The sequence below is a fragment of the Archocentrus centrarchus genome, chromosome 12 (assembly GCF_007364275.1).
Source record: "Archocentrus centrarchus isolate MPI-CPG fArcCen1 chromosome 12, fArcCen1, whole genome shotgun sequence".
Classification (NCBI taxonomy): domain Eukaryota; kingdom Metazoa; phylum Chordata; class Actinopteri; order Cichliformes; family Cichlidae; genus Archocentrus; species Archocentrus centrarchus.
The window spans coordinates 12,268,448-12,497,227 of record NC_044357.1 but is presented as its reverse complement, the minus strand read 5'-3'; the positions used below and the strand labels follow the sequence as shown (position 1 = coordinate 12,497,227).

At 39.6% G+C, this 228,780-nt stretch overlaps 5 protein-coding genes across 28 annotated transcripts in view; 2 read left to right on the top strand and 3 right to left on the bottom strand.

Moving 5' to 3' along the window:
- Positions 1–11,453: 11,453 nt before the first annotated feature.
- rgs3a (regulator of G protein signaling 3a) lies at positions 11,454–170,580 on the bottom strand. Of its 7 annotated transcripts, XM_030742067.1 has the most exons (24): positions 170,466–170,580; positions 170,264–170,374; positions 147,823–147,873; positions 146,266–146,324; positions 146,082–146,176; positions 145,101–145,169; positions 139,540–139,600; positions 136,536–136,626; positions 114,037–114,104; positions 100,179–100,260; positions 99,028–99,133; positions 97,982–98,414; positions 95,600–95,639; positions 94,897–95,243; positions 92,835–92,912; positions 89,380–89,491; positions 84,665–84,708; positions 69,708–69,842; positions 43,266–44,252; positions 25,288–25,358; positions 16,020–16,121; positions 14,968–15,029; positions 13,757–13,923; positions 11,454–13,640 (listed from the first exon to the last, which is right to left on the bottom strand). In XM_030742067.1, exons 4-24 carry the CDS (start codon positions 146,305–146,307, stop codon positions 13,440–13,442), a joined length of 3,393 nt encoding a protein of 1,130 aa, XP_030597927.1. In that variant the 5' UTR covers positions 146,308–146,324; positions 147,823–147,873; positions 170,264–170,374; positions 170,466–170,580; the 3' UTR covers positions 11,454–13,439. The 7 variants fall into 7 exon arrangements, with proteins under 7 accessions (XP_030597927.1, XP_030597921.1, XP_030597920.1 ...); XM_030742061.1 differs by lacking the exons at positions 136,536–136,626; positions 139,540–139,600; positions 145,101–145,169; ... (3 more) ...; positions 170,264–170,374; positions 170,466–170,580 and adding an exon at positions 135,563–135,764; XM_030742060.1 differs by lacking the exons at positions 114,037–114,104; positions 136,536–136,626; positions 139,540–139,600; ... (4 more) ...; positions 170,264–170,374; positions 170,466–170,580 and adding an exon at positions 103,598–104,398.
- Positions 170,581–170,610: 30 nt separating this feature from the next.
- On the top strand, positions 170,611–173,661 carry rabepk (Rab9 effector protein with kelch motifs). The gene is made up of 8 exons (XM_030743004.1): positions 170,611–171,017; positions 171,186–171,240; positions 171,343–171,497; positions 171,724–171,879; positions 172,112–172,276; positions 172,843–172,992; positions 173,121–173,270; positions 173,382–173,661. The coding sequence occupies exons 2-8, from the start codon at positions 171,188–171,190 to the stop codon at positions 173,606–173,608; spliced, it is 1,056 nt and encodes a 351-aa protein (XP_030598864.1). The 5' UTR covers positions 170,611–171,017; positions 171,186–171,187; the 3' UTR covers positions 173,609–173,661.
- A 2,045-nt stretch (positions 173,662–175,706) lies between these two features.
- On the bottom strand, positions 175,707–179,512 carry hspa5 (heat shock protein 5). Its single transcript, XM_030742597.1, has 9 exons — positions 179,355–179,512; positions 178,700–178,852; positions 178,363–178,594; positions 178,117–178,254; positions 177,913–178,025; positions 177,424–177,814; positions 177,068–177,305; positions 176,811–176,978; positions 175,707–176,688 (listed from the first exon to the last, which is right to left on the bottom strand). The coding sequence occupies exons 2-9, from the start codon at positions 178,816–178,818 to the stop codon at positions 176,126–176,128; spliced, it is 1,962 nt and encodes a 653-aa protein (XP_030598457.1). The 5' UTR covers positions 178,819–178,852; positions 179,355–179,512; the 3' UTR covers positions 175,707–176,125.
- Positions 179,513–183,460: 3,948 nt separating this feature from the next.
- On the top strand, positions 183,461–203,555 carry golga2 (golgin A2). Of its 6 annotated transcripts, none has more exons than XM_030742596.1 (28): positions 183,461–183,535; positions 184,679–184,810; positions 187,113–187,181; positions 187,843–187,992; positions 188,246–188,292; positions 188,611–188,674; positions 189,208–189,267; positions 189,918–189,998; positions 190,562–190,600; positions 190,694–190,756; positions 191,121–191,214; positions 191,417–191,523; positions 191,719–191,777; positions 191,864–192,005; positions 192,171–192,260; positions 192,436–192,543; positions 192,652–192,739; positions 193,085–193,227; positions 193,413–193,631; positions 193,818–193,931; positions 194,042–194,266; positions 194,390–194,489; positions 197,106–197,197; positions 197,350–197,578; positions 197,745–197,906; positions 198,028–198,134; positions 198,610–198,802; positions 200,107–203,555. In XM_030742596.1, exons 1-28 carry the CDS (start codon positions 183,488–183,490, stop codon positions 200,373–200,375), a joined length of 3,294 nt encoding a protein of 1,097 aa, XP_030598456.1. In that variant the 5' UTR covers positions 183,461–183,487; the 3' UTR covers positions 200,376–203,555. The 6 variants fall into 6 exon arrangements, with proteins under 6 accessions (XP_030598456.1, XP_030598451.1, XP_030598452.1 ...); XM_030742591.1 differs by having other exon boundaries at positions 183,483–183,535; positions 188,243–188,292; XM_030742592.1 differs by lacking the exon at positions 187,113–187,181 and having other exon boundaries at positions 183,483–183,535; positions 188,243–188,292.
- A 4,791-nt stretch (positions 203,556–208,346) lies between these two features.
- The window catches only part of dnm1a (dynamin 1a), a 63,799-nt gene continuing 43,365 nt past the window's right edge, over positions 208,347–228,780 (bottom strand). For 2 of the 13 annotated variants that reach the window (XM_030743309.1, XM_030743317.1), the window contains 7 exons: positions 228,402–228,513; positions 228,175–228,189; positions 215,697–215,867; positions 215,342–215,583; positions 214,917–215,120; positions 213,966–214,002; positions 208,347–209,834 (listed from right to left, as the gene is read on the bottom strand). In XM_030743309.1, the coding sequence (XP_030599169.1) occupies positions 213,981–214,002; positions 214,917–215,120; positions 215,342–215,583; positions 215,697–215,867; positions 228,175–228,189; positions 228,402–228,513 (766 nt within the window). In that variant the 3' untranslated portion in view covers positions 208,347–209,834; positions 213,966–213,980. The other 11 variants (XM_030743307.1, XM_030743315.1, XR_004020722.1 and 8 more) reach the window with 10 other exon arrangements.

Here is a 228,780-nt window from a genome sequence, read left to right as displayed (position 1 = left end):
CCTCATTACTGCATTATATGAACAAACACAGCTGCATGTTTTTCACTGTGTGTTGTTTTATTTGGCACCTTTTGGTTCTTGCTGGATATGCTCCTCCAAGAAAAAAATCAAAAATTATTTGCAATAAAAAAATTATCCAAAGTTGCTATTTCTGCATAAATAAAATATCGTGGCAGCTTACAGTTTGTATTTACAGCACAGAAAGGACAGACAAGATAACTCAAGAAATGGAAAGAAAAGCAGAAAGACTGTCTGGTTAGTGTTAAATTGTTGCATAACCAAATGACTGTGACAGAGAAACGGAAAATGGATAAATCATGCAGCTGTGGTAACCACCTGCAGATACAGCTCGGTACACTTAATCCACGTGTAAACCTTGTATTGATTGGTATGTGTATGCTAAGTTTACATGTGTGCCAGGGAGTGTCTCATATGTGTGTTTGTGTTTTGGTTTGTTAGGCAGGAAATGTATGGGATCCAATTTGTGTCATAATACATAAAGCAAGAAAAAAATTGTAAAATGAGTACAAATAAATTTGAAAAAATTAAAGGTTAAAGGAAGGACTTGGAAGTGTTATGATTGATAATGATGTGCTAGAATTTGACTGATTATGATTTTTTTTTTATTTCTTAGTTTCAGTTTTCTTAGGCCCAATTCAGAATTTTTTCAAAGTGCCCCCCCACCCCCACCCCCCCAAAAAAACAGAAAAACTTTGAATCTTTATTTTGTGTGTGTGTGTGTGTGTGTGTGTTAAATCTGTAGGTATGGCAGATCTACACTCACTGGACACCTTTTTAGGAATGCCTTGCTAATACCAAGCTGGGCATCCATCTGATGATTTAGGAGGCCATCTGAATACACTGAACCAGTTTGAGATGATTTAAGCTTTGTGAGATGGTGTGTTATCCTGCTGGAAGCAGCCATCAGGTTGTAAAGGGATGGACATGGTCAGCAACAATATTCAGGTAGGCTGTGGTGTTTAAATGATTCTCAGTTGGTACTAAGGGGCCCAAAGTGTGCCAAGAAACTATCATCCATACCCTCACACCACCAGAAGTAGCCTGAACCACTCATACATGATGGGATGGATCCATTTTTAATCTTGTTGACACCAAATTCTGACCATCCTAACGTCACAGCAGAAATCAAGACCAGGCAACATTTAACAATGCAGCCCAATGCTGTTTTCTACCTTAGCTCAGTTAATATACCTACTGCCGTTAGTTTGCAGCCATTGGTCAAAACATATAAGCACAGTTATTTAGAAGACAGTTTGGTGAATACTACTAACAAGTCAGAACTGACACATGCTGAAACCCATCAAATGACTTTGTGAATGGGGGCTAATATGATTTAATCGAATCAGATTACATGGAAATTACATGAGTGAATGCAGAATGTTAAATAGTGTGACTTCTGCTCCCTATAAATAGCAGCCACAAATCAAATCATAGGATTTCAAAAATACCCCTCTAAAGTGAATCTGTCTTTTCAGAGAAGTCAGCTGATGGTCAGCTGATACAAGCTGGCTAAATGAATTCACATTATGCCTAAAAATACACTTTGATCTCCATTAAAGGATAAGGCTTTTACACTGTCTTGGACTTTTGTTACCCATAGTAACAATGATAGTTTCCATGTCCTCACTTTCCACTTCTGTTGGATCATAAATTAAATCAGCAGTAAAATACACTCCACATTTGGAAAACTTGCTGGAAATCCCATCCAGTAATTCCGTGTCTTATTGCAACTGCACTACCACTGCCCAAATCCTTTTGCTTCCAGCTTCCCTCGATTTTGCCCCAGCTTCTCCTTATGTTCCGAGCCGTGGCCTTAAGATAATCCAAAGCCACATGGCAGCAGAGGACAGATGAGTAGTTTGACCTTATCTGGCAAGGTTAGGAGGAGTTGAGGAGCCGGCTGTACTATACAGTGGTAAACAAAGCTGGGTGAAAAGTACAGCAGTGAATGCAATGACAAGTGATTGAACATGTTCTCATTAGATTTGCTGTGTATCTGGTGATCAGATCAAAAGAAGGGAAAAAGAGAGATAAATTCAGGGTGTCAGTTCCTGATGTGGTTCCTGTCTTCTTGTGAGGAAAATTTCATTTTCATATGCTCTGATTATAGTTGGGCCCACTCCACATCAGCATCATGTTTAATCTACTGCACAAACCTTCTGCTACAAGCACTGGCCTTTATTTTTATCTTGAAAGCGCTCACAAGAAAATATGAGCCTGAGTTGTGGCATTATCAGTGATGTGTGTTGCAAAACGCAACCACTGGGCACGTATCTGATTGTTGCCAAAGGCTGACTAAGGTGATGAGTTGGTAAGGGTGTTTCATCAATGCATGAAGAAAGCGATACCATTTGTTTTGGGGGGTTTTGGTGGGGAATGCAGGATTTTCTTATCACAAGAATGGTAAAGGTTAGCAAATGATTCTTTTATGCAAAGTTGCATTTGTACAAATCTGTTTCTTCTTGGAGTATAGTCAAGGAAATTTAAATAACAACAATAACAACAACAACAGCAGCAGCTGACCGAAATTGCTTTACTGACACACTAATTTGAAATCCAGGTCTCCAAGAACCTGATTACAAAGCACAGCGCTCACATAAAAGACAGCGTGACATAGATAATTACTAAGTTATACCAACAGTAAAAATAGAGGGATATTATGCATCCCGCGTTTGGATTTACTGCAGCAATATTGCTGATGAAACATCTGAATCTACCCACGAGTTAAACTAGATTTAGGAACAATGAGTTGGGCAGGACGCGCCCCGGTGACTTCATGAGCTTGATGCATCACATCCCCACTTTGAATGACACACACAGACTAACACCAGCTCCCTACAGTAGGCTCATTAATTTGAATTATGGTGAAAATCAACTGTAAAGCACAGGGGAGGAATACGAGTTGTGTAATGGGTGGTGAGGATCTACGTGGGTTGAGAATAAAACTCAAGGCACAAATGAACGAGAATTTTTTTGTTACCCTTTCCTTGTGATCCACACACTCACTGTGACCTTTATGAATATAACATACCCAAATAAGGCAGGCCCCTTTACTCCTAACAAGCACCAGTCTGTGCTGCTTAAGATATGAGAAACCTCCTTTCTGATCCATGTTTTGACCGCTGCGCATTCATGCTATTCAACCGTAACCCAAAGGTGTTCGGTTGGACTCATAACTAGTGATTATGCTGCCCAAGTATTCCAAGAAAACATGTATCAGCAATTTGAGAAATACTGGCGTCAACAATCCTGCCACAGTGGTAGTTTTTTGATGTAAACATTAACTGAAGCCCTGAGTATCTACAGTACAGCACTGTGAAAACGTCTTTAGCCACCTCTCATTTCTGTATATTTTTTTTTTCCAAGGAGCCAGACTTTCTAGTAATTTTTAAAATGGTCTTGATCAGTAGTTTTTTTCCACTCATTCAATCCAGTCCTTATACCTGACCATTTTAAGAGGAATGATTTTTGTTTGTTAAACCACTTAATGCTGACCTATGAATCATTTGAGCATAAAAACGGCACCAAACTACAGAGATGAATCAGTGCAGTGTCTGCACATAACAGACAACTTATCAAAGAAACCATTTTAAATTGTACCTTAAGGCACTTAAATATTAGCAGTCTGTTACAAAAACATATACTTGTTCCAATTTCTTTGGGTGATTCCCAAAGAGCTATGAGCCAAAAACTTGGCATATCTCATGGTGTGCAGTGCATCCTTAAAAATCTGAGGAAACTGCTGGCTCTCTTCCTCCGGGGGGTAGTCCTCTGCCTCCCGGTCATATTTATCTGGGCCCCTCCCCTCCTCCCACTCAGTTTAACATCACATTATGCACACATAGGTTCTCGGGGGAGGGGGGCTCGTGCTGCAGTGAGTAGGGCCATCACCTCGGCTCTGCTCGCTGTGCTGCGTGATGTCCCACTCCTCCTTTTTTAATTGCATTATACAGCTCACAACACATCATAGTACATATAGGGCCTTGGGGGGCAGGTGTGTCACACAGTGGTTAGTGGGTGGCACTGCTGAGGTGGCCCCACTTGTCTGTTCACTGCTGCCTGCACCTCAATTTTATTTACATTTTAGACATTGAGGGCCTTGGGGGGACGGTGTGGATGGGCGCTGTTATTCAGTGCTCATATTACATCTGTCCCTCCAATTTTAAAAGCACTGTAGTTTTCACACAGCCATACACATTCTTCTCAGTACATACACTCACATCACCCCCCCAACACGCTGAGTGGGAGGAGGGGGCGGGCGGGCCTTCTCACACCCCAGTTCCATGCACCCCGCCTGGGATGGGGACTGGCTCATTGTTCGGGGCTGGGTTGGCTGCTTCCCTGGGTTGCCGCTGGCTTGGTGCTGGTACCCGCTCTCCCACATTAGGTGTCCATGTATGTTACATGTGCGTATGCATGAGTGTGTGACTGGTGCATGCGAATGTGCGTGCGTGTGTATGTGCGTGTGTGTACATGAGGGAACGACTGGTACGTGTGTGTGTGTGTACGTGCGTGCTTGTGAGAGTGTGTGTGTGTGGACAGCTGGGCCTGGGTTGGTGGCTTGCCAAGCCTTGGCACCTGTGGGACACGGAGGGTGGGAGTTACCCCTCCCTACCGCTCCACGCTGCTCCCCACTGGTCGTCACTGCCGCCCCTGGGGTGTGGGTGCCCGTGGGTCCAGGGGGTGTGTGGCCGGATGTCTCGGCATGGTCTTTGGCCTGCTCCCTTGGCGGCCGTGGCCTGGGGGTGGCTTGGGCCTCTTTGGCGCGTGGGGGGGCTCTGCCGGGTGTCGGGCTGCTCTCGGGCGCTTGGGGCCTCGGGGGCCGCATGCCTGGCTCGTGCTGGGGGTGCCGGCCTGCCGGGGGGGGTGGGCTGCCCGTCGCCTCTGGCTCTCTGGACTCTAGCCCCTGGATTGTGGGGGTTCCGTCTGTAGCCCCCCTCCTTCCTCTTCTGGGGAGTGTACGCGGTTGCCATCGGGATGTGTGGCCCCAAGTCTTCTGAGCTCCTGTGCTGTGGATGGCCTGGTTCCCCTGGGTCCTTCCCTATCTGCCTCTGGATCGCGGGGGGCATGGTTGCAGTTTCTCGCCCTCATTATCGAATACATTGCATGACAAAGGCGCATACACACACATTACTACAAACAATAAACTTGTGTGTGTGTGTGTGTGTGTGTATATATGTAGGTGCATATGGGTGTGTGTATGGATGTGTGTGTGTGTGTGTGTGTGTGTGTGAGTATATCAACCCCTTTTATTTATTTATTTATTTATTTATTTTTCTCTCTATCTCCTTTCTTCCTTTTCTCCCCCCCCCCCCTTCCTTTTCTCCCCCCCACCTCTTGTTCTTGCCCCTTCCTTGTTGCCTGTCAGACTTGGCATGAATAACTAAATAAAAAGATAAATAAATAAAAATAAAATTGCAAACATTAACAAGAAGAGCCTATAGGAAACATATAGAGCTGTTCTTGTCAAAGCAAATATGTTTGGTACATCAGTGCATTCGGATCATCATTCCGATTGTGAAAGATGCCAGACATGACAGGCTAAAAAAAAAAAAAAAAAAAAAAAAAAAATCTGAGGAAACTGGACAAGTGGAGGATGGTGACGGCTCTGTCATGGTTTGGGGCTGGAATTCAGCCAGTGCTGTTGGGTATCTTGACAGAATCAGAATGAACACAGAAATGTACAGTCAGATTTTGATCCACCATACAATACCATCTGGAAAGCATTTGATTGACAAGAGATTCATTTTTCAGCATTTCAGTGATCCCAAACACACTGCCAAAGCAGTAATAGAAGGGCACAGAAAGGAACACTGCCAGTCATGGATTGGCCTCCCCAGAGTCTGGACCTCAAAATTATTAAAGCAGTGTGGGATCATCAGACTTTAGCTCAGTGATGTATCCATTCCCCTGTTTTTCACACTGTCTTGTGATTGGATCAGTGAATAAGCACGTAAAAGCAGTGTGCTCCAACACAAAGTGCTGGCTGAGTGTTTTTATATAAAAGCATATTTGTATTTGCATAATACAAGGTAGTATCATCAATATTCATAATAAGTAGGTAGCAACCCAGCACCACCTAGAAAAACCATAAACTTTGAATAGCAAACCGCATTAGCTTTCCTGCTAAAATTCCCATCTAAGATTCAAATATCACATTTTTCACGCTCCTACCGGCAAATAAGCCAGCAAACAAAAATCAGCATTAGAACGTGCACTGCTTACTTCAGTTTGCAGACTAGTTTGCCATTGACCGCTGCAGCACATTAAACAGATGCTAGTATGGTGTCTTCTCTTCAATACAGTTTGTCCATCCATCCATTTTCTTAACTTCTTTTCCAGTTTAGGTTTGCAGAGGGGCTGGAGTCTCCCCCAGCTGTCATAGGGTGGGGTGTTTTACACCCTGAACAGTTTGTCAGTCCATCACAGGGCTAACACAGAAAGACAGACAACCACACTGTCACAGTCCATGGCTTTTGTCCCAGGATTTTGAGTTGTGTATTTTGGTGTATTACTTGGTATTTTCAGTTTGGTTTCATTGATTGGTTCTGATTGATGTTAGTTAGAAGTCTCATTATTGTTTATAGGGTTTGTATTTCTTTTTCATTTGCTTAGTCGTTTCGCGTAGTATTTCTGTATTCATTTGTTTACTCCCCTTGTCTGGCTCTGTTTGGTGCTCCTGTTTTATTGTTTCTACACTTTCTGGAAATATTGAAGACTCATCTTTTGTTTACTGAAGTCTGCAAGCCTATATCCTCTCAATAAGCAAGAAATGACACACACGATTACTATAATCTATACAGTTGATTTAAAATCTATTCAAGAAGTAGGTTTGGGTAACAACATTGTGTCTGTAGGATTTTACTGGCTTGTAATCTGATGAAGTCAGTGGGTTTTCAGTTGATTGCAATCCTATTAATGAAGTGTATTTAGGATTAGTGTTACTTCACTCACAGCATTCATCATTTAAAGTGTTTCGCTGTGGAACACCTGTCTTTTCTCCTCTTTACCTCCAGGGGTTACCTTAAATCTTTCCTTTTGTCTGCTTTACTCGTGGCCATCACTGCTCTCTATCCTATTAGCTTTGTTTGGACAATAAACTGGGTTCATGTGAAGACAGTTCAGTGAGGATTAAAACCTTAAAGGAAAAACATTGGGGAAATTAAATAAGATTTAAAGGAAACATTTGAAAATATGCTGAGACTATTTTAATGTAGTTTGAAACAATTTGTTGAAACATTTTCAAGAAATTTATATGTGCATCATCATTCTAAAATGGGTGCTGGAACTTGGGCTAATGGTGTTAACATAACAGGCTTGTGTATTGAAGTATGCACGCACTGGAGTAGACAAACGCAGATTAAAGTCCCTCAACAACATCCCGGATTGAGGGGTTTGCTGAGTCATCGAGGGCAGAAGGGAAGATATGATGTTTCTTTTGTAAATGTGCCAAGAGCTGAAAGGATCGGCTGATCTGAGAATTAAGGATTAATCAAGGCTTAAGCCCCTGTGACTGCTGCACAAATACATGAGAGACAAGGAGGGAAGCTCCACTGAATCCAGCAAGATGGCATGTTATGAGTCTTTTTAGTTCAGGAGTTTTGTCTACACTCTGCAAAATATCTGAAAGTTGAAAAAATTACTGCCTAGTAAAAAAAAAAAGTATTTTAATATTTCTGACATAAATTATAAAAATTGGAAACACTCTTCAAAATGCTATTATGCAGTGTATGTCAACTCTCAATCCTATGTAGATTTCAGCTGTTTGAAGCAGTAAAGGCAATCCAAGTTTAAACCAAGTCAAAAAAAACCCCCCAAACTTCTTTGAATGGCTGAAACAAACAGATACTCTAAACTTTACAGCAACAACATGCAGCATTATGTCTGTGTAGGTTACCAGTCATCCAGGTCACAGCAGTCTCTGGAGCTTGAAAGAGACAAGTTGAAAAAAAGGCAACTAGATTTCTTTACGTTTTTGAAGATGTTTTATCGCTCATCCAAGACACTTATTCAGTTCTAAAGCCAAAAGGTGAAGAGTCTCAGGCATTTAAACCCTAGAGGGGGTTGTCTCCTTTGGCGGTGGACATTGACCCACTATTTATCATGTGCATCGTCACATGAGCCAAGGTGTGAAAAAAGGCGTGGGTCATTACCACCAGGGGTTTCAGGCAAAACCACTGTCAGACTTTGCTCCAACCTGTCATGTGACCTGTTGATGTCACCTAAAGTAAGGTGTGAGTTGGGGGTTGAGATGCCTGGGAAGGGCTCTTAAGATAGCATTGTAGGTGGCTGTTATAAGCCACCACCTCTGTCCAGTGATGGCCGTTCATAGTGGACACACATGTTTCGTTTACTCCTCTTTCAAACCAGCTGTGTTCCTGGTCCAAAATGTGATCATTGGCATCCTTGAAAGAGTTTCCTTTATCCGTTAGGTCCTGTCCTGGCAAGGTGGCTCTTCTATGTTGTGCCATGCATTTGTGGAGTGGCTGTTTAGTTTCTCCAATGTGGAGGTCTGAGCAGTCCTGCACTGCACACACTCTGTTGCTTAGCTTGTTTGGGAGTTTTGCCCTTGGGATGAAGCAGTTTTTGTCTTAGTGCTGAGATAACATGCTTGGAGAAGATTCTCCTGAGTTTCTCTGTGAAACCTGCTACATAGGGGATGACAGTGTTCTTCCATTTGTCATTCTCACTCTCCTTGGTTAGTGTCTGACCTTCTTTCCTGTGCATCTTCTTTGATTTGATAAAAGCCCAGCTGGGACAACCACATGTTTAAGAGCTATCTTTACATGTGTGTTCCTTGTCTTTCCCTTCTGCCTTAGAGGGAACGTTTTCCGCTCAGTGTTGTAGGGTCCTGATCATCCCAAGTTTATGTTCTAGTGAGTGGTGGGAGTCAAAGAGAAGGTACTCATCTGTGTGTGGGATTCCAGTAAACTTCAATGTTAAGGCTTCCATGTTCATCAGTGAGCACAGCACAGTCCAGGAACAGTAACCTATTATCCTTGGTATCGCTGGAGAACTTTGTTTTTATCCATTGAGTTGATGTGGCCAGTGAAGGCTTCTACTTCCTGGTCTCTGGAGCTTTAAAAAAAGCGACTGGACTTTTTAAAATTTTCTTAAAGACGTTTCACCTCTCATCCGAAACGCTTCTTCAGTTGTCAAACCAGAAGGTGGAGAGACCAAGGTATTTACATAACCTCCCCTGGAGGTGGTTGTGACTCACTATTGTTCGTGCACATAATCACATACACCAAGGTGTGAAAGAAGGCGTGGGTCACCACAATATGTGGTTTCAGGTGAAACCAATTTGGGACCAGAGCCAAAGATAAGTGTCATGGCCGGGGAGGAAACAGGCGAGGAATGGCTGACACGAAGGACTCCAGAAGTCAGCGTAACTTAAAAGGGATTTATTTAAGCAGGGGAAAAACAAATACAAAAATCTTGGAAGGGAGACGACGGTCAAACACAGGGAACACACGGGCACACAACATCAACGACGCGACAAGGAACATATGGAAACTGAGGGCTTAAATACACACTGGGTAATCAGGGCAAGAGGAAACAGCAGGGAACAACAGGTGAGGCAAATGAAACTAATTACACAGGGGAAGCAAAGCTGAACACAAAGCACAGGAAAACCAGACTGTCAAAATAAACAGGAAGTGACAAACCAAGGAACATACTGACTAAACAGGCACAGACTCAGGACAGAGACGCAGACATATCACAACACATCAACCTACTGGGAGGACACACTCAGGAAATTAACACAAAACGCTGGGCCAACAGCCCAGGACATGACAATAAGGGTATAACCAGAAACAAAGAAAGACAATATAGACACATGAGGTAATCAGGGAGATAAGACACACCAGGGAGCACAGATGAAAATAATCACTGAAGACAAGACAAGGGAAATAAAACTAAACACAAAACAGAGAATAGACAAGACTATCAGTATAAGACAAGAAACAACACAGAGTCTCAAGACATACAAACTTGACAGAGAGACAGAAGATAAATAATACAATGAAGGAATGACTTAACACAGGATGCACAAAGGACAAAAACCCAGAAAAGAGACTCTTGTGGGTTCACAAGACAAAGAGACGGCCAACAGGGAGCGCTTCAGAGAGGAAACACTTCTGGAAAAAAAAAAGAAGCTGTGTCTGTCAAAACAGATGGCAACTGGTAAAGAAGATTAGATGCTGTTACTACTGTCTCCAGCACGACTTCAGTCTGATCAACCCCCCCTCCCCCCAAAAAAATCACAGACAAACACACACTGGCTGGCACACGCACACACACAACTCTGACAGACCTACGACTGTTTCTGTCATTCCAGGCCAAAAACCCAGCCAGCACTCGACCCTGTGTCACATTTAAACACTCTTCTTATTAGAAAGCAAGACAGCTGGGATCAGGACAAGTCTCGATGCTAGACATCATCATCCCAAATTATTTACCAAAGCCACAAAACTGTTTTAAAGAGTTGACAAAGTATGAAAAAAACACCTTTTTATTATTTTATGTTTGGGAGTTTATAGATTCTTTATAAAAATGTAAAAAAAAATCTTTAATAAGTAGGATATTTCTTTCAAGGTGTTAAACAAGGTGTGGGTCATTATGGCCACAGTGGCCAAGACATTAACCCACCCCGCCATCATGTCAGTTATTAAGGTCACACGCGTCATGGTGTGAGTGGGGGTTGAATCACCTGGGAATGGATTTTAAGACTGCGTTATAGGTGGCTGACAGCTGGGGTCATAGGCCACCACCTCTGTTCAGTGATGGTCATTCACAGTGGACATAGATGGCCTCCTTTACTCCTGTCTCAGTCTGTCTTCTGCGTTCCACTGTTAATGATTAACAGTGGGTTAAAGACCCTCAGGACCACCTCCAAGTGGACAACCCCACTAAATACCTGGGAGTCTCCATCAGTGATTTTTAGAAGTGAAGATGCTCTTGGTTGAGAGGTGAAGCATCTTTGCAAATACTTGCTTTCAATTCAAGCACTCAAGACTTGTTATGTATCAAAAATTGGAGTGCAAGAGCACCGAGTTGTGGTTTGATGGGTGTGTGCGGAATGAAATTCATCTAACACAGCAATATCCCTCAAAAATTACAACTTGTTTTCAAAAGATTTTAATTAATATGTCATAATGTGTGCCGGTGGGCCACTTGGACTAAGTTGGACTAAATGTCATTCAGATTTTATGCTAAGCTAATATAATTATGTGCTGAGTCTAGCGTCAAAAAGGCAAATTAGTACATTTTCCCAAAATGTCAACACTTCCTTCAGGCAGCTTCATGCTTACGTGTGTCTTTTGTTTCCCCTGAATCGTGTGTGGGAGCTCATTGACCACCTGAAAGCGGTCTCGGCACATTTGTGACCAACACAGAAAGAATAAAAAAGAATCCAAAGACGAGACATCTTACATCATCAGTTGGTTGGTTTATTTATCATTAGCAATGACACCAAATGTACGCTACTGTTTTCACTTGCTATTATCGGAGATGCATTTTGAATTGTAAACAGTGATAATGATACTCCTTACAAGCAGTGTATGACCAGGGAACAGAGCAGACCGTACCTGCCCTCACTCACCTATTTTTTTTTTTTTTCAACAATACATGTCATCTTATAGTTTTGAGTCTCTCATATTTACATAGATACAGCCGGGTCCCACGTTCATCGCCAGCAGAGACCTGTTGGCTTTTTTTGTTTTTTGTTTCTTTTTAATGTGTTATCACATATTTTTCTTAAAGAATTATATTTACAACCATAATGCACCCCCCCCCAGCTGCCTGCTGCCAGAGGGGTTAACACACAGTTAGAATCACTTGCTTAAACTACTTATGCTTCTTGAAAGTTTACGCTGTAAGTCAACCTTATAGCTCTAAGTATTTTTCTCTTAACGAATAAAGTTAATACAGAGCTCAAGCTGTTCCGTCTTCCACGTTAAAAATGAAAAATTGTTCCAAATAAACAAACAAACCAAACATGATAATAAAATAAAGTAAGAAATTAAAAAAAAATAATATATTGCACTTAAAGTTCAGGACAGCACTGGACCTGTTTGGTGGTTAAGAGAACAGTGAGAGCTTTCAGCTGAGTGCTTTGGAGGACGTGAGGGTGTCTGCAGAAGCATCCAGCAAGTTAGTCTAAATAAATAGCAAACCTTTGTACACATGAAGCCTTATTTTTTCTCTCTCTCTCTCTCTCTGTGAAACGAGCAACCTCTCATATATTGCTCAGTAAGAACAGGGGAGTGCATGTTGGGACCCTAAAGCATATAAAAAAAAAAAAAACAATGAGTGTGTAGAAAACAGAAACAGTGAAATAGATAAACCGAGCTGTAACCTGTCATAGCAATGTCCTGAGAATGGTTCCTTGATTAGTCCATAATAAGCTACAATGTTAAAGGAGATGTTTTTATCTTCTTCCTCTTGGATTTTCCTTCCTTGTTGCAAACAGTCTTTGGAGACGGGAAGCAAGTCAGCAAGTCGTCTTTTTCTTTTTTTCCACCTCTGGCTTTGAATGTAGATTTTAATGTCTTTTAATGTGAGAGGGACACATATCTGTGTTTCATCACAGCTTCAGTCCATCCACTATTTACGCGTTGGTGTTCTTTGCTCGTCTCTGTCTTTGTTCCCACTGAACACTCACATTATCTTTCCACAGTCTTGAACGGACTAAGATGAAAGCCATTTATAGAAGCTTCGAGTGGAAGCAGGGTTTAAACGGATGCGTGTGAAACAGAGCCACGGCAGCAGCTTTTCACTCAGACGTCAGCTCGATTGTCCCCCTCCGTCACAAAGTCTGATGGAAAAAACGTGAAGGAAGAGGACGTCGTGTCGTACCAACAGCTTTGAAGTTGCTTCACAGAGAGACGTGATGGAGCAAAGGAGGGGATTCTCAAAAGAAACGGAACGGGGAAAAAAACAGTACCGGACTGTCTTCATGTCACAGGGTTTGTTTTTGTTTGTTTGTTTGTTTTTGTGTTTTAATGATGCAGCTCCTCCTTTACTCCAGTACAATTGGACAAAAACACAAAAAATGATTTTTTTTTTCCTAACAATATGAAAACAAAAAAATCAGTGATGAGACAAGCTTCTAGCTCCTTCTCCAGCCCTTGCTCATGGGCGTCTGCATCCATCCATCCACTCATCAGTCCAGCCATTCATCCATCCACCCATAACTATGTAAACTACATTCCTTTGCAGTGCCATAAGTTTGCCGTGACCTCTCACACCATAACAGCAAATCATGAACAGACTGAAAGAAAAGAAGAAAAAAAAAGTCAAAATAAAAAAATAAAGGCAGACAAAGAAGCGCGTATCCCACCCACAAATTTTTTTTCAAGTCTGCCCCTTTTCTCCTCTCATCATCTTGCTCTTCTCCTTTTTTTTCTAGTCTCTTATGATGAAGATGAAGTTGAAGTGGAGCTAGGCTTTTTTTGGTTGATTAAGTCCAAGTAGAGTTCTGAGCGCAGGAATCGGGGGTATGAGTCCTTCTCCATCAGCCCATATATCCGCCTTTGAGCTAGGTCAAAGCAGGAGCGTGTCACATTCTGCAGGTTGTCCTTAGTGTGATCTCTAGTGTACGAATCCAGATTTACCTGCAGAGACAAAGCAACAATGAAGTGAGAGAAGTCCAAGAATAAATGCATGTTTCCTTTACTGTTTTGAAGCAGTTTTTTTTTCCAGGATCAGTACAAAGTTCAGTCTTACTCACCTCTTTACACGACTGGATAGCGATGTATTCTGCAAAGATTTTCTTGGCTTTTGAGGCCATCTTGGACTGCGACTTGATCTTCTTGTATTCCTCGCATGCTAGCCAGAATTCCAGATTCTCCTCGCTGAACTCTGTGCGCAGGAAAGCTCTGAACGCTGCCAGACCATCTGAGGAAAAGCAGATGGGAGGAGGGGAAGGAGGAGAATAAACAAGAGGAGTTTACTAAAGTGCCATGGCAACCTCAAAGCTGAAGCCCTCCTCGGAGTTTCAGTGCCGAAAATAGCTCCGTGACGGCCTTTTTGAGTCATGTGGTTGGAATAAAGTGAATGGTGAAAAAAAAAGAGAACCTGAATACAGCAGCGCATATTCAACCGCTGAACGGCTTTTTAAGTGACATCACCCCTCTGACTCTATAATTCCTTAATATTTTAGCATGATGGCAACGCTGTTCCTGTGCACAAGCTGTGAATGAACAAAGAGGTGACTGTATTAGTGTAAGGAGCGGAAAAAAAGACTAACTCTGGGACTTTTAAAGTTCTGGTTCAGTTAATGATTTAAGGAAGAAGGCATCCAGGAGAGAGAATAGCAGGAAACCTTGTCCACCCACTGCTCCTGTCTGCACCTTTCCGTTCCCATGATTCACTCATGCTGATAAGCAGAGCCAATGCACGCAGTCATCTCTTACCTCATTCTGGTAAGCAGGAGTGAGGTAAGAAGTGGAAGAGAGGAAATTAAAAGAGAGCGAATAAAGAGGCCAGCAAAGCTGAATGAGTAACAGATGTAGTGCTGGCATTCTGTCAGGTTTTTTTGCTTTGAAAAAAAAGAATCGGGAGCGGATTGTGGGTGATGAATTGTGGAAAACCTCAAAATAGCAGCACATAAGCAGGCGATCTGTGTTAGTCTCACCTTGTCATTCAAAGAAAATTATGGACTGTGTCTGTTGGGATTAGGGAGACTTACTGAAAGCTGCCTGTTTACATCAGCAATGTGTGTGTGTGTGTGTGTGTATGTGTGTGTGTGTGTGTGTAAAGGGGAGGTGAAAAATGCTTATATATATATATCAGTGAGTGCATTTTTTCAGTGCTCATCTCCTTCCCCCACCACTTTCAGCATGCACTCTATGTCCAAAACCATACTGCGCTGAACAGTATCACAAGAAGGTAAAACACATAAGACAATGTCAAGAAAAGAAAAAAAAAACTGTAACTTACATTTGTGAGTCAGCAGCTTGTCAAGCGAGTCCCCCCATTTCAGTGCTTCCTCTGGGGTGGGCCTGCAGATAAAAGCAGAGCGATTCTTTAACAAGCCCATTTCAGCCAGGTTTCTCATTGTGTGACCCATCCGCAGAACTTTGTCTATGCTGAACAGGTGAGTGGAAATGCAGATGCAGACACTTCCTCTCTCACTGCTTGCGTCCACTCTCGTCTGTCTCTAGTCTCTCACATTCGATTCTATCGTGTGAGTGGTTACAGCACCGAGAGCCATGAATCTGCTCTGCTGTGGTGGGGGGAGGCTTTTATAATCCCACTCAATGCAACTTGGAAGGCAGGGTGGGGGTGGCTTCAGCCAGCCAATCAGGATATGCTGTCGGGTTTAGAGACCTCCTACCCATATGAGTGTCTGTCTGCCCCCTGCTGCCTCTCATCCTGCATGGATCCTGCAATGAAGTATGCCTCTTTAATGGCCCATCTTAGCCTGCTGCAGTCTGTATGTCAGGCCTTATTTTGAGACAATATGCACTATGTACATCAACAAAGTTTACTGTGTATTGTGCTTTTTCTTATTCTTCTGTCTTTTATATAATGATATACAAACAAAGATTGTATTGCTGTGTATAACACTATCATGTAACTTTTTTAAACAGACCAGACTATCTGATTTAAAAAGAATAATAATAATAATAATAGGAAGAATATATATATATATACATATATGTATATATTTATAATAATTTATATATTTACTGTGCATACTTGATGCCAAAATATACAAACAAATAAATATGAATCTACTAATTTGAAAACTATATTTCATAAATAATTTAAAGAGCTGTATCCAAACATTACACCATCCTTCCTTCTGGCATGGCATTCTTACTCAGACATTCTACCATTCATTTAATTAGTGCCAAACTACAAGAACAGTCTTATGTCTGCCCACATGTCTGTCTTCCAAGAGCCAGGTCATCACCAGTTGTGGTGAGATCCAGAATGCCGTCTGACACACACCCACAAGCACACGCTGTCAGGAAGTGGCCACTTACTTGACTGACTTCATAGATTTGTCTAACTTCCCGGCTGGGTTGCTTCCTGGGGACTCATTCCTCCTTCGCAGGAAAGCCAGCCGATTCTTCATGTCTTTGGCCCTGAGTGAAGGACAGGTAGAAAAGAGAAGGAAGTGCAGGAAGGGAAATGTTGGGGTAAGAAAATGAGGGGCAAAATATGCAATTACAGGAAGTGGACAGAGAAGGAAGACAAAAAAGAGATATGGGAAAAAAGTTTGTTGAGTTTCCAAGTCCAGAGTCCATAACTGAAACAATCCAAGGCATGGAATCAGCAATTAAGCTCCACAGTGCTGTAAATCCAATCCCTGCAATAGCAAACCAATAAAAAGAAAAACAAGGTAAACATTGTGTACATTCTAGTCTTCTGCCGGATATGTTGGTATGATGGCACAGAATTCTCCAAAAGCAGATGTCAGTTTCCTTTTCCCCGCTTCTTGTCAGCGCCTCTCCTGTCAATCTATTTTCTCTAACAGCCTTTCCTGTAGATGTGTCCCTGGCAGGTTCCTCGGTAGGGACTAAACGAATGTGGCAGAGAAGGAGGAGAGAGACTCAGTCCTCACTCCTCTGTTTCATCACGCCATTCTCCTTGTGCCTTGAGGGGTTTCTGAGAGAAAACTGACCTAGGGCGTAAGGTGACATGTACCCAATCCTCTACCGCTTTCATCCAGAAGCAGTACCCAATACCCTCCTGACTGCCCACCTCACCTGTTTCACCTTTCTCCAACCATCTTACATACAGAGATACCCTGCTACGCATGTGCCACATTGCGTTGAATCTCGAATAAGGTAATACACCAGCCCTCAGTACCCACGGGCCCCCAACAGGATTCTGCGCATTCCCATAATCCCATGGTGCGCGTCCTGGCTTTTCCCGACCTGGAGCACGTGCCGCCTCATTGGGATGTGACCTCACTCAACACCCATTTCCTGAGTCCCTGCTTTTGATTTCCACTGTGGTTTGACTGGCCTGCTAATAACGCAGCACACCGTTGTGCGCTGGCTGGCTCTAATCACTGCAAGCTGTCCCCCTGCCAACTGACAGCCCCCAGAGAGCATGTACACCCCAAATTAAGGAATAGAGCTTCCAGTTATAGATAGCTATCATTTAAACATGCACACACAGGAGGATGGAAGAGCCCGGCACTTGCGGATTAGCACAAATATAGTACATGAATATTCATGAACAGCAATAAAAGAATGGCCACACAACCATTTCAAAGAACCCCTCTGCACCTGTGCCAGCTTCTGCCCACTTCACTGGAGCTTTCATGCCAGACAGGTGTTGGAAAACTCAGAAGTCTCCACCAGTGTGTTTGTACGTGCATGTGACGGGATGAGAGAGTGAATTTTTGCAATGCTCAAAAGTAGCATTGAAGAGAGAACAGCCAGCTGCTGATTTGAGTTTTTTCCAAAGGTTGCAGGACAGAAGAGAGGAGAAACGTGTTTGTACACATGTAACGACATGAGTGCATAAACTGTTGGCAGCTGCTCAGTAGCTCCTTTAAAATCAGGATGAGTGTGACCACAAAATTTCTAAAAGGAGAATTCGCACTCTATATGGGCTTCTTGTGGGACAGTCCAGAACGAATGGCACTTGAAGGAGCTGTAGCCTGAAAAAGGAAATGTTTTCTTTTTCTCACCACCTTCATTATGTGTCAGATGGAAGTTTTGAGACAGGAGATATATTTCTGTTTTGGATTACTTTTATGGGGTCTCATTGTGGCTAAATAACTTTATGCAAGAAGAAAAACTAACAACATTAGCAGTGATTAATTTTAGTTTGGCTAGATTATCAATACTATATTTTTAAAAAGTGATAAAAGTTATCTTTTCTCAACTAAAATCAGATGTAAATGAATATTTTTGCTACTTTGCTACATTCCCTCCTATTCATTCCTAACTACATCATAGGTGCAGCCAGTTTTGCTACAGTAGAACTAACAGGAACCAACAGGCTCTCCGTATATCACACTGGTGTTACTTTGTACTTCCTTTTATGCTAAAAAAAACCCTCAAAAATGCAAATGTTCCATGAAAAAAGTAAAAGCACTGTAGCCTAGATATAGATCTAGAAAAATCCATGTGAGAGCTTTTTTCTTCTGTCAGGCCAGGTAACAGAGAAAATGGAAATATCTTTAAGAGAAGATGACTCATCTATTGATTGAAATAGCATAAGCGCGCTGCATGAAACAGACTCAAATCCAGATGTTTAACTGCTGAACAGGCCTCTGGTTCCTGGAAACAACAGGGTGCTCTAACACGGTACTCTTGTGAATAGCTCAAGCCTGAAGGATATTACTGCTGAGAAAAAAAGCCTTGTGCTGTTAAATAAACTCATAACATCAGGGCAGGGTTTATTAGATTGTTCTATATTTAGGTTGTACCCAAGGCAATTTACGTTTGAGCTGGGCATGTGTTAACATAAAGGAAACCTCTGTCTTGCCAGTGCATGTGAGTAAAAAAAAAAAGAGTATTTTATAAGAGCAAAAAAATGCACTCTTCCCATCACAAAGCCGCTTTATGTACTTACGCCTGGTTTTATACAAGCTGAGCCCATGTGTCAATAATGTGACAATGATGTCACAACAGTTTTAAAGTAAATGTATGTTTCTCTCCTGCCACCAAGTGGGTGCCACAGGATATTGCAGCTTACATCATCTTATTAAATGATCTTTCCATCTCTTTTCAAAAACTCAAATGTAACGCCAGCTGTGGAACAAGTGGCACGTATTTAGGTTCTTCACTTGAATCAACACAACCTGGAGGGCATTAGCACGTTGCTTCTGTGTATGCCATTCAATACGTGCAGCAACTCAACTGCTGCGGCCACAAAATAAATTCCCTGTGTAATTATTTGCTCAGTGGAAGTAAACACCGTTTCCAATTTGAAAAAGGGTTTCATAGTCCTGTTTGTCACCATCATACAAAGGTATACAGTCATGCCTATTCCCTTTAGATTCAGTGAGTCATACCAGGGGCTCTTCACAATCACATACATTAATGTAGCTTATCACTCAAACAAAAGAAAAACTTCCTGTTAAAAGCTCCCTTAACTATTAGCACACTTAAACAGGAGAGGAAAAAAAAAGGGGAAGCAGCATAAAGAGATGAAGCAGTGGTAAGGCCAACAAAAGCTGCTGCTTTTGACATAAAAAGGCAGAAAAAAGTGCAGTTACATAATTTTTATGTATCATTTTGTTCAGTACCAGAGACAGAAAGTGTTCCTGTACTTGACAAGTCACTTAACCATAATAGTGAACCGTTATCTACCCAGTGCTCTTCATACCTCTGCTCTTTGTGTGTTAATGGTACATGCACAGATGCAGTCTCATAGTCCCTGACCTTGAGCACCTGTCTAAGTCCTTCTTTACTGCCTCTCTTGAGCTGCAAATCATCCTCTAGCCCTAATACTGTTACATATATATGCTGCTACATTTGCTGTATTAAACACAGTGACCACTACAAGAAGTGAGGCACCGGTATAATGTGTACACACACTATGCTCTTGCTTGTGTCTCTACAAGAGAGACCACATTTATGTGCTCGAGTGAAGGAGCAAGAGGTCTTTTGCTCTGCAATTATCTGCAGGTTTCCATGCTCTTTATTCCCTCTTTGCTTGGCTCACATTAGTCGGACTAATAGCACCCCCCTGGCTATTCCTGGTGTTCTTGAAAGTAGGCCGCACTCTCTGGGAAAGGCTCTTGTAGCACATGGGGAGGCAGCTGTAGACAGACATACTGCAGATCACAGTATACCACACAAGCGCAAGAAAAATCCAGCGCTCCACTTCATTGCAGTATTCTGTTCACTACATTTATCATAATGACTGCTCTTAAATTTTGTTAAGGCCATATCTGTGAGATCGGGAATGCAGCAGATGTCACAGATTCTTTATTTACAGAAGGCTGTGTCCCTGTGAATTAGATGCTGGACATGACACAGAAATAACACTGTCCCTTTTGTGTCTGTGTCAGTATAATGAGTTAAGGATTGTGTCAAAATAACTGTGAGATTTATACTGTATATTCTTCACTGACAAAAGAGTTGTATCTAGAAACACGAGGCACATTCAGGAACATAATAATCACGAGACTCATAACTAAGAAGGAAGTAGCCCTTAAATATTCCTAGAAGAACAATGAAAAAGGGAATTGTCCTAAATTCTGTCTATAAATATATCACCATCATGTCCACCGTCCCCGTCAATCAAGACTAAAAAAAAAAAAAAAGCTCTATTTCTGCGAAACTCACCTTCCTAGCCACAAAGACCACATGAGCAATCCTATTTCTGAAATCCAGGCTGCGTATATTAAGAAAAAGGGGCAGCCTCAAGTTAGAAGTAAAAGCTGTTTCTTCCAAAATAGTTTCAGTCCTTCAGCCTCACGGGGGATTCTTTTCCCTCATTGTGACTGTCAAATGAGATCCATGTAGAGGTCAGATAGCTTCCTACCAGCCTAAGAGCAAAAATCCATGTGGGACTCATACCAGCCCCTACTCACACTTTTTTCAATCTCCCTGCTGATATTTCTAATTCCTGTTAACAACATTCAAACCACAGTTAAATCCGCACACACTCGCCACAGTTGCCCTTACCTTTCCAGGTATTTCTCCGAGAAATCAACCATAGTGTGAAGCATGGGTGCCAGCATGAAAGTAGTATGTACTGCATGTAAGTGTGTGTCAAAAGTCCAGGGCTCTGTTTGGCAATCACATTCCTCTAACCCCTGAGAGGCTCTGGTGGAGCTTTATATAGCCCTAAGGGTCTGGAGAAGGCGGACTCTGGGCTCACTCGATCCACATGGACTGTCCAGAGGACAGATTCCTTCTATTAGGGTTTGAGAGGTTTGGACTACATTGGAAGAAGCTCTTCTCTCCTAGGTGACAAGCAGCATCAGTGCAGCTTATAGATTTCATATTTTCTCTTAGCATGGAGTTACAGTGGCTTCTGAGACAGTGTCAGTTGGACCTAAAAGCTAAAATAACAATGTACAGAATTTGAGGCTAGGATATTAGAAATGAGTTGCACTCTAGTTGTTCTCTGTACTGAGCAATTTAGACAAAATCAGGACAAAAAAGAAGAATGCGTAAAATCCCACAATGTTGTCTGCAGTGCTATATCAGTGCAGGATTCATATAGCGTAGCACTGACTGGTCATGTACAACTAACAAGTGTTCAGCATTGCAGTAGCGCCATCACTGCCTGAACGCAAAACCTATAAACTCTAAATATGGTTTCAAAGGTAATGGAAAGTTGAGGCTTCATCACTTTAATGGACTACAAAGGAGTCCCAGACATATAAACCTCCATTAAATGTCTTTTTTCATGGTATTTGATGTGATTCATTACGCTAAAAAAAAGAGTTTTTTGCAATAATATATATCATCTGTATAACTGAGGCCTTTCTTCAAAACAGTAGCTTTAAGTGGTTCACTTAATCTCAGCAGTAATTTTGCAAGAGTGTCAGTGCACACTATTCCAACTACATAAAGAACACTGATCTTGGCCAATTCTCACACCACAAAAAATGACTTACTTTTTGTACCTTGGCAGTAAATACAGGGACACTAATCATTTGGCTGGAAACCTCTTCTAGAAACCTCTTCTTCAGTATTATATTTCAGTGATCTCCATCTAGCAATACTAATGAGAATACTGCATATTTTCAGTGTGAAAGCCATACATAAGTCAGACAGAAAGGCAAAAATGTGCAGATGATCATTTGCAATAAATACCCCACAGTTATTGAGTATTTTTCTTCCTTTTTGTGCCTCTTCCATATGCCTCTCTGAATTGAAGTTGGATTACCAATTTAACGTATTGGTATTCTGATCTTGAACTGATTAACGCTTGTCAGATTTATAGTTTTATTGCTACTTGTATGAAGCCACCAGTTGTGCAAAAGTGGAGTGTCAGCATGCAGGGATCCACTGCCTGAGGAAGCAGAACACCTGGACTGACTAAAAACAAAATGGTGGTAATGGCGGGTGAGGCAGCGGACAATGCCAGGAAAACAGCTGCACTGGATCCAGAAAACTAAACACATGATGTAAAACGTGTGTAAATAAGAGGAGGAAAAGAGAGAGACCGAGTACATGAAAAAGAAACAGAAGACAATAGCAAGAATGCTTATTAAGAGGAAGACCCCATTTGCATCTTTTTTGTTGTAAATAATGCCTGAGCTAATTTACTGTGTTATTACCGTGCATTGTAGCAGTGAATACAGGGAGTTTCAAAGAAGATAAAGTTGTATGGAACAAAAGCCAAAGTATTAGGAACACCTTTGCTTAATATGATCCTGACCAGCCAAGGCATGGACTCTGCAAGACCTTTAAAGTTCCCCTGTGGTATCTAGCACCAAGACGTTAGTAGCAGACACTTCAAATCCTGTGAATTGCGACTGAGAGTCGCTGCAATTTAGACCACTTGCTGCACATCCCTCCAACTGTCTCTTCTCCTGGTTCTTAGCCCAAAGAGAGCCTTCTTAAAATGATAAATGTCTATATCTTGGCATGATTTTGGCCATATCAGATGTATTTTTCTGCTCTACACTCAGCTACGTCTACTTGCTCCAATAGCTCTCATGTTATAAATCAGTCTCCTACCTCTGAAAGAAATTGTTTTATATTTAATCACTTAATTTCCTTCATGTTTTATTACGTAATAAAGCCTGGGATTTTAATCTACAGCACAGAGATATTTTGGTGAATCCTTACAAATGAGCAGATATTCCCCCTGCTGCTAGTTTACAGTGTGGCATAATGGGAAATGGTTGGAAGCAGGTGAAAACTGCATATGCCACAAGAGCCCCTGGAAATTTAATGGACACAAGGACTGTAAATACAGATACTCATTGTGTAAACATATAGCTTTCGTCATGTTCTGACAGCTTTGCGTGACATCCTTATTATATTGGCAGATGGTGACAGAAGAGAGTTACATCACTAACTGAAATATAAAGTTCATTAACAAAAGACAAACCACGTTTCCATGCAACCTTCATCAGTGTCAACTATGCAGCAGCAATACTACTTGCTTAGCGTCTAACACATATGAACCCATTTAAGCTGAAGGCCATGGCACCTGTTGAGGTAATTAGCTGTTCATATAAGAACAACCAACATCCAGAATTAGGGCAAGGACAAAAGTTCACTGTGATTAGTATAGAAGAGCTGAAATTGAAAACAAATGCCACACTATAGGTCTAGTTCTATATATTATAATTTGAACTGTAAATAAATGAAGAGTGCATCATTCCTTATTGATAAAAAAAAATTGTAATGCATTATCATTGGCTTCTATGCTTCATGAACCTTGGCTGTGCAGAAAGAGGGCATGTGTGGTATTCGATGACAAAAGCTCTTTCTATCTCTTGTCCTCAATCAAGCTATCAAATGTTTGCTGACCAACCTGTTCAGGCACACATTACACAGTGTCATCAGTACATCACATTTGTTCTGTGCCTGAGGTTTTGAAATGTAAAAATAGGCACACATTTTATACTTAGGACTGCATTAAAATTATAGAAAGAACACATTCTCCCTACGGTGTGACTTATGTGTTCTTCTCATGCCTGTTTTATTAAGGCAATTGAAGAGAAGCTGAAGTGGTTTGCAGCTGCTGACAAACAGGCAACATACTCCAGCCTGCTGAAAAAAAAAAAAATAGCTGTGGAATTTAAATCGCTTAATCTGCTGTTTAACTAAACAGCAGAAAAAAGTAACAGGCTCCATCACAGCCACTGTTTCATTGTATCCAATGTAAGAAATGTGCTTTCATCTTTACGAAGAAGCGAATGACCAGCCAGGGAATCGCTGAGCCTTCAGCAAACACATTTCCAGGATACACACCTTACTTCTCACCTCAAAGAGAATTTGAAACACACATATGGTCCCATACACCTCATTTACCACTTCATTAAGGAGATGATGAGCAGCATCACACTATTAGCTTTGACTTTCCCATTTGTCTTTCAAAGCCTGTCATACCTGTACTTGCAGGCCTGTGAACATGTAGATATTATGCATGCAACATTAATTCATTACATTTATAGCCAGAAAGTGCATCCACAGTTTTCCTATCTGCCTTAATTCATCTAAATTAAATTTTTAAATGACACTTGGCATCTACTGGGTATTTGTCCTAACACTCTCAGTCGTCAATCCATCAGTCCAGTCACACCCGTTGTGTGACTGGATTGATGGATTGTTTATTACATTCCATGCTACAGAGGGGTGTGAAATTGTACACACTGTTGATTAAATTAGCATTAAAAGGCTGATGAATGAACAAGAGGGTTACCAGATTTGCTGCTTTCCTGCTGAATTGGGCAACTTTCAAAGTGTGGCCATGTGCTGAATTTCTTTTTCTTGTTTTCCTTTCTTTTATTTATTTATTTTTTGTTTTCTTTCTTTTTTTCTTTCTTTCTTTTTTTTGGGGGGGGGGGCGTGGGCATATTTGGCATGGAATTTACATATACATCTATAAAACATCCATATTTTGATTGAAATTATTTATAGCCAAATGTTACCAGACTGATCCATGTCAGCACATGCATACAGTACTGTGCAAAGGTTTTGAGGTACCACTCATTTCTTTATGTTTTACTGGGAAAATGGCAAACATTCATGGAAATAAGGCAAATATATAAGGCTTTTGTTTCATTCTCTGTTGAAATGATCCCACACTGCTTCAATAATGTTGAGGTTTAGGCTCTGGGCAGGCCAATCCATGACTCATAGTGTTTTACTCTCTGTTTTTCTATCCAGGTATGCTTTTACTGCAATGTTGCCAAAATCTGATGGTACTTTTCTACATGCATAACTCCACCAATTTTAATAAGATCTCAAACACCACTGGCTGAAAGGCAGCCCCAAACCATCACACAGCCTCCACCGTGTTTTGCAGATACTGCTGGTGTAGACATTCACTGTTGTACCGCTCTCCTGATTTCCTCTGTTCAAAATGATGATGCTTTGAACATCACTCCATGAGACCTGTTGCCACTGATTTTCTGCATTTAATACAGGTGTCACATCATTGAATTACCACTCACTCACTTAGTCCCATCCCTGCTCCTTCTCACAAATAAATAAAGTCTGCATTTAAGGTCTTAATAGCAATGCTCTATTTTTCTAAGTATTGTCTTCATGTTGCTACAAGGTAATTCACAAGAAAGCGAGTAAACAGCAAAAGGGACAAAATACATGGAACACAACACACATATCCATTTATGATTTGAATACTCACAGGTTCTTGGATTTCTTCTTCTTGGTTCCTCCGGGGCTGACCTCACAGCTACAGGGGGATCCGGCACTCAACTGAGGGGAGAGGAAGGAGAGGACACACTGCATCATCCACCCTCCACACAGAAAGAGGGCCCTGCAGGCTCATGCAGAGACTATAGCAAGCTCTGGCTACCTCCAGTAGACAATGGTAATCCAATTGGCTAGCAAGCAAGTAAGTCCATGGAGTGTCCACCTTATCCAAAGTGAGGCTAGTTCAGGTAATATACACAGCCAGCCTCCACAATGGTTATTCCACAGCAGCAGTCCACATTGTAAATCCCACAGTTCCCTCTGAGGTGTGTGTCTGTATCTTAGTGTTTGTCTGGGCATAACAAAGAAAGGAAATCTGTGAGAGTGAGAGAGTGTGAAAGACTACAGCTGTTGTTTCTGTTGGCCTCCAACTGTGCCCTAGGTTTGAAGTGTTGAGCCAAGACCCCAGGTTTCACATTACACTTTCTGCCAACCCACCATTTTGATTGGTTAAGGGAAAAGGGAAGTTGCTTCAGGGTGGAGAAGGGGTCAATCTCCACTAATCTGATGGTCTGAAACTGCCCCCATTGTATGTGTGAGCCCAGGCTTTAAATAATGAGCCATTGTATTACAGCAATACACATCTGAGCTAGATACTGGCCAGCTGGTAACACATGGTGTGTGTTTTCTATCTTTGAGGACCCCAGCTTGAGTTTCAACCTTGAGAGTGAGGACATTTGTTGCAAATTTTTTGGCAGACCTACAGTTCTTCAATGTGTTGTGAAGCTTTTACTTTAGAGACATAGTAACAAAACTAAAGAATGAATTCTTTTGAGCCCATATTAGCTGCCTGACCTACCACAGCAGCTGTTTCCCATCAATCAAGGAAGCTACACATTTTTTAGTCACCTTCAAGCCTGTGCTAGATCAAAAGTTACAGTTTAAGAGAAATAGCTTACCATATCCTTAAACTCTTCATTCAAGGTCAGTTAAAGGTTGAAAATGCATTGCACCAATTGGGCTCTTTTTTTTTTTTTATATATGACTTAAAATTTATTGATTTTCTATAAAGAAAAATATACTGCAGTTCCACACTTAACATAGCACAGACTAAACAGTAGTTAAGTCTTGTGGACATTCCAGAACAAATGCTTAAAAAAAAAATATGGTTACAAAAAAGACTATTTATTAAACAAAACACCCCCCCCACACACACACACACACACAAAATTAATTAATTAATGTAAACAGAAAATTTACCCAAATAAAATAAAGTAATAATGCCCTAAAGCCCAAATGATTATATTGTATTATATTATATTAATTATATTACTATATTTTTAGAAAATTATATTATTACAGTAAATTCAAACAGATTAAGTTTGAGCTGGAGATGCTCATATAGGAAAAGTAGTGGAACCACTTTCTGTTGTACTCCTCTACCCTATTTAGCAATCTATAAGATAATCTTTCTAGGGCAGCAAGTTGGCCCAGGAAGCTATACCATTGGGTTAGAGAGGGGACAGGTGGACCCTTCCACTCCCGTATTAATAACTTCCTCCCCAACATGATAGCTGTCTGCACCCATTGCGAAAGAGATGAACGTAAATGGCACAATGATGAAGGGTCCCTGAGAATATAGAGCCTGCTGCAAAAGATATATTCTGGCCAACTATTTTCTCTAAAATTTTGGGGCACTCCTAAAGCACATGCACTAGTGTGCCTTTATCCTCCTGACATTTCCAACAAGCCGGAGTATCTAACAGACCCACCCTGTACAGTCTGTATGGTGTCCAATATACTCTGTGTAGAATCTTAAATTGCACCAGTCTTGTCTTTAGTTCCCTTGACATTTTCTTCCCATTCTTAAGAATTATGTACCACTCCTCATCTGCGAAACTATGGTTTAGATCTGTTTCCCAGGATCTCTTAATAGACATAATATTGGGGTCTGAAGCTGTCAACAACATTCTATAATAAACTGAGGCTTCATGCCCATGACCAAACACCTCTTTTATATCTTCCAGTGTACTACAGTTTACAGCAGTAGAAGTGGAGGAGCCAAAAGTCTTAACCAATAAATGTCATAATTGTAGATATTTCCAAAAATCCAACTGGGTTCTTCAGTAGTATAATACAAATATACTGTTGTTATATTACATGATTCATTTCCAACAGTCTGTCAAGTTGTGTGCATACAGCTAGAATAGCTACATTGTATTTGTGTGGTTATTATTCTATCTAACAATAATGCTTGTCTCATGGGAAAACACTTCCTGTTTTATGCATCCTTCCAAACTGAACCACCCTACATGTACCAGCTGCACAAACTATATCCTGTCGTGCTTTTGCATTATTGTTGTAGCCGGAGGTTGAGTACTAATCTGCTGAAGTGACTGACAGCTTTAAAGACTGCCAAAAAAAAAAGGCAGAGAAATGTTTTTGATTTGTTTGTTGACCGCTATTGTATTTCAGTCTGATCTACCTCTTGATACTACAGATTGCATTTTTTAGTCTTTTTTTTTGGTCATCTTTAGTACCTGTGAGTGGATTTGTCTCCTTAAAGCCCCAGTTACAGATAGAACATGTCTGCTACACTCTTTTTATAACTCCTTCCTTTAACCAAGATTAAGGTTGTCAGTGTGTGCAGTGCACACTGATGCACTCCAAGCATTCAGATTAAAGTCACAGTTGAATGCGAAAGGTGAGCGAGAATATGTTGTAGGAGCTGACTGAAAATAAGTACAACCCAAGAGCAGAAGCAAAATCGGGATGGAGTCGGGTGGGTAGAGTGACTGCAGGTATAGTATGTGCATCACTTTGAGAGATTCAGTATACATTATGTTTGCAAGCTAATGCTTCATTTTCCAGGCAAAATGAGAATAGTAAATTTGGTTTGGTTGCTGACTGGTGCTGACTGGTGCTGACTGGTGCAAAAAAATGTTCTTTTTTTGAAATAATGTACTGACACTGAGTCACGGTCTAGCTTGACTGAAAACTGCATCACTTTGTTAAATGCCATTCAATATCTAATACCAGTAAGCACCAGTGATAACTACTCTGTGATAAGCAAAACACAGCAGAGTCAAGCTAGAAACACAGTCCATGTTTTATTTATCTGCTTAGTTTTGAAAGAGATTATGTCACGGAGGGGCATGAGAGAAACCAGAATTTAATCATTAATTTCAGAATAACAGAACAACAGGGGGGCCATCAACAATATCTTCCCCTGAAACTACAGGAAACAACTGGGAAAAGACACAGACTTTGCCCTCTTCAAAAAAACTTGTCCTGATGCCAGGTGATGTTTAACTACTATTTCAGCTGAATGAGCACAGGGGGATACATGTGTGATCTATTGCTGCAGTCTGGATTTTTCATCCAAATACATGCAAATGCTTTAAATTAATTAGCACCTACTACTGAACAAATCTGCAGAGGACCCAAAACACGAGTGTGGACAGCATCCAAACTGAAACTGTGAAAAAAAAAAATGGCCAAAGATATATCACAAAATAGAATATTTTCTGACACCTGAAAATGAAAAGCATTTTTCACCTCCCCTTTACACACACACACACACACACACACACACACACACACACACACACACACACACACACACACACACACTAAGTGCCAAACCTCCAGTCCAATAGCACACCACAAATCAAGATGCATTGCTGCAAAATGTCAGTGGAAAGTTAGTTAGAAGGGAGGAGTGTCCTTAAACACAACACCATAATTTCCTACAGAAATAAATGGCCTTCCACCTTCCACTTCATTTCTATTCATAAGGGTGAGGGTGCAATCTACAGGAACACACTGATTAAACTATAAGAGGGAGTCATTATGGGTTTCAACAAATTACTACTTGTCTACCTGAATAGCAGCCTTTTATAGGAAATAGCTTCAACAGAAGATAGATGTGATCCTTTAAATAAATGAGATTTAAATATTTTTATTAGGGCATGCTTCTACTGTCCAGTGAAAAAATATTATTAAAAAATATTATTGTTGATATAAGCCACTTGAAAACTTGAAAACCACTTGAAATCCTGTGGAGCTTTCTATACAACCTTCATTAAGCCAGCAGATAGGCTGCAATTTTGCATACAAGCAATGAAAATATTAGCGTCTACATTTTTTTAGACATGCACCACCTGCAGAAAACATGCGCAAATAACTACACCTTTTTATGGATAATACCCAGAGCCTCAAATTTTGAGTTGTAGCAAACTGGATAGCACTGTTAACACAAAGAATTCAGTTTTGTGTTTTAAAAAGTACAGTTATTATTTCTGTGCTTCTTCTGTTTTTCTCTTTTTCCTCTTTGTTCCTTTTGATAGCCAAAGCCCAACTTCACACCCACGCACACAAGACACACAGCACACACATATACACACACCCATGTGCGCCAAGTAATGGTCAGTAGAGCATAATAAAAGTATGAGCCTTTTCTAAAAATAACCTTGGTGTGCGAGTTTGTGTGAGTGCAAACTTAAACATGCCTAACTGAAGACAGCAAGAAAACACAGAATCAGCCAAAGACCACACGGCGACGTAGCCCCTCTGACGCATGGGATGCAGATGTTGGAATGCTGTTAAGGACTGCAGGATATTTGTGCAGATACACAAACTTTAACAGACTTTATAACACACATGCCTTTGAAGGCAGTTGTGAGTACCTATGTATGCATCCACGTAACACAGGCAAATGTGTTCTGGACAGCTTGAAATTAAGCTTCAAATGTTCATAAAGAGACACCCATGCTTGTGGCATGTCTGTTAAGTCAACATCAAAGGAGAATATGTGTGTGCCACACTGGGATAGGGCAAATCTGTTTGCCTTCAGTTCAATAAACTGTTTATTTTTCAGCTTTGCAGCACCAACAAACACGTTGTAGGAACAATATTATAAACACAGATCAGAAACGTTCCTGACCCAGACTCAACCCAGACTCCAAATCCGCCCCCAATCTAAAACCCTAGAGGTGAATAACTGAATCTTGGTCTTTATGCATTTAAACTTCTTTTCACCATTTCAGGCCCTTCTGCTGCATGAGTGCTTATGTCCCTTTCACAGTGATCTAATGACACTGTAAAACCTGGCATCACGACCCTGCTCGGAACATGGTTTTCTAGGAGTTGTGATGCGAGCCAGCTTTGATATGTTTTTTTTCCTGACTGTATGGCTACTAAAACATTAACGCATTATCAGCTTTGCCAGAGAGAAATATTTGTTGGTGTAGGCTTTAGGCTAAGACAAAAAAAGAAAGATCCCCTGAAGATTAAAGAGTTATTTTTAAGCACAAGAAAGCCACAGAGTTCAGAAAAAGAGGATTTTTTTTTTTTTTCACATGACTGCCTGATACCAGACCAGTGTGTGCCGCTTTCAATCTGGGCTGAGTTTTCTTGGACTAATCCTACTTGTGTATTCAGGACTTGTCATAAGAACACTAAAATACACATGAATATAACAACACATCTTACACCTTCACCTAAAATCACTCCATGAGTTAATTATAAGCTAGAAGCAAATAAAAATACATTAATTCATTAGACTTCCTCATCTGGCAAGCACAGTACTTGCTTCAGGGAACAGGAAAACTGGAAAAATTGGTTTATGCAACTGGATAAAATTGCATCATTAAGAGATTGGTTTTGTGGGTTTTGGTCTCCTGTGTTTCTTTGCTAAATGTCAGCATGTGCCTTTATTTAATGCTTTTTTTTTTTCTTTTCTTCTTTATATAGTGTTGTATTTTCTGGCTGCTATAAAGAATCCATTGTTCCTTCAGTGGCCCTTGGAGAGAGAAGAATTTTCTGTTTTTTTTGTCTCTCATCACCTATTTTCTTTCAAGTCTTGGCATAAATCTGTGCAGATACTTTCAAGGGCAAAAAATGTCATCAAACAAGCAGGCTGTGTCTAGTGATTTGCCTGGGTTATGAAAACCCGTTATGCAAATGGACTGCTATTATTTTTCAAAATGGATCTTGTGACGCACAATTATATGCATGCAAGTATATTAAAAATAGACATGTTGTTGGCCATTTTGAAAATAGTTTCACATAACGGTCCCTGCTTTGTTGAACAATGTATTTTCTAAGTGAAATGAGCACACAGCCTGTATTTATCAAGGATCAGCCCTACGAAGTTGAACTCCAGGACAAATAAAATACTTCTATATCAATGTGCTGCCCAAGAATTTGCTTTACTTGATTTGAAGCAAACATTCTCATTTTATGCTGACTGACATCATGACCATTTTTTTCAATCATGTCTTGTGATTTTTCTCAGTAATTATAGTGTAATGTCAACACACACTGAAAACTATTTAAACCTACTCTAAATTCAATTAGAGAAATTATACTTGTTGTTGATGTTGCTGTAAAAAGTGTTGTGTTTCAGTGGAAGAACTTTGATTTTCTGTCAGTTTAACTCAGTAGGGGTTATCAACATATCAACAGGAATGGGATGGATTCTTCACCCTCTGGTCTAAATGTCCCTAAATCATTTTTGCCTGATTGTTGACTTCAGAATTCCCTACAAAGGTGAGTTGTGCAGCTTCTTCTTTCAACTTGTTTAATTGCAACTGTGTACCAGGGCAGCTGTCTGTCCCATCCTGCACTTTTGAAGGGCGTCTGTGAAGAAATTACACACATGGTTTGTTGGATTTCCACGTAATGGTGCAGCTGCTGTGATGGGCTGATAGAGAGGAGCAGCCGTTTTCCTGAGTAATCAACCTTAATCAGACTGTAATGCACTGCATTATTCACAAGTTAGAGCTTGTGGTCCATGATGCTGTAGATACATTGCAGAGCTGAGTCATTTTCACATATTTATTAACTCTTCAACTCCACAAGTCTGCTTCTGATCTCTGTAAATCTAACAAAGTTGCTTCATTCCCTGCACAGAGATTTACAGGTCAAAGAGGGGCGACACACTGCAGATAACGATGTGCAGGGATGCAGAAACAGCCCATCATCAAAGTTTTCTAATTCTAGATAGACAGGAATCTCCTGTAGTAGAATATTTATCTATTATTTTAAGTTAAATGTCACAAGTGGAAAAATAGTGCTAGATTGAACATAATTCCAGTATGTTTAACCATTTGACTGGATCACCTGTTTGTGAGGAAAACAGGAGAGGAGGAATATTGTGTGTATCAAGTTTATTAATAAACACTTTACAATATTCTTGTAAATGCTGTGGTTATAGGTTTCACTTAAGGAACTTGTTTAGGTGATGTCCATTATTAGTCTATAAAGACCTCACTGAAAGCCGTACAGTAATAAATACTCTAAAAGGCTTCACAGTAGATGGGACCATTCTGGTACATAAATTATTTTTCGGGGAAAAAAAGATGATACTTTTAGTCCTTCTTTTGGTATGAAAATTTTATTCCCACACTTCTTTTATGGCTTTGTGCTAAAAGCCCTAAGAAAACATTTTTTAGATGCCTCTATAATTTTTTATGCGTTACATAACTGCTTAAATTAGTTTTTTACAGCTTTCTTTACAAATGAAAGGAAATAAACTTGTGGTCTTAGCAGTGGCTGTACGATGGTTATGTGCATTCATCTGTCAGAATGTGTACACTTGATGGTGTAACTGAACATACAGGCTAACACTCACGCACCCATACAGTACAATGGGACAACTGCAATAATCAGAAATATCTCAAAATAAGTTCAGTGACCCACAGACAGGATACTGACTCATTCCTACTCCAGCTACATTATGAAACTGGTTACAATGGGTGCATTGTCTGAGTGTGTGCTTGTGCATGTGTGTGTGAGGATGTCTGGGTCTGTTGTGTGCTTGATCTGATTCTCCTCTGCCTCCTGTTCAGCACCTCTCAGGAGATGGCTGCTTCCTGCATTACTGCTTCCCATGTCATGGTATGTTAATGAACAATGCTGGTACAACGTCACTCCTTTGAGCCGCTCTGACAACATGTCAGGTTACTGAGGCCCGGGACTAGTGCTCTCCATTAAAATTTTATTGACATTTTCTGACCAACGGATGACCTTTCTGTATGGAATTCTAAATGGCTGCAGCTACATAATTCTCTCCAAAGTTGGCTGAAAAAAGTAGGTCAGGGATTCCTAATCAGAAGCAGACATTACAGAAACTCATAGAATTTAAAAAAGCACACACACAGAGACACACACATCTCTCTCACTCATATATTCTACACTGGTTATTGAAGTCGCTTTGAAGTAACTAGGCCTTTAGTGCACCCAAATGCTGCAAAACTGACATCGCTTTACAGTGCAAGTTGATAATGACTGAAATTATACTGCAAAAGCAACCCAAGAGTTTCTCAAGTCAGAGAAATGGGATATTCATTTCAAGTCAGTCACCTGATCTCAGCCTAATAGTGCATGCATTTCAGTTATTACATATGAAACTGAAAGTAGAGAGAGAGAGACAAAAAAACAAGCGGCAACTGAAGGTGGCTGCAGTGAAGGCCTAGCAGAACATTTAGTGTTTTCTACACTTCAGGCAAAGGATTTTGCTTTATTCAGTATTAAAAGCAATCCTTATATTTAAAATTATGTTACTTTGCACAATTAAATTTGACCCTCTGAAAATGGGGGGGGCTTCAGTCACATATTGATTGTTTGATTGAACGTGTAGCTACAGAGTCGTTAATTACAAGTTACTTACAGTGTGCATGTGGTCAGGTATATTGGTATTTTAAATGAGTGCTGACAGGGAAATTTAGATATGAAAAAGTTACCTTCTGTGATTTGCTGGCATGCAACCCTTCACTGTGTCACTGTGGCGGCTTATCTAATCATTTTTGCAAAAGCACACCGCACACGTCCAAATCATCATTTAAATTTTGTGTCCCCTTGACAGGACTGAAAAACTTTTTTTTTCTTTTTGTTGAGCGTTTGATGCTTTACAAATTAAATAGATTAAATACTGTCCTACTCTCAGCCTTTCGTTGTCAGCAAACACAATTTTTTAAAAAAAGTAATTAGCACTGATGGCTTTGTCACTTATAATTAACGGCTTACGCTCCCTGAATGTTATTTCAGGATATCAAATGCACATTATCTCCAGGTGCGTAGAAAAGTTTAACGATGTGTCTTATAAAATCAGTTTCTCTTGTAATGGATTTAAAATGTAGTAAGGAAAAATAATTAGTCATCGTGCTGACCGTGTGTGGTCAGATTACTTTTTTTTTTTTCATCATTCCTTGGTCGATGAACGTCCAGGCATCTTTATTATTCAACGTTCACAGCCAGGGTCAATATGGCAGATACAGACTGTTCAGACCATACTAAAGTGCAGTTTGTACAGATAAGCTGCACTTCACACTTCCATTCTTCACTGTTTCCTATCTATAAGAGGACATACTGCATTGGTGCAAATGAATTAGTTTCAGTATAGTGTTTCATCATCTACTGTATATGAGGAACACCCATAACACTTCTACTGGCTTTATGTTCCATCACGGGGCCAGTGGTCAGCCTTTTTGATCATTACAGTCCTGAGCTCAGTGCACCTAGAGCAAGAGTTTTAGTGCTGTGAGTAGCAGGTGCTGCCTTGAATCAGTTATTAGCATTTTGTATCTTATTCACAGCCAAGAGGAAGGGCTGATTGCCAGCAAAACTAAAGTGATTACCAGGAAAGTAACAGGTCAGGAAGAGACGTATGGCATTCAGGAAGGAAGGAAGGAATGCTACAAATGGGATTCCAACTGCAGAAGCAGGAAAATGATGTGGGTCACACACCCGCTCGCATAAATGTCATGCTTCACCTCCCAAGGGAAGTAAACAACACACAACAGTCATGGAATAGCTGACAATACTGTTGGCCCCAATTTGTAGAGTGACAGAGAACTTAAAGCATCTGTTCCCAGTAATTTTTAGGTCACAAGATCCAAACCTTATTTACTTTGGAATATTTTGCAAACCAGCAGCTTTGAAAAAGTATGTTTTATTTTAATGGTGCCATTCAATTTTATGTACAAATACTCCCTTAAAATGTAATCCATGCGTTTCATTGCAAACTAAATGTACTTTATGGTTAATTATATTAGGACCACTGCTTAGTTGTGAGGCACACTACACTTTGGTATAATCATAATAGAAAATAGCCAGCAGAAAGCAAAAAAAAAACCTCCATGGAAAATACATGAAAAGGTTAGGAATAAAAAAAGGTTATTCATTAGCCAAATGAGATCTTTTATTCCATGATGAACACTCAGAGTGAACTGTCATTATCCTGTCTTTACCCTCCAGGGCTGATTGCACCATTGACTTTGTTCCCATCTTGTGAGGACAGCATGTGTTCCTATCATCCCACCAGCATTGTTCTGCCTGACTTCTGCTCCCCAGGGAGTACAACAGAGTGTACATCTTTGTCCTATTTCTGAGCATGCTAGGACACACTTACATGTTTCTAGAATGCATATCAAGGCAGGTTTAGGTGCTGATAGCACAAGTTGTACACAGATGATTTCTATCTCCATGCATGTACCTCTTTTACTTGAGGCAAAACACAAACGGGCTTAAAGATTTAGTCCTTCAAAACGTATCCATGATAATGTGGAGCAAGTGCAAACTGATGCTGAGATTTGGGATTTACATACAATTTCACAAAATCTGAAATATACCAACAATATTACCAACTGTAATAACAGTGACTTTAAAGAGTATTTTTCCATCTGTCAAAGAGCACTATGCAGCAGGTTTGATGTATTGAATGAATTGTCCTTTACAGCCTATGAAATGATTTCTATGCAGAGGAGTTGGAAGTTACAGTAAAAATCCAAAGGACTTGGTTTTACAGAAGCGCATCTGGCTGATTGATATAGATAAACTGCAATCTGTCACAGCAAAATACTACCTTGAGTAGATAAAGTCAGTTAATTCATCCAAAACTCTGAGACTGATATGACTGGCAACAGAACTTGCTGTTTTCAAATGACTTGTTGACTTGACTTGTTGACAAAAGAATGAAACAAATTCCGAGCATCATTACTCAGAAAAATATCCCAGAAATATTCCTTCAGGGTGTCAACCACTTGCTTGATTATGAATAACAGAATTCCCTACAGAGGTGAATTATGCAGCTTCTTTCAACTTTTTATATTGCAGCTATGCACCAGGGGCTACTGTCTGCAACATCCTCCAGTAATAAAGGGAATCTCTGATAAAAATTACACACGCAGTTTGTTGGCTTTGAATAATGAATATGGTCCATGATGTTAAAGGGCCAAGTCACAGTCACATATTTATCTCCCTGTTCGGAGATTTGCATATGTGAGTAAAAGAGGAGCAATGCACTGCAGATGATGCTCTGCAGGAAAGCAGAAAAAGTCCACCATCAAAGCAGACTGTTTTCTAAGGGAGTATAGAGGAATATTTACTCATTATCTTTAAATTGACAGCATGTTGTGCTGGTGGATTTAGAGATTATTTCATATTAAATATTGAAGTTAAATGACACAGCTGGCTAAATAGTGCTAAGTGGAAGGGGGGGTCTAATTCTTGTATGTTAAAGCAGTTGTACTGTTTGACTGAATTGAATGTGTGTGAAAACAAAAACTTGTGACTGAAAATATTAATTTAATTTAAAAAATATCTTGTTTAGTTGAAGTTTATAATTATTCTATACGACAAACAGTACATGTAAAAGTGCAAAAGAGAACTACCTCGTCTAAGCCCCATTGTGGAAAGCTGACGCACACCAACGTGAACAACAGGCTGCTGACTGCAGTTCACTAAAAGGCTACGGGTGTCATTAATAATAATAGCTTTACACAGGTTACTTATGGAACCATCTATCTGCATTAATTAAACTAAATATTTTGCCATAGTAGTATTTTTGGCTGACTCAGCCAACACACTGCTGTGGCAACGAGCGCTGTAAACACCTCAGTTCAAACACACGGAGGACGCAGCTATGAAACAGTAGGCCTTCTGGAGTCTGTCTTGAGTCAGCTGAATGTCAGGAGAGGGGCTTTGTTGTGCCAGTGACAGCATCCAAAGTCCCAACATTTAACCACTGAAGTGGATACACTGCAAGACACTGAGGTGAGCAGAGCGCGTGGGTTTGCTGAAATGAGCTTTGCTCTTAAGTGCTATGACATCAGGGACTCATGTCTTACGACAGAAAAGCATCATCAAAACTCAATAATTAGTTTTAAGGTCGCTGAGGAAATGTAGATTATTGTTCATATTGTTGGAAGACTTGCACGATCCTGAGATTCAATCGATACCCCGTTATTGTATTAGTCATGTTCACCATTGAGCCAGCTGATGATAACTGAAGCATTGCTCTCTGATGATTTCCAAGCTCTCAGTCTGGACTGCATTGTAAGGCGTCCATGTTGGTTCTTCAAACTGTAGCATTTTCACTAACTTTGTTAAATGTCAGAACTGTAAGCAGGTGTCAGGCAAGCTGTTACAATGTGGATACAGTTACATTTACTGAGCCAGACTTATCTGTGTGTCGACATGGGAAAAGTATGTTCCCACACCCCTTCGTACACAGATCAGAAGAACATCTATTCATGAAGCCCATTAAAGCCCAGGCAGAGTCACAAACAGGCAAACAATTGATAACAAGGGGAATGCAAGCTTAATTACTCAGGATTAGCCAGCATTTGTCATGGAGGTTTTGTGAAAGCATGCAAATCCATGTGGAGCTGACTGAGCGGTGACTAACATGGGGAAAGAGCACAGAACAGAAAGAAACTAAATATAAAAGTTGTGATCTTTAAGTAAAATGAAATGTTTTAATCAGAAAGCAGAAGGTTTAATTTGTTTGTAAATGATGGCTCTTTATACATGTCTGTATTCTACTAGTTTAAATCAATGTACATGTATGAATTAGGTACAGTTCTTCTGTGATGTCAGCACAGAACACAGCAGGCATCAGTGAAGGCAGACTTGATATTGACTGAGTAAATCAAAACATGGAAAGAAGGAGCTGAGGTGGAGGTGGTTTTCATCCATCCATCTTCTTCCACTTATCCTCTTCAGGTGGTTTTTCACAGTAAAGGAATTCTAGGGAGGCTATGGGTAGAGAGCAGATAAATAATAACTGGGCTAACAGGCTCTGTCCTGCAAGACAAACATAATATTCATTTCTCTAAAACACTTCATCAGCTGGTCTGGATACAGACATTTTGCATGGGACCTGCAGCTTCAGCCAAAATATTTAATTCTACATTAAGCAATAAAGTGACCACATGGGATCCTGCATTATAAGATGTTAAAATTCAGCTTGAGAAACAAATCACAGCTTTAACCAGTGCGCAGTAGGAAAACCACTGGCATTGTGTGCGGGGAGGGTGTCTGCGTGTATGTGATTTACAAATGCCATAACTTCTCATGATATGCCAAAACAGTTGAGGGCAATGTTGTAAATAAAACGAATGGAAACTGTTGTGTGGAGAAAAAAAATGGAAAGAGAATACAAGAGGACCATTTGGCTGTGTGTAGTCCTGTAATGTATCCTAGTTACAATATGTCTGAGCGTGCACATGAATCACTGAAATGTCAGTAAGAAATAAAACACAGCGTGTGCTTCTGTTTGCATACTGATTAAAGATAAGAGATTTGATTGATGCAGAAATATGTGCATAGACTTATATGTATATATGTGCCACCTCAGGTTTGTTGGATTGTGCTCTTACACTCTCCCCTACTGTGCATTCCTCTTCCTTTTTAAGCAAAAGTAAAAACACAAACACAGACACACACACACACACACACACACACACACACACACACACACACACACACACACAGAGACAGAGAGATAGGGGAGAATAAAGTACAATCTGGAACCTTCCAGACAACACACAAGCATTTCATCCGCAGACAAAGGGAGATGTCCCTTATTTCACAATAAGGGACAAAAATTCTTTCCTAAAAATAAATAAATAAATAATTAAGACATTTTAAGAAGCCCCATTCAGTCTTACATAACTACTTTTTCCCTTTGTCACAAGCTTTCATACCACATTATGCTTCCCCTAATGTCTGTTGTTAACTGTGGGGTAACACAGCATAACCTAAAACAAAAAAACAAAAAACATTACATTCAGTTCATTCACATTTTTGTCAATAAACAGGAGGTGACTGGATGCCGTGTTGACTGTTCTGAAAGTTTGCTCAGTCTCAGTAAATATTTACATGTTGCTCGTTTAGCACTGCAGTGGACATATCCAGGCTGGCTGCACCCTGCATGGATTTGAACTGCGAAGACCTTTTGTCCCGTCCAGGCCATCTACTGTACAGCGAAATCGAGGAAAACTCACGTTTATCTGCAACGCCGTCTGCGTTCAGTGGGTCGTAGTGCTCTCTGATAATACGTGCTGATTGTGATGTACACCTTGGCCCCTACTTGTTGCATCTGTTTCGTTTTATATTGAGACAAAGCACTTGAGATGAGCCTGGCACTCATCAATGCATAGTATTTTTAAACTGTTTCCATGAACCACTTATTTAGTTCATTCAGTAAAAAAAACAAAAAAGACAACTCTCTACTGAGGCCCAGTCACGCGCTGACCCATGTGAGATACACACAGCAGTCTTGATATGAAGTACTCTAACCTTTGAGATAAAAATGAACAAACATGAAACTTAGGGCCCGGGGAATAATGAGAGACAAGAATTAATAGAATAGTTCTTCTAGTGGAAAACTACTGGGGTTTTACTAATATTTTTCTATGTGTGCCTAAAATAGAATGTTTAGGTTCCTGTAAATGTTTGTCTTGCTTATTACAGCACAGTAAGTATTAGGTGGAGGTCAGAGAAAGAGAAGCCAATCTTCTCTCTGAAGGTACATTACTCCAAACATGTTCTGTGCTGTTCTGTTGTTCTAACCTCTTTTATGTGTGCCTAACCCTATTTTTTTAGTGTTCAACCTGTTTAACCTAATATGTTTTTTTTTTGTTTTGTACTTTTCTCTACTTTTTTTTTTTTTTTAACGAGCAGGCTAAGAGCAGCAACATCCAATTCACTTTACAACATTAAATTAGAAGCGCAGGAGCCAACAGGTCTGCTTTCAGACAGAAACATGGACAGGCTGATTGTGTGCATAGCGCACGAACACTGAGGAAAATATCTGCATATGTATCGAATTTTCAAGTGTTATTCAGATCAAACGAGAGTATTTCTTTCTCCTATAACAAACGTTAAATAATGTTGAAAAAACGAGTAAAAGCTTTTATTATTTCACATAAAAATGAGGGAGGGGGAGATGCTATTATGTAATAACGATAGGCAACAGAAGTACTCTTGTAAGAGAGAAAATTGCAAGTTGGCCTCAGTGATTTGGCTCGAAGTACCTGAGACCATTTTTACAACCATTAGAGGTGTCCATTTCATCATGCCTAACTAAAATTTGAATACATAATAATCTGTTTTCATCAGTTTTCATTCACTACTATCTGCCTCAGTGTATGCTTCAGACAACGCAAGAATGTAAGCGTTACACAACATCAGTAAACACACTGTAATAGTTTCCCCACCCAAGATCTGTAAAGAGACACGATATTTATCCAAAATCCAAACAAACATCTAAGTGCTGTTTTTTTCTCTGACCCGTCTAATCCTAAAGCGCTGGGTTAGAGTCACACGTGCCGGATGTAGCAATGTCTGGGGGTGGGGTGGGGGGTGGGGGTGGGGGTGTCTGTACAGCAAGAGGACAGTTCAAAGTAATGGTCTGCTTGAAAAAAAAAAAAAACATTTATTGGTTTAGACTCATATGGCTACTTCTTCTGCTGGATATTGGCATTTTTATTCTACAAGTTCTAATGTGGCCACACACTGTAAAAAATGTTACAGTGTTCTTTTGGTGTTTAAGTAGAACAATTTTAGCTGTTCTAATTCATCAACAAAAAATTCCATTTTAGTAGCTTTCATGATGCTCTTATGGTGCCTGTTGAAACAATTTTACAAATATAACTAACAATTATTTGAAACTATTTTATGAGGATAGAACATTTGCCGGTTTGTATTTTCTTGCTGTGCCTGAGTGGGTTTTCTCAAGGTACTACAGCTTCCTCCCACATTCCTGAGACGTGATTGTTAATTTAGTTAATGATTTTAAATTAGGTGGTAATGTGAGTGTGACTAATGGTGTGACTGTTGCTCCCCCAATTATACATCATAACACTGTACCTTTATTGAACCAGGAAGTTCCTTCAGATTATTGTCTCTTTTTAAGGACAAGAAGGCACACATTGCAATGTTACAAGTCAAAATCAAAAATAACATCAAAACACATAAACAGAATAAGACAAGGTCCAGCTTATGAACAGCAGTTACACTCTTCAGTTACAGAAATCCTTCGAAAAGCTCTAAACTGTCCCAGAGAGGCAAAAGCATTCAGCTTTAATGTGCTCTGAAGGATGTTCCATAACCAAGGTACAAAATAAGAGAACGCTGTTCTACCAAGTTCAGAAACAAATCCTGGGTACTCTGAAGAAGAGCCAACTAAAAAGTTTACACAGTTGTTTCCTTAAACTTAATGAAGACCACGAGACCAAATTATAAACTGCACAGTGATGTGTTTGGGACAATGAATTTGATATGAAACAAAGAACTTTGAAACAGACACACATCCTGCGCCTGGAGATGTCACAAGATTTATTAAAGAGTGGATTTGGCATGTCATTTTAAATAATGGAAACAAAAGCCTCAAAGGAGCTGTATCCATGACGCCAAGAGGTAGTAAAATTACCCTTCAATCTGCCAAGACCAATAGGCCACAGCTCTGTCTGCTGCATTCCTTCCCTCCACAGTGTACACACCTTGCCATTTAAGGCTGCTGAGTGTGCTGACAGACTTGTGGAAGGAGAGGCTGATAAAGAGGAGAAGTGTTTCTGATAAAGCTAGCACTTGATTGGTTCTGTTACTGGTATATAGTAGAGTCTGGGGGAACTCTACTGAGCTTTGATTTCACTGACTTCTTTTCCTTTCATTTTTCATTTTTGATTGTTCTTTCGTTCTTTGCAGGTGTGCAGTTCAGCACTATAAATAGTTTTGGAAGAATCATAGCACAGATGATGAATCGTCTGTGTGCAAAATATAAAACCCATTACTCCATAGTAAACAGGAACATGAGACAGTAGCATTTCTGTTATCATTACTCAACACTGACATGCGCAAAGTGAAATGTATTACTGTTACTGTATCTGAGCATGTGAGACTGTGATGCATGCTACCCTCTGCTGGACAGCTAAGACAACATTTACCAGAACCAATATTAATTGCATCCTCACTGCAGAAAGCCCAAAAAGTAATTATTTAATTATTGCAGTATCCTCTTTTATTTGTGACCTTTACTGATAAGCCTAAGACAGTTTCTAACAGATATTGACATCCACTCATGCTACAGTTTTTTACTTTTAAAACTTATACAGGTTAATATGACATGTTGGAAACACACTGCTATTAAATATACCTATAATTTCACAGTATTCTTGGATCTTTTGCAGATGCAGATGCTTTCTACATAACATTAGTGAGTCAATGGGACAATCATTTTTAATTTATGGAATTAATTAAAAGTCAGCATTTTATTTGCTAAATCAGTGTTTTGTATGTAAATGTGAATGATTTGTGAATAATTAGAAGTGTTAATTATAAGTTAATGTAATTGTAATGCCCAGATTAGAGTGCATTTGCTCAATTTTACCACTTGATGTCACCCTTTTCACTAAAACCACTGCACAGAAACTGGGCCGAGCTGTTGGATCACTCAAGCATTGCTGATGCAATAGTTAGAGAGATGCAGACATAGGGATGCAGAGTTTTACCTAGCACATGAGTTCAGAAGGAATAACTAAAACACCCTGACCACTACTATACACCAATGCCAATATAATTGTGCGTATGTACCTGTTTGTTTGTGTGTGTGTTTCTTGTTGCTTGCATTTCGTGACCTTTTCTCTGTGTGCCTCAGTGTTATTTCACAGTGAGGTTGCTTACCTTCCTTCCAGAAAACAGCATACACAGCTGATGCATGGATCCTCCATTCTTGGTCAGCTCTTTCTTCAAGGTTTTAGGTGATGGGAGTGTCCAGCCACCTTTGTGGGGTCCCCCTCCAGTTTCCAGGCAGTTGATGGCATTGTCAGAAGTGAAGCAAGGCGTGCGGGGGTCCTGCAGGAGGCTGCCTTCACTGTGTGTGCGCCTGCGGAGGGAATTTTGCACACTAAGCCCCCCTCCACCATGTTTCTCACACGTGGCGCCCTCTACCATGCTTCGGCGCTTGCTGTCAGTGCGTTGTAGGTAGGCGTCGTCACTGTCATCTTCATCATCTTCCTCTTCTGACTCCTCATCTTCATCATCCTCGTACTCTTCTTCATCTGTGTTGGGTGAAGAAAGGGCATCGGCACTAAAGGAGCGATCAAGGCGCAGCTCGGGAATGACAAACGAAGATGAGGAGGAGGAAGGGGGAGCGTTGGTGTCGGGCGGCTCTGAGACATTGTCCTCGTCTGTGTTTGACACCACCAGGTTTAAGTTCACCTCCTCCTCATTCCTCTCGCCTTCCTCCTCCCCTCCATCTTCTTTCTCACACCCTTCACTCCCAGCACTCTTTCTGCTGGCCTCCTCCTCATCTTCCTCTTCTTCTCTCTTGTTCTCCTCATCCTTCATCTCTTTCCAGATTTCCATCTCGTTCCCCTCTATACTCTTGCAATCCTCACCCTCCGTGGAAGGTGGTGGCGTTGGGGGCACCTTATGTCCCTCGTCAGATCCCACCAGACCCCCAAGGGGCATGTAGACTTCATCCAAAGGGGTGAGTGGCTCTGAGGGGTGAGGACTGCCTAGTGTTGGGGGCTCAGAGGGACTGGAGGGATACAGGCTGCTTTCCTCGCCCTCTGAGCTGCGCGTTGGCAGGTGCAGGCATACACCTCCTCGATCTCCTCCTACTCCAGCCAGCTCACATGAAGGGGCATCCAACTTAGGCTCCAACATCTAGAAAGAGGGGAAAAGAGAAACACAGAGAGGAAATAATCAGCTGAGGCTGTTTGGACAATTAATTCAAAGGCCATACAGGTATATGTAAATAACAGAAGGCAGAGACAGAAGGAGTTATCCCAGATCTGGAGTCCCTACAACCATGGTATCACAGAGCGCAACATGGACCTAGATGAAGTGAAGGAAATCTCAGATACTCATCTTCAATTTGGGCTTCCAAGGTATGAAAACAGACATACAAAACAACTTCAGTGGTAATATTTGTCCCCAACACTGCATCAATCGATAAAATGCCAGACACTATACTGTACACTAATATTGGTGCGAGTGAGTTCATATTGTGAAATACTACTATACAGCTCACCAGTGCTGCTGGCTGCTGTACTACACTAGAGCTTGCTGCAGTGATTCATTCAAATTAAACTGGTACTGTGCCCTCGAGGCTGTGGAATAGAAAACAAACCAAACCTCTTACAGAAACTGATGAGATTACTCCTACATTAAAAAAAAAAAAAAAACAGTAACCCATCTTTTCACCCATCTATCCCCCCTGTGATGTTTCAAAACATCTGAAAGTACTTTAAATTTGAAATAAAAATTAAAACTAGATTGTTTTTCTCCAGCTCAAATGACCACGCACACATACAAGCCCTCCACTGCCCCCACCCACTTCCCAAGGCCTAACATAATAACCCTGTCACATACTAATGTGACTGTGTGTATAACAGCATAATGCTTGTCCTCCCCTCTTGCACTTGGAAATCTATCTCTATTTATACTCTTCCAAAATCTGCTAGTTTTAAATGCTGCTTTAACCAGCCCTCAGTGGATGGTTTATTACAAATGCATTTTGAGTGGGCCAACATCATTCATGCCCACAGTATTTTATTTTAAATTTAAAGGTCACAGAGTTTTCAGTGATTTTAAACACATCAGTCCGAGTGAAGGAAACATTTATAAAGTTATACCTACAATTTTTAAGTATGATGTCATGATGCTACATTTTTTCTGTAGCATTCTCATCAGGAATGTGTAGATGTTCAACACCTAACATGTGTTAGGTGTCTGATTTTTGGTCCAAAAAAAAAAAAAAAAGAGGTCCAAAAATAAAATCTACTTCTTAAATAAGCAGAAGGTTCTCTCTAGCATATTTGTGAAATCCCAGATCTCTAAGCTAAGTTTACAAAATCACTTTTACCTTGTTTAAGTCTCCATCAAGTCTAGTGAAGGGCCTCATTGTGCTGGCCAAGTTAACTCATGATGACGAGCTGCAGTCACAAGACGCATTGCTCTAATTGGAGATAATGTTGCCTCTTCTCAGGCAGCTCTCATGATACTTCACAAGACATTTGTGTATTTTTGCAGCTCAAATTAGTTTCTCCAGATTGGACTTGCCTGGTTGTACTTGTATCTAAACTTTTGACCTGTATTCACAAAAAAAAAAAAAAAATGTGATTCAAGACCAAATAAGCACAGTCCTTAAACTTCTGATGTCTTCCATCAGAAGGAGCCAACAGAAATCAGCCATTGTTGCTTTTATTTCTTAGCGCAGTTTGTATTATAAGCCTTGCATCGCCAGTCACTGTAAAAAAGAAAACCAATCCTTTTTCAAATCCTTTTTGATAAAGTTTTATTTATTAGGGCATAATCAGAATAATCTGGATCTGAAAATTGAGTAAATACAACCTCAGATGAACTAAAGACATGACATATTGCACCATGTCCTTATTTATTTAACAAAAACAAAGTCAGAAATGCAGAAGCAGTGTGTGAAAATTAAGGAGAGCCTTAATGCTTCCATAGAAATTAAGAAGATAAATAGCAACCGGGTGCTGTTAATCAAACACACCTGATTATCAGCAAGTGTGACCACCTTCATGAAAGCAGACGTTTTGGCAGTTTCCAGGTTCTACAACCTACTGAATGATGGGATGTACTTAATCTTTCACACATGGCTTCTGTATTTTCGCTTAGTATTTGTTTAATAAATGACACTGTGATACATCATATTTTGTAGTTCACTGGAGGTTGCATTTACCTTATTTTAAGACCTATTAAAGATTTTTTTTATTATTATGTCCTGATATGTAAAACCTTAGAATTGAAAGAGGGTTTACTTTAGTTTTTACTATGACCATATAAAGGCAAAATCTATACAGTCCTTAGTACAATTAAAGTTACTCCTACAACATTATGAAGTCTTTACTCTCCATGTGATCCTGCCTAAATGGTCCACAGTAGCCTAGTGGTAAAATCAAGACACCAATACCTGCTGTATACCATCTGGTGAGGCAGAGGGTGTATATTGAAGGTATTTTTAGAATGAAATGCACTTTAATAAAAGCAGCCATGGAGGAAAGTGGAAATAAAGCTTATCACTTTATCCTTTCTGCCCCTCATTGCTTTCCCTCTGTTCATTTTTTTTCTTCATGTGGTCCAAGTCAGTAACAGTGAGTCACTGGCAGTAACTGATGAGTTTTAATTGTTTTACAAGGCTTGTTATAGCATAAATATGATGATTTTAAAGGAATCGCTTTAAGATGTTGTGGGATATACATAATTTTTTGTGTATCCTTCACATATTTAGACCTGAGATTTACACAGTTTCTCTTTTTGCACCTTGCTGACCCCATCTCTCTCTCTCTCTCTCTCCCTCCCTCTTGCTCTCTCTCCCTCTCTCTCTCTGTCTTGCACACACAAACCCCTGGCTGTTGAAGATATGGCTAGAGAAACAATGGAGCCACCTGTCCTGTCAGATAGACTTGTTCCTTTTCACATTCTCCACAGTGAACACACACATACACACACGTACATGCAAGCACAGAAACAAACCAAGGAGCTTTGCATTAACCCCTTTTAAGGAACATTTTACACTGAAGATGAAGAACAAGCATTTCAGTAAATTTCAAGATAGCAACCTCTTTGCAGACTTTTTAACGTTGTCTATTCAGTGAATCTGCCTTAAAAGATAAATGAAACACACAGGCTAATGGGCAACGAGACATCTGCGGTGTGTAAACCTTTTGTGTCTATGCTCACGTTTGTGTGTGGTGCTTGCATATAGCGCATGTACACGTGTTCTCAAATGTGTTTCAAAGTCATCAATGATTCAACAGAATATAATCTCCGCCATTGCCTCATTAAGGAAGGAAACAAAACCAGTCCTAAAAGGCAGAGAGAGTGAGATACAGGGTATGAGAGTGAATAGATGGAGGAGACAAAGTAGATAAACACAAGCAGAAAGAGGGAAGGAGGAGGGGAGTCAGTGAATGGCAACAGCACAGAAAAGAGATGAGTGAGTGGAAAAGGGGAGAAGAGAGGAGAGGAGAGGAGAGGAGAGGAGAGGAGAGGAGAGGAGAGGAGAGGAGAGGAGAGGAGAGGAGAGGAGAGGAGAGGAGAGGAGAGGAGAGGAGAGGAGAGACATATTTGAGTCTGAATCTTACATCTTTCCTTTTTATAAAGCTTATCGTTAAGGTTAGATCAGGTGACCCTGAATCCCTTAATTATTGCTGTGATAGGCTCAAAATGCTGCAGGACTTAATGTGATGAAATGAGCATATGTTTATATAATACAGCAGCATGCCATTACATTTTTGTCAGTAGTGGCTTTACCTTACAGAATAAAGTGCCTCCAGGTGACTGTTCTTCTGATTTGGCACTATATAAATAAACCTGATTTGAACTGAACTGAATCTTATAAAGCTCACTTGTGACATGTATATGACCCCTTACGGTAAAACTGATTTATTATCAGGAGAAACCACATATTCAAATGAGCTTCCAACAGCAATAAAAGAGTTATACTGATCTGAGTTCGTAAAAAGGAAAAAAAAACTGGACTCCGCTCACTGAAAAGATGTCTTGCTAGCCATCGTTGTAGCCATCACTACGAAGTTTCATTACAAAATATTTGTAGTTCACAGTTTTTGTCTCAACAGCTGATGAATGGATCTGAATGCACTCTGCAGGGATTCGAAGGATTTTCTTTTTTTTCTAAAAAAAAAAGTTTATATCTCTATGACAATCACATTTCAATTTATTTTTGAATTTGTCCCTTTAGAAGAAGAAGAAGAAGAAGAAGAAGAAACAGCCTTTATTGTCCCACAGAGGGGAAATTTGGGTGTAACAGCAGCCGCAGTTATTATAAATATAAATAAAGATATAATAATTCACACTATTAAGAAAAGAATATATATAAAATCAACAAACAATATTAACCTTAATACTACTAATAATAATAACACTATATACAATGTGCATGATGTGCCGGACTATTTACAGTATATTATATATTATCCTACATTGTGTAGGCTATTGTGGTTTTTGTTGGGAGCAGTGATGGTTATAAAGTCTTACAGCTGCTGGGAGGAAGGATCTGCGGTAACGCTCCTTTGTGCATTTAGGATGCAGCAGTCTGTCACTGAAGGAGCTCTCCAGCTCAGCAACAGTTTCATGCATGGGATGGGAGACCTTGTCCATCAGTGATGTTATTTTGGTCAGAGTCCTTCTGTCTCCCACCACCTGCACTGAGTCGAGAGGACATCCTAGGACAGAGCTGGCTTTCCTGATGAGCTTGTCTATCCTCTTCCTCTCTACCAGATAACTTAAAAATGAATGCCATTCCAATTACCTTTAAATCTACGGCAGTTTAAATACTCATTGTTTAAACTGTTTAGCATGACAACTATGACTGTGCTAACGGCTAAATGTCAAGGCAAATTAAAAACAGCATATCATCTTCTCTCATTTTTCACATATTTGTTAAACCAGTCACATATATAAAAATTTTCAGTAGGCTTACACAAAATTAAACACCAAAATCAAGCAGAGAATTTGGTTTTCTCTAGAGTGAACATTACAGTCCCACAGAGCCGCTAACTGAATTTGTGCAGGCATAAGGACTCTACGTGGGCTTAAAACAAAGTGGAGGAAACACATCGGCGGATGTTGAGGTTTATCATGTTTCCCAGATTTAGTTCTGTTCTGTCCCATTTCCTCACAATCCTTCTGGACTTTTGGAAAATAGCCCATAATTTTTAAGACTAAGAAAAAAAAACAATCATCAAAGTCAAACTAAAAGAAAGTTTGAGTTTGAGGTTAAGGCAAGATTAGCCTTAAGCACTGGCCTTCCATCAGTGCAAGCAAGACAAGCAGTGGTTGTCTAGTGAAATCTAAAAATAGACATCAATTAAAATGTGCCAAAGTGAAACCGATCTCTCTCCTTTCATCTCAAACAGGATTCTGTCATAAGCTTTTGCTTACATCCATCCTTTACATCACTGACTCTCAGTTGGCTATTGTCTGTGGAAGTAGAATTAACACTGGTTGACAGCAGAGCCACTGAAATCTGTAGGGGGTGGGCTTTATCACGGGCTTGTCCCGTTAACCGTGGCTGTAGCTTGTCAAGCTGAGAGGGCAGCAACTTGCAGCTGGTTGTTTGCACATGGGTATTGTGGATAAACCGCTGGTCTGATGGGAGACTGATGGGAGATTACTGTGCCAGACAAGCTGCCGCTGACTCTGCTTTCACTGCTCTGAGATCAGTTACAAGCTTAGTGCGGAAACACAGCTAGCATTAGCAAGTAAACGAGCGCTCATTTATCATCATAACAGATGAGATTCTCTCGGGAACCACCCCGGCCAACATGTGCAATTTTAGAAACTTTAAGTAACTCATTTAGTATGTTAGTAATGAAAGCTTAAATGATGGAGAGGGGGGACTCCTCCTGCGTCCAGTTTAATAAAACAGGCAAGTTGAACAGTTGCATACTCCCACCAGCACTTTCAGATTAACGTCTCTGAGAAATCACATGAATGACCAAATGTACAAAGTTTAAAGATACCACGTATCATTCATTTTTAATCCTCCTTTAGATACATTCATATGAATGTTTTTTGACTGGCACTGCAGGTCTGGGTTTCTGAGCTGAATAAAAGCTGTTGTGGTCCTCACAGGACAGCCACTACAAACATATGATTGTATAGCATATGCTGCATTACTGGAGACTAAACAGAATATATGTAAAGTATTTAAACAGAGTTCAACCCTAAACACTTGCAGCAGTAGTACTGATCCCTTTAACACTGATGGGGAACATTTTCCAGCAGAATAAATACTTTTTGATACTTACATACAGTAAGTTTTATGTGTAGTGAAGTGTTTTCATAGTACTTCTGCTAAAGTAATGGTTCTAAAAAGAAAAAAAAAATCTCCAACACTCATCATTGACAGCTAATAATAAATAGTTATATAAGGAATAAAATTTATAGAATTCTTTAGCCAGGAAGGAGTGCAGAGAGGTGAAGATGTCCAGGAATAGTGCCGCAAGAGCCTGTCACAAGGGTATGTTTTAATCTGTCCTGTTAAAGACTAGAAAGAGCTTTATTTTTATTTTATTTCATTAATTCATTTATTTAATAAATTGGGGGGGGGGGGGGGGGGGGGTTGGTTGGACTTGTCATATTTTGCATAGAAAATAAAGTATTGTATGTTCCACCAAACTGTCCAATGATCATATTCCAAATGGCATGTTTTTACAAAATGCATGCTTTATCTGCTATCTGGTTAGCACTGCAGAACAGGTAGGCTAGAACAAACCAGGTGAGAGCAGTGAATAGCTCCTGGGTTCCATATTCACAATATCTCCATGATGGCAAATATAGCTACAGAAAATATTCCTGTACTGTTGGTCTAAATGCCTCAAGGTCAATATGTTCTCATAACGATAGTACAGTACCTCACACACTCATGGACAGTCACCCGCAAACAATTATCTGACCTCTGTCCGACAGTTACCATGGCAACAAGAGACCCATCCCAGGGGAGCAGCTGTGCTGTGCATTTTCCAAAAGCTTCCCCAAAACCCTCCTGCTTATCAATTACAAAGTGCCATCTTTCATCTTCATCTCTTTCCTTCCTTTTCCCCCTTTCCTTTAATTTCCTGTGTCCTGTTTATTTCTAAGTAAGCCATTACATTAAAGAGCATCATTTTGCTCTACTTAGTGTGATACTGGTGGCTAATAGTCTAATGTGTCCAACATCACGCTTGCCAAATCCAACTACAACCTCAATAAATCTGGCTAATCTCAATTAGCACTGTTGTTGGACATGTTGTGTACCACCAAATAAAAGAACATGATTTCTCTCTTCTTCACCTCCTCTTTGCCACTCCCTCCAAGTCCACTAACTCCTTCACACATACTCACTGTTGGATCACTATAACAGCAATTTGGGTGGCTGTCTAAGTGATGTAAGTCCACCCAATCAGCCTGCATGATGCTATTTATCTCTATTAAATAGTCTCCTTTACTCACTGGCTTATCTCATTGATTTCTTCAAAGGATGTGTAAGGTCTGAGAAGTCCAGAGAAGACATCCTGTTTATAGCCCCGAGGGAAAACATCAAATGAACATGGTGATAACAAAGAATAACAACAAAGTTAACCTTATTCCACACTGACTAAAAGCATCATCGTCATCCAGCTCTTTATTAAATATGCATGGCGATCACATTGAGACAACTACTCAGGCACAAGCTTGTAACTGAGCACCACCTTTGTCTCTTTTGATAGCAATAATGACTTGTACTTGAATTACAGTTTTGTAACTCATCGCCACTTTCTCGATGAGGAATTCAGAATCATAATTGTGCTCTTGTTTCATTAGTCATTAAAGGGAAATCAGCCATGGGTACTGACGAATGAAAAATGCGTCAAGGTCTGTTTCAGACAAACTGCAGTCCATACCCGAGAGCAAGAGTTTATCTGAAAGGTTACTTCTCACAAAAAGGTCCTCCCTATATCTTCACTTTGTCCATACATACAAACCAAATGCTTCCCACTTGTAAACACAGTTGTGTTTGTGTGAGAACCTACCACGGCTCTCAAGTTAACTTTTGTTTGTGTTACATTGTAGTTATTTCCTGGTTCCTTTTGTACACAGCCTTGGCTCTCATTACAGATCATTATATTCCTGCCCTTGTGTGCTGCACATGTATCTAACTGTATTCACCTGCATTACCATCTTTGTCTCCCAGACTGTCCCTATTCAGTCTGCCTTTTTTGTTTGTTTGTCTCAGCAGACAATAGACTGACACTTTGCATACCAAACAAGAGTAAAGACTGAGCTTGTGGACTTCTACCTGGTCTCCCGAATGCTACTGAGTCGTCATTCTGTAGTCTCCACTTTTGTTTTTTTTTTTTTACGATTTGTTTCCATATGGGGCGATTACAAGTCTCCTTGGGGATGCGATGCTGCTATTAATGCTTGCTCTCTCAAGAATGATAGCAAACTTGTTTTTCTACCCTATTTATGAACCACATTGCTTTCCACAAAATTTAGTCATACACACAAACAGCCCAAGTTGTTTACTTGCTGCAACCACATCACAGGTTGTTACATAAAAGCACAAGTAAATCATAGTATGAGTCATGAGTTTTAAAAGACTTATATATAAATATAAACATTAACTATTAATATTTCTTTTCTATGTTCATATATTACAAAAGAAATATGCATGTTCTGTCTCATGTGTGAGAAATTCACTGTACATACAGTTGGATGTTGGAGTCGTATATGAGAGAAGTTCTGTTTTTTGGTTTTGATTGTGTTTGTGTGGAAAAGTGTGCATGTCTGTGCCATCGAAACATTTATTAAGCACGCTTTGACATGCACTGTCCAGAACAATCTGTGGTGTAAAGATTTAAGAACCACTGTTGCATTGTGTAATATGAATACCTCACCGAGGGGACCTAAACATATAGATGATCAATCTCTGAATGGCCTCATTACATGCACTGCGATGCTCTGGCCTCTTTTGCCCTCAATTTCACTGTGAGAAGACAGATGAGACAGTAACAGTCATTTATCTGTCAGAACCCTCTGGTGTGATCAGACTAAAATGGGAACAAGGAGCAAAGGAGAAAGGGCAAAAAGCCCGATCAATATAAGATTTTTAGAACCAATAACAATATCTGGTGTTTTAACTGTCCAATATATTGGCTGATATTTTTTTCTTTCAGGCATACAAAACCTAAAAAGATTTGTTATGTGTAGTTATTTATGAGTTATTATTGAGATAATATGACAGTGCAGTTTAAAAGTTATTTTGTTTTACTGTTACAACAAGCTGTGGATTAGTTGTTTACACTCTGCTCGACTCCGTTTGAATCAGCTGGTTGTTGTTATTCCTTGTTAGTAACACCTGTTACTAACAGGGACGTATTCAACATCAACACTCATAACATAGTGTCGTGTTAGGGTGTTTCTTCTGTATCTTCTTTACTTTCATAATTTTCATTTATCAGCTGTTATAAATGCTAATACCAAAAGATCAGCAGATAGCAAATATCGGCCGATATATCGGCGAGGCCGATATGTGTGCCGGGCTCTAAAGTTCCAGTAATCAGTATAGGTCTGCATTTACATTTCTAACTCATGCTCTCAGTAATGTGAATTATCATATTTGTCAGTGGCAATAGTCTATCATACATCCTTTTGGATAAAACTAATAATATTGCCGATATCAGGTGTCAGTCCTGTAAGGCTGCAGAAATATTGTGCATGTTAGTAACACATGAAGGAGGATCACCTAATAAAAGTGATCTCGCAGGATTATTTGACAGTGAGTTAAACCGTGGAGATGTAAGCTGCGATTTACTAGCAATTCTCTATTCTCATGAAATTTTCATTTTAAACAGGCAACTTTTAAATTGCCCTTTACTGTAGCCTGTATGCGTGCAGGGGTGTTTACGTTTTAGAAATGATATGTAGTCATTAGTGGAGATGAAAGTGTTATGAAGTGCTTTTAGCACTTCACCAGAAATTATTGTTAAAATGACATAATATATGTCATAATATTAATTAAATGCTTGCTCTTCTGCATTCAGCAAATGTTTTGCCAGTGCTTTCATGCATTATTTATAGTTGCAGAAGTTAATGTAAAAATAACACTGTCAAACTAATATTAATTTTACTACATCAGCCTCTTGTTAGTCAGTGGATAAGATTCATAATTTTTCAAATCTTTTTGTATTCACAAAGCCCCTAATTTTACTTGGAAGTGACCTGTTGCAATCATAGACCGTATTTAAAAGATGGTTAGCCATCATAATATTACCCAGTGATTTGTGAAGTCTTGGCTTTAGTATTTTAGATGCTACAATCTTAGTTTCTAAAAACAGAGATTCAATAGGAGAGAAACCAAGGGCACTGGAAGCAATTAGGGAAGCGACCTGTTAATCATGAAGTAATCATCTACAGTATTTTATGCATACAACACTGTACTAACTTAAAAATCTGATGATCGCACACTTGTCAAGACAGACAATGATCACACACAAAGATCTAGGCATATAGATATTCCCTGATACATTACAGACATTAGACCGTAATGTGCTAAATAAGACTCGAAAGTAGCATCTGAGATTATAACTCATCATGAAAGTGTTTTCTGAGGTCATAAATCAAGTGAGCGTTTCAACATCTTATTGCAAATGATGGAATCTGCCCCTTTGGTCCCTTTATCAGTCAAGGAAACATGGTAATTTCCTTGACCTTGATTTGCAACATAAAAAATGAAAAGTTAAAAAAACAAAAAACAAAACTGCCTTCCAAAGGGTTAAGGCACTTCTGCATTGGCTTAATGTGGCAGACCGAGAATCTACCTCTATCATTATTATACAGTCTTTGCTGTGCTACAGGTCCCAGAATCTAAAATGACTAGTAGGACGTAGCTGACGCGTGGTTAAAATATTCAAACAAACTGTTGTTCCTTTAGTAAATATCACAGTTTGCAGTTGTTCAGTGACTTCAATTTTTGTTTTATATTTCAATTATTTATTTGTTATACATCATTAGTCTCCTTTTTTGTTTGCTTTGCTGATGCCTGCGTTGTCAGGAAGAAGCAAAAGAGACTAAGCAGAGAACATGAATGAAAGATCTGAGGAGGGATCATTTTGTGGCCATGAAACTTGAATGAATACAGTATTTTACCAACTTGGAACCAGATAACAAAACTCATCCCTATTACCCTGAAATCTAGTTCATTTAAAAATAGCATGGCACGTAGCCACTCCTGCAAAACCTTTGGAAGAATCACATAAACCAGCCAGGGGGCAGAAAGATGAGATTTTTTTTTTCTAAAGACATTATTGTTAGAATCCGAAGATACTGAGAGAAAATGCCATTGACGTAACTTGCCCCATGACGCCAGGCAGCTGAGACAATGTGACCAGTGAGAAAGACTGGAAAGGGCTTCAGCAGAAAGAAAGGGAAGAGATGTTTATGTGAGTGTGTGTGCACAATTATTCATGCTGTGGGGACATAAATTGGTCACATTGTGTGGAGCTGCCTCCCGTGAGGACAAAAAGTAAGTGTCCAAAGAGTAAATCTTTAAATATGACGACTAGGCCTAAAGGCAAAGGAGGGCGAGGTTTGGGTTTGGGTGAAAGTTACGGTTACATGAGAGCTGACATTCCTTTACTTCAGAAGCAAAGAAAAGTTCACTCTTGACAATTTTGTATCAATTTTTATCAGCATCAAAGGAGCCAGGCTTAACTTTAGTTAAATAAAGGTCATCGTAATAGCAAGAAGGATCCTTTGTTCAATTTTCCTACAAAAATCATATTCAGTTAACTTAGTTCAGTCTATTTTTCCCCTGGTTGTATATGTTTGTGTGAAGCATTTACATGCATATGTGCATAAATTTGGGGTTTAGAGTCTTCCAATTTGCTGGGAGCGTAAGACCAGCTGATAAATCACATTCATTGTGTGAGTGTGTGTCTCCATGTGTGCACAGCAGAGGGATTCACCACTGACACTGACTACTATTGATCAAAGTCAAAGGAGAAAGTGAGGACTGGAGGACTGGAGGAGAGGTTTTCTTCTCCTCATGCTTAAAACTTTTAGATCCAAAGCCTTTAAAACCACTGTAATGAAATCAATCATCTCCCTGTTTATCAACAGGCACCAACAAAACCACACACCCTGCATCTAATATTCCCTTAGTCTTTTTTTTTTCCCTCTAGGAAGAGAATAACCCCTCAATTCTCCTAATGAGGGAAAGAGAAAAGCAATTTTCCCCAGTGTGCTTCCTGTTGTTTTCCCCTGTGGTCCCTCGGTTTGCTCTCTCCTCTTGTTGCTATCACTTTCAGCTTTGCTCTAACATGGTTTAGAGTATGTCTTCTTAATGGCTATCTTCCTGGCCTTCTTCTCTTTTTATCCCTCTGGTTCTCACCCTACGACTCCCCAGCCATGTGAAAGGTTAAAATATGTCACTATGACATAGCCAAAGCAAAAATCACTGAAATAAAAGCACTAAATAAGGGACATAAACAGTGTGTAATTCATAAAATATAGCCCACAATCCTTGCTTATATAGAATGAGATGATATTACAAGGACAATAAATATTAAAGGGAGCTATTAAAGCTGTCAAAGGACAGGAGGATGAGTGGATGCAGTGACAGTGTCAGGGCAAATAATAAATGAGGATTAAAACAAAGAAAGAAACTGAGGAAGAAAAAACCTCAACAAATCAAAGATAGAGCTAATAAGTGAATCAAAACAGCATGCAGCTTTGACAAACTGTCTTCACATGAGCCTGTCATAAAGATACCTGGTGATAAATAGACCTTTATTACTTTTTCTATCTTTCTTCATATCTTTTGGTCTTGTTTCTGTCCTCTCTTTATATCACCCTACACTCAACACTCAATGCCTCCCAGCAGCGCTAAATTTTCAGCTTTTCAAACACTGCATGAATACTCCCAAATCTTTTTTACCACCAGAGCAAAACAAAAGCACAATAAAATCCATTTGCATGAAGCCCCTCTGTTGATTACTCAGAAAAGATGTATTCCTTAGATGAAAAATAAAGTAGCAGTGCTTGATATAAACCCTACCTGGCAAGAGGAAGCGGTTCCAGGTTATAATCCACTAAAGGCAGATGCAGGCACTCCACACATCCCCATTAAAGTGGCCTACTTCCTCTGTCAAGCTGGTGTGTGAGTGTTTGTGGCTGGCTGGCTAGCTGGGCTGGTGTGTGTGATGCTGTCAGTGTGGGCTAGGCCAACTGAACTGTGCAGAGATATGGAAGAAGAGAGAGAGAGAGAGAGAGAGAGAGAGAGAGAGAATGCCCAAGAGGCTAAGAAGGTAGACTTCCAAGCTACACAAACAAGTCAGAAGGAAAGGGGGAGAGGGAATAAAGGAGAGGGAGGAGACAGAGATAATGAGAAGACACAAATGAGTACTATGAGCTCAGAGAGATCCATGCAGTGTGTATGTCCAACAAACATACTAACTGATCCATACTGTCGTTCATGATTGCAGATATGTGTGTGTGTGTGTATGTGTGTGAGATATAAGTGTGTGTATATATTGTTTCCATTTGTGGCTCCACAACACGCCCACCCTCCATTTCTTGGTGAAGATAATAAAGCACTACAGCCAGGTCCCACAGGGTGCACAAAGGACACAATGGACACATAACCACAGTAAACAAACACAAGCAGTTAGAAAACACATCCATCTATTTTACGCACACAGTGTAGCCACAGAGGCACAGAGTAACCATATACCAAATGGGAGAAATGTCATTTTGTAAAAGCTTCCTGTCTTAAAGGGAAAGACAGTGCTATCTGTAATATACTTTGTAGGATGGCAGTCACATTTTCTTCCCTAATTCTTCTTTAAATAAAAATTTAATGTTATTACAGTATTACTATGTATATGTATATGTACAGTATTAATATTTATATATTTATCAAAACAGGCAAAGAACACACAAACACACATTATTAGAAACATTAAGGAAGAAATCTTAAATAATTATACGTTATATTTAAATACCAGTTGAAGGTGTTTAATTGTTTAGTATTCTTTGCTAACTGTTATATTCCCCTGGAAATAATATTCACATACTATTAGGGTCATACACATACTTATGCTTATGCTTAATCTGACTCCACATATGATTCACGCTCCTCTGTGACCTCACAGTTTTGTCACCTGTTCGGATAAAATAACTTATAACTAAGCCTCCACTCCCTGAGACATCTACCTTTGGTGACGCAAACACGTCTGACATATGCTGACACATCAGAATTAAGACCTTATGTACAGTATGTGTCAAGAACTTACCTATAAACAGTGCCCGTTGTACTTACACAACACAAGTGAGAGAATGTACAACCTGACTTGATCAGTTGACTTGATATGCAATTATATTTACATCATTTTCTATACTTCTTGTCAAGGTCACTGTAAAAATGTGCTGTGCTATTTATAGATCTGCACTCCACACACACACACACACACACACACACACAGCTTGTCTCAACATCCTAGACTTGATGACATGTGAGGCCAAAGTTAGGAGGGATTTTACAAGCTTCGCAACATTTTTTAATAGAGCTAGCCTAGCCTACTTTCACGCAGGCTTGCGTTGTCAAATGCGACAATAAAATGAAACCAGCAAATCTGCCACACTACGTGAAGCATCACTGCTCGAGTTAGCATGGCCAATAATTTTGCAGCACTAAAGCCAATGATAAAAAATGTGGTATGATTTTTTATTTAGTGGCAAAAAAAATAATAATAAAAAATTAAACAACAGAACAAATCTGACCAAGCAGCCAAAGCCAACTTTGGCTGCTTGACAAATTTTAATACTAGGGTTGTATAATGAGTAACACAACAGCCGTAATGCAACATGATAACAATATGAAAAAAGCTAAATGGCAAGTATGAGAAGTGTTAAAAGAACCTTTAACAATGAGACATAAATGATCCATGTGACACTCTTTAACCCCTCTCACTAGTTCACACATTCCTTCTCTCGCTCTTTTCTCTCTTCTTCTGTCACTGTTATCACAAGAGCCTCTCAGCACTACTCAGGAGAAATGTTTTTCTTTTTTGCCACCTTAGTGACGAGGAGCATTTGACATTGAAAGGTAGGAGACACACCTGCGGCCTCTCTCCACACAGTTGCTTGAGTCAATACCTAGCCATCGCTGACAAAAGTCCAAGATGTGTGGTTTCATACAGCGAGGTAATAGTTCAGCACTGGTTAATGTGAGAAAAAGAACTCCAATAGATCACACTAACATTAAATCAAAAAATAGTTGTAAAGTTTCTTCAGTCACATCAAATTTCATCGATTTTATGTGCAGAAGGCAAAAGAAGGTCAAGTGTTTTCCGCTCTGTAAACAAAAGAGGAAATCACACCTGAGCCATTTGTCAGATTTCCTCCACACATTCATCTCAAGATCCTGCTTTTCCACTGTGAGTGTGGCATGAAAAACTTTTTAAAGACAAAATCTGAAGACATTATTTAGCAAATAAGATTATTTTTGCTTCTCAGACCAATGCAAAAAAAAAAAAAAATAGCAAAGAAAAAAAACCCCAACAGAAACAAAACAGAAACAACTACTGTCCAAATTAACATAGACATAGACAAACTGAATTAAAGTCCCTGCTTTCGCCTAATACGGCTTTTGCATCACCTAAACACAGTCAAATCACACACACTCACTAAGACCATGTTTAATAAGCATGCAGGCACGATATTCCTAATCTTCCCCACAGAGAGAGCACCACGAGTCTCAAAAAGAGTGTGACCTCTGCACTAATATTACATAAACATGACATACATTACCTTAGACACCGGCATCGGGACACGCAGCGGGCTTGCTTGTTTCTATGAGTGTTAATATTGTTGTTGTGTATCTTAGAGTACTCCGAGGAACACAGTTCATCCACACAGACACACACTGACACAGCACATGTGCAGCACAAATACTAGATGCAGGTTGCTAATCCAGTGTGACCATATGTCATTTCTTTCCTGTCTCTTTTTCAGGGATGTGACAATGCTCGTTTCCTCTGCTCTTTCTGCAGCAGTCCCAGCTTCGACCCCAGCTCGGTGATAACGTGCATGCCAACGTGTGTGCGAAAGACAGTGAGAGGGAAGGGGGGAGGGGGGATCCGGTGAAGGAGGGGGAAGATGCAAAAAAAAGACAGATGGAATCGGGGAGAGACAGAGGTGTGAGAGTGACAGCAGGAAATGTAAAAATGTGATGTGTTAAAATCATGGAGGGAGTGCTGGTTAGGAAAAGATCAAATGCAACTAACTCTCTGGAGATCGAACCAGCAAGTGTCCCTAATCCTTCACTCTCTCTCTCTCTTTCCCCCTCTTTTCCACTGCATGTTATTTTTAGAAGTTGATCTGCCGCAAATCAAAGCACTGAATCAAAACCTATCCAAAGAGCAGGATGTTAAGGGCCACGTCTTTCACACCTAATAGGACACACACATACACACACACACACACACACACCAACCTGGTCTGTTACAATGACCATGCGTCTGCATCAGACCTGAAGAGAGGCATGTAAGCTATTCATCAGGCCTTATCTAATCATATCATGTGCTAATACATAATAAGCTTCACAAATCGCTATTTTAAACACTTGTCAATTACACAGCACAGATGCACAGCTGGCTCCCTCACAGTCTCAGGCCAAATGTATTCCTGAGGAAACATAACCAGATGATGAATTGAAGTAATGAGTGACATTTAAATGGTAGAATATCAACTTGTGGCAAATTAGATTTCAGTATTTGCCGCTTTACCTGCTTCTGGCACGCTTACGTTGTGGTTGAACATACAGTGCAAATTTCTCAGTCTCTCCATTAAATTCTTGTATTAATCAAAAATATCCTTGTGTCAGAAACATCCTTGTAATTTGCACATTAAAATATTATCCCAGCTCCATTACATGCTTGGTGGAGCACATGTCATTTTTCAGAGTAAAGAATGTGCGTAATTAAAACTGGGAGTGGATGGATTTCATGCTCCGCATTACCTTCTTAGGCCTGAGTCTGTGAGGCACTTATCTATACTTCCTTCTGTGCTGATGCATTACCATTACATAACACATTTATGAATACTTAAAGGTGAGCTAAAATAAAGCCAAACATCACTCCATCAGAAGGAAATCATTAATTTTTAAAGAAAGCCAAGGGAATTAATCTAACACTACAGACCACAATGATTAACGTCACTCAGCTGCATGTGTGTGCATGTGTGTGTATATGTCTGCATGCGTGTGTGACTGACAGAGAGATAGGCAGAGACCAGGGATAACAAAGAAAGTGATATATGCGAAGAAAGTGAAGGCAAAAGCATATTTGAAAACATGCATGTTTGTCCCTCATGGATCAAATGATAACAGAGTAAGAAGAGGGGAAGCTAATGCTTGAAGAGGGAAAACAAAAAAAAAACCAAGTCTGAATTTAAGCAGTAGCAATGCCATTAAATTGTTATGGAAATATCTTTTTGGAAGAAGAATTTAAAATTAAGAAATTATGAAACAAATCCGCTATGATGTTCCACACATCTGCACCATTTAGAGTTGTAAATCTGGATGTCAAGACACCACATCCCAGAAATAGCATGCAAGGTGCCCTGTGGCATGTGTGTGTGTGTGTGTGTGTGTGTGTGTGTGTGTGTGTGTGTGTGTGTGTGTGTGTGTGTGTGTGTGTGTGTGAAGAAGAGCAAGCAGCATTAAGAAGACAAATGGAATTCATCCATGTCTAATTAGGGACAATGAGGGGGAAAGTATGCATCTGTTGCAGACAGAAAATAAACGCAAGAGAAATGTCAATCATATTAACATGTGCTGGTGCAGATGTTTACCATATTTTACTTTATGTTTAAATATTTTAAATTTATCAGAAATTGTAAACCTGGCAGTGATCTTGCAAGAAGCACGCAGAGAGCCTTTTATCTGACGTGTTATGTAAATATTTGTATTTAAAGTGTGTAGAATGGCTCACTGAGATGACACATGCGCAGCCGCCCTTCACAGCTCACTCCTATCCTCATTGTGTACCCAGTGAAAATAAACTGTCAAAAAACTACACACTCCTTCGGCAGCTTGTTAACTTTCTCCTCGCTTTCTCTGATGTCACTTTCTCTTTCACGACGATGACTATCTCAACTGAAACTCACTCTCTGTCAGCTTGGAGACCTGCTTCTGCACTTGGACAAGTGTCACTCACGTCTGCTACCATAATTGTCTTCCTGACAAGCCTCACTCCTTGTGAGAGTTCTACTGAGACAATGTTGTTTGAGCAGTGATAAGCCACTGTTGTGTGAGAAAAACAAACTTCAGTCGGTTCTAGGACAAATCTGCTCTATTAGCTCAATGGAGCACCAAGCATTCAGATGAGGACTCACCATGCAATAAACTGGCCCACTTTTCCCTTTGTGATTGTATGGGTCATAAATGGTAATCTAACATATATATTTAGTATACTTATGCTGCATTCCATTTATCTTAGAAGTTGGATGTCGGACAGTACTCCGGAGTTGACCTCATTCTAGTAGAAGTTGTTGAAAAAGCAAGGAGAAACAGGATTTGTTCATTCATCCATCACTAGCAATACAGCACAAATGTTGGAGGGGTTTTGTTTTGTTTTGTTTTGTTTTTGTTTTGTTTTGGGGGTTTTGGAGGGGGGGGGGGCACTCAAAAACACAGCTGCAGCACGTTCATAGACAGCCTGGTCAATGCTTTGAGCACGACTTATTTAGTGAGTCGCTATTACACAACAGTGGTAGTACAGCTCACAGGTTTTACAGTTTTACTAATATTTATATGCCCCGCTGCTAACTTGGATCATGAAGTCTGCGTTGATGTGTGTGTGATGAGTGGCTTCGACTCAGAAGTCGGAATTTTTGACATTCTACTTCAAACTGAACACACCATTAGGCTCTTTAGGCATGTAGGCCTAAAGACTGGTCAGTGATCCCATTGTAAACACCAGTCGCTAGGGAAATATGTGCATTCCCCAACCAGTTGACGAGTGCCTGTGGTTAATTGCTTGTTGTTGTTAAGAGATACACAGTGTTGCATCAAACACATCCTTGCAGTTGACCTGGTTGCTAGCAGATTGCTGTGGTTGCCCTTAGTTTGCATCAAAGACGCTGACTTATCTGCAAACACTACTTGCTAAGCTGTTGTGAAACTGTAAAGCGTGCGATGCAAACCAGAACGGAAACTTTACCATTGAGGGCAACATGTTTCAAAAGGGACATCTTTTACTTTGGAGGCAAATAGTATCCATTTCCAGTTTGCGCCACACTTTTTCAAGTTTTATTGCCGCTTGGCTGTTAGCATCTTCCATGCAGTTGACTTGGTGTCTTCCATGCAAACTAGGGGCAACTGCAGCAGTCTGACAGTAACCAAAACAATCACAAAGAGGATTTAGTGCAGCACCCTCTTTGTAACCACAAGCAATCTCCAGCAACCACTTGCCATCAGTCAGGGAATACACATTTTTTCCATAGTGACCAGAGGTTGCCAGGTTGCAAGGCCTGAGTAACTGAGGGCTTAGGCAACAGAACTGCTAACAGTTTTGCAGTGTTTTGTGCTTAAAGTGACTATTGTAATGTTGCTAAAGTATAACACTACTGTCCAAACAAATTTTATTATGTGTTTGTATCATTCTACTCTTTAAAGGGTAGAATGATGCAGTTGTAATCCATTAAACATTAATTACTTTTACTTTAGACAGGTAAAAGTTTGGAAGTACTGTGTTTGTTGGCCAGTCAAAAAAAGTTGACCTCCTCTTCAAGTCATACCCCACACAATCTCATGTTAAAATGCTGAACCTTAGAGCAGAAATAAACATAGTTACAACCTGGTACAAAAAAACAAAAAAAACATTTATTGGCTTACCTTTTTATAACTCATCTATTTACATTGTCTTAAGGCTTAAAGTTATGTATTATTAGGACATTTTGAGTAAAAGGTAGCTGCCGACACACGTTTGAAGCACGGCCAAGAAATTTACTCCAGATCTGAAGAGTGAAATTCAAGTTTTTTATTAATATGTTATTAGTAGTCAGAGGATGCAGCTTGCTAGTGTTAGCTGGTAACTTAGCACTGGCTTCAAAACACAAGAACATGGCGTCCAAAATGCTAAACTTGCTTCAAGCTAGAGTCCACGAAACAATGGGTGTTATCATAGTGGCTACAACCATCTTTTATATACAGTTTATGAAAAGGAAAAAAAATTATATCTCCAATTAAGGAAGTTTAAACTATTGCAGTAGTCCCAGTACTTCATGGAAACCTTTAATCCCCACCACCACCACTTTAATGGAAAATACAATGTGATATCGCCATATCGTCACAAGCTGGTGCTGTCAAGATACTGACAGTGTGTGCTGCTGTCAAAAATCTTACGACAAAAGTGCTAAAAACAAAACAAGGAAAAAAAAGAAGAAATTGTTTTGCTATGCCACTGAATCCTAAACTGAACTGGAGCAATCAGCCTATTTTTACTTTGTGCTCCTGCTTAAAATGCAGTGTGCCCCAATAGTGAGATATGCTACTTAATAGCTGAAGATTCACTGACAGTTCTTATCCTTCCCTGAACTTCATGTTTCTTTGAAACCATGCGTGAATGTTTTCCTGAGCTGGAAAGACACAGTTAATTGGGAAAACGAAGAACAGAAAGGATCGCCACATTTTTATGATTCATCATGAATCAACAGCTTGACAAGTTGAGAGAAAGTGTGCTACAGAGAAGGAATGGGTCCTTGTCGCACTACATCACTGCTTCTTCCAACATAAATGCTGCATTATAACCACTTGAGCACTAAAACAGATTCTCATAAATGTGAAATGAGACAGGAAGAGAACAGAACAAGCTGCCTCCAAACTTCAGCACACACTTTGTTCATTAGCAGAAACCATCTTTTTTCACTGTTCGTGAGAGCCAATGTGCTGATGTAGAAAATTTATGCAACTTTTACTGCAGCTAGTTTCTGACTCAGAGGAGGAGTGCCAGTATTGCTCATCAAAGGCGAAATGTGTGTGAGTTCAGTTGTCAATTTCAAAATAGGCAGTCCTATTTAAATTCCCATCAAGTCTCTCTCTCTGTGTGTGTGTGTGTGTGTGTGTGTGTGTGTGTGTGTGTGTGTGTGTGTGTGTGTGTGTGTGTGTGTGTGTGTGTGTGTGTGTGTGTGTGTATTTATGCAGCTGTGCAAATACATTTTTTTTCCTCCAGCTTAGTGGCTAATGATGCCCAGTCAAGAACGCACCAGAAGCTTTCCAATGAAGGAGCTGACAGACTTTTAACGGATTTGGTTAAGTTTAAGTGGGTTTTTTTGTTGTTTTGTTTTGCTGTTTTTTTTGTTTGGTTTTTTTTTTTTATTTGCACACAGTAAGTTATAGTTTATCTGCTTCTTACTGATTGCGATTCATTAGATAAGTTATTCAAGACTGCACAATTACAACCTGCTGGTTCTGATTAAAAATATCTCACCAAATTATGTTGCTACCATCACTTTTTCAATTGTGTTTACTGTGAAGACCAAAGGCACAACAAAAGGTAAGGTCACGCAAAACTTCCTTTCAATGAATTTGCCATTCGCTCAGCCCGTTAAAATGACTTGATGCCACGGTGTTACATAAGCTAATGTGAAATGACTATGATTTCAAACTGTAAACAAATTAGGAGAGCAAAGCTACAGTATGTCAGCACGTTCTCAAAACACATTAGTATCTAAGGGGCCCAGAACTCTAGGAAGATATTCCTACCAACTTACTCTTTAAATATAAAGTACACCAGAGTTGATGTTTAAGTCATGAAAAGTTATGAGAAGCCCTTGTTTGATTCGTCAGAATTAGAAAATCCTTAATCTAAATGAATCTAGAATTTAAATGAACTGAAATGAAATGAAAACCTAAAATTTGGCACATTCTGATATGTCAAGTTACTCAATTTCAGGGGCCTTTGTGCAATTCTCTGCCCAGGATCATCCTCTGTTCTTCCACCATTTAACATCTACTCTATAATATCACGCCATCCCACTCTATCATTATCTTAAGCTCCTGTCTTACCTCAGTCCAACTCATGGCCCACTTTGCCTGACATTTTTTTGATCTGCAACTTCACGACAGAGTCTACAGTGGAGGGCTGACAGAGTGAATGGGCATCATATTTTCAAGTTAATGATGAATGTTTGCTCCAAGCCGTCTGTTAAATATGCTGCCAATAAATGGAGCTCTGCACAAAACAGACATGAAAGTCATCATCATGCCCCACTCTCATTAGGACTCGGAGATTAGAGACTCCTCAATAGAAAAGAGGCTTGTGTCCAAATTTTTCCAAAGGGAAGCATTCAAAAGTGTTAAGGGACTGAAGGAACTAGGGCAGCTGCTGACATCAACACTGTGACGAAATAATCCCATTTTATGGTAAAACATGAATGAAAAACCCAACACGAGTAGATAGTGGCTTCTACAGAATGTGTGTTTTCCCTCTGGAGACGATTCTGCTCTCTCTGCACACTTGAACATAACTCTTGAGAAAGGTGCATGCTTCAGCTAAGTGCAGATTTACTCAGCTTTGTGCATGAGAGGAGAAATACACTTTCTGACACAAAGAAAATGGTTGAATCAATAGATAATTTTCTAAAGCGCCTTTACTGCTGTTCTCGCACGCTAGCGGTAATACACACTGTGGATCGAATACATCCTCTATTCACATTTGAAAATCGGTTCTGGTGTTGACTCAACAGTAACAATAAAGCAGAAATGAAGTTATTTAAGCTCCACCAAACGAATATTCTCTTATGCCAACTTCATCAGAGGATGTGTACTTGTGGTACTCGAGGAAAGCTTGTTGAAGTTGGCAGAAGTTTTTTTCCTTTACACGTAACTTTTTATATCTGCATAATTGTGTCCTCGTTTTTGTGTTAACAGGAAGCAACCCAAGAAAACTTCTCAGCATAGGAAGTAAAATCACCTGAGTATTTGACTTTTAAAAGCTCCCACAGTGATGATACTATATTCTCCTCATATCTCCCATATTTGACAAAGCTGATTTGCATATTATTAAATACATTTGGAGGTGACTGAATAGAAACTATTTGCCTCTAAGGGACTCTAGAGAAATGCAATCAAAAGTGAACTAATTTTGGCTAGATGTACAATGTTATGATTAAGCATGTATTCCTTTGCCTTCGGGACAGCGTTCAGATTTCCATTTATTAAAGGATTACAACAAAATGTTCTAATAACTGCACACAGAACAAGAATAACAGGAGTGATTCCACTGGGCAGTGCATGTAACGTATGAGACTGTACCATCAGGGTTTTTCCAGATTTGTGATGAATTTTTACAAACACCTTTTATGCATAAAAATGTCAAGCACTGCCTCCAGCATTTTAGCATGTTTTTGTAAATATGTTTATCTTCAGCAAATCTCCAAAATGACGCTAAAACTGATAAGTCTTAAATCATAGAAAACAGAAAAACAGAGACATAGAAAGTAGAATATCATCACATTTATTAGACTTTATTTGATCATTAGCTTGGTTGATGAGGTAGCTTGCCTCCTGATCTAACAACACAGCATCTTTTTGCACTGGAGCTTTAAAATGAGTAATTGTAGAATGTTAGAGGTTACTAAAAGTTGTTCTGTCTTTACTTGAGTTTTACTGCTACTGGGTCTGAGCTGCCTCATGTCATCTTTTGTTTTTGTGGTTGTTTTCTCAGTAACGTGGCCCAATTAAGGACTAATTAAATTGAAAAACAGCAATAAACTAGGGGAGTTTCTGTACCGCATCTGTGCTAAGACACTGGTTTGTCAATAGCGTTTACGTAAACAGCATCGACTTACGTGACTTTGCGTTCTCGCAGAGTTGTTTTTGCTATTGAGCACATTGAACACTGGCGTGTGTGTAAATGTGATCATTTACTCAGCAGGGAGCACCTAATTGGTGCTGACCCTGGGAAAACACAAGCAAGGAATCCAACTTGTACAATGACTATAGTGTTGATGTGGAAAGTTACAATACCTCAGAACACTGTCATTCATGAAAACACTGTGGCAGTAAAATCTTAACTTAGAAACAACGTTTCAATGTTTATATGTGCTGAAGTAAATAAAATTTGTGGGAAAATTGTTATTAAAAGGGGGGAACACATATATACATAAGCACATGTGCAATAAATACACACACATGCAGACAGAAGAGAATCCAAGATGAAAGATTGCCGGTTTGTCAGTCTTTCTTGGTCTCTTTCATGCGCTGATGAAATGAAGCCCTAATGTACAACAGGTGTGTCATCAACACACAAGGCTATTTATCCCTTTTAATCACCTTTCAGCTAAACTCAAACGAACTGGGTAGCACTCCTTTTAAACTGATGACGTGAATGAGCACTCCCTTTTGTTTTTCAGAAACGAAGGAGGAAAGGAATGGAGAAAAGGAAAAAGTGTTAGAAATGAAAGAGGAAGGAAATGTGATTAGTGTTCAAAGAAATAGCACATAAAGATATAATATAAATAAACAAATGTACGTTAAAGATAGATGTATATGTATCTTTCTTAACAATAAAAAGCGCCCCAGATGACTCAGACTGGACCTCTTTTATCACAAAAAAAAAAAAAAAAAAAAAAAAATCCTAAATAGCAATTAAAAAAAAACTGTTTAAGTAGATTTCCCTGGGTAGAGTTTGAAATGACCAAACTGGGCCATGGTAATCTCAGTCACAGCATCCCCAGCAGCCACCCTGTTAATCAGGGCAGCAGAAGCCCCATGAGCTCTTGAAGATCAGTTCCGGTGCATCCTTAAGCCCTACGCATTGGGCTACATTAGGAAAAGGGCAGTTGACTTAATTTCATCCAATTTGTTTTAAAACAGTAATAAATCAATCTGTAAGCGCCTATAATAAGAAGAATGATTAATTGAAAAGAAGGTGACTGAAAAAGCAGGATTAGTAACTCTCCACAGAACAATTCAGCATTGTTCAACTCCTTTTATTCTAACCTGCAGGTTTCCTGGTTCCTGAGTAACTAAGAAAGTAAAAAATAGTATTTTAGTAACTATTTCACTCATAATTTAGTGGAGACTGAAACAAAGCTGAAGGGAGAATACACGTAAAACCAAAATCTCATCCAATGGGACAAAAGTATGTCAGTAAAAACACAAAGCAGAGCAGATGAAATTACAACCTCAAATCACACAGCAGGCAGAGTTTCTTCTAAAACTCTGTCTTTACCCCAGTAAAAAGAACACCTGATACTCACAGTACTCAGTTAAGTCAACTGGTTACTGCTTCTAATACTGCTTTATACATAAACTGCAGGAGCGGTCATTGACGTGGCTCACATTTTCTTGTAAGACACTAAAAAACTTACCCAAAAAAATGTAAGCAGGTCGATATGTGGAAATTATGACAATATGAACTACAGACAAGGCTTTTACATTTCTGGCATTACTGTGCACAAAGTGTGTGGAATTCACAGGGCATCTGTGATGGGGGTTAGCACAAATATATGCATTCCCATGTGCTCATGTGTTTACTGATTCATCTCTGGCCTCAAATGAAATTGGAGATGCTCCTAGATATGTGTGTCCATGTGTCATACCTGTTCAAAATGCGGAACGGGAGGCTCCCTCCTGTGTAGCTGGAGCTGCTTGTCAATGTTGTCCTTCAGGCACTGACACACACGGCGCTTCTGGTCTGCTGAATAGGCTTCCAGGCTGAGCAGGCAGTCACACTTCTGGAGAGAGAGAGACAGAAAGAGGGAAAGGGAGAGGGGAGAGGAGCAAAAAGGGGTGGAGGAAAAGAAAGCGGGCAATTACGCATCTACTGTCAAAGAAATGAAGAAGCAGTGTCTCCTGATGCTCGGATAGTGAAAGACAGTCGGAGCGCAAGAAAATAAATGGGTATTACAATATAAAGAACATAAAGTATAATTTTTTAAAAAAGTATAATAAAAATAAACAATATTCAGGTGTTCTGTGAACTTTGTTGTTAGCACAGAATCTGGCATGACCCCCCCGGGAAGCAAAATGCTTGCTTTAGTGAAATTGAATAAAAGCCAACATCCACATTAGGCAGAATTTGATATGCTGACAAAATGATTGTCAAGCTGGCGCTCCTGAAAGAGTACCAATCAATCCCTCCCCGGGAAATACACGAGAAAGAATCTGACGAGTGCTTAATTGGTTAAGAGTTGGCAAACGTTGGTCCAATAACTTTTCACTCAAAAGGACACAAATACGTGTTGTACATCTAGAATCTGAGATTGAAGACCTGTGACCGTTCTCAGTAGTGAACACATTAAACACTCAGTGGATTAATGAGCCCATTAGTTTTTTGGCCATGATTCCAGAAATGCATTTTTGATCAAAGATAGACTGTGTAAAAAAAAAACAAAAAAAACATAAATAAACATTTTTTTAAAGAGGGGGAGAAAAGGGAGAAGAGATGCTTGTGCCTCTCGTGATGTTGAGTTTTAGCTTCGTCACTTCCTGTTTTATTTTGAAATCTCTGTGATGTTTACTTTTTTCTTTCTTTCTTTTTTTGTTCCTTGTTTGTTCTTGACTTGTGTTGGAATTTTGCCTGCTTTTGTTTGCCTTCACTGCCTGCCTTTCTGTGTATGACCCCTGCCTGGATTAAAGAACAGGTCTTAAAATGCCAACTTTGACTACACATGCTTTTTTGTTTGTTTGTTTGTTTGTTTGTATCCAGTAAAATAATGAATTCCTACATGATGAATAATAGTTGAGCTCCCTCATGTTATTGAGATTTCTCTATATAGTTTTAGAGCTGAAACTGAACTTATTCTTGACTTTGACAGACAAGGAAAAGTCCCCTTTTTTTAATCTTACATTCTTACACAGTAATTCTTAGCATGCACTACTGATTTGTGTGGACGTTGTATGTTCTAAGTGGTTATTCTGGCCTTATGTGAGTCCAAATGGTGTCCATCTCTGTGCATTGGTCATGTGATAGACTGGTGACCTGGCCAGGGTGGTACCCCCATTTGACCCTTAACTGAAAAGCAGTTAAGGAAATGGATGGATCGATGCCTGTAATCATCTAAATGGGATCTCTATGCAAAAACAAAGTGTGTGGTTCTCCACCATTCACCAAATCACTGTTTGTGCACATCCGCTCCTCTCACCAGCCTTTGCTGATTTTTCACTGAGGCAAATTTAAAGAGAAGTCACGATTATTCTTTTTTCTGATGAATATGAAAGGAACCTTTTGTTTTCAGAAACACTGTTTTCCGATTTCTCCTGTTTCTTTCTCTTTGATAAATTCCATTTACCTCGGCTGCTCAGTTTCCGGCAATGTCAGGGAAAAACATTTGTGTCCTGACATTTCTGAGCACGACTCAGGCTATAAATAGGATTTTTTCCATTTTGTACAAGTCTTCAGAGATTGACGGAAGTCCTTGGGGCTTTTCTTGATGCTCACTGCCCTGGTCAGTGGAGAATGAGGATGCTAGTTTGTTTGCTTGTCTCCCGGCTGCATGAGACTTTACATCCTCTACTATGTTTCTGTCATTTGTCCTGTTGAAGATGAGGATGGTGCTGTTGAAGGGTCCAGTGGTGAAAAGTGCTTAGTGTGGTTAAAGCTTTGTCATTGTTCACGTTGCTGATGCAGGTAAAAAGGCACTTCCTTGCTTCATGGCAGCAGTGTGTCAATGAAGGGCATTGTTAGTCCTTACACATACTGAGAACCCCTTCAGTGTCATTTTTTTAAAGGTGTAGGGTAGAATATTATGCAAATGTCTCCAGCCATCCCTCATTTCTTTATATTTGGCCTCCAAGGAGCCAGACAATTTTTTAAAGTGGTCTTGAGCAATAGTTCTCCAGGGTTTCTGGAGGTCTTGCAAAGCTTTTCATTGGACATTGGCTGCTTTTTCACTCATTTGCAGCCCAGTCCTTGAAGAAGAGTTTGCCTTGGAATAGGTAGTTAACGACACAAAATTGTGTATTTTTAGCTCTTTTTTTTTTCAAATCTAACCACTGAAAACAAAAATATAAAAATGAAAATGTAAAAATAGCAGTCCTAAACAAGTAGCAAACGCCTGTCACTGGGCTGAAAACTCTTTGATTTATGCTACCAGAAAAAACTATATCAACCTTATACAGGTCTTTGTCACTGTTTTTTTTTTCTCATCTGAGAAAATTCTATTCTGCAACCCTACTCTGCACGTCAACAAAAAGTCACTTAAGAGATACTTGGTGCATTAAAGCATGACGATAGCGGATACTGGCCAAGTGTCAGCAGGTGACAACTGGGGAGTGAGAATGTGTGAGCAACTCATATCTGTAAGTTAATGTCAAGAGTTATATTTAAAAAAGAAAAAGAAGAGAAAAAGATGCTGTAGTAAGAGAAAAAAAAAGGCATTTCTATCTACAATGAAGACATAAAATGACATAAGGAAAAGAAGGCGGTTCAATAGCAAAAGAATTTATGATATTGAACCTGACATTTTTCAGTTGCACCACAGCATGATGAAATAGGGGCTTTTTCAGAGCAGACAGAAATCAATGTTAATGTTCTCTGATATCCATCATTTGGACTGAATCTGAGTCTTTAAGGGTGCAACAAAGGCCACAATGCTTGGAACACAAGCACGCGCACGCACACACACGGGGACACACACAATGAGTTCGATCTAAACAACAAGCCTCTGGGCAAACCAATACCGCTCAGTGAAAAACTCATATTACTATTTAAGGTCTAAGGTTGAGCTCTCATGCAAAGCATTGCATGATATTCCTCATGCCAGGAAAGGTCAGCAAAACCTCTTCAAAAACCTGATTGAAGAGAAGCATGTGTGGCATTCAAGATGGAAATAATCCTGCATTCTCTGGTTCCTGAAAAGCATACGTTTTGGATATTGTTTATTCGTGACAATACTGTCCCAGAAGCAGACATGCACCTGCATCCACACACATCAAGCAGCCTTACCATCTGTACGTAGCACCAGTCTGAACTCATTTTATAAATATAATCTTAGTGTAGGGACATATTTAGAAGACATAATGATTCAAAAATAAGAACAAAAAGGCTTCCAGCTGGGACAGTGACTCATTGCACACGTCTCAGAACTGCAGGAAGGCTTACATTCCTAATCTGTCAAAGAGAGGGAGTGTGTATGTTTACACAGTCTTAGTTGTGTAAATATGGGACACACGATACATATTACACTGTAAGACACTTATTGGCATCATGCACATTTTCTTTTGGGCGTAACATGTAGTCACTCTTACTGTGAGGAATAAAGCATATAGGGCAGTGCATTTCCTTTCCCATCCTAAAAATGCAACACGGTCTGTGGGGAGACTTCTAATGATGATTTGTTTGTCTCTGGCTATCAATTTCGGCAATCAATTTTCATTTTTCTTGCTTATATTTGGTGTGCCATTATTACAGATATATGAGCAGTACCGTTAAACTGTGTATTATTGCATCTATCAGGGGCTAGTTTCCCTGACAGTGAATTGTGCATCATTGCATTACAATAGCTAAAAGAATCAGTCACGCCAGTGAACTGTTGACAGTTCACAGATTGCATGTTTTGGGCAGGAAACGTCAGGAGCCTGCTATACTGTTGCCACTGCAATCTATTTCACAGAGCTGTCTTTTAAACAGATTTAAGTGCCATCTCGCTTTTGCAGTGCATCCACTAGGCCTATATGTCTTTTGGGGCTGCAAATACCATTTAAAGCGCAACTAAACAGAATGCAATAAAGTCATACTCTTGGAACCAAATCACATTCAAAATCTGGACTGTTTTTAAGTTCAAAAACTTGAAATCTTACTGACTATATGGAAGCAGCACTTTATTAACATCCTTCTTATGGCTATTTTGCTTTTTCATCAGTGGCCCAGGCAATGGTAAACCAAATTAAACCCTTATTATAATAATTAGCAGAACAATTAATAGAGTTACTGTTTTTGATATTCATATCGAAAACAGTAAACAGTACCGCCCACCCCAACAAATTAGCAAAATAGCTCAATATCCGTTACTTGGGTCCCTACACTAGCTCGCTTTGTTGATAAATCCACCCTTCCAAGAGATAAACATAAGAGCTAATGAAACAAAATTCAATGAATGGCCACTGGCCTGCCATGGAGTGGCTAAAAATACAGGCAGCATTTCCCCTTAATCAGATTGATTAAAGTGCTCCCTGGTTGAAGTCCTCCCCCTGAGCCATCTGGCAGATGAGTTTTCAGTGCACTGGACTGCTGTCAACACAGCTCACCTAAACTGCTTTGGCACAAGTTAGCATGGTTTCAATGACAGCTGATGTCTTTCCTTTTTCTTTTTTTTTTCCTCTCTTTTTTCACACCACCTGGTAACAGTGGTTCTGTTGTCATGTGCTAAAGATCACATACTGGTTATGAAGGCTCAAAGGTGCAGTTTGACATTTTGGGAACACTATTAATTTGTTGTCATTCAATAACTTGGATGAGGAGAGCAACAGCGATCTAGTGATTCTGAAAAACACAATGCTAGAGGTACTACCTCCTGCCTTCCAGCCTTTACAGTTTAGGTTTTACCAAGTATAGGGCATAGCTTCCTTTTGAGGATAGACTTATGAAAGCTGAATCTTTATTCTCATGCACAGTCATGTGAAAAATAAAGTTTTCACAGGACTATGCAGGCATGTGAAAAACTTAGTACACCCTTTACTGCTTCCATAGGAAGTAAGAGGGTAAGCAGTGGGTCACATGAGCCAAGGTGTGAATCCTTTCGCATCACCATGCCATCATGTGAGTGGGGGTTGATACGCCTTCGAAGGGATCTCAAGACTGGGTTGTACATGACTGACAGTTGTTCACAGTGGACATAGATGGCCTCCTTTACTCTCTCTCTCAAACCATCTGTCTCCTCTGTCCAGAATGTGAACGTTAGAGGAAGTCCTCTGGAGAAAGGACACTTTTTCCAGAGGACTGTTATCTTTCAGCATGAAATATTGCTGCGGCCTTGTGTTTAAGTACCACCATCACATGTCATCATGTGGAAATCCCTGCAACAGTATACATTCATGTGAAAAAGAAAGTTTCCACAGGACTCCTTGCAGTCTTGTGAAAAAAAACTCAGTGCAGCCTTCCTGCTTCCAGAGGAATTAAGAGGGTAAGTGTTGACTAATTGCTAAACACATGTGACACATGTGACCTCATCTATGTGACCTCATCTATAGTTTTGGTAGGTCTGGAGGATTCAGGTGTGTGTTAATGCAATGCCACGATTGTCCCAGAACTGGACACCCCAGCAGACTATGAAATTCTCACAGAAAAAAGCAAGAGCTACATCTAAAAATGCTATGCCCATATGGAAACATGGTAGGACTAAAGACATCTGACAATGCGAGATTTGTTTGTAGGGTCAACAAACAGTATTTATCTTAACTTTCTCCATGCACTTATCTCAACTTAAGCCCAGGTCACTGGCCAGAACAGTAAAACTACCTCAAAATCCATACATACTTCTTCAGTAATACAATAAAGAGATTTGCATGATAGAGAGATTGTGAAATATAAAATGTGAAGTTCCTGATATATCAAGTGTGACATCCAGCCAGACTTTTTTTTTTTTCTTTTTCCAGCATAAATCCTTATATGTCACCACACCAAGCAGCGTCATATCCTATTAGTCATGTCCCTTGCACTGGTGCTGAACATGTGACTCACTATGTCACAACTGAGTGAGTTACAGATAAAAACTACCAGCACGTCACTCTACTTAAATCATTACTGTCCTATTTAATGAAGCACAGGCCAACATAGACAACAGTTTTATGCCTGTATCCTTCTCTAAAAACCTTTATCTTCCCTACCATTCCTCTGAATTATGCTATGGGATTTCAGTTGTGGGCCATTGAGGGTTTGTAACTTTAGCATTTAATGCATTTATGGACGCAACATAACTGACATATGAACAAGAGCTAATGATAGTTAAGCAGCTAGCTGACTCTTGATACAGAATGCCCTCACTAATATCACTGGATGTGGAAGGAGCATGGCTCTTGGGATAGTAAGTTGATTATTTTTGCTCAAGACGGAAATATCTCAACATTTGCCGCACTGATTGATACATAATTTTCTACAGACATTGGTTCCTCAGACATTGCCTGTATACCATCATGCATTGCACTGAAGGAAAATGGCAAACGAAAGAGAGCAGTGCGTCATGACACAGATTGCCATAAACTATTTCTGTTTGCTAGTTTGGTGAAACACTCTTTGTAGAATATATTTTTTTCACAAAATATTTATTTAGGCCAGTTTCTACTTATCAGAGAAAATGATCTCAGTAGTGTCAGAAAGTGCTTTTTTTTTTTTTTTTAAATACATGGGAAGTAGGGGGATTAATGAGTGCATGCTAGTCTTGTTCTTACTCTTACAGCAAAGCACTATTTTTAGTATGAAGCAACAGATAGTATCTTGTGCCATGAAAGGGTCAGAAAAAAAGTCAAGTCTAGGTCTCATGTATGACTGTCTCGTGATGGTACCAAAGAATGGGCAAAAAAAAAAATATGTATAGAGTTTTAACTGGTTAAAACCAGTGAGTGGGTCAGTGTGTGTTTCTTTAATCCTGAAGTGCGTGCCTGTCAAGTATAGTCCAATCTAGTAGAAAACCAGCTAAAAACCAGGCTCTTGGAGACTGGATTTCCTCGCTCTTTAGTCTCTGTGGTGTTCCAAGCTTCTAGCTACTTGCCTGATATTACATGGGCTAAAAGGTAACCACTTACGGAGCAACTGCCAATAAATTACCCAAACAAAGAAATTCATGGATCAAGTTCTACATGAAATGTACAGAATGCGATTTCCTCTAGATTCAGTGTCTTTCCCACACTCTTTAATCTATTTCTAATTTGTTTGCCTCCTTTTCAGCTCAGGGCTCTTCTGTGGGTTGCATAGTCTGAGCTCCCACGAATAGAGCATGTAAATTGGAGTTCTTGGCCCAAGGCCCTTCCTAAAGCCACCAGGGAAGATGGTAAGCACATGACAGGCCCCACAGAAGTCAAGTACTGTTTCAAAAAGTTTTGTGCTTTTTTTTTTTAGCAGAAGTTTTGCATTCTTTCTATCACTACCCACTGAGTGAGTTCATTGATAAGCTAACTTCTTCTGTCTTTCCACACAACTGTGTGTTGTGCTTGCATTGCATAAGCGTAAACACTCAATGCACATAGGTCTTTTTTGTTAGTTTTTTTACATTTTAATACAATGTTCCATTTGATAGCCAAGTGTCTGAAAGTTGTTGTGAAAGCCTGTTCTAGTTAAGTACTGTAAGTATGTTTATACACGTGAAACATAAATTATTGATTAGGAAATTACTTCATGACTCTTCACCCATAAAAATCCATGAATAATTTAGATGCTGAATACCATTTGCTCTGCACCTGATGAAATAGGAAGATAAACCACAGTTTAGTACAGCTCAAGAGAGTACTTTGTCCTTGTCATGGATCTCACTGCAATCATTTTATTAAGATGAAGGTCTTAAAGTGATTAGACTTAGATGTATGCGCAGTCCTGCCAATCAGCGCTGGCATTTCAAATCAGACAGAAAGCAAAGCACACTTTAAGTTGTGACTCAACTTCAGAGAAGAGGGTACATCTCAGTTCAATTAGACCCCTGAGAGGCTGGACTCAACCTGGCCCTGTAATGAATAGCCATCATAAAGCCAGCATTATGCTGACAAGAGCCCCTGGTTGCGTATCAGTCATGCCCTGCCCTCAGACTGCAAGTGACAGCCAGTGTGTCATGCAGCCAATGATGCAGCTTAAAGCAAAGGGAAATTTAAATGCGTATCAAGACTCAGAAAAAGTCATACTGCAAAAAGAAAAGCATCAGTGAGTCTTCACTTAAAATTTCACTTTTATTTACTCTGTCCATAAATCCCATATAGACATTGCCCTGTGCATAATAAAATGAGAACACTTTACCTTTATTCTACAGGCAGTTTGCATAAATTCCATTTGAATGCATAACACTGTTAGCCTGATGACAGAGCTCCCTCGCTGTTCCCCAGCCTAGCCGCCCTCCACCACACTGTGAATTCACCTAGTTTGGCAGAGCCTGCACAAATCTGATCTCTTCTCTGTTATTCTCCGGTATCTCCACATGACTACAAGTGAACAAAAGACAATTATTATTTCTACAGCTGCAAACTCCATATTAAACACCATTTCTACGCATGGCTGAAGAGTGAAATTGTTCTTAACAGCTGACCAATGAGTAATATGGACAAAAGTAAGAAGACTAGTGTATGATCAAGGTGAGCAATAGTTTCAGTAGTTCTCACAGCTGTGCTTTGAGAAAATGGAGGTTATTTGTGATTTTAGTGTTATTAGTGTAGACTGGATTGCACTGCAATCTGACACTAATGGCAATTTCTGGGAAACAGCGGTAAATGAGAGACCATGCACTTCACTTAATGGAATTCTCAGCTTTCATTTGTTGGAAAAACTCACACACATTAGCAACTATTACAAGAACTATGCTCAGACAGAAGTTTTGGTACACTATAATGCAGCAGAGTATTATATATACCATTAAATATTCACACAGAGCCTCTAAATTTGCACAAATGCAGCACATCTTACCCCAAAGGAAAGTTCATACTCATACTAGACTATGATAAGTTAAATTCGGTCAGGAAAAAACAATATTTTTTTTGTTATCTATCATTCTTAATAATGCCACTTTGATTTCTGTTCTTGCCATTTTACTGCAGACAAGATAAAGTACTCTTGACACTTACATCTCCACTGTCAGATAGCAAGTGCTGCTGAAGAGAGCTCGCCTCCCTGACGAACCTTTTCTTAGGCCCAACTCGGTCAGCCAGGTTGCCCATGATCAGTCTGCGTTTTACCCCAATCTCATACACTGGCTCTCCTTGCTCTGTATGGGTTTTTTTTCATTTACCTACACAACTCTTCCCTGCTTCCTCTCCTCCTGCGTCACTGACACACTTACAGACACACAACTCACACTTGAATTTTCAGAGACACAGTTGCACCCTCCTGTCCCTCTATATACAGACACACACACTTTTTTCACATATAAATCTGGGTTAGATCAGTCCTGTTTTGAGCAAGAGCTAAAATAGAATGACCTCCAGCTATGGAGGAGAAGGGCAGGAGTAGACAAAAGGAAGGAAGAGGACGTAACAGTGTCAGGAGCAGAAAGATTAAGAGACGGGATTTTATACCTGTTTACAATTTCACGAGAAACATGAGCTTTTCTCACACCTGCAGAATGAACGTGTCTGTTGCAGTTTTATGGAAATCACAAAGAAAATTACAGTACAAAGAGACTTTATTAAACCTTATGAATTGCCTGGAAATGAAAAGTAAAGACAGCATGTGTCAGAAAATCATGAATAAAATGACACAGCACTGAAGATGTCTTTGCATTGAAAGTAATGTTGATTAAAGCTGGTAGCCGGGTCAGTTTCTGAAAAGTTCTGTTCATGTCTGCTTTTGTGCAAATGCTAATGCATTTGTGTATTTTTGTACATGTGTGCAAGTGCCCTATGTTTTTTTAGTTTACTAATATACTTACTAATATTTGTGTGCAACAAATAAGCCAAAGATAATGATGGTATTGAATCACAGCAGCAGCTACATCAATGACCCCAGTCAGTTTAACATCTCTTTAATCAATTCTTTAATCAGAAGAGCTAAGAATCTATCAGAAAGAAGAAGAAATGTGGCTGCTTCAATATTCATATGTATGAAAAACTTGTTTAACATGCAGAGCATCCAAGCCAATTAAGCATTCTACTCCTATTCTGTACGGCGCTAACTGTAGCTGCTCAACACACTGTTGCCCTCTGGTGGTCAGGAGGTACTATCTGTGTCTTTAAGCTTTCACTTTACACACCAATGCACCCTACTAAAGGGAACAGAACCACTCAATTGAGATTTATCAAGACTCTGATTAAGATGAATCACTTAAATATAAATGAGCACTGCAGAATGTGCTGCACTCTTTGTTTACAACCATGTGTAAACACAACAGAGAGCAGATAACTTTACTCCCACATACACACACGAGCCAGCTGTCATGTTGATAGTGCTGTGGCCTCTACCTAAGACACGCAATGCAGCTGACCCTCTGAAAAGGAAACAACGAATTGGAGAAGATCATCTCCCTTACAAATGCACACTTTAAAGCAGACACTGTGAATGCTGGGAAGGAAGTGGAATTCCACTAATTTCACCCTGAAAAACTGCAGGCCTTCTCAGAAAACCATATACAAAAAGCCCTCAGTAAAGTGAGAACCACAGAGTAGTGGCCATGAATAGAGCAAAACAAGAACAACCCCAGGCTTCATTTCAGCTGTAGACTTATAAAAAGCCATAACCATGTTGAGCCAATTATTCCTTAGCTGGAGTAATGACTTCTTTAAAAAAAAAAACAATACAGCTGTAATACCAAGCTACATACCTAAGGTCCTTAAGGTTTCTATAATGGAACTGCACTTGATTCAGGTGTTGTAGCTAACTGTGCATCCATATACTATTAGCTACAACACCTCTATTTCACTTTTATTACTAATACCCTTTAAATAAAACAATTGTTGCAAATCAGTTACACTTCCAAATTTACAGCAAGGTTTTCATTTCAAGGCTTTAAACCAGGATTTAAAGTACTTCACTGCACAGAAGCAGCACTGGTGAATTCTCCAACCAGCCTGTCATAGGCTCAGACAGTCAACCTGTCTCTATTACTGTCATGCAATGTCTCACTATTGCATTTGTCACCCCGATCACAAATTGTACAGAAACTAGAACAAGTCAGCATATCTAAAAAGATAATCACTGAGGTTCTGTTCTAGGGCTGATGTATTTCATGTTATAAATGCTTCCCTTAGGCAATATCAGGAGGCTCAGGAAACTATAAATGATTTTTTTTTAAGGAGATGACGAGTTCAAGGTGTTGGCTTGGCTTCCAATTCCCCACACAATGAACCCCACCTAACTTAGAGGACTTAAAGGATCTTCTGCTAATCTCCTCATGCTTGATACCACAGAGCACCCTCAAAACTCTTATGGAGTCCATGAATTTACAGGTTACAGCTTTCTGGCAGCACAGGGGGGACCTACATAATATTAGACAATTTGTTTTAATGTCTAGGTGAACTGTGAATTGGATAAACAGGAAGCTAAGCCAAGAAAATCTTGACTGAAAGCAATAACACAGTGGATTCCTGTTTGACAGCTGCCACATATATTGCACTGCATTTGGAAGGATTGTGGCAAGGCTGTCTGAGCTGACAGTAGAGGACACATATGGGACATATTTTAGGTGAAAAGTAACAAACAGCCTCACAGATATATCACACCAGCAGCTCAACACTGAAAAATGATAATAAAAAGTTATTTACAGCTGACATATAATCACTCATACAAATGTTTTTTTTTTAATGTTTTGTATGGTATCCGAAAACTGCCATTAACTTATTCAAACCCTCTTTCTCTTCCATTCTGTCTTATGTAAGAGTTTCTATTTATGTATGTTGTCTAATTGAAGAAAGTGAATAATATGGGAGCCTTTTCTTTCTTCTTTTATAACCAGTGGGACAGATTTCAGGCCCTTTTCATTATGTCTGGAATGTCAGAAAAAAAAAGACCCTTTAAAAGATTCATAAGCTGCTAATGAGGTTACGCAGCACATTTCAAAGCAAAAATAGTGTGACGAGATGTCTGTGAGTCTGTGCGTGCGTGCATCTCCCAAAAGGGGTGGGGTATTATACATTACTGTTACTCAGTGAAAAAAATTAACCAGATGAGCAGACACTGACAGCTAAAACAAACAGCAGACGGGTCACAGTGTCTGAGGGAAATAGTTTATATTTCAGTTTATATTTTAAATAACTTCTGACAACTCCAGTTTTTATTGTAAGAGGGGGGGTCTAGGAAAGCTGTGTTGAATAATGAGAGCATGAGGCGGCTTCAGAGCTATTCAGGACAACAAGCATGTTTGCAGTCAATAAAACAAATATTATATATATATATAGTGCAAAAGTCTTGAACCACCAACATTTCTTTATATTTAAGCATGTAAGTAAAGTAATACTTTTCACAGTCATAAAGCACTGTACACAAAAAAGAGTAATATAAACACAAAAATTAAGTGCATTAATAACCTTTCTTCAGTACTCATGCATAGCATATAGGACTGTGTACATATATGTACACAGAATAGTTTGAAATGGAGAGCACTGCTCCTTACTGAATGAATAAAGTCACCATCACAATACAACTTCACTAAAACGTCTTAAGTCAGAGCTTTTTCATGTTTTTAAATAACGTTAATATTGTGTGTAAGTTTTCGCGCAATCACACACACACGCACACACACACACACACACACACACACACACACACACACACACACACACGCACACACACACACACACACACGCACACACACACACACACACACACTTTTATTAAAAAAGAAAAATGGAACACTATCAGTCATGGAATGGGATAATTATTGAAGCAGTGTGGGATCATCTTGACAGAGAGCAGAACAAAAGCCAGCTAACATCCAAAGAAGAGCTTTGAATGTCCTTCGAGAAACCTGGAGAACTATTCCTGAAGACTACTTAAAGAAATGAGAAAAAAACTGCCTCAGAGAGTTCAGGCTGTGTTGAAGAACGAAGGTGGTCACACCAAATATTGACTTTCAAGCTCGTTACAATTGTACAAACTCTGTTTTTACCTAATATCCTGTTTTTCCATGTATGTTTGTGCATGTTTCAATAAATCAGTGCAATCCTATTTCCCATTTTCCAAGCAAAATATAAAGAAATGAGGGATGACGCAAGACTTTTGCACAATATGGGCATGATTTTTTTTTTTTTTTTTAAAGATCACAGAGTTTTTAATTGTTATAAATGTTTCTTGCACTATCCTGTACTTCAAGTCCATCAAGCAACTCCACTAGAATGGGGTTTCCTTTAGGATCTAGTTTCTTATTAAGTAAAATAAAAAAATATACTTTCAAAGCACCCTCTTTTATCATTATTAATTTCTAAACAATGTAGAAAATATTTAAACTGAACGCTCATTTTAACCTTTTCTGATCACAGGTTCCTTTGGCTGGAACAGCAAACACTGACACACTTTCTAGCTACTGTTTGTGAATATTAATTTGAATCATTCTATTTGGCAATGTGTGTTCCTGCTTGAGAAACAAAACAGGTAAAATGGTTTCATGATAAAATGGTTTCAAAGACAAACACATTTAACTTTTGCAATTGTGCCGTTCAGCTACACCCCCACCACCACCACCACCTTCTAAATCTGCATGAGTAAGTGCAACTTAAGCACTCTAAGGCATATTTTTATGCTCTGCCAGACAAGTTGTTGAAAAGCAGGATTAATTTGCAGGAAGGTTTCCATGTATTTTATTTAAGTCTTTCAAACATTTGCATAGAAATGGAGCTGCGTCATATTAATACGCTTAAGGGCTTTGATACAGCTGAATACAAACAACAGAGCGAGAGATGTGTGTAAGATGTGGAAGGAGACAAGGTGAAATGGTGGTAGAGGTGATGAAAATATAATGCATGGCAACATTAAAAGCATTGATGAAACTTGCTTTTTTACTTCCTTCCTGTGAACCTTGCAGGGTAAAAAAAATGCAATAAAGTTAGTACAGAGTGGCAGTGTGAGCAGCTGAAGACAAGGCGAGTGAATGACCGGGTACTGCAAGGATAACGGTGAGGTCATGTTTAATAAAACTGAAAATCGGACTAATTATTACTGTTAATTAGTAGCACTGATTAAAAAACTGAAGGTCTCATTTTAAGCCCCATAAAAGAAAAAACTGAATTATGATTCATTAAATGAAAACTCAGACAGGTATTCATGGAGGTCATTTATATTTTAAATATACATGAGCTAATTTCAGACCTCTGAGATTTTGTTATGGCCATGTAGTTTTTCTTTAATAAACACTGAAAAGCATTAGCCGTTAACATTTTTATTTCAATGATAATGCTGCATTTCCTTTAATCTCAAAATGACAGCCTGAAAGGTCTCGCAGCAGATGCAAGAAGTTATTATTTTTTCATCATAACTGCGCTGACAAGAAACCACAAAACAAATCACAATTCAAGCAGAGAGATACATCATATTTGACGCACGCATGTGTTAGATGAAGATAAGGTTTGCTTCTTAATATCTCAATAAAAGCTACTTTCGGCTGCTCCCTTTTTCACAAGGGGTCGCCACAGGTCGCATATTTGATTTTTGTACATTTTTACATAAGTAAGCATGTGCGAAAGTGTGTTTTTCAGTTTTTCTAGTTATGGAACAAATGTGAAAAATCACATGTGAAGGAGGCAGGTAGGTGATGGAGTCAGAACTAAGGAAAACACAGAGAGAAAAGACATTTTCATTAAAGCGATCTGCTAATCCTTCTTGCCTGTAATGTGATTTCCACCAGAGCCAATTGCCCCTTCTGGCTCAAAGTCCAAATGGGCTATTCACATTACACCCTCTGTAACACTCAAACACACACAAAAACACACTTTCTCTTACCTCCGTCATGTGGATAAGATAGAATCTCAGTTCTTCAGCATAATCTGGAAGACATATTAAAGAAGAGGTTAATTTTAAGTCCTTTTTATGTCCTTTCTTTTTTTTTCTTTTTTTTTTGCCCAGCCAACTCTCTACTGGTGTACATAAAGCAGAATTCTTGATGTCTGATTACGATAGTGCCAAAATACTTTTTCTTGATGGAAAGCTTTTACTGTAGGTCAGCTTTATAGACATCATCTCATAATTCACTGAAAAAGCGTTCTCTGAGACAGGACTCTGTGTCTGGAGTCAAGATAAATGGTTTTAATCGAGTGAACACACACTCAAACGCAGACCCTCAGAATTTATACATTGTGGTTCAATGCTGTGTTTTACTTCACTTAAGCAGACATATATCTGACAGACATATGTCTGTTTGACTAAACCTGATGGTACAATGGTAAGCTGAGTATGAACAATGAGCCTGTAAAATCAGGTGGGGATTTCCCTCATGTTTATGATGATCACATTTTCATTTTAGCCCCATTTCAGGTTAGTAGCACAGATCACCTATAAACACATTTCAACAGCCTACCCTCACCAGAAAAACAGCAAAAATACTGTAGGTCATTGCTTGAGGAGTTTAAAACAGCCAATGTTTACTGTGGCGACCCCTTGTGGCTGCCTAAATAAGTCCATGTAAATTATCTAGTCACTTTCACCTTTTTTCACACAAACCACTATTGAAGAGGAACTTGAAGCCAAGAAAATAAAGAGGAAGCTTTTAACATGTGGTCAGTGTCTGTCTTGCCCAAATCCATGATCTTTTCCTACACCTAATCAAGTAGTTGTCATCTAAATCTCACCAAGCAGAGACCAAAAATAATGAGTCAACTAAGTTTAAAATATGCCCAGGAAGAAAACCCTGGTCTAAGAAATACAAGTTGCCAGGTGCTTCACCTTATCCATCGTCTTAAAGGCTTTCCAGCAGAAAGACTTCTTGCCATCCATGTGAAAGCAATATTAGACCAGCCAGCCTGCAAACACTTTTTATTATATGGTGTTTTGAGAGTCATTGTGAAATTGTGACAATTTCTATGAGGAAGTGTTGCTGAAAGGTTATAAACTGATACACGTTTATTAAACTTCCAGGAACATGGATGAATTCAGACTCTACATCTGCATCCTGTAAGCAGCAGCAGAAATACACACACTGATTCTTATTTGTGGTTTTTTTTTATGTTTATTTGTGTGATTGCTTGGTTTTGTTTTGAGGGGGGGGTTTTTTAATAGTAGTTTACCACAAGGTGTGTGAACTATAATGTATAATCAAGGCTCATGTGAAGTGCATCAGCAACACCAGAGGTCACTGTTGGATATATTTCTGATGTCAAAAAAACCAAACAGCAAAGCGCTGTCATACAACAGACTGTGAGAGGAGCTTGATGATTAACTAATTTAAAAACCTGATAGCAACGTTATCCATGATCAGTATGGTCTCAAAGAGAGGGAGGATTTCAAGATAACAGCTATGTCAGAGGTATAACATTTTCAGTATTTTACAGTCACTCAAGTTTTCTCATCAATCCACTGAAGAAATAAAAGTATTCTGTACCAAAAAAGTAAAAGATACCCATCTTACTGAGAACAGTTTAGACATACCTTTTTTAATTTTGCATTTTGGTTCAAGAGCTGCCAAAAGCTTCACGGCGAAGGTTAGTCTTGTTAGCTTGTTTAGTGTAATGACAGTGTTTGGATTGACACATGGCAATTTTGGCTTTACCAATGTTTTTTACACTTTCACTGTTTCCCACGCTCCTCTGCCTACTATTGGGGTGACAGGAACACAGGAAAGCCCTTTTATTGAACTTGTTCTGTGTCATTATACACACACACGCATAAAACACGCCCTCACCGAAACAAACACAATCCCCCCGGCGCCTCTTTCCTGAGTGACGCTGCTGAAGCGAAATAACAATGACAGGCAGCAGGGTGGAGATGTGTGTCTCCCTGCGTGCATATGTGCATGTGTGTCTTCTCGTGAAGCACACACAGACACGCAAACTCAACTGAATCCCCACCCTGGTGATCACTGATTGTTTGGGTGCAGGATGGAGGTCAGAACCGGCTAAGAGGAGACTAGCAGGGAGGACAGAGCAGCTCAGAAATGCTGCTAGAGTTAACACAGTCCTATCCTGTTACGTTAGCTGCAACGAGAGTGTGTAAATATTTCCTATTTCTGTTTATCCTAATTCATTAAAAGACATATCAGCTTGTTGAAGGAATGAATGAATACACAATTTGACAAAACCTTGAACCTGGAATTACCAAAAAAAGAATTATATAATAAGACCTGAAAGTGAAGCAAATGTGGATGTTTCCCAAACCTGTATATTTTTATTAGCCAGCAGGCTAAAAAAATGTCCTGTTTCAAACATACACGTGGCTGTACAGAAGTCTTTGAGCAAACAGTCCTACTTCTCACTTAAATTATGACCTCAGTAATCACTTTCCTGAAGAGTCTCAGTTTCTATTTTCAAGCAATTTTTTTTTTTTTTTTTTTTTAATAAAACACCATTTTTAAAGATTTATTTTCAGGCTTTTTGCCTTTATTTGATAGTTGAGCATTAAAGAGTTGACTGGAAAGTGGGGAAGGACACACAGCAAAAGGGCCACAGGTCAGATTCAAATCTAAGCTGCTGCATTTCAGTCATATGATGTATAACCTCCTGCTCAACCAGTGAGCTAAACTAGCATTCCACGTCCACCAGTTTACATTAAAATCTTTTAAAGTTTCCATTTAGAGTAAACAAAACAAGAACGCAGGCAAATCAATGCCATAAATGTTCGATTTGAAGCTTTAAAATTATGGTCCCCAAATGTGGGCACATTAATTGTTTATATACAGTCTGTGACACAGATTTGTCTGTGTTGAAATCATTCCTTTATAATATAAGTGTGAAAAAAAAACAATATGAAAACTAAATAACACCAACTTCATTGTCAAATCCCACGGTCCTCTGGGAAGAGATTCAGATCAGTCAAGTCCAAAACCAACAGATCAAAAACCTAGAAACCTGTTTCTTCCCACTACGTCCCTCCCCTCCTTAAGACTGTGGACTAATAAATCTCTGCCCAAAGAACAGGAAGTGCCATTTTTAAACATGTCATTCTAATTTCTTGTGCCACATTGCATTTTGCACTGTTATTCTGCATAAACTATAAACACTTCTGTATAAACACAGTGTTTGCCTCAATCTCTATTTGTTTTATATTTATGCTACTGTCTATTTTTGTATTCTGCTGACAAACCTAAAGCTGCTAAACACTTTTTCATTGTTTTGAGAACCACAATAAAGACCTATTCTATTCTATTCTAAATAAAAATTGAAAAAAAAAAATATTCTGTTAGATTTTACTCCATGACCTATTATCTATTGTTAGCATTTTTAGTGTTCTTTTCTTGTGGACTACACATAGCTATGAAAAAGTACAACAAGAAGCCCCAAAGAAAAACTACAAAACTACAAAAACTACAAACACAAAGAGAATCCATCATGACTAAATCTAACAGACATCTATTGTTGAGATACTGAAAGTGAGCTTGAAACTTCTGGCAGAAAGGAATTTGTTACGCTACAGTTTTATTAGTTTTGCCTGAATTTAAAATGACAAAGCCAAAGACAAAGTTGGTTAAAACCGGTTCAACGAGAACTTTTGTGGCAACAACAATTCTATGGGCAACATTTCCTGTACTTTGTGTAGAATGCTCGTTCACATCTGCTTTAGTTACCAAGTGAAAAATCAATCCTTGTGCACTTGTTTGCACCTTGATATCTCTTTTTAATGTAATTGTAATCATATATATAATTATATATGTATATTACATATACATATATAATTACAAAGAGAGAAATCATAATCATTATTCTCTACAGAATCGTAGCAGTGGAGACTATGTGGTCATACGAGGCCACCCACAGGGTGATATCTCCACGCAGGCTCAGATCCAGGTCACGGTGATCTCAGACCCCCAGTTGTCTCACCTTTTACTACACTGCCATAAAGACTTCAGTCTGGGACAGAACAGATGCTTCCCCTTCCCCTTACTTTATGTTATGTGGAAATCACATTCTCACAATATCAAGCTTGCATTTTGGTTTAAACCCAACCTTTGCAGCAGTCAGCTAGTTATAACTGTTGCTTACCCATGCACATGTCTAAGTAGACCCTCTCTCTCTCCCATCCCTGTCCCAGTAACACCTCCTGACCCTGTCCCTGCCCTCACCCACTGCTCTAAACACAGTAAGCCCTATTTGTTTAATTTGCCCGTGCTTTGTGTCGTCATGCTGGCCAAACTATTCTCTCCATAACAGCAGAGGGAATGATTGTTTACACAAAGGTGAAATAAAAAGACAAAGCAACAGGAAATTGGACAGTCTTTCCCTAAATATCCTTTGGTTAAGCTCAACTGAAAGTACTACTGCAGTCATGGTGCTTTGTGTTTATTTCTGGTTTTACTGTCTGTGTGTGCTACATTTCCTTTCTTACTCTGTGCTGAATTGTAATGTTTTAACCTGATAACATACACACAGAGACTGCACAGAGCTTCTGGGGAGTTTTTGGACTGTTAAGAAACTTGTTGGTGCACTAAAGATGAATTTATTAAATCTATATGATCATCTCAACATATGAAAAATCTCCAAATCACAGTTCCTGTGTTAAGGTTTACATACCATCCTGGAGTCGCAGCTGCCGGAGGTACAGGGGACTCTGAAGAACATTACACCTGCCTGGCTCGCTCTCTCTTGTCACTAGCATTAGGTCACTATAGACAAACACAGTAACCTAAAAGAGATGGAGGAGGAATATTAAAAAGAGAAGAACGGGAAATTGAACAGAAGGGGATGGAGGGCAGGATGTGAGAATTGGGGGTGGGGGTGGGGGGTTGCATTATATCTCAGATGGTCTCACTTTAGCTTTGCACCTTACAAAAACACCTCACAACTCAGTTAACTACACATACACCACTGAATATTTGGTGGGTTTCACGTCTTTACAATTTTCCCCCATCTCACGTCCTAGCACAGGAAATGCAGTTCGCACATACCCAGCTATGGTCATACATATACATCCTCCCACATGGTGGTTTGATGTCTGAATATCAACTATGTGCTGCAAAGTATACTGACTTACTGCACAGCTTCTCTTTCAAAAGCCTTTCACAATTAGCTTGATGAGGCATTTAATGACTATAAAAATCTAAATATCAACGAGCATATCGCATTATTACCTTTTTACTTATTTAGAGCACACACACGATTTAAATCTAAGTGACTTCCGTTCAATAGATGATCAATTGTGTGTAACATGCCAAGACAGCCCACGTCTGGCTTTGTGTTTCTGCAGTGCTAAGGTATGAAAGATCAAATGAACTGAGACCGGAACAAAGGAGGAAGAAATCAAGATAAACAAGCAGAGGATAAAAACAAAGAACAGACCTAAATTTTCCGTAAAAAAAAAAAAGACCTCTTACGTGAGCAGGTGCAAACATGCAACGTAACACACAAACTATAAGTCATGCAGACGGGCAATGTTTCAAGACAATGTTTTTGCTTTGGTGGCTTCCTCTGAGGGGTGAGATAGCAGAGGGTATTTCAGATGTAGCCAGCATGTGGTTAGTGTGTGTGTGTATGTGTGTGTGTGTGTGTGTGTGTGTGTGTGTGTGTGTGTGTGTGTGCCTGTGTGTGTGTAGATTTGAGGGGGTGGAAGACAATGTAGTAGTAAGAGTGAAAAGTAAAGGACAAAGTGCATTAGAGCAGCAGTTTTCACACAGAGAAGCACACATACTTATAATACATAATATGTGTAATATTTGTACAAACCTGTGCACAAACACAAGTGTACACATCAAGCATTTACAACATTTTCCACACATATTTGCTACTTTGGATCTCTGTCTCGTTAAATCTTTGTCTGCATTTCACCAACTTTTTTGTGCATCCTCACATAAATGCTGAGCTTCATAATTCATGCAACAATTTGTCTAATTAAGACTTCCATCCATCCATTTTCATAACCACTTATCCTTAATCATTTATGCAGACTATACCAGCCCACACTGAAAAAGAAGTGGGGTGCACCCTTGACAGGTCTATGCTGAGCAGAATGAAGCATAAGGTGCAGAAAAGCCAAATGTAATGTACTCCTATGTGGACGCAGGGTCTCAGCAGGTCAGAACTGATGACTGAAATATTAATAGTCATTGTTATTTGAGCATATTTAGTGTAATTTATTGTAACTAATGCAAATGTAATGCCAATATCCTGTATTGTTACCTATTGCAATCAAAAACTTGCACTGTTGTTTGCTGCTACAGTGGTTCAGATACAGTATTTTGAAAAGTGATAACATGAATCACAAAATATTGCAATATTACAATTAAGTAAAGAATAGCATTCTAATAAAGCATCAATGGATATTTTGTCAATAAGCAGACCCAGCATGCTTTATAAGTTGAATTATTAGATTTAATGATAACATATCTATGTATTACATCTTTAAAAGCACATAAAGTTAATGAACTTACATCTCTTACATGAAAAGATGACACTGAAATCTTACTGTTACCTATGTTGACAAAATTTCACTTTGCACTAAATATGAATTTCCACTTATTCTTTGTGTGTGGATGTAACTGTTAAAGTGCTACATATTTGTTTGCCTCCTAGTCAGAGTCACACAACTCAGATGAATAAAGAGTAAAAGCTGGAACAACACAGAGAGAGTGGCAGAGTGGAGAGAAACTCCCTCCTGACAAACACTGCCTGCTAAATATTTGTTTTATCCCTGATCCCAGAGAGAGTCCATTATTATACTTCCATGCCAGCAGTGGCTCCACTTTACTGCACTGCATATAGCCAAGATTATGTGACAGGGTATTTAAGTAACTGTGGCCAAAGCTGAATTCAACAGTGCAATACGCTTTCCTTTTAGTGTATGCAGTCCAGCCCACACAGACCTGCTTCACATGCATCTTTAAAAAAAAAAACATTTGAAACACGAAACAATCACCTTAAATTTCCAAGACACATACACCTGTGTCATCCACATCTGCTGAAACATTATAAAGTTCCCTTTTCCATGAATATACACACTCATCAAGGTCATGCAAGTATTTGTAAGACAAATATCACTTAATGAGAACAACAGGCGCTACCCTTTTATGAGATTACGTTACCAGGTTAGCGATTGTTATGTGGTATTTCATAAAGTGTTTTTACATATATAACATGACAACTTCTACAGACGCCAGCACCATTTAGGTCCTTGCTACAGAGAAAAATGGAATATTTCACATTTTTTAATTTAAAACATTTCTTAACTTGTGATATAGTATACCATTTTTAATAATGTTAGGTTAATTGGTGATTCTAAATTGCCCATATGTGTGAGTGTGAATAATTGTCTGTCTCCCTGTGTTAGCCCTGCGACAGGCTGGCGACCTATACAGGGGGTACACTGCCTCTCACCCTATTACAGCTAGGATAGGCTCCAGCCTCCCACCCCACCTCCGACCCCCCCCAAAAAAAAGGATAAGTGGAAGAGAATGGATGGATGGATGAATGATATATCAAAAAGCAACTTTTGATGCATAAAACTCAATTTATCTGTCAGACTGATCTTCGCTGCTCTCTTTCTTATCCATTATTGATTTTCTTGACTCATGTGGAGAGCTTCAGTTCAAACAGCCCCTCTCTCCTGCACTCCCCTCCTCCTGATATGTGTGTGTGTGTGTGTGTGTGTGTGTGTGTGTGTGTGTGTGTGTGTGTGTGTGTGTGTGTGTGTGTGTGTGTGTGTGTGTGTGTGTGTGTGTGTGAGCGCGCGCATCAAGGCAATAGACCATCACTTTCACTTTGGCCAACTAAAAAAACACGAAAGAGGATTTAATAAACCAACAAAATGTTTGCCACTGTTCAGACGTTGATGCTACAGTCATATGAAAGAACTCTCTGAAACAGCAGATCATGCATCGCACACCTTAGACGGCATCCCGCATGATGAGAGCACATTAACTTTTTAGACACATGTATTAAAGAAAATTAACATGCATATGACCACAGCATATGCATGTTATATCTTTGCATATGACCAAAGATAAACACATTCTTAGTGTACTGTTAGCTCTTACCTTAAGCGAGTGGTGCTTGCTCTCATGTAGTATCATCTCTTCAGATATGATGAGCGTTCGGCTGCAGAGGTCAAGCGGCTGCAACAACAATCATAGAGAGATTAGTAAACAACATTACTGAATTGAATTCTCATTCATTTATTCATAACCAGCAGCTTTAAGGACAATAATGCTTGTACAGCATTTTCCATATGCTCAATACTACCCTAACCTCTTGAACATATGTTGAGTATTTTTCAAGCAAAAATCCAAAAACATAATACTGCATCTGTCATTGGTTAGTTGAAAAGTTGCAGTACCAAATCCATTTTGGCTCCCAAATCCAATCGATCTGCGTAAAAGCAAAAAGGGCTCTTTTCTACTGATGGAAATGCTGCTGAAACTGATTCTGTTGAGACAGAAAGCAAGTTGAAACTGAGAGGCAGTTGTGCGGTCGAGCATGACACGACAGTGACACTTAAAATGAACTAGAATGGCAATGTGGGAGGAGGGGACTTCCTCTCAAGTCCAGGGTGTGACAAAGGCCCAATTCAATATGTGTGCATGTGCAACATTTGAATACTGAGTAAAGCAGGGTCAGGGCTGCACGTTTGTATACATGACTCTATATGAAGGAAGTACCAACTCAGTCAGCGTGTTTTCAAAGTGCAAAAGTCTATCGCAGCTTAAGTTAGCAAAGGCATTTGACATGTTTCAGTAGGCGCAACAGTTATCTCACTGTGGTCAATACACCACATGCACATAAATGCAAAACTGAGCAGTTAAATAGTGATAACACTTGACTTAACATAACTCGCCTCTTGGGCTACTCCCACTTTGTTGGAAAAAACATAGTTTTGCAATTTTGTTCTGCACACAACTGGATGTTCTTGAATTGTTTGCATAGAACTCGACTAGAAGTCAAAATAAATGATTCACTTTGATCTAAAACGTACGGTAAGGAAAACATCAGCCTGGCATCTCATACAGTAACACTGGCCTTCTCCCTCTTTTCACAGACTGTCGAGTGTTATCGCCTGAAGAAAGATTACAGAAAAAAAATACGCAGCTCTAGCATCTGTTGCGTGTGAAAATAGCTCCCCGATGACTTGCAAAACATGAGAACGTCTCAAACAGTAATGTCTAAATATTTCCTAACTGCAAAACCTGAAATGTCTTTTTTTCCTTTTGACACAAATGCAGATGGGGGAAAATATTCATATCTAATACATGTGGACAACTTGTGAAAACTGTTTTTCAGAGTATTACAGTGGCCTGTTGGTTGGACAGAACAGTTGCATCCACAGTCCAAGTCCAGATGGGGGCATATGCATGTCATACACTGCTCACTCTGTCCACACTCGGTCTGTATTTATACTTTCTACTGAAAAGAGCAGCAGATTACCTGGAAGATAAGTCTATTTGCTTTTTTGCTTAGGGTTCAAATTGGTTCAGTAAAATCTAGGGACTGCATCCACTCACTCTCAGCTGTGAGTAAAAGTAGTGTTTAAAACATACTGGGGTGCATGCAGGAACAGGACCGCAATGAATATGAAGCTTAGGCTTAAGTTGAATGGGGAAGATCTGTAATTAGTCATCTGCCTACTTTCCCAGGTGTCTGGTTGCTTCTCTTTTTGACATCACTTCCACTTTCCCATGCTGCCAAACCCAGTGCTAACTTCATCACCTCTAGTCCAGTCATCTTTCTGCCCACCTTCCTTGAGCCAATCACCTTCCGCTCGGCATGCTTTAAATATCATTGGGCCTCTGTAATTCTCCCTTTCAGACTCATTTGTGCAACACACCACCTCCCCTTCACCACCCAAGAGTTCCATCCAAGCCTCCATCTTGATCTCCACCACCACCAGCATCTAGATTCTGGGGTTCCTGCCCTAATTCCTGTCTCCACTGGAATTCCCTTCTGCTTCAAGGGACATCGGAGTCTAATTGCCAAATAGCTGATTGTATTTCTTATCAATAAATCATGTTCAATTCCTCCTAATGATCTCTCCTTATTGAAATAACATAATGCACAATCGCAACTGTTACACACACATTAAAAAAAAAAAAAAAAAAGATGTACCTGAACAAAAATGGGGAAGATAAGGATCTTGGGCGCCAGTTTAACATATCCATAATTGGCATGTGGAGCATGTGATCGGACAATGGTGCAGTTCTGGTAGTTGGCAAAATTGGCATTCTGCTGTTGGTAGTTGGCCACACCAGCATTAGTGGAGGCAGGTGGTGCCTTCGATATCTTGGAGTTGTTAGATCGACGTAGGAAGCCAGTACGGCTGGAGAGACCAACACCGCCACCGCTGCTACTGCCACCTCCACCACCAACTCCACCCATACCTCCAGAAAAAGCAACCCCACCACCACTCTGGGACTGAGGACCAGGAGCCTGTCGCGTGGGGATTAACCTTGCAGCTGTGGAACAAAAATTAAAAAAAAAAAAAAAGACTGATACTCTTCTCAAATATGAATGCTCAATATGATGATTAAAGCAGTAAACTAACTTAAAGCTGTAAAGCATAGGGAGAGCAAAGAAGAGAGACAGGAGACAAAATCTAACAGCAAGCGCGAGAATGTAAAGCATTAAACAAAAAAGTAATTTAGAAGTATATTTTGGACAGGTTATATTTCTACTTTAATTTGAGGCTGTTACGATGCCAGATGTTTATAGAATTTAATTATACGCAAACACTAATGTTGATCTACACCCACAGTAGAGCACCTAACAAAACACTCATTTAATTTATACAGATATTAATATTGCGTCTTACCTAATGTCCCCTGCTTGTCTGGGTAAACAGGCCTCAAGATCTGAAAGCAGAAAAATATGAGCTTAATATCAAATCCAAATCTAAATAGAAATAGAAATAAAAAAGAAATGTTGACATTCAAAAGTGGTGAAAAGAGATAATGTATGCAGTTTTATCATTTCTAAACTGAGTATCAGTTCTGAGCTTAACTTTCTGCGGTGACACTGATGGCGTCACATGCAGGATATCTGGATTTTAACTGTTTGCAAAAAGACATATTTCTAAATCAACTGTCATTTTAAAAAAAAATGTACTGTACATTTGGTTTAGTTTCTAGGACACTTTTGAGCCCATTTGAATTTTAGGCTGGACTCACCGAGGCAGTAATGGTTTCTGCTTGTCATAACCTATCACAATCTACTGAGAGGGTAAGGCTAGGGATCTGCCATGCAGTTCAGATTATTACAGCAGGTGGATGGGGATTTGGTAAAGTACCAACAAAAATTTAAATATATGTATCATTATCATACTTTCTGCCTGCTGATTTGGATAAATATTTCATTTTATTTAGTGCTGGTTTTCAAAGCTCTTTGTTTGTGTCTGTGTGGCCTGCTACTAACATGACCCATTTCCACAGGGCTTTCAGTATATTTAGCCTGGCCAAAAAAGAATCCCCTCAATCTCTGCCTCCTTCTTTTGTTTGAGATAGAAGTTGTAGCTACAGTATTTGAAAGGGAGGGCAGTTTCACTATGCTGGCATGTGCATGTTCTTTCTGAAGCTGTAGTCTCTTCCTTCAATATACCTTTATTTTTTTCTGAATCAGCATGTCTTCTTTCCAATATAATTTGGTAATTTGGTATCACTACCGTTAAATGAACCTAGATCTGAAAAGCACACGGATGCAGGTGTGTACCTCATGATGCACCCACAGGGACACACGCATTACTTACACACACAGAGCTTCAAGTTCACAGACTTACAAGCAAGGACACAACTCTACATATCTGCATCAGATGGATATAGTTAGTTAATTTTGTGAAGGTTGTGCAAATGTAGAAAGAATCTAGATTAAAATCACTAAAGATAGACAGAAGGTCACAAACACATGCCGAATCTTTTGAACCAACTCGTATTTTTTTTGTTTGTTTGTTTTTTGTGGTGATTAGTTAGTGGGTTAGTATCATTTGGTTAGCTTAGGAATTCAGATCAGTCTTTTGGGGGGGGGTTTTGTACTTTGCTTTATTTTGTTATCATGATGAAAGCTTTTACCTCATATACAAGATCACTGAATGCAAAAATACAGTGCTTAAAAAATATATTGGGCCACTTGGCATTAAAAACAAGAAAACACAAATATTTTATAAATCTGTCAGAAACTTGTTTACAGCTAAAATTTCTATTATTTTAAAGGCAAAGAAAAAAGAAAAAGATACGTTTTTATACCCAAATTTGAGCCGGCACAAATTAATCAGGTGTAACATTAAACCACTAAAACTAATTTTTCTATTCAGGAATGCAAGTATCTGTAATTTGCCATCTTATTCAAAAAAATAACAATTTGCTTTACAATTTTTTTCTTTTTTTGTAAATTAGAAAACTAATGGATAATAACAATAACCGTATTTTAGCATTAAAAATGTAATTTCGATTGAAGAGCTGGCTCATACTGGTGGTGAACCATTATAGAAACATAAAAGAAGATTTTGGTAATTACCAATATTGTTAATTTAGGGCAGCTGTGGCATGAACCTTACAATGGGTGGGGATCTAATAAATTTGTTAAGCACTATAAGTACATGCTGTATAAAATGTCATATACATGTCCTAATGTTCATGTACATGCATGTTATTCAGAAAGTGCATCTAAAATTGAAGAGCCATTTATTTTTAAAGTACTGCTTTAAAATCTGCTAGATAAATTAACTGATATATACAGTACCAGGCAAAAGTTTGGACACACTTCACCATTCATATGAATGTGTCCAAACTTTTGACTGCTACTGTATATATATATATATATATATATTTACTCTAATATGAACCATGTGTGGCACAAAAAATATTGCAAAAGCTTCACATAATACAGGCATATAATGTTACTGACAGCTCTATTTTATATGTTATTGTATCCTCTTGTTTTTCAGTCTATTACTCCATATTTACATGACACTGAACTATATGCACAGTATGTAGTGTGTTCTAGACATATTATAGACCACAAATCAATGAGACAGCAGTAAACCAAAGGGCCCAGACATACTGTACATACAGTCCATCTATCTATCAGCACCAGGGATGTAAGGTAAGGAGACATATCTAGGGTGAGCCACCATATGACCATGGTGAGGATGAGGAGGACGGAGAAGATGATGAAGATGCAGCCCACCACCAGTCTGCGGTACCTGGCTTCCAGGGTTGATGGGTGCCAGGATGATGTAGTTATCCCCGTTGGATGCCTTCACTCTAGTTCCCTTCAGAGTGGCAGTGTGAGGATGATGGAGGTGTCGTGGCTTCCCATCCAGCTCCTCAGCCGACCCTCCCTGGGCCCCCCATGCCAGGGTCCCCATGCCTACGCTGCTGCTATTTCCAGCTTCAGAGCCGTTCACCAGTAGCCTACGGGCTGCAGTGGCACGGTGGTGGGCTGGGAGGGGTGGCACAGCTGGGGGGGTTTTACTTGTGCCAACATCTGGTACACGCCTACGGATGGGGGGTGACGGGGCATCATAGTTTGAGGTGGAGGGTTTGTAGGAGGGCCGGTGGATGAGACCCTCAAAATTAGGTTTAGCTGAAGGACCAGTTCGCCACACTACCACTGTGATTTCATTAGCACTGTTTCTGAAACAAGACAGACAAATGATGGTTCAGAAAACTCCTGTGCCACTTAATTTATGAAACTCCACAACAAAAAGAAGAGTGAAACAAACTTTCTACTATTTAAAAAAGAGTCTTCTATATTTACTGTATGTCTGTAAAAAATAAAATCCAAAACAGAAAGAAACCTGTTTTTGAAAATAAACTGCACCACTGTATCAGAAACATAAATATGAGAAACTAAATGAGAAGAAAACAGACTATCAGACCCTTAAAAGTTTAACTAAGATTATGCTGCTGACTGCTGATAAATCACTGACTTCATAACATGTAATTGCAGAGCTATTCCCACATCACTTCAGTGTAAATGGATTTCCTTTTGACTTCTGACAGTCTCAGCTTCTGAAATGAAAGATCTGTAAACATCACAGACCTAGCTTAGGGAGTCTCTCACATCAGAAGGGCTTAGACTGATCTGTAACTCAATTTGGAGGCAACAATTACCTCTGAAAACCTCTTTGCCTCTCTGATAACTTTCCTAATTTTCATCCCAGAGTTCTGAATATGCATGTGAAAAGTTATACTCCAGCATTTAGATGCAAATAAGCCTGTTTTGTTTTGTTTAATGAATTATTACCTTATAGCATGGGCTAAGTCCACACACTTCCACTGCTCCACTGGCTGACCATTTAGCTGCAGGAGGGTGTCCAGCTGCTGCAGACCTGCCTGATCTGCTGGACCCCCTGTCAAAGTGAAAAGATGGAAAAGGTTTGCATTATTGCACACTCTCAAGAACTATTAACACATTTCAGAGCTGTCGTTATTTTATGTGTTGACTTATTCTTTTAGCCTCGGAGGTTCATAACGGAAAATCCCTGCATGGAAGCAGCAATAAAACCACAACCAAACGGCACCCTAGGCCACCTGGAGTGATGGCCTAGGGGAGAAGAAGAGGGTTCGTCACTGAGAGGACCCTGGTTCAAATCCTCGGGCTGGCATCACTGTGGGTCCCTGAGCAAGCCCACCCCCCCAGGTTGCTCCCCGGGCGCCCTTTGGCTGCCCCCTGCTCCATGCTGTGCTGTGTGTACTACATACTCCATGTGTGTGATGGGTTAAATGCAGAGAATGAATTTCACTGCATGTAAATGTATGTGACAAATAAAGCTCTTTCTTTCTTTCTCTTTCTTCAAAATGCTTGGTTTGAAAACTTTCATCTCTACACATCATTGAGAATCTGCATCTTAATTAAACACATGGCAACTGGGAAGACATTTGCCAACATGGGGGCTTAACTACAAGTTATATATCTGACAAAACAAACTTGCTATGAACTGCTACACCCTGCTGACTGAGTTGGTAATGATGGTAAAGTTCTGAGCTGTGACAAATGGAATAGCAAAATAAATCCCCCCACTGATCATGTAACTTCTGATGCGTGATGTAATTATGAGATACCAAATTAAAAGGGCAACCTGATGGCTGAGGGGGGGCATACTAATAGCAAATGCCAATAGCACTCGAGTCATGACCAGACCTTTGCATCCCTGCCCTCTTTCTCCACGTCTCCTTTCCATCTCCACTGAAGACAGGCAAAATGCCAAAAAGAGGGGAGAGATGCCAAACTCAGGTCAATCAATATGAAACAAAGGCAAACATAATAATTACACAGCATTTCTGACTCAAGAAAGCCCCTGTTTTGACACAGACAATTTACAGTATGTTGTCTTAAACTATACTAACTCACGTGAGTGGGTTTCATGTACCCAACAACAAGTACATAAAACTTGCCTGGATCAACAGCCTGTACCCTCACAGGAGAATCCGAGCAGATGGTGAATCCATAGCCATCCTTTCCTCGAAGGATGGTCACCTGCAGAAAACACACACAAACACACATACACACACACACACACACAAGAATTTAGTGATATGGTGATAGGAAATCACTCTCTCCCTTGTTACCTGAGGAAAGAAAAGTAGCACGTAAGCAAAATGATCGACTTCCTTCCTCACTATGGGACAATTAGATTTATGATTTGTATTCTCCTTCTACTTCCTACTAAAACTGTCTTGACAGCAGATTCCCATTGAAGCCAATTAGCTGAGTTAATGGGAAAAACAACTCTGGAGATAAAAAAAAAAAATTCTGTCCATTAGTTGAGGAAAAGGGAAAAAATAGCCAGACTGCTAATTAGCCAGATTTATATTATGCAGTATATGGATGCAGTTGCTAAAGTGTAGTAGTATTTTTAAGTTACTCTTATTAATGTAAAAAGTTTGTTTTATGTTGCCAAAATAGCACCATAACATTCAGTACAACAAGAAGTTCATGAATAATCAATAAAGCCTATTTCATATTCAGTAAGATTTAACCTTTGATGGTGCTGGTAAGAACTGTAAAGTTGTGTGCCATATTTGTAGTGTTTTAAACTAATTCTGCAAATGAATAAATAAATATTAATGTTTACAATGAATGATATGAAATTATTTTACTGGAATATGATGTCCAATCGGGTTTGTGTGAGTAGCATTTAAGAAATCTCAACATTATGGTACATTAATAAATTTTTTTTTTTTTAAAAAGACCCATATGCACACAGACACCACGCTGAAAGCTCTTTCCCATTGTCTGTCTGTCTCTTGTGTTGCCAAACATTCAAGTACCTGCACCCGAAAGTCTGAGCCAAAGTCAACAAAGTTCCATCCAAAACATCTCACTTTCCATGTCATCTGCTGAAAACCGGGGGCCCAAAACACACAGACATGCCCGCTCTCTTTTTTTTTTTTTCCAATAGCAGAACAAACATGTACATGCTGCTAAATTACAAAGTCTGCCCATGAGCAAGATGCAGCAACTTGGAGAAACACGCTGATTATTCAGGGGCCTGAAGCTCGGGACGACCCTGATATGTCGGCTACTATTGCGGTTTCTCATAATCCACCGATTTTATGCCTCGTGTCACCATATTTCTCTAACCTTGAGTCACTTTAATCAGTTTTTTTTTTCCCGTCTACCTCTAAAAGTGCACTGCCACAAAAATGATTTCTATGCTACAGATAAATACAGCTGACTTTATAACTGCCTTAGAAAAACAAATATGCCTGAAACATGGTTTTGTACACATTTCACTATTGTGCCTAAAATGTAGTGTTTTAGTTGTTGTCCTTATCACACTTGCTCAATAGCTAAAGATACAAAACTCTTGCCTTTGGAGCATCCATAAACTATGTGAGTAGAGTTAGGATATGCAGGATAAGTAAGCGCAACCCCCTTCTTCTGGGAGAAAGAAGAAAAACACTGACACATTCAAACTGGCCCACAAGTGACTCCATATCTTCATTGGTGACTGTGCCAAAAGGTAGCAGACGTTCTTAAGCTAAACTTAATTCAGTGCTTTGTGTGTAGGTGTATATTTTTGTAGGAAGACAGTGTTTATGCCAAATTCTGGCTGCTTGATTAACGTTTAGAAAATCAGTTAAAAATGGAAAAATAAACCATCTCTCTTCACCTAAACCAGTTTTTTTTTTTCAGACCTAACAGATGACAAAGACAAATAGAGGGACATATGGACTGAAGCAAAAACACTTCCCTGGAATTTAAGACAAACAACAAACCATCAATAAACATTTTGAAAAAGCAAAAAATTTAATATGTGATATAAATTAGAGAAAAGCAATGAATGTGACTGACAATGGAGAGAAGTGCAGCACAGACTCCCAGTCTGCTGTGCCTCATCTATCTGTTTTTATCTCTTCCTTTTTCAGACACTTTGTCCTTTTTAAGCGAGCTCTCAGAGCTGCCTAATTTGGATTGATTCATCCAGAATCCAGAGCCTTTACGGCGTTAATTAAATTTGTAAGCATAGCTGAGTCCAATCACTTGGACTACCTCTGGTCTGCAGCCCGATGTCCTTTTTTTTTTTCCAACTTCTAAATGAAATTGGGGGATTATTTTTAGAAGAGAGCAGCCTGGAAATAATCCATCAATGATTTTTTTCATATTTCAGTCCATCAATCATAAGACATATTAGTGAGATAAATGAAGAAAAATGAATGGGACATGCTGCCAGCAAGCATTAAATATTTAAATTGTATAAGCAGGGCTTTACTGATGAATTCATAACTCAATCATAATAAGTAATGACTAGAATAATACATAAGATTTTAACGTACTTGTGACAAACTTAAGTGAACCCAACAGAAGTGTGTTCCTGCAAGCGCATTTTCCTTTTTTTGCACTCATGCCTCGGTGACCCACCGTGACCATCATTGTAGATGTGACGGCAGAAGAAGATAATCCTGCTGATCTCCATCTGATCATTTCATAACTTTTTCAGGCTTCTGTTGCTCAAGTCCCAATTGTTTTGATTTTTTTTTAATGAAAATTAACATCCACTTTGGTTTATTTTTAAAAAAAACAATAACATTTTCTCATTGTTGTCCTGGTACTATTTTGTATGTATAAAGTTTTACAGTCCTAAGATTTTTTTGGGAAATATTTTTGTATAATGCATGTCTTGTTTACCTTCCAGCAGTGTAGTATTAACCAATCACACATGATATACATACATGACTGGACAATGTTATCTAGGTATGTTCACGGACTAAGGAAAGCAAAACTCGCACAATGTGTCTTGCTGAATTTTTATCATGTGAGGTCAGCCATGAGGTTGCAGTCGTTATTTCTATACTATATGTAGAAATCCAATCTTTATTCCTAATCATTAACATTATATTCTTAAATTCTCAAATGTGATTTACTCGTTTTGATTTGCAAATTAAATGTGTACAAAAAAGTGGCAGGTTTGTATCATTCCAAATATGTCTCCTTGTGTCTCTACCCCCCATTTTGCTTGCATTTGCTCACAGGCAGTTATTCTTTTCCTGGCATGCAGCTGGAAGTGCATTTTCTTTTATCAGGATTCAGTAGTGTGCAAACAAAGATAATGCCACTTCAATTTTTTATATACTGCTTCTGTGCTGGAAAGATCAAAAACGATCTACACTGCTGGAGTGTCATAATTTAGGGAACTTCATTCATTTGTTGCAAATAAATTATGAAAGCACTGTTCAGAGAGCAGAACTGCTAAAACTGTTAACTCATTGTGTTTCACTCGCAAACACAGGTTGCTACTCTACAACTAAAGCGCTTTTTCACACTCCCTCTTCCACAACCCTCCCTTTCTCTCTTGTTATCTCAGACACACCTGAGGCAGCCTACATCCGATGCACAGGTGACACAGCCCGTGGATAGTGTGCATCACACCACCACCGCCTCCTCCTCTTCCTCCGCCCTCTCCTGAGTTCAAGTCCGCAGCCAATACGCACACACTACGACGGTGACTCTCCACCTGCCCAGCATTCCTGCATCCCGAGTATCGCCACAGCCGCCTCTGTGCAGCTGAGTTTGTTCTCCTGGGGCTTTGCTCTGGTGACTGGGTAGACTTCAGGGTGTTATGGATCATCTTGGTGGTGACAGTGGCCCAAACAGAGGCTGTAGTGACTTTAGTATTGAAGTGTACCCAGGTGACAATCCAGGTGAGGTGGCGGTAGGTGATAATATTGTTTCTCACCTTGCTGGATAACAAACCAGAATCTGTGTAAGAGAAATGTTCCTCGGATACTTGTGGTGTTCACGCTGCTCCAACTTTGCCACAAATGAGTTTCAGTTTCCCCGTCCTCTCTGCAAAACACTGCCACTGACCTCCAAAGGCACTTTCCCATTCAATTTATTAGACTCCACTCATCAATGCATGTTCTCTGTACCTACAATTTCAAGCACAGCCTCAGCTTCATATATTCCCATTTCCCTTTCTTGAAGCTTCAGTCAAACCTTCCTTTCTTCAGTTCTTTATCTTTTCATCTCCCTTCTGTCTTCTTCCATTTCTTGTATCCTGCACCACACAACCCCGCTCCTCGCTCTGTGGCCTGAACAGCAGACGCTGCAGTAGCGCCTGAGATCAGCTGTGTGAGTGTGTGACGGCGTCATGTAGGCGAGACTGGCGCTGGCCCGGCCCGCTCAGGCCACACTGTAGCTCCTGGCAGGGGCGCTCATGGGAACTCTTCAACAGCAGAAGAATAGGAGGAAGTGCCTCCCACCACCACCACCACACCCCCCACCCCCACCCCCCGACACACACAGACAAATACACACATGCACTTATGCATACCTCGCCACTCTACTGCTTGAACAGCTTTGTGTGTCTGCCCCGATAAGGCCAGTTTGCTTCCTGAGTCGACACTGAGGTTGTGAAAGGTGCTACAGAACTGTGTTTTGTAAATACTGTATACTCTGCAGTGACTGATGCAGGCAGCACGAGACATGTATGAATAAGACTGTAAAAGGCAGGACTTTTAATGGGAGTTATGGGCAGGGGCTGAGCTGCAGTAGTTGTAGAGTTGGACCACATGTGGACTGTAAACGGAAATGTGTCTGATTGCTCTTGACTTTTGTGCGTTACAAATTTTAATGACCTCATTTCCCAGCAAAACACAATGACAGCAGTGTTGTTTAGGGACATACTTTACTCTTGCACCTCAATCAGACTTCACACCTCATCAGACTCTTTCCACCATACTTTTTTCCCATAGTCCCCCAGCCTCCATCCAGACATTATGCTTGTTTGTTATGTTTTCAACTTCCATATTTCCTCTGCTTTTCCTTTCAGTGCCCTCCCCCACCACCACCACCACCACCTTCAACCACAGTACGGAAATTCACAGGTCTGAGAATTCCAAACAATCTCCCCTCCTGTTCCAGTGATCCAAACTTTACTTCTGTTTTTGTTTTTAATATCCGTATCTCTGGGAGAGAGGTGGTCATCTACAAAATAAGAACAACAAACACCTCAATAAGACAATAATACTAAGGCTAAGACAAAAGCTGTCTAACCCTTTACAGCCCCTTTAACTCCCAGCTTGCTTCTTTTTTCTCTTAATCATTTGAATATCTGGCTTAAGGAATGAAACATGGACAGAAAACGAGTGGGGTGAAAGAGGAGCACTGCTGCACTAGTCCGTGCAATGTTAATAAAGTGGCAGAAAAGGCCATTGTTTTAAGATCCCTTCATGCCAATAGTAATGGCAGCTTTTCCCTGTTTGCCTTTTGAAATGGGCGAGGGTTACCCGTCAAGCACACAAAAACACTTTCTCTTTCTTTCACGCTGCGCTGTTCACCTCTAAATAGGCAGAAGGACGGATTAGAGGGACAGAAGAAAAGGAGAGAAGAAAGCCAATCTTAGTGAGAGGAGTGAAAGAAGAGTTTGAAAAGCTTGTCTTGGAGCCAGACAAGGCCAATCTGTTTTTTTTTAGTAGTGTGGGATCTCTCTCCCTCCTTCTGTCTCTCTCTTTCTGACCTGAATAAACAGCTATCAAAGGAGGCGACGTCTTCCAAGCCAGTGAACACACGATGGGTCTAAGACCAAGTTCAAGGTCACAGCTCGAGTTGCATTGAAAATTCAAACAGTGGAAGTTTGGCATGCAGAGTCATAGCTGCACTACAGTTACAACATTTTGAGGGTGACATAATGTGAGAGAGACACAGAGAGCGTCAACCCTGAATGCAGCAGGCCGGTGAGCTTCAAATTGTTTACTTAATGTATGTTTAGGGGAGAGACTACACAGGAATAAGATTTTCTTTTTTTTTAATTAAGTAGACAGAACAGACATCACCATAAAATTTCCACAGCAGATCATTTACTACTCATTTACTAAATGTTTATTATGGATGTTTTCTTTCCATTAGTCTGAAAGAAGAAAAGCACAAATCTCAGAACTGACAAAAACATGTTTTTGCCTGTAGTACATCACTTTAAATCAATAAATTACTCACATAAACCATTTGAACTATGAAGTTAGACAGAGTGCATATATATATATATATATATATATATATATATATATATATATATATATATATATATATATATATATATATATATATATATATATATATATATATATATATCTCACATTTAAGTGACAGGACTATATGAAATCTTAAGGGATCAACCAAGTGATCACAGTTCTTACTTTTAATGTCAATCCATTTGAACCAAAGTGGGAGACTGCTCCATTCAGAAGCAATTTAGGGGTCAAGACATGCCATATGTACAGCTCCCTCTTCCACCTGAACCGTAGCAGCGTGCACAATATGAAAAGCACTGCACGGTTGCTTCTTTCAAATTAATAGAAGGTGCAAAATAGGAAAGACCAACGATAAGCTTTTGCACACTCAGCATCTTGCAGAAAAGAGAGGAAGGTTAAGAGCAGCCAGGTCCCAAAATACTCACAAAAGAATAATTCTTGGCAATAAAACCAACTATTCTTCATGTTTTTCTAAGACACCAGCCAAAAAAAAAACTCTTTGTCATCTATTCAGCTCACCTCACCCTTCCTGCCCATCCTTCTCAACGGACAAAAATGTCAGACCCATTTACACAGAGACGGTTTAAAAGCTAATGCTAGCTGACAAGCACATTGACGCAAGGGGGTATGTTGTCCAGGGCACAACTGTTGTTATTCATGAACTGTGCTCACTATCATTGACATGAGCTGATTTTTTTTTTTCTTTACCAGTAAACATAACTGGTTGATGCTGATGTGGCATCTGTTACATGTCAAGTCTTTGGATGATAATTTTTACAAAGTGAGAAAACAGACATAACTCAAACATGTATTACTTGGCGGCAGTTATTGCACAGATCCAGCATTATAAGTCCAATCATGAATTCTCCAACCCCCCTTCAGGCTTCACAGCTTAGTACAGTACTGGGATCACCCTCATCAAGATCACTTACAAATTCCTTAGTGCAAAACCCGCTGGCCTTCTCAACCCATCCACTGCCTTTGATATTTATTCCACAGTATTCTGCTCTTCCAGGTCGTGGCACTGCCCTCTCCCGGTTTTAGTCATACTTCTCCAAAAGAAACAAGTTAATTATTACTACGAATAAGCCTCTCTCGCTTCTCTGCCCCAAGGTGTTCTCTAGTGCTTACATTACTGTACCATTTGCGTAACACATCAATCTGCATGCTTCCACCTCTGCAACACCTCGCTGGTCTTCATTTTCCTATCCACTTGCTAAAAAGACTCATGCATGCATCCCCCCCACCCCCACCCCCCGGACTACTGCAATGAAATCCTGTTTCCAGAGTTCTTGATGGATACATGTCAAAAACTTTGCTGCTGAGGTTCTCACACACACTAAACTGTGGCATCACATCACACCTTCTATCATACACCTCCTCAAGACTCTCCTCCTCATCTGCAACCCCATACGTGGTCTTGTGCCTCAGTATCGCTCTGAACTCCACTCTGAACACCAGTCTGACCCCCTCCTGATGGTTGTGCTCCCCGGACACTGGAGAGTTCCCTGTTTCCCTCTCCAGGTTGCAGACTATGAGAGACAAAGCCTTCTGTATCCAGACTCCGATTTATTGGAAAATTCTCTCCCAGCTGACATCCAAAATAATGTGAAATCCTGGGACAATTTACTCAAACCCCACCTTGCATCCTCAGTGGAATTTGGTCTAGCTCACTAGTCTTGATTATTTTCCAGTATTTTTGTTTTTTTACTTGATTTTATTTGTAATGTGTTGTTTTTTGTTTTATATAACAGCTTTTACCCTACATTGATACTGTTAAATGCCATCAATATCTCGAAAGGCACTTTTATAAATAAAATCACCTTATAAATGGATTCTGAAGTTTATTATTTTACCATTACTATTAGAAGGGGTACTTGCTTTCTAACAAACTATAACTAGTTTGGTTTTACTTCAATATAATGTGACAGGTAAAGTAAACCTATTATGAACCCTCACCTTAGCTTTACAAAAACTAGATAACTCAAAATGTCAGATCAACAATTTAAAAATAATTTTAGTTTTCCATCTAATGCTCACTAGAGTTTTATGATTTTGCTTTTAAGAGAATGCGAACATTTCTCTAAATATCACACAAATCAAAAGCTGCAGTCATCACAAAATGCCCTTCCTGTGATTATTAATCCTAAATGCCAACCACACTTTCCCGCACTGTCTCAAAAAGCAGCACCAGCCTTTCTGACTAAATTAAAGAGACATTCGGCTCGCAGGGACTCAGAAGAAGAAGATTGAAACTCACATTTAGAAAAACAGTTTATCTTCCAAACATGTTAACTTACTAAATTAATTAATTAACTAAATAAACAACAACAATAATACGTGCGGAGAAGTTGTGAAACTCTATTCAGTGGATGGAAAATGCTCTTGAAATAGCCTTACAGTTTTCCATTCTGTGGTACATTCCTGTGTGTATATCAAGTATTATCTTCACCGACATCTCCATCAATGTCTCCAAAGCCTTTTAATGAGTGCTGTGTGAATCACTGAAGGTATTCATGTGCAAGGCCATTGCGAAACACTGAAAAATGTTTGAGTTGGTAAAGGGAACGCAGTTAATGATACCACAGAGCTCTTTGTTTAGTAGGGGTGATGGGCACAGAAAGCGGGAACAGGGGCAAAAGAGAGGAGAAGGATGTAGCGGAGGACACCACAGCGAGGGAGGAAATTAGCAGTGGTCTGGAATGGAGCAGGGACACGGCAACAGAAAACGGCAACAGAAAACGGGTACAGAAAAGACGAGGAACTCTAAAAGGTTTTCCATTCGCCCCTAATTTAGTCTGTGAATGTGCTCCCCCCCCACCCCTCCCTTAACTCTCCCCTGAGACTGTCCCACACAAACCGCACAATCATATGTTACTCTGATTCACCCGGAGATAAAGCGGAAGAGGGAAAACAAGAATGAAGGAGGGAGGAGATGAGAAGGGAGCAGGAAAGGACCTTTTACACATGCAGATGTAAAAATGCCCTCCATGACTTTAAAAGCTACTCAAACACTTGACGTTCTGGAAGTAGCAACATTACTCTGCTAGCAATGTGGGAGATGTGATGCAATTGAATGTTTTGTTTGTGTGTGTGGGAGAAAAAAAAAAAGGTATAGCAGCACTTTTTAATTCAAAAATGGAGGGAAAGCATGTGAAAGGTGAAGCTAAAGTTATCTCATCTTGCACAATCCGTCTGGTTCACTACATAAGCTCCATATGACCACTGCTTTTCACAAAGCTGATATCCTGGAGTGTTTCTAAAGCAACACGGATACGTTTTAAGTGTCATACTGATCTACTGAATAGGTCTGAGGGGCTTTGTCCACTAAAGCATTTTTTTGCCAGCTGAAAACGGCAGGCGCTCTTCTGAAAACATCCAGCTGGGAGCGCATGAGGGCGCTTTGGAGGGACAGAGGTTTCTTCAGCTTAGAACTTTAGTTGCCATGAAACAGAATATCCACAAAAGTCTTGTGAAGCAAGTACGTTACTCCAGCTGGCTGCTGCTTAACCCGTAGAACCTGGATGAACCAAATTTTAATCCAAGAACTATGTTTCCATCTCAGTATTGCTGTCATTTGGGGGTACAGCAGTACTTCTCAAGTGTTGTTTAGCAGAATGTGACTGGTGGTCAGTGAGATATTTATCCTGCTCCTCCTCCATTGTGACTGGATGGAGTACAAAATGAGAGACTGTCGTGTTTTACCCGAAGTTGAATTGCTGGCAACCTGAAAAAGCGTGCAGATCAGAAAAAGATGCTAAACGCATCATCAGTCTGCAGGGGATTTAACATCCTGTAAAAACATGGCCCTCAACCATTGCAACGTACACTGGGGGAAACAAAGGAAAAAAAACATTTTGGTGGGCACAGCCTAAAACTATCAAAATAGCATTTTTTTTCTTGTACTTGATTATTTTTGATCCACCACGTGTAGTTTGTTGATAGCATCAATGCTAGCCACAAAACTAAATGACAAAACTAGTCCCTGTTTACCTCATGCAGTTTAACAAATCTGACAGAAATTTTACTGAACTAATTTTGGTCTGAAAATTTTTTTGTTACAGTGGTCTTTACGATTCTAATTTGAGAAGCAGTCTTAACTAGCACCGACAGAGCTTCCACTGCCTAAGGGACCCTTTATACCAGGGGTATTCAACTCCAGGCCTCGAGGGCCGGTGTCCTGCAGATTTTAGATGTGAGTCAAATATAGAAGTCATTAGCAGGACTCTGGAGAACTTGACTGCATACCGAGGAGGTAATTCAGCCATTTGATTCAGGTGTGTTGGATCAGGGACACATCTAAAACCTGCAGGACACCAGCCCTCGAGGCCTGGCGTTGAATACCCCTGCTTTATACCCTCAGTAGAGTGCTTGACGAATGGCACCAGTTGACGGCAAATTGACATCACATCGGGTTTCACAAGCTGCTGTTTCTGCCAGTCATGCACCTCTTGATTTTTGTAACCTGACATGTGCAGCTGTGTTGAAGACATGCATTTACAATTGTGATGTTTTTTTGTTTTTTTTAATGATATATCAGTACAGAAGCTTAGAGATTCACAGATTATATGGAGGGAGACGCTGTGGCAGTTTGAAAAGATGAAACTTTGTGGGGGGAAAAACCCTCCAGTTTTGACTTTTTCTCCTCCTATATCAGCACCGATAAGAAGGTATTGTTTGACTGTCAATACCTATCATTTAGGAGAATACTGCAGTGGCTACCTGAACCATAACAGCAAGCGTAAATGAATGTGGTTGTGTGATGACAGCAGCACACAAAGCAACCAACGTGACAGATTTACCGGGGCCTTAAGAGGTAGATTCGGAGTAAAAGTGACATCTGTAAATTGGAAAAACAGCCATCTTTTATGCAAAGAATGGGGCTTAAAATTTGCATATTAAGGGACTTCTGGAAGAGACTTCCAGTCCTACTGAGTAATCACGTTTAAGCAGGCTTAGGTCACATGCAGGTAAACAGTCTGTTTAGAGAGCAAAACAGGGAGTGTGTTTGCCAAAGTGTAATCGTGCAATGATAGTTTAGCTTTATTTTATTTTATCTCCATTTACAAAATGACCAATGCACAGAACAAGAAGTCTTGGCCTTTGACCCAGAGCAGAAGCCATCAGCTGTGAGCCGATGGCAGCCAAAGAGAGGAGCAAAGGAATTTACTCATGTGAAAAAGCTGACATAAGATCGGGGTGGACAAATAGGTCAACAAAAATCTAGATTTTAAATTAGTAGAAACAGTTCATTTCCTATGTCGAACCACAAATTAACATTGATATTTTTAAATCATGACCACAGTTCTAACTAAACCACAACTAAATGCTTTTTATTGTAGACAGGACAATATAACTCATCTAACTATAGCAAGTAATTTAAGCCAAATCACAGTGTTTCCCTGAATCTAAGCTGTCTGCCTAATTATTCATGCCCCACAATTAATAAGTCATAAAACTAATTCATGCTGGCTCTCATTCATTCCTCTTTTGCGCTCATGAATAATGTCAAGAAAATCCCTATTACCTGTTTTCTGAACTTTTTGTCTGAAAAGCAGTTGGTTTGATGGAAAGTTGAAGGTTTGGAGTTACACTAATATTAATAATATTTGGGGCCAACTGAGGAATTTCTCTTACAATACAGCTTTCCATATATGGGCACGGTTTCCAGGGCCTCTGTGTTTGGGGTCTGTCACTGTGTTTTATTACGCTACTACTTAGGCTCAGGTGCTGTGTAGTTTTCTGGCGACATGCAGCCAAATGTATATTTGTGCTGAAAGATTGGTAATATCCTTAATTTGTCTAGTCTTGTTTTTTGATTTGTATGTAACCTGCTCCATACACTGCACCACCACTACCACAAGTAACTATCTATAACAAGTACCTGCATTACAGGATGCACGTAGACAAGCAATTATATGCCTCTGTGCTGCATAACTCAGTCAGGCCCTATTCAAATTTAGCCGCTCTCACACCTGCATCTTATCCTGCAAACAGGAATTTAATTAAAAAAAAAACATTTTACATTTTCACATCATGTGTTAACAGGAGTCAATTTCCTGTGAATATCACTGTGGAAGTTTGCCAGGACCTAGTAAGATTAGGAGGAATAAATCCTGTACCACAGCTGCAGTGTGAACAACAGAAAGTGCTTTATTCACAGCTGATAAAACAACACTATCTCTGATGTTACACTGGAGGGAATAAAGAAAGAGCCAACCAGAGGCTTCCACTGCCAACAGTGAAGTAAGATTATTTATGTACTTATTTTTAAACATAATAGCCACTTAATATTTATTAAGCAAATTTTAGTAGCTTATTTCTTTGGGTCAGCACAGATATGCATAAATATGGTCCACTGCTTTCTAACACAGTGAGAACTTCAATGACATAATAGCTCATCCAAGTTAAGGTCCATTACCCTTCACAGGTTACTGTCCATAAAACGACAAATATGAGTTTGAGCACAGTTTGGGTGAAGACCCATCTGAGTGCTTTCTATCTAACATTTGCACTCTGATGAATACATCAGAACTTGGGGTTCAATATCATGCCCAAGGATACTTTGGTATGCAGACTGCAGGAGCCAGGAATTGAACCACCAACCTTCTGACCGGTAGATGACATGCTCTACCTCATGAGTCACAGACACCCACAAATAAAGTTCCCAGTAGAACCGGCAAGAGCCAGTGAACATCTTTCATTATTATACCATCCCACTAAAGGTTAATGCTGGATAGTGCAAAGAAGCTTCTGCCAAAACCATATGCCACATGCAAAACCATCAGGCTCATGGAGCTCAAAGCAGTGAGCACTCCAAAATAGGGTGAAAACAGGAACTTGAAAATGCCAATTGTGTGTCCCTTAGGAGTCCCAACTTTGCTTTAATCAAATAAACCCCTCAGGTCGTAGCATGTAGGTTTTTTGTTTTCATCTTGCTTTTTCCTTTTTTGCTGCTTCAACTGGATAAAAGGATCCTCATTCTTGCACCAGCATCTTTGAGAACACTTAAACTCATTCATTTTTTTTTTAGCACTTCATGGCTACATTCAAGAATGTGGAAACAGAGAAAACTAACTATAAAAACATGTATAACTGCAAATGTACAATGTAAAGATCAAGAGAAGCAATGCAGAAAGGATTTGCGCTCTCCAAGAACAGTTAAGAAGAAGTGACTTCTCATCTGACTGCACAATTCTCTTTTCCCTTTGTAATGACAAACAATCAAACCACTCCACAAGTGACTCACATACAAGCGAGCCTTTTGACAAGCACTGTCTTTCAAGAAATGACATCTTGCTTCACTCACCCCTCAAAGCTTAAGCGCATGATTCAATTAGTTGCTATGGTTGTTGAGAATGTGCAACATGGAATTCATGCAGTAAATTTCCTTACTGCAGGCATGTTTATGCATGATGACTTTAGTGGTTGTGGTTGTAGTGTCACGGGTCAACTACTTTGTGCACATTTAACAGGCCTATCCATTCATTGCACACAAACACGGAAATGCAATAAATAAAAGCGCATAAGGACACATGCAACTGCTACAAATGAAGATCCAAAAAAGTTATGCAACTTCCAACATAAAGTGACAGCAGCAGCATCATTAGACAGGTATATGGGCACACATGTATATGCACTGCATACTCTGTTAAACTTCCAAAATGTTTCTACTACAGTTCACTCACACCCACACTCAGAGCAGAAAAAAAATGTGAGCATGATTAAGGTTTACATATACACAAAACACATAAAGTAAGAAAGGTTTTATCACACTTACTGTTAAGCATTGCATATTCTCAGGCCGATTGGTCTCAGGGGGAGCACCATGGTTTGACAGCACAGCCTCTGAAATGTAGACAAAGGAATCACGGGCTGAGACAGTGCCTTTGGAGCACATTTCTCCCTGTGCCAATGCAGAATGGCCCACTGGATGTACAGAAATAAAGTCCTCAAACAGTTCTGAGAGTCCATAAAAGTCACTCGCACAGATAACAAGCAATTATGGCAACAGTTGTCTGGAGCAGTCTTTGCTGGGCTGGGAAACTTCAGAGCGCACATAAAAGGCAAAAGAAGAGAAAAAAAAAAAAAGGAGAAGAAGACAGAGCAGCCACGAAAAGGAAAATCCCGTAAGATGCGAGGATCCAACAAACTGCCCGAGAGAGGAATGGAAGTGAGAACAAGTGAGAGGGAGGGAAGAATAGAGGGAGGAAAGGAGGGAGGGGTGAAGAAGAGAAAAGGAACTCCTCTCTCACTCTATTATCCGTCTGTCACAGGGCTCCTGGGAAGTTGCTATGGTTACAGGGACTCACGCCTCAGTGTCCTTTTAACTATAGCTCATAAAGGCAGCATTCAGCTTTAGGCCATGATGCAGATCTCCCTCTCTTTTTCTCTTTCTGTCTCTGCTTTTCCTTCTGTTTACATCACTCGCTTAATATGTACACCTTTCCCTCTCACTTTCTTTCTTTGCCTCCCAAACTTCACACAGAGCCACCCATTCGTCACCCTCCAACCACTACTACCATCCCTTTGTTTGATGTGTCAACCCCACCCCACCCCCCCTTTATCCCTCTCTTTAGACTCTTCAGTCACACCCCTACCTCTAGCACCACAGGAGAGGCGCAATCCTGTCTCAGACTGTGAAAATTTCAAAGTTTCAACAAGCCCAGTCCAAAACCACTCCAACGTCAAAGTCAAAGAAAATAAATAGTTCGGTAAGCACTGAATTATCTTTTTTCCATGCTCATTCATTACAGCGTCACTTACAGTAAATATGTTTGAAAGATAATTTCAAAATGTCTTTACAATCAAAGTATGATGGATTTCAAATCTTAAGCATATAACAGCAATACTCAACTTATTGCCTACAGGTCAAATCAGCTGAAGTTTCACTCTTACCACTCTGATATTTTTGTAACTAAAACATGATGTATTCTTCAACACAGTCTGAACTCTCTTTGGGAAGCTTTTGGAAGGACATTTAAAGCTCTTCGTTGGATGTTGGCTGCCTTTTGTTCTGTTTTCTGTCCTGATGATCCCACACTGCTTCAATAATGTTGAGGTCCGGGCTCTGGGGAGGCCAATCCATGACTGATAGTGTTCCTTTTGTTTTTCTATCCAGGTATTCTTTTACTGCATTGGCAGCGTGTTTGGGATCATTATCATGATAAAAAATGAAACCATTGCATCATCCTCTTAAAATAATTTTTTTAACAAAAAAATTATTTTTGCCTAAATCATCATATTTTCTATATTTGGTTCAGTTTTTTGTCTTTTTAAATGACTTAAGCTGTTATTTTAAGAGGGTGATGATTGTCAATCAGATGCTTTCCAGATGGTTTTATATGGTGAATAAAAATCTGATCATACTTTTCTATGTTCAAAATTATATAAATTTTGAGAAGATCCCCAACAAGTGAAATGCAGCTCCAAAACATGACAGAACTTTGACTGTTTTAAAAATGACTGTTATACTGTTATACCTCCATATATACTGATTTGAATTTGAACCAAAAATTTAAAATTTTCTTCCATCACTCCATCAGACCTGTTGCCACTGATTTTCAGTCCAGTTCTTGTATAATTTGGGCATACCTCATCCTTTTCTCCCTATTTCCCTTCCTTAAGAATGGCTTCTTGACAGCCACCCTTCCACTGAGATCATTTCTGATGAGGCTTCAGTGAACAGTAGATGGATCAACTGAAGGGCCAGATGCATCTCTCATGCTCTGTATCGGGTCTTTGTTGGATTTTTTTCCCTCTTTCTGACATGACATGACTTTCAGGTACTGTTCATCTGCAGTAGATATTTTTTAGCCCTTTCTTTTAGGAAAGACTGTACACCATCCCGAAATATGACAATTTTTTTTTTAGAATTATATAAGTATTTTTTATATTGACATATTGCCACTTGTCCTATGGCAGCTGAAACAGGTTCCAGCCCCCCCACGCAACCCTGAAAAGGATAAGCAGAATAGGATGGATGGATGGATGGATGGATGGATGGATGGATGGATGGATGGATGGATGCATGGATGGATGGATGGATGGATGGATATTAAAATCACATTGTTGGTGCAAAACTACTATATCTACTATATCTGTCAAACTGTGTTATCTCTGATATTTTTCATAGATTCAACTGAAGAAATGAACAAATGATGTGTTTTTGCAGTAAACTGCTACTAGCAAAGTGCCTAAAGATACAATTTAAAAATGTTTTTTTGCGAGGTTGTCTCTTATGTGTATACACAATGTTGGTTTATCCCTTGAGTTAGGTGCTGCTTTTATGTTTGAATGATTCATAGGTCGGTGTTAAGTGGTTTATCAAACAAAAAAGACGGCACACGGACTGGATTAAAAATGGGTGAAAAAGCAGTTAATGTCCAAAGAAAAACTTTAAACAACATTCAGAAAGCCTGGAGAACCATTGCTTGTAACTAGACTACGTTACAAAAGTACATAAAAAAAATCTGGCTCCTTGGAAGCTAAATGTGAATAAATGAGGGGTGGCTCAAGACTTTTGCAATGTACTACAGTACCAGTCATATGAATGGGTGAGTGTGGCCAAACTTTTGACTGGTACTGTATATTATTTATCTGTCATATCAGGCTATTAGTAAAACATTATTATTATTATTATTATTATTTTATTATTATTATATTATCATCAGGGCCACATATGATGTTCTTCCCTCTCCAGCAAATTTACATCTTTGGATTGGAGAAGATTCAGCGTGTTCCCTCTGTGCAGCTCCGGAAACCCTCAAATACATTCTGGTGGGCTGTAAGGTCAATCTGATTCAGGGAAGGTATACCTGGAGGCAAAATCAGGTGCTTAAGTGTCTAGCCTCTGCCTTGCAGAACAGAAGAACTACCATCAATGCCATCTTTCCACAGACAACCTTCATCCATGAAGGGTATAGGCAACGGACCAATGCCTTGCCCTCAGACGCAGGCCCGTTGGATGCAGCTAGGGACTGGGAAATGTGTGTCGACCTAACCTAACCAACCTGTGCCCAGATCTGGTTCTCTGGTTCAAATCCTACCACAGTGTCATCATAGTTGAGCTGACAGTCCCTTGGAAGGATACCATCGAGGAAGCACATGAAAGGAAAATGCTGTGTTGGCAGCTGAAGCAGAGGAACAGGGATGGACTGTGAAGGTGTGCCCAGTGGAGGTGGGACACCCAAGAAGGCAGGGGTACACAGTTGATGATGTGTCATGCTGGAGTAAGCATTGATAAATATTCATCATCAAGGTCAACCCATCTCGGATCTTAACGCCCTCATAAACATTGAGCTGAGTGGGTTTGGGTTGGTTGGTTGTTTTTTTTTTTTTTGTTTTGTTTTCTTTATTTTGTTTTAATAAAAGGGGAACATTAAACTTTATTATATACACATGAAAGAAAATTAAGCACATCTAAACATTCTGGACACAATTTCCTCTGTAGTAGTTTTTGAGTAATTCTATTAGTTGTGAGTCTGAAAGTTCCTGGGGTTCGGCAAAAGAGAAGCCCAGAATAGAAGCCTTTTGTCTAGGTAAGACGTAAGTAGCACAGGGCATATAAGGGTAGAGACATGGAGCAGCTAGCAGTGAGAAACATCCAACACGACTGAAGGGGGAGAAAGTGGTACAATAACAGATGGAAACAGCGGACAGTGGGAAAAGTACACACTAGACAAATTCAAGAACAATGGAGGGAAAGGTAGCAGAAGGGAGAAGCTGAATACTTGAGAAAGACAGGCAATGGCAAGAGGGAAAAAAAAATAAAAAGAGATAGAAGGCAAGAGGGAAAAAAAAAAAAGAATTCAAAAGATGTTGGCAGTAGATCGCTGTTGAGTCAGCCAGTGTCAGATCTGCCAGAACACTGAAGCCTTTGACTCTGCTTAAGTCCCTCATTGCAACACTCAATCACTTGACATCCAGACCCCTTTTTTTCACCTGCTGTCACCCACAAACAAACACTTGATGAAGAGAGCAGAATGGCCAAGAAAAGAGGCGAATGTCTCCACTTCACTGTGGGAGTACCTTGAGATCAACTCAAGTAACAGTAAGTATTGTGTAAAATGTAAAAAATTAGCACAGCTAACTGACAGAAAAGCAAAACTTTACTTTAAATGACTATTGTAATGTTAAATATATTTGTTAAAGGTTGGGATCTTTAAATCTCCCATAGCTGACAAGCCAGAAAAATAAAGAACATCATTAAAAAAAAACAAAGCCAGATTATACTTCTTCACAATTCTTTAATGTTAATTTGAGCTGATAACATCAGTATTTAGTAATGATTTTGATTTTCAATAAAGTGTTTTTTATTAATGCATTGTAAATAAATTAGAGAAATAATTGAAAATAGTACGGTGAAAGCTGAACTCATTTACAGGCAATGTAAGGAGTGCATTTCGTGTGAATGTTTATTATTTTAAAACAGATCCCTATCTAGATGATTTTGATATTACAACCATAAAAAACATTGAAAGAAAAACTGTGTATCTCAGAAATAGAGGAACATTTATACTCAGGATTAATCAAATATGACTGACATTGTATTCTTCAGTTGACATTTTACAAAATAAAAATGAACATCTCAGATGTATGAATTGATTGTATTCTTACTCCCACTTTTATTGTTGTCATAACCTCTTTTATATACATGTTGCTTGATTTAGGAAGTGACTTTTGCCATAGCTGAACAAAGGTTTCAATTTATTGAACAACTAGAGTGGAATGTTTTAAAGCTGGGCTCAGCAAACAAGCAGACCTTATTCTGTGCTAGTCATTATCTGCACAACAAAGATTGGAGAGTAAAACAACTACACACTCACACACACCCCTACACACACACACACACCAGAGGTCTTTATAATGCAGCATGACTGATGTTTAGTAGGATACCTTCTGGTACACAAAGCTGCACGGCTTTTGGGGAATGACAATCTCAATGATTCAAAGTTCAAACATTTCTTAAGACAAGCGTGATGACATCAAGATGACCTCTACCACAGTCTATGTAAAAAGAAAAAACCCTTTGGCACAGAAGATGTTGTTTGTAGGTTACATGAAATTTGCATGCCTGTCTGAGTTATGGGGCTTTGGCTGATTCACCTCTGGGTTCTGCATTTTGCATTTGTTGTACTAACAGGACATTTGGGTTTAGACTGGGTATCACTTCAGTCTGAGTTTATGGGTGGTTCTGGTAAATAGTTGTGTGACTCATCACAAGGCTGAATGCAGTGTGGTGCCCGAGGAACTCTTTATTGGTCAGTGGATAATTTAATCCTCAAGGAAAGAAGGTGTCATGTCCTGGGCCGTTGGCCCAGCGTGTTGTGTTAATTTATTTCCTGAGTTTGTCCTCCCTGTATGTTTGTCATGTTCCCAGTGTTGTGACTTGTCTGCGTGTTCCTTGGTTTATCACTTCCTGTTTTATTTTGCCAATGTGATTTCCTTGTGCTTTGTGTTTAGCTTTGCTTCCCCTGTGTAATTAGTTTCATTTGCCTCACCTGTTGTTCCCTGCTGTTTCCTCTTGCCCTGATTACCCAGTGTGTATTTAAGCCCTCAGTTTTCATTTGTTCTCTGTCGCGTCGTTGATGTTTTGTGCCCGCATGTTCCTGTGTTCCCTGTGCCTGCCCTTCGTCTCCCTGTGCCTCCCTTCCAAGGTTTTTGTATTTGTGTTTCCCCCGTTGAAATAAATCCCTTTTATGTTACGCTGACTTCTGGAGTCCTTCGTGTCAGCCATTCCTCGTCCATTTCCTCCCCGGCCATGACAGAACGACGCGACCATACTAAAGACCCTGCAAGCTCCGGCCGCTACAATGGCACTCGCCTGGCGCTGGGGGGACCAGCTTTTTTGAACGGTCCCCGGCGACGCCGCTCACCGCCCCCGCCTAAACCGCAGGTCTGCCGCGTGGGCGGACTGTTTTTGGCGCCGGCCGCTCCCTCACCTGTCACTCCGCTCGCTGGCCCCTCCTGTCCTCAGCAGTCGCCGCAGCCACGGAGGACGAGATACCGGAGGAAGCGGAGAGACGTTTTCCTGGAGCCAGCGCCCGGAATGACTCCAGAGGAGTCATTTTTCCGATTCCTGGGTCACAGGGGTCCCTGGCCTCCCACCACTTCCGCGTCACCACTGCCTGCTGCTGACGGAGGAAGACCAAGCTCCCGGCAGCATCAGAGAGAATCGCCGCGGGAGCAGAGCGGTATAACGCCGCGGAGACGGTCACTCTCGCCTCAGTCAGCTGTAGCGCCAGCTCATTCTCCGTTTCCCCAGTTAGCCGTAGCGCCAGCTCATTCTCAGTTTCCCCAGACAGCTGTCGTGCCAGCTCAGTCTCAGCCTTCCCAGTCAGCCGCAGCTCTCCCTAGCTCTCAGTCGCAGTGTTCCCAGTCAGCTGTAGCTCCAGCTCCTCCTCAGTCGCAGTGTTCCCAGTCAGCTGTAGCTCCAGCTCCTCCTCAGTCGCAGTGTTCCCAGTCAGCTGTAGCTCCAGCTCCCTCTGCTCACCCTGCTCCCGCTCCCTTGGCTCCAGCTCCCCCTGCACCCGTACCTGTTCCGCGGGTGGGGGCAGCCACGGACGGGCTGACCTCTGCACCCGTACCTGTTCCGCGGGTGGGGGCAGCCACGGACGGGCTGACCTCTGCACCCGTACCTGTTCCGCGGGTGGGGGCAGCCACGGACGGGCTGACCTCTGCACCCGTACCTGTTCCGCGGGTGGGGGCAGCCACGGACGAGCTGACCTCTGCACCCGTACCTGTTCCGCGGGTGGGGGCAGCCACGGACGGGCTGACCTCTGCACCCGTACCTGTTCCGCGGGTGGGGGCAGCCACGGACGGGCTGACCTCTGCACCCGTACCTGTTCCGCGGGTGGGGGCAGCCACGGACGGGCTGACCTCTGCACCCGTTCCTGTTCCGCGGGTGGGGGCAACCAGGTCCAAGCCTTCGCATCGGTTTTCTGTGTTAGCTGCAGCAGCAGGGTCTCAGTCAGCTCTAGCTCCAGTCGCTCCCCCTCGCCTTCAGTCAGCTCTAGCTCCAGTCGCTCCCTCTCGCCTTCAGTCAGCTCTAGCTCCAGTCGCTCCCCCTCGCCTTCAGTCAGCTCTAGCTCCAGTCGCTCCCCCTCGCCTTCAGTCAGCCCCAGCTCCAGTCGCTTCCCCTCGCCTTCAGTCAGCCCCAGCTCCTGTCGCTCCCTGTCCACTCCAGTCTCAGTCAGCCCCAGTAGCTCTTCCTCGGTCCCCGGTGTCAGCTGTTTCTGTGCCCTCTCAGTCTGCTCCCTCCGCTTTAACGTCAGTTAGCTCCGTAATCCCCTTGGACCCTTCAGTCAGTTCGGTTTTGGTCTCTTCATCTGCAGTTTTTCCATCTTTAGTCGCAGTTCCCTCAGCTCCGGCTCCCTCGGTAGCTCCAGTAATGACAGCTTGCCCAGTGTCAGCTCTTCCTAGCTCTCAGTCAGTCTCCACGCAGACTGCTCCCCGTAGCGTTCAGTCAGCTTCCACGCAGCCAGATCTCCCTAGCTCTCGGTCAGCTTCCACGCAGCCAGATCTCCCTAGCTCTCGGTCAGTTTCCACGCAGCCAGATTTCCCTAGCTCTCGGTCAGTTTCCACGCAGCCAGATCTCCCTAGCTCTCGGTCAGTTTCCACGCAGTCGGCATGCTCTAGCTCGCAGTCTGCCTCCACGCAGTCTGCTCTCCCTAGCTCGCAGTCTGCTCTCCCTAGCTTGCAGTCTGCTCTCCCTAGCTCGCAGTCTGCTCTCCCTAGCTCTCAGTCGGGTTCCACGCAGTCGGCATGCTCTAGCTCGCAGTCTGCCTCCACGCAGTCTGCTCTCCCTAGCTCGCAGTCTGCTCTCCCTAGCTCGCAGTCTGCTTCCACGCAGCCAGTCGTCTCCCGGCCTGCTTCCACGCAGCCAGTCGTCTCCCGGCCTGCTTCCACGCAGCCAGTCGTCTCCCGGCCTGCTTCCACGCAGCCAGTCGTCTCCCGGCCTGCTTCCACGCAGCCAGTCGTCTCCCGGCCTGCTTCCACGCAGCCAGTCGTCTCCCGGCCTGCTTCCACGCAGCCAGTCGTCTCCCGGCCTGCTTCCACGCAGCCAGTCGTCTCCCGGCCTGCTTCCACGCAGCCAGTCGTCTCCCGGCCTGCTTCCACGCAGCCAGTCGTCTCCCGGCCTGCTTCCACGCAGCCAGTCGTCTCCCGGCCTGCTTCCACGCAGCCAGTCGTCTCCCGGCCTGCTTCCACGCAGCCCATAGCGTCAGCTCCCATGCAGTCCCCTGCACCTTGGCTATTCCCCGAGCGGCCCCTGCTGCTCAATAAAGCAGCAGTGTGCCCTGTTCCGCAGTCCCAGCCTGCGCATCCGGAGCCTCACCATGTAGGCCCTGTTCAGCCCAAGGGCTCAGCTCAGTCCGAGCCGCCAGGGGGTTCCGCTCAGTCCGAGCGCTCCGAGCCTGAGGGTCCCGCTCAGTCCGAGCCGTTGGGGGTCTCCGCTCAGTCCGAGCGCTCCGAGCCTGAGGGTCCCGCTCAGTCCGAGCCGTTGGGGGTCTCCGCTCAGTCCGAGCCGATGGGGGTCTCCGCTCAGTCCGAGCCGATGGGGGTCTCCGCTCAGTCCGAGCGCTCCGTGCCAGAGGGCCCCGCTCAGTCCGAGCCGATGGGGGTCTCCGCTCAGTCCGAGCCAGGGGGTCCCGCTCAGTCCGAGCCGATGGGGGTCTCCGCTCAGTCCGAGCCAGGGGGTCCCGCTCAGTCCGAGCCGATGGGGGCCTCCGCTCAGTCCGAGCGCTCCGCGCCAGAGGGTCCCGCTCAGTCCGAGCCGATGGGGGTCTCCGCTCAGTCCGAGCCGATGGGGGTCTCCGCTCAGTCCGAGCCGATGGGGGTCTCCGCTCAGTCCGAGCCAGGGGGTCCCGCTCAGTCCGAGCGCTCCGCGCCAGAGGGTCCCGCTCAGTCCGAGCCGATGGGGGTCTCCGCTCAGTCCGAGCGCTCCGCGCCAGAGGGTCCCGCTCAGTCCGAGCCGATGGGGGTCTCCGCTCAGTCCGAGCGCTCCGCGCCAGAGGGTCCCGCTCAGTCCGAGCCGATGGGGGTCTCCGCTCAGTCCGAGCCGATGGGGGTCTCCGCTCAGTCCGAGCGCTCCGAGCCAGGGGGTCCCGCTCAGTCCGAGCCGGTGGGGGTCTCTGCTCAGTCCGAGCGCTCCACGTCACCCGAGGGTTCCCCACCAGAGCCCGGGGTCGCCCTTCTCCGCCGCCGCATGCCCCGCGGTCGGCCTCCAGTGTCTGCTCCCCGTCGCCGCCGCCGCACGCCTCGCGGTCGGCCTCCAGTGACCCCTCCTCGTCGCCGCCGCATGCCGCGTGGTCGGCCTCCAGTGACTCCTCCTCGTCGTCGCCGCCGCCGCTGGGTGCGCGGTCGGCCTCCAGTGACTCCTCCTCGTCGTCGCCGCCGCCGCTGGGAGCGCGGTCGGCCTCCAGTGACTCCCCCTCGTCGTCGCCGCCGCCGCTGGGAGCGCGGTCGGCCTCCAGTGACTCCCCCTCGTCGTCGCCGCCGCCGCTGGGAGCGCGGTCGGCCTCCAGTGACTCCCCCTCGTCGTCGCCGCCGCCGCTGGGAGCGCGGTCGGCCTCCAGTGATTCCTTCTCGTCCTCGTCGCCGCCGCCGCTGGGAGCGCGGTTGGCCTCCCTCGTTGGGATTTTGCTTTGTGGCCCCTTGGCCTCTGCGGCCTCCTGAACTGTGTGTTTTTTGTTTTTGGATTTCCCACTGACTCCCCTGAACTGTGGACTGTTTTTTCCCCTGCTGTTTTTTGTTTTGTCATAGCTCCTGGACTGTTCCTTGTTTCGGCCCCCTGTTTTGGACATTGGAGCTCTCCGGCCTTGTGCCGTCGCTTTTTGTTTCATCCGGGTGTTTTTTTTTTTTGCTTCTCGTCCCCGTGTTTTGTTCTTGTTTGGACTGTGTTGCCTCTGCTCTGCCTCATTTTGATGCTCCCTGTCTTTGTTTTTGTTTCGGGCCCTCCCTCCTGGTCCCCCGCCTCCCGCCCTTGTCTGGTTTTGTTTCTGGTTTTGGCCGTCGGGAGCCGGCCTTTGAGGGGGGGGTACTGTCATGTCCTGGGCCGTTGGCCCAGCGTTTTGTGTTAATTTATTTCCTGAGTTTGTCCTCCCTGTATGTTTGTCATGTTCCCAGTGTTGTGACTTGTCTGCGTGTTCCTTGGTTTATCACTTCCTGTTTTATTTTGCCAATGTGATTTCCTTGTGCTTTGTGTTTAGCTTTGCTTCCCCTGTGTAATTAGTTTCATTTGCCTCACCTGTTGTTCCCTGCTGTTTCCTCTTGCCCTGATTACCCAGTGTGTATTTAAGCCCTCAGTTTTCATTTGTTCTCTGTCGCGTCGTTGATGTTTTGTGCCCGCATGTTCCTGTGTTCCCTGTGCCTGCCCTTCGTCTCCCTGTGCCTCCCTTCCAAGGTTTTTGTATTTGTGTTTCCCCCGTTGAAATAAATCCCTTTTATGTTACGCTGACTTCTGGAGTCCTTCGTGTCAGCCATTCCTCGTCCATTTCCTCCCCGGCCATGACAGAAGAGGGCATAGAGATGTAACAGCAAATGTTGGATTCAGCTTAGTTTTTCCATATTTACTGTTCGATCAGGCTGACATAACAAAATTATATATAGTGTCCTAAATATTGTGTTAAGTAGACGCATATAACATAACCATGATGCTTATCTGTATAACCAGTTAATTACATGCTGTTCTGTCATCATTTCTTCAGTGTTTATCTGGGATGCATAATGCTTAAGGTGTCATTATTTCATCCATCATTTAATCATTCTATTTATATCTGCCACCCAGCCTTCTCCAGGACACAAGTAACATCCCAGCAGCATCCTCCAGGGCTTAAAAATTAAGCCAATGCAAAAGTGCATTTAAATTTGATACTGCCTCCAAAGGCAAGTCACTCCCCATAGACTTTGTTAAAGTGCCAGTCATTACAGCAGAAATAAACAAAAACAGCCTGGTAAGTTTCAGCATCTGTAACTAATTTCCCATTATATGACTGTACAAAGGATGAATTATTTTTATGATTTACTCACTTAACTTAATTAAAGCTTAAAGTTACATTATTGGGGGCATGAACACTTTGAGTGACAGGTGGATGGTAATACAGGCAGCTGTACTGCCTGCTGGGAACTGAACTCAACCGTATTTGTACTTCTCTATATTCTTGTGCTCTTTCTTTCTGATGTTGCTCTCCGCTGGGATTGCCACATCTATCACAACCGTGGTTTTCCGCTCATTGTCAACCACCACTATGTCTGGGTGGCTGGCCAGCAGCTGCTGGTCTGTCTGGTCCCACAGGACCTTAGCCCTGTTGTTCTCAACCACCTTTGGCACTGTCTCCTGTCTCTGGGACTTGGGGATTTCTAATCCATAAGAGGCACAGATGTTCCTGTACACTATCCCAGCCACTTGGGTATGCCTCTCAGTGTATGCTGTCCCCAGCTTACATCCTGCTACTGTGGGTTGGATAGTCTCTGGGGTACCTTCGCACAGTCTGCAACTTGTGTCCTGTGAGCTGTCGTAGACTCTGCCTCTATGGATCTGATGCTTGGGGCCTGTTCTTGTGCTGCCATGATCGGAGCTTCTGTGTTGTCCTTTAGACTGGCCTTTTCTAGCTACTGGTAGGATTTCCTGGTGCTAGCCACTTCCTCTATCTGTCGATGGTACATCCCAGTCCCTGACAGTTCCTCCTACTGTTCCTCATCACCGTCTGTCTTCATTTGCCTGCGGCACTCTTAGAACAGCTCTTATTGGTGCTGATGGGCCTTACCTTCAGAAGGTAAGACACCACCTGTGTTACCTACTGGAGGTATTTGGCTATGGCTGACCTTTGTGCATGTTCATCATGGTTTCTGTTGGCCTGTAGGTTATCCAGGTACATGTAGCTGCCCTATATGTCTGCATGCACAGACAGACAGACAGACTCAAACTGTGCCTTTGGCAGTTTTTCATTTCCCTTAAAAACTGGACACTGAGGATCAGTATCTATTCACAGAGTCCCTCCTATCATCACACTGAAAGAGACCACAGTGACATACAGTATCTGCCAGGGATTTCAACAGATAATATCTTTATTTTGAAGAAGGATCTCTATAGACAGTGGATGAGAACTCCTTGTTCTAGCTTTGTAACTAAACTTGGTCATTCTGAGAATAAGGCCAACTTTATGATAGTGTTTGTTATTATAATCAAACAGATGTGCCTTGTGTCCTTGATGGTGGCTTTTCTTTCTCTATTATGTTGTAAAGGGTTAAAAGTGCACACTAGTAACAATATGAACTTATATCAATTTTCATACAAAACATTCTTCCTTCTTGCTCTTATCTACTCCTGCTCTGTGTTCTTCACCCACTTGTTCTCTTGCTTACTATATGAAGATGCTGCCAAGCTGTCACTCCTACTGAGGCAGCCAACAAAGAAATGTTTTGCATATTTCAGCTTATGTCCTGCCCACAAGATTCAGCTCAACAGAAAACAAAACCTTTTTATTCATGTTTTAATCACATTTCCATTGCAAGAAAGATTTTGGGGGCAATGTTTATTGTCTGTTGCTCTCCAGCGTCTGTTATGATTCTTTAGTTATTCTGTTTGATTGCATAACAAAATAACATGAAAAAGTAGCATGAAGCCTTGAGTAGACTACAGCAAGACATCTGTAAAAAAAAACAAGGTGTATTTCTTTTAGTTAGACCTTGCTAGTACTGGGTTGGGCTGCCTTTTGCCTTCAAAACTGCTTTAATTATTCGCGGCACAGATTCAACAAAGTGCTGGAAACATTCCTCAGAGATTTTGGTCCATACTGAGATGACAGCATCACACAGTTTCTGCAGATTTGTCAGCTGCACATCCATGATGTGAGCCTCCTGTACCACCACATCCCAAAGGTGTACTATTGGATTGAGATCTGGAGCCCATTTCAGTACTCATTGTGATGCTCAAGAAACCAGCTTGAGATGATCTGAGCTTTGTGACATGTTGTGTTATCCTCCTGGAAGCACTCATCAGAAGTTGGGTACACTGCAGTCATAAAAGGATGGACAGCATGGTCAACAACAATACTCAGGTAGGCTCTGGTGTTTAAATGGTGTTCAGTTGGTACTAAGGAGATTAAAGTGCACCATCAGTGCTGAAAGATACTGTATATACAGGCTTTAGAGCAATATATATTCCCAACTTGATGAGTTCTTTTTTAGGGAAGATCTTGCATCTATCAGCAAGACAATATTAAACCACATACTGCATCCATTAAAACAGCATGGCTTCATAGTTGAGGAACTGGCCTGCTTGCAGTCCAGACCTTTCACCAGCTGAAAACATTAGGCACATCATTAAACAAAAAAATACCACAAAGAAGGACTGCTGAGCAGCAAGATTTCCATATTTACAGACTGTTGTTAAAAGAAGAGGGGATGCTATGAATGAAATATGGGTTTGTGAGGTTGCAAATCACCGCATTCTGTTTTCATTTACATTTAATACAGCGTCCCAACATTTTTGGAGTGGGGGTTGTACATAGATGCACATTCAATGTACTGTGCGTGTCACGGATTGGTTTGATCCCTGAGAGGGATGCATGCACACTGCCAGCAAAAAGTCAAGTACATTTAGAAAATAATGCATATTTCTAAAACAAAAAGTGAGCATGAGAGATTTTTTGCTTGACCTCAGCAACAGCTGAGCAAGTGACTCACAATTATTGCACGATGCCATATGGAATAAGACAATATGATGACTTCTGTGCCCTCTGGCCAGCCAGACAGTAATGACAGACACATTTCATTTCCTGTTTCTGTCCTGAGCAAGGGAGAACAGCCAGAAAGGATTATGTCAGATGGCTGTTGGTTCAGTGTTAAATGATTGTCCCTGATAGAGATTGGTAAAAAGGATTTAAGGAGAAAAAACATAGAAATGTTTAGAGATTGGGGGAAAAAAAAAACATTCACTGGAAATCTCCAGACTGAATAGTGCCTCCAAATTCATGAAACAGTCATCTTCAACATCTTCATCGGGTTCAGCAGTAATAATGTTACATGTCCCCTGATATACTTTTGCACAGCTTTAGGTATTTTACTCATATTTGCAGGTATGGTACGTTATTCTATAGTGCATTAGGTTTATCAATTAATGTCATTTGCATCTTGGTTAAATGCCCCTTGCCAGTGTAATATGTTATTGGATTTGTTTTAGCTTTTGCTGGCAATCTTATACATCATTGTTTTACCTGAGTGTATCATGTGCTTATTTATGAACATGAACATGAACAGACCAACAAGATCATCGACAGTACTAATGAGCACATAAGGATTAGTGTTTCACACCCTGACAGATGTTCTGCTCCTGTCACCTCCTGTGCACAAGCAGCTTATATTCAAAAAAGTTTCATTGTTAAGATGAAACAAAAAGGAGGTGGGTATTCAAATTCACAACTCTGATCTAGCTATGGAGTGTCTGTGTACACTAGGGTACACTAGGGTGGCCAGGTGTCCCACTTTATAGAGGGACTGCACAGCATTTTTCATTCCTTGTCCCCCTGTTCCACATATTGAGGAAGTGTCCCACATTTTGATTGGCTCTAGTCTGCAATACAGGCCAATCACTTCCCTAATGTCTGGCTTTTAGCCAATGTATGTAAAGGAAGCTGGGAAGGCTTTCATCATAGTCAAGAGCAGGTTATCCTGTGTTTTGCTGCCAATAAAGAAAACGTGTCACCACAAAGTCACAAGTGATGCACATTTTGGCCGAATGTGATGGAAAGAGAAAGAAAATAAAGCAACAAATATACATATAATTGGGTGAAGCTGTTGGAAGGCAATTCCCCTGTTTTTCTTCCAGGGTTATTTTTCAGTTTTGTGTGAGGCGGAAACATGGTGTAAATTGACGCGGACCGTGTGAGTCACAAATGGCTTCAAATCTTTTAGAGTGGTCAGCTTCCTTTTATGCCTATTGTACTTAATTGGTGAGGGAGTTGGAAAAATTGCATAAAAATGAAAATTGTCCTTCAAACATTAAATACCAAACCTGCAACCTGCAAAGTCCATTGTATGTGGGTAATTTTAACTAGATATATACAAATTTCTGGCTACCTCTCAGCGCCAGTGTGTTTTTTACATTGTCCCTCAAAAACAGTACTAATACTCTTTTTCTCTATGGAGCTAGATATTAATATTTTTGGTGTTTTGGCCATCAGCTACACAGACCTGTCAGTATGCTGATATGAGTCTACAAAGCTTGTTTTCTACAGTCAGCTCCCTCCCATCTTGTTCACTTAGTTCTGCCTACCTTCTGCAGACTCAACATGTCTGCCTATCAGTAAATGAATTCAGATTTACTTTATGTCCATGAGCCATCTAGGTTCCCTGTCTCTGACCCTAACACATGAAACTGTCCGCCCATTTTAGACTGAACTCCATGCTATTTGTAGGCTGGAGAGATTCATGGTTGGGATGCAACTAAATGCCAAACACACCCACGGTCAGACTGTGCATGCATCTGTCTGCACCTCTTATTAGTGTCATTATGTGACAAGTTAGGTGGGAGAGCCTGCTCTTTTATTACAGGCCTTTTTCTCAGCAGATATATTGACTTGTGTAACATAAGTGATACATCTGTTGTGCTCAAATGTCTCAATACCAGGACCGCAAAACTGAATAAGCTAAATGGAATTAATTTTATTAGCAATACCTTTGCTTTTCCATACCAGGTTAAGCAGTTTTCTGAGAAAAATGCTTGCAATCAGGTCAAAAAGTTCAGTAACCTCAAAAGTCACTTCATCTAATTCCATTCTGAGCAGAGATTTAAATAACCAGTGATTTTATGATGGCAGCTTTCATCCATCAAATGTGACTTTCATTGCACCTTTATCTTATCGTGTGGGTTAAATAACAGCCGATGGTGTCAACAGAGCACAATGTGTAGCACAGATTGGAGCCTCTGGGGTCAAGTGATGCGCTCAAGATCAAATGGATGCAAGCCTAGGGTCAGATTCACCCTTCAGAGCAAGGAGCAGATGTACGGCATGCCAGACATTCTGTACACATCCTTGCAAAGACACGTATACTGAGCACAAATTCCCCACCGCTGTTAACCAGAACAAATTTACAGCAAAAACACTTCTCCCTCCCCCACATTCATGTCCCACCCCCCACCCCTCCAATATACGTTAATCACACAGTGTCCATTTTAATCTGCTGATTTAAAGGCGCGGCATGCCATCTGGGAAAGCTTGGCAGCGTTTATGTACGCTTGTGCACTTTGTCTGGGTCCCCGTTCGTCTATTCTAAAACAGTGAAACAAATGCGAGTATGATGCGGATGACACACTTTTTAAGCACAGACCCAGAGGGTGTTCCGCTATTTTTGCTTTCACGCACATACAGACCACCTGACCCACATCGTAAGCTTGTAGGAAGCAAGTGCATTAGCCATGGTCAAAAACACACACACGTACATGTCACCCTGGGTCAGCCGTCTCTGTTGACACACGACGCAAAAGCAGAGAAGGGATTTTTTTTTTTTCCAAACACTTTGGAGTGATGAATACACAGATATGGATTATATCATTAAAATTAGGCACTGACACTCCACATTTATAAATGTATTTTCCTGCTTTCCACACTTTAGGCAGAAATGTCACAGTAACACAATTATCCTTTGTGTTTTGTGTTCCTTTATCTAGCATGACTATCAATGTGCCAACCATGTATTTAGAGGATAATTTCTGATTGCACTATAAATTAGATAGGCATCTATTAAGTATAGAGCAGCGTTCTAAAAACTGCATACAATATTACTGGAGCTTGAAAGAGGATCCTAGAACCGCAATACAAAATGTGTCCTGAAAGTCAACACTAGTTGCTATCACGCCTTATCTCAGAAAATGTAGTTTAGTTGCCATTCATGCACAGCCTTTTCATTTCAGCATCTCAACTCATCTCAACCAAAGTTAAGATGGCAGCCTTTTTGTTGTAGCCCTACAGTGTAATTAGCTGTCAACGCTAAGCGGATAGATGTTGCTGTGGAGGCATGCATGAGGAAATTTTGTCTCTGCCGCAATGTTACAACAAAGTAAAGGGGGAGCAAAACTTCTATCAGTCTGACATTCAGAGATTCCAAACTTTTTTGCTCTGTGGAAATATATTGCATTGCGGTTGACCACAAATCAGGTTTTGGATGTGAAGATTACATTTTTTTGATCTTGTGGTCTTTTTGGCATTAATTTCTGTGTCATGTGTGAAGAAGCCCATGAAGTTTCCTTCCCATCAGGTCAGCTTGATGCTGCATCATGTGTAGCTGGCTGCCAGCTTCGTAGTCTAGCATAATTCTGCCCCCAGGGATTTGGCCTGGCACAGGCAAGGCTCTGAAATGGCACAGGTCTCTGAGCGAGGGATTAGTCAGACACACTGATCCAAACTGTGCACCTCTGGTGAGAGTCTGTGGACATTAACGTGGATTAACTTGCAGACCAGTAAATTGTTTGCTTCAGCAGAAGAGGTTTGCTAATAAACTGAGGCATTCTTTCAAAGGGGATACGGCATTATGGGACGTAGCTGTAAACATGCATTGCCTTTAAAGTGAAGAACAGCTATAAACACATTTTTGTTCTCAGCTTTTGATCAGATCATTTTTAAAATAGTTTAGACCGGTTTGACAAAGTTACCTAAAAAGAAAATTTTGTATTACAGTGCAAATATACAACTAGTTTGTGAGTCTAACCTAATTTTGCACAACACAAAAGGCTGACAAGAGACTTTTTCTTAAGTAGAGTGATTCAGCAAAGTGGAAAGTTAAGTTAAAAAGTATGTACAGAGATTAGGTGCTATTAGCTTTTCTATTAGGTAAACTGATAACACTCAACTGTGTTTAGATTTTGTTTGTTTTTTACATTTTCAGCAAACTTATGCCTAATCAAAGCCTGTTTTTTCATTTTACTTACCTAATTTAATAAACCTTCTACAACCTCATTTCCAAAAACGTTAGGACGCTGTATGAAATCTAAATTAAACAGAATGCAGTGACTTGCAATCTCATAAACCCATATTTCACTCACAGTAGAACAAAGAAAACATATCAAATATTTAAAATAAGACTATTTACCATTTTAAGAAAGATATTAACGCATTTTGAATTTGGTGGGAGCAAAAAAAGTTGGAACAGGGTCATGTTTACCACTGTGTAGCATCCGTTCTTCTTTTAACAACAGTCCATAGATTTCTAGGAACTGGGGAGATCAGCTGCTGGACCTTTAGAAGAGGAATGTTGTCCCATTTATGATGAAATCTGCAAGCCCTTCCCTGGAAAAGACATCATGTGGATGGGAGCATGTGTTGCTCTAAAGCATGTATGTACATTTCAACATTAATGGTGCCTTTCCAGATGTGCCAGCTGCCAATTCCACAAGCACTAATTGGCTCCCATACCTTCAGAGATGGAGGCTTTTGAACTGAGCGCTGATAACAAGTTGGATATCCCTCTCTTCTTTAGTCCGCAGCATCCATGGAACAGTTTTTCAATTTGGTCAACAGAAGGCAGCGTTTCTGGATCATGTTCACATATGGCTTCTTCATTGCATGATAGAGCTCTACCTTGGAATGTGGATGGCACAGTGAACTGTGCTCACAGGCTATGACTTCTGGATGTGTTCCTGATCCCATGTAGCGATTTCCATGACAGAATCATGCCTGTGTTTAATGCAGGGCCGCCTGAAGGCCAGAAGATCACAGGCATCCAATACTGATTTTCAGCCTTGTCCCCTGCAATTTCGCTGTTTATCCTTTGATGATATTATGTACTTTAGATGATGAGATACTCAAAGTCTTCACATGTTTACACTGAGGAACATTATTCTGGAAATTCTCAACAATTTGCAGATGCATTTTTCTACAGATTGGTGAACCTCGGCCCTTCTTTACTTCTGAGAAACTCTACCTCTCTAAGATGTTCCTTTTATATCCAGTCATGTTACTGATCTGTTGCCAGTTAACCTAATTAATTGCAAAATGTTCCTCCAGCTGTTTCTTTTTAGTACAACTTACTTTTCCAGCCTTCTGTTGATGGCATCCCAACTTTTTCAAGATGCGTTGCTGCTATCTAATTCAAAATGAGCTAATATTTTTCATGAAGTGGAAAAATGTCTCAGTTTAAACATCTGATGTATTTTCAATTTTCTATCATAAATAAAATATGGGTTTATGAGATTTCCAAAACATCTGTTTCAATCTGTTTCCGTTTACCTTTTGCACAGTGTCCCAACTTTTTTGGAATTGGGGTTATACATAAACTAAAATGCAATAACATCTTTACATAATTGCCATGGTTTGACTCACCCTTGTCTAATGCCTGCTGTCATACAAGAGGCCTTAACCTGATGCGTTTTCAATTTCATCAACCAACAAGCACACACAAAACAACTGCAGCCGGCAACACATGAGCGCCCATTGAGAGCACAAACATTACTATGATTTTGAAATCAATATGCAAAAACAATCCGCTGATAATCACCTCAGATCAACTCACCTTTCACTTTGAGAACAAACGTTTTTGAAAAGGAACTTTTTCAACACGAACAGATAGAAGCAAACTAGTGCCAGAAAAATGATCAAACACAGTGAAGGATGATGTTTCTACATTGTTAAGCTTCTAAGACACCAGCAGACACAAAGAGCGAGAGAGTTAGGAAAGGGACATGATGACATGCAGTAAAATGATAAATTGGCCTTGAGTCCAAAGCTTTACAAGAACAAGGCGAGCCTGCCAAACTCTCTGTATGCCCCTACCCAATCTTGATATTTCAGGGTCTCCATTAAAGTTATAGTGTACTGTATAAATTTCAAAGCATGGACTTTTATCAGTTAGTGATACTATTTGTTTCGTAAAAGACTTATTGCAATTTGCCTCTGCATTAGTTAGCAGACAAAATAGAAGAAAAATGGCAGCGATGTGAATAACAAACAGTGATATTAGAGAAAACACAGAGGAGAATGTATAAAAATACAAGTGTGACCGAGATGTGTGAAATGAAACTGACAGAGAAAATGAGGCTCAAGGATATTCAAAAAACACATGAATAATCGGTGTGAAAGGCACAAAATATAAATGGATGAGGACTGACAGGAGAGAGAAATCGGGAGAAGATGGAAGCACATTGAATAATATTGTAATGAATGAGGTTTGGGTCATTCCCATGCTAGTGCATGCCATGCTGCAGCAGTGCCCCATGGCCTACATTCTGCCAGCTGGCAATGCACGAGTGCATTCATGAGTGTGCACCTTCCAGTCGCACAAATACACAAACACATAGATCAGATGAGACAGGAGTGGGGTAATATCGCCAGTGGAAAAGATGAAAACATTCTACACCCACTAATACAAGCACACAGTTTTGCCTCTTTTTTCTTTTTGTTTGTTTGTATTTTAAATGACATCCTATGCAATTAAACTTCCTAAACAGCTCTTTCTCAACAGCCATTCAGGGTTTGGCTAAATGTGTGTCACATTAAACACCTTCAAGTCTACAAATCGCAAAAAAGAACAATTTGCCTATGTAGCCGTAGAGCACAAGTCAGGATTCCCTCATGCAAGCTTGGTAATGGTTTCCCGATGACTGAGTCTTACTCAATCTGATGCCCCAGTTCCATCTACAGCAGCATAAAACTAATTTTAAAGTTGCATGAGGCAGATTAGCCTAGTTCAGCCAAGCAGTGTAAATTGGGATAGGTTAGCTAACGTCTCACAATATCAGCGTCATTCTCATAACCCAGAATGTGAATAAGAAAAGGAAAGTTGGCGTCACTGAGGGAGGACAAGGCTAAGGTTGTTGGAGTGAACAAGAGTATGTGTAACTCTGTGTGCTAAAGTGAAAGGCTTTTGCAACTGTGTACAAAGAGATAGGGTCACACTGATACTAGGTACTCAGTCCTGGTATCACTAATCCACTGAAAGGGAAAACTAAGCTCCTTAAAGGGTCCCCAATGGAGCGACCACTTTAGCCCAGCAAGAGAAAATTAGATGAGAATTGACAGATTAGGATCTCATGCACAGTAACAAAAGAGATTAAAAGTAATATGAGAAGCCATAAAAGCACACAGAGGAGAAAAACAGGCACAGAAGAAGATAATAGAGAAGAAAAAACAGAATAAAAAAATATAGTGAAGAAGGAGGAAGAAGTCAGGAGAGACTGCGTGCATCGCTGCAGCATCCTCAAAACAAGCCACACTGGCCCACGTTGCAAATGCAACGTTGTCTGAAATGCAGCGTGTAACTTCCAAACACATGTAAAGTGAGTACAGTCAAGTATGACAACACAGAGTACTCACCTATTCTAGGCTGCTCTTATGGCTGGCACAGAGATGCATCACTCCAACAAACACACACACCACCAGCAGCACCAACTACGAGTGAGTGCAAACATAAGTAGGAAGAGAAGGAGCACTCAAAGGTGATGAGAAGAAAAAAATAGATTTCCAAACAAATGTGTCTGTGAGCGAGGTGTGTGAGTGTGTGCGTGTGTGTGTGAGTTGGATGTGTGTGTAAGGGGGGGATCCACTCCAGCAGCGAATGCTATCGGAGCGCCCTGTCTCTCTCCCTCTCTCTCCCTCTCTCTCTCTCTCTGGCAACTGTGACGCGTCAGAGTTTCATCCAGACCCCTCCCTCCTTCCCATTCTCTCTCTTTCCCTCATTCGCTCTCCCAATCCCCCTCTTCCACTCCCTTAATCCCTTGCATCCCCAGCCTCCCAATCTGAAGACAGATAAAGAACCAGGAGACTAGCACACACATATATATAAGAATATGTAAATGGGTGAGTTGTGCTCTTAGAGCAGCCAAGGTTTGTTTTACCCTCACACACTGGTAACTGGCCATGAGAATAAATTTATCTTTGTCTCACGTTTTCATTATTTTCTATACTTCTGTCAACTTTAATCAGTGTTAGGAGAAAAAAAAAGTCTGAATTCTGAAAAAAAGTATGACCACTTTTTAAAATTTTTATTCTGAATTGAGAAGTCTGAGAAAAAAGTCGACTTTGATGTCAGAATTTTGATATTTTGGAGTTCTGAGTCAGAAGTCTGATTTTAATCTCAGAATTCAGAAAAAAGTCATGACCAAAAAATATTTATTTTTAGTGGTCTTAATCCTCTTCTGTGTAGTTCCATCCCTTAGCATGGCCAACATTTAATTTCATGCACAAAATAGGCCGGTTTGCTAAATAATCAAATAAACCAGCCAGTGCTGACCGCTCACATACAAGTAATGTCCTTAAAAGTATCAGGGTTTCATTAGTAACACCTTACCAGTGTTGTGGTAGTTGTGTTGCGTGGGTACTTTAAGATGCTGCTTCCTCCCCTGCTCTTCCCCAAGTAGGTAGTACCATCCTTGAACCTCCTGGAGCACACACAGGCAGTGATTGACTGTGTGTACATGAATTTATGAGTGTCTGTGTGTGTGACAGATGTTGCCTATCAATGTGACAAGATAAACACGTTGTACATAAACTCAAAAAAAAGGACAAAAAAACGGGAAAGTGCACACACACACACACGCGTGCGCAGGTCCAGTTTGGTTGTTCCTCCAGGGCTGCAAACAACTGAATACACACACTCAACACTCATAATGCTTACACTAGCAGCTGATGCCCCTACTTCTTCACTAGTGCCCTGTGAACCAGATGGTTTGTGAGTGTGTGTTTGCACATGTGTGTTATGTATTTTCCACTACTGTGCGTGTGTTAAATAAAACCATGCAGTCGGAGGAGTTACGATCTGTAATCCTGATGATGTGGATGCGGTTTTACAAACAAAGGCGACGCTGCTTGTAGTCTGTAATCATTTTACTGTGTCACACATATCTTACAGCATACGCGCACACACCGCCAGCCTCCTCTTTTGTACGAAATAATGTGACGCAATGAACAGTGACAATAATCTCCATTTTAAAAGCATCTTATCTGAGTGGACAGATTTCTGCAGGCTGTGGGACAAGGGGGAGGACGGGCAGGGACTTGTATAAAAGTAGGGGGAGGGGAGGGCATATGTTCTCAAAGTCAGGGAGGGATTTATGCCGTCATTCAATATTCCCCTGTACATGTGAAGAAGAGGAAAGTGTGGGGGAAAAAAAGAGCTGTTAGTCACAAGGGAGATGAAAAGAGAAGGTAGGAAACGAAGGAGACGTTAAAAAAAGAAAAAGGCATGATGTGGCAAAAGGGTGCAAACAAATGACAAGATGTGACAGGCAAGTTAAGCAGTCAACGCTCGCGAGGCCCAAATTTTTCTGGAATAAAACAAGAACACAGAGGAGCGAAAGGGATGGGCTTGTAGGAAGGGATGAATGAAAAACAACAGATGAGAATAACGGATGTGGCGGGGAGGATGAAGAGACATAACTCCCTATGATTCAAAGCTAAATCTCCCTCATTAGCATGTTAAGCTAATTAAATATTCATTGGGATAAATGTTAGAGGAAGGAAGATATACGCCTGAGTAAAGTACAGTTTCTTTCTGTTGTTAGTGTTCCTCACTGATGCGAATGTTAATTTAAAGTCTTGCTGGGGTTCTCATGCTTGTTCTCCTAATCTTATTAATTTCTCTGCTAGCCTCTTTTTAAAGTTTGGATTAAAAGTCTGAAGTAAAGATGCATGATTTTTAGCCTCGAATTGGGGCTGAAATCCTTTTGCTGCGTCACAGTTATAAATATCCTGAAGCAACAGCAAAATATATATATATTAAATTTACCTCTGCTTTATACCAGAAAGGAAATATATTTACTTCACCACCCCTCAGAAAAAAAAATATATATACAGGGTTGCTTAATTATGTAATAACACACAAGTGATGAAGTATTACATAAGAGATATTTGTTACCTCACTAACCACTAAAACGTGCCTTTTAATGTAAATATGTGGTTTAATTCAAGAGAAAAAAAAATGCACATTTGAAAAGGAAGAGCAGAGACAGAAGGATAAATTAGGGCTGAATAATTGAACAGTGAAGAGAAAGGACTAAGAAAAGCAGTTATAGGGATATGCTGCTCAGTGGAGGAAAACCTACTCAGCCAAAGAACACCACTGAACTTTTGGATCTCACATTTATCTGCTAACATTTGGGACGGCTCTGAGAGGAAGACTGGGGGTCGCTGCTTTTCTCTGTTGGCACACAGGTGTGTGGGTGAAGTGTCACACTTTGTCTGCTGTGCATTCGTGAGCACTTGTTCTCTCCACTTTGCCTGGTAAGCAGTAATCAGTAAGTGTCTGAAATCTGAAACTCTTAATCCCATCAAGAATATTAGTTGTGCAGATATTAACAGGGTGTCGTCAGAATGGCTTGTACTGAGTTTGGTGATTCCCCAATTTTGCTTCTAGGGCTGCCAGGCTGTCATTTTTGGCTTATGATTAAATACTTGCCAAACTAATGGCGTCACAGTAGCCTTAGAATTATCATATTTAATCCATTATCAAAGCATACCTTCAGAAATTTTGCTTTGCCATTCTGAGCAAAGTGGCACATGCTGTTTATACTGAGCTCAAAGCACAAAAAAAAGAAAGCACAGCCCAACAAAACCACTGAAATATACTCTTAATTATGTTTTAGTATCCATGAGAGTGTGCAGTCCTCACAGCAGCAAGCTTAGCACACAGGGTAGAGCAGCAGTTGAGCAGTGTGTGTGTGATGAGAACAGGATGTTCTGTTTTTGACAGCTCAAACAAAAAACCAGTGAGAGAAAGGACTCTTTAACTTTGCGCTTTTTTTTTTTTATATCGTAGCTGAAGAGTCCTACTGAGTCTGAGTCTTGTTGTCATCGTAGCACCAGTGATGATCACCCATGAATATTTGGCCCATAAGGGTCACTGTCTTTGTGAACAGACTCACTTTAATTTGACTAAAGATGTTCCCTTACAGAAATCATGATGTGCAACCTCATATTTTGCTTTCAAATCATATTTTGTTTATGCACTTAGGATGTTTTTGTTTTTGTTTGACTCTGATTCATTGCAAGACAGACATATTTCCTGAGATTTTAAGAAGCAGTGTTTCTGTACAACCCATAAAATTTTAGAAGAGAGTGGGACTCAAACTGTGTTTCACTCCAGTATCTGCAGGCATGTCTGCTGTGCTTTAACACCGGTAACCCTAAAGTGTTTCCTCCTAAATTATTGAGGTCACTGGAATTCATTCACACTGAATTAAACTCTTAAATTCATGGTCTAATAGACAGGCACACAGAGATGCACAGAGTGAAAGTTGAAAAGGACGCCATTTACAGAACGTCTTCCTATCTGTTACCTTTGTGTTCAAACCTACCTTGTCTGGATCCATAAGTGACCGCACACCGAAGCTCATGCAGCCGAGCAGCATGCTCATCCTGTTGATACACAGACAGAATGAGTGAGTAGGAGAAAAATCAATTAATACCCCAGAATGAAGCCAGTGTATCATTTAACTCAGGTCAGACACCCGAAATGTGCTTGTTATTCTACATGAGCATTAAATAATAGAGACATAACAAATCAATGTGTTTAAATTTTTATACTGTTTTTCATCTCGATGTCAGAATTTGTGAAGCATAACCTTGTCCACAGCACCACACACACTCATTTATAATGAAACAGAAAGCCAAAGGTTATCGCCTTGCGAGAAAATGGCAACACTGGAAGCACACAAAACAAAAACTGACATTTGATGAATATAATTTAGTTATAGCAGTCTGTGCATGGTGGTGGTGGAAGGGCGTTGGGATGTTTAATTATGCATACAGTAGAAAAATAGCTCTTGACAGCTTCGCAGCTGGACAGGAGTAATGCAGCTGCTCATATTTTGGATGCTGTAACTGGTCGTCAGCACAAATGAAAACCTGAAATAATTTTTGGCTCTGCTCAGTCAAACAAACCAGTGACCAAAACTACTGCATTTTCACCAGTATAGTCACCCACTGGTACAAATTTAACCACACATTTTGTTATGTAACATATATCCAATTAAAAACACAGAGACCAGTGAGAAGGTTGGAATAACTTGTGTCTTCTATGCTATGGAAATACGTCGTTATCCAAAAAAGTTTTGAGTGCATACCTTTGTACACATGGATGACAACACGCAGTGTTACAGTACTTTAGGTGTACCTACCGTACTGTAACCAAAGTTTTTTGTTTCCAAGGAGCCAGAAGTATATTTTATAGTATATTTTTGAAATGGTCTTGAACAATAATTCTCCAGGTTTTCTGAAGGTCTTTCAAGTGTTTCCTTTGGATTTTTCACTCATTTTCATTAAAGTCCTTGTATCTGACCATTTTCGGAGGAATGTTTTTCATTTGTTTAGCCTCTTAACACTGACCTATGAATCATTCAGGCTTTAAAACAGCACCTAACTCAAGGAACAAACTAGTGTTGTGTCTACACATTAGGCAAGTTAGCAAATAACCTATTTTAAATTGTATCTTTAGGCACTTTGTTACCGGCAACTAGGGCTGCAACGATTCATCGATTAACTCGATTAAATCGATTCTAAAAATTTATCGACACAAATTTACTGTGCCGATGCTTCGTTTAAACTCTGCAGCGCTCAGCTGTCTCGGTGTAAGCGGCGCTCCTCACTAGCATTAGCAGCATTAGTGCTGACGTTTTTTTGTGGGTTTATTGGGGGCTGGCAAACCAATATAGAACTGCATTACCGCCTCCTACTGGACTGGAATGTGAATCACTCACGTATACACAAGCACACATTCTAAAAAGCTCTCCGTCGCTGCGATGGATTTCATTTAACACAGAGTGGATCATCACTAGAGTTGCCACCTGTCTCGTAAAATACAGAACCCCGTATGTTACGGGACTCCGTGGAATACGGCTCCGTAACATGCCGTGTTCCGTACTTTACGGGACGGGTGGCAACTGTCGCTGACATGCATTTCCACGCCTCCACTGCTCTCTGTGTGTCTGTGTGTGTTGTGCTCGCTGAGAATTTCAGCTGCTATTTTTGTCTTTACTTCAGCTGTAGCTACCAGAACTGGTTTGCTAGCGAGCGCAGGCCATTAGCACTAGCGATGGTTCGGTACCGGAAGGCCCGCCCCCCAGGACCGAGGGGCTCCTTCAAAATATTTTTTATACTTTAATCCCTTATTAGTGACTAAATATAGACCTGCAGTAGAAACGTATTTTTGAGAATGCTTGTGAATACAAAGCATTACACCATTACTCACACATGCGCCATGGCTCCCGCAGCCACTAGTTTTTCAAAACACTCATAGCAGGCAGCGGTTTTAACTGCGCAAGCGCAAAGAGGCGAAGCTGTGACGGTGAGCTCAAGTAGTGAAAAAGGAAACGTTTTTCCAGCGTCCAAAACAGCAGCTTTTTCTTTTAGTAACCACCATTAAATCTGTGAAACAGCTGGAGGTCCTTCATCAAGCACCTGATCAGCAAGTGTTAAGGTGAAGAAAAGAGAACTTTGTAGCTGCTCCATTCACCGCTGTTTGTTCACATGGCGAGAAACTGCATTAGGGAAGTTAAAATCTGCAGATAAACTGTTAATAAAAAAAAGTATTTCTTATCCGATTACTCGATTAATCGCTGGAATAATCGATAGAATACTCGATTACTAAAATAATCGTTTTATGCAGCCCTACCGGCAACCCTTTGTTAAAACACATCATTCATTCCCATTTATTTTGTTAAATCTAAAATAAAGTCAGCACTGTTTGACAGGCATTAAATAGTATGTTTTTGCACCAATAAGGTGATTCCCAAAAAAAAAAAGCTCAAAATTTGAAAAAATATGAGGAACCTGGAGAAGTAGAAGACAGAAAAAGAAGTAACAGGCCTAAAAGACTACCTACAGAAGATGAACAGTATTTGAAAGTCATGGCCTTAGGGAAAGGAAAAAAATCCAGCAAAGACCTGACACGGGACCTGAGAGATGCATCTGGCCCTTAAGTTGATCCATCTACTGTTCACTGAAGCCTCATCAGAGATTGTCTCAGTGGAAGGGTGGCTGTCAAGAAGCCATTCGTGAGGAAAGGAAACAGGGAGAACAGCACATGCACCTGGCCATCCACATGATGTAAAAGACAATGTGATTCATCGGACTAGGACACCTTCTTACATTGCTCCGTGGTCCAGTTTTGATGTTCATGTGCCCATTGTTGGTGCTTTGGACAGTGGGCAGGAGTCAGCATGGGTAACCTGACTGGTCTGCAGTAATGCAGCCTCATACATAACAAACTGTGCTGCACTGTGTATTCTGACACCTTTCTATCAGAACCAGCTTTAACTTTTTCAGCAATTTGAGCTACAGCCTGTTGGATCAGACCACATGAGCCAGCCTTCCCTCCCTACATGCATCAGTGACCCTTAATTTCAAACAGGTGAACAACTTATCAAGTTGTCTGACTTGAGACAACTTGATGAGTAACAACACTTACAGGGTAAGCACATGCTTCCCCATCTAGTAAATATTCCTCTGAAGTCTATTAAGGAGTGTGCAAAATTATATATCCTAAAATTTGACAGCTGCTGAGATATTTCAGTTTTGAGTAGCCGAACTGCTAATCAACCCACTCAATAACAGACAGACCAGCATTGTCATTAATGGAGCCAAGCAGCAAATGTGTATACTTGGATCAAAAGGCTTCACCACTGTAGTTGTGGCATCTTTGTTTTAATATAATAAACACATTTAAATATTCATTAGTACACAAAATGCATCACTATAAATAATTTTCCAATCTGTATCTCATGGTAGTGCAATGTTAAGATAGAGTAATAAGCTGTTTTAGGGCTCTATTGGGCATTTAATAATGTAAATGTACTGTTTATTAGTTTATTATTATTTATTATTGTACTTAATCCCTTTGAGATGAGAGCTAAAAACAAGGTCCTAAAGGAAAAAAGCAGCGAGAGATGTATCAATGCACTGTTGGTCTTTTCACAAGAACACCCAATATTTACAATATTTTATCCTCTCATATTTCCAGCCACCTGTCATACTGAGAAATTGGTGCTTTGTAGATTCATCACAACTACCTCTGCAAAACAAATTACTTAAGAAAATAAATGATGCATAATGTTTATAGCTCATCCAAAGAATTCTTTGTTACAGTATTTTTACCTCTTTTCTTCTTTTTTGTTTTGAAAATTATACACTGATCAAACGCTGTGAAGCTCTGAGCGTGCCACAGCTGCAAATAAACATTTCTGCAAAGCTGGCAGCAGGCCACACGAGGCCGATTTGGTACAATGAAGACCGTTTTAGATACAATAGGATGATTTGAAGAGAAGATAAAAATCCAGGATTATAATGTATTCAAATGATTCAAAGCTCTCATTTGAATTTCTGTCTGTTCTTTTTTATCTTTTTATATTCAACTTATGCATGTGTGTATCAAAATCTTGATTGGAATTTTACCGATCTGATCTGAGCTACACATGTTTATGAACACGGGGTGAGAGGCAGAGTACTACCTGGATATGTTGCTGGGCTTGATTGGAACATTTAAGAAAAGATGTGCTTTTATCTGTAGGTTATCATCCCTGTGCTCACGTATAGGAATCAGTCAGGTAACAGGAGCACTTTGACTGAAGCTCACCCCTAAAAGCCACAGGTATGATTCCTGGCAACAACTAGGCTTGACCATGTCTGCAGCTGCACTTACTAGATCCAAACCAGTCCTTTCAATGTGCAACAATATGAATATTATCTTTGAATGAAATAAACACATGCCATCCTTGCATGAGAGTGGGCTCAACAGGTCAGCCTCCTTGAACTACAGCAGAAGACGATCAGATGATTGTTGTTCATCTGAAGTGACAGACTGCATTCACTGAACAGATGCTGCCCTGGGTTACAGTAGAGGACTGCAGTATTGTCCTTGCTTTAAAGCCTATCTGAAGAATCAGCTGTGGTGCATGAAATGGTGTTTCTGTTTAAGTGCCTGAACAAAACCTGTTAAATGCACCTAAATATTCAATAACCCAGGCACTCAGCTGTTCTGCACAATGAAAATCAGAATATCTAATCTTGAACTTAATGGATACCTATTGCCAGAAGGAGGGCTGAGTGCCCACTGCTTGAGGAAAACTACACTTGGGATCCAAGCAATTAATAAAAGATAAAAGATGCTGAAGCAATCAGGCAGAGGTTTTATTCAGTCTTACACCATGAAGACATTTGGTATGAATGAGGCTTAATTGCTTACCAAAGATGAGAAAATCGCTCTTAATCTGTGCCCCAGAAACTGTTCCCAAAAGGTCTTTATCTTTATAATCATTCCATGATCTGAACTTGACCACTAATGTAAGTCTGTGCCTTGTATATAGAACATCTGTATCATCTGAAATACTTGCTGAATGTAGTGGTTTCTTCTTCTTTGTTGATTAAACGCAGAAAAGCGGGAGTCTTTCAAGGAAAAAACTGTGAAGAGTGGCAAGAAGATTTTTACTTTTTTCTTCAGCGGAGGCTTGAAGGAGCCATGAAGTGTTTTCTTTCCAACAAACAGTAATGCTTTTCTTTTTTTTTCCTCTCAATACAACATTGCACAACAAAATTTGTGACTCATTCAACCACATGTCCTCCATCCTCAGCAATGACCCTGTTTCAGCTTAAGTCTGCTAAGGCAGGCAAGAGTAACACATTCCCTGTGCCAGACTCAGATAGAAAAAAAGACTACACACAATGCATGCAGCAGCATTAATTATAAAATGATATTCTTCTGTCACGTATAAAGCTTTGTGCCTGTGCACAGGTGTACAAAATATAATGTGTTGCAGCTTCCTAAAAAGCAAAGATGAGTTTAAATAACAAAAGGCATTTTTCAAATTTGACTATTATAATTTTCATCAACAGCACCACCTTTGTTAACTTTCCCAGCAGGTACCTTGTTTTGGAGTTAGAGTTCCACACTGAAAAGAGCAGTCTCTTACAAAGGTCCCTCTCACTGACAACACTGAAAACAAAGAAAAGAAACTAGGTCAAGTACTTTATAAATTTTGTGCGTTTACACAAAAAATACTCAATATTTTATCTGCGATTGCAGCTTGCAGGCAGCAGCATTTATTAGTGCAACAAAAGTGAAGGGAATTTTTCATCCTTCCTTCCCAAAGAGCTACTGTCATTGGTGACAGCCTCCCTAATTCAAAGTGTGAATCTAGGGCCATGAGGTGCCAGAAGCAGCAGCATTATAGTGCAATTGAAGTGACACAGTGGTATACAGTATGCACAAGCCTGCACAATATTGTCACACAATAAAATTGAAATTTAAAAATATTTCCTGTATTTTTTGTATTTTGGGTTTAATTTTTTTTAAGCAGTTGCTTAACACCCTCCTTTTTCACCGTGCAATCACATCAGTAATTTCCACCCATGATTTGCACTTCATGTCATGCAGCTAGCGACCGCACCGGTGATGATGGCTGAGTCATTTGTTTACTTTTGGATCTCGCATCACCAGCGTGCCTTCTCTACACAATGGTGTGAATTTGCCTCACGTGATATGCAACAAGTTTGTTGTTTCCACCTTTAGTGGCAACAGCCTTCTTGCATGTTTTGCAAAGTGTTGTGGGGGGTTTTTTTATAGGTTTGACCCACGCTTCCTTTTTTAGCTATAGTCACGGGGGGGCTGACTGCTTTCACTCTCAGACACATCTGAGCTTGTCTAGTTGTTGTGTACGCTGTGAAGGAGTAATATCACTGATATTACAATATGACACTTCTATATGGCATAAATATTTATACAGATATTATCATTAACAGTATGATATGGTATGGCCCTAGTCACTGCCAGGACCAAATCAATACATACTGCAGCCTAAAACATTTGTGCAAATGATCCGAGATCAGCAACTGGATAAATTCTTACAAGTAAAAGGTTTGCAAGAAGATGGGGTTCCTGCAGCGAGGAACCATCTGAGTCTTTTGTCTTTCTAGAGGATCAGAGTCTGGAAACAGGCCAACCTAAGGAAAACAGAAAAAAAAAATGCTGACAACTGTCCACAAAACAAGCCACAATGGCTTTTTTTTCCATTCTGTTCTGTAGCACATACCTTAACATAAGAGTCACATGACTCCTGGCTCTCATTCAGCATGTCTCTCGCCTCCAAAACTGTGAACAAGTAAAATTACCAATTAATATATTTTAATAACTTTCTGGTCACATTAATGAATGATGTGTTCATGTACACAAAAATCAGGAAGTTTGTTCACATGGAAAATGTGCGCATGTGCTTCTGGACCATGGGGTACAAAATGTAGAAGCACTTCAAGCATATGTACCGAGAAAGCTCTTTTTCTTTTCAAATAACAAAGGACTGCCATGTTTAGCTTGCTGGATTCCTATTAACTCGCCCCCAAGTTTTTGCCTCTCATCGAAGCATGTGAATAACGAATGAGAGGCTGTCTGACGTGTGAAATAACAAGCTGTGAAAATGATTTGCAAGAAGCCATAAAGTATTTCCAGTGCCTGAAAACTAAAAAAAAAAAAAAGGAATTCAGCATGCTTTCTAGAAACAGCTCCAATTCCTGTGAGTAAATCAAGCCTTCATGAACTATTCTCAGCCCTTACCATTTCCAGCAAAAGGATTTTATTGTCATGGTAAAACACTAAATCAGAATCCAGTGTTTCCCTAGCTGAAAAAAGTACCTTGTCTGTGGCTGGGGGTAAGCTGTAGCTATCGTAAAGCTATCATATAATGCATATAATCTAAAAGAGTACACGTTTTACTAGTTATATTACTAGTCAGGCTGCATAATGTATAGCCTTCTGGCCATGGTGTGTAAAGAAAAGGTTAACATTTCCAGCAAAGAAATGTTAAATGAGCGGCCTTTGTGTTGAATGAAAGGATATGTTGTTGATAACACTTTTACAGATCCTAAGAAAAAATCTACCCATCTAAAGTGACCTGTATCTGGGGTGACCCATGTATGTTAGTGATGGGGTTTTTTGGTGACCTTTAGCTCCTCTTCAGCAATGCTTCATGACAAATGCTTCATGACAAATGTAAAACCAAAAAAATCATGTCAAGTCTTACTCCAATACTGCATGACAAAACATAGCTGAAAAAGAACTTTTAGAGGCCTTATTTGGTACTTGTATTGTTTGACAAGAACAAATACAGAGAGAAAAAACAGATTGGAATCCAAAGAGTAAATTGCCACTGACACTGAGAAATGCTGGGAAGGGTGTTTGGGTTTGGCTGGTATGGAACCAGATTAAACAACTTCCCTTTTGTGGATTAATGTGCCTACCAACTTAGGCACTCACTATCGTACTTTGAACAGTGCACTGTGCCATTTAACATTTATATGGTGTGAATCCAAGGCAGCCTTTTTTAACATTAACAATTTAAATTATGTTACTAATTATCATTACAAAAATGACTTGGTTAGGGTTATGCATTCAAAACTATATGGTTAGCTTTTGATGTGTAATAGTTTCCATAGCAGTTTATCAATAGTTCACTAGTCTCAAGCAAGAACACATTGTTTTATAGCCCTATATTTAACTGAAAACAATACAACATATCAAATGTTGAACTTTGAGCATACCAATTGAGCATATATATGTATATATATAAACACACACACACACACACAGAACTCACCATTGACAACAAGCACTTCATTCTGTGGGATGATTGAAAGCTTGAGCTGTCCTATGGAAAATGAGAGAAAGAGAATTATGATAAGTTAATAAAATAAAATTTTCAAGCCTAGCTGAGTTTAGCATAAAAAATGTTTTTTGAGGGTTTATGTGAAGGACTATTTCTTGGCAGCAGTGACTTCCTGGTCACAGATGTGAATGAGAACTATGAGGGAAGCTGCTGCAGTTGTTAAACAGACATGCACTATAACTGCTGCTTCCATAAAACATTAAAGAATTCAGAATTCAACTGTGAGCTGTAGATGTAGTTTTTGCATTAGTTTTAATCAGGAGCTCTCACCATCTATCAGTAGCGCCCATAATAAGATGTTAATCCAAGGAACTGAATGCAGGCAGAAAGTTAAGAATTTCCTGGCTGTAGATTCGTGTTTCACAGACGTGAGCACAGCATCAGCATTCTCATTCAGCTCCCACATAAAGTCATAAGTATATTTTACAAAAAATCTTTAACTGTTCTGCAGCTGATGTATAAATTCGACACAAATCTCAAATGTGCTTTAAGGTTGTCATCACTATGTTGAAATCAACATAATGAAATACCACACTAACCTTTTTTTTGTGTTTGAAATCTATTTACAAGTCTAATACCTGGTAAAGATTAAACAGCCTCCAGGGTCTGATAGCATTTCTGAGTGTGTGGTTGTGCATGTGCTGCAATTTGTGGCTGCAACTTTTTCTCAGTTCAGTTTTTAGCACTAAGTTACAGTCACCGTACCTTTGCGTGTATGCCTGTCTTCGTCCACCACTGTCACTTTCTGCCTACAGGGGGGGTTTTTTTTCTCTCTCTCTTCTTTCCTGTAAGCTTCCGCAACTCTAGGAGATTTGCTAGCCATGTTGACATGGCCAATGCTAACATCTCCTTTGTGCTATTTTTAATTAATCCTCCTCATAAAAGCGCAGTCTAAAGCTAAAATGAGGGTGCCTCGTTGTGTGATAACGCCGCTGGCACTTCAGAGCTGGGGTACAAGAGATGTTTGTCGTTCCCACACTAAACTTGGCATGGTTTTGTGCTCCTGGCCGCAGTGGAAGAACAAAGTGAAAACCCTCTGAGAAATATCTTCCTGGTCTGAACAGGCCTTATACAAAAAGTAGTCGTGCAGCAGTCCCCAAAGTACCAAACTTAACCTACTGTATATGTCCTGACAGCTGTGAGTTTGAGGTCATAGAAAACATAGAATTACATCAGAAAGTGTGGGTTAATTTCAAGAAAATATTTCATTAAAAACCGATCTAATTATATATAATCAATGTAATAACACATTGGCACAGGATTAAAATTTTTCTTGGTTTTACAATCTGAAAATGTCAGTTTGTTGTTTCAGTGATCAATCAATCAATTCATATGACATAAATAAAAACATATGAAAGTGTATGAGTGTTCTTTTTAAATAAAAAGTCTCTATCTAACATGGATCAAATGATAAAAATGAAATGAAAAATAGTAATAATATACTGTTCAGTGTTACGGTCAGCTGTGTGACAGGCAGGAGAGGGACCCAAAATGCAGGACTGAAACAGGATGGAACTTAACTTCAGCTTTATTGCTGAGAACAGAATTTCCAGAGTTGGACGGGAGCAGCAGCACAAACTAGGAAACAACTCAAAATTAGGATACAGACAGATGCGAGAGTGCACAGCGGACAGGGAGCCATAGATGACAACGAAGCGACAAAGAACTGATGAGAACACAGACAATATACACACACACAGGTAACAAGAGTAACACGGTAACAAGAGGGGAGTGGAAACGGCTGGGGAAAACAGGTGGACAGAATCACACTAACAAGACAAGGGGAAGCCAAACTGAACACAATACACATAATACAAGACACTAATAAAATAAGACAGGAAGTGGCAAACACTGGGACAACGACAATTGTACATCCAGACTTGACACCAGGACAGCAAGGTAAACAAACACAGAGGCGCAGATGACTTCACACAAGAGGGGCTAAGGAGAAAACACAGAGACAGAGACGACAGTAGGGTGGAGTGACTCAGAAAGGAACAAACACATAGTGAGGAACTAAGAGAAGCTCTAGAAATCATAATATCAAATGGCAAAGAAAATAAACTAAAACAACAATCTTCCCGAAACCAAACATAAAAAATTCAAAAAGCTACCAAACTTAAAAACACCGGGCAAAAGGCCCACGACAGTTTAATATACAGACAGTATATAAAAGATGGATGTAGCCATCAGCACCCACTGGTTAGTAAGGTCCCATTGTGAAGCGTTTTCACTGTTGCCATTTGGCTGTCAGAAACCTGACGTGACAAGCAGGTGTCACAGTACCAAACACCCAATGATTTGCCCACTAAAAAGTGAACAGGTGAGACTGAAAGGGCTACAGGTGCAATAAATTAGTGATGAGGGTGGGTGGAAAATGCCAGGGTGAGTGACTGATTGGCGGGGAGTTTTAAACACCTCTTTACAACTCCTTCCCTCTTTTGGAAGACACTGTTACTATTGTGCTACGCCTTGCCAACTAAATATTAAACTCTAAGCATGACGAGAAACCATGACTTAAGACCAAGTACAGCTTAAGCTGGCCCAAACAGCACGAGTGAAGAAATTCAGCATCTGTGGATCTGTAGTTCAGGTTGTGTCCAGTAAGACCTGAGCTGCCTAGGTAAGTCCACATTCCTTCACATGACTGGTGACTAGTATCACTGAGCATGGTACGTGCAGGGCTGCACTGTGGATGCCCCTAGATTGTCATCAAATGATTAGCTTATTGCTTATTAGCAGATTGGTTCAGTGACCATGACACAAGATATGGATCTGACTAAAGAATCACGGGACACTGGATACTTACAGGGTGGCAACTTGTCAGTCACAAGGCAGGCCCACTCAAGAATTTATAAAATGAACATCCTGTTGAAAACCCACTTAGATTTGAAATGAGTAGGCTAACTGAGATCATGGAGAAAGGGAGTGTTTACCCAAAGACTTCTATGCAAGACGTAACAAAACATAATAGGGGTTCAAGCAACATTAGTTCCTGGTTCTTGTTATGGATACGTCAATCTTCTCGTTTCCTAGTATGTACATCCTCACTGTCCTTGCCTCCTTTTCTTCTGTCCCTTTCACCATAGATGCGATAGGAGGAGGTGAAGAAGAGACTCCAAGAGAGAGGAGTAGAGGCAACAGCCATTAAAGAAAAATGAGAGACTCTTGCAATAGAGCCATAATTTTAAAGTGATGTCAGTATATAGAATGTGACACTACTGCCTTATCTGTCCTTTGTTTTGTTGCAGTCTGCTGCCACAGTATTTTATGATATCAGATGAGACTGAACATGAACGGTGTTCATAACAACAAGTGTCTGTGAGTGTGTGCACTCACAGACACTTTCTTAGATACATCTATTCAGTTGCTTGTTAATGCAAATAACCTTGCCACAAAAAGTAAGGAAATTTGTGTTTGATTATTTCGTTCTTGTAACAGTGGTTCTTTGCAATAAATTTTATATTGTTGGAAAGCCTGTTTATTTCCCTTTAAATAGTGCCACATTTGTAAGGAAAATGCATTTGTGGGTTGAGCAGCTGAGTTCAATATGTGAGCTGCGCCCATGAAAAACTTGCCAAATCTTCTCTCTCTTCTTCTCTCTCTTCTCTGGTTAAGCTGCTCTTTGGCCAGCTTAACTGTTCATCCAATCCGATTCAAACCTGGCAGGTACACTGCTTTTACAGGTGGCAAAAAATGTAACTAATACTTCCTTGTTGCTGTTAGCAAAATTTGTGTAGATGCTGCTTTAGACCTGAGTCACCACACACAAGGCACTGTCAAACCATTTTTATCCACAGCGCCTTCTAAAAGCAGCGGAAAGGAGCTGTCTCCTCACTGTAGGGCTTCACCAGGAAGCTGATGACAGCAAAGATGGCTTGCAGCAAAGGACTGTAAAAGCTCTGTTAGATTACAGTACTTGCTAATAAACAGTTGCTATCAAGATAAACGAGCAGGACTTGAGTTAATGTCTTTAAGGTTGTAGGACATGATACAAAATAACTCCTTTAACATAAAATAGGTTAATAAAGACTCTAACAGTGGGCAAATTAAATCTTATTTTGGTCACCAGGTTTGGACACCATAACAATATATTTTTTTTCTCTTCTAACCTTAACTGTTTCAGGTTTGCAGCACTTATACTAATGTTAACATGAAGCTGATGTTTTATACACATTTAGGTGAGAAAAAAGGGGGTCTATTAAAAGGAAGTCCAAACCAATATCAGTTTAAAGAGGTATGAAAATCTAGTGCTTCTAATGTTGTTTAATAGGCGTTCATGTTTGTACAGAAACATGCTGCTTCTGCTGTACTTTAAAATGCAGTGAGTGATACAATGGAACGTGTTCTGTATTATCAAAATATGACTCTAATAGAGTAACTGAAACATCACCTAACATAAAGAAAATCCAAAACCAAGAGGCACTAAGGAGAAGAACAGAGCTGTCCTCACAGAAAGCACATCGACTGTCGGGGCAGGATGTCGACATTTTGGAAGCAGAGGTTACAGCCTGTGAGATGCGAAGTGACTTAATCGAGCGTAGCAGATGAGACAGCACACAGTGAGTCAGTATGAGCACAAGTGAAAACACTCGACACATAAGCACGCATGCAATTCCACTCCAATACACTTTACTATGTACTGTAGCCATCAAACTAACCCTGTCATCTAAAAATAATGTCTCTGTACTATGTTCTCTATTAGGAGTCTATGCAGTTTGAGGTCAAGAAAAGATCATGGTTTTGATCTTAATTATTGAAGAAGACAAGCCCATCGCCCTGTGAAGTTACGCCTGGTACAGCAGCTCTGTTAACACATCTGATGGGTTAGGTTTTTCTGGATTTCATGGATAGCATGCTAAAAACAGATGGGAACTACTCAATACCAGCTAGAACTGGTGGGTATTTAGTTTTCTAGGTATTTGACCTGACAATGGTGCTAAAGGACTCAATAAATAAAAAAATAATAATTCTGACGGTACTTTTCTGTGTTCAGAAGTCCATCAATCTTGACAAGAGCCCCAGCACCACTGGCTGAAATTAGTGGCTATAGACACATCTGACCACCTCTGCACATATTGAGGATTATTTGGAATGCAAATTTCAAATTTGGATTCATCCCTCCAGAATTCCTGTTGCCACTGATTTTCAGTCAAGTTCTTGTGTAATTTAACATACCTCAACATTTTCTCTGTTTCCCTTCCTTAAGAATAGCTTCTTGGCAGCCACCCTTCCACTGAGCCACCCTTCTGATGAGGCTTCATCAAACAGTAAATGGATCAGCTGAAGGGCCAGATGCATCTCTCAGGTTCAGCATCGAGTCTTTGCTGCATTTTTTCCTGTTTCTTAAGGAAATAACTTTCAGATGCTGTTCATCTGCTGCAGTTAATCTTTTAGGCCTGCCACTTCTTTTGAAATTAGGGCTGGCTTGAGACTTTTGTGCAGTACTGTAAATACAGCTGACTTAAACTGAATATATTACTGTGATTCCTTTAAAGATCCTAAGAGAATGCGCACTCCCTTTTTCTTCATCCACTGCTTTGGCTCTTTAGATATGCAATGAATGCACCCTCGGGTGGCAAAGATCTTCTGCAGTTCTGCAGCCGATGTGCATTGAAGGATTTAGAGCAGGAATTTAAAATGCCAGGCTTGTTCAGGTGAAGGTTAGGAGAAAACAAGCTCTCATTGTTATAGAGATGCCAACCCGACAACCTTTACAGAAAGAAAAAAGTCTTTAATTAAAATAATACAGCACAATAAAAGGTCTAGAATGAGGCTTTTTGTAGTCACAGTAAAAACTAATGAGTCTCCTTAACAATAAATGTATTCAGCACATTGCAGCAGCAGTGAAGGTAACACTAAAAGTAATTAGGCAGGAAAGAATAAAACACAAAACCCAGAAAATATTTATTAAATTGACTACAAAGAAAAAGACTCTTGTATAATACAGATTCACAGTGCTATAAAAATCCACACTATTACCAAACTCCAGACACTGTTCATTTAAATGTAAATTAACAAATAACTTCACTAGAATCTTTGTGTAACTTCTACTGTTTGCGCCACTCCACCAAGGACAAAGGTAGACTTGCAGGAAGTAAAAACAGTAATAGACAGAGAAGATATTTAAGTTTTTTGTTGTTGTGCAAAAAACAGTATTTTTTTTTGGCTAGGCAATATGTTTGATATCATTAATATGAAAACCAAAACTCACACCAAAGACTTAAAATACTATAAGACAAATGTAATTAGAGAAAACACATTTAGGGAGCAAGACAAAGATTAAAGGTATAAATTAAAAAAAAAAAAGATGTGAGACACTAATACTGATACTGACAAGCGGGTTACTCCCTATCTCACTTCTCCCCTGCTGAGCCTGTCCAATAACAGACCATGAGTAGAGCAAAGTCAGCAATAAAGTTTTACTCATAAATTGACTACTAAATTTACACACACCAAAGCACACAGACTTTCTAAGCTACCCTTTCTGAGGTACTTTTAGGACATCTTGCACACACTGCATACAAGCCCCTAACCATCGAGGGCCTTCGTGGAGTAATATCTGCGTAAAGAATTTGTCGTTAGTCAATGCAGTCCATTCTTCCCTCCCTATAGTTTCTGCACAACAACAAAGAATATTTTCTACCACTATGCTTAAAAGTTTGCAAGGTATTCTTTTCATGAAATTCTTCTCCTTTTGTCCTTCAACGTTAGTTTCGGTGATTGCGACCAGTAAAATGAATTTTAACTTTATCCATTCCCAAAAGGGCACGGGCTTATCCGCATGCCGCTTTGATAAGGTCACATGTAGGGCCTCCTTCTGGCGACGCATCCTATTTGGGCATCAACACCACCACGTCTGTGTCAAGGAAAGCACTCCGCTGTTGTGCACTGACACTAGAGGGGTTTTGTTTTTTTTTTGCTTTGCCTTTCTGTCCTGCAGACAAGTAGTTCTTGGTCACCCAGATCTTCCCTTGACTTCCACGGTCACACTTAACTGAAATTTCTTGATGAAACTTTTGGCATAAGATTTTTCAAGGATCTTTATATTTTTATGGACCGCCACTGCTTTGAAGGAATCACTTAGCCTCATTTAAAGTTGCCTGTCAGGCTTACATAAGACCATGGCTGTTAAGAGCTGCTACATTTTCAATTAATGAAAATGAAAAGCAACAGTATTTGGGAAAAGCCATAATGCATAATTTAATGCATAATTTAATGCATGTTTGTTGTAGTGCTTCTTTTGAATACACTACAGATTTTTAAAAAATGTATATTATGCTGCCACTAGGAGAAAAAGAAAATCAGGTTTTGATCCTTAAAGATGCCCTTGCTTTTTGTACTCACTCAATTCAGGAATTAACTGAACAGAGAAAAGGCCATATGCCAGCTAATGAAAAGGTTATGTCTCTGTGTGTGTGTGTGTGTGTGTGTGTGTGTGTGTGTGTGTGTGTGTGTGTGTGTGTGTGTGTGTGTGTGTGTGTGTGTGTGTGTGTGTGTGTGTGTGTGTGTGTGTAGATCCTTGTTATTTTCTACCTCCCCCTTGTTCCCATTGCCTTAATAGGCTTTGCTGCTTATTTGTTACATTTACATATGAAAACCTGCACCCCAAGATCATCCGGTAATGCCAGGCCAAGAGACACTGACAGTTAAAAGGAGCAAGACAAGAGAACAGAGGTAATCCCTGTTCTGTAACATCTTCTGTGAGAAAAGGAACCATTCTGAAAAGTTTGGAAACTGCTGCGTATGGGATTTAAAGTTTTCATCTGGGGAGACTGCCAAATCATCCCATTTGATCCAAGGGGGAACAAAGAGCAGATTTGATGAGACACACAAGGTGTCCTCTCGTTTCTTCACTGAATTTCTTTTAACAGGCTTGTTATATAACATCCAAGGAACTCTTCTTCCGGGTCAGTTGCCAAAACCTCTGAATTGGAGCTCCTGCTGCATTATCTAATCAGTGCTTTAGATCAATTTTATTGTCTCCATTGAATCTACAGAGAGAGGCACCATATGCCTCAAATGCCAGTATGTCCTGAAAGACAGAACTGCATTCTTCAACAGGTCATCAGGTCTCCAGGAATTTAGTATCTGAGAGACAGCACATTTCATATTTCTAAAAGACCTTGGCACGTGTTTGGTGTTCTGAAATGCTCTGTGCACTTTGCAACAAAGGAACTTCCATTTGTTATACACAATCATTGCAAGACTCTATTCTGAGGAAGTGACAAGAGATAAATGCTTCACCAGGCCAGTAAGGAAAACACCAAAGCGTGTGTGCGCAGCGGGCAAAGCCACAAAATATAAAACTGTTGTAATTTGGGGAATAATTTGTTCAAGTGCATGATCACCATTTTTTCTAGTATTCAGCCTAATACAGCCTTCATTCCTGCACTTGTGTTATTCTATGAGATTTTTTTGCTTAGCTAAAAACAGCGGAGATATGGTAGACACCTCCCAGAAGTAAACAGTTCCAACACAAACATGGAGCAACAAAAATTAGAGCTAGAGCATCCACAGAGACCATGTTAGCATTTAACCAGAAGCGCCTGTCAGTGACGCAATGACTCAGTCATACTAGAGTAAAAACAAAACAGCAGTCTCCTTGCAACAAGAAAAAAAACAGTGGTTGCCTGGTGGCTGCAGTGAAATTTTTCACAATTAGCAATTCATTTCAAGTAGTTGCAATGACCAGCTCTTAAGCGACTGCAAGACGATTGCACAGGTCAACTGGTGGGAGGCAACCTGTCACCAAACTGTTGCAGTTTGACTTGGACTAACTGCAATCACTCTCACACAGATGGGCGAAGGCTTGCAAATAAATGACATCTGATTAATAAACATAGACAGACTGCCACCACGTTGCTATCAATCTGAGTCAGTCTGCGCCACTAAGCACAAGTTGTCTGGAACACATCTTTTTGCAACTCAATTCAACTGGTTGTGAACTGGTTTTATTCTGGTTATATTCCTCTACAGAAGCAGCAAGTTTGCTACGTAACTATGCCATCCTGCCACAGGTAAATTTCTGAATTTCTGTTTCAAATCTGATGCTTTTTAGACTTTTTATCAAGATCTTGATGCACCAAAGTGGCTCTGAAGTTAGCAGCTGACTGAGAGTAGTCCACAGACCTGATCTGCATCTTTGAAGTGACCATTTCAAAGACAAGAAGATTGCAAGTTCATTGCACACGGTCACAATAATTTTGGTCATGCCAAGGTATCCAACCACTGTTTTCCACTGTAGCATTAACCAGTGAAATGTGTTGTCTTGTCTCTTTTAATAGACCTAACCAAGTAGTTCTGTCACCTAGACCTAGCAGCAAGTGAGGCTACAACTAAAGTGTAAAACTGACCAAAGAAAGTGTAAATAACTGGACCAGTGTGGGATTCAAGCTGTAGTCTCTTGTGAGGAAGAGATGACTCATGCCTGCGCCACCACCCCCTGCCTCCTAAGATGCACTTCAATGCACTTTCAAACTGATAGCACTACAATTTGTGTTACAAATAAATACCACCTTTAGCTCAAAACTTAAACTGTTACCTAAGATTTTCCATCAATCTCGTGTTACTTTCTGTAGGAGGAGCACCTATACACTTCACTGCAAATCTGAGATGCCTTCTAAATAATATCCTTTTAAAATACAGTTTATTTTAAAGCCACGCAGAAACTCTTCTTTCTTTACTCCTCCTTTGTTTTGTTTTTTGTTCTTCCCTTCTCTCCCCTTCCACTCTTAATCTATAAATGTGACTCATGCATTTCCTTAAGCTGCAGTAAGTGGTGCACTGGCTGTCAAACAAAGAGGCACAAAAGAAGTCAGTGAAGAAGAAACTTAGGTAAAACCGCTCAAGTCAGTAGTTACACATAAAAACCTTTAAAATCACTTAAAGTTTCAGATTAGGTGCCAAAAAAATGCAGCTGCATTGTAGCTGGCAGTAGCTTGTGTGTGTGTAAAGTTGTTTCATTGGTTTGTTTTGTGTTTTACAATCCCCCCAAACAGTCTTAAGCGACAAGAATAACTGGTAAAGGAGGACAGCAGAAGAGGCCTCAGTCTGCTGCTGCAAAATGTCCAGCATTATCAGAGGAGGATATCATGGACTTCAGTTTGGAAAGGAGAAAACTTTACTACTAATAACCAACAAATGCCCAAGGGGAAGAGAAAGCATTAGGTCCTCACATTATCCGTGGATGAAATTCACTGTTTGGCAGTGAAAAATCTTCCTGTAAGGGGTCCACAGGCACATTCTACCAAACAATAGAAGCTTTCTGAAAGAACTCGAGCTCATGGCCAAATCTGACCCACTTTTGAAAGGGCACATTGTCGGGATGAACTCAGTGAGAGCCCAGATGAAAAGATCATGCATTCCCTAACACAAAACTGCAAAAATCATAGTAATGATACTTTTACTTTTTTTTTTTTTTTTTTTTTTAGATGAAGTGTCTAATATCAGGTGATCCGAGCATTTGGTTCATTTTGTGTCATTCTTCCGAGAACTAAATATCACCTCTCAAGACTACACAGGTCTTGCATATGAGAGGGATGTTTGTTTAGGGTGTGATCATTGTAATAAGTTACTGTAAGTGTAAGATAGGTGGCTCTGTTATTCATGCCTGAGAGGGATGCAGACAGTTTTAAGAAGTGATCAACCTTCATCAGTTGGAGATGGACAAAATGGTGAAGAAATATTTCTCCCATATTGGCTTCTCTTCATTGGTTCCTTGTTACATCCAGAATTGAATTTAAAATCCTTCTCCTCACATACAAGGTCTTGAATAATCAGGCCCCATCTTATCTTAAAGACCTCATAATACCATATCACCCCAATAGAGCACTTCAAACTCAGACTGCTGGCTTACTTGTGGTTCCTAGGATACTTAAGAGTAGAATGGGAGGCAGAGGCTTCAGCTTTCAGGCCCCTCTTCTGTGGAACCAGCTCCCAGTTTGGATTTGTGAAACAGACCCTCTCTATTTTTAAGATTAGGCTTACAATGACTGTCCCTCCATGAGTCTGGTACTGTCGGAGGTTTCTTCCTGTTATTTATTTAGGCCACCACTGCTGTTTACTTCGCAACTTTTTTAATTTGAACCTGAGTGTGGCATAACAAGAGGGAAGACAAACCGTACATCACCCCAAATATATATCGAAATGAAGATAATCACAGAGATAAGGAGGCTTCAGTTGGGCAGAATTGTTGGTGTATGCCACAGGAGAAGAAGATTCACTTTCTGTGATCAGCTGTTGAAGATAAGTGGATGTATCAAACTATCGTTTTACAGTAAAACATCTTCCACTAACAGTAATTTGTGACATTAGCATCCACCCAAATAATATAATCCTCCATTTTCTATCCAACTCAATTTCATGTTGAAACATGTAAACATGGTCCATAATTACCGGCTCACACACATCCTGCTAGGACATATCTGAGTAGCTGCCTTAACTGGAGAGCACTTTACGCATATGAATTGATAAGCTGTCTGAACTGTCAGATTGTCAGGTTCCTCTGTGATCAGGGTCATGACTGTCTGCTTTCAGAGAGGATGGTTTACTGTCGAGCAGGAGAGCATCTAATATTTCCTGCCTTTCATGTTTCCTAAAACAATTTTCCCTTGTGTTTTGTGGGAATTTTGATCATTTTGTCAGAGAAAGTTGTAGGTACAGCATTTGGTTTCAGTCGTTGCTTATAGTCAGCTGCATTTATGAACTCTTCTAGTTCACTAACTAAATGCATCAATGCACTGGGAGGTAAGTAGAGGAAGCATAATCTGGGGTCTTTTTGAAGTGATCTTCGTCAACAAGCACTTTCCCACTCCTTTCTGTTTCTTATAAACAGGAAAGCTGTGAAGACTAACATCACTGACTGGAAATTACAACCTAAAGCAACACAGTGTGTCTGTTTTTTCATACTTTCACATTCTCATTCATTAGGAATTCCCACTCTGTAATGATAAGTCTGAACTACAACCAACCACTCGGTGTATTGCCATATATCTGTTGTTAATTTCCACAAAATGAATGGATATGTTGATATCATTAAAAGATATCAGCAGAAACTATAGGGGTTTGCTGGACAAAAGCTATTAATGGACCATATTAAACAATGAAGTTAACACTTGGCTGACGCAATGGCTTCTCCTCCAGAGGTCAGCCCAGTTCTTTCTCTTAAAAAGAAAACAGACAGATATGACCTGCTTTCCTCCTTTTATCTGAAATATCAGCAGTTCTCTTGTGCAGTAAAGCAATTGTTATTTGTACTACAACTACATGAGAATTTCACAGTAAAAATATAAAATTCTTTGATGTTTCACTACAAAGATATAGTACTAATCTTCGGCTTGGTCTTTAAAGTCAGCCACAGTTGGAACTTGCCTTCCTGCTTGCACACCCACACCTGCATCGCAGGCATAAAATACAAAAGTCACCCCCACAACTTTAACCACACCCCTGTAATACCCTATCCATATTAATTTACTCTATACTGGCTGATAAATACTGGATAATGAATGAGGCTTTAGTCTCTGTAAACAGTGCAGGTCCACCCTCCTCCGGTTTGGATAATACCCCCCATAAATGATTCAAGGTGTCATCAGATAAAGAGGAGAAGCCTCATTACCAGACTAAAGGATATGTTGCTATATCTGAGCCCACTTGTTGCTGCGCATAATATGCTTGTCATCTTAGGCACACTGCAGCATTGAATGCCTCTGGTGTTAGACACGGTGACACACTTTTTATAAAATGAACACAACCCTTTACCACCAATGTGGCAGATAAATAAGACATCCAGATAAGTAAGGTAGATAAACACTGATAGAGACAGACTCTTTTACAGTCTTTTACTCAATGGTATTGTGGATTTATGCCAACAGCATTTTACCAAACTATCACATTATCAGTCTAAACCTACAGTATCAGTCGGTATTTCAAAGAAAATGAATTTACCTCACCATTGGTGCAGACAAGGAAGGATGATGTCTCTGGAGAGTTGGCACGGGGCTTCCGCAAGTAAACTCTGAGACAGGTCATCTTGGAGAGAGCATGCTAGCTGCTACTGTAGACAGGGTAGTTTCAGTAAAAGAAGAGAGAGAAACCTGATCCCTGTTTGCTCGTGTGTCTGTGTGTCTGCATGCAGGCAGTCAGACAGACTGAGCAACATATCTTGAGTCTTGAGCCTTTTTATATATATATATATATATATATATATATATCATCATCAAGGACATCAAGGACATCAAGGACAGCTCACACCCTGGCTTTGACCTGTTTGACCTGCTGCCCTCTGGCAGGCGCTACAGGTGCATCAAAGCCAGAACAAACAGACTCAAGAACAGTTTCTTCGCCAGAGCAATCACCACCCTGAACTCATACACTCACCCGCTGTAACTGTGCAATATTATATTATTCATACTGAACAATATCTGACATTCCTATATTGTGTAATATCCAGTATTCATTCACTAGTGCAATATTCATTCACCAAGTGCAATATTCATCATCTTCATTATTATATGTATACACATATTTACTTTTCTTACAATGTACAGATGCACCAATGTATGTATATATTTTTATACATGCTATTTTTTGTATATTTTACACATTGTTTATTTCTGTATATCTCTTGATTATATTGATCATACTAGATTATAATATTTTCATAATATTTTTATTTTAGAGAGTTTGATTTTCTGTTACATGGCACTGAACAGGAGTGGCCCTCCAATCTCATTGTACATCCTGTATAATGACAATAAAGGCATTCTATTCTATTCTATTCTATTCTATTCTATATATATATATATATTCAGACTTTTTAAAAGTGACCTTGAGCAATAGTTCTCTGAGCTTTGTGAGGGTCTCACAGTTTTTCTTTGGACATTGGCTGCTTTTTCACTCATTTTCCAGTTCTTGTACCTGACCATTTTCACAGGAGGTTCTTTTTGTTTGTTAAGCCACTCACACTAACCTATGAATCATTCAAGCATAAAAATGAGACCTAACTCAATGGATGAATCAGTGTTGAGCCTACATGTAACAGAGAACCCAGCAAAGAACCAATTTTAAATTCTCTTTATCTTTAGGCACTTTGTTACTCTCAGCCTGTCACAAAAAATAATATGTTCTGATTCTTTTAGTTGAATCTATTAAAAATGACAAAAATAACAGTTTGACAGAGAAAATAGTATTTTTGTGCCGACAAGGTGATTGCCAAAGAGCCATTAGCTAAAAATCAGGCATATCCAGTATGGTGTGTCCTTAAAAAATTGAAGAAACTGGAAGAAGTGGCAGGCCTGAAAAACAGATGAACAGCATCTGAAAGTCATGTTCATAAGAAGCAGGAAAAAATCCAACAAAGACCTGACACAGAGCATGAGAGATGCATCTGCCCTTCAGTTGATCCATCTACTGTTCATCGAAGCCTCATCAGAAATGCTGTCAGTGGAAGGGCGGCTGTCAAAAAGCTATTCTTAATGAAGGGAAACAGGGAGAACAGACTGAGGTATGACAAATTACTATCATCCAAATTAATCTAAATAAGCATCAGATTTTGATCAGCCATTGAATATATATATATATATATATATATATATATATATATATATATATATATATATATATATATATATATATATATATAAACTAGACACAGATATACATAGAGACATGCACATGTTTGACTTATATGGACTGGTCTGGTACATAATGGTTTAGCACCATTTGCGGATTTGGAGACATATGTGTGACATTCACTGTACTTGTCAGCTGTCAGATGGATTTGACAAATGCTGACATACAAGAGTATTAAAAAAAAATGTGAGAGCCAAGGTTACGATTAGAAAAGCCTGCTCAAATTTGATCCCAGAGATAAAATTAAGTTTTTCACTATTTTTTTTACTTATTTTTTGGCATAACATGTATTTTTAATTTAAATATTAAAGATATTTTTCCCACTCAGTTCAAAATAATTAAATGGCAGTTTTCAATGATGAGAATCAGGCAGAACAAAAGCAACAGCTGCCTCTAGAGCAAACAACAAAAAAAACAAATAAAACATGTTTTAATACCCTGATTAAATAATCACTACAGGGGCACTGTCAAATAGATAAAACTAATCCAATGTTGTGTTTGTATGGAAATAATCCAGATTACTTTGGCAGCATGACTTAACACACCTTTGGGTGAAATGTGACACGACAGCAATGGCCACAGCACATTGTTTTGACATCGTTCCCAGTGCCAGTGTACCAGTAACCGAGAGATGAACTTTCCACATTAATCCCGATTACCAAGCGGACCACCCGCCAAGAAGGCCCCCAAATCAAACTCTATTTTAAAGGCGATGAAAAAAATGATCTGGTTAATGGATTTTCTGTCGCCTAGAGCACACAATGTTTGAACAGACATCAAATTCAAAAACAGCAAGTATTGTACACACAGCATGGTCACAAAGATAGAAAGAGCTTAGAAACTACTTTGACAAAAACGATATCAGTTATCTTTCTCCTGCCTCTTGTGCCTTCCTCAGGACTCTAAAAAAGGCATGAACAGTTTCCCTTTTCCTCTTATTCTGTCCACCCAGAAAAAGCCCCTTTTTGGTGGGGGGGGGGGGGGGGGGGGGGGCCTTATCAGTTACAGTGAAAGAAAAACAAAGGAGTTCTCTGAAACCCATACAGTGTTTTTCCCTGAAAGGGAAGATGGTCAGATAATGCTGCTGTGGAATGGCCTGTTTGGGGTGGGGAGTGGGCTTCCACATGTCACTCTCTCACAAAGAAAAAATACACGCACTATGTTTGCAGCTTTCAACAGAAATAAATAACGGACTATTCAAACTCCCAAAAGTCCACTCTACCCTCTTTATGTCAAAACACACAAGTTGCACAAATCATCTCCAGTATATTCTGCTTTATTGAATCTGTGCTCCAGCATAGCACACTGGAGAACAGTTGTACACCTTTTTTCATTTTATCATCACACAATTTCACCGCTTATTTCTCCGACTGCAATGCTATTTTTTTTTGTTTCTGGGATTTCACTTTCCTTTAATATAATCTTTATATCGTGCATAGGGTTTTGCACATTTTCATTAATGCACTTCTGCTTCATGTGAATATTTGAATTTTAAAAAATTTTGAAGTTAAATATTAGTATTTTCCATGAACTTTCAACTAGAGCAATCCAGAAATAATTTAAATATTTTTTTACAGTCTGTCAAGCTAACACTCTGTATCAAGCCCTAATGTACCATGACCTGAGTGCAGCAGTAGAGTTTTCAGTCCTTAGATGGCCACTATCACAAGCCACAAGTTGTGTGTCAAAACCACAGCAGCCTGATGATTAGATGTAACAAGCATTTCTGAGTGTCCATAAGGCCGATGCTCAGGAAGTGCAACAGAATGCCACAGAGTTTGTGCAAAGCAGAGAAATATGAGGAAGGGGCAATATCAGGTCTGAGTGGAAGAAGAAGGTAAAGGCAAGGGAGACTTAATTAAGATGGGAGAGATACGTAAGCGAGAGCCACACATGCTCCCTGAAGAGATGAATTTTCAATTTGCACTGGAAGATTGGAGATGACTGTGCAGTTTTGACTGCAGGTGAATTCCATCTTTGTTGAATCAAAAGACAGAAGACTACAAGCAGAGATCTTCAGGCTGCCACAGGGACAGCTAAGCACCTGTTGGTGGCAGATTTGAGCGCACGGCTTCTAACTCATTCAGTGAGTAACACCATTAAATCTATTAAAAACACACCAGCAACAATGCTGAAGACAGTATAGGTTTTCATTTAAAGGTCCTACTAATAGTTGGATCTATATATATATATATATATATATATATATATTAGGGCTGGGACTTTAACGCGTTAATTTCGATTAATTAATTACGGGGAAATTAACGCGTTAAAAATTTTAACGCATTTTAATCGCACTTTGCACCGTGGAACGTTTCTCAGTGCACGAGTTCCCGGCATACAGATTATATCGACGCACAATGTCCAAATTAGGGGCCGCATCCTGCGAAGGACCCGGCCCACGTCTTTCGCAGCCCACGAAGACCACAAAGGCCGGAAGTGAGCGGCTAGCCTTCATATCAGCTGCCGTCACCTCTGCGTAGCTCATGTCGCCTAGCAACCGTGAGTGCGAAGCACAGCTGTGTAAAAACAGCTGGTTAAACGGAGAACGAACTTTTTCTCCTTTTTGTGGTTTAATTTTAAGTCTTTAATTCAAAATAAGCTGTTAAAACAAGCATAACACATTTCAACATCAAGGAATACAGCTGAGAGAATGATTAATTTCCAACTATAACAAGTGAGACATTAATGTTGAATAAAACTATCCAGTTATGATGCTTAACTTTAATTTCAGGTGTTTGCTTATCACAGGAGCACTTCCACCCTTCATTGGTCTGTGTAGTAGACTGGTGGGAAAATGAACAAAATTTTGAAGTTTAAGCTTATGTATATTGATTTATTCATCAACTAAACTTAAATTAATATTTCTCATGTCAAATATTGAAATGCGATTAAAATGCGATTAATTTCGATTAATTAATTACAAAGCTTGTAATTAATTCGATTAATTTTTTAATCGAGTCCCACCCCTAATATATATATATATATATATATATATATATATATATATATATATATATATATATATATATATATATATAAAAGATTAATTTATTCACAGTGATGACCTGACCTTGCACTTTTTTTCTCCAAACAGGAAGCCTGAACCATATTGGGACAAGAGGGTTGAGTGTTAAATTATCAGCTACAATGGGGGAAATAATTATCTCATCACCTGCTAAATTTGTAAGTTTGCTCACTTCCAAAGAAATGAGCAGCATCTAACCTTAATGGTAGTTTCATTTTAATGGAGAAAGACAGAATATCAACTGAAAATCCAGACAAAAACCCATTGCATCAAAGTTTTTAATTGATTTGCATGTCATCGAGAGAAATCTGATCCCCATGAAATAATTTAATCCCAAAGCAACTGATGACTTAATAATTGGTGGAGAAACCCTTGCTGGCAAACACAGAGGTAAGACGTTTCTTGTGGTTGGTCCCCAGGTTTGCACACACCTCAAGAGGGATTTTGGCCCACTCCTCTTTACAGAAACTCTCTAAATCTTTAGGTTTCTTGGCTGCTGCTCGGCAATTCTAAGCTTCAGCTCTCTCCACAGGTTTTCTATAGGATTAAGGTTTGGAGACTGGCTAGTAACTAGGTAACAAATAACAAATGAATAAGTAACACATAAAATACTCCAAAACTGGAGCACAGGTTAAATTATTGAATAGGCTACACCACACAGCAATCCATATTATTATTTGTCACAAAAAAAAAACGGCAACAACCTCACAAACATGGTCAAGAGGTCCAGTCCAGTGACTTGAATTTGCTAAGGTGAGGCTAGCAGACAAGTGTCAATTCCATACCTAAGTTTGAAACTGCTTTTATTAAACTCTGATTATTATCATGATAACTTGGACTTAATTCACTCATTGACTTATTTTATAAACGGATAGGTATTCTGAAGATTTACACTGATCAAGACTGTTTGAAGAAACAAACTGTGGAACAGCAGCAGCCAACAGAAGTATTTGAACTGTGTTTGTATTAGTCGATTGTATGCTTCCACACTCTTGGAATCCATTGATACTCTATTCAGCTGTAGTCTTGGTTTCCTGTCTTCCACATGGTCTTATTTTTTTCCTCCAAGAAACTCTGGAAATGTTTCAGGCGACCTATTGCTTGTATGAAGTTGCTGGTTGACTTGAAAAGTCCAAACCCTTGGTCTGCCAAAATCTGAACATTTTAGAAAAACACTTCTCATGCTTTTACTCTTTCTATGTTACATTCAGACACCTTAGTAAATTGTATGGTGGACAAACATTACACAAGTAACACAGAAGTCCAACCTTGTGTCTGAAGAGGCACAAGGTTTCTTATTTTCTTTTCTTATTAATAGGAAAGGCCAACATCAGAGACATGGCCTACACTCATTTAACTGGAGGTTGTTTGAGATTATGATTAATAACCAGTAAAGTGGGCTTCAAAGAGTACAAGTAGTTTGGGGCCCCTAACAAACCCAGAAGGACATATAATCAACCTTCCATCATATCCCTTAATTTGAAAAGAAGCAATCCTTTTAATAGATTTTTTTGTCTAATTTTTTCCGTTTTCAGTGAATTAACAAAGGGGCATACTAAATGGCAATATCTACCCTTTCAGTGTGTGGAACAAAACAAAGGGGCAAATCAAGACAATGTTCAATAAGGTTAGACTAATATGTATTCATATTGAGCACACATATGTTTGAGAAGTTTTAGAAAAGAAATCAAGTGCTTGAGTCTCTACTTTTAGATTTCTGAAGGTTCTCCCTTTCATACTTTGGCTCATTCGTTCATTCAGTTATTAATGTAACAAGCAAGTGTCAACAGTGGATTTAACTGATCCAAACTATTTCTCGTGGCTTCCGTTATACCACTAGCACCACAAACTGTGTAGGAAGCCTTACAATCATAGCTGCTTTGCTGTAATCGATATTCATATGAAAGATTATCAATCAAGTTCCACTAAGTATAACTGATACAGGGCAGCTACATCATCACATTCATTTTAAATGAAAGAGGCCTCAATATTGGTAGATGAAAATGTTTTTTTTTTTTAATACTCTTTACTGTATTTTTCTTTAAGTATTCTAAACTATTTAGACATTTTTTTCCAAAGGTATGTGGAAGTGTATGGAACAACTTCCATTGTTGCTTTTTATGCTGTTGCCACCAAACCCAGGCAACATTTAGAGCAAACAAAATACAATAGCACCACCTACTGGGCAAATTCTGAAATGTAATCTTTATATTTTGATTTGTAAATAAATATACTATGCTGGAAGAAATATCACTGATTGAAAAGCAAGAAAATAAAAAACATAAAACGTTGCTATGTTTGATATGTGCCCATTGCATCTGAACTATTGGCTTATAAACTTAATTAGGTACAACTTGCTAGTACTGGGTTTTCCTTCAAAATTACCTTTATTCTTCATGTCATAGATTCAACAAGGTGCTGGAAACATTCCTCAGAGATTTTGCTCCATAATGACATGACAGCATCACACAATTGCTGCAGATTTGGCAGCTGCACGTCCTTAACGTGAATCCACCTCATCCCAAAGGTTCAACTACTTCCCAAAGGTACTCTATTAGATCGAGATCTGTGACTGTAGAGGCCACTTGAGTACAGTGAACTCATTGTTATGTTCAAGAAACCTGTTCTGAGATCTGTGCTTTGTCAAATGCCATATTATCCTGCCTGAAGCAGCCTTGAGAAGATTGCTACACTGTGGTCATGAAGGGGTTGACAACATGGTCACCAACAATACTCAGGTAGGCTGTGGTGTTTAACAATGCTCAATTGGTACTAAGGGATCCAAGTTTCATGTTGTTCGTACCAAATACTGACCCTAATATCTGAATGTTACAGCAGAAATCAAGACAAAGACCAGGCAATATTTGTCCAATCTTCTATTGCACAATTTTGGTGAGCCCGTGCAAACTGTAGCTTCAGTTTCCTGTTCTAAGCTAACAGGAGTGGTGTGGTCTTCTGCTGTTGTAGCCAGTCTACTTCAAGGTTTGACTTGTGCATTCAGAGATGCTCTTCTGCATATTTTGGTTGTAACGGGTTGTTATTTGAGCTGCTGTTCCTTTCCTATCGGCTCAAAGTATTCTCCTCTGACCTCTGACATCAACAAGACTTTTCACCCAGAGAATTGGTTGAGCTTCAGCAGATCATCTTGACCATGTCTACCTATCTAAATCCACCGAGTTGCTGCCATGACTGGCTGATTAGATATTGTGCTAATGAGCAGCTGAAGAGTTGTACCTAATGAAGTGACTACATCCCTCGGCTAGCATGGGAATGACTCGGTGTACCCCCAGATAAGCTGGAAGAGGTGGCTAAGATGAGAGAAGTCTGTGCTTCTCTGCTTAAACTGCTGCCCTTGCGAACCGTACCTGATTAAGCAGTGGAAAATGGATGGATGGATGGATGGATGGATGGATGGAAGTGGCAGACTGTGCTTAAAACTGTTCAAAATTTAAAAGATAAAAGATAAACATGCACACACACAAACAGTTGTATTAAACTTGAGCACTTCCCATCTTTATCTTTTGATACTACTTTGATACAACAATATATTCTTAATGTGTTAAATCACGTTTCTATCTGTTGTGTTTGGACGCAGACTGGTTTGTAAACTGCAGCATCAAGTAGGATTGGAGTTTGTTGGAGTTTAAAAAGCTTTGGTATGCTAAAACCTAATAGTCTTTTTTCTGTCTAGATACCATCGGGTGAAGCAGAACAATTGAGGAGCAGTCATTTGAATTAGCCTCCAAACTCACCATTATGTGCCTGCATGATGTATGATAAGAGTAATTTATTTTGATGGACAGTGAAATCCTCTGCAAATCATCAGACAGCTCTTACTGCTTCGCCTCATTCATAGCCTTTTGAATACTGGAGATCTACAGTGGAGTTGGTACACCATTCTCACTGTGTTTCCTCGTTCATATGTGGCTGTTATCACTAAAAAACAACAGCACCAATATTAAATGTGGAGTTTGATTGGACAGTTGCACATGTGGGAGAGAGGATTGCAGCAGAATTGCTTTCCACTCTCCAACAAACTCTCATAAACGTCCACATCCCGAGAGTCAAACGCCTCACAGTGAAATCCGCAGATCAAGTCCTCGAGATCTGATGAAAAAACAGGCAGTGCAATCAGGAGGAGTTTGTCTTCGAAGCGAAGGCAACTGCTCTTCTGATTCTTGTTCATATTCATGTCTGAATAACTCCAACTTAGGTCTTTACAGTGAGCTTTTTGGAAACAGGGTTTTGGAACAAAAATACAGTGGTACAGTGTGGTCTAACAGGAGGAAGGCAGAGGGGCTGCGTTGCACCTCAGGACTTTCTGGGTGGAGTGTTCTCCAGTTTTTTCACATATCTGACCCTTTGATTTTATCCTGTGACTTTTTGCATTTACCAAGTGCTTTGCAGTAGATGTAATCGCCCACTAGATGGCGACAAAAATTGACAAACAAACTGAACTTAGAGATACACAAACACACACACACACACACAACGAGATGAACCCAGATCTCTCATTTTGTGATTGTAGATTAACCTTAATTATTAATGACTTACTGGATATCTGACACAAAGGTACAGTGCGCCCTTTAGACAGAGTAGCTCTGAGTGCAAAATTTTCCTGATGCAGCAATTCTGCATTCATGATACTGATATATAAAGTAAACATACAACAGTCAGTACATTATGTGAGAAAGAAAGAAACTATTTCCTCACTTGGTTGTGGAGAATCGTTCCTGTGCACTCCAGCAGCAGAACTACATCCAGGCTGTGCAGGCAGAGGGCTGGAACTTTTATTTTGTTCCAGCCAGGTAAGTTATTGGTACCCTGAAAATATTAGTTTGTGAAATATCCCGCTGGGCATTTTATACTTTGACTTGTATTTAAGTGTGGAAAATGCTGTTCTTAGCCTGCCTACCTTTTTCCTTGAAGTTCTGAATAGAACTTATTGAGTCCAACAAAAACTAAAGACACAGTGTGCAGCGCCTTTAAAGGTTTCCTTCTGCGCTCGTCTTCTGCGCTTTGCGGTAGCCAATTGAGATTGGTAAACTGAGCATGCGCCTCAGTCAATCCCATGACAACTAAGACGCGACGCTAACGTAAAAGGAAAAAAATGCATACTGTTTTTAACATACACCCCATTCTAGCTGTCAGTTAAGTGTTTACGTTATTCACTAAATGGTTTTGTTTTATTTTGATAAAATAATTCACATACATGCGCTAGAAACTGAGGCCAAAGAGAAGTAACTTAATGTAAATCACACGGAAAGGCACGATAGTCGCTCTGCTTTCCACCCGGAAGCACAGGTTAGCAGAAAGGAAGCTGTCCTCTTGTTCAAAATGTGGACTGATGGCGCTCGTTGTGTTCCCAACTCAGTCGCTTACAAGAAGTCCTCGCTAAGCGTTTAGAGCTTTAAAAGAGCCTGTTTGCATTGCTTTCTTTGTGGCAGCATTTCATAAGGAAACGGAGGTATGTATGCTTTTTCAGAGACGCTTATGGTACAGCCGGTTAGTGTTAGTCATTGTTAAATTTTGACCCGCTGTGTTGTTGTTGTTGTTGTTATTGTTCGTGGCTTATCAGTGGCCAGACAAATATGAGGAAACAATGACGCCACTTTTATTCATTTATCTCTGACAGACATGGAGTTTCTCCCTGTCCTTGATCCTCTAGATAAACCCCAAGAAGGAATATGGTTAGTGAGTTGAGGTCCATTAAGTGCGCTTATGATTTTTAATAAGACGGATAACATTTTTTTGGATTTTGCGTCCTCTTAAATTGTTCTGTTGTCCAATAGGTATTCTTTGAGAACCAGGGGGAGTGCTCCAGGTGTTAGTGTGGGTCACACCTGCATGTTCACTCCATCTGAAGATGGAGGAAAAGGAAGACTCATTATTGTTGGAGGGGCCAATCCCAGTGGCAGTTTCTCAGATTCCCACATCATGAATCTAGGTAAAAATAAATAAAATATATCCACAGCAAGCTTTTACAGTATTATGACCTCTGTATAACTTGTATAATATAGTTATCGCTATGGTTTACAAGCTTTATTTTAGATTGCTTTGACATCAATCTAAATGGGATCTCTTCATTAAATGATAAGAAGTTAATATTATTATCAGCCAACAAACTGATAATGTTTGACTTTCTTTACATTTTTTGTTTTTGTGTTCGTCAGATAATTATGAATGGGACAGTGCAGAGTGGGAAGGATTGAAGGCAAGGTATGAACACTGCAGCTTTGTGCCAGAGAGCTGCCCCCAGAGCCTGTGGGTGTTTGCCGGTGCACGGCAGACTGGAAATCGCAACTGTATCCAGAATCTACAGCTAGCAGGTGAATCCTAACTTAAATTAACCCTGTAATCTGATGTCATAGCATGATCCTAAAGGTTTTTCACAGATTATCAAGGTTTCACTGAAAGATTTTTTTGTTGACCTGTGAAATCATGTGCCGTGGTGCTGGTGGCAGTGAAATCCTGTTGTCTTTAACCATACAGATTGTACAATATACTGTATATCCACAGATTTTGCAGTCTGATCTTTTGCAATCCATTCTGTGTACCTAGACAATAAGCCTCACTGGAAGACTGTTGTGACAAATGGGGCACTCCCCAGTCCCAGGACATACCACACCACCTCAGCCTGCCTAGGGAACAAACTTTTTGTGTTTTCTGGTGGGGAAATAGGAGCTGCGCCTGTCTCAGACTCCAAACTTCATGTTTTCGATGCAGGTTTGTATCAAATAAACTTGCTGCTTATCGTTATTGTACCACATAGTGCTTTACAATAACACAACCAAACTTATTGAATCATTTAATAGTGTAGGGCACCAATAGATGAGATGCAACGGTTAGATAAATTTTACTCGTGCATGTTCTATAACTCGCAGTAATTTACAAAGGCAACATGTAAAATCCTCAATATGCGTATTATACAGACAGAAAAAAAGCACATGAACTCAATTGTTTATATTCCTCACAAAAGATTAAGTGAATGTATGCGCTCAGAATTCATTCACTGGGAGTTACAAATTGATCCAGTGCTGAATAAATAAGATTTGTCCCTATTGGAGGCATTTTCCTATCTATAATTAAGATTTCCAAAATAAAATTCCTGATTCTTTCATGTTTTTTAGGGGGGGGGGGGGGGGGGGGGGGGGGGGGCAAAAGCACATGCTTTAAATATTAAGGAGCTTGTAGTCCCTGCATCTTCCCCAAAATGTTGTTTTTCTGCTGTCAGTTGTGGCTTTATGGTTAACTATTAACAGATACTAAAAAACCTCTGCGTGAATTTGCAGTGTCTTCTACTTGGTCCCAGCCTGAAACTCAAGGCAGAAAACCACCAGCCAGACTTGGCCACACCATTGTAGCAGTGGATTCAAAGATCTACATTCACGGGGGCATGGCTGGAAACAAATTCCACAATGATATGTACTCTCTTGATTCTGGTAAGACTCTCTGCATCTCTGATTTACAGAGGAAACACATTTGCTTTGACACATGCAGGATAAATGTTCAGAGTATCACTGCATTGCACTGCCATGAGATAAAAATTAACCTTAAATTGTTTTTAAAGGGAGCTTGAAGTGGGAAAAAGTCCAGGCCAAAGGAGATATTCCACCAGGAGTAGCTGCCCACTCAGCTGTGGTGCTGGGCAAGAACATTTACATATTTGGAGGGATGACAGCAGATGGAGCAAGCAACTCCATGTACAGATTTAACACTGGTATGCTGCCTTTAAGCCATTCATAAAGTGTTATTTTTACACACTGTATATAAATAGTTAGGTTCTTTCCAAATGTTTAAGTTTGATTGTTTTTATATCACCTGCTTGCAGAGAAATGTAGATGGATCCTAATGAAATTCAAAGGAGCTATGCCACCTAAACGCCTTGACCACTCAATGTGCATATTTCCCTGGATGGCACGTGATGAGGAGCATCAAGAGGGAGAGCAAGCCAACAGACCAGCACCGCCTGAGGCAATACAGCTGTTGTTTGTATTTGGAGGGATGGATACTCAGGGGGTCATATATAATGACTGCATTGTGACTGTTGTAAAATAAACTTTTTTCAAAAATAAACAAACAAAAGAGAAAAGAAAAATAAATCAATGATCTTGCAATAATAATATTTCAAGTTGTAATTATTTTTAGAGCTTATACTGTTAGACACTGAAAGAGAAAAGGGTGAAATGCTCTTCATTTGAGTGCAAAATGTCATCTGTAGAAATCTTTTTGTGTACTGGCTAAAATATTCAGTGATCCAAAAGGTCCCCCTGGACTACTGTAGAGCTTGCTGATAATGGGCTGAACCACCTGTCCTAGCACCTTCTTCTTGGCCTGGAAGTCTTCCATCCTGTTAACATCATTGATTGTAGACAAAATGAACCCACTCCAGTTTGCTTACAGAGATAAATGTGGGGTCAAAGATGCTTGCTTAAAACATCTAGATACTGTAACTACAAATCTGGACCACCTTCACTCATTTACTAGGATATTATTCATTGACTTCTCCTCTGCTTTCAGTACAGTCAATATAAACATTCTGCTTAACTATCACTGAATTGCTGATCAACTCAACACTGGTTAAATGGATCAGATGTTGCTTATGGGACAAACCAGAACATGTAACAGTTCTAAACACAGGGGTCCCACAGGGCTGTGTTTTACCTCCTATTTTATTTCTGTTTACACAGACAATATAACCTGTACTATGGATAATATGACACTCTTCAAATATACAGATGCCATGGCCTTGGTGGCTCACCTGACTGAGCAAGTAGACACACTCATCACTCTTATCGATGAGAGCACCTTAGAGTGGTGGGCAGGTGGTGGAGCACATAGATTCCTTTAGGTATCTGGGACTTGAGGTAGACAGAACACTGTCCTTTTCTGTGCATTGTGATAAAAAAAAGCACAGCAGCACCTCTTTCTGCTGAGAAAACTCAGGAGGTTTAATGCTTGTAACTCATAACAGATATGTTATCCATATGTTGGACAGATTATAGGCTAACAAGTCATTAACAATTCAAATATGCTTTATTTTTTATTTTGGTTTTTCCAGAGTGTATACTTCATTCATGTGGTAAACACATGTATACATATTATGTAGCAACATATAGTATAAGGTGACAATTTCTAGCACTAATGAAGTAAAATCTGTCCCTGCTGGAGGTATTTTCCTGTCTATAATAAAAGTTTGGTTTTTTATTATGGGGGACAGAAGCATGTTTTAAATATTAAGGGGCTTGCTGTCCCACATGACTCGAGACAAATTCCGCAATGATATGTACTCTCTTGATTCAGGTAAGTCTCTCTGCATCATGATTCACAGAGGAAATACTTTGTGCTTCCACACATGCAGGATAAATGTTCAGAGTATCACTGCAGTGCACTGCCATGATATATATATATAAACTGTTTTTTAAAGAAAAATGAAGTGGGAAAAAGTCCAGGCCAAAGGAGATATTCCACCAGGAGTAGCTGCCCACTCAGCTGTGGTGCTGGGCAAGAACATTTACATATTTGGAGGGATGACAGCAGATGGAGCAAGCAACTCCATGTACAGATTTAACACTGTATGCTGCCTTTAAGCCATTCATAAAATGTTATTTTACACACTGTATGTAAATAGTTAGGTTCTTTCCAAATGTTTAAGATTGATTGTTTTTATATCACCTGCTTGCAGAGAAATGTAGATGGATCCTAATGAAATTCAAAGGAGCTATGCCACCTAAACGCCTTGACCACTCAATGTGCATATTTCCCTGGATGCTGTGTGATGAGGAGCATCAAGGAAAGCAAGCCAACAGACCAGCAGTGCCTGAGGCAATGCAGCTGTTATTTGTGTTTGGAGGGATGGATACTCAGGGGGCCATATATAACGATTGTATTGTGACTACTGTAAAATAAACTTTATTTTAAAAAATAGACAAAAAATAAAATCAGTGATATTGCAATAAAAATATTTCAAGTTGTAATTATTTTTAGAGCTTATACTGTTACACACAAAGAGAAAAGGGTGAAATATTCTTCATTTGAATGCAAAATGTCATATGGAGAAACCTTATTGTGTACTGGATAAAATATTCAGCGATCCAAAAAGTGGACTTCACCAAACGTGGATCCTGAAACTCTAAATTAAAGACAGAACAGCAAACAGTTTCTATCAAACATTTATTTTGATGCTTTTCCAGATGTACAATGACCAGATTCAATAAATAAATTTTAGCACTGCCTGTGAACATAAAGAGCCCTTAATCCCGCAGACACTATATTCAATGTACCCACAGACACCCTCCCCCCCACCCACTAAACCCCTCCCATTCACAGAACCCCATCAGGACTGCCTGAGAACAGCAGCAACAAGCCTCATATTCAGGCTGACAAATATCTCCGCCTTCCAGCGAAGAGAATACGTCTCACACACTGAAACTTATTTTAGTCTTTCAGGAACTTCAGTATGGTCACTTATTGTCAGCCCCTTCCCTACCACTCCTCTCACAACTTGAGTCCCATCAGTCCACTATGTACACCAAGATGCCATCGGGGTAAGGAGCGACAAGACTTCAAACCTGCCTACAACTCATCCTTCTCCTCTTGCTCACCGCCCTCAGGTGGTGAACCACCTGCACTACCGTAGAGCTTGCTGATAATGGGCTGAACCACCTCCTCGAGCTCCTTCTTCTTGGCCTGGAAGTCTTCCAGGTCAGCATCTTGGTGGGACTCCAACCACTCAATCTTCTCCTCCACTGCCTTCTCAATGGATTCCTTATCATCATCTGACAGCTTGCCACCAAGCTTCTCCTTGTCACCGATCTGGTTCTTCAGAGAGTAGGCGTAGCTCTCCAACTCATTGCGAGCGTCAATCCTCTCCTTCAGCTTCTTGTCTTCATCAGCGAAACGTTCGGCGTCGTTCACCATGCGTTCGATGTCCTCAGGTGTTAGGCGGTTCTGGTCGTTTGTGATGGTGATTTTGTTCTTGTTACCGGTGCCCTTGTCCTCAGCAGTGACACGCAGAATACCGTTGACGTCGATCTCAAAGGTGACTTCAATTTGCGGTACACCACGAGGAGCAGGGGGGATGCCAGTCAGGTCGAAGGTGCCCAGGAGATGGTTGTCTTTTGTCAAAGGACGCTCACCTAAAGAGGAAAACAAAAAAAGCAATAATTAGACTTGTTCAACATTTCGTTTCACTGGCACAACTAATGGATTCTTTTTATGAAGACATTGACAACTTTAAACAAGAATGCCCAACTCTTACCTTCATAGACTTTGATGGTGACAGTAGGCTGATTATCAGAAGCAGTAGAAAAGATCTGAGCTTTCTTGGTGGGCACCACAGTGTTCCTGGGGATCAGCTTGGTCATTACTCCTCCAACAGTCTCAATACCAAGGGTCAGGGGGCAAACATCCAGAAGAACCACATCACCTGCAAGTGAGGAGAAACATTTAGTAAAGAAGATAAACGAGATGAAGCTTGAAAACTTTAACAAAATCTTTAGAAGCATGATAACTTACCAGTGTCCTCTTCTCCAGAAAGCACGCCAGCCTGCACAGCAGCTCCGTATGCCACAGCCTCATCAGGGTTGATGCCCCTAGATGGCTCTTTGCCATTGAAGAACTCCTTCACCAGCTGCTGGATTTTGGGAATACGGGTTGAGCCCCCAACCAGGACAATCTCATCAATATCAGACTTCTTCAAGTCAGCATCTTCCAGCACCTTCTGTACAGGCTTCATGGTGGAACGGAACAGGTCCTGAATTTTAAAGAACACACAAGTTAAAAGGCTTGGTATACAGTTTCTCCAATAAGCAAGTTAACACATGGGGTATTTAAAAATACATTTATATATATAAAAAAATTAAATCGCTTACCATGTTCAGCTCCTCAAACTTGGCACGAGTCAGGGTCTCAGAGAAGTCTTCTCCCTCAAAGAAGGACTCGATCTCAATGCGGGCCTGGTGCTGGGCAGACAGGGCCCTCTTGGCCTTCTCGACCTCACGACGCAGCTTCTGCACGGCACGGTTGTCTTTGCGAACATCTTTGCCAGTCTTCTTCTTGTACAGCTTGATGAAGTGCTCCATGACACGCTGGTCAAAATCCTCGCCTCCCAGATGAGTGTCACCGTTGGTGGCCACCACTTCAAACACACCATTGTCAATGGTCAGGAGAGAGACATCAAAGGTGCCACCACCCAGATCGAACACAAGAATGTTCTTCTCTCCATCCCTCTTGTCCAGGCCATAAGCAATGGCAGCAGCAGTTCTAAATAATACAATAAGAGCATATTGTTAAAGGGGAAGAAGGGAAATATTTTTACAATTTCAAATTGCAGATTTACTTCAATCTGATTGGATGCTTACGGTTCATTGATGATTCGCATAACATTCAGACCAGCAATGGTACCAGCATCCTTAGTGGCTTGGCGCTGGGCATCATTGAAGTAGGCAGGGACAGTGACCACAGCATGTGTGACCTAAGGAAAAAGGATAAAGTTAGATTTGAGCATGCACCATTTAATTAAGATTGATACTTTCACTGATTTATAAATTCTGACATTTTTGTACCTTCTTGCCCAGGTAAGCCTCAGCAGTCTCCTTCATCTTAGTCAGCACCATAGCAGAGACCTCCTCTGGAGCAAAGGTCTTGAGCTGGCCACCACCAATGTCAACCTGGATATGGGGCTTGCTCTTCTTCTCGGTAACCTTTATAATAAGATGCATCATTTTCAATTTAAGAATTTTCATTTAAACATTCCCCAAAGAGCCTACAACTGCAACTTTTACTTTCAGTTTAGAAGAACAGAAGCTCACCTTGAAGGGCAGGTACTTGACATCCTGCTGCACAGAGGGGTCACCCCAAGTGCGGCCAATCAACCTCTTGGCATCAAAGATGGTGTTCTCAGGGTTAGAGGTCAGCTGATTCTTGGCAGCATCACCAATCAGACGCTCACCTTCACTGGTGAAGGCCACATAAGAGGGGGTGATTCGGTTTCCCTGGTCATTAGCAATGATCTCCACACGTCCATTCTTGAACACGCCAACACTACAAGAAAACAGTTTGAACAGTTTTATTCCACTGTGGTATCATCACATTATAAAAAAATAAGACTTATTTCATTATTTTTTTTTATTTAAGTGCCTTTCTTACCATGAGTAGGTGGTCCCCAGGTCAATCCCTACCACAGTCCCCACGTTCTCCCTCTTGTCGTCATCGTCGGCGGCAAACACGGTGCCGACCAGCAGCATCACAAACCACAACAGTTTCATCTTTGCGTGTTTGTACTCAAATCTACGAGAAGAGCTGCAGAAAAAGAAATGCTATTTAAAACAACGTGGCCTTGATCATTTGGTGGGCTCAGCCTCTCAAGTTCAAGTAGCTAGCAGCTAATGGTACAACGTGATTCCAATTGCTGTGCTGCAAATTCATGGCAGACTTGAAGCTGGTCTTTTTTTTTTTTTTTGGAGGGGGGGGGGGGGGGGGGGGGTCCCAAATATTCTAACAGAATTAACTTCTGTTATAACCTCCCCCCCTCAATTTGTCAGGATCTAGCTTACCGTTACCATGCCTAGCAGACATGCAGGGGGAACCACCATGCCAGAACGTTCAAAAGCGCATCCTGTTTATTATATTTAAATTACAATGTCTGTACATTTCATTTAAAAGCCTATAATGCAAAGCTTCAGCTAGCTAAATCGTCAATATGTAGCTTAACCGGCTTTATCGGAAAAAAACGTGTTGTACAAAATCAATGCAAAATATTACGATGCTGCATTATCATATTCATATTAACGTTTATACATACCTTTATAGAAGTATAATGAATGAATTAACAGCCTTTGCGGTGCCGCTACCGGTACGAATTGCTTGAAGCAAACTGTATCCCTTTTGTCTATTTCAAATCCTCGCTTCTGTGAAATAATGCTGGATGAACAGTACTCTCTCCATATATAAGCCGTCACTTCTGTCCCGTCGTGGAGGCTCGCGATTGGTTGAGCTGCTGCTCGTTGGAAGCCGCTGATTGGTTTCATTCAGCACGCTGGCCGACGCTGATTTGCACACATCAGGTTGAGGCGACGTCACCGTCTGTGTCTACTGCGCCGACGCTGATTGGCTGTCTGTCATGCTCGATTCTGAACGAAGTTGGTACAACGGCATGCCATTATCAGGGCCGGTGGGGGTGGTTACATTGTTCAGATTTCATACATTTAGAAATTTGTGTTGAATTTATTTTTTATAATGGCTCCCCAAGCGTTAGATTTACAATCTTATGTTGTGGTTTTAAGGCGTGTGGTTGCGAGGGGACAGTAGTATGATCAGTATGATCAAGCAGTGATGACTAAGTGCAATGAGTAAGAAAAATCTAATCTCTGTGTATGACTGTAACTAATCTGACAGCAAATGTTACATCAGGTAAACTGGGTTGTCTGGATGTTTCATCAGTGAATGCACAGGTCTTTGCTAAAGAGTGTAAATACTGTTTGAGTGATCACATATTGATCTCAGTTTGAAATATTTTGCACACTATGTGCTACACATCAGAAGGTTACATAATGCAAACAGAGTAAATGGTGGAATATGCAGGATTTTATTTAATTAACAAGGCAAATATTAACAGTCAAAAGCCTAAATAGGTCAAGGTACTGACTGAACACCAGATTTCAGAGTTTCATCTTTTTCTCTCATACTCCTCAACCAATGGAAAGTTTTGTATTATTTTCTCTTTTCTATGAGGCCTTTTTTGGACTTGGCAGGGACCTAAAAATACAGACATTTTTGGTAAACACAGTAATGCAATGTAATGTAAACTGTGTTTACATTACATTACATCATAACTGAAAAGCATGTTTGTTACTGCTGTACAATTTCCTATTTATGTTATTGATATCTGTTTTTGTTCTGTTTAAAACAGAAACAACACTAATCTATGACCTTGACAGACAATGATGGCTCTAATACATTAAGACTTGACCCCCATGGGGCAGGGAATCAAACAAAATGGAAACTTCTGGACCTTTTCCTCAAATACGTGTCATGTTCTGTGTACACAACTGAACTTTTTACTTGTCCTGTTAAATCTTGAAGAAATAACAGGACATCATCATCAACACTAGGGGGAGCCATGCTGCTAAATGAAGGAGGAAGTGAAACTGAATAAATAGAAAAGCATGTTGAATTGTAAGCAGTAGGACCCTTTTTTATAGTTTCTTACGTTATAATGATTCCTGGCAATGCTTTTGCCTTGTGTTCGTTGTATATAAAACCCTCTCTGACATGTTTTCTATCAATATTAATTAATAGATAAATATTTTTGGAGTTTTCTCTCATATTTTTAATTAACATTTTTGCCAAAAATGTGTTTTTGAGAGTTTAGAATGGCTATTCTATAAAGAATTATCTTGCTAGTTCATGTAGTTGATACTTGAATTCAATACCCAAGATTATACATATATGAAATGTTATAATTATGAAAACATTAACCTTTCTTCTTTGACAGAATCAGTGAATTCTATTGTTTGTTATGGTCATTGTCAATGTCATGTCACAGTTCTAAATCTGAGGCCTGTTCTCTGAGTTTACTGTTGGGGGTCACATAAATAAATGTATGTTCCAGGTGCCCAACTTTTCTCAAATTATTTCAAGAAAAAATAATGTGCTTTTCTGGTCATTTAAAGTCCTGAGCCACCTGTTTTTTCTTTATATACTGCTCAAAAAATTAAAGGAACACTTTGAAACCATTTTAGAGCTCAATGGGGGAAAATCATGTTGGTATGCTGATATGGACTGGGTAATGTTTTAGGAACATCGTTTGATGGAAATAAAAATGATCAACTAACAACAGACTGAATTCAACAACAACCTAAAAATCAGAGTGAAAAAATAATGCAGCAGGCTACTCCATTTTGCCAAAATTTCACTGCAACAACTGAAAATGGTACTCAGTAGTTTGATGGCCCCCACATGCTTGAATGCATGCCTGGCATCAGAGCCTGCTCCTAATGAGAAGACGGATGGTGTCCTGGTGGATCTTTCCCCAAATTTGGATCAGGGCATCACTGAGCTCCTGGACAGTCTGAGGTACAACCTGGTGGCTTTGGATGGACAAAACATAATGTCCCAAGCGTGGGGGCCAATCAATGGTTTCAATTCCTTCATTCTCCAGAGACTGCCTGCATACTCTCACCACATGAGGCCAGGCACCAGGAGAAACCCAGGATCCACTGCACCAGCGTAGGGTCTGAAAATGGGTCCAAGGATTTCATCCCACTACTTAATGGCACCCTAACCCTCCATGGATATGCCTCCCCAGACCATCAGTGACCTACCACCAAATTAATCATGCTGCAACATAACACTTGCCACAGCTTCTCCAGACTGTTTCACATCAGTCACGTGGTCAGGGTGAACCTTCTCTCACCTATGAAAAGCACAGGATGCCAGTGGTGGACCTGCCAAATCTGGTATTCTGTGGCAAATGCCAGTCGGGTTCCACAGTGCCGGGCAGTGAGCACAGGACCAACTAGAAGATATTGGGCCCTCAAGGCACCCTCATGAAGTCTGTTTATGATTGTTTTTTTCAGAGACGTTGACACCAGTGCCCTGCTGGTGGTCATTTTATAGGCCTGGACCTTCAGTTGATCCATTTAAGAAGCAATTCTTAAGGAAGGGAAACAGGGAGAAGAGGCTAAGGTATGCCAAATTCCACAAGAACTGGACTGAAAATCAGTCACAAAAGTTCTTATGGAGGGAAATTGATATTTTTGGTTGAAGTCCTCATCAATATGTACGACGAATGTCAGGAGAGAGAGATACAGCAGCAAGTGTGTACAACCATCTGTAGAACATGGTGGAGGCTCTGTCATGGTTTGTAGCTGCATTTCAGTCAGTGGTGTTTGAGATCTTGTCAAAACTGATGGAATTATGAATGCAGAAATATACCATCAGATTTTGATCCACCTCTGTTGAAAGCGTCTGATTGGCAACTGCTTAATTTTTCAGCATGAAAATCCCAAACACACTGCCAATATATTAAAGCCATACCAGGATAGAAAAACACACAACAGAACACTACTAGTCATGGGTTGGCCTCCCGAGAGCCCGGATCTCAACATTACTGAAGCAGTGTGGGATCATCTTGACAGAGAACAGAAAAAAAGGCAGCCAGCATCCAAAGAAGAGCTTTAAGAAGCCTGGAGAACTATTCCTGAAGACTACTTAAAGAAATGACTAAAAAGCTGCCTAACAGAGTTCAGGCTGTGTTGAAGAATAAAGGAGGTCACACCAAATATTGACTTTCAAGCTCATTAGAATTGTTAGACTTTGCCTTATATACTGTATCTTCTTTTATGTTTGTGCATGTTTCAATAAATTGATGCACCTTTTTCCATTTTCCTAGCAAAATATAAAGAAATGAGGGGTGGATCAAGACTTTTCCACAGTGCTGTACTTCTTTACACCTCTGGTAAATGCATCGTACAAAAAGAAAAGTGAAACAAGTCAGAAGGATTTAAAACTTAGAATTAAGATACAGTACATTTCCCGGTTTGTAATCAATTTAACAAAAAAAAAAACAAAACAAAACAAAACAAAAAAACCAGTAGGCTATATTTATCTTAATTATAGTGAAACACACAAAGATACAGTAACAATAGCTACAGAAAACGCAGCACACCACCAAATAACAATAGGGTAAATACATTCTGTTGTAAACTTTGAAGAAAGTCACTTACACTTTATATATCTTACAAATAAAAGAACGAAAAACGTATTTCAGGTTAATTTATGTGAGGTTTAAGGCTCACGGCCACAGACAGTATAAAGACAGGTTTTATCCTATTCTGACGGCACACCCTGAGCGCTGCGCCACCTACTGGCTGAGACGCGTATGAGCGCCAATCTGATGACGTGGTTCGCTCCGTTGACCACCAGAGCAGCAGGATGGCCGATCAGAGTAGGCAAATAAAACTGGCTGCAGCTAAGAAAAAGGTAAAGTATTTTACAAGTAACGCGGTTAAATATCTTGGAAAGTATATGCTTCACTTTGTGTATGCGAGTCCGTGTTAAGTGTATTTTCTTGTCTTTTTGTTATGTATATATTTTTTACGGGGCAGGGGTGTTGTCATTACACGTCGCCCGACTTCTGCACAGTCGCCTGTCCCACCTCTTTCGCTTCTGTCGCGGCTCTGTTGCGCAGGAGAGACCGATGTTTCATCAGGGCCTCTGCTGATAGCATTAACTTTGCCAGATTATGTAGACTATTTTTAGTTCGTAGAGGCACGTATACTATCCCACGCTGTGTATGTAGTCACTGATGAACTAAACTTCCATAATCTGCTCGTCCGCTTTAACTTGACTTTCTAGCTGACATTTAAATGTAGTTATTTGTAAAGCCTAACGTGCTAACTCAGTCAAGTTAACGTTAGCAAGCTAGCTATCTAGCTGATAAATATATGGCTACGTGTGAGTGCAAGGAATGCCGCACGGCAGCCAGGCAGCTTTTTGTGGTATCTGCAGAATTTCAGCGTCTGAGAAAATGGCCAGCAAGCGGTAGTTTTAAAACAAAGCACACATTAAACCAGTAAGCTACCTCTGTGGCACAGTTAGCTGGATGGAGTGACGGGGAGTGTTTTGACAGCTGACACCCCTCTTTCCTGTCCTGCTGTGTGCTTTAGCTAGGTGTCTTTTTCGGCTAGTCGGAAAGATGGCCTTATCAGGTTCAAGAACTGTGGCTCGTCAGCATTTCTTGTTGACCCATAAAATTCGCGAATGAGTGGACCCGGTGACATCTGTCATTTCGTTGCTATTCTTTGGAAAAGGTAGCCCCAGCTGTTAGAGCCCGCATAGCCAATCCTGCTGACAATGTGATTTAACCTTCACATGCATATAATTCATACAGATGATCATTATTTAGCACAGCTTATTAACTTCATCCGTTTTAAAGCTGCATATTTTGTGCAGTTTGGCTGGTGTTTTAGAATTGGAGCACGGAATTCCTACTTTATCTCTTTAAATATATTATATTGCAGAGGCCTTCTACTATATCTGTAAGGAGTGCCAAAACACATATTTGTTCTAATAGACATTGTTTATGTACACACATTATTTTTTTCCCCTTCATTTCCTACACAGCTGAAGGAATTTCAACAGAAAAGCTCCCCTGCTACTGTAGGAGAAAAAGGAGGAGGAGCCAAGAAGAAGAGAAAGGTGAAGGGATTGAGCCAGCTTGATGCACCTTCACCAGACAGAAACTCTCCAGACAATGTAAGCTTTACAATTTCCTTTTTGTTGTTGTTGTCAGATGACATCCTCTTTTTGTGCTTGATAGTCCTTTTGATTATGTGTTCTTTCGAGTTGAAATGTGATGTATTTGTGTGTTTGGCTGGAGAGCAAAAAACGGTTTGCCAGTTATGAAATCAGATAGCTGATTTGCCATCGAGTTGGATATGTTTTCCTTCTTGCTGTCTAATACACACACAGAGCCAGCAGAGTAGCAGTATTTACACTTCTTCGTTAGCCTGATGACAGACATGTTTACCAAAGAAGGATGTTGCACATGAGTTTTAACCATTGACCAAAGCAGTGGCTTTTGATATGTTGTAGTATGTAGCATAAGGTGAGAACTTCTTGCACTAATATATAATTTCAAGGGAAAGTATGAATAAGAGTTCAGATCTATTTATATTTGTAAGTATAATGCAGTACTGTTGAATATACCTTAGATTTTGTTGTTATAAAGTGAGTTTGGGCTGTTTTCCATATGTAAAGTTATTTGGCCCACCACAATATCACCATTGTCTCCTGTATGTGGGTTATTTTATTTTGAAAGTATAATAATTGCTTACCAGGTAGTGCCTTCCTGTGTTGTATGTCAGTACCCGATGTTGGCAAGACTCTGTTGTGGTGATTCCTTTATGTTATTCAGCTACCTCTATAGTGAATCTCTAATAGACAGACTCCAAATCCACTGTCTTAGGCTGTGGAAATTCTGCTGCACAAATGAGGGACATTCCAACTAGTACCTGGAGCAGTCTGTGCATGATGAGATGGTTGACTACCAAAACCAGCTGCAGTGCAAGCTGCTGGAGTTGCAGCCAGTTTGCAGGACAAGAGGCTGACTAGAGAGACAGCTGAATATATTCATTTGTCACAGAGGGCCTGACATTTTCAGTTGGGCCACCTTAGCTATGGTGATTTTTAGTTTATTTAAGATAGTATGGGTGTGCCTTGTGTGCATGCAAACACACACCCCTCAGCCCCTGAAACACTAATGTTTGTTTTTTTCATCTAGTGGTTTCAGCACTCAGGTTTATCAGCTTTATGTTATAAAGCATTTTATAGCTATAATCATCAAATTACATGATTAAAACAATGATAGGCTTTCAAGGTGAAGACTTGAAGTCTCTTCTCCTGATTATCTCTTTGTAAATATCAGCTAGTTTTGTACTCTATGCTGCTGCTCTAAACTTATGCTGCGCTGTACTGGCACTCTTTGTAGCTGATTAATAATAATTAAATCCTGATCATGAAAGCAGTGAATCATTAGTCAGTTGTTCATCTTTCCAACCATCCATATAGTCCATTTATTTCTTCTGCATATCTGAAGTTGGGCTAAGGTGGCAGTTGGGTAATTCAGACATCCTGTTCCCCAGTAGTTTATCTGTTTATTGTTACTTGCTTGTTTTTCACAATATTTGCACTTGTTTGAGTAGAAGTCATAATTAATGTCCTAACAAGACTGGTGCTTTAATATTTGTTCTGGTGATTTTTAAACAAGTACTAGCAAAAAAATGTCTTCAGCCAGTAACACAATCACATTCTCACTTGTCAGTTTTTTTTGGTTAGTGTTATGACCAAATACTAATATGGAGAGCCAGCTTCTGCTGCAGACTGTCCTAAAAGCTTTCTAGTCAAATGAAAAGTATCCTTGAGGACATGTGTAGCACTTTCAGACTGCAGTTGCGCACGTGACATGGGTCTGCTCAACGACATTTGACCTGCGTTTGGACACATTCGTGAGACAGCTGTCACCCTGCTTCTCACTGTTAACAGAAACTCCAGTCTGCAGCACGGTTTCATACGCTTCACATATAAAACTGAGAGTTGCACTGAATACATTCAGTTATTACCAGTCAGAAGTTAAGTCTTACTTTGATCGTGCATTTTCCCTCTCTTGACTGCCATCACATGCACATTTTCTTTCTTTATCACTCCCTCTTTTTTTCCTCCACCAGCCAGACAACTAAACCTTTAAACTTAAGTATCAATGAAGTTATTGTAGTCAGAGACAATTTCACTCTACCGCTGCGGCATTTAAAAAACATAAATGCTGTGCTTTTCTCAAACTGTTATACTTAGTTTAAATGACTTGTTTATGTTAGCTGTTGCGATTTCTAATGGAATAAAAGACTCCATAGAAGTCCGGTCTACGTTTACTGCTCTCTTGCGCACTTCTAGATTTCCTTGTAGTAGTAATGGCTTTGCTGTGCTTGTTGTTTTACTGCTCTTTCACTTTCTGAAAATTTCTCTCTATTTTCCGATCTTTTTCTCCTTCTTTTCCCTGTAGTTTGACAGTTTTCTAAAAGCACTTAGTCAAAGCAATGGAGTAGTCCTCCCTCATTATGGCAACTGTCAGGTGAGCTTCTGCCCCTCTCTTTCCTTTTATTGTTTCCTCCTGACTGTTTTTTAATCTTTCTCTGCACCCTTCTACAGTTGGTTGATTTTGTGGTGTTTGATATTTTACCCTGCTCCTCCATTCTTACCTTCCTTTTACATTTACTGCACTTTTTCTTTGTTATATGGAGGTGAAGGCATGGAAAAGAATTGAGCACAAATTCCTGCCTGTTGATGGTTCGAATTTTATGCTAAAATATAGAATTAATAGTTAAAGTGCATTCTTTAAGAGTTCATCACAGCATTATTGGTGATCTTCAGATATGTCTTGCATTGTTTTGAACACATGGGTGTTTTGTTCAGGCCTTCATCTGTTTTACTTTTGAACTGTCTTTCATGGCTACTTTTGTGTCTGTATTGTTTAATGCTTCAGTTACATTTTATGTGGCAGATTATTGCTTGGACCGAGTCAAAGTCACTGAATTGTTTTGTCTGAATTGGATTTAGCATTAATATAGAATAGACTTAAAGCTTACATACTGCCGATATTTACGAGGGCCCGCTGTGAATAGGAGCTGTGGCATAATCTTTGTTTGGGTGTTGTGGTCTTTTTGTAGCTAAAAACTGCTCCTTCTCTGTGTGTTAAAACCAGTGTGTGTGCATTTTTGTGTATGTCACCTCAGACCTTTGCTGATGTGGAGGCTGTGGGGTCTTCAGTTCAGCTGCTGGAGGAGCCAAACAGCGAGCCTGATTACAGCTCACCTGTGTCTAACCTCGCTAGCTCTAACGCTGCTACTAACTCTGAGTCTGTCGATCACAACACTGACCTCCAGGTGTGTCTCTCTCCTGTTCCTCTTTTCTTCTCTGTCCCACTTGGGCCATAACACTGCATTGTCATTGTAAGCATCAGTGTAGAGTTCCTTTGTCATTTGCTGCATTTTTGCTAACTCATATGAAAAGGAACGCTTTTATGTTATTTTTCTATTACACAAATTCCCCTTTTTTGTCAAAAATGTTCTTTTATCTATATCTGTCCAGCTTGTTCATGCCTTCTCTCTTCTGCTTTCAATTTATGTCTCTCAGCAGGACTACCCTGATACCAATGGAAATGAGAATTCAATGAAGGAAAATAGGTGGGTTATGGCATAAAATAGTGGTTGCATATTCATGTATCTGATCTTGGTGTTGAAATTAAAGAAAAGGCTAGTGAAGGAGTGTGTTTTTAAAAAAAAAAAAACTACCACATATTTACAGTTTGGAGACAATAGATATTTTCAAGAGTAGGCATAAAATATGTGTGTTTTTAACTTTTGGTCTATTATATTATATGTGAATATCTTATGGACTCGATATAATAAACACTTCTTCCAGTGCAACCATGTGGTAACTTATAGAGTTAAGTGGTTCATAGGCTACTGAGTGTTGATGTATGCATCCGTGTTATCCTGCAGACCGCTGTCTTCCACGGAGAGCCTGCGACAGCTCTCACAGCAACTCAACGGCCTGGTCTCTGAGGTACACATGCTTCTTTCATACAATGTTTGGCTTTTAACAATAATCCCCCCACCACTCATGTGCAGTTTTAACCGGAGAGTGTTGCATCTATTCTGGGCAGGAATGCACTGGAAGCATTTTCAATTTTGCCAGTCATTCCCAGTGGTCTCAAGCACACTGACAGCATCAACTGGTGCACTAAAGCAGCTTGATATAGCTTCCTTTAACTTTCATTTTCTCTAGTCAGCAGCAAACCACAAAGTGTGCTTTATGACCAGTTTCTAAGACAGTTTGTAGTGAATTCTTATGTTATTACTAAGGTACTGTTTCCCTACATTATGGTGAAGTAGATGTCTGACTGGGGATGACCAATCAATTTTTCATCTACAGTGCATCCACTATATAGTGACCATTAAAAACATTTAAAGTTTTCCCTATGAATGGCAACAGAAACGGTGTCATAGATTTGCCCACAGTGTCTGCTTATTTACTTGAAGACGTGACATTTTTCTGTGTTGGAAACGCATTAATGTTGGTGTCACTGTGTCTTTCAGTCATCTGCTGCATATGTAAATGGAGAGAGTGCACCTTCTCTGAGTGAGAGAGAACTGGAGGTAAGATGGTATTCAAATATTTTATGTGAGTTGTTTTTGGCATTTCAAGCTTGAGTTGTAAGTCACTTAAGTCATACGCTAGTATCCAAATGGCATGGAAATGAAACAAATAGGTTTCTAAGATTATTGACAGTATACTAATGCATGTTGTCCCTTTTTATATAACTGTGGTAAGTCTGCTAAGGACTATAGTAGAAGTTCAGAAACCCACTGATATCCAAAAATGTTTCCCTTTACAGTAAGTAACCCTATCAGAGGGATGGCTTTTAATTTAGTTCCATTAAATAACACTTGGAAACTTGTAGCACTGGACAGAAACTTGGTATGAAGGAACAGGTCTTACAGATGGCACTTTAAAAGGCTTTCATGAAGGCTCCGCTCCTCAACTGGCTCCATTAATCAGTTTAATAGCCATCACATATTTTAATTATTTGATTCACTTCTCATTATTGCTAGAACATTTTGCACTACTTATCATGGTGCTGTTTTTGCCCCCATGTTAATAACTCACATTTAAATTTTCTCCTCCTCCTACCTCCCATGTGTTCTTTGTTTGAATTTTGCCACTGCACTTTATGGTTTTTGTTTTGTTTTGTTTTTTCTTTTCGTTTCTTTCTTTCCTTACCCGGATGCATGTGTGCACGTGATAGAGTCGAAACCAGGAGCTGGCAGCCGCCCTGGAGTCCAGCAACCTAACAAACTCTCAGCTCACTACCAAGCTAGACCAGCTGGTAAGAAGCTGTGTGTATGCATATTCATGTGCACATCTTTATGTGATTGCAGTAGCTCTTGTCTCCCTCTTCCCCTAAATAATTACTCACATCAGTGCATGCATTTTAATGCATTCTTCATGTCATCTTGAGCAACCATAACCTTTAAAAATCAGGCATGGTTTTCATGTTGTTTATTTGTTTATTGCTTGACTAAAATACATTTCTTCAAACTATTAACAAGAACAGCACGATGGACCCTTTCTGTGCACCTTGAGACCATAGTAGTCATAAGCTGATTGTAGATTAGAAGGCATTTTAAGCAAGTTCAGCAGTCTAACCACAACTCAACTTCAACTAAAAGCTTCAAAAATCAAAGATTAACAAAATATTAATAATAGAACAGGTTTGTTATTTTAGTTCTCCATGCTATTATTGTCCTGTCTGGCATGCACATGAGGTCTGTGCCAGATTTTTGGTTATGTTTTAGAGGCTAACATTGTGTAACACTGCTGTGATTTAAAAAAAAAAAAAAAAAAAAAATTCCTTCCCCAACTTAAATTTATATTCTGTTGGTCTGGCAGACACAGCAATCTCAGGAGCTTACCGATCAGCTACAAAAGGTACCCCCCCCCCCCCCCCTTTTTTTTTTTTTTGCACATCATTTTACTTTATTTCCTTCTTAGTCATTCAACTTTGTATTTTTCTTTCTTTAGGAGCGAAAAGAATTTGAACAGAGATTTTCAAAAGAGCAGGGGGCCATGCGAGAGCAATTACAGGTACATTCTCTCACCCAAATGCATAATTCAATCTGTCCTATGGCACAACATTAGCATCTGTCATTCCAGGAAGAGCCTATTAAAAGTACCATTGTACTGCAGTAATGTAGCAGTGTATAATGTTGGAGTACATGGAGTCTTGTATAAAATGTTATTCAATAACATAAGCTCTCCTTTCTAACACTTCCTACCCCATTAACTAACTAAAAAGAATAAATGTTGCATTGAGTGTTACTAGAATTACTCAATGAGAAATTAGAATTTTGTGTATGTTCATTTAATGAGGGCTAGCCAGTAAAGTCAGCTGACATTATCTAGTCTTATCTGAAGAATGGTGCTCTTTGTTTGTATGTCCTCTTCCAAGGTTCATATCCAGACCATTGGCATACTGGTATCTGAGAAATCTGAGCTACAGACAGCACTACAATACACACAGCAGGCTGCACGGCAGAAAACAGGTGTGTGTGTGTGTGTGTGTGTGTGTGTGTGTGTGTGTGTGTGTGTGTGTGTGTGTGTGTGTGTGTGTGTGTGTGTGTGTGTGTGTGTGTGTGTGTGTGTGTGCTGTTAATAATCAAATTGGCAAGAGCTTAGCCCTATAGCAGTTAATGGTGTGTGACGCTGTCTCTTTCTCCTTGTATGTGTGTGGGCATGCATGTTTAGCTGATGCAGAGGAGCTAAATAACCGTCTGCAGGCAACAAAGCAGAGAGTGTCAGAACTTGAAAGAACTCTCTCTTCTGTCTCATCGCAGCAGAAACAGTTTGAAAAGGTAACAGTCAATGCAGTAATTGCTTAGATAAGAGTAATGCATATGCAAATTAACTCGTAAGACAGTGTTGCCTAATTTACAGTTAGCTGATAGCATATGTTCTCTCTGCAGTTGTTTAAAAAAAATTCTGTGATGTTTTTGTTTTGCTAAGTGTATTTATTTTTTATTTTTTTTCCCCTCAATTTTTGTCCCCAGCACAACAAAGAGCTTGAAAAGGAAAGAGACAATCTGAGATTGGAGGTGTTTAGACTAAAGTAAGTGTTTTACTCTGACTCGCACAAAGAAATTTCTTAGTATTTTCACGGTGTTTTGATAATAAACAGAATTTGTTTGTTCACAGCAATTTGAGCGAGGAGTCAAAGCAGCAGAGCTCAGAGCTGTCAGAGCAGTTAAAACTGAGTACACAAGATAACGCTGCAATGAAGCTGGAGGTAGAAGACCTTCGCAAGAGGCTCGAGATAGCTGACCTCATGTTACAGCAGGTGTGTTGAATTACAGGCACACACCATTCATTCACATATGAATTCCTCTTTCTCCTACCTCATATTGAAAGTGGTGAAATAACTCCAGAGTCTATGTCCAGGAGGCCAGTGTTTGGAATTGGATGCACGCCAGTAATTCTACTTTTTCCTATTGATTTCCTCCAGTGTTCGAGTCAGTCCGATCCCACCAGTGCCAACCAGCAGGTTCAGTTACTGCTGGAAGAGAAGCAGCAGCTGGAGGCGCACAATCACCAGGTTTACAAGGACCTTTTTCTTATCATCGGCTTCTGTGTTTTACTACTAGTGTGTCTGTGCTAATATTAGAGATTTGTACCATTTGAACCATTCCATTATTGAATATTTAATATATAAAAGTTGATTCTTTTTTTAAATTAACATAATTTTTCCCTTTACATTTGTGATGTTGTAGCTTATGGAATCCATTGCCCAGCTGAAGACAGAGAGGGATTGTTATGCAGAGCAGATCCAGGAAGAAGGGCGTGTATGGAAGGACAAAACTGAACAGTTGCTAACACAAGTAAAGTAGCATCAGCATGCATTATGGTTTCATTATATCTTTAAAAAAAAAAAAATGATAACATTTTTTTTTTAAGACTAATTGGTGTGTGTGTGTGTGTGTGTGTAGGTTTCTTTGGTGGCAGAAGAGAGGGATAGAAACATTAACCGAGTGCAAGAACTGGAGGCCAGCATTGCAGAATTAAAAAATGCTGCAGGTGAGACGTGCACACAGCCCTCATCTAGTTCTTCTTTCTTTTCCTCATTAGTTTTCATTCCTGCTTGATGTGCAGAACATTTTGGGAAAAAGGTGGCTCTCAGATCAATGATTAACATTAGCTCTATATTGTATTGTCAAGTATTCCTATAACTGTTTATAGATGTTGTAAAAATTTATGGTAATGTTTAGTTGAGCATAATAAAAGCATTTCAAATGTAGATTTCAATATACTGGCCATATGTAAGGGGCACAGCTGTAGTATTTTTCTTCAGGAAAACGAGTCAGCTTGAAAAATTGTATTTTTTTTTTATTTTATTTATTTTTTTTTTTTTTGGTCTTCTAGCATTATTGTCCCAGGAGAGAGAAGCTCAGGATGGGACAGAGCCTCAGTCCTCAGGACCATCAGAAAATGAGGTGGCTTTGCAGGAGGCCCTTAACACCCTACAACAAGAGAAAGGTGCTATTACTGCACAGTATCAGGCTCAGGTATGCTTCATAGTTTTCTCCAAACATTTTGATGAGGTAATGTGACCCATATATAGTTTCATAAAAACACTTAAAAGAAGCACACATTGATTTTTCCCTTTCTGGATGTTTCAAAGACAGTTGGTGCTTTCATTGCACCACTTAGGTTTGAAGTGTGTTAATCATCCTCTGTAATGCTTCCCCAGCTGAGGGATAACGAGCAGCTGAGCCGCCTGTGTGCAGAGCAGGAGACGCGTCTGGGGGAGTTGGAGCGTCAGGTGGAGAGCCAAACCCAGGAGGCTGAGGACCGCCGACGCATGTTGGAGGATGTTCAGTCAGACAAGGCCACTATTAGCCGTGCTCTCACCCAGAACCGAACACTGAAGGACCAGCTGGCTGAGCTACAGAACGGTTTTGTCAAACTGGTGAGGCTGAAAATCACATGTCTTGTCTGCCCTTTTAAGATGACACATTTACTTGTCTTATATATTCACTGTCTGCCTTTCTGCAGCACTACAGTGATCAGAATTCAAATTTTTTTCCATCATCCTGCTGGTCTTTAACTTGTCTTTTTCTGTCTGAATTTATGCTCTTGTTACTCATTCTGACAGACTAATGAGAACATGGAGTTGACCACAGCCATCCAGTCAGAACAACATGTGAAAAAGGAGCTGGCACGCAGAATGGGTGAATTGCAAGAGGAGCTGCACAACGTCAAGGAGCAGGTGAGGTCATGCACAGCACTCCCCGAAGACAAACACCGATGAAAATCTGTTGAACATACTTGATGTTTGTGTCATACTTCATTTTCCTTTTTTCATTTTCTTGCCTCCAGCTGGAGCTGAAATTTACAGAAGCTCAAGGTCTGATGGAGCAGAGGGACCAGGTGGTGGCTCACCTCCAGCAGTACTGTGCTGGCTACCAGACCCTGGCCTCAGAGAGGCAACAGCTCCACCAACAGTATCTGCAGCAGAGTCAGCTAATGGACCGGCTGCAGCACGATGAAAGCCATGGCCGTGCGCAGCTGGAGATGAGTCACAGTCAGCTCAAACAAGCCCAGGTGTGTTAAAAAAAAAACTTTTTTTTATTATTATATATAAACATCTGTAACCAGCTATGCAGGTGGTGTTGTAGGAATTCATTACAATATAAATTGTTTTTCCATGATTGTTTCTTCCTGCAGGAGCATTTGGAACAGTTAGTCAGAGACAATGAGCAGCTGAAGGCTGAGGTGAAAGAGCTGCTCAACAGCTCTGCTCTTATGACATCACCCAGAGACCAGGGTAAGTTTTCTCCATTACTGACTTGTTGGTACTTTTTGGCTAGTTTTCTTTTTGCAGACAACTTTCCTACAATATTTGTGTCCCTTCCTCATTTTTTTTTCTTTTTTCTTTTAAATGATCTCCAAAATGATAATCAGTGTTCTAGTTAGTGGTTGATTGCCAGGCATTGCGCCTTGCGCCGGGCTGAGATTTTCACCGCTTCATTTTCGGAACTCTGCTGTCACTGCATTTAGCAAACAGGAGCAAACCCCGCCCCAGTTAGGTAGCTGCTATTATCGCCGCTTGCGCCTGTATCATTTCACCACAATTTGCAATCTACCACAGAGCACGTGCAGTTTTATACTCAATGTGCACGCATGATCTCACTACGGCCATGCGCACTTGATTTGGACACTTTAACACAGGTGGATCGCTGACAAGTTTTTCCACGCCCCCACTGCTCTGTGCTGTGAGTGTGCGTGCGCGTGTGTTGTGCTTGCTATGCAGAGAATGTCAGCTGTTATTTCTCCTTTCCTTCAGCTGTGGCCAGCACTAGCGATCATTCGGTGCCGGAGTCAGGAAGCCATAGTCAAATATTAGTTTTCAGCACCAGTGGAGCTGTGAAAGGCCTTCAAGAAAAAAACTACAGGTGGCTGATATTCGAATGTAGGAAATGCTTTTAGCAGATGATCGATAAAACATCTGGATTATTTATTTATTTATTTTTTCTGCAAACCCATTAGTGGAAGGAAACAGCACTCTGGGACACATTAAATGCACGATGTAAGTGTAACTCTTCTGGATTATATGTAAAAAATTATCACTATCAATCTAATAAGGTCTGATTTTAGAGTTCTGCATCAGTCCTCCATACATAACCAACATACACCTCAAGAAATGTAACTACACTTCCACAAAGACTGTGGTTAATGCCGAGGCGTCAGAGGTGCTTTCCGGTTACATACGCACGCCCTGTCACTCAATTAACAAGCAGGAGCAGCATTTAGCAGTTGGCATTAGCTTGCAAATTAGCATTAGCCCCCCACCCCCACCCCACCCCCTTCAGAAGGGCAGTAATTCCTGCGCTTGCAAAATTAAATTATTTGTTCCCATTATGCTTTACTTATGCATGACTTTTGGCATAAATATAATCGCATACATCCCCTTTCCTGTTGGTGGAAAAATGCACCACATCAAACAATCAAAATTATATGGCAACATTTTTGGTTGCTGAGCAACAGGTGAAAGTTGTGGGAATAACAGCAGCCAATGACAGACAGTGATATTGATACTCAGCTTTGAAAGATTTGTGACATTTAGCATGTTTGGAGTGTGCTGTTAGAAAGCTTAAAAGTCAAATAAACATCCAAACTTTGAAGGATTTTCTGAGTGTTGGTTCCATCTGCTTTGGTCTACACACTGTCAAACAAAGCTGGAAGCTGGCGTAGCGCTAGGTTTCATTTTCAAGTCATTCAGAAATTTAAATAAACAAGACTAAATTTGTTGTGTGAAATTTTTACTGTTATCCCCTTTAGCACATTATTTGTAAATGCACCAGCTGCCAGCATAAATAGTAATGGGTGTTTCAATCAAGCGTGGAGAATATAGACTTAATATTGGCGGTGCTCAGACGAGTGGCTGGTGTTGGGTTCAGCTGGAGGTGGGGGCTCCAAATCACGTTCTGCTTGGGGTCTATCATAGGGCGAGAGGCAGGGTACACCCTGTACAGGTCGCCAGCCTGTCACAGGGCCAACACAGAGACGGACAATCATTCATACTCACATTCACACTATGGGCAATTTAGAGTGAGCAATTAACATAACCCCACTAACTGCATGTCTTTGGACTGTGGGAGGAAACCGGAGTACCCGGAGGAAAACCACACAGACAACATGCAAACTCCACACAGCGGAGGGCAAAGGTGGAATCGAACCCAGGCTTTCTAGATGTTATTCCAGCTGTGAGGCAGCAGTGCTAATCATCACGCCACTGTGCATCATGTATATATTTGTGCAGTTGGGAATTTTTATCACTTTTAAATTGGTATTTAAGAAATGTAACTACACGCCCACAAAGACTCTGATCACTCCCTAGGCTTCAGAGGTGCTTTCTGGTTACATACACAGGCCCCGTCACTTAATTAACAAGCAGGAGCAGCATTTAGCGGTTATGATTAGATTGCAAATTAGCATTAGCAGAGTGGATTTATGGTGGAGTGGATTTATTTTTTTTCTTTTAACATTACTTTGGTCAGGATTTTGGGAGCCAGGAAGAGATGGTAAGGAGGGTGGTATTTCCAAATGCAAATGTTCTGTTTTTCTTTCCTTTACCTTTTTTAAAACAAAAGTTTAGAAACAGAAAATTCTTAAACTATGATGCAGATTCACTGTTGCTTAGTTTGAATCACCTGATATGTTCTGCAGATTGAGGCTAAACTGTTCCATTCAAAAGAAAACTAAGAACCACAGTTTTTAATCCCCAAATGTGAACATGGCAACAGAATTGGAGAGTAACAACTGCTGCTTCACCATGTGGTACATTAGTGTCATAGGTTTCATTCATTTAGGGGGGAAAAAACCGCAGCAAAAAACAATGTAAACGAATTGACAGACAGTTGCACTTTGTCCTGTTATTTAGGAGATGGTGTGGAAAGCCAGTCCCTGCAAGAAAGTCCAAAAAAGTCTTCCTCCATAGTTATTCCAGAGGATTTTGAGAGCCAGAAAGAGATGGTAAGTAGGGTGACATTTCCCAGTCATACAAATGTTCTCTTTTTCTTTCCTTTCCTTTTTAAACTTTACTTCTTTGAGACCAAAGTACAAAATTCATATTTATATGTCCAACATTGTGCCATTTCTCATTTCTGTTTCCTGTTGCCTTGCAGGAGGATTTTATTCGTGGAGCTCTGGCTCAGCTGGAGGCAGAGCGGGACGAGGTTAGAAGACAACTGGAGGAGGAGCGCAGGCTTCACATAGCAGCCCGGCACCAGGCTGCTGTGACCCTCAGTCTTGAGCAGCAGCACCACAGCCAAACACCTGTTAATGACCACGAGCACGATCATGACCACAGACAGGGCCAGCACAGTCACTGTGAACACAGCCATGAGCATTCAGGTCAGAAACATTTGTGTCTGTGTGTAAGCTTGCAGGTGTTTCTACAAAATAAAAGACTGCAATTCTCTGGAGAATAATAATTAAGTTTGTGTGACAGCTTACCCTTTATTTTTTGACTATCACTGAATGTGCATTATGTAAACATTCTGTTTTCTTTCTTGAACAGAAGGAGGAGTGCCGGTGGAAGTCCATCAGGCCCTGCAAGCTGCAATGGAGAAGCTGCAACAGCGTTTCACATCCCTCATGCAAGAGAAAGCAGACCTGAAGGAGAGGGTGGAGGAACTGGAGCACCGCTGCATCCAGTTGTCTGGAGAGACTGACACTATTGGTGAGACTGAACAATAATGGCATAATGCCTTTAGGTTGTTCTTAATGCTTGTTTTGTTTCTCTATCATATCTAAATATTTGGTGATCATACGTCTGCTGTTCTGGCTGCATATTTTTCCAGGGGAGTATATAGCCCTATACCAGAGTCAGCGGGCTATTATGAAACAGAAGCATCAGGAGAAAGAACAATACATCAGCATGCTGGCCCAAGACAAGGAAGAGATGAAGGTACTGCCATCTTTTAATGTACTGGGAGTGACACAGTAATAACTTATGCACAATTGAATACATGTTAAAAAAATAACATGTTCAGTATACTTGCAGCAATTTGTCTGCATGTATTTTTGTAATGTTCAGAACCTGTAGAGACCAGTATTGACTTATTTAACTTTATTGTATTACTGTATATTTCTGATCTCATAACTACTCTGCAGTCAATCAGCACAGGTTTAGTGTAGTTTTGAAAAAAAATAATTAAATGACAATAAAAATTAGGCATGACAGAATGCAACACTGGCAAAATTTTAAAAAGTCCTCACTGATTGCAAGAAGTCTGTCTTCAGAAGACTAGTGCTCAATTACCTATAGTCCTTAAAATGCCTTTCTCTCTCACATCTTAAAATTTCATATGGTCATTGTTAAAGTATATCGCATTTAACAAGAATGTCACTCTGTATCCACTATTGTCTCTTCTGTCCAATAGGCAAAGCTGGCTGAGCTGCAGGATCTTGTGATGAGGCTGGTAGCTGAGAGGAATGAGTGGTACAACCGCTACACTGGAGCTGTAGCCAGCATGGGCACAGTAAACCCTGACCTGCTTCCTGTTGGACAGGATCACACTCACCCAGACCACCAAGCACACGCGCACACAGAGCTTAATGCGGTCACTGGAGCAGGTAAGCACAACCAGATGTGCTTAATAAAAATAAAGTAGCTGTTCTCTGGTTTTAGGTCCAGAGGACATGAACTGCATGAGCTGGGTTGGCTAGTGGACTAATTATGCAACATCTTATCAAACACCATCCACCCTTATCTGCTTCTTGTAGTAATTTGCATAAATCCACAATATACAGACATTAAATGAAGATGACGTCCTTCCTCTCTGAAACGACCTTTTGGGGAACCTTGTGATTTTTTTAAATTTTTTTTAAATTTATTTATTTATTTTTTTTAAACATGTCAGTTTGACCACCTTGTACAAGTCAAGTAAGCCATGCTAGTTTGTGATTAGATGTGAATGTATCATTCTTCATAGAAATGAAAGGGGGGCAAAAACTGATCTTGACTGTAAAATAAGAATAAACACATTCAATTCAACAGTGCTCTTATTTTTGCCCCAGTCAGTTTCCTGAGTTTGCTGTATTTTAGCTGTAGAAAATGCCACTGTAATACTTGTTTCAAAACCATTTCTGGGGTAGAAATAAGTGCCTACTCTGCAATAGGTACTTCTATATGGCCCTGAAGACTCCTGGATGGGGCTTAAACCCTGATTGGTTAGGTACAAATGTACAACAAGCTTTTAAAACAAACAAAAAAAAAACAGCAGTCTAACTGAAGAATTATGAAGAACATCTAAACAAATGGAAAAGAGATATTAAAAAAAACAACAAAAAAAACAAAAAACGGTTTAATGAGGTGGTGACGCTTTTATTTTATTTTTGAATTATTACAGCACTAAAGTCAGAGACTGAGTGAGTCAGAGAGAAATCGGCGGTGGTGAAGTGAGCTAATAGCTAGAAAGAGAATTAAAGAGAGTGAGTCAAAGTAAAGTGGAAAATCATCATTTGACAGCAGTTTTATTTTAAAGACCAAATATAAACCCACACCTCCACACAACCCCACAGGAAGGTGAGCTTGGTGTGTGTGTGTGTGTGTTTACAGTCTTGAACTTTTAATGTATAATTGCATTATAATTGCAAACATTTGTGTAGCTTATTTAAGTGCATACAGTCCTGGAAGACTTTCATCTGTTCAGTGTCTATCTGAAAGACAGAAAGCATGGTGCTTCAGCAGGGTTTGCAGAAAGATGGCAAAGTGAACACACTAACATAGAAAATAAGATTTAAAGTCGAATGCTAAGTGATACTGTAGCTGTACTGAGTTTTAGAATACTTCCAACTCTTCCTCCTTTTAAAATGTATTTTAATTCATCTTTCCATTAACATCACTGCTCTGTACCTTCTTGTTTTCCCTACTGCAGAAGCAATGGAGGTGATCCCTCTGTCAGAACCTGCTACTGGGCTGGAAGCTTCCTCACCCCAGACACTGTTGCCTGGGTCTGGTCAGACTGACTCCAAGCTCCTGGTGCCCAAAGAGGATGGCACAGCCCAGCAAATCATGCAGCTCCTTCAGGAGATCCAGAACCCCCAAGGAGCTCAAAGATCACCCCCTTTTCTGGGAGAGAATCCCTGCATCCCCTTCTTTTACCGGCCTGACGAACAGGATGAAGTAAAGATCCTGGTGGTGTGAGGTGTGTGTGTGTGTGTGTGTGTGTGTGTGTGTGTGAGTCACTACGTGTGTGTGTGTGTGTGTGTGTGTGTGTGTGTGTGTGTGTGTGTGTGTGTGTGTGTGTGTGTGTGTATACATGAGAAATACTGGACTTGTCTTGAAGTCTAGGAAATATTAAACCCTACAGTTTACCACGTTTGTAGCTTACTGGTGATCTTCTCAAACACTTCATAATATCTGGAACCTTACATGACTGGTCAAGGATGTAAGAATGTCTTTGACTCAGTTAAAACGCCCCCTCTTTATTCTGTGTGTTGGCACTACTGTGTGTGAGGTTAAAATGAGAAGATTTTGTTTTATTGTTTTTTTTTTTGTTTGTTTTTGTTTGTCTCTGATGCTCTTCCCAGTGAGGAGGTGGTCAGTATTCCTAAATGCAATTTGATTATTCTTCTCACCTCAATTTTGAATTCCCATCTCTCACACATGTGCAATAAAGGGGCCGTGTATTCTGTCCCCTCGAGTGCTGAAAGAGCTGTCAAGTATTAGGAGCCTGTTTTGTGTGCAACTTTATTCAAGTGCAAATCTCAGTTTTAATCCACTGTTCACATGCCAAAAAAAAGAGAGAGAGAGAGAGCGCATCGTGTTTGAATGTAATAACCCCAATATTAACCTGTATGTGTGTTTAATGTGAAGTGAGGAGAAGGATGCAGAAAGAGCATATCAGGTTGGGTAACTAATGAATGCAGAGTGAGATGTAAGGTGAAGTTAAGTCAATTAAGGGGCTTAGTGCACATAAAAGCTTTTAAACTGTAGGTGGTGTTCAGTTTTGAAGTCAAGAGCTCGCTATGTTACATAATTCAGGAAGATGGAGGCGGATGTTGCTGATTGGTACTGTTCTTTTTCTTCCAGACACTGAAAATAAGTCATGTTTGTATGTTGCAAAATGTTAATGTTTATGATTTTTTTTTTTCTCCTTATGTTGAGAAACATCCTGTTAGACTGAAAAGTAATCACCTTTACAATCTGGTGGTTAACCTGATTAATCAAGGATATAGATGCAGTTGAGAGACCCCATGAAGTTAAAAAAAAAATTACTCAGTTATAAAGGCATTGAATTAGTCTCCTCCAAGCTGTCCTTCAGATAAATATTAGAGGTTGGGCTACTGTGCTGCTGTTGGCTGCTTTCCACATTATTTCTGCAAGTTGTCCTACTTCATCTTTGCAGTTATTGTAATTTTTGGAGAAGTTATTTATAGTTTAATGGCTATACCTGCAGCTACACATTCTTTACTCCTCAAATCGGGCAATCCGGTGCTCTGGGGTATTTGGATGATCACATCAGACTCAGTCCACATTCCTGTCACTCATTTCACAAAACCTTTTTTTTTTCTTTTTTTTCCTTATCCATACCATCCCTTTTCTTTCACAGGGTCTTTAAATTTCCAGACACATTGACACTAAAAACGTGAGCCTGTCCTTCTGTTACGTTTGCTTGTAGTTCTACATATCAATGATGAATTGATGCACATCTTTAACAACTGGACTGTGTGAATGTGTTTGTGGGGAGGGTATGTGTGTATGCATGAAATCCAAACGGTTTCCTCCTCAGCCAAAATTGCATTTGTTGTACTTTTTTTTTGTTGTTGTTTTTGTTTTTTTTGTAGAGTTCTATCAGATAATATAAGTATGATTGCACTAAAACTGTACACAGCTTCTCATTTATCCCTGTCTGCTCCAGCTGCTGGTCGGACAGACATGTTTCTAACACAGCCTCTTCTTCGGAAAGAGAGAGGATCCTATGAAGCTTCATGTTTAATGCTGAGGATTCTGTTAAATTGAAATAAAAGTTTGCTGATGGAGGATGGACATGGTGTGCAGTGACACAGTCTAGATTAAATGAATGAGAGACGGTGGTTAAATTATTTCTGCAGGTAAGGGACCATTTAGATCTTGAGAAAATGAACTGTCTTTAGAAAACGAGAGCAAAGCAAGTGTAATTTGTTATAGTTTGTAGTTGCATTGGCTATGAAACACTTGAATAAATCTCCTTTGGGCATTAAAAGTCAGACTTTAGGGAAGACTCCCAACATCAGGGATGAAATAAGGTTTTCTGACAGGGGTCTAGCTTTAAGAGTGATTGACTTAAGTGTGGAATTGTATTCATTAATAGCTAATAAGTCAAGCTACCCTGGCTGAATTTTTTATTTTTTTTTTTCTTCCCATTTAGATCAAATCTAGGCAACATGTCTTTTTTTTGTCTTATTTACCTTCTTTTAATACACAAGGAAATGGGAGTCACTGCAAGGACAGGTTTAAACAAAAAAGGACTTTGCAGAGATTTTTACACTCATATTTGAATGTGTCTGAATTTTGAGACCCTCTTTGTGCTTTTGAAGGGCACATTTATTAAATGAATTGTGCACTTGCTATATCGCTAAAATATATAGGGTGTAGAAAGCAGTTTGTTATTTTAAGCATATTATAGAAAGCAAAATGAAAGTATGTCATATGTAATTGGTGTTGTTTACAGAGAAGGTAAACAGCATCTTCCCTGAACTTCAGCACTTTGGCAGAAAGAGCAGTTTTTTTTTTTTTTTGGTAAATTTACTCTGTCATTCTTAACTTTAAAATACCCTCAGTTACTTTTTTTTTTTTTTGCTGTTAGCCGCGGGTCAGAGCAAGAGCTAAATCTACATTAACCATCTTTTTGGTTTTTCAGGGGTTTTCCGGGGCTTGTAAAATAATACGGCTGTGTGGATTTCTGAGGTTTTCTAATTCCCTTTCAAATGTGTGATTGAAACATGGCAATGAGGAAGAATTTCTTGTCTCTACTGTATAAGAGGTGGTGTACATATTGTACCTGTGTAACATATTGTATATTCATTATGCCTGGGGTGTGGGGGCGGGAGGCTGCTCTGTCAGCGTGTCTTGTATGCGTGTTAGTTGGTGGTTACTGACCAGCTGTGATTCAAGACAAAGATTGACAAAGAGAAAATATTTTATTTATTTGAAATAAGTTAGAATCTCAACTAATCAGTTTTAATGTATATTAGAAGTGACTGTAGGATGGAAATGAAGGATCATGGAGAGAACTGATTTGTCTGAGTGCTGCTTCAGACAGAAGCCTTCTGATTTTTTTTTTTTTCCCATTTGAGTAATATTTGTCCCCTTCTCCTGAATAAAGCTGATTGAGAAACAGTATGTCCTGATTTCATTTTCATTTTTGAAACTCCAAACTGACTTGTGCGCTAGACACACGCATTTGGCAGTAAAGATGTATTTGGTATTTTTTGTAGTCATAGTAGGATTATCATGTCAACACTAATAACAGCTACTATTTCTCAGTGCTTCTGCGATTCTGCTGAGCTCATGCACAATACAGGATACGGTTAATGAAAGGCTAAATGATATTCAGCTAACATTTATCACAATGTCTCAACTGTGGTCAAAATCAGCACACATTCTGGGCTACTTATGGAAGCTCGTTTCTGCCACTGCGGGGGAAAAATTGTCATCTGTAAGTCAAAATTTCAGTATCTCAAAATTTTTAGTTCTGGGTAAGCCTCAATTTCGGGATACGCTATATTGCCAAAAGCCCCCCCCAAACTATGACAGTTTCAGCTCTTCTGGGATGACTTTCTACAAGGTTTAGGAGTGTATTTATGGGAGTTTTTGACCATTCTGGCTCACATTCTCCACGTAATTTATACCAAAGGTGTTCCATTGGGTAAGGAAGCTGTGGAGGCAAGTCAAGTTCTTCCATACCAAACTTGCTCATCCATGTCTTTATGGTCCTTGCTTTGTGCACTGGTGCACAGTCATGTTGGAACAGGAAGGGGGCATCCCCAGATTGTTCCCACAAAGTTGGGAGCATGAAATTGTCCAAAATGTCTTGGTATGCTAAAGCATTAAGAGTTCCTTTCACTGGAACTAATTCCTGAAAAGCAACCCCACACCATAACCCCCCCCCCCCCCACCACCACCACCACCACCACCACCAAACTTTATACTTGGCACAATGCAGTCAGACAAGTATCATCCTTCTGGCAACCAGCAAACCCAGACTCATCCAGCAAATTGCCAGACGGAGAAATGTGATTTGTCACTCCAGAGAACACATCCATTGCTCAAGAGTCCAGTGGTGGCATGCTTTACATCAACTCGTTGCATAATATTTTGACAGTAAATAACCATAATATTGAGGACATTTTAAATAAGGAAAGGGCACTCTCACTTGGCAAATTATTTGAATTCTATGTGCAGCACTTTCAGGTTGCACAGGTATTCCAGCTCCTCCAGTTTGGCACATCCATAGGTTTGCTTTGTTAACCATAGGTGCCAAAAGTACAGATACTCGTGTTAAAAACAAAAAACAAAAAAAACTCAACTTTGTTACTCAAGTAAAAGTGAAAAAGTGCAGGTACTCAAAGTATGAGGAGAGTTGTAGATGGGTTTCTCTTTGTGGTAACTCCCGCAAAGTGACCTCTAGTGGGCCACTCATACATGATCAAACTATCAGACTGGATGAGCATGGAATGAGGCAATAAATGTATTTTTGGTTTTTAGGCCTTCTCAGGTTATCTTTATTTTTGCCGTTTTTTTGCCGTGTACAAAATTGTAGGGGAAGACAATCTTTTAACACATTTTTGTAGTTATCACTTTTTGAGCAGTTTGTGCTTCCCCTCATCTTATTGTCCAGAGATCCATCAAGGGACCAAAGCACTTTATAAGGTGAGGATGATGCTATATAAAGTGATGCTTTGGTCATAATCTTAAATTATTATACTTCTTGAAGTAGCAGCCTGTGATCTGAACTCCTACAGGCCATGTACTGAATGGTATCCTCTATGAAAGAATGAGACACAGCGAGCTCAACTATGTGTTTTAGCTCCATTTGCACCTTACAAAATTTGTCCTCATCTGGGACTCTGGCACCTATGAGAACATGCGAAAGTGCAATCAGTGTGTGATTCTCATTTCAAGTCCCAATTGTTCCTCGAGTGGTAAAATTTTAAGGAACTGGTTAAAGAATGTGCCAACTCCAGAAGAACCATAGCCTCAAACAGGTCATGGAGGATTGCCTGGTGGAAACCCTGTGATGGGAATAAGAGAGCTGGCAGAGAAAATGTGTTTTACACCATAATTCTCTTAATTTGTCTGTTTCTTGAACAGGGTTATTGTGGAAATCTCAAAATTACCAGTGATTACATCTGATGTCCGTATCTCTGCCTTTTTTAGCTAAAATCATACTACATCATTTACTGCAACATAGTCGGTGTACACCAGAAAGAGCCTAACATAAAACATAATTTCAGCTATTACACAGCCCAGTGACCTGGTGTCAATGGACTCAGACAATGGCAGTTCCAAGATAACTTCTGGTGCCCTAAATGTGGGTAAAAAACATACTAAAAAACCCCCAATAAGAAATATTGTGATACTTTAAATATTAGAAAAACTGAAGTTCACTGGTAAGTAAACAGATCTGAAATGGTCGTTTCTTCCTTTTAGTTCGATCAGTGTTTCTTACCCATACACATACGGCTGCCCAGTTTGTCTCTCCTTGGCTTCTGACCTGAACAAAGATAACTCAATGAGTGTGATCCTGAAGAGCTGCCACATTCAATCCACAAACATGATGTTTTCTTCCCTTCAGGGAGTTGGTGTGTGTTTGTTCCTCAAACTCAGGTCGTCTATGAGGCACCTGGGAGATTGCAGGTTCTGTGCAATATCTTGCCTATTCCTAGGACTGCACTCGTCTGGACAGAGACCTCTGATGTTGTGCCTGGATTCTGCTGGAGCCACTCTTCCAGCTTCCAGCTTCCAATGCTCCTATTACCACTGGGACCATTTTGGACTTTACCTGCCATATCTACTCCAGATGTTCCTTCAGCCCTTGGTACTTCTATATTTTCTTGTTCTCCTTCTTCCTGATGTTCCTGTCCGCTGGGAATGCCACAACTGCAGTCTTCTGCTCATTGTCAACCACCACTATGTCTGTTTGCTTGACCAGCAGTTGCTTATCTGTCTGGAACTTGAAGTCCTTCAGGATGTTAGCCCTGTTCTCAACCACCTTCAGTGGTATCTCCCATTGAGAGTTGGGGACCTATAGTCTATATGTGGCACAGATGTTTCTGCATACTATCCCAGCCACTTGGTCGCACCTCTGTACATGGTTCCAGCTTGCATCTTCTCTTAGCAGTTAGATAGTGTAGTCTTTGGAACAATAGGTCAGCCAGACTCCAGTGTCTACCCAAGCCTACGGTCATGGCCAAAAGTTTTGAGAATGACACAAGTATTGGTTTTCACAAAATTTGCTGCTTCAGTGTTTTTAGATCATTTTGTCAGATGTTTCTGTAGTATACTGAAGTATAAATGACAAGACTGTCATAAGTTCCTAAAGCTTTTATTGTCAATTACATTAAGTTTGTACAAAGAGTCAATATTTGCAGTGTTGGCCCTTTTTCCAGACCTCTGCAATTCAACCTGGTATGCTGTCAGTCAGCTTCTGACTGACAACAATCCATTCTTGCATAATCAATGCCTGGAGTTTGTTAGAATTTGTGGGTTTTTGTTTGTCCACCCAGCTCTTGAGGACTGACCACAAGTTCTCGATGGGATCTAGGTCTGGGGAGTTTCCTGGCCATGGACCCAAAATTTCAATGTTTAGTTCCTCGATGACTTAAGTTATTGCTTTTGCCTTATAGCATAACACTCCATCATGCTGGGGGGGGGGGTCCTTGTGTCCTGTGGGTTTGTCCATCTGGCAGTATGGCACATTCAGAAATCCATCTGAGTTTTCTACCTAATGCAACCCAAAAAGTTACTGGGTATCTTAAGGTTTGTTTTTTGTTTTTTTGTTATTAAATAAATGGATTCAACACTCCATCAGACCTGTTGCCACTGATTTTCAATCCAGTTCTTGTATATTTTGGCATATCTCAGCCTTTTCTTCGTGTTTCCCTTCCTTAAAAATGGCTTCTCGACAGTCACCCTTCCACTGAGACCATTTCTGATGAGGCTTCAGTGAACAGCAGATGGATCAACTGAAGGGCCAAATGCATTTCTCAGGTCCTGTTTAAGTGTTTTTGCTGGATTTTGTTTTCTTTTTCATGACTTTCAGATACTTCTTTTCTCCTCCACTTGTCCAGTTTACTCAATTTGTTTTTTAGGACACACTGCACACCTTGCAGAGATTTGACCAGTTTGGGGGTAATAGCAAACTGGTGGTTGTTGGTGCAAAAATACTATTTTATGTCTGTCAACCTGTGTTATCTTTGGCATTTTTCATAAACCCAACTAAAGAAATAGGAACTTATGTGATTTTTACGACAGGCTCCTAGCCTAAATTTTAAAACTGGTTCTTTGCTAAGTTGTCTGTTACATGTAGACGCAGCACTAGTTAATCCCTTGAGTTAGGTACTTTTTTATGCATTGATTCATAGGTCAGTGCTACATGGTTTAACAAAAGAAAAAAAATACTCTGAAAATGGTCAGGTACAAGAACTGGAGTGAAAAAGCGGCCAATGTCCAAAGAATACAGTGACACTTGATGATTTTCTTGAAAGTTCTGTAAAAATCTGTTGATGTACATGTTAATGATGGGGTTGAGTAAGAGGCTGGAATAGTCCAGCCAGTTTATCACATCCTCTGGCCAGCTGGATTTCTAAAGGTACTTTGGGCTTCCTTTTACTCTGCGTGTCCATGCCTATCTGGTAGGAGGGGCTTAGAACAGAGAGGGAGGAGCTTTAGGAGGAGGACATTTATTTTTTAATGTTTGTACCATGAGAGTAAATGTACATTTATTAGCTGCTCTGGTGCAACATATTTTATGGAATGAGTTGTTGTCTGCATCTATATGCTCTTACCTTGTTAGTGTACCAGTAGTGAATACTGATATACTGATAGTTCAGTTTACCTGTTCCTGTATAGCTGTGTTACCACCAATATGTACCAATATTTAAAGAAAAAAGACACAAAAACATACTTTCCCCCATTACACCGAAGTATTTAATGTCTTGACAGAGCACAGCAGTCCTGCAGGTTAAAGTCACCTTTCCATCCACATCAGTTTAAACTAGTCCTGCAGGACCCGGTCACTGCAGGACTTCACACATTCACCTCGTCCCTCGCTGCTATTCTACACACAGAAGGACAAGAAAAACAAACACACTCTGCTTGCAAGCAAAAGTATCAAACAACCTGCAGATGCCCAGATTCATCACTGTATTACATATTTTTTTTATAGGGTTTTAAAACATTACTTCCTTATACATATACTCATTTATTCATAATTTAAATATTCAGCAGTTTAATACACTAGAGAGTGGAAGTTCAGTAAGATGCATCACACATATACAGAATAACACATTAAGATATGTCCATAACAAACTATTTACCATTAAATAAGAAGTAGAATATGCTTATTTGTGTTTACTTTGCAGTCATGGAGTATCCAGATGCACAAGGGATCAATAGTGGATTATTTTTTGTGGCTGGTAGGTTATTTTTGTCTGGGTTCAAAAATACAATACAACACATCACGCTGACAGAGGAGGTCAGTGGTAGAAAAGGTGGTGGGTTCAAGTCACAGGCTCTCACAAAAGCAATATGACAGGGTGAAAGAGAAGGAGCTTTGTTTTTTGTTTTTTTTTAATGCCAGTTTTATGCATAGACTGTGTTTGTTTTTAATGTTCTCACTCACCCCCGTGACCACTGGAAAAAGGACAAAAAACAATGAAAGAGGGAAAAGAAAAGAGCAGAAATGGCAGATCATCAACTGGGATAAAAAGCTGAATGTTTTCACATGGCAAATATTCAAAACCCTTCCCGCTTTCATTCTCTCTGAATAAAGAGGATATGTAAGGAGCTATCTAGCGAACAGTCACAGGGTTTCAACCCAGGCCAAAGATTCCCTTCCTCTCAGGTCTGATTCTCGTGTTTCACGCCGTTGTCTGCAGCTGCACATTTGCTTCAAGATAATGTAGTTACATTTGTGTGAAGCAGAGAGGAAGAAAAACATCTTTTTGTTTTTAAGTCAAAAGGGACTGAGAAACCTTTTTCTTTGTTGCATAGGTTCTGTGGAAGCACAGACAACAGCAGTTTAAAAATGCACGTGGATTTAACAGTGACACTGAGGCCTTCCTGAGGCTACAACGGGCAGTTCCTCCTGTCCTGCAAGGCTGAAAGAGGAGGAGGAGGAGAAAAAGAATGGACAAAGAGCAGCAGCGTCTATCTGAGGGTGAAGAGTTTATCGGCAATCCTTTACTTCTGTAGTTCATTCAAGCCTTCCTCCCCTCATGTGAGTGAGTGAGTGATGGGTGGGTGGGTGGATGGATGTTGCCGTCTGTTTTAGAGTTGATGGACATATGCGAGATGAGCTTAAGAAGGGGAAGAGGTAACCGGGAGAATGTTTCCTTCTAAGAGTCGAATGGCGGCAGAGGGCTCTCAGGGCGGGAGGGGCCGCCCTTGTTTGGCCGGCTGTTTTGGTGAAAAGAAATAAGAGAGTAAATTTTAAAAAAGAGCTTATTTGGAAGGATGAACAACTGAAAGATAACAAGAGAAATCCTGAAATCATAAAGGTGAGGAGACACCAGAGAAATCACGATGTTCACCTTTAGGGTGACATGGGTGAGAAAAAATAAATGTGTGGGATATTATTGCTTTGCCACCAGTTATTAATGTGTGGCCACAAGTTATTAAGGCATGGGAATTATGTAATTAAATTGCAGCCATGAGATGTGATGTGATAAGATGAAATTTTGAATGATGAATTGCCTGACACCCAGATGAATATAAAATTTCATTAAGGAAATTAAATCCAGTCCATTTAGACTGCACTTGATGGTCAACAGACAACACATTACCTACATTGCTGTCACACATTAATAGCTAGTGGTAAGTTAGTTGGCAATAATATTTTGTAGCCATGTGAAAAACAGATCAATCTGTACAAAAATGCTGGTATTAACCAAAACCATAATTTGCAAACCTGTTAAACAGACTTCCTCATTCATGGCACAGTTTTTCTTTTTAGTTTGGTTCTCAGGTGGACTTGATTGAAGTGTGTCTTCATATGTTTTTATGGAGAACCACAATAACATTAAAACCTAAACAGTGCAATACTTATTAAATTGTCATTTCTGTTTTTAATGCTTTTTGCTTCGTACTTTAACTTTAACCTGAAAGAGGCTGAAAGTAGCTGCAGTGGAACTAACTTTACGCACTGCGCAACATTAGTTTTTACAATTTCAAAGCATGCATCCAATTACAGTACCATGTAACCAGGTACAAAGTCAGGAAATGTGCTGTGACATCTTCTTTTAGTGAGTGTTTAACCAAACTGACGAATTTGTGTCATTTTATCTGAAACGCTTGTGAAAATTTACTCCAAAAACATCCAAATTTCTGCTTTATCCATGATACAAAACTTCACTTTTCTGGTGAAGTATCCCTTTATAAAAAGGAGGAGAAAAAAATCTAATAAACATGAGATAAAACAACTGTTGATGAGAGAATAATAACTGAGAATACTTATTCGAAATACTCAGGCATCTTCATGCTAAATGTCTACCCCTTTAGTTTAACGGCAGGAAAAATATTGCTGTGTTTAAGTGTTTGCTTGTATTTACTATACTGTATACTGTATGTGTGCATGTACACACACACTAACTGATTTGCTTTACATGATTTATATGATCAGTCTCTATGTAGTTTAAGTTCTGAGGATGCAGCAAAGTCATGCAAGTGTGTTTCAAGTATTCTGCATCGCTGTGTGACTGGGAGAGGTGGGGGTGAGGGGAAAGAAGGAGAAAGGTGGAAGAGAGGAGGTAAGGGAGAAACAGGAGCGAGGAGCCATTGTAGGTTGGATGAGGCAGAAAACGGCAGAGGGGTGGCACTGCTGTCTGTTTCCTCTCACCCAGAGGAGGATTAAATGGAGGAGGGAGGGAAGGACGGAGGAGCCCGGGAGTCTAGTGGGTTGGAGATGGCGGGGGTCTCCGACTGCCGTGGAAACACAAGCACAAAGGAGAGGCTGGATTAGTGTTGTCACTCCAAATTGACAAGTTGAGCTTTATGGCCCCCATGTGTACATTCATGCACAAACACACACAGAAATACTGTATCTAGAGGTAACACATGGAGGCAGTCCAAAAATACAACCAACGTGACAAAGATATGAGGCTCAGTTAACATGGCCACAAATATACCTGCAGCTGAGGTTAAGTGAAAGTTGCTGTTTATATATGGTAATGTGCAGGTCTGCAAATAAACATGTAGTCCTGCTACAGCAGAATAAATCCACTGATAGGCATAAAAGTTGTAAAAATCAGTTCTTGATTTTAGGCAAGATTAACAAACAGAAGGCATCAGTTTAAAGAGCCCTCTAAAACAGTGGTTAACTGGGGGCCATGGTAAAAATGGAAAGTGGTTGCTTAAAGGTAAACAAGTAAGCAATTATGAAAGTTTTCTGAAGAGACAGTGTGGCATTTTAGAGATCTTATCCCAGGTGCCATAGGGCAAGAAGCGGTACACCCTGGACAGGTTGCCAGTCTGTCACAGGGCTAACACAGAGAGACAGACAACCATTCACACTCACACCTATGGGCAATTTAGAATCACCAATTAACCTAACCCCCTCTAACTGAATGTTTTTGGACTGTGGGAGGAAGTTGGAGTACCTGGTGAGAACCCACACAGACACGGGGAGAACTTAACACAGAAAGGCCCCCGGCCAAATGGTAGATTTGAACCCAGGACTTTATTGCTGTGAGACAACAGTGCTAACCACCGCACCGCTCACCAGTGAAAGTTACCAAAAAAGTCACAAGCTTTGCAGATTTTGTTGACTATGATGAAAACTAACACAAAGAAAATAAAGTGGCAGTATATCCTGAGAAATAGAGTTTATATAGTGTATATAAAAACTATCACATAGGAGACAGAACAGGAGATGAGAACAAACTTCAGCTTCCTTTCATTCTTCTTTACTTAGCAAGAGAGATGGAAAAGTTGCATTCAAATATAATATATTTGACTACCTCCCAGCACTGTGAATGCAATGTGATTGCTTTATCAGGGTCACTCATTCTAACTCATTAGGTTAGAAAGGTTACAGCAACTTAGGGTTACAGTTAGATACCTTCGTGCAAAATTAAATGTTACCAAAAAATGTATATACAGTACATGAATTTTAACCATATATCAAAAGTTTCTTAACATCAACTAAATGCTTACTTTTGTCCATCATGTTTTAGTGTATAAGGAATCCACATCTCAGCAAGTCATGTACCAAAATTTTCTCAGTAGATGTTCCATGAGGAACTGAATTTTCTGATTATTCAGACACCACGTGAATGCACTCAGCAAGGAAGTAAATGATTATCTATGGACAGACATTTCATTAGGTACACCTGCTCGACTGCTTCTTAATGCAAATCTCTAATTAGCCAATCATATGGCAGCAATTCAATGCATTTAGGCATGTAGACATGGTCAAGCTGACCTGCTGAAGAGAAAATTGGGCATCAAATGGGGAAGAAAGGTGATTTAAGTGTCTTTAAATGTGGCATTGTTGTTGGTGCCAGACAGGCTGGTCTGAGTATTTCAGAAACTGCTGATCTACTGGGATTTTTCTGCACAACCATCTCCAGGGTAAGAATGATCTGAAAAAGAGAAAATATCCAGTTCTCTGGATAAAAAATGCCTAGTTGATGCCAGAGGTCAGAGAAGAATCCAGACTGGTTCAAGCTACTGTAACAGAAAGGCAACAGTAACTCAGATAACTGCTTGTTACAACCAAGATATGCAGAAGAGCACACCGGGTGCCCCTCCTATCAGATATAGGAGAGGAAACTGAAGCTACAATTCACCCAGGCTCAGCAAAATTGGACAACAGAAGATTGGAAAAACATCGCTTGGTCTGATGAGTCTCAATTTCTGCCGCAAAGAATTAAAGCCATACTGAAGACAAAAAGGGTCCAACACAGTACCAGCAAGGTGTACCTAATGAAGTTTTTAGAGTCACGCTTGCTGTATCCCCAGGATCTCGTTTTGTAAAGCTAGCTGGGGTTGCTGAACAGCAAACTATTCTTCTAAAACCTGTTTTTTTTTTTTTTGTTTGTTTGTTTTGTTTTTTATTGTGCAGTGAAAAGTGATTTTGGTAGATACAGCACTGTGTCACTCAAAGAAAACGTCAAACACTTATAAAGAGTCAAATATGGGAGGCATTTCATGGCGTACATACATGTACAACATAGCACCAACAACAGTTAAGTTTTGGACATCTGAGTTGAGTCCTTTTTAGGACTAAACTGAGTGTTCTGATGCCCCATACATCAAAATAACATCAGTTCCAAAAGGCAGAGACCAAACTCAGCTCAGACACTGATGCAAACACACACACACACACACACACACACACACACCTTCCGAACTGTGTGTCTGTGTTTGCTCATGCAGCCCTCTGAGAAAAGAAGACTAGTGAGGAAAAAGAAAAAAAGAAAAGGAAAAAGAAAATGTCATGCATTGAAAGGGATGCTTTCAGCAAGAAAGGGAAAGAAGGAAAGTTATGGTGATGAGGATGATCATGATGGCAGACAGTACCCAACATACCCGTAATGTTAGTCCTCATTGGTCAGTTATAGTGATTCTGTAGAAGAAGCCATAGTAATGTGTGGGACAGAGGTGTGGTGAGGGACAGAGGGGTGAAGAAGAGGAGCCGGAAGAGAGAAAAGGAGTGCAAACAGTTACAGTGCAGGAAATGACCAACGTCGCATGTGCTAAGCTCTCGCTTGGGGCAGCCCAGAAAACAGAAAAACTGATTTGGAAGATGAAAAATCAGCAAAAAAAATAAAAAGCTTTAAGTGAGTATATTGACAGGCTGTAATTTCCAGTGAGAGCTTTGCTCAGCCACGTTAGTGCCCTCTACAGTAAAAAAAAAACAGGCAAGCTGCTGACAGTTAGATCCAGGTTAAAGAGGTTAGCTAGCTCACAAACACAGGCAAGCCTGAGCCAAATTTTACACACTACATGAAGGCACATATAATAAATGGATACTGGAGAAGAACCCCCCACATTCCCAGCTCCCCTTTGTTTCTCAGTTCAGGTACAGACATGTTTTAAAGCAAAAATGTCCTGACTATTCAGATGAGTGTTGAAGTGACTTTTAGCAATAAACAGTTTAACAAGTTATCTGTTGCTGGTGATGCTTGACAGCGTGCTGAAAGTTTGGTGGTGGCAGAAAGATACCATCGAAATGAAAGTAAGTCATCAGTGTTCAGATGTTCACCCAAACCAAAAAAGGTGATGATAGTTGTAGTGTCTATTTAGGGATAGCTAGAGTTCTACTGGCCTATTAATCTATCCTCTATCAAAACCAGTGCTTTCTACTTTCATTTACCTCCTTTATCCCCTCATCCAGGTGTCTTCACATCCCCCTTGGTGACAGAGAGTATCCACACTTAAGCTTTGATAACGTCTCATTATCTTAAACTGCAGTCTGGCTGTCAGTGTCCTTGTAAAATCTACTGGTACAAGCTATATGATGGAAGAGTTTCCACTCACCTAGGCACACTTGGGGGTGCACGGTTAGGCCGGGAGGGCACAGTGGGTGGTGGCCCACTGTAAGGGTCAGGAGAAGCTCCAGGGCGAGAAGGGACAGGGGGACCCCCAGCAGGAGGAGGCCCAGGTGGAGGTCCACGAGAGCCTGGGCGGGCTGGGGGTCCTGGTGGAGCCCTGCGGTTTGGAGTTGGGCTGGTAGCTGGAGACCTGGAGAAGAAAGTTGAAGGGAAGAAAGGAGCAGAAAAAAACAAAAGCATCAGAAAAGTGTCAATAAATCAGGCACTACATCTTTTTTTTTTAAATTTATCCATATTCACTCAAGCAAATGTCAAAATTACAATTACAATTGTGTACAGTTACATGCTCCCACCAACCATTCCCCACACATACTCTTTCTCTGTCCTGTTCTCACGTCCCATGTGTCTTACCGTCCACCAGAACCGCCACGCTGCACCTGCAGCCACGAATCGTCCACAGGTGGCGGTGCGGCGGTGGTTACAGTAGATGTGCTGATGTCGCCGATTATTTTGAGGGCCTCCCGCAGGGCGTGGTACATCCGCAGCATCTCGTCACGATGCTGGGCCTGCTCTTGAGACTCCTCCATCAGACTGTTCTGGTCACCACATGAGTACAGCTGGGCCAGCAGCTCAGCGTTAATGAACTCTTTAGTCTGCACACAGAGGGAGAGAAAAAAGGACACTTTGTACTTTTGACAGCTGTCTGTCAAATCTCATGTCCTATTGTCTTAAAATGACCTATCAAACAATAACACTGATGACTCACGTTGTTGATCATGAGATGCATGATAGTCTTCGGCATCAAGTCACGGACGGTCTTGTTGACGATTGCCATGTAGGAGTCGACCAGGTTGCGGATGGTTTCCACCTGCCGCTCCAGCTGAGGGTCCATGCTGTGCATGAGGTTGTCAGAACCATTTTCATCACCACCATCACTCTGTGAGACAAATTAAGAGATTTTTTTTTTTTGGGCATGTGTGAAAAAGAAGAACCAAGAAAGAAAACACCATAAAAGGCAAAGAAAGAGAGAGGATAAGTGCACTACAGGAAAGGACAGGAAGGAAAGAGTCTTCTCCAGGAAATTATATTATCAGCTGAATGATGAGTGGCACAACCTGAACTCACAACACCTCAGTGTATTTCAACATACAATGCTGATGAAAATACAGTAATATGCAAAAGTCTTGAGCCACCCCTCGTTTCTTTATATTTTGCCTCCAAGGAGCCAGACTATGGTAATTTGTAAAGTGGTCTTGAGCAATAGTTCTCCAGGTTTTTTTGAAGGACTTTCATGGTTTTTCTTTGGACATTGGCTGCTTTTTACTCATTTTCAGTGCAGTCCTTCTACCTGACCATTTTCAGAAGAATGCTTTTGTTTGTTTGTTTGTTGATCCAGGTAACACTGACCTATGAATCATTCATGCATAATAAAGGCATCTAACTCAAGAGGTGAACCAGGGCTGTGTCTACACATAACAGCAAAGAACCAATTTTAAATTGTATCCTCAGGGACTTTCTCTAGTCCATTTCTTTAGTGAAATCTCTCAAAAAAGATTACACAATTTGACTGGCATAAAGTAGTATTTTTGCACCAACAAGGTGATTCCCAAATAGCTAATAGCTGAAAACCTGGCTATTACCCAAAATAGTATGCAGTGTGTCCTTAAAAAATCTGAGGAAAGAAAACAAGTAGAGGACCAAACAAGAAGTGTCAGGCCTAAAAAACTAATCAACATCATGAACAGTATCTAAAAGTCGTGTCCTTAAGACGTAGGAAAAAAAAACAGCAAAGACCTGCCACAGGAGCTTAGAAATGCATCTGGCCATTCAGATGATCCACATACTGTTCACTGAAGCCTGTAAAGCTGTCAAGAAGACATTCTCTTAAGGAAGGGAAAGAGGGAGAGAAGGCTGAGGTATGCCAAATTACACAAGAACAAGGTATTATAGAGGGATGAATCCATATTTGACACTTTTGGTTCCAATCATTGTTGGACAGTATGGAGGAGGTCAGGAGAGAGATACAACAGTGAGTGTCTACAGTGATCTGTAAAACACACTTGACACTCCGTCATGGTTTTGGGCTGCGTATCAGCCAGTGGTTTTGGAGATCTTGTCTAAAATGATGGAAATCTGAACTCAGAAACTTACAGTCAGATTTTGATCCACCATGTATTACCATCTGGAAAGCATCTGATTGGGAACAGCTTCATTTTTCAGCATGACAATGATCACAAACACACTGTCAATTCAGTAAAAACATACCAGGATAGAAAAACACACAACTGAACACTATCAGTCATGGATTTGCCTCCACAGAGCCCAGACCTCAACATTATTGAACTCATGGATCATCTTGACAGAGAACAGAACAAAAAAGCAGCCAACATCCAAAGAAGAGCTTTGAATGTCCTTTAAGAAGCCTGGAGAGCTATTCCTGAAGACTGCATCAAGAAATTATAAGAAAGCTGCCTAAGAGAGTTCAGGATGTGCTGAAAAACAAATGTGGTCACACCATATATTGACCTTCAAGCTTGTTTGAATTTTACAAATGCTGTTTTTGCCTTATACACTGTATTTCCATGCATGTTTGCAAAGGTTTCAGTAAATTACTGCATGTATTTCTGATTTTTCTAGCAAAAAAGAAATTTTTTTTTAAATAGCATTAATTGAAGAGTGGCTCAAAAAGTACAACAAAAAAAGGCAAAAAATACCACACAAATGCAGAAATGTCAGCTTAAAAAATACATGTTGGAGCTACATTAAACATATGGCCTGAAATACTGGATAAGTTATCCTAATTGAAACTGCAAAAAATGACTTGTTTACTGGTTTTAAGTAACTAGTGACAAAAAAGTAAATGTTTCATATCAGTGTGTATATTGTGTTTGACTTTGCCAACGCAGCAATTTACAACATCTAAGGGACCTATTTTTAAGTGCAACTTGAAAATGCTTTTCGCCACCTACGCTTTATGTTTTTAGGAGCACAGAGTGGCTGGAGAGGTGCCAGCAGGTCAGAGATTAATTCAAATGAAGCAGCACAAGCTGACTTGTTGGTATTTTGTATTCTCAGAACCATGCCTATTTGGCTGCTGATTGGGGGATATTATGAACAAGAGCAAACTGCACAGTGGTGTACAGCAGAATTAAAACTACAGTAACATTAGACTCTCTTCACTTTGTGCTGCTCTCTATCATCCAAATGGCAACATGGTTCATGGAGAAGCTCTTTAAATTTGATGTCATGCTGATCTGTGGTGCTGAGGGACAAATGATAAGACAGGCAGGTTCACCACATGTACTCACAAAGCTAGTGCAACCAAGACTTTCCACTTGGTTATGCTTGAGCAATTAAAATGGATCTCTGGGTGCTTTAAAATGTTTAATTAGTTTTCTTATGAACCAAATAATCACTGTACCACTAAAACGAATTGACACTGTGCATCTCCTAGTCAGTGTTTCAAAATCTACTTCTGATGATAAAGCCAAATTATCTGTTAACTGATTACTCTCAGCTACACAATTGAAATGTGGGTAACGCTTTCTTTAAAGGCCCGCCCTTAGGCCGTAACTATCCTGTAAGTAAATTTTAGTTATGTGGAATTACACCGTAATTATTTTTAATTACGCCGTAATTATTTTTACTACGGCTGAATTATTTTTAATTCCGCCGTAATTATTTTTAATTCCGCCGCAATTATTTTTTAATTCCACCATAATTATATTTAATTCCACCGTAATTATTTTTAATTCCGCCGTAATTATTTTTAATTCTGCCACAATTATTTTGAATTCTGCCATAATTATTTTTAATTCAGCCATAATTATTTTTTAATTCCACCATAATTATATTTAATTCCGTCGTAATTATTTTTAATTCTGCCGCAATTATTTTTTAATTCCACCATAATTATATTTAATTCCGCCGTAATTATTTTTAATTCCGCCGTAATTATTTTTAATTCTGCCACAATTATTTTGAATTCCGCCATAATTATTTTTTATTTTGCTGTAATTATTTTTAATTCCGCCGTAATTATTTTTAATTCCGCATTAATTATTTTTGAATTCCACCGTAATTATTTTTAATTCCGCGCAATTATTTTTAATTCTGCCACAATTATTTTGAATTCCGCCGCAATTATTTTTACTACGGCTGAATTATTTTTAATTCCGCCATAATTATTTTTAATTCAGCCATAATTATTTTTAATTCCACGCAATTATTTTTAATTCCGCCACAATTATTTTGAATTCCGCCGTAATTATTTTTACTATGGCTGAATTATTTTTAATTCCGCCGTAATTATTTTTAATTCAGCCGTAATTATTTTTAATTCCACCATAATAATATTTAATTCCGCCGTAATTATTTTTACTTCCGCCGTAATTATTTTTAATTCCGCCGTAATTATTTTTTAATTCCACCGTAATTATTTTTAATTCCGCGCAATTATTTTTAATTCCGCCACAATTATTTTTAATTCCGCCGTAATTATTTTAACTACGGCTGAATTATTTTTAATTCCGCCGTAATTATTTTTAATTCAGCCGTAATTATTTTTTAATTCACCATAATTATATTTAATTCCGCCGTAATTATTTTTTAATTCCACCGTAATTATTTTTAATTGCGCGCAATTATTTTGAATTCCGCCACAATTATTTTGAATTCCGCCGTAATTATTTTTACTACAGCTGAATTATTTTTAATTCCGCCGTAATTATTTTTAATTCCGCCCCAATTATTTTTAATTCCACCATAATTATTTTTAATTCTGCCACAATTATTTTGAATTCCGCCGTAATTATTTTTAATTCTGCCGTAATTATTTTTTAATTTTGCCGTAATTATTTTTAATTCCGCCGTAATTATTTTTAATTCCGCGCAATTATTTTTAATTCGGCCACAATTATTTTTAATTCCGCCGTAATTATTTTTACTACGGCTGAATTATTTGTAATTCCGCCGTAATTATTTTTTAATTTTGCCGTAATTATTTTTTAATTCCACCATAATTACATTTAATTCCGCCGTAATTATTTTTAAATCCGCCGTAATTATTTTTAATTCTGCCACAATTATTTTGAATTCCGCCGTAATTATTTTTAATTCCGCCGCAATTATTTTTAATTCCGCCGTAATTATTTTTTAATTTTGCCGTAATTATTTTTTAATTTTGCCGTAATTATTTTTAATTCCGCCGTAATTATTTTTTAATTCCACCATAATTATATTTAATTCCGCCGTAATTATTTTTAATTCCACTGTAATTATTTTAAATTCCGCCGTTTTTTATTTTTGCTGTAATTAATAAATTATACTACGGCGTAATTAAATTATATTTAATTACGCCGTAATTATTTTTACTACGGCTGAATTATTTTTAATTCCACCGTAATTATTTTTAAATCCGCCACAATTATTTTGAATTCCGCCGTAATTAATTTTAATTCTGCCGTAATTATTTTTGAATTTTGCCGTAATTATTTTTAATTACACCGTATTTATTTTACTACGGCTGAATTATTTTTAATTCTGCCGTAATTATTTTTTAATTCCGCCTTAATATTTTTATAATTACACCATAATTATATTTAATTCCGCCGTAATTATTTTTATTTACGCCGTAATTATTTTTGATTACGCCGTAATTATTTTTACTACGGCTGAATTATTTTTAATTCTGCCGTAATTATTTTTTAATTTTGGCACAATTATTTTGAATTCCGCCGTAATTATTTTTAATTGTGCCGTAATTATTTTTTAATTCCGCCGTAATTATTTTTTAATTCCACCATAATTATATTTAATTCCGCCGTAATTATTTTTAATTACGCCGTAATTATTTTTAATTCTGCCGTAATTATTTTTTAATTCTGCCGTAATTATTTTGAATTCCGCCATAATTATTTTTAATTTTGCCGTAATTATTTTTAATTCCCCCGTAATTATTTTTTAATTCCACCATAATTATTTTTAATTCCGCCGTAATTATTTTTAATTCTGCCGTAATTATTTTTTAATTTTGCCGTAATTATTTTTAATTATGCCGTAATTATTTTTACTACGACTGAATTATTTTTAATTACACCGTAATTATTTTTAATTCTGCCACAATTAATTTGAATTGCACCATAATTATTTTTAATTCCGCCGTAATTATTTTTTAATTCCACCATAATTATATTTAATTACGCCGTAATTATTTTTACTACGGCTGAATTATTTTTAATTCTGCCGTAATTATTTTTTAATTCTGCCACAATTATTTTGAATTCCGCCGTAATTATTTTTAATTCCCCCGTAATTATTTTTTAATTCCACCATAATTATATTTAATTCCGCCGTAATTATTTTTAATTCTGCCGTAATTATTTTTACTACGGCTGATTTATTTTTAATTCTGCCATAATTATTTTTTAATTCCACCATAATTATATTTAATTCCGCCATAATTATTTTTAATTCTGCCGTAATTATTTTTTAATTTTGGCACAATTATTTTGAATTCCGCCGTAATTATTTTTAATTGTGCCGTAATTATTTTTTAATTTTGCCGTAATTAATTTTAATTATTTTTACTACGGCTGAATTATTTTGAATTCCGCCGTAATTATTTTTAATTGTGCCGTAATTATTTTTTAATTTTGCCGTAATTAATTTTAATTTTGCTGTAATTATTTTTAATTACGCCGTAATTATTTTTACTACGGCTGAATTATTTTTAATTCTGCCGTAATTATTTTTTAATTCTGCCAAAATTATTTTGAATTCCGCCATAATTATTTTTAAATTTTGCTGTAATTATTTTTTAATTCTGCCGTAATTATTTTTAATTCCGCCACAATTATTTTTAATTCCACCGTAATTATTTTTAATTCCGCCACAATTATTACGAATTCCGCCGTAATTATTTTGAATTCTGCCATAATTATTTTTTGATTTTGCCGTAATTGTTTTTAATTCTGCCGTAATTATTTTTTAATTTTGTCGTAATTATTTTTTAATGCCGCCGTAATTATTTTTTAATTCCGCCGTAATTATTTTTTAATTCCACCATAATTATATTTAATTCCGCCGTAATTATTTTTAATTACGCCGTAATTATTTTTAATTCCGCCGTAATTATTTTTAATTCTGCCTTAATTATTTTGAATTCCGCCGTAATTATTTTAAATTCCGCCGTAATTATTTTTTACTTCCACCATAATTATATTTAATTCCGCCGTAATTATTTTAATTCCACCATAATTATATTTAATTCCGCCATAATTATTTTTAATTACGCCGTAATTATTTTTACTACGGCTGAATTATTTTTAATTCTGCCGTAATTATTTTTTAATTCTGCCACAATTATTTTGAATTCCGCCGTATTTATTTTTTAATTTTGCCGTAATTATTTTTAATTTTGCCGTAATTATTTTTAATTTCGCCGTAATTATTTTTTAATTCCACCATAATTATATTTAATTCCGCCGTAATTATTTTTAATTCCACTGTAATTATTTTAAATTCCGCCGTTTTTTATTTTTGCTGTAATTAATAAATTATACTACGGCGTAATTAAATTATATTTAATTACGCCGTAATTATTTTTACTACGGCTGAATTATTTTTAATTCCACCGTAATTATTTTTAAATCCGCCACAATTATTTTGAATTCCGCCGTAATTAATTTTAATTCTGCCGTAATTATTTTGAATTTTGCCGTAATTATTTTTAATTACACCGTATTTATTTTTACTACGGCTGAATTATTTTTAATTCTGCCGTAATTATTTTTTAATTCCGCCTTAATATTTTTATAATTACACCATAATTATATTTAATTCCGCCGTAATTATTTTTATTTACGCCGTAATTATTTTTGATTACGCCGTAATTATTTTTACTACGGCTGAATTATTTTTAATTCTGCCGTAATTATTTTTAATTTTGGCACAATTATTTTGAATTCCGCCGTAATTATTTTTAATTGTGCCGTAATTATTTTTTAATTCCGCCGTAATTATTTTTTAATTCCACCATAATTATATTTAATTCCGCCGTAATTATTTTTAATTACGCCGTAATTATTTTTAATTCTGCCGTAATTATTTTTTAATTTTGCTGTAATTATTTTTAATTACACCAATTTTGAATTCTGCCATAATTATTTTTTAATTTTGCCGTAATTATTTTTAATTCCCCCGTAATTATTTTTTAATTCCACCATAATTATATTTAATTCCGCCGTAATTATTTTAATTCTGCCGTAATTATTTTTTAATTTTGCCGTAATTATTTTTAATTATGCCGTAATTATTTTTACTACGACTGAATTATTTTTAATTACACCGTAATTATTTTTAATTCTGCCACAATTAATTTGAATTGCACCATAATTATTTTAATTCCGCCGTAATTATTTTTTAATTCCACCATAATTATATTTAATTACGCCGTAATTATTTTTACTACGGCTGAATTATTTTTAATTCTGCCGTAATTATTTTTTAATTCTGCCACAATTATTTTGAATTCCGCCGTAATTATTTTTAATTCCCCCGTAATTATTTTTTAATTCCACCATAATTATATTTAATTCCGCCGTAATTATTTTTAATTCTGCCGTAATTATTTTTACTACGGCTGATTTATTTTTAATTCTGCCATAATTATTTTTTAATTCCACCATAATTATATTTAATTCCGCCATAATTATTTTTAATTCTGCCGTAATTATTTTTTAATTTTGCCGTAATTATTTTTAATTACACCGTATTTATTTTTACTACGGCTGAATTATTTTTAATTCTGCCGTAATAATTTTTTAATTCCGCCTTAATATTTTTATAATTACACCATAATTATATTTAATTCCGCCGTAATTATTTTTATTTACGCCGTAATTATTTTTGATTACGCCGTAATTATTTTTACTACGGCTGAATTATTTTTAATTCTGCCGTAATTATTTTTTAATTTTGGCACAATTATTTTGAATTCCGCCGTAATTATTTTTAATTGTGCCGTAATTATTTTTTAATTTTGCCGTAATTAATTTTAATTATTTTTACTACGGCTGAATTATTTTGAATTCCGCCGTAATTATTTTAATTGTGCCGTAATTATTTTTTAATTTTGCCGTAATTAATTTTAATTTTGCCGTAATTATTTTTAATTACGCCGTAATTATTTTTACTACGGCTGAATTATTTTTAATTCTGCCGTAATTATTTTTTAATTCTGCCACAATTATTTGAATTCCGCCGTAATTATTTTTAAATTTTGCTGTAATTATTTTTTAATTCTGCCGTAATTATTTTTAATTCCGCCACAATTATTTTTAATTCCACCGTAATTATTTTTAATTCCGCCACAATTATTATGAATTCCGCCGTAATTATTTTGAATTCTGCCATAATTATTTTTTGATTTTGCCGTAATTGTTTTTAATTCTGCCGTAATTATTTTTTAATTTTGTCGTAATTATTTTTTAATGCCGCCGTAATTATTTTTTAATTCCGCCGTAATTATTTTTTAATTCCACCATAATTATATTTAATTCCGCCGTAATTATTTTTAATTACGCCGTAATTATTTTTAATTCCGCCGTAATTATTTTTAATTCAGCCAAAATTATTTTGAATTCCGCCGTAATTTTTTTAAATTCCGCCGTAATTATTTTTTACTTCCACCATAATTATATTTAATTCCGCCGTAATTATTTTTAATTCCACCATAATTATATTTAATTTTGCCATAATTATTTTTAATTACGCCGTAATTATTTTTACTACGGCTGAATTATTTTTAATTCTGCCGTAATTATTTTTAATTCTGCCACAATTATTTTGAATTCCGCCATAATTATTTTTAAATTTTGCAGTAATTATTTTTTAATTCTGCCGTAATTATTTTTAATTCCGCCACAATTATTTTTAATTCCACCGTAATTATTTTTAATTCCGCCACAATTATTATGAATTCCGCCGTAATTATTTTGAATTCTGCCATAATTATTTTTTGATTTTGCCGTAATTGTTTTTAATTCTGCCGTAATTATTTTTTAATTTTGTCGTAATTATTTTTTAATGCCGCCGTAATTATTTTTTAATTCCGCCGTAATTATTTTTTAATTCCACCATAATTATATTTAATTCCGCCGTAATTATTTTTAATTCTGCCGTAATTATTTTTAATTCCGCCGTAATTATTTTTAATTCTGCCACAATTATTTTGAATTCCGCCGTAATTATTTTAAATTCCGCCGTAATTATTTTTTACTTCCACCATAATTATATTTAATTCCGCCGTAATTATTTTTAATTCTGCCGTAATTATTTTTTAATTTTGCCATAATTATTTTTAATTACGCCGTAATTATTTTTACTACGGCTGAATTATTTTTAATTCTGCCGTAATTATTTTTTAATTCTGCCACAATTATTTTGAATTCCGCCGTAATTATTTTTTAATTTTGCCGTAATTATTTTTAATTCGGCCGTAATTATTTTTTAATTCCACCATAATTATTTTTAATTCCGCCGTAATTATTTTTAATTCCGCCATAATTATTTTTAATTCCTCCATAATTATATTTAATTCCGCCGTAATTATTTTTAATTCCGCCGTAATTATTTTTAATTCTACCGTAATTATTTTTTCTACGGCTGAATTATTTTAATTCGGCCGTAATTATTTTTTAATTCCACCATAATTATATTTAATTCCGCCGTATTTATTTTTAATTCTGCCGTAATTATTTTTTAATTCCACCATAATTATATTTAATTTCACCGTAATTATTTTTAATTCCGCCGTAATTATTTTTTAATTTTGCCGTAATTATATTTAATTCCGCCGTAATTATTTTTAATTCCGCCACAATTATTTTGAATTCCGCCGTAATTATTTTTAATTCTGCCGTAATTATTTTTTAATTTTGCAGTAATATTTTTTAATTACGCCGTAATTATTTTTACTACGGCTGAATTATTTTTAAATTCCGCCGTAATTATTTTTAATTCTGCCGTAATTATTTTTATTCCGCTGTAATTATTTTTTAATTACGCCGTAATTATTTTTACTACGGCTGAATTATTTTTAATTCTGCCGTAATTATTTTTTAATTCCGCCGTAATTTTTTTTTAATTCCACCATAATTATATTTAATTCCGCCGTAATTATTTTTAATTCCGCCACAATTATTTTGAATTCTGCCGTATTTATTTTTTGATTTTGCCGTAATTATTTTTTAATTTTGCTGTAATTATTTTTTAATTCTGCCGTAATTATTTTTAATTCCGCCACAATTATTATGAATTCCGCCGTAATTATTTTGAATTCTGCCATAATTATTTTTTGATTTTGCCGTAATTATTTTTAATTCTGCCGTAATTATTTTTTAATTTTGCTGTAATTATTTTTTAATGCCGCCGTAATTATTTTTTAATTCTGCCGTAATTATTTTTTAATGCCGCCGTAATTATTTTTAATTCTGCTGTAATTATTTTTTAATTTTGCCGTAATTATTTTTTAATGCCGCCGTAATTATTTTTTAATTCCGCCGTAATTATTTTTAATTCTGCCACAATTATTTTGAATTCCGCCGTAATTATTTTTAATTTTGCCGTAATTATTTTTTAATTCCACTATAATTATATTTAATTCCGCCGTAATTATTTTTAATTCTGCCGTAATTATTTTTTAATTTTGCCGTAATTATTTTTAATTACACCGTAATTATTTTCACTACGGCTGAATTATTTTTAATTCTGCCGTAATTATTTTTTAATTCTGCCACAATTATTTTGAATTCCGCCGTAATTATTTTAAATTCCGCAGTAATTATTTTTTAATTTGCCGTAATTATTTTTAATTCGGCCGTAATTATTTTTTAATTCCACCATAATTATATTTAATTCCGCCTTAATTATTTTTAATTCCGCCACAATTATTTTTAATTCCGCCGTAATTATTTTTAATTCTGCCGTAATTATTTTTTAATTTTGCTGTAATTATTTTTAATTACACCATAATTATTTTTACTACGGCTGAATTATTTTTAATTCTGCCGTTAATATTTTTTAATTCCGCCGTAATTATTTTTTAATTCCACCATAATTATATTTAATTCCGCCGTAATTATTTTTAATTCCGCCGTAATTATTTTTAATTCTGCCACAATTATTTTTAATTCCGCCATAATTATTTTTAATTTTGCCGTAATTATTTTTTAATTCCTCCTTAATTTTATTTAATTCCGCCGTAATTATTTTTAATTCCGCCGCAATTATTTTTTAATTCCACCATAATTATATTTAATTTCACCGTAATTATTTTTAATTCCGCCGCAATTATTTTTTAATTCCACCATAATTATATTTAATTTCACCGTAATTATTTTTAATTCCGCCGTAATTATTTTTAATTCTGCCACAATTTTTTTGAATTCCGCCGTAATTATTTTTAATTCTGCCGTAATTATTTTTTAATTCCACCATAATTATATTTAATTCCGCCGTAATTATTTTTAATTCTGCCGTAATTATTTTTAATTCCGCTGCAATTATTTTTTAATTCCACCATAATTATATTTAATTTCACCGTAATTATTTTTAATTCTGCCGTAATTATTTTTAATTCTGCCACAATTTTTTTTAATTCCGCCGTAATAATTTTTAATTCTGCCGTAATTATTTTTTAATTCCACCATAATTATATTTAATTCCGCCGTAATTTTTTGAATTTCGCCGTAATTATTTTTAATTCCGCTGCAATTATTTTTTAAGTCCACCATAATTATATTTAATTCCGCCCTAATTATTTTTAATTCCGCCGTAATTATTTTTAATTCTGCCACAATTATTTTGAATTCCGCCGTAATTATTTTTAATTCTGCCGTAATTATTTTTAATTCCACCATAATTATATTTAATTCCGCCGTAATTATTTTTAATTCTGCCATAGTAAAAATAATTACAGTGGACTTAAAAATAATTACGGCGGAATTAAAAAATAATTATGGCGGAATTAAAAATAATTCAGCCGTAGTAAAAATAATTACGGCAGAATTAAAAATAATTACAGCGTAATTCCACATAACTAAAATTTACTTACAGGATAGTTACATCCTAAGGGCGGGCCTTAAAAGAAAGCGTTACCGAAATGTGTTCAGGTATCCTAATTTATAGTTCAAGTATTATACAGAAAACACAAAAAAGGTGATGCAGTACCCAAAATAACATACCTTTCCTTCCTTCTCCTACAACGCCAAACAGCAATGAGAGATAAAAGACATTGAAAAGAACAGACAGTGCATGAGAGACACAATAAAATTAAAACAGACTACAAAAACAAAACAAACTGAGCTACTACTAGACATAAACAATATGATATGGACAATAAAATGAGCATTTCTAAGAGTGCTTGCTTCACAGTCTTTGTTACGCATTTGCGCTTTAGGAGAAATCTTACCGTGACGCGTTCAGGATAAACTCCGGCTCTGAGGAAGGAGGCTTTCCATGCATCAACATCTTCCTGACTCTCACAAGCCAATTCCAGCTGGCGGTAGTCCTTATACACATTTCTGTGGACACACAGCATGATCACTGCACTCCATGTGTCCCGTCTCATCAGCTGTACATCCTTCCACCAGTGAGGGTTAATAACTAAATACCTTTACAGTCATTCATGTAAACTGCTTTTATTTATTTTATTACTTCAGATTTTCTACTCCACTATACAACAAAATTTGCTTTTTTGATGTTATGCTACATTTATTTCACCATTCTGGTCACTTTTAAGCTTCATTTTTGTTTTGCATACAAAAAACATGTCATTATTTAGATTAAAC

Bases quoted from the DNA above. Each gene is read 5' to 3' on its own strand.
- rgs3a (XM_030742067.1), bottom strand. From the start codon at position 146,307: ATGCTGAATGAGAGCCAGGAGTCATGTGACTCTTATGTTAAG. The intron at 44,253-69,707 runs GTATGACACATG...CCCTCTTTCTAG, and splicing joins CCGTTCCGCATTTTGAACAG to ATGTTGGAGCCTAAGTTGGA. The intron at 16,122-25,287 runs GTGAGTATTCAA...TCCTTCACTCAG, and splicing joins AAGAAGAAATCCAAGAACCT to GGCCAAAGACATGAAGAATC.
- rabepk (XM_030743004.1), top strand. From the start codon at position 171,188: ATGGAGTTTCTCCCTGTCCTTGATCCTCTAGATAAACCCCAAGAAGGA. The intron at 171,880-172,111 runs GTGAATCCTAAC...CTGTGTACCTAG, and splicing joins CCAGAATCTACAGCTAGCAG to ACAATAAGCCTCACTGGAAG. The intron at 172,277-172,842 runs GTTTGTATCAAA...GTGAATTTGCAG, and splicing joins ACTTCATGTTTTCGATGCAG to TGTCTTCTACTTGGTCCCAG.
- hspa5 (XM_030742597.1), bottom strand. From the start codon at position 178,818: ATGAAACTGTTGTGGTTTGTGATGCTGCTGGTCGGCACCGTGTTTGCC. The intron at 178,026-178,116 runs GTACAAAAATGT...CTTTTTCCTTAG, and splicing joins AGGCTTACCTGGGCAAGAAG to GTCACACATGCTGTGGTCAC. The intron at 176,979-177,067 runs GTAAGTTATCAT...CCTCACTTGCAG, and splicing joins TTCTGGAGAAGAGGACACTG to GTGATGTGGTTCTTCTGGAT.
- golga2 (XM_030742591.1), top strand. From the start codon at position 183,488: ATGGCCGATCAGAGTAGGCAAATAAAACTGGCTGCAGCTAAGAAAAAG. The intron at 191,215-191,416 runs GTGTGTGTGTGT...ATGCATGTTTAG, and splicing joins GGCTGCACGGCAGAAAACAG to CTGATGCAGAGGAGCTAAAT. The intron at 198,803-200,106 runs GTAAGCACAACC...TCCCTACTGCAG, and splicing joins TAATGCGGTCACTGGAGCAG to AAGCAATGGAGGTGATCCCT.